This window comes from Peromyscus leucopus, chromosome 19 (assembly GCF_004664715.2).
Source record: "Peromyscus leucopus breed LL Stock chromosome 19, UCI_PerLeu_2.1, whole genome shotgun sequence".
Taxonomy (NCBI): Eukaryota; Metazoa; Chordata; class Mammalia; order Rodentia; family Cricetidae; genus Peromyscus; species Peromyscus leucopus.
Window position 1 is genome coordinate 2,700,513 of NC_051079.1, and position 219,173 is coordinate 2,919,685.

The 219,173-nt window shown below is 45.4% G+C and overlaps 2 protein-coding genes across 4 annotated transcripts; one reads left to right on the forward strand and one right to left on the reverse strand.

The window, feature by feature from the left end:
• Positions 1–31,358: 31,358 nt before the first annotated feature.
• On the reverse strand, positions 31,359–174,773 carry Tmem241 (transmembrane protein 241). Of its 3 annotated transcripts, XM_028876688.2 has the most exons (15): positions 174,606–174,772; positions 172,568–172,614; positions 166,990–167,067; positions 156,919–157,000; positions 145,121–145,198; positions 136,099–136,124; positions 132,250–132,301; positions 129,844–129,892; positions 128,003–128,048; positions 124,780–124,815; positions 119,475–119,509; positions 109,327–109,396; positions 102,565–102,658; positions 52,515–52,579; positions 31,359–32,821 (listed from the first exon to the last, which is right to left on the reverse strand). In XM_028876688.2, the coding sequence occupies exons 1-15, from the start codon at positions 174,675–174,677 to the stop codon at positions 32,761–32,763; spliced, it is 891 nt and encodes a 296-aa protein (XP_028732521.1). In that variant the 5' UTR covers positions 174,678–174,772; the 3' UTR covers positions 31,359–32,760. The 3 variants fall into 3 exon arrangements, with proteins under 3 accessions (XP_028732521.1, XP_037052851.1, XP_028732523.1); XM_028876690.2 differs by lacking the exons at positions 31,359–32,821; positions 52,515–52,579 and adding an exon at positions 102,156–102,417 and having other exon boundaries at positions 174,606–174,773; XM_037196956.1 differs by lacking the exons at positions 156,919–157,000; positions 166,990–167,067; positions 172,568–172,614; positions 174,606–174,772 and adding an exon at positions 136,471–136,613 and having other exon boundaries at positions 145,121–145,199.
• Positions 174,774–183,709: 8,936 nt separating this feature from the next.
• Positions 183,710–209,832, forward strand: Riok3 (RIO kinase 3). The gene is made up of 13 exons (XM_028876687.2): positions 183,710–183,942; positions 190,998–191,113; positions 191,798–191,943; positions 192,036–192,143; positions 192,328–192,437; positions 194,730–194,873; positions 198,208–198,335; positions 203,423–203,620; positions 204,126–204,285; positions 207,323–207,403; positions 207,493–207,582; positions 208,333–208,440; positions 209,527–209,832. Exons 1-13 carry the CDS (start codon positions 183,880–183,882, stop codon positions 209,632–209,634), a joined length of 1,560 nt encoding a protein of 519 aa, XP_028732520.1. The 5' UTR covers positions 183,710–183,879; the 3' UTR covers positions 209,635–209,832.
• Positions 209,833–219,173: the final 9,341 nt, after the last annotated feature.

A 219,173-nucleotide genomic window follows, 5' to 3' on the forward strand; every position in this document is an offset into this window, starting at 1 on the left:
TTCTCTGATCTTTCAGCTTTTACCCTGATATCTGGCTCTGAGTTTTTTATTAAAAGATCATCTAAGAGTCTAACAACAAGTTACAGTTATAATCCTCTCATATCTTAGCTAAGAACATTTCAGACACTAAAGTTCAATTTTTTAGAATAGGACAGCTATTGGAGTAATCTCTGTAACATGACATTTACCTAATGTTCTGGACAGCTCTGCATTTTAACATGTGTCTCTTGTTTGATGTTGTTCTTGCTGGTTGTATTTTTATTTTTGTTTTGGTTATTACCTTTCCCCTCTCCTGGATAATACTTGATAATCATTCATACTGTAGTTTTATAACAGGTTAGAACTTTCTTATTTAGACAAAAGGGGAAGATGTAGTGGATATTCATTCTATGACCCTGAAGAGCAGCCCTAGAGACACAGTAGGTAACTGTTCCACCTGCCAATGACCTTGAAGTACACGCCCCTGGGGCATGGCCTCTTGGCTACCCTTAAGACCTGAGATGCACATATATTCTCTTTTGCTCCTTGTTTGCTGGGACAGTTGGAAGAACATGAGACCGTGCCTCACCTTTTCCATGACTCTGTTCTATCTTGTGGGTTTTCCTTTCTTAATAAATCCCTTTGTCCTTTAAGCAGACTCTGTGGATTTGTTGCCCTAGTGTGGCATGCACACACATGTGTATGGGGTATAGAGGAGCAGCAGAATGTGGAAACTTGGCGATGTCTACAAGTGCCTCATCCTCTCACTACCCTCGTGAACACATACAGGCAGGTTACCTACAGACCCTCAGACTCCTCCAGGGTTTTTCTGGCCCCTAAGGACTGACTGAATTCCAAGTTGTTCAAGACTCACCTACTGAAGCAGTAATTTATAACAAGTTTTGGAAGTCAGGCTGGGCCGGACACTGTTTAAGGTTGCTCAAGAAACATGAGCAGTGACACCTGGGGCTGTTAAGACACACTTGAGGTAGCCACCCACGTTGTCTGATATTTTGATTGTGTTCTGACAAATAAAACTTGGTTGGAATCAGAGGGCAGAGCTAGCTACTAGTTAACCAAAGAGATATGGAGATCTGAATAGAAAGGAAACAGGAAGTGATAAGGAGGGGGCAGACAGAGGATCTTGGCCCTTTCAGACTGAGAAACAGAAAGGGTAGGAAGCAACTGTGGCTACTCATCTGCTTCTCTGATATCTGTCTCCTTGATTTTATTAATAAGATTAATTAGGTTTACACTTCATCTGGCATCCAACCTTTGGGGCCGAATTCATGAAACAGCTGCTTGTCTGTGGCGTTGCGGCCAGCAGCACCCACCATGGCCGCACTCGGGAGCTGTATCTGTTGGAGTCACTGCACCACCGGCTGGCTTTCCCTTTCTTCCCCGAGCCCTCTGAGCAAGTCTGGGGTTTTCCTGGTGCAGCCTTTCTACAGTATTCACCACAAGCCCCAAACTGCACAGGTGCCTGGGTTCTGTAGATGTAACCAACCGTCTTATTAAATAAAAAACACAGAACCAATGTAAAGAAGAAAGCCAAGAGGTCAGAGCTCAGAGCTAAAACCTTACCCTTCCTCCTGCGGTGGTCCTACCTCTTCGAAAGAGACCTACTTCCTGTGTGTTTGTCTTTAGATAGTCTTTCTGTTCTGCCTTCTCATTGGTTGTAAACCCAACCACGTGACTGCCTCGTCACTGCCTGCATGTACAGCCCTCCATGTCTTCTATGGTTGGTATTGAGATTAAAGGCGTTTGTCTCCAATGCTGGCTGTATCCCTGAACACACAGAGATTTACCTAGCTCTTCTACCAAGTGCGGGGATTAAAGGCATGTACCACAAATGCCCTGCGCTGCTATGGCTTGCTATTAGCTCTGACCCCCAAGCAACTTTATTTATTAACATACAAATAAAATCACATTTAAGTACAAATAAAATACCACCATATTTGCCCTTTTCTATTTTAATAAAAAGAAAAAAAGCAAAAGGTTATAACTAACAAAAGAAAAACTATATACAAAAGTACAGTAACTATATACAATATATACAAGTAATAAATACCTAAACAATGTCTAGTCCATTTGTATTTGACAAATTCAGAGAAAATAATTTCATTATCTATTTTATTTTGGTAAGTCCAAAATGTACCTAATTCACTTTCTATCCTAATTAATCTTCAACTATAACTAATTAACCTTCAACTATAACTAACTAATCTTCAACTCCCTCAGAGACCCAAGAAGGAAATAATATTAGCTAACAAAAATAAAAACAGGAAGTGCATGCAAGCAACTTCCAAAAAATTTGTGAGTTGACAGAAACAGCCAGCTGCCTGGACAGTCACCTGAGGTTTCTCTGCAGTGTTGGGGCATCATCTTCAGCTTATAGGCTTAGCATATCTGACATACTTATTTGTGAAGTAGGATATACACAAGGCCAACAGTTCAACCTCACATTGGGTGAGAGCAGTCCATGTACCAGAAACACCTGAATTCCACTAGTCATGATTCAGGATTTTAAATTCTGGAAATTGTTGATGGTTTTTTAATTCACAGTCCATTCTTGGCTGTGTATATATGGCTTCATCTCAGCATCCTGTTCTTCTCCACATCCCTCTATTAAATGCCAGTCTACTATTGAGAGGCGTGAGCTTAGTTACTCTTCAAGAATAACTGTTTCAGCTGCTGTTCCATTGCACATCGGCCCACTGCCTGTTCATCTGCCTTCAAAGAAAAGGGCACTGTACCTTTTCCGAATTGTGAAGGCCACTTCAGGGACGGTGCCATATTGTCCTGGCCTCAGAAGATGCCTTTTGATAAAGCCATAACCACACATGTTTTGGCAACAATCAGTAGTCCTTTGTTTCGTGTCCTGTCTGTCCATTTTGTCCTGTTGATTCGAGGATAATTTGTTGTCCAGTGGCTAACTTTTGCCACAATGAAAGTTAACTTCATATGCTGTTTCTTCAATGCCCATATTTTCTCTGAAGTAGATTGGTACTGCCAGGAGCCAACATGTCTCAAAAAAGAAAAATTTCTAAGTGATTAAAAAATTTTAAATGCCATATTCTGTAGATCTCTGAAGGGTTTGAAAGTGACCTGTCTATCTAAAATATATCTGCTCAATTTTTAAAACATATCTAATATGACTACAAATTCTATTGTAATGTCTAACTACTAACTTTCATTTCTTTATATCCTAATAGTTGGTAATAATAACATTCAAGGATCAGAAAATTGCATTACATTGTTAAATGAATGGTATAAATACAATTAGAAATATACATATAGCATTTTCTAACAATATCAATTTCAAATTTGTATACAATATAAAACAATCCAATCCAATGTAAAGTATTTAAAACTAGTAATTGTCTTTTTCTTTTTTCTTTTCTTTCTTTCTTTTTTTAAACAAGAACCTTAAATCTAATCTCCTTTGCTTAGCCTTTTTCCTAACCCTTGACAACAACTTGTAACCAACTCCCCTAAACAATGAAAATTATCCCAGACCCAAAACCCATTAAAAAGACCAAAAAAACCACCTGCCCCACACCACCTCTTTGGGAATGTGGGTGTCGTATTCTTAAAATTGCTTCCTGCTGGGTATGGGCAAAGTTTTCTTTATCCTGAAAGAAAAATTTTAGGTTAATTGTCAAATTCTAGGAATGGTAACTATATCCTTCATTATTGTCCAGTCTGTGTATAATGCCAAAGTTCAGGGTTTATCTCAAGTCCTTATTCAAGTAGTCTTTGAGACTGGATCATCTCAGTTAGTCATCTCACAATTGCTCTGAGCACTTTGTAGTTCAAAGCTGATCTGTAGATGATGTTTGTCAGCTTAGTGATAATATTATTGTCCACGTGGAATTGTTGTTGTTGTGGGGCCCCATCTTCTTCCTGGAGACTTCAGTTGATGTTAGGCCTGGGCGTGATTTCCTGCAGAAAACTGATAAGAGGCTCGAACACAAAGACATATATGCAGCTAATTGAAGCCTTTTTTCTAGAATTAGTTAGTACTCTATATGACCATTCATATCTTAACAAAGTTTAATATGTATATATATATTAATCTTGTAAATTTTGATATAAAATTTATACTTTAAGAAAAGTTTAAAGAATCAGAATAGAATCAAAGAGTTGAGATTGGTAATAGAATAGTCCCTTAATTAATTTGGCTTTTGTCCTGTCCCATATCAGAAGATGGCTCTTTTATTCTGGCATGATACAGGGAGTTTGCATTTTCCTTTTAACAACATGCTTGAGTTTAAAGAAGGAGAGAGCCATTCCCCAACTCCAAAGTCAGCTTTAAAATTTTAATTGAACTGGGACAATTAGAAGACCAATAGTGTTAAATCTTTAGAGAAAAGCAGAAACAAACATTTAGGAAGACTTATAAAAAATTTTTAGATGATATACCCATACGCCATTTCACTGTTTCCTGGGATAGATGATTTGTCCCTAGTCTTCAGTTGTCTCATTTGTCTTGTGTTTTTCAGATTCCTTAACCTTCATTCTCCTAAAAGACAAAAACAAAAACCTTTCCCCAAGGCTAATTTTGGGGATGCTCCTTTTTGGCAAGTTATTATCTGATTAAATGAAAAAGCATGTATTACTGGTATAAGTTAGTTTAAATTGGATGTTCATGCTAGTTGATGAACTATCACCTCCTCTAATTAAGAGGTCTCTCTTGTTCAAATCGAACCTTTATCAATTTTGATGGTATCCACAGCTTATCTTCTCCTGTAGAAACAAAAGCAAAGCCTTGTCCCCAACGTAACACATACCCTGGTTTCCATTCTGAGGTCAGCACATCCTTAAAGTATATAGGCTGATTTAATTCTGTAGTTTTTTCTATTATCCAATGTCTCTCTGCCGCTGTTGTTCCTTTCTCATTGGCATTAAGAAAATTCAAAGTTAATAGAGCATTATGCAGTCTATTTCTGGGGGTTTTTGTTACCCCTTTGTTTATTTAGCATACCCTTTAGAGTTCTATTTGATCTTTCTATAACTGCTTGATCTGTAGGATTATGTGGTATGCCTGTAATATGCTTTATATTGTAATAAGCAAAGAACTGTTTCATTTTAACAGAGACATATGATGGAGCATTGCCAGTTTTGATTTGTGCAGGTATACCCATGATGGCCAATCATTCTAGCAAATGAATGATTACAGAATCACTTTTTCAGAACTCAAAGCAGTTGCCCAATGAAATCCTGAATAAGTATTGATGGTGAGGTGTACATATTTCAATTTTCCAAATTCTGCAAAGTGAAACACGTCCATCTGCCAGATTTCATTGCTCTGAGTACCCTTTGGGTTACATCCTGCTGGTAATGGCGTTTGATTGTAGAAGGGACAAATAGGACATTTCTTTACTATTTCTTTGGCTTGTTGCCAGGTTATGGAAAAATCCTTTTTTAAACCTTTACTATTGACATGATGTTTTTTTATGAAATTCTGAGGCCTCCAGCACATTTCCTATCAATAATTTATCAATCTCATCATTGCCTTGTGCTAGAGGGCCTGGCAGACCAGTATGGAATCACATGTGAGTTACATATAAAGGATGACTCCTTTTCCTGATTGTATCTTGTAATTGAATAAATAGTGAAGTTAATTCTGAAGCATCAGGGATAAATTCTGCAGTCTCAATATGTAATACCACTCTTTCAGCATACTGAGAGTCAGTTACTATGTTGAGATGTTCTGAAAAATCCATTAATACCAACAGAATAGCATACAATTCTGATTTTTGAACTGAATTATAAGGACTTTGAACCACTTTACTTAAATTTTCTGATTTCTAACCTGCCTTTCCTTGTTTGTTGGCATCTGTATAAAATGTACGAACTCCAGATATGGGTTTTTCCCATACAATTTGAGGCAAGATCCAATCAGCTCTCTTTATAAGATCAATTCTATTGCTTTTGGGATATTTGCTGTTAATTTCTTCCAAAAAAATTACTGCAAGCTCTTTGCCAAGGTTCACTTTCTGTCCATAATTTTTCACTGTCCTCCTTAGTTAAAGGTATGACAATTTCTGCTGGGTCTATTTCTGCTAATTGACGAAGTCTCAATTTTCCTTTCCAAATCAAGTCAGAGATTTTTTTCTACATAAGTTTTTAATTTTTTATTTGGTTTATTTGGTAAAAATATCCATTCCAATATAATATCTTCCCTCTGCATTAATATTCCTGTTGGGGAATGCCTAGAAGGTAAAATAACCAAAATGCAATCCAGCTTTGGATCAATACGATCCATGTGCCCTTCATGTACTTTCTTTTCTACCAAGCCCAATTCTTACTCAGCTTCAGGTGATAATTCTCTTGGACTATTTAAGTCCTTGTCACCTTCTAAGGTTTTGAACAAATTAGTCACTTCATCATTCTTTACCCCAACAATAGTTCGTAGATGAGAAATATCTCCAAATAATCTTTGAAAGTCATTAAGAGTCTGTAGTCTATCTCTCCTAATTGCACCTTTTGGGGTCTAATTTTTTGTAGCTCTATTTTATATCCTAAATAATTAATAGAATCTCCTGTTTGTATCTTTTCAGGAGCAATTTGTAATCCCCAGCAAGGCAAAATTTTCTTTACTTCTTCAAACATTCTTTCTAACTTAGCTGCATCTGAGTCAGCTAGTAAAATATCATCCATATAATGATAAATTATAGATTTAGGAAATTTTTTACATATCACTTCCAATGGCTTTTGTACAAAATATTGGCACAGAGTTGGGCTATTCAACATTCCTTGTGGGAGGACCCTCCACTGAAATCTTTTAACCGGTTGAGAATTATTATAAGTAGGCACTGTAAAAGCAAATCTTTCTTTGTCTTTTTCTTGTAAGGGTATGGAAAAGAAACAGTCTTTTAAATCAATAACTATGAGAGGCCATCCTTTTGGTAACAGAGTAGGCAAAGGAATCCCAGATTGTAGAGAGCCCATTGGCTGAATTACTTTGTTAACTGCTCTAAGGTCTGTTACCATTCTCCATTTACCAGATTTCTTTTTAGTAACAAATACAGGAGAATTCCAAGGGTTGATTGATTCTTCAATATGCTGAACATTTAACTGTTCTTCTACCAGCTCTTCTAAAGCCTGGAGTTTCTCTGTTGTTAAGGGCCATTGCTGAACCCATACAGGCTTGTCTGTTAACCATTTTAAAGGTAGAGCTGTTGGTGTCTTTGGAAGATCATCAGTTGTTGTGCCCTGTTCTTGTATAATATGGATGGCTGGTGACCACTCATTAGAACAATATCTTCTAATATTTCTCTCAGAAACATGTGCTAGTTTATGATTTGTTTCTGAGATTGGGGGGATGTTAATCTGAGTATTCCATTGTTACAACAAGTCTTGACCCCACAGGTTCATAGCTATGTTAGCCACATATGGTTTTAATTTTCCTCTCTGTCCTTCTGGACCTATACATTTCAGCCATCTTACACTCTGTTTCACCTGAGATAATGTCCCAATTCCTAACAGTTGAACGTTTACCTCCTGAAGAGGCCAAGTTAGATGCCAATATTCTGGTGCAATTATGGTAACATCCGCACCTGTGTCTACCAGACCAGACAACAAAACACCATTTATTTTTATCATTAATTTTGGTCTTTGTTCATTAATAGAAGTTTGCCAAAAAAATTTCTTTATGTTTTCTCCTGAATTTTCTATTCTCTCTGTTTCATCATCCTAATAGGCATTTGGTTATTTAATCGCTCTGAGCAGGGGTTTCCTTGACAGCTGCAGGAAAGGTTTGAACTGGATTTGCTATGGGGTCCTGCATGAGGCCTCTCTGGGAGTTCCCGAAGACTGAGGCAAAGGATTACCCTGTCTGTCCCTTGTTGATCTACATTCATTGGCCCAGTGTTTTCCCTTACCACATCTTCTGCATACTCCAGAAGTGAGGGGCATTCTGTTGCCATTGTTCCTTGAAGAAACATTTTTTCTAGGAATGACCTGTCTACAGTCCCTTTTCAAATGTCCTTGCTTTCCACATCTAAAACATCTAACATTCCTCAAACCTTTTGAAATTGCTTCTCCTACCCACATATCATCATGGTCATGAGCCTCAACATTAACCATATCTCTAATCCAATCTTCCAAAGGTGCAGATCTTGCCTTTAATGGCTTGATTATTCTTTTGCATGCTGCATTCGCATTCACAAAGGCCAAAGATTCAATTATTATCTTACTAGCTTCTGAATCTGGGACCATTCTCTTTAATGCTGAAGCCAGTCTTTGTAAAAGATCTGTGAAAGATTCTTTTGGGCCTTGCATAACCTTTGTAAATGACTCAGTTTTTTTTTCCTGGTTCCTCAACTCTGTCCCATGCATTCAAGGCTGCTGTTCGACATAAAATTAGGGTTTGGACAGCATGTAAACATTGTGTTTGTACTGAAGCATATTGGCCTCCAATAAGCTGATCCTGGCAAACTTGTATTCATTTATCCCTCCATTGTTTTTCTGTTTTTAGCCTCATCCTTGAACCAAGTTAACCACTGAAGCCTTTGGCTGGGTTCCAGAACTGCTTGTGCCAGCTCCCGCCAGTCCTGTGGTACAATCCTATTATATGTTGATCAAGAGTTTAACATTTGCTTTACATATGGGGAATGAATGCCATAAGATACTATTGCCTCCTTAAACCTTCGTAAATCCAACATTTCAATTGGAGCCCAAATATTTTGTGTAGTCATTTGATTAGGCAACTGCTGTACGGTTACAGGATAAATTAAGGGTGACTGTGTGAAAATAGGTTTTCTTTCTGTAACCTTATGATCCAACTTGAAACAACTTCACTGTTAATTTCTTCTGTCTGAATTTTTACAGGTTTAATAAGTTTTTCTAAAGCTGTCATTCTGGCACTTAAATTGACTCTCTTTTTAAATAGTAAAATGAGGACAAGCATAGTAATAAACTGCATAATTCAATCAATATTAATCTTCTCATATAGTTGTTCCATTGTCAGGCTGCCTAAAATTTCAAACAAAGCCCAATTTTCTTCCAATGTACACATAAAACCCATTTTTTTAAATGTGGAAATAATTTCTCTTTTAAATAGTTTCCTTTAAAATATCTGATATATTGTGACTTACCAAGTCTGCATAGAACAGTAGAAATCCAAGGGAATTTCAAAAGAGCCACCTAGTGTCCAAGGTGTAAAGAGAGAGAGAGAGAGAGAGAGAGAGAGAGAGAGAGAGAGAGAGAAAACGAGAACGCAAATGCAAACACAAGAAAGCGTAGCCTGCTAAAGCTTAAATCCAGCCACGTGTTCCCTCTTGAGCCGAGTCAAGGCTTGGCTCTGGCTTCCTTAAGCTCTGACCACGTGCGTTGGCTTTACAGGCAGGGGCCCTGTTCTGCAGGTCAGGCTGAGTTGTTTGTAGCACCGGCTTTAAGCAAGTAGCTCACGATTAGTCAGGCCTGAGGCCAAGCAGACCTGGGCCCAGGCTAGGGAGACAACTGCCCTTGCGGGAAAGCGGACATGCGGCCAAGCCAAGCGGTTTTAATGGATTCTTGTCACGTTGGGTGCCAAATGTAGATGTAACCAACCGTCTTATTAAATAAAAAACACAGAACCAATGTAAAGAAGAAAGCCAGGAGGTCAGAGCTCAGAGCTAAAACCTTACCCTTCCTCCTGCGGTGGACCTACCTCTTCGAAAGAGACCTACTTCCTGTGTGTTTGTCTTTATATAGTCTTTCTGTTCTGCCTTCTCATTGATTGTAAACCCAACCACATGACTGCCTTGTCACTGCCTGTAAGTACAGTCCTCCATGTCTTCTATGATATTGAGATTAAAGGCGTGTGTCTCCAATGCTGTCTGTATCCTTGACCACACAGAGATTTACCTAGCTCTTCTACCAAGCGCTGGGATTAAAGGCATGCGCCACACAAACGCCCAGCTCTGCTATGGCTTGCTATTAGCTCTGACCCCCAAGCAACTTTATTTATTAACATACAAATAAAATCACATTTCAGTACAAATAAAATACCACCATAGGGTTCTGAATGCCACAGGTGTTAGCTCCTCACCACTTTACAGCTCCATCTTCTGGCAGCTCTGTGCTCACGTCCTGCTGGTCATAAGTGCTGCTTTCACAGGTTGCCCCATGTCTGCCTTCCAAACAGCAGCTCTTTGGCTCCTTTTCCCAGTGGGTTGTGGGATTTTCATGGACTCCCTCCTCAGGCTGCTGACATGATCAGCAGCAGCTGTCCTCAGCCAGGCTGTGCGCTGCTTGTGTTCTCTACTCAGGCATGCTACACAACAGCAGCTAACCTCACACTTCACCACCAGCAGCAGCAGATTTGGTGAGATAACTGGGAATTCTTAAAGGGGGAAATCGTTAAAAGAGAGAGAGTTTTTTCACACATTAACAAATGGGAAACACTATTACAATGGAGGGGGTCTATTAGGTCTCTGCATGACTACAAAATCAATGGTTTAAAAATGGAACAATTAAATGAGAGGATAATTAACTTAGCTGTAATTTACATAATGTTAATTTTAATCATTATCAATTTGAAAATTCTTGTTTTATCCCTAAAAAACTTGGTTATATGACTGCCAAGATACAGGCCTTAGAATGGGTTATTCCTGATAATATTCAAGCCCTACAACTAGTTACTAAAGAAAAATAATTCAATTTTGACTGATAAGTTACAAGTCTAAGAAAAACTTATTAATATAGATAATAGAGATTTTCAGACACAGACAGAGGAATTTAAAGGAGAACCAACCTCACCATTACATTATAAAGTTAGAGAGGAACAGCCCAAGGTTATCAAACAGCTGACCTTAATTTATCCAGTCACCTTACAGGAACAACTGCCAAATGACAGGTATCCCGAAGGCTGTGTAAGAGCTGACTGAATTCCTGTGGAAATGTTAGATTTGAGGAGATTTTAGGAAGTGATAGTCTCATATGGTGTGCATTCACCTTTTTGTGAAGCAGATGTTAAATTCATGACCAACTAGTAACAGAATTGTCCCACAAAACTAAAGAGACTTGGTTACAGCAGTATCAGAACCTGGTCCTAAGTCACAGTGGAGGACCTGGTGGAAAGATGAGGCTAAGACCATTGAACAACAAAGTAGGGCTAGAGGTACTGAAATCTCCCAAGACCAACTTCTTAGAGAGGGCGATTATGCTGATGTACAAAGACATGATGACCACACCCTGGCTCTATGCCATTCAGCAGCTTTGAATGCAGAAGTCAGAAGGAGAACTGAGTCACTTACTAAAGTTATACAGGGCCCAGAAGAAACCTTCACTGATTTTTTTTAAAGATTGACTTCAGCTGTAAATAGAATATCAAATTCAGAAGCTAGACAAATAATAATTGAATCTTTGGCTTTTGGAAATACTAATTCACAATGCAAAAGGATAATTAGGCCTTTAAAGGCAAGATCCTAATGGATCAGGGATACAGTCAATATTGAATTTCATAATCATGATGATGCTTGGATAGGAGAGGTGATTTCTAGAGGCTTGAAGAAAAATCAAAATGTCAGGTGTTTTAATTATGGCAAACAAGGTCACCTAAAAAAAAGATTGTAGGCAGGGTATTCCCAGAAACATTTTTTTTTCCTAGGAATAATCTAAATAGAAGGCTTCTGCCTTCTGGAGTATGGAGAATGTATGACAAAGGCTGACATTGGACCAATGAATGCAGATCAACAAGGAACAGACAGGGTAACCCTTTGCCATCAGGAAACACTTTGGGGGGTCTCTTGCAGCCCCCCATGCTAATTTTGGTTCAATCATTCCATGTTACCATGGGGGAAACTCTTCCTCAGAGCAATTAAAGGACCTAATGCCTATTGTAAAAAACCATACTGATCTGGATGGTAGAACAGCTTTAGAAGATAAAACAAAAATTTCAGGAGAAACCATAAAGCAAATATTTTGGCAAACTTCTATAAATGACCAAAGACCAAAATTAAAAATATGAATAAATGATATTGTAATTGAGGTTTTGTAGACATAGGGGCAGATATAACAATAATTGCATCAGAATCTTGGCATACAAATTGGTCTCTTCAGGAGGTAAATGTTCAGATTTTAGGGATTGGAACTTCATCTCAGGTAAAACAAAGTACAAGAGGGGTCGAATGTATAGGGCCAGAAGGAAAGAGAGGAAAACTAAAGCTATATGTGGCTAATATAGCAATGAATTCATGGGGATATAATGTGTTATAGTAATGGAATACCCAGATTAACATTCCTCCAATCTAAGAAACAAGCTACAAACTAATGTATGTTTCTGGGAAAATATTTAAAAGTATTATAAAGAACAGTTACTGACCATTCAGGTTGTATAAAAATAGGGCACAACAGCTGCTGCTCTTTCAAAGGTACCAATAGCTGTTCTTTTAAAATGGTTGACTGATAAACCTGCCTGGGTGGAACAATGGCATTTGACATCAGAAAAATTACAGGCCTAAGAACAGCTAGGAAAGAAGCAGATAAATGCTCAATATATTGAAGATAGACTTTATTTTGCTGAAAATTCAGAATGCTGAGTTGGTTCAGTATAAGAAATATTGGCTGTTTTACTACAACCAGCACTATTGGTCCTTGTAATTTTCCTGTATTTGTTATTAAAAAGGAATCTGGAAAATGGAGAATGGTAACAGATCTAAGAGTTTTTAGTAAGGTGATTTAGTCAATGGATTCTTTACAACCTGTAATTCCCCTGACTTCTCTACTACCGAAAGATGGTCTATTATAATTATTGATTTAAAAGACTGTTTCTTCACTATATCTTTATAGGAAAAGGATAAAAATTTGCCTTTACAGTGCTTACTCATAAAAATTCTCAGCCTGTTTCTAGGCATATGCTTATGGAAGTTCCTCAGAGTTCAGAAATGCATTCATCTGAAAAAAAGAAAGATACTTACAAAGGCTTTCAAGAGCAGTGGAAAAACACTAGTAAAATGTTGGCACCACTGGAAAATTCTGTGAGTTAAAAATAAATACAAAACAATCTTACAATGACTCTGTTAGCTCTTCTGGGCATGGTGTACAGACTCTTGTTCAAAATAATCAAGAGAAAAGACAGTATTCCTGAAATCCAAGTACTAGACACAAATGCCACAGAAGAAAAGCCAGTGAGGGATATTAAATTACTAGTACAAATCAAAGTTTTCAGAACTTGCAAGAAAAATCAATAAAGGTCTTTTGATGGTGCTGGTTGTAGTAAAACAGCCAATATTTCTTATACTGAACCAACTCAGTATTCTGAATTTTCAGCAAAATAAATGTCTGCTAAAAGTGACAGTCACTGCTCCATGGAATTGCTAGCAACATGTCTTTCTCTTTGGAAAAACCAACCTCCAAAAACCACCAAAGAAAATGTTCCAAAACCTTTAGAAGAAAAACAGTGTCCTGTATCAAAAACCAGCATAACACCAGTTGGAGTTCAAATCCCATGGATGAAGTTCATGTTAAGACTTTTTGTTCAGGTGTTAGAAATTCTCAGAAAATGACCAGCTCATCACAGACAGTCATGTCTGTTCTCACACCAAGTTATGAGTCTTCATATATAGCTGTTGGAAAAAGAACCGAGCTTCAGATCACTGTGGTGTCACCTTTAATACTTTTGAATATCAATCTCTTATCTGGGAAAGAGTTAGCCCCTGAAGTTTTACCTGAAACTATGTATCCAGTTGTTAAGGAAGGTGGAGTTTGTAGCTTACAAAACAGCAGCCAGGAAACAACAGTATCTGCTGCTTTGCCCTTAGATGTAATGGGAGCAGCAGCCGGTACCACCGTATCAGCTGAGCTTTCCCTGCCTGTGCATAAGGAATTGCAGCACAAACCAACACAGATGATCTAGACATTGTTCATGTAATTAGTGCCTTTATATATTTGTATATACTTATTGTATATACTTTATATATTTGTATATACTTATATCATTTTATCGTGTTAGCTAAAACCTTTGCTTTTTATTTAGACAAAAAGGGGGAAGTATTGTGAGATATTTTGTTTGTGTTCTGATAAATAAAGGTTGCTTGGAGTCAGAAGGTGGAGCTAGCCACTAGTTAACCATAGAGATCTGGAGGTCTGTACAGAGAGGAAACAAGAAGTGATAAGGCAGGTCAGAGAGAGGATCTCGGCCCTTTCAGGCTAAGGAACAGAAGAGACAGGAAGTAACTGTGTCTGCTCCCCTGCTTCTCTGACTTTTCAGGTTTTTACCTTGATATCTGATTCCTGGTTTTTATTGATAAGATTAATTAGATTTACACTTCACATCTGCCTTCCAGGCTTCCCCCATGACTACAGGACAAAGGTGCTTATTAAGAACAAGCCAAGCAAAAAGTCAGAAAAGGATGAAGGGGTTCTGGAAACCTCTCCTGGAGAGGAGAAGAGTTAAGAAGAGGAAGTTGTCTCATCTTACTTGGAGAGTTGATGGTAAGGAAGGATGCCTGCATCCCAAGGCCAGGGTCATGTGATCCAGTTCTTGACATGTAACAAAGGAAACAGGTCGGACATTAGTGAAAGTGCAACTCCAGTGTTCTCAGTGGACTGCTTCTCTGATGTCTGGAAACACTTGGTTAAAAACAAGGAACTGAGAGGACCAAAGAACAGGGGTAGGACCCCATCCGCATGTGGCATCTGGAGTTAACAGATCATAAAGCAGAATAGTTGTTACCTAGAAAGGAGAGGGGGTGGGGGAAGGGAAGTAGTAGTCAGTGTGTGGAGCTTTGCCTGGGATTCTGGAAAGGGACTGTGTTGATGGCTGTGCAATATTATATGTGTGCCAGTGCCACTGCATTGTACTGGATTTTGAATTAAGAATCCAGGGTCAGTGAGATGGTTCAGGGGGTGACACCACCCACTGCCAAACAGATGACATGAGTTCAATCCCAGGAACCCATATGGTGGGAGGAGAGAGAGAACTCCTAATAAGTTGTGCTCTAGCCTCCACATGTGAGCTATGGCATGCACACAGATACTGGCTTGTGCACATGCACATGTGTGCACACACAGTAGATAAATAAATATTGACAACAGTTTCTTAAGGGGATAGAGAAGAGCTTGCTGCTCTTCAAAAGGAACTGACTTCAGATTCCAGCACCCACACTAAGTAGCTCATAATGTTGCCTGTAACTCCAGCTTCAGGGGATCTGATGCCCTCTTCTGGCCTCCATAGGTACCTACACACATCACATACACTTACACAGACAAATACAAATGAACAGAAAAAAGATAATAAAAAGGCTGAGATATCTTATTAGTTGAATGCTTTGCCTAGCATGTACAAGGCTATGAGTTCAATCTCCAGCACTTCAAAACAAATAAAATATAAATGGCCAAGCTGCCAGAGAAGCTGCATGGGACAGCAATAAGTGAAGGACCCTGGGCTCTAGACAACAGAACACCTCAGGCTGGTGTTCCACTGTCCAGGGCTGGGATAATAATGTATTAACTGTTATAATAAAAAGTATTAGCTCTTCGGGCCAACAGTTACAGCTCAGCTTCACGTGTGTTTGCTTAGTGTAACTTGGAATGTAGGACTTAATTGTTGCCCAGTGTGGAATATTCCTTTACACTGTGTGAATATATGTCTCTGTGATTGGTTTAATAAAGAAGTTGACTGGCCAATAGCTGGACAGGATAAGGTTAGGAGGACAGCAAAACAGAGAATGCTGGGAAGAGGAAGGGCAGAGTCTGGAGTCACCAGCAAATGCAGAGAAGCAAGATGGGCATGCCATGCCGATGAAAAGGTATGAATCCATGTGGCAAAGTGTAGATAAGAAGTATGGGTTAATTTAAAATGTAAGAGTTAGCTAGTAACAAGCCTGAGCTATTGACCAAGCATTTGTAATTAATATTAAGTCTCCAGTTGGTTTTGGGAACTGGCAGGTGGGAAACATCTGCCAACAGCCCAACTGGAATAAAGTGATAAGTCAACTCCAGCATTAGCACAGCCTCTCTCACCTCTTGGTTTCCATCTGGTGGCTGAGGGAGTGACACAGACCATTTGCAAATCCACTCCTCTGTCATCTCTTTTCAGGGCTGGGCCACCAAAAACAGAAGCTGGCTAGGTGTGTAGCTTGATGAGAAAGTGTATGCTTAGTGTGTGTGAGGCCCTGGGTTTGACCACCACCCCCAACACTCCACACAGACACACACGCACACATACACAGACAGAGACACAGACACACAGACACACACACACACACACACACACAGGAAACCACACATGTGCACTCTGTACTTAGCTCCAAGTAGAGAAGCTTTGTAACAGTCCTGTTCTAGTGACCTTATCTTTTCTCCTCCCTATGTATTGCCAATCAGAATGCTACAGTTCAAACCACCTAAATCTCAGGTGTTTAAACTAAAAGCCATCTTATTTCCATGAGTCTCTGAGGCAGCTTACCTTGGCCAGGCCCAATCACAGGTCTATCATCTGCTAAGGGCTGGTTGGGCTGGGTTAGCCTTGGCTTGGAGGCTCGTCTGCTCCTCTCCACACAGCCTCTTATCCTCCACCTAATGCAGGCAACAGGTGCCGAGACTTGAGAGACTAAACTCAATGCCTGATGCTAGAGCAGCTGCAGATGAAAGCCAGTGCACGTGGGGCACTTGGGTAGGCATGAAGGTATGCATGCTGAGCTAGCCTGACAGAGTTCTTCCTGAACTGGGTTCAGCATGCTAAGGCCTGATCAAGACAAAGACTCAGAGAAATCTCTCAAAAGCTGGGTCAAAAAGAAAATACAAAGACCGAGTCAACGAGAGCACGTGGAATTATACAAAGCTACTTAGGGTCTAGATTCAAAGTGGGCAGGATTACTTTCATTCCAGTCATTGGCCGGATTAACTGGCAAGGCTAGTACACCCAGAGAGAGAAGAAACAGCTCACCACTTTGCAAAAGCCATGGAAATACCAGGGAAGGATGGGAAACTAGGTCTGCCTTTCCAGGCGACTTCCTTCTCTCTGACCAAGATCCTTGAACAGAATGGAAAACCTCACATTCTCTGTCTCCTGAATCATTTGGCTCCCTGGGCCAAGCATGGAAGACTTCCCTGCATTTGACGGCACAGCCTGGAAGAAGCCATCACTGAGACACAGCAACCTAGAGACATGTGTCCAGTGAGGTTCTCAAGACCCAAAGGATGTTAGGTGGAGCCTCGGAAACTAATACACACATCAGAGTCAAGACTCAGTCTTATGTAAAAGCAGGAGACTGGGAACTTCTTAGAAAGGACAGGGGTAAGACTCTAAAATCCTTTTCCTGAGTGTCTAAAATGCCTTAAGCACCAGATATCATGTTTCATGTGATGAAAACAGCCTTGGCATTATAACCTTCACTTCTATTTTTAAAGAAATTAATACTTAGAGAGCTAAAGACCCTGGAGCTAGCAAATGTAGAAGATCAAAGGTGTTCATGTCAAAATAACTGCGTACCTTCTGAACAAAGATAAAAAGACCCGAGCCTCAGCTTTCCAGAACGTAGAATCCAGGGGAAGAGAACTACAGAAGTCACTTTCTATCCTGTGTGACAACAGAAGGAAGACACTTACCTGTGTCTGTCTTACCCACCTCAGTCCACATCTTCCCACTATAGCCACTGGCTGGACTGCTCGGTGTGGTTCTTAGGTTTGTCACAGAAGCTAGGAATAACAGTGGCTTCAGTGAAGGATGGTTACTTTCTCTCATAGAGAGATTAGGGTTGCTTCCTCTCAAGCAAGAGGACACATGGTCTTCACAGAGAGGCTTGTTCTAGATTCTGTTCCAGGCTCAGCTGGGTCGGGTGCCATGCTACAAGTGAGATCCGAGTTCAGCACTAACAGAGCCTCCCCAGACTTCAGGACCATGAGTTAAAAACCTGGTCCTGAGATGGTGGCACTATCTGCAAAAGAGATGGGGATTCCAGGAGCTGATTGCAGGCAGTGGTTACAGGGTCATGCCTTGCAAGGGCACCTTGTCCCTTGATGCTTTTGACTCTCCGCTTCCTGCCTCTGCCATACATTCCAGCCCCATGATGCTCTGCCTCACCTAAGATCCAGTGCAGTGGATCCAGTGGATCCAGCCAACCAGACCCCAAATCTCTGCAACCATCAGCCAGAACAAATGCTTCCTCTCTCACGCTGTTTTATAGGATATTTTATCACCATGACAAAGAAACTGGCTACCAGGCAGATCCTCTGTCCATTGGGTCTGTTCCTGCCTCCAGGGTGGAGTTTCTAACCTAGCTTTCCCAACAGCTTCCCCAAGGTGGTGGCTGGGGACCTTGAGATCAGCAGCTCTCAAGAAGCCTGCATTTCTGTCTCCTGGATGCCTCCTCTTCTGAGCAATGCCTAAAATGCAAGAACTCGCCTTACTGAAGAAGCTTTGTAAGCAGTCAGTCCACAGATGCAATGTGGAATGACTGAGGTGCATCTTTATTGCAGGATATTTAATCACACTGTGAAACCTGAGACTATGTTAATAAAATCAACCTTGGATCAGGGGGTGGAGCCAGCAACTAGCTGACAGGAATTAACCATAGAGAGTACAAAGGAGCCGGGAAGTCGGATAGAGAGACACACAGGTGGGAGTAGGGAGGGACTTGGAGTTTCACTGTCATTTTTGGTTTGGGAGAGACACTCTCTTGCTGGGTCTCCAGCTAAAAAAGAAAGTCAGCTGGTTGCTTCTCAGCCTCTCTGAGCTAGCAGGTTTTCATTCAACATCGAACTTCCAAGTCTTTATTGGTAAATAGAACTATAGACTTAGTTAAAAATACATCTGGCAGCGGCAGCCAAGCCGTGTCAGTGGACCTGAAATCCCACCAGGCCATGGCCTGAGCAGTGGGTGCTGATTGCAGGGCCACAGGGTCGCAGATGGTCGTTAAAATATCAGCAGATCCAGGCACAACTCCTAAGCCAATGGAAAGCAGCACATCCTCAGGACCCCTAGGTCTGAAGCTAAAAGCTTAAAGTGGTACTACCTGATACTGGTGGCTACATCACCCTGTCCCACTTCACTTCCTGAAGGGGGGGCACATTCATAATCACATGACAACTTAAGGCTGTCATGTTGAACAGGTTTTATCAAAGTTCTGAGAACAACAATTAGAGCCAGCTGGGAAAGAAAATTTGAAACTGACCACCAGGGTCTGGAAGGGTACAGAGCATACACACTTGATGCTGCCTATCTCAAGCTTACCCACCCAGTTCAGGGGCCACCTCAGGTTCAGGGTTGGCCCTCTCCTCCCTCCCTACTCTAGGTAGGGAAAGAAAGTAGAAGTATGATCAAACCAAATTATGAAAAACCCCAGTGTAATGTGTAAAACACTCCCTGGTGATTTTCCAGTCCTCAGAGAGGAGACAGGGAAGAGAGACCAAGAAAGCACGTGTCTGTTTTCTGGGTGCAGTTTAAATACCATGTGGGAGTGGTCTTGAGCATTTCTGGGGGAGGAGCGGCATTTGGCAGGCTGGAGACAGGGCAGTGTTTGGGGGGAGAGAGAGAGATGGAGAGGGAGTTGAGGTAGAGCTTCCACAGAACATTCCAGACTCTTTGGGTATATGGGTGCCAGGGGCTGAGGCGGAGCTTCCCCCAGAACATTCCAGACTCTCTGGGATATTGGTGCCAGTTCAAGTCTGGCTGCTTCCTGTGGGCATGGGGTGATGTAGGGAAGTGGGGAGTCAGGAGTTAGTGGGTTCACACTCAGCAGGAGGTGTGAGTGGAGGAGCACCTGGTTAACTGCCATCCTGGAGACCTCAGGCACCTGTTTCTTGAGAAGCAGAGAAGTCAAATTGCATGTGTCATGAATAGGTGCCCACTTGAGCCTGGAGAGATGGCACTAGCATGGGGGTCCCAGAGCTTGGCAGCCGAGGGGTGGTGAGGACCATGGTGTAGGGTCCTGAGTTCAATGGAGAGCTTGGTGAGCTGTTGTTTGATGAGTCCATTGGCTCTCTCCACTTTTCCTGAGGACTGTGGGAGATAGGGAATGTGGAGCTTCCAGAAAATGTTGAGAACTTCCCACCTGAGCTCCCTGGCCCTGGAAGTGAAGGCTAGCCTGATGTGAAAATACCAGTAAGCCACAGCCATATGGCAACATATAGATTAATAGAAATAGGTCAAGTTATAAGAGCTAGCTAGCAAGAAGCCTGCCATAGGCCATGCAATTAGTAATTAATATAAAGCCTCTGAATGGTTATTTTATAAGCGGCTGTGGGACCTTGGGGCTGGGCAAGACTGGAGAAACCTTCTGGCTACAGTATGGTCTGAGGCATGCCAAATCTAGGGATGATGTGGTCCAGGAGTACTTGGGCCACCACATCTGCTATTTCCCTGGAGGTGGGAAAGGCTTCTATCTACCTGTGATGGTGTCAACCATGTTAGGAGGTAACAGAGTTTTTTATAGGTGGGTGTGTGAGTGAAATCAACTGGCCAATCCTCACCTGATTGGTGTCCTCAAAGCTGGTGCAGAGGCTGATGTATCTGGAGGGACCCCCTGCAGGTTGGCCTTGGCACATGTCTGGCATGAGGAGGAAACCTGTGAAATACGAGCTCGAAGATGCATGGGGTCAAAGAGGGGCTCTGAGAAGTGGAACAAAGCTTTGGGGCCTGTGTGTAAGGTCTGGTGGATGTCTGAAATGATGGGCAGTGCCTGGTCCTGAGGGAGGATGAGGTGGTTGTTTAAGTAGAACCATCCATCCTTTGTCTGCATGGCCCCTTTTTTCAGGAGTTCATCCCTCTCCTATGGTTGATAACAGGGCTGATAGGAGGGTGTCAGAAACAAAATATGTTCTGCTGGTCCAGAGGAGTTGGAGGCCAGGCGGCTACTGAGTCGGCCTTGGCATTGCCTGAGGCCACTGGGTCCTTGGAGGACTGATGTCCCCTGCAGTGAATTATGGCTACTTCTGCAGGGAGCTGGAGGGCCTCCAGATACACCACAGTGGGAGAGCATAGCTATGCCTTAGATGGGGAAACACAGTATCCCAGGCACTGCCTCCAGGACAGAGGCAGGGTGGGACTACAGAGAAGGAGGTCTTCTACGAAGTGGAGGAGTGTGCTAGCACAGAGTCAAAGGCAGAGAGATCCCAAGCCAGGCCTTGGCCAAAGAAATGGGGGCGGTCTCAAAAACCCTGAGGGAGAACAGTCCATGTAAGCTTTCTGGAGGTGTTGGGGTCCTCCCAGGTGAAGGCAGAGAGGAAGTATGAGTCAGGGTGTAGGGGGACAGTGAAGAAGGCATCTTTCAGGTCCAGAACAGTAAAGTGGAAGGATGCTAGACAGGAGGCTGTAGTGGTTGTTAACCACTGGGTGTGTTGGAAGAACTGTCTCATTGATGAGGCGGAGGTCTTGAACTAAATGGTAAACCCTGGAGTGCTTAAAAGCACTCATGGGAAGAATGGGGGCATTGCAGGGTAAGTTGAAAGGTATCAAGAGTCCCTGAGATAAAAGGCCAGTGATAATAGGCTTAAGACCTCAGCAATGGGTTTCAGAAATAGGGAATTGGGGTCTGGAAGGGAAGGAAGAAGGGTCCTTAAGGTGAATTAGAACTGGCTGATGGTGAGTAGCCACCACTGGAGTTGAAGTATCCCACACTTGGGGATCCACTGGATAAGGGAGGGTAGGGACAGTCTGGGGTAGGCTATTAAGGGAAGAGTATGGTGGCCAAGGTGAGGGTGACCCCAAAGTGGTTGAGAATATCATGACCGAGCAGAGGTTCAGGGCAAGCAGGTATGACTAGGAAAGGGTGTGAGAAGAATTGCCCTGCAAGAATTCAAGGAAGTGTCAGAGTCTTAAGTGGGAAGGAAGGGGTCCTGTCTACCCCCATACAGAAATTGGCGAGAGAATTGTAAGACCCGAATGAGATGTCAAAACAGAATACGTAGCTTCCATGTCCAGAAGAAAGTCAATGGACTTACCCATTACCCACAGCATCACCCCAGGCTCAGAGAGGGCAATGGGAATCACCACATCCAGGCCACATCAGTCCTCCACCAGGCTGAGAAGTTCAAAGGCCTGAAGAGTCTCAGTTGCCAGTGTTGGTGAGTCTGGACCTCCACTGCACAGCATAGAGAACGAGCCTGCACAGGGGCATTTCGATTTCCAGTGCCCAGGCTGTCGGCAGACAGAGCGTGGCCTCCTGGGCAGCTAGGAGACAGGACAATAGCATGACCAGTGGCCCTGTTGGCTGCATTTGAAGCATTCTACTGGCAGAGTTGACTTGGGCTGAGCTCTAAGTTGACTTGGAGCCTCACGGTCAATTGCCCTTGTCCCCCTTGTGGGGACCCTGGTGGCCTCAGGGCAGCTGCTAGGGCTTGGGCTTGGAGCGTAGTCTTCTGTTGCAGTCTTGTCTGTTGGAATGACTTGGCTGTCTCTTCTTGGCCATTAAAAACTTTAAAAGTCATTTTCACCAATTCCTGTAAGGGAGTTTGGGGACCCTCCTCAGCCTTTTTAAATTTCTTTCTAATATCTGGCGCTGACTGAGAAATAATATGGGTGTCCAGGACCATGGCTCCTGCTGAGGAGGCTGGGTCAAGGCGAGTATACTGAACCATGGTCTCCTGTAATCAGTTCAGAAAAATGGCCAGGTTTCCATCAGCTGGCTGTGTAACCTCTCGGAGCTTATCAAAATTAACAACTTTGTCTGAGACCATTTCCATATGCTGGAGGAGGCAACAAACCATGAGGTCCCTTCTGTGCTAGACATTCTGACCCAGTTAGTAGTCCCAGTAGGGCTCTGTAGCTGGCACCGCCACCTCACCCACAGGGACAGTATTGTCCACTGGGTGGGTCTGGTCTGCCTAGCTGCTGTCTGAACTTCAGGAGTGAGAGTCGAGGCCTGGATCTCATAGAGGTCACGACAGGTCAGACTGTAGGTCTGGGACAGACAGGCCAAACTCCTTAATATAAACAGAAGGATTAGCAGAGAAGGACCCAACCACTTTTCTCTTTGTGAGAGGCCCTGAAGAGAAAAGAGTGCGTGGACTCAGACAATTACATCAGCTCCCACTACCTCTTGGAAGGGGCAGAAGAGGGCAGGAGTCTGGCGAGACCAGGTATGAGAAGAGACCAGGAGGATTAGGAGGATGTGTCAGGCCAGCGTGTAGAAGGGGACCAGGATACAGGTTTCGGCATTGAGGAATTGGGGGGCAGTAGGGGGAGACAAGGACAGGAAGGTGGGTGAGGAGGAGGAATTAGGTCTTCGACCTTTGTCCTGCAGGGAAGAAGGGGGAGGGGTGGGTAGAGGGAGGAATGTGAGGAAATGTTGGCCACTGAATGGAACATGTGGCCCCGTAGGAGGGGGTGGGTAGAGAGGGTTGAGGGAGTGTGGGGGGGGGGATGTCCCTGGCGGCATGGTCAGAGCAGAATTTTCAGGACCTCGGTTCCCAGATAGGCGGGAATCTGGAGGCACCATGACCCTAACCAACAAGACCAATGCTGTGGACATTGACTGCTGTAGGGAGGGTGGGAACAGAACCCAAAAACTGTGGAGGTAGGGCAGTTCTGTCCATCTATCTCTACAGTGACAAAATGTTTCAAGATCACGGAGGATAGACAATTCCAAGGTTCTCTCTGGAGGTCGCCTTGACTGGGGTTATCAAGAGTGTACTGTGGCCAGGCCTTAGTGCTCAGGGAAATCAGCTGTTCATGACAGATGGTATCAGATAGCCCCAATCTGAATAGATTTTGTAAAAGACACCCCAAAGGCATCTGTGGAACTGGCTTCGAATTGCAGGTGCCCCTTTCACAAGTCTATGCCGGGACCCGGATCCTAGCGCAATGCATCCACTGTGGTAGACTTTCGGTCAAAAAAGGGTGTGTGTGGGATATTACCTTCAACAGAACATCTTCTGAATAAGGGGCCCCATGGAGCAAAGGAGGATCTTCGCTCCAGATTGGGTCAGGTGCTTGTGTGGCCACCTCTTTGGCAGGACACCCCCAAAATTGGAGAAGACCCTGGGCATCTAAGGCAATGACTTGGAAAGGACAACTTACCTGGCCGAAGCCGATCTTAGTCAGGCAGTGAGCAGGTGTGGGGGAGAGGGCTGGTGGGGGAAACTGGAGGGGAAAATCAGCCCCTCGGTGGGACCTCCAGATGAAGAGTTTCTGCACTCAGATATGCCATTCCAAATTAAGAAAAAGCCCCAGTTTAATGGGTAAAATGCTCCCTGGTGATTTTCCAACCCCCAGAGAGGAGAGACGAAAGAGACCAAAAAACCATGTGTCTGTTTTCTGGGGTGCAGTTTAAATACCCTGTGGGTGTAGTCTTGAGCATCTCCGGGGGAGGAGCGGTGTTTGGCGGGCTGGAGACAGGGCAGGGCTTGGGGAGAGAGATTGGGGGGGTTAGGAATTGTATGCAGCGGGACCCCCAGATGCAGCAGCAGGCTGGCAGGGGGGCAATCCATGTGCATGGTGCTGGAGCGGGTGGAGACACACAGCCCAGACGCTGCATCCCCGTGGAAACGGTTTGTTATAACAGAGATGAAGAGAAGATAAAAAAAAGAGGGAAAGAGAGAGAGGGAGTCGAGGGTGCTCACCTCGTGGGAGTGGAGGGAGAGAGAGAGAAAGGGATGGAGTTTTTCCTTCAAAAGAGGCTTCTCTGTCAGGACCCTGGGTGGCTCCAAGGGGCGGGTCCGAATATGAACAGGAGAGAAGTTGAGGGGCAGCTTCCCCCAGGACAGGTGTGACACAGAGGCCCACGTATTTTACAACCCTGCTCAGGAGGAGGCCTCAGCCTGGGCAGAGGAGGGGACAATGTGTGTGGGGGTTCAGGGTAATGTTGTATAATTAGATGAGGACAATGGTTGTAAGGCTCTGTAAATAGACTGAAAACGGAGAACCGTTTTTTTTTTTTTTTTTTAGGCGGGGGTGGGGGGGGTGGGGGGTGGGGTGGCGGGGGGGGGCAGGAAGTAAGTTCAGCCTGTGTCTTCTTGCAGGCTCAGCCTCTCTGAGGAAAAGGAGCATGGGTCTGCTTGGCATCTGCAGCCACACAGATCAACAATCACACAGAAATCCAGCAGAGCTGTGTCAGGGAAGGGATGCTGTCTTAAGGAGAACCCCACGGTACAGAAGAGCCAGCCTCAGTCAGAGCCAGGCTTCGGTGGGAGAGCAGGTTAGCCCTGCTAGAAGAAACGCAACTATGACAAAAAGAAAAACAAACAAACAAACCAAAAACCCTGTAGCAATGTGTGTCTGACACCGAGAGACTGAGGCTCGAAATCCCGCGCGAAGTGAGCAAGCGATGCTCAGACGGAAGCCGGCTGCCAGCTCCCACCTAGAGCCTTTTAATGACGGGTGCCACCACTTAACTTGTGTCCCGCAGATCAGCCAGGTGAATGGTGCCTGGATTATGTCTCTGAAGCCTGGAAGGGCTTTTCTGGCCCTCCCTGAGAGTGTGAAGACAAATGGGCTCAGAGGCCTAGCCTTCCCCAGCCCTTCCCAGAGAGCAGGAAATTAATGACTCAAATGTTCCTTCTGGCTCAGGCAATTGTTCCAATGAGCTCTGCCCACAGCTGCCAAGGACGGGGGAGGGGTGTCCTTCAGGCCTGCCCTGGCCGATGGCGGGGAGCAGGGGAAGAGGTGCGCCAGTCTGGTTTTCCCAGGGCAGTCCAGGCTGGTGAGACTGAAGGAGGGAGAGAGAGCACAGAACCCCAGCTCACCAGAGGTCAGGGATGCCTGACCTCTCTAAAAGTCTCCACAAGGGCTTGGCCCTCCCCCGGTGTGCCCAGTTCAGAGGCCTGCAACCCCCACAGGCTGCTGGGTCAGCAGCTCACTTCCCTGGCTTGTTCAGAACACAGCAGTGCAGGGGCCCAGACATAACCTGGAGCGTGGGAAGTTCCCCAGGCTGCCGGCTTGTGTGTGACTCCGAAATCTCAGCCTAGCAGTAGCTGACCCTGTAGAGGCTTCCTGTCCAGGCTGGGGCATGAAGTCCTGTCAGTGTTAGGAAGAGCAGATACATAACACATGTTACCCTGAAGCCTGACAGACAGACAGACACACACACACACACACACACACACACACACACACACACACACACACACACACGAGTGTCATTTCCCCATCCCTATACTCAGATCACAGCTTCCAGCCCCATTCCCAAGCTCAGCTTTCCAGTGGGGCCTCCTCTCGTGGAGATGACAGAATACCATGGGAAGTAAGAGGTGGAGGCTGTGTGGTCAGGCCCACCTCAGTCCTCACACCTATTCTAGCAAGCCAGCCCTCAGGAACTTCCCTCTTCTGAGTATGTATCCTCCAAAAAATGGGTGTAAGGACCAGTCTCCGTCATCACAGGCCTCCTGGGAAGAGCAGGTGAGATGTGTTTGGGTGAGCAGTGGTGAGGACTGCAGCCTGGGGAAGGACGGGGTCTCTCCTGGTCTGCGTTTCCTCAGACACCTGACCCTGGGACCCACGGGGCTCATTTCCAGTCTGCTCATCTCTCCTCCACTAGAATGAGAACAACCCAAAGGCAAGGTGAAGCCTGAGCCTCCTGCGGCAGCCAAGGGTCTGCTCCTGGTCCGTTCGCCCACTCCTTGTGCTGGGCCAGTGGGGAGGGATAGCAATCCCACCTGGAAGCCTCCGTGTTGGGCCCTGCCCCCCCTTCCTTGGGTAGCTGTTGCCTTGCTTGCTGACCTTGATCAGATGTCCTCCCTATGCTGATTCCCTGCTGGTTTCCTTCCTCTTAAAACAGCTTACTGGTTCCTTGTTTGTGTATCCTGCATTCCGTGTAAACAGCTAGGAAGCAAGAATGTAAAACATCTGTAGTGAACTTCTGCCCTCAGGGTTCTCCCACTGTGCTGTGGGCCTGTATTTAAGGCCTCCTCCCTCCTTCAATAAAAGGCATTCTACTGAGATGAATGACCCGCTCTGTCTTGTCTGTTTTTAACCCTCAGCCCCTCGATCAGACGTGGTAAACGGGTGGTATCGTGGGCGCTACCCCTCCGTGGCCTCGTCCTGCCTCCCAAAGCTGCCATCTTCATAGCCCATGGAGAACCAACAGGGCCTCAGACCATAAACCCCAAGCCTCACTGTGGCTGCTCATTTCGGAAGAGAAAATCCCTCCCTTCCTTCAGAACCTCCCAAGAGCCGTTGTTTCCTTCGGGGTCTTAGCTGCTGCTTCTGAAACTGACCTCTCCACCGCAGCTCAGGCTCAGAAAGTAAACCTGGCGCGTGCTGAGTGGGGAGGGTCCTGTCGGCCATGGCTGCATCCGGGCCTGAAGTGGAGCCTGGGTCTCAGTATCTTGTGAACGAGATGTCTGGACTCAAAGAGGCCTGCCGGACCTGCCCGCAAGGGGTTCCAGGCCAACCCTCAGCAGTCTGTGGGTTCTTCCGAGGTCTGGCCTGGAGGTCACGGGGACAGACGAGCCTCTGTGTACTCAGAGCAGGCTCACCAGCTGGATCTCTTGAGGGAAGCAGAACTTCCTTGCTCCTAAGCAAGGAGCAGCCTATTTATCCCACATCTTCTGGGCAAGCCTGGGGCTCCGCTGTAGTTCATATTTGATTTTTCTCCCTGCTTTCCCTTTTTTCTCTACTTTTCTCTGTCCACTCCCCTGCCCTGCTGCTTCCTCCCCTCCTCTCCTCTCCTTCTCCTTTTCTTTTGTTTTAGATTAGACCTTGCTGTGTTGCCTGGGTGGGACTCAGTCTGTCCTCCTGCAGAGTCTTTAGCATAACTGGGACTATAGACGACCACCACAGTTCTGTTTTCTATTGCTCTATAACAGACTGTCACAAAACTTCATGGCTCAAGACTATTCTACTTCATGGTTTTGTGCTCAAAATTCCCCCAATCACTGCTTGGCTGGGTGATCCTTCTGCCCATGTGGAGTGGCTGGAGACACGTGATGACATTCAGCTGGTCTGTCTGTGGGTTGGTCTGGAGCATGCCAGGCAGATGGTGAGGTAGCTGGTACAGAGGTCTGTTCACTGGCACATAGGTGCTGGTCTCTGCAGTATGGTGGCTCCCATTCTCAGAGACTATTCCAGAAGACCAAGACAGGCACTGTAGTAGGACAGGCCCATAGGGTCAAGGAAATAGGCTCAGACCGGTTGCTAAGGCATGCACATGACATATTTCCTTATGAGCCAACCTGGAGTCTGCCTAAAGGCCTAGCAACAGGCGCTATCAGAGTCCTGATCGTGCTCAGCCAATGAGGGATGACCATGCAATGCCATAAGACTGTGACACAGACTGGGTGCTGGATGAAGGTTATATAAGGCCTCCCCCGTTATTGAATAAAGGAGCCTTCTCACCCCTCCCCCGAGGGAGCCGTTTGGATCCAAACACAAGCAAAGCTGGTTTTGACCTGGCTTTGGAAATCACTTAACGCCACTCCCACCACATCCTATTGGCCATTCCAGAATCAAGAGAAGGAACAGAAATGGCATTGGGCACTGGGTGGGGACATCCTTGGCAATAAGATACAACAGCCTCTCTCCAAGCTGAGCTAAGGGACAGAACCTGAAGCTGGGACACTGAGCAGGCAAAGTCCCTCATACCTGTGTCTGTTTTATCTAGAACAAGAATCAAAGGACCAACAAAAATGTTGCCTCTATAAAACTCAGTTTGCAGACATGGGGCACGTTTCATCTCTTGGTCACCTTGAATTCAGAGCTGTGGTTGGCTGCAGCTCCTGGGGCGACCAGCCCACCCACACTGCCAAAGGCTCTAGTGATCACGCTTGTTGTATTCCACAGGCTGGGAGTCTTATCCACTTGAACCAAAAGGGTGTCCTCTGTTGAGACCGTCTCCCTGGTTCCTACGGCCACTGCTCCCCCCCAACACACGCACCCCCCCCCCACACACACACCCATTTACCATGCTAACCCACGAGACAATGAGCCTGAGAACTCAGCAAGTGGAGGCTGGTTGTTCTGGAGCGACGGTTTAAGATCATCCCCATCACCCTGAAGTACTTCCGGTGGTTCCAGCCCTCTCCAGGGGCAGGGAGCAAAAGCCAATGAAGGTGCTCAGAACTGTAAAGAGGAAGGGATGCAGGCCCGACCTTGCCCAATGGAAGGGAACCTGGCTTTCAGAAAGAGTCCTCAGGACTTGGGGACGTCAGGAATCTACCTCACAGCATTTCATTTCTGCAGCCGACTGCCTCATCCTGACTGTGGGCAACAATATCTCATAGGCTTGGGGCCCAGATAGAAGAGGGAAAGGCTGGCTGGCTCAGGCCTCAGTCTCTCTCTTTCTCCTTGTCCCTCTGGCTGACAGATGGACTGAAGCTGTGAGTTAAGTTGTTTGTCAGCATGCCATGTCAGCAACAAGAAAGCTAACACAGCAGTGGCCGGGAAGTTTCAGAGCTCTTTATCTTCTTGGAAATGCAGAGACTGTCTCCAAAATACCAAAGTCCTGGAGCCTAGAGACTCCATGTACAGCCTGTGGAATAGAAGCGTGATCACTAGAGCCTTTGGAAGTGTGGGTGGGCTGGTCGCGCCAGCAGCTGCAGCCAACCACAGCTCTGAATTCAAGGTGACCAAGAGATAAGACGTGCCCCATGTCTGCAAACTGAGTTTTATAGTGGCAACATTTTAAAAGGTAAAAATAGATTTATACTGAGAGTATGTGTTTCACATTCACTAATTTTATATTATTTGATAATTAATGTATTTTAACATATATTCACTACACAATTTTTTTAGTTGAGTTACCTTTTTCCTGGACACAGGGTCCTACTGTGTATCCCTGGAGCTATGTGGACCAGGTTGGTCTTAAACTCATAGAGATCCACCTGCCTCTGCCTCCCAAATGCTTGGATTAAATGTGTGTACCACCATGCTCAGCCTATTTTACACTTTTATATTAAAAAGACTAAGTCAGTATGTCCCCATACTTAGAGCGAATGTGCATCTGGCCAACAGTGATTGACTCCTTCATTGCTGCATGTGCCCAGCAGGAACAGAACAGCCCGGGCCTAGAAGAGACTGTGGGCTTCACTGGAGTCGGCCAAGAGGTCCCGAAAGGGGTGGGAGGGGCCTGTGCTGGAGCAAGTCATTTGCATCCAGGAGTCTGAGACACGAAGATAGGCTTGACTTCAGGGCCAACCTGGGCTACAATAGGAGACCCTGTTGCAGCAGCAGCAACAACCCTGAGAACTCCCAGGGACACCATCAACCCTTTCGACAGTTCTCCCCTGTTAGGCTGAAACAAGGAAAAACAGAGGCAAATTACCAAGAAAATAAATGGTTTATTTTTCTTTATAGCCAAAGTAGTATAGTTTAATACACAATCACATGGAACCTTGCCTCTCTCAAAAGAACGCATATTCTTTATTTGTGCAATTAAAAAAAAAATCCACCCTGGTTTTGAAATGGAGCTGGAGTCAGGTGTGGTAGTGTGCCCCTTTATTTCCAGCACGACAGAGGCAGAGGCAGGCTAGCTCAAGGTTAGCCTGGCGTACACTCCCAGCAGGACAGCCAGGGCTACTTAACAGACCTCAGAAAACAAACAGAGAGATGGAGCTGCTGAGTACTGAGATCTAAACAGGCATGATGGCAGAAGGGCTGTGCATACCTCGGAGCCCTGGGCCAGAGAGACTCACAGCAGAGACCTAGGGGTGCTGCAGAGGCAGGGGAGCCCCTGCCTCATCCCGGGTCCCCTAAACATCCAGAGCTGAGCATGAGAATGGGGGCATAAAGATGGCAGCTATACCTAAAAGAGCAAAGCCCAGACCACAGATGGAGCTGGGGGACGCAGGTCATGGAGCTGGGGGACACAGGTCATGGAGCTGGGGGACGCAGGTCATGGAGCTGGGGGACACAGGCCATGGAGCTGGGGGACGCAGGTCGGTGTATTGAAGGAGCAACCGCTCCTCTGTCTCACCCTATCATCACAGTATGAAAACACCCAAGAATTAAGAAACCCAGCTAGAGACGGGGCTGGGTTGAGCGCTGTGTGGTTGGAGCTGAGGACTCGCCATCCGCTTAAATGACATTTGGCAGGATAGGCACAGGATGACATTTGGAGGAGGGGTAGCAGTAGAGAATTTTGTGGGAATTAAAAAGAAAAATGCTAAACCCAGGTTCTCTCTACAGGACATTACTACATACTCACTAGTTGCTACACTAGATGAAGAACAAAAGTGGGTTCTAGACCGGGGAGCCACACTCGGCAGGTAAGAGCATCCTCTTGCAGAGGTCCGGAGTCTGTCTCCGGCAAGACTCACCAGCACCCACTCAGGCAGCTCACAACCTCCTCAAACTCCTTCTCCAGGGCATCCAACATTCCCTTCTGGCCTCCTTGGGGCTCCCACTGTGCACATACTTACAAACATACACGTAATTCAAAATAAAAATGTTTTTTAAAAGCAAGTTGCAGGGCTGGAGAGTTGGCTCAGTGGTTAAAGCATTTGTTACTCTTGCAGAGTACAAGACTTCAATTCCCAGCACCCACATGGCAGCTCACAACTGTCTGTAACTCCAGTTTTTGTGGATCCGATGCCCTCTTCTGACCTCCACAGGTACCAGGCATACACATGGTGCACAGTGCATATAAAATAATAGAACAAACAACCTAAAAAATACTCTAAGAAAGTGAATTGCAAACTATATAAGCATTAAGTCTTGGAACATTTTTACCTTAAATGATAAGCAGAGGCCAGAAAAAGACATGAGCTAAAGATCCTCACATTCTTAATACATAAATCTATTCTATTGTTTCATTTTCTTTGTTTTCCAACAAGTCGGAGAAAACATTCAGCCATAATGGAGCTGACTTTATCCTTCCTCGGACTGAGCCTGGGACACGTTCCCAGAGCCCCAAGGGTCCCTAACAATGACTTCAGGGCTGGTGAAGTGACCTCAGTATGACCAAAACCCTGCGGCACTTGCCAGAATCAAGTATTTGTAAAATCAGTGAGAAGAGATATCTACACTGAAACATGACTTCCTTAAGTGACTGTTTGTGTAGTTTCTTCTCTGGTGGTAAGGTGTGGGCTTCGCTCCAATCATTTCATCTGGTGTGAGAGAGAAAACCCGGGTTCAGTGCCTTGAGACCTCGTCTGAGATGTGAAGCCATTCCATGTATTCAAGAATTGCCTGCAGTCTCGGCACTCAGGAGGCAGAGCAGGTGGGGTGTTTAAGACCCACCCAGTACTTAAAAGGCTTCAGGTAACTGGTTAGTCACCAGCTTAACCTAATGGTGGTCAAGGGTCTACAGAATTCAACACATCCTGACAAATTCACAAGAACCAAGAAAAATTTAGAAGCTGGAAATAAATCAACATCAGTCAAAAGGCCTCCACTCAGAACACAGTCTAAAGGTTTTTCCTGGTGTCTCACTTGGTCCAGAACCCCGGCTCAGCCCCCATACCTGCCCTGCCCTACATGGCCCTCAGGAGCATACAAGTCTTGTTTTCTGTGGGTGGTATGGGCTCCAGGTAAACCAGAAAAATCAAAGAACAGAAGAAACTCCAAGATGTAAAGACACAAAACGACATGAGAAAAATGCAACAAGGCTGCATGGGACTGTGACCGCAACTGGTGTCTGGTGGAAGGCGGACTTAGTGCGGGAGGCTACGGTCCGTCCAGATGAGGCAGCCAGCCCGTTAGGATCCTCTGCTTCCTGACTGCAAGACTGGGTGCAGCAGAGTGGAGATGGTCCGGCATGGGCAGATGTGAGATGGACCCTTTCTCTGCAGCGGTGCAGGGGCCCCTGGGGAACCCTCCCCCAAGCAATGAGAAAGCGGGGTGTTTGGATCATCAGCAAACACTGAGTTCAGCTTGGTCTCTCTGCGGTGTGTTCCTTCTCTGTCTCTCAAGAGGGAGGCCAGAGTGCTGTGTTCTGCTCCAGCAGCAAGGTGCGTGTTTGCTTTTCCTGCCCATCTTCATCAGGAACTCCTCCGCTCTGAGAAAACCAGCAGGGCCTCGCCAAGTCCACCAAGCAGGAAGCTGCAAACAGTAGCATATGGTCAGTGTTCCAACTCTGTGGCCTACCAAAGTTGCCTGGCACCCATAAACAGCAAGGAAGAGTGATATACCCACGACCACCAGCCCAGGCAAGCCTGGCTCTGGGTACAGCCCAGAAACCTCGTGCCACTTAAGGGAAAAAGCATCAGCTACAGGGTGCGGGTCAGGGGTCTGGGAGGCCGCCCTGAGGAAGGATGTGTATCCCACGTATCCTGACCAGTCAACACTCTGAAGAAAACCATGAGAGGAGGAAGCAAGGCGGAAGGGCTTCCCGTGATCCCCTGGGTGCTTCTGGCTAAAGGGGCTTGTGGGATATGAAATCATGAAGACACCCACAACCCTACATCAGGGAGGGCGTGGCTTCTGAACTTAGAACAGTTACAGGTGAGCATATAAGTGGGAATCATGAACTTCCCACCAGCGCAGAAAGAGATGAAGCGGGCGATTTGGAAACCGAAACATTTGAGAACTGCAGCCGGGAGAAGAGGGAATATTTAACATGCCTAAAATTCAATACATGCAAAGGTCTCTCCCTCTTCTATTTTAAACTTCTTGGTAGACAGTCTGGTGTCTGCTGCTCTTCTAGGGACAGGGCTGGGCCACTGCCAAAGGATTATGGTAGTGGGTCCCTGTCAGTGAAAGGCTTTTTGGGGGTGCCTGCCAACTTTCAGTTACATTTTCTTTCTTCCCTTCCCCTCTATACACCCAAGACCCCAGCTCTCTTATGCACACATACACTCACCGTGGTGCCTTTCTATTTCTAACGTGTCTGGGGTGCTGAATATATGAAGCGCACACATTCCCTTCACAGTGAAAACCTGTATGGGTCATTCTGACATCTACATACAGGGAATCTGTACCACCTTGCACTTTTAGTACAAGAATGAACTATGGATGAGGATGTACAAGTAATAGACTCAGACTCACACAGACATGAGCTCAGATTTATTTAGCCTTCGCTTCCCGGCCTGGTCCATGGGAGCTGAGCATACCTCACAGTGCGTACAAGGCCTAGAGATAACATCTGAAGCCACCCACCCCCGTGCTTGGCCTACAACGCACCACCAATAATACATGGCTCTTCCCTGGCCTCATGAGCTCCTGAGTGGCAATCCCTGCCTCAGTGACAGTTATACTGGCCGCCCATCTGCTGAAGACATCTAGTGAGGGACGTATCTTGTTGCACAGGTGAGCAGCTATGGCTACATCACTGAACTCAGTCTCTATGGACCTTCTTGGGAGAGACACTGAGTTAGCTCTAAGGACTGACAAGACATGGCACCTTCTCACGTTGCCCCAGAAGTTGTACCTCGCAATGAGTCTGCTCTGCAAGGCAAGAGAAAAAAAAGTCAAGCTACTCCTGTACCACATCAGAGCCGGGAAAATCCCTCTCGCTCTGGGTTAGCTGGCCAAGGAGCCAGGCACAGAGCTATGAGCATGGGGTTGTCTCTCTACGAGGTGAATGGCAGAGATGGAGTAGATGAGGAAGATGTGGGAATATATGTCCCTCTTTCCTGCAGACACCATCATAAATAGTGAGAGAAAGAATCAATTACTTCGATTTAACTCACAGGAGTGTAGCTGGAATCGGTGTCTTAGGAACCATGTACAACTATGAAGACTTTTGCGATCACTGCCATAGGACGGCTTTAGTGATCCCGTCTCGATCCACATGTCAAAAGACCACACCTAGAAATACCTGTGTGTGGAGGTGGGAGCTTGCTTGGCTCTTGTCCGGTTTGGGAGCTGCAGATTCTGTCACCTGTTCTCTGTGGTAAAGAATGAGGGGCGGGAGCCCTTCTTTGCCCCCTGAGCTCTCCTTGGAAGCCGTTTCTTCATCTGAAGTGGTTCTTCTGTTCTTCCCATTCAAGAACACACATGTTACCTCATGTCCCTGGGCAGGCACACAGACACAGCAACCAGAGAGGGAAGCTGCACAGAGCTCTGCTGTGGGACAATTTCATTTTAAACACTTCTCACCAATCCTCCTTAATCACCGGAACAGACCAGGGCAGCGCTGGCCCTCCGCCAGTGTTCTCCCACAGCCGGGGAACAAAGCCCGAGCCTAATAACATCGCATTCATCCCTTTGGCGGAGACTTTATGAAGCGCCCAAGGAGCTTAGTGAATGGTAAAATGAAAACAAACCTTGTTTCATTTACTGTGAAGAGAGCCAAGAGGTGGCCTTTGATGTTGTTTCCTAACCAGCAGGAGCAGCTCACACAGGGTCCCGGAGTCTTAGCAGCATTAGAACTATTTAAGTCAAAGCTTGAGTGAACTGTTTGCAAATCTTGTAATCCCACCGTTCCCGAAATGAACACACTTCACAGGGTGAAGGCATAAACCGCGAGGCTGCAGAGCACACATGGCCAGAAACACCCATTCCAGGGGTCTCTTCCGGAGCGTTATTTCAGAGCCTCTCCAGCCTTTTCCCCTGTGGGGATCAAAGGCCTCGTCTCGCCCTACATCTATTATTGTGGATGCTAATTCCTACTGAACTCAACAGACAGACAATGTATGTTTCCTCGGATGCAGACCCAGCACGCGCGCGCACACACACACACACACACACACACACACACACACAATATATATATAATATATATATATATATATATATCTCCAATGCATGACCAAATTAATTGTTAAATGTGTTCCCCATCCCCCATCTATATTCTGACTACTTGGTTTTTACTCCCTTCTACCCCACTAAAATGTCTCTCCCTAACATCTCATTCTCCTGCAGAATGAAGTTCACAAAAGATAATGGAAATTACTTTATCTTTATTTATTTTTTGACAGCATCTTATGTAGCCCAAACTTAAACTCACTACACAGGCAAGATCATACCACACCCAGTTTAATGTGCTCCTGGGAATGGAACCCAGGGTTTTGCATAAGCTTAGGCAGGCACTCTACCAATTGGACTACATCCCTAGCCCTGAATAATACCGTTTAAAATGAGATGCCAACATTTAATTCAAACAGGGAATTGATATGTTTCATTCACTGTAGTCCTAAAGGGATTTAGAGAATATTAGGACATTTCCCCCGGCTCCTGAATTCATTTTCTGTTCACCAAACTTGAGTAGTCTCCAGGAAGGGGCCCTAAAACCAGAGGGAGAGGATTTCTTGATTCAAAGATAACTGATATTCTTTTTATTTTTCTTTTTAGACAGGGTTTCTCTGTATAGCCCTGGATGTCCTGGAACTCACTCCATAGACCAGGCTGGGCTCAACTCAGAGATCCACCTGCCTCTGCCTCTGGAGTGCTGGGATTAAATTCATGTGCCACCACCTAGCTGAAAATCTTTTTCTTTGCTTTGGGTCTCAATAAGTATCCCGAGCTATTTTCAATTTATAATCTTCCTGCCTCAGCCTCCCAAGTGTTGGGATTTTTGTGCAGAATGTCATAGTCAGCTCTTTACAATCATTTTCTAAAGATCCTTGATGTTCATGAGGTCTGTGCTGGGATAAAGTCAGAGACTGTCATGGCTGGCAGCCTGTGATGGATGGCTGGCAGGCCCAGTGAATGATGGGCAATGGTAAAGATTGTCACGGAATCCTCGGAAGGAAGGAGATGCACTGTGGCCATTTCTCACAGCCTTACACTTGAATCATTCCAATGAGCACTGCACACATCTGGGGGCAGGTGGGAGGGATAAGCCTACACATCTGGCTGTCACACAGAGCCACTTTCAAAGCCACACCCAGGATGCCTGGGCAATGCTGCTAAGACTTGAGCTGATTCAGATCCCTAATCAGGAGATGAGCAAGTTCCTTAGGATCTTGTTGAAAAGTCAGATAAACGTTCTTTCTGTTCATTTGCAGGAACCGTGAGACTGGCAATTCTGTCTGTCTCCAGGGAATGCTGTCCAATGCCTTCAAGACATTTTGCATTACAAATGCAAGATGCTACCAGCATCCAGTGGGGTAGAGATCAGGTTTGCTCCTTGGCATCCAACAAGGCACAGGATGGTACCCCACAACCAAGAATAATTTGGCTCCAAATACCAAGAGTACCAAGAGGAAAAAAATCTATTTTTATTTTTTTACATTTGCATATCTATTTTTTGTATCCGTGAGTATGAGTGCATGCACGCTATGGCACATGTGTGAATGTCAGGGACAATTGGTGGCAGTTGGATCAAGCTCAGACCACTGGGTTTAGAGACAGATATCTTGATCACTAAGCTGTCTTGCCAACCTAGAATCCCTACCTTACATGGCCTAATTTACCAGCTAAGACGCTGTCCTCCCAGGAGAACAGGTAAGCCAGTTCAGGCGTGGCTCTGACCACGCTCCTCAGGGGGCACTTCCCAGGTCACTCCAACAGCTGCTTCCACGTGTGGGCAGAGGCCCAACACAAACTCACAGCAGGCCACCATTTTCAAAGGAGTATGGAAATCTGGATTTGTAGGAGGAAATCACCTAATTTCTAAAGGCTGCTGACTAATTTAAAATTTGAAAATCAATCAAAACATAAGAAACAGTAATAGTACAGGAAAATACAATAGGTCTAAAATATTTTTTAAAAAAATTCCAAGACCTACAACCTCTGCCTTTTGTGATTTCTGATTAGTTTAAATCCCCAGGGGACAAAGACCAGCACTCCCATCTGGAACCTGAGAGCTGGTCTGGCACTTGGCCATGCTTGAACTCATACAGTGTATGGAGCAACCACCTAGGTGAGAGGCAAAAGTTGGAATTACAGCTTGACACAACTCTGGTTGTTCATTTTGTGGCTGGAAAATTCTTTGAGGCTGAAAAACCATCCCTAACTTCAAGAGTTCTAAAAACTAAGGAATTTTCAAAGCCAAGGTTCATTTTGCAATAGACATACATGCCGCTCCCTGATTCGGGTCCAAATGGCCTCTGTTCCCATTTTGTCCAGGGCATAACCTCAGCTCCACAGATGTGAAGCAGTCTGGAGACAGAGTTCCTTCCAGACAACCACTGTGTTACTAGCATTTCCTCACGCCAGAGAGCCGTCTCGCTCTGGTTTCTCTTGCTCAATTCAACACCTGGGCTTCTTTGGTTCATTTTGAAATTCTATACAAAATATGAAGGCATGCATGTAAGAAAGGAACATTCTGTCAGGAATGTAGGCTAGCACCGTGCAGACAGAAAGATAAACATTGAAGCCAGTCTCCCTGTGTCTCCCGCACGGCCTTTAACCTTGCACACTGACCTGTACCTGCTGGCAAGGCTTCGCCTGTGCTCACGTTAGTTCTGGAAGTTTGGGGGCTTTGGACACACCGAGGCCTGGGCTTGAATTCCCATTTGATCTCCTCATGTCTATAAAACCCTGGGGAAATCACTTAATGCCTCAGGGTAGGACACGGAAATTTGGGGCTAGCGAGATGGCTCAGTGAGTAAGCCGGAGGACCTGGGTTCAAGGCCCAGGGCTCACAGTAGAAGGAGAGACCTAACTCCTGAAGTTGTCTCTGACCATCACATAAATGCTGGGACACACACATGGGTGTGGACACACATGCATACAAAACACACCCATCTACATACTACACACACACATGGGTGTGGACACACATACATACAAAACACACCCATCTATACATACTACACACACACATGGGTGTGGACACACATACATACAAAACACACCCATCTACATACTACATGCACACATGGGTGTGGACACACATACATACAAAACACACCTATCTATACATACTACATACACACATGGGTATGGACACATACATACAAAACACACCCATCTATACATACTACACACACACATGGGTGTGGACACACATACATACAAAACACACCCATCTACATACTACACACACACATGGGTGTGGACACACATACATACAAAACACACCCATCTACACACTACATACACACATGGGTGTGGACACACATGCATACAAAACACACCCATCTATACATACTACACACACACTTCCATAGCACACACAAAGGCCTGTCTTCCTCCTTTGACAGGCATGTGTCCCCCACTGTTAGTGCTGTTCTGTTGCAGGACAGAAAGAGCAAGCGTGAGGTCAGCTGTGTGGCCTAGAGCCATTCTCAATCCTGGTATTTCATCATCAGCTCTCTAGTCCTGTCTCCTCGCCCACTGCCTAGGTAAGACCTTCCCAGTAGCATCAGGGCCAGCTCAAGGTCAAGTCAAGGTCAAGCCAGCTGAAGGCTCACTTCTGCGTCTGAGCACGCCCGTCCTCTGTCACTTTAGTCTTCACATCCACAACACATCCAATAACTACCATCCTGTCCATCCCATCAAATACCTTTCTGGCTTTGTCTCCCCTTGAATATTCATTGAGAATTAGATACTAGCTCACGCTTCTTTGATAGCTTCCCATGTGCTGCATACAACACTCAGTAAAACATTTTTTTTTTTTTTTTTGGATAGAGTCTCACTATGTAATTCTGACTGTCCTGGAACTCACTCTGTAGACCAGGCTGGCCTCAAACTCACAGAGACCCGGCCCAGACACAGACAGGATTGACAGATTGAAAGCTCTTTCTCGATGCCTCCCAAGTGCTGGGATTAAAGGTGTGTGCCATCACACCTGACGACACTCAGTAAATATTAATCATAGCTATAGTATTTTAAATCTAACACTCCTTGGGGCAGGACAGAGGGGACGGTAATGGAAGACATCTTGATGGGGGTGCATTTCAGGGTTAGGGAGAAACCTGGTACCAGGGAAACTCCAAGGAACCCACAAGTGTGACCCAGCTAAGACTCCTAACAATAGTGAATAGTGTCTGAACTGGCCATCTCTGTAATCAGATTGGTAACTACCCTAATTGTCATCAGAGAGTCTTCATCCGGTAACTGATGGAAACAGGTGCAGAGATCCACAGTCAACCGCTGGGCTGAGCTCTGGGAGTCCAGTTGAGGAGAGGGAGGAGGGATCATATGAGCAAGGGGGGTCAAGATCATGATGGGGAAGCCAGAGACAGCCGACCTAGACTAGTGGGAGCTCATGGACTCCAGACCGACAGCTGGGGAGCCCTAATGGGACCGACCTAGGCCCTCTGCCTGTGGCTCCTTGCAGTGGGGTCAGGACCTGTCCTTGGCATTTAAACTGGCTTTTGGGAACCCATTTCCCCATGCTGTGTTCCCTCAACCAGCCTTGATGCAGGGGGAGGAGCTTGGTCCTGCCTCAACTTGATATTCCATGATTTGTTGACGCCATGGGAGGCCTGCCCCTTTCTGAATGGAGATGGAGGAGGAGGAGTGGATGGGGTGGGGGGAGGGGAGGTGGGCGGGGCGGGGTGGGAACAAGAAAAGAGGAGGGAGGGGAAACTGCAATCAGGATGTAAAATAAAATAATAAATAAGAAGATGAAATATTAAAAATAATCTAACATTTCCTACAAACTCCAAATGCCTTGGTGGCCTCCGCCCTCAGCCTCCTCTGTGGCTGCTGTGGCACGCTTCCCACACTTCCCTCTTTTAAAATTCCTGCCCCTCCTGGGGACCAAGTGCTTACCCGTTCAGGCCATGGCCACCTCTCCCTTCCCTTCCCTCCTCCTGCCAGCCAGGTCCCACATAGCCAGGGAGCACCTCTGCGGCCAGGCTGGTTCCATTCCCACGCGAGGGAGCGGCTGAGTCTGGCCCCAGTTCCCCTGGCAAGCTTAGCCCCCAGACGGGCGAGAGCCCCCCTCCCGGCTCCCACCCGCGCTCCGGCCTGAGCCCATGGCTTCCAACATCTCACTGTCTCTCTTGGAAGCTGCTCAGAGGCTGCCTGGTTAAAATAGAGGCCAATGCCGCCCCCTCCCCCCACCGCCAGCTCCCCGAGGGTGCAGCTCCCCGAGGGTGCAGCTCCCCGAGGGTGCAGAGGCGGAGAGGGACTCGGAGCCGCAGCTGCCGGCCGTCATCCTTGCCATCTGGAGCTCTCTGCGCCCTGAGCTCAGGCCACTCAACCCCACGTGCCAGCTTCCTGGCTGAGGGAAGGGTGTGGAAGGGCGGGCCAAGCAGGTCACGAAAGCCAAGCCAGGCCCTGAAGCTCCGGGGAGATGCAGGAAGATCTGCAGCTGCCTTGCTGCTGCAGCCTGCAGCTCCTCCACACATGCACACGGGATACTCCGCTTCCACCTGCAGCTGCCACCAGCCAAAGCTTCAGTGGGACCTTCTTTAGTGCTACACCAGCGACACCTGCTGGCTGAAAAGCGCTACTACACCCCCAAAAAAACCATCACAAGGATGGTAATACAAGCAAGCCAGTGTTTCATTTCAGGTAAGAGGACTTGATACTTTTACACCTTGAAACTGACTAACAAATTTTGAGTAACTCTTATAATATGGCCAAAAACTTTACTTCACAAGAATTTAAAAACTTTACCTGTACGACGAATGGCATTTTCCTGGAAATATATGACCTTCCTAAGGCATATCTGGCCTGTACAATTTTGGCATTTACCATAATAATTCACACAGCATTCAAATATTGGTTTAACAATAATAAAAAGATGAATCATTATTGGAACTGACACAGGCTTTAAAAGATAGAAATGAAGGCTTACATAAAAAGATTCTTTCTCTGGAATCTGCTAACCAGGATTTACAAGTACTAATAACGATTTACAAAACAGGCTCCTCAGTTTGGAATCTGCTAACTTATTACAAGAACTTCAGTCCATTAATAATAAATGTATAGCTAGATTTGATTTTATTGATAATAAATATGAATACTTAATGGATAGAACAATAACTCTCCAGAGGGAAGTTGTCACTACTCAGACACTTCATAAGGAAGAAAGATTATCATTAACTGATAAAATAAGGTCTAAGGAATCATGTGTTTCAGAAGAACACAAAAGGTTGCATGATTCCATGAGAAATCTGGAATCCCTTGCAAGAGAGGAGGTTCACTCCCTAGAACAGACCCTAGGTGCTCGTCTGCAAGCCCTAGAAGAAACTCTCAGTAAACATGACAAGGGACCTAATAAGCAGAAGGGTCAGACCATAAAGGTCCTAACATCTCCAGATGGCTCTCAGAGAATGGCCTATCCTGTCATCACCCAGGAGAGGCCACCAGATGATAGACACCCTGAACCATATGTAGAATATATATTACAACAGATTTCAATGAGAGATTTTAAAAAATATAAAGGAAGTGATAGTTACATATGGCATACACTCAATATATGTAAGACAGATGTTAAATTCATGTTATGCCTCTCATAGAATCATTCCAGATGACTGGAATCCATTAATTTCAGCTGTTCTAGAATATAGCCAGCATACAAAAGCTGGTTGAGAGAAAAGGCAAGAAATTTAGAGCAACAAGGTAATTTCAGAGGTTTTGAGATCCACCAAGATCAAATTCTTGGTGAGGGCTGTTTTGCTGATAGGAATGTACAAGGCACTTTATGATAAGCATACAATATCCCTATGCCATATAGCAGCTCTAAATGCTTGGGAGGGGGGGAAATCCCAGAACCAGGAAAATCAACTGAGTTATACACAAAGATATTTAAGGGACCACAAGAACCTTTCACTGATTTTTTACAAAGGCTGACCACAGCTATAATGAAAGCTGTGTCAGATAAAGAATTAAGACAAGTATTAACTGAGTCATTGGCATTTAACAATGCTAATACAGAATGCAAAAGAATATTTACACCATTAGAGGTCAGATCAGTGCCTTTGGAAGAATGGATTCAGTATACTAACAGTGTTGAGTCTCTTAACTATAGTAATGAGGCTTAAATAGAAGAGGCAATTCTCAGAGGTGAAAGAAGGCCCTGGGGTACCAAATGTTTTAAATGTGGTATACACCTGGTCATTTAAGTAAAAACTGTACATAGGGTACTCCTAGAAGTAATACTCCTTCTAGGAATAACCCAAACAGGAGACCCCAAACTTCTGGATTATGTAGAAGACGTGGCAAAGGCCAACATTGGACCAATGAGTGCAGATCAATAATAGATATACAAGGCAACCCTTTACTGGTGGGAAACGCCTCAGGGGGGTTCTTGCATGCCCCCAAATTGAACGTGGTTCAAACATTTCCAGCCACTGTAGAGGAAATTCCTCTCCAGGACAGTTGAATAAACCAATGCCTAATGTAAAGAATGATACTGCACTGGATGATAGAACAGCTCTGATAGAGAATCAAAAATTCCAAGGAACACAATAAAATGAATATTTTGGCAGACTTCCATAAATGAACAAAGATCAACACTTAGAATTCAAATTAATGGCATTGTTCTGGAGGGCCTGGTAGACATAGGTGCGGATGTGAGTATAATTACACCAAAATCATGGCTTCGGAATTGGCCTTGTCAAGAGGTAGATGTCCAATTTCTAGGGATTGGAACCCTATCTCAGATAAAACAGAGTTCAAGATGAGTTGAACGCATAGAGCCAGAAGGACAGTGAGGAAGGCTGAAGCCATATGTAGCAAATGTAGTGGTGAATCTTTGGGGCTGAGATCTGTTACAAGAGTGGAATACCCAGATTAAAATTCCTACACTCTCAGAAAAGGAACACAGACCAATGCATGTTTCTAGGAATAATATCATAACATGCTATAAAAAAGTCACCAACCATTCAGGCTGTTCACAAACAGAGCACAACTGCTGCTGAACTCTCAGAAATACCAACTGCCTTACCTTTAAAATGGCTAACTATCAGACCTGTCTGGGCTAGACATTGGCCTTTGACAAAGAGAAGCTACAAGCTTTAGAACAGCTGGTTCAAGAGCAGTTAAATGCTCAACACATTGAAGAGTCTACCAGCCCTTGAAATTCTCCTGTATTTGTTATTTTAAAGAAAGTCTAGTAATTAGAGAATGCTGACAGATCTGAGAGCTATTAATAAAGGAATTCAGCCAATGGGCTCCCTACAGACTGGGATACCCTTGACCTCTTGGCTACCCAAAGAATGGCCTATAATAGTTATTGACTTAAAAGACTGATTCTTTACCATACCCTTACAAGAAAATGATAGAGAAAAATTTGCCTTCACAGTACCTAATTATAATAATTCCCAGCCAGTCAAGAGATGCGAGTGGAAGGTCCTCCCACAAGGAATGTTAAACAGCCCTACCCTATGCCAATATTTTGTGCAAAAACCACTGGAGATAATTCATGTGAAGGTCCACAATCCATTATTTATCACTATATGGATGATATCTTATTGGCTGATCCAAAATTGGACACATTAGAAAGCATGTTTGAAGAAGTAAAAAAAGTTTTGCCTCACTGAGAACTGCAAATTGCTCCTGAAAAAATACAAAGAAGAGATTCTATTAATTACTTAGCATATAAGATAAGTATTTCCAACTTACTGGGCATCATGGGAATACTCAAAGAAGGACTACAAAATTTGGCTAATACTCTAAAAGTGAACAAAGAATTAAATTGTCCAAGAGAATTATCAGCCAAATGTAGCTGGAGTTTTCTCCAGTTCCACTCGGGCCCACAGCCACTCAGACCCAAATAAACACACAGAGGCTTATGTTAATTAAAACTGTAAGGCCTAATGGCTCAGGCTTCTTGAAGGCTAGATCTTACATCTTAAATTAACCCATTTCTATATAACTTGGAAGAGACAACTAGGAAGCTGTTTTTAGCTCTGTTTTAGAATCTTTTTTTAAAAGCTTTTTAGGTTTTAGGTGGAAACTCTTGCCCCACATTGGGTGCCATATAATGCTCTCCTTTCTGAATAAGTGGAATACAAGGGAAAGTGACTACTGAACTCTACCAAGACAGGGTAAGGTGGTATTTCAGAATTCCTGCTTCTGAAAATGGTCTGTGAGATACTCTAGGCCTGTAGCCAATTTGAATGCACCAACAATGCTGGGAAACATTAGGTGTCCAGGCTGCCAGCTGTCTCTGTCTATTCTTGCAAGACTCCCAAAAGTTGCTTGCATCCTTCTCCCTTTTCTCAGGTATTATATTCCTTCTCAGGTCTTTGATGGGATTGAAGACTTAACAGTTACAATCTTCTATCTTAGGTATAACATATTAAGTATTAGATTCAGTTTCTTCAGTATAGGGCACCTTTTGGAATGATCTCTGTAACATGCCATTTACCTATGTTCCAGACTTCTCTGGATTTTAGTATGTGTTTCTTGTTTAAATTGTTCATGTTGGTTGTAGTTCCATCTTGCTTAGGTCATTATTCCTTATTCCTCCTGGACAATATTTGATAATCATTCCTATTGTATATAGTTTTGTATTAGGTTAGAACTTTCTTATTTAGACAAAAGGGGGAGATGAGTGGGCAGCTGTTCCAGCTTTGACCTGGAAGTACTACCCCTAGTGAGGCTTCTGGTAACTGCCACGCCTATGAGGCAGGGCTGAGACAGGAGCCCTTAAGACCTGAGATCCAGATGTGCCGGCTCTCTTGTTTCCTGGATGCTGGACACTGGAGGTAGACTGAGCAGAGTTCTCCCAAAAACACCACTGGACTGCACTACACCTTTCCTGGTGTAACCTATCACTTTACTTGTAAGTTACCCCACAAAATAAACCTCTCTTTTAACTATGCAGAGTTGCCTTAAAACTTCCACCAATAGCCGAAGCTGAGAAGGAATTGGCTCTAGTAGAAAAAACAATATGAGAAGCACATGTGGTCTGGTCATACTCCCCTCCAGACATTCCCCCACAGGTATTTTGATACAGAGGGAAGATATTATATTGGGATGGATATTTCTACCATGTAAACCAAGTAAGAAGTTAAAGACTTATATAGAAAAGATCTCTGATTTGATTCAAAAAAGAAAATAAAGATTTCACCAGTTGACAGGAATGGACCCAGCAGAAATTGTAGTACTTTTCACTAATGAGGAAATTTCATCACTATGGAAAGATAATGAATACTGGCAGAGAGCCTGCAGTAACTCTTTGGGAGAGATTAACAACCATTATCCCCAAAGCAAGAGAATAGAATTGATGAAGATGATTGAATAGGTCCTTTCTCATGTTGTACAACAAAAGCCAATTTCTGGAGTCCTCACATTCTATACTGATGCAAATAAATCAGGGAAAGCAGACTAAAAATCAGGAGACTTAAGTAAAGTGGTACAAAGTCCATACAGCTCTGTACAAAAAGCAGAACTGGATGCCATTCTTATGGTACTAATGAACTTCATAGAACCCCTCAATATAGTCAGTGACTCTCAATACACAGAGAGTTGTTTTACATATGAAACTGCTGAATTTATTCCTGATAATACAGAATTAACTTCATTATTCATATAATTGCAGGAAATCATCAGAAATAGAACATATATCAAATCCCATATGGGTCTGCCAGGACCTCTCGCACAAGGTAATGATGAGATTGATCAGTTACTAATAGGTAACATGCTAGAGGCCTCAGAATTTTATAAGAAACACTATGTAAATAGCAACAGTTTGAAGAAGGATTTCCCCATCACTTGGCAACAAGTCAAGGATATTGTAAAAGAAAAAAAAATGTCCTACTTGTTCCTTCTATAACCAAACTCCATTACCTTCAGGGAGCAATCCAAAAGGTATACAAAGAAATGAAATTTGGCAGATAGATGTGTTTCATTTCATTTCACAGATTTGGAAGATTAAAGTATGAACACCATATCATTGACATATATTTAGGATTTCAGTGGGCAAACTCCTATGAGTTCTGAAAAGGCTGATTCTGTGATTACATACCTATTAGAAATTATGGCCATCATGGGAATACTTGTACAAATTAAGACAGACAATGCCCCAGCATATGTCTCCAATAAAGTGAGACAGTTTTTTGCTTATTACAATATAAAGCATATTACAGGTATACCACACAATTCTACAGGCCAAGCAGTCATAGAAAGATCCAATAGAACTTTAAAGGATATTCTAAATAAACAGAAAGGGGTAACAATGACTCCCAGGGATAGATTGCATAGTGCTTTATTAATCCTGAATTCTATCAATACTGATGAGAAAGAACAAAAGCTGTGGAGAGACATTGGATGACAGACAAAATTCCTGAGCTAAACCAACTGGTTTATTTCAAAGATGTGTTGACCTTAGAATGGAAACCTGGGTATGTTCTATGTTGGGGAAGGGGTTTTGCTTTTGTTTCCACAGGAGAAGAAAAACTATGGATACCAACAAAATTAATAAAATTTGATTCAAACAGAAGAAATATTGATGAGGAGAAGTAAATGCTCATCCACTGATGTGACATCTCTACAAGTTGTAAGAAAAATTTAACCAACAAGGGTTGGGGGAGGGGTCTTTTTTGTCTATACAGAACAATAGAAATTCCCATCTTCCAGAAATCATAAGGCCTTGGATATCCAGATGTCTACAGCAGAAAGAAAGAACCTATTGGTACCAATCTACACAGGATAATTAATGTCTTGCTACCTAACATCTATATCTCTTTAATTCTAGAAAAGTTGTGGTTCTGATTCAATTATATACCAAGCTGGCTTTGGAGTTGGAATTGGCTCCCTCCTTCTGTAAACCCAAGCATAGTGCTAAAAGAAAAGGTTGAGAGATTCTTCTGTCTCATATCAGAAGAGCCATCTGGTGTGGAACAGAAGAAAACCAATAAAAAGGGACCATTGTCTTCAAGATTCTATTTCTCTCCATGCTTATTTTTCATTTCTTGGAATCCTTTCTTACATGTCATGTCATCTTTAAATCCAAAATTTTCCATTTTGATATTAATAATGTTCACATTTTTCACAGTAAAAAAAAATAAGTCTTTTCCAATAGCAATCTCTGAAGTCTTCAAAGGAAGATAGGGCCCCACAAAAACAACTCTACCCAGTCCAGAATGATGCCATGGTACTCACAAACATTACTCAATGATCAACCTCAGACTGAAAACTCTCCAAGATAATTACATTATAAGATGGTTCATCATACTACATTTCTAGCCAGAATCTCAGACAACATTACCCATTACTCTGAGATTGGCTGCAGAATCTACCATTAGTCCAACTGAGACTTAACTATCTGAGATTTCTTACAGGACCCCACAGAAGTACTCTCACCCCCTGAATAGTACTTTTACAGTACAGTTATCTAAGAAAACGATGCCCTCTTTTCACAAAGGTTTCATGTTTCTGAGGGCTATGGATAATAGGGTTGGGGGTGGAAGAAAACATTGGACTCAGTATTCCCCTTAAGAAAATAAAAGGGAATGGATAGGTACAGGATATTAAGGTAGATTATTGTATATACTAGTAAACTTAGTAAAATATCAGCCTTAGATAAGTTGCACTGTTATGGATTCTTATATATTGATACAAATGTAAACTATTTTTATATTCTTATTCCAGATAATTTGTATATTGATACAAATACAAAACTATATTGTTGTAAGGTACATGTATTTCTACTCTTATTTGAAATATTTTGTATATTGATACAAATGTAAAATTATATTAGTCATACTGTATGTATGTTCTACCTCTGTTTAGGATATTTGGTATATTGACACATATTTAGGATTATTGTCATATTGCATATTGTACTATACATTCCTACCTCTGTTTAAGACATTTTGTGTATTGTCACAATTTTGAGATCATTGTCCTTTTACTGTACATTTGCTTACAGACTGTTTTCCCTGTTTACGTGAAGCCTTAGTCCTTAGGTTATCTAGGTAGATAAGACTTACAGATTTATAGTCACCTATGCCTGTCATCTCTATAGTTATGTTAGTTAGGTTTTTCAGACTTACAGAAACATATGTCAGATGGATAGGTAGTCTTCAAACACTTCACAGACCTAGAGAATATGGCATTTAAATGTTTTGATAACTTGGAATTCTGTTGATGTGAGACATGATTGCTCCTGGCAGCATCAATCTGATCTCGAGAGAATGTTGGACTTCTGAGACATTTCCATTTGGAAGTTTGTTTTCACCTTGGCACAAAATGGCCTACTGGGCCAAAAACTGCCCTTGCCTCAACTGCAGACAGTAAAATGGTCTGACATATACTCTAGGCCTGTAGCCAATTTGAATGCACCAACAATGCTGGGAAACATTAGGTAACTGTCCAGGCTGCCAGCTGTCTCTGTCTATTCTTGCAAGACTCCCAAAAGTTGCTTGCGTCCTTCTCCCTTTTCTCAGGTATTATTATATTCCTTCCCAGGTCTTTGATGGGATTGAAGACTTAACAGTTACAATCTTCTATTTTAGGTATAACATATTAAGTATTAGATTCAGTTTCTTCAGGATAGGGCACCTTTTGGAATGATCTCTGTAACATGCCATTTACCTATGCTCCAGACTTCTCTGGACTTCAGTATTTTAGTATGTGTCTCTTGTTTGATGTTGTTTGTGTTAGGTCATTACCCCTTATTCCTCCTGGACAATATTTGATAATCATTCCTATTATATATAGTTTTGTATTAGGTTAGAACTTTCTTATTTAGACAAAAGGGGGAGATGTAGTGGGTAGCTGTTCCAGCTTTGACTTAGAAGTAGTACCCATAGTGAGGTTTCTGGTAACTACCACGTTTACCTATGACCTGCCTCTGGGGCGGGGCAGAGACAGGAACCCTTAAGACCCAAGATCCGGATGTGCTGGGTCTCTTGGTAACTTGTGATCCTGGATGCTGGATGGCAGACCAAGCAGAGTTCTCCAGAGAACCCCACTGGACTGCACCTCACCTCATAAGTGAACATGCCTCAAAGTTCACAGGTGCTTGCCCAAAGATGTAAGAAAACACCAGGGACCCACGCCTAGGGCCGGGAAGAGATGCTCCTGTCAGTTAGACAGTGGACTTTTGGGAGATTTGTACCATTGAGTTGAATCCAGTAACCAACCCCTTTACTGGCTGTAAGTTAGCCCAAAGTAAACCTCCTTTTAACTATGTGGAGTTGCCTTGATAAATCCCCACAATACCACACTGCCTCACCCAGGAAACACTCTCCACATCACCATGCTCTTTACAGTTGATCTTTGCTATCATTTGAGTAAGTGGCCCATGTATTAAAACATTGTCACCAGTCTGTGGCACTACTTGGAAGGACAAGAACCTTTAAGAAGTGGGGACAATGGGAGGAAATTGGGCTGTTGTAGATGGGGCCCTAGCCCCTTCTCATTCTTCACTTATAAGTTGTGCCATAAAGTAAGCATCTTACTCCATCATATGCTCTCCACCATGATATCTGGCCTCATTCGGGCCCAAAGACAATGGAAATGTCTGAAACTGATCCAAAGCCAACCTTTCTTCCCATAAGTGGACCTTCTCCAGTGCTTGTTACAGTAGTACAAGGCTAGATAACACATCACTATGTGGAAAGAGAGTAAGCCAGGTTCCTGTGTGTCCCTTACAGGCTCTGACCCTGTACACTGACAGTGCCCAAGTCAGTCCTAGGTTATAAGGCTTTAGACACAGGAAAGCCTGGGTTTGAACTCTGGTACAATCTCCCATAGCTCTAAAATCCTGGAGGGGGGGAAATCACTTAAATGCCTTAGAACCTCAGCTTCTTCATTTTTACGGTATCCTTAGCTTGGAGGATTGTGAACGTGAGATGATATTAATGCCAAAATGTCGACATATAGTAGCCTCTCTGTAGATGGTTAGATTTTGTGTGTGTGTGTGTGTGTGTGCACATGCGAGTGCATGTGTGTATATGCATGCCCTTCTGTGCACAGGCATCTAGAGGCCAGAGGACAACCTTGGATAATACTGGGGTAACCTTGGGTAACCACTGCACTGTGCTTTTTAAACTTGGGTTTTAATGATTGAACTCAGGTCCTCTTGAAAGTTATTTATATGCTGAGCCATCTCCCCAGTCCCCTAAATAGTTATTATTAAAAGAAAAGGGGCCAGGTGGTGGCGCACGCCTTTAATCCCAGCACTAGGGAGGCAGAGGCAGGTGGACCTCTGTGAGTTTGAAGGCAGCCTGGGCTACAAAAGGAGTCCCAGGACAGCCTGGGCTACATAGTGAGACCCTGTGTCAAAACAACAAATTGCAAATAAAAAGAAGAGGAGAAGGAAGGTGGAGGAGTGTTTCCTCACTTTTATCTTCTTTCTGCTATTCTCCTCCAGGTAGGAAATGTCGCCTCGAGAGAAGGCAAGGATACGCTATTCTGTGTGCTGAGTGCAAACTGCTCTTTCTTTCGTCTGCCTAGGACGACTTACACAAGGCTTGCCATCGGCAGGGGATGAGCTGAGGCACAGTTCCTGACACATCCCAGGTCTGTGGCGTCATCCACAGGAGTAACCAGGCACCAGTGCTGGCCACACCTACTAGCACTGTGTCCAGAGTCACACAGTAACAACTCAGCAGGTCCACTTCTCACACTAATGCACACAACAAGCAAACCAGCAAAGTGCCCACGACGGACCAGCCATCAGGGTTACTTACGTACCAACAAGAAAAAAACAAACATTTTCCCCCTAGACCCAGGCTGTGCTTGGGTAAAGCTAAGTAATCTCAAGATGATTTAAAATTATACAAGGGATATGAATAGGCTAAATGAAAACACTGTATCATTTATGTGAGAGACACAAACACCTGTGGGTTTGGAAGTTGTACCAGGCTTTTCTTCTTTTGGGTCACCAACCAGCTCCCAAATCATGACACGGAGACTTCTTATTAGTTATGAATGCTTGGCCTAGCTTAGGCTTGTTTCTGTCTAGCTCTTTTAACTTAAATTAACCTGTTTCTCTTTATCTACCTTTTGCCTCGGGGCTTTTTACCATATTTCCTTCTATATATCTTACTTTCACTACTTCTTGTATCTGTCTGTCTGTCTGTTGACTGCCTGGCTGTCCCTGGATATGCCCCCTCTTTATCCTTGTTCTCTTCTCCTCCCTCTGCTTCTCATTCTTCCTTTCTCCTCCTATGTATTCTTTCTGCCTGCCAGCCCCACCCATCTCTCTCCTGCCTGTCGACTGGCCAGTGAGCTTTATATTAGACCAATCAGGTGCCTTAGGCAGACACAGTGAAACAAATGCAACATATCTTTACATAATTAAACACACATTGTTAAACAAATGCATCATAAACAAATGTAATACACCTTTATACAGTTAAAGTAATATTTCTTAGCATCAACAAATATAACACATCTTTACATAGTTAAATATTCCACAACAGGTTTCTGTAAGAATATTGGCTTCTGAGGCAGCCAATCATTCTCTCCCTCGACACCACGGGATCATGGTGGTGACTCTGAGGCAGATGAATGGCTAAAAGGCATTCTGGTGATGTGCTGAACTGAGTATTAGTTAGACATGGAATCTTCAGTTGTTGAAAATGTATCAGGTCATATAATATGTAAGAACATGCTTTGTAAGTGTGCAATATTGTGCATAATACTGTATATCATATGAGTTGTGTGAGGGTGTACTCTTATGAATGTAAATTCACACACTCGTAACAGTTGAAAGATAAAGAATTGGGGCTTGCTTGTTCATACCTGCCACCCCAGCATGTGAGAGACTGAGGCAGGAGGATTAATACAAGTTCAAGGCCAACCTGGGCTACAATGTGAGGTGTAGGTTAGAGGAGAGTGCTTACCTAGCACACAAGGCACTGTGTTTAAGCCCTAGTACTGCAATCAATCAATCAATCAATCAATCAATCAATCATCAACTAAACAAAACAGGGAAGGCTTCACTAATACGGAACTTTTCTTAGGATGGAGACATCTGCCCACCACACATTCCTGCTTCATTTGAGGAGAAATCAATGAATCTGTGTCTTCTCTCCAGAGAACTTACCATCCCACAGCTGCACGGGTCAGGATCACATCAAACAGCACCAGTGACAAGGCAGCTGTGGTCACCTGCAGAAACAGCAAATGCCATCAGACCAGCTTTGAAAGGGCTGCCTCTGACATTAGCCACCCCTGCCCATAGGTCCTCTGCACCTAGCATGGCCTCACCTCTGAGCAGAGAGCATGATGTGGAAATGCTATGTCCTGTAGTCTGTTGGAATCCCCAAAGCAGTATTTAATTTCTGTGCCAAAGTCAGAGAGAGACTGTGTGAAAAGTATTCCCCTGTCTCAATGCACAGCTCCAATCAGCTCCAGTGTCATGGGGATCCCAGACCTGTGCCCAGATCCTCAGGGGAAGCACTTCTCTGTCCACACAGCTTCGTCTCTCTTGCCCCTTCTAATACCCTAGTCTTTCTAGACAGTGACACACATTCTAAGAAGCCAGGTGATTCATGGGGAAGAGAGCAGTTAAATCCGTAATTATCTGAATCACAGGAGCTGAGGTAGAGGGAAGAGGTTAGTCCTATGCCTTTTAGAGCAGGAAATTCCAAAAGACTCAGGAATGACAACCATGCGGTCGGACTCCAGAGTGTCCCCTGAAGAGTTGTCATGAAATGCGTACGGACAACGATCCAGCTCTCTCCACACTTAGAACGTCTGTGTCAAGCCAAGATGGTTCCTGTGTCTAGAATTCTGAATTCTGCGTTCTGCAGGCCAGAGCAGCTTCTTTGGGGAAGGTAACCCTAAGGACCTGCTTTCTGGCTGTGGGGTGCAGGCTGCTCCTGAGGGCCATTCAGGCTGGGAGTGTCAGAAATCCTGGCTACTTGTCCCACCCACCCCCACCCCCATCAAGGGAATGCCCTGAGCTGTCCCAGAGGTCTTTCCAGGCGTCCCGGCCGGGAACACGGCGGCAAGAAGATGGCCAGGAATGGGTTGAATCAGCCCCTCCTCATGCACTGTCTTTCTCTTTTTCCTCTCCCCTCCCCTTCATTTTCTCTCTCTTTCCCTTCCATGTGTGCACATGGACACTCACTGGGCACTCACGTGCTATATACAGCACACATGTGGGGTCAAAGGACAACTTCATGTGTCGACCCTCACCCCATCTTGTTTGAGGCACAAATTCTGTTCCCAATGCATATGCCAGAATAGCCTGCCCCACCAGCTTCCGGGGATTCTCCTCTCTCCTTCCAGCCTGCTCTAAAAGAGCTAGGGTTATATATGCCCTGGTGCCAGATCTGGCTTCCTTTGGGGTCTGGGAATCTGGTCCTGAAGGGAGAATCACTTTTCATTCACCATCTCAGAGATAAGTCTGTTCCTCTAACCCAGAACCTTTAGAAACTAAGATTGGGAATCTTTGTGGTCATCTCTGTCTCCTTTTAAACCTTTTTCTATTTGCCTTACTTTACTGATTTGCAGCAAAACTCTGACTGTACAAAAGACCTCTACATTGTCTGCGGGGACTTGAACGACCAGGCCAGAGGAACAAGGGGAATAACGATGGTGTCCCCTCCTCTTCTTCCTCCTCCTTCCTCTTTGTCTGTGTGAACCGCATCCCGGTGGCTCAGGCTGCCTTTGTTGACCTTCCGCTCCCCCCAGTCCAGCCCTGAGGACTAAGACCACAGGTGTGTGCCACCACCCTCAGGCTCTTTTCAATTTACCATGAGACATGGGTCTTCTCTATGTGTGGTCAAAATGCAAACCTGAGCTGTCCTGCAGGGCAGAAGTCTGACTTCGGAAATGCGCATGCTGCCTGTGCAAACACCTTACTCACCCCCTCATTTTCCCAGAGGACACAGATGGTGGCAAAGGCTAGCCCTAACCGGGAGCGCCTGGGCCTGGAGCTGCTGAAGCAGTGACCTCCGAGGACCCCTGTCCCGTCACGTTTCTGCCTACCACAAGTATTTCATTTGCACTGACCCCCAAATACATTTCATCAAGGTTCTCCCGTTTCTCTGTTTGGAGAAATGTTATTATATAGTGTGTGTTTGCTTTCACACCGTTCCTTTTTATCCTCACTTTTATTGCCATTTTTCCTCTTCATCTGTTTTCATTCCACAATCTTGAACAAAATTAACTATCCTCATAGCCCCTCTTTTCTTCAAAACATTTATTGTTTCCTGGAACCACGCCAACAGGGTCGTATTTCCCGGAACTGACAGGAAGGGAGTTTGCAGTCTGCGGTGGCTATTAGCTAGACTGTCAGCTTGGTGCACTGTGACATGAGGACCAGCTGACATCTTCTTTCTCTCTCTCCACCACTGCCTGCCTGCACCTCATCTGCCTGTCTTCAAAAAAAGTACAGTGTGTGTGTGTGTGTGTGTGTGTGTGTGTGTGTGTGTGTGTGTGAATCACAGTGCACATACATGTAAAGGAGATGGTTCTCTCCTTCCACCATGTGGGTTCTGGGGACTGAACTCAGGTGGGCAGGTGTGGCAACAAGTGGTTCTGTCCTCTGAGCCATCTGGCTGGTCCTCCTTCACGTCTTTCTCAGCTCTCGGAGGCTTCCTTTACCCATCTTCTCCGCCTGTTCTCTGAAGGACTCTTCATGTGACTTAGTCATGACTAAGAAAAGGGAGGCGCCCCTCTTCAGGGAATATCCTCTGCCAGGCCTGTGCCTCTGCACCTCCACACCTCCTGGAGCTGAGCAGGATCCTGCCTGCTGCCAGGAGTCAGGCAGCTGGCCCGACTGTGCCTGTGAACGGTGCCTTTTGCCAAGAAAAACATGGCTTAAAATTTTCAAACCAGTCCTTACTTGAAAATCAGTTTGGTCTAACAGCCATGCTGGTGCCCTCGCCTCTGCTCCTTCCTGGAAATGTTTGTGCAACCTTCCACCCTCCTTCAAGCCACATTCTCAAGCTCCTCCGAAGCTTTCTGTTTTCATAAGCAAGTCCTGCTGATGGCTGTGACACGCGCTGACATGTTATAGATCAGGGGGCTCGTTTCCGTCAAGACTGTGGCAGGGCACGCGCCTGGCGGGGCTGCTGTGCGGCCGAGCAGGCTGCTTTTCCGTCTGTTCCGTAAGAACCATCATGCTTCTGGTTTTCACACTGCCTTTTCCTTCCATCACGGGCCCTCGCGGGGCAGCCTCTCGGTAAGGTGGGTGCTGGCTGCAGCGTGGACGGTTCCCAAAGGCTGACCTCTCCATGTCTGAGGGTCAAATTCATGTCTGCTCAGTGTGATAGGTTTCTATACACAAGGGCCACTCACTCCTAATCCCACCTACGAGGAAGTACAAGCCAGTGGCTGAGTGCTCCAGGCCAGACTATAAAACGGCTCACTGAGCAGAACAAGGACCTCCCTGGCTCACAGGTAGAGGGACTGCGGCTCAGAGATGGTGTGGGACTTGCCCCAGGGACTTGGAGGTTTGTGTCAATGGGAGCAGCCCCAAAGCCCTGTCTCCCAGCTCAACTCTCTCTCATAGCCAGGAACTCCAGAAAGAGTCACACAAGCCACATGTGGCTTTAAGAAGCCACTGGAAGGTTGGGGAGATAGTTAAAGAGATAAAACACTTGCTCACAGAATCCATGTAAAAAGCTGGCATATGGTGGTAGATGGTTGTAAACCCAGTAGTCTTGAGATAGGCAGAGACAAGCAGATCCCTGGAGCTCACAGGCCAGTCTGCCTGGCCTACTTGGTGAGTTCCAGGCCAATAAGAAATTGTATCTCAAACCAGTAGTAGAAAAGGACTTGAGAAATGACACCGAGGTTGTTCTCAGACCTACACACCCATGTACACAAGCATACAACACACGTGAACACCCACATACACATATGTACACACAGAGCCTACACGAAAGCAAATCTCATATTTTCACACATCCATGTTCACAGTGACATCATTCACAACAGACAGAGTTAGGAGTAACCAAAATGCCCACTGAGAGATGCGGGTAAAGACACTAACTCACAATGGAGTATCATTCAGCTTTTAAAGAGAGGAAATTCGGAAGCATATTTCATTGTGGATGCTAGGCCAAGTGAAATCAGATTCCACTTCTGTAAGTTACCTAGTCATAAACTCATGGAGGCAGAAAGGAGAATGGGAGTTGTCATGGCCTGGAGGAGTCCAGAAGGGAGAGTTTGTTCAGTGGGTACAGAATTTCGATTTGGGAAGAAGAGCAATTATTGAGAGAGACAGTAGTGAGGGTACCCAATGGCATAAATCTACTTAATGCTACTGGACTGTCTGTTTATTGTGTTTAAGAATGGTTCCATAGTTGTCCTCTGGCCAGCTGGCCTTGGCCTCTTGACTAGAACCATAACCCAGAGTCCTAGGACTGAACTTCTAGAAGGCACTCCCTCTGAGTTCTAACTATGACCTGCTATTTGGTTGTCAACTTGACTACATCTGAAATTAACTAAAATCCAAAAATGGAGGGTACACCAGTGAGGGATTTTTTGCTTGATTTGAAGTAGGAAGATCCACTTCTAATCCAGATCTTGAGGTAGGAAGATACATGCCCTTTAATTTGGGTCTTGGGGTAGGGGGAGACAAATCTTTGATCTGGGCCACACTTCCTGCTGGAAGCCTGCTTAAGGACATGGAAGAGGGAAGCTTTTGCTCTTTCTCTGCTTCCCCTAACCTTGTTAGCAAGCACACTCCTTCACTGGCATTAGAGCCTACTTCTTCAGGATTCCAGCATCTACTGAAGACAAGCTAAGCAACTTCTGGATTCTTGGACTTGCTGTTCATAGCCAGCCATTGTTGGATTAGCTGGACCACAACCTGTAAGTCGTTCCAATAAACCCCCTTTCTATATATATAGAGAGAGATTCATTCTGTAAGTTCTGTTACTCTAAAGAACCCGACTAATACCCCTGGATTTCTGACCCTGTGTCCCATCTGCCATTTGCATAGATAATGAAACTCTTCTGTCCCCATGGATACCATGCATGGTCCCAACTGGCCACACCTTTGGGCCTGCCTTGCTGGTTGGTGAATCTCCCAAATTTGGCTTTCTCCCCTCTTTTCTTGCCCTGGAGTTTAGGAAAGAAAGCACGGGCCTCATGTTCAGGGACTAGGTAAGTTGCCGCATGTTCCATACGGAACAGCTGGTTGGTCTCCAGCTACACGAAGCAATCCTTTCACCTGAGCAACAGGCAGCTCCTGTGTGCCACGAATTCTACAGTTAGGATTAGAATCGAGCTTCCAAGATTCCTGAGATTCCTGAGCTGAGTGCATCCAGAGGTTAAGGACCCCACTAAAGTAACCTCACTACATGGTCCTCCAACTTTTCAACACCTCCAACCACCTTTCATGCAATAATATTACTCAAGCACCTCCAATAAACTACCTTCTGTCCTCCAAACCGTCAACAAAAGCATCTGCATTCTTTTGAGAGCTCTTGAAGTGGCTAAAGTTGCCCCTTGCAGAAGGCTTCCAGCTACTCTCAAGATCTGCCATTGAGAAGATGTAAGAAATGGTCATTAATAGTAATTGCTGTTCTAGATTTTAAAAAAGCAGTTGTTTTTCCCGAAGAAGAAAGAAGCTTGTCAGCGCACATGTCCCCGGAGCCCTGAGTAACAAGCACCATGCCACAGGCGTAGCAGCAGCAGGACTCAATGCAACAAGAGCGTCAGGCTTTGATCTTCCTGGCTTTGTCAATGGTTTCATAACCTCTGTGTTATTTCAACAAATTTCACTATTTAGAGTGGATCAGGTTTATTTTTCAAACATTCTTTTCAAACCTAGGGCAGGGTGGTGGTGAGGAAGATGAGTGAGGACTTGGCAGACAGTGAGGTACTGGGGGAGAGTTGGAGACTCGGTCTCTGTCTGTTGTCACTTGGGTGCACATGACTCATTTGGTTGTTGTTTTTGAGACACGGTCTCACTATGTAACCCTGGCTGTCCTGGAACTCACTCTGTAGACCAGGCTGGCCTCAAACTCAGAGATCTGCCAGCCTCTGCCTCCGGAGTGCTGGGGTTGGAGGTGTGTGCTAGCACACCCCGTTGTCATGACTCTTAGGCTTCTGCCCCAGGCATCCCTCTCGTGTGGCTACAGTTTCCCCAGACAGTTTTTGAGCATCACATCGCCCTTTCCTCAGCACGCCCTCCCTGCTGGAGCCATTTCAGAGGCCTGCCCAACAATGCCTGCTCACCTCTCAAAAGTCCATCCCTAGAACACCTTTCCTGCTCTTAGCCCCTATGCATACATCAGTTTCTTCTCCAGGTGCCACCACACACGCCAATGGCCTGCTCTCCTAAGCAGTGTGTGTGCTCAGGGGCTAACAGAGGTCTGCATGGGATGGATGCCTCGTGAATTTTGTATTAGGTCAGCAGAGTCTATAAAGTCAGAACACTGATGACTTAAAATCCTTCACAGATGTGGGATAACTGGAACCAAGGGCTTACTAAGATACCCTCTGCCCCTCACTGCTGACTAATTATCTCCACCACTGGGGGTAGGAAGGACTCCACAGAAAGGATTGAGATCACCCTGGGGCAAGTGAAACATGGTAGGAAAGGTTCTAACGGAGTTCTTCAGAAGCAGAGGGACATACAAATGCAGAGCCCTACTGTTGGACTTCATGGGTGGAAATGAGGAGAGAACATACCTTAAAGGAAGGCATGGGAAGTTCTGACAGATGGACAGACAGAACAAGGGGTATCTGTTTCTTCTTCCCATGTGTATGTACATATTCGTGTGAGTGTGCGTGTGCATCCGTGCGTGTGCGTGCGTGTGTGTGTGTGTGTAGGCCAGGGACTGATGTGAATTTTCCTCAACCATTATTTCACCTTACTCTTTAGGGAGGGTCTCTCAGTCAAATGGAGCTCACCAGTGTAGCCAGTATAGTTGCTGGACAGTTTGTTCTGATGCTAGAAATACAGGTGAGCTGCCATGATGACCCAGCATACACAGGGATCCAACTCTCGCCCCCTTGCTGGGTGGCAAGTGCTTAAACCCCCCCCCCAGCCATTTCCCCAGCTAGAAATACAGAACTTGCTCAGGGACAGTATGCACACTCAGAATGGGTGAAGAATGCTGCCTGCAGCTGCTCTACCACACCTCCAGGGACAAGAGTGTCACACAGCAGCTGGCGGAAGAGTCTTCCACCTCTCCGGGTTTACGTCACACAGTCCTGGAGTCTGCACTGCTGACTCTCTCACACAGGGATGCCCCAGGCCTAGCCTTATTTTTAAGTTCAAGTGGAAATATAATATGACATTAGTAACTTGCTGGGCAGTGGTGGTGCACACACCTTTAATCCCAGCACTCAGGAGGTAGAGGCAGGTGGATCTCTGTAAGTTCAAGGCCAGCCTGGTCTACAAAGCAAGTTCCAGGACAGGCAAAGCTACACAGAGAAACCCTGTCTCAAAACAACAACAACAATAATAATAATAACAATAAAATTACAAAAGAACTTAAGAGCAGACTTTTTGCCTCCCTCACCTAAGGAATTCTTCTGTGTTCTCCAGATGGAAGCCATGGCTAAGACTAGGAACTTTATTTGCCATCCTTTAAATATTCAGATAATCCTTACTACTCACCCTGTGATTTATTGCCATGACCAGTATGATTATTAATGAGCAACAACTCTCGCTAACCTCCAGATGTGACTGTTAATAGCACTTGATGTTGCTCATTAAAATATATGGGCTGTTCACTTTTCCAACCTTCTAAGCACAGTGGTATTGAGAACAGAGATGAACAAAGAAAGCCTATGTCCACACTAAGGAAAGACAATTTAACCCTAACAATGCCAACGTGCCTTGGCAGTCCTCAACCTTTGCTATATATGCAGAATCGTATGATAAGTCAAAAAAATAAAAAATGAAACCTTGGTATATATACCCTGTCCTATTCCATTGGAACTTTTGTTGTTGTTTTTGGAGACAGAGTTTCTCCCTATAGCTATGGCTGCCCTGGAACTCACTTTGTAGCCCAGGCTGGCCTCGGACTCACAGAGATCTGCCTGGCTCTGCCTCCTGAGTGCTGGGATTAAAAGCAGGCACCACCACCACCTGGCTTCATCAGAACTTTTTAGGGCACAGGTTTGACATTCTTAAATTCTCCTCATGATTCTTGTAACTAGATAGAGGCAGATCCCTGATTATTGATATGTTACTAATTTAAGTGTTGCTATATTAGTAATTTGAGTGAAAAATACATACAATTGTCAACATCACAGAACCACTTCATAATACAGATGTATAAGCCAGAACTTGGTAAAACAAGACCTCATCAGTACTGTCCCTACCAACACTGTGGACTCATTCGCCACATCCTTTTACATTCTTGCCAGCGATGTATGAGGGTTCCTATTTCTCATCCTCGTTATTATCTGTCTTTTAATCACTGCCACCTAATAGATATGGAGTTGCTGTGGGATGATCTGTATGTCAAATTGCTCTGATTGGTCAATAAATAAAACACTGATTGGCCAGTGGCTAGGCAGGAAGTATAGGTGGGACTAACAGAGAGGAGAAAAGAAAGAACAGGAAGGCAGAGGGAGACACTGCCAGCTGCTGCCATGACAAGCAGCATGTGAATACGCCGGTAAGCACAAACCACATGGCAAGGTATAGATTCATAGAAATGGATTAATTTAAGCTATAAGAACAGTTAGCAAGAAGCCTGCCATGGCCATACAGTTGGTAAGCAATATAAGTCTCTGTGTTTACTTGGTTGGGTCTGAGCGGCTGTGGGACTGGCGGGTGACAGAGATTTGTCCTGACTGTGGACAAGGCAGGAAAACTCTAGCTACATGGAGTATCTTGGGCTGTGTTTTTCTGTTGGTCAGTGATGTTCAGCATTGTCTCCTGGGCTTATGGGCCGTTCATCCATCCTCCTTGGAGACCTGACTATTTAGACTCCTGGCCCATTTTAAAGATTGGAGTTATCTTTCACTATTGAGGCACAGGAGTTGCTTACATAGTGTAGATTTTTACATTTTTAATTGTGTGTATGTGGGGTCAGGGGAGGGGTGCACACATGAGTTTGGAGCTGCAGAGGTCAGAAGAGGACACCAGAGTCTTTGGAGCTGGAGTTGCAGGCAGTTGTGAGCCACCCTACATGGGCAGTGGGAACTGAACTTGGGTCCTCTGTGAAGGCTGTAGGCACTGTTAATTGCCGAGCCAGGTCTTCCGCCTCACTTATTACCATATGTCATCTGATTTGTCTGACAGTGCCTTTTTCAGCTTTAAGTTTTGAATTTTGACAGACCCCACATGAGCTGCTTTTCTTCCTGCTTGTGCTTTTGGTCTCATAGCCACATTTTAAGTAGCAAGGAATTCTAAATCACTGTTTCATCCAACATCTTAATTAACATGATGCACACATACCAAAGGTATCATGTGGTTTCCTTTTTATAAAGCTATTCTCCATATATTCTTTGAATATACAATATGAGCTTTCCAAATTATACACTAAGTCACCTGATATTTAGGCCCAGTAACATATTAGGCAATTAGTCAATATGCTCTATCATATGAATCCTTTTATTACTCAGAAGAAATCTGATTAGGATATCCAATGTACTTGAGAACACGAGAGTCTAGAAAACCTCACAGAGTGTGTCTCCAAATATTCATAGTAATTTTTGGAAAGATTGGTAACCACTTCTTTGAAAAAAGAAACAGAGGGATGGAGCTGGAGAAGACCCACCTTGCCCCTGTACTTTATTGGGCAATGTTACTTCTTTGTCCATTATGGTTATGATTTCCATGAAAATGTCAGCCTTTAGCCTAAGGCTGTTTCTTCAATTTGAAGCAATTCTTTTCTTCTTTCTTCCTTCTTTTTTTTCCCTCCTTTTTGTGGTGTTGGACATTGAAACTGGGCCTTCCCATGCTAGGTCAGTACTCCACTGCTAAGCTACAACACTGCTGGTTCCAGTGTGCAGAGCACCCTGGTCTGTCCCTCTTGTTATCTGGCACACTTACAATTCACCAACACCCCCCTATCTTTGCATGTGAATGCTCTTTGTGAAACAACAGGGCCTCCAGGCAACGTTTTCTACCAGGAAGCATTTCCTCCTGCAGGAACGGGCTCAGGTCCGTCTGGGATGGGGGTATGGATGGACTCAGAGACGGGATGGAGGCATGGATGGACTCAGAGACGGGATGGAGGCATGGATGGACTCACAGACGGGAGGAGGTGGAGGATGAGACGGGATGGAGGCATGGATGGACTCAGAGACGGGATGGAGGCATGGATGGACTCACAGACGGGATGGAGGCATGGATGGACTCAGAGACGGGATGGAGGCATGGATGGACTCACAGACGGATGGAGGCATGATGGACTCAGAGACGGGATGGAGGCATGGATGACTCACAGACGGGATGGAGGCATGGATGGACTCAGAGACGGGATGGAGGCATGGATGGACTCAGAGACGGGATGGAGGCATGGATGGACTCACAGATGGGATGGAGGCATGGATGGACTCAGAGACAGAATGGAGGCATGGATGGCTCAGAGACGGGATGGAGGCATGGATGGACTCACAGATGGGATGGAGGCATGGATGGACTCACAGACAAGATGCAGCGCTACTGAGCTGGTCCCCTCTATTTACCTAATCCCTTGAAGATGGACCTCCAGACTTGGGTTTAGGAGCTGGTGAGTCTCTATCTCCTCATTAATGATGGGTCTGCCTTCTAGAGGTTCTGAACTTGGCTTTTTTAAGTCTCCCATCCCAACCAATCCCACGCCATCCAAACAATGACAACTATCTAAACTCACTGAACGTTCACTGCAGGTACCTTCTTCTAGAAGGATTCTGTCCCACAAGACTGAATTTGCCCTTTGCCCTTTTAGGCTAGGCCGCAGCCTCCATGCTGCCTTAGAACTGAGCAATATCCACAGAAAAACTGGACTTGCCTTTATGGCTCCTCCAGAATCCAACCCTTCAATAAACCCCCTGTCTGTCAAAAGCTCTACTAGTTTCTCCTTCCCTAAGAATGTGTCCTCTTGCTGGGCGGTGGTGGCGCACGCCTTTAATCCCAGCACTCGGGAGGCAGAGGCAGGCGGATCTCTGTGAGTTCAAGGCCAGCCTGGGCTACCAAGTGAGTTCCAGGAAAGGCGCAAAGCTATACAGAGAAACCCTGTCTCGAAAAACCAAAAAAAGAATTATTAAAAAAAAAAAAAAAATGTGTCCTCTTGACCCAAACATCTCTAGCTCACAGCCAGAAACAGCACATATCTTCCTTCCTTGCTGCCCCATCATAGAGATGTGAGTTTGTGCTACTCTGTACCACTAGGGAGGCTCTTCCCTCTCTGGAAATGTATTTCATAAATCCTCATTGCTTTCATAGCTCTCCAACTGCCTTTAAAAATACGGCACATGCAACTTTTTTCTTTCTAGTTGTTTCTGTTGAAATGTTGGCCTGTTACAATATACAAAATTCTAGTCTGAAATGAAAGTATCCCCTTTATTATATACAAAGGAAAACAGGCCCAGTGAGATATGATCTAAAGGCTACTGGCTTTCAACCCAGGCTTGGCCAACCACTGTTACCCTGCAGCCATTGGATGCCATGCTTGTGGGAACTCTTCCAAACATCTTTCTGCTCAAAAACAATCTCACTAACTCATCATCACAGCGTTAATTAACTTTACTTTTTTCTAGTGTTTTCTGTACACAGCCTGGAGCAAAAGAACTCTCTCAAGGGCACAGTCTCTACTTGAGACACATGTGACTGGTGGGGATTGCTATGGAAGTTTGGGGAGGGGCAGCATTAGTTTGTACTTCAGCCTCTGGGGCAAGAGGCTCTTCGGCTCTCACATCTATCCTTTCATTCTGCTCCGAGTTTACTGCAGAGGGAAGAAGGCAGTGTTCCTCCGATTGTGCACTTATGTGCTCATTATACTAGTTAGTGGGATCTGGAGAGTTAAAGGCTGGACGCATGGTCTCTTTCTTCTCTGGAGCCATACAATAAAATCTCTTGACTCTTGGGAATGAGGATGGAAAAGCTGCCTCATCTCCCTCAGGGAACACAGGCCTGGTCTCTCACAGCCAGGCTTGAATGCCTTCTGTTTCAACTCTGGCTTGTTTCCCACCTGCCTACTATTCCTGTACACATCTCCTCCTGGTCTATAACATAAGGAGAGGGTAGAGCACTCAGGTACCAAAACCTTAAACAAGACAATTCTTCCTCCTCCTTCTTTCTCCTTCTTCTCTCCTCTTCATCTTCTTTCCTCCTCCTTTCTTCTTCTCCCCCTCCTCTTTCCCAACCCAGTACTTGGCATCAAATGAAGGGCTCTCTACCACAGAGTTACACCCCAGCCCTAAAACCCTGAACTCTCTACCTAACCACAGCTTCTCTCTTGGACTTGCAATCTTCCTGGGACAGATTACAAAACATGCGTTAGCTTTTCCTTGGGGAGGATTCCAACATTTTCCAAGGCCATATTAATATCATTGTCTACTGAACTGATGCTCCATCAAAGCTTCGGAGTGTTTCCTCCTTCTTCTTGGGTGTTCTGCTTTGGCCCATCCTATGATGAGTCAGAAGCAGGTTGATTGTGTTATTACAGTTTTCTTTACAGAGAAGGGTTATGAATAGACTACATACTGCTTCTTTTCCAGGTTAGTATAGAGCTACTAACCTGGGTCTACTTCATTTGTTAGTTTGTGGTACTGAGGACTGAACCCTGAGCCTTGCGACATCAGGCAAGCGCTCTACTACTACTAAGCTATATCACCATCCAGCCACTCTGACAAATGAAAGGCATCCGACTGTGTAAGACAAAGGCAGAATCTGGAACCACCCTAATCTCCCTTCAAACTGCATTTAGGGCGAGGCTGGTGTGTGCTTAGGCTGATTCTTAGCCTCATACTTTCCAATTTCATGGCTTCAGTTCCTCAGGAAATGGGTCCTCTGACTGTCATTTACTTGCAGAATGATGGATTTCTGCAGTTACTTTTTTAAACCACTGTCCTGTGGATCAAAGGTCCTAGCAGCCAGGGGTACTCTGCTGCTGGAGACGACAGGCCTGTGGCCAAGGTGTCTTTATTTTTTAAGTCGTTTTGATTCAATCAAAGGTAGATCTAAGCTCTGCAGACTGCTTTTAGAAATGAAGTAAATTTACACTCAGAGGAGTCCTAAATAAAAATACACCATGCTTACCCAAGGCCATGACAATCCTAGTTTCATCTGCTTTTGATACAATGACTTCAATTCATATTCCTTCTTATACTTTACCGTAACAGAGGGGAAATAACAGACATGCCAAAAATAGGTGTCAGTACCAGAGACCAGCCCTTCCTTGCAGCATTCAAAAGTAGGAAGTATGGTGTCTGTGTGGTGAAGCCTTTGCTGCTTTTGACCCACCTCCTTCTTTAGCCAGAAATTCCTGAGGAAGCATCGGCTGGGAGAAATGACCCTCTGTCTGACAGCATACAGCACTACATGACCACACAAGAACTCTTAACATGCAAAGCTTCCAACAGGTCTCAGTCACCAGCAGAATTCCACCTGAGGGACTGACAAAGAACTTTTAAACAGATCACCCTGAACCCCTAAGCAATGGACTGAACATCTTATACTAAAGTCCTAGCCTCCAATGATACTTTGGAGGTGGGGCCATCACGCTGGGATTCGTACACTCATAAGAAGAAAGCAGGATGGAGGGCGTAGCTCAGTGGTAGTGTGCACTTAATGTGCATGAGGCCCTAGGTTTGTCCCCAGCACCAACCAAAAATAACAAAATACCCGAGCATGTGTTCCTGCCCTATTCATTCCATCTATGCTGCCCTCTCCCCACTGGCCCATATACACAAAGGGGAAGTCACATGAACATTTAGTATGACAGATGGCCATCTGCAGGTCCCTCCTAGATTCTACCCCACTGATACCTGAATCTTGGACATCCTTGTAGCCAAAATTTTCTCTAGTCCCACCCAGCTCCACAGTCCCACAGTCCAGACAAATCTCTTTCACTGCGGTCCTGCAGCCACTCAGACCCAAGTAAACACACAGAGGCTTATATTATTTACAAACTGTATGGTCTATGGCAGGATTCTTGCTAGCTAGCTCTTATATCTTAAATTAACCCATTTCTATTAATCTATGCATTGCCACGTGGCTTCGTGGCTTACCAGTACTTTCACATCTTGCTTCTCCTGGCCATGGCTCGCAGCTTCTCCCCAGACTCTATCTTTTTCTTTCCTGTCTCTCTCCTTGGATTTCCCACATGCCACTAAGCTGCCTTGCCATAGGCCAAAGTAGCTTATTTATTAACCAATGGGAACAACATATATCCACAGTGTACAGAAATATCTCCCCCAGCACATCCTAGCTTCAAGAATTGACAAAAATAAATTCCTGAGCTAGGAAGATGGGTCAGTCATTGAAGAGTTTGTTTTGAACAAATGAGGACTGGAGTGACCCTCAGAACTCATGTAAGAAGCCACCAGAGTGGGATACTTCTCATCTCAGGGATGGTGAGGCAGAAGGGAGAGGCAGGAAGCCCCTGGCAATGGCTGGCCAGGCCAACAAGAAGCCCTGTCTCAAAGAAAAGCTGAGAGGGACCTGAAGTATGACACTCCAAGTTCTCCTTTGACTTACACTCTTACATGGACACATGTACCTGTACACACATATGCACACGCACCTATACACACATGCACATGCACGTGCACACACACACATGCATGCACGTCCCCCCCCATGCACATACACAGAAAAAAAAACATTTCAGTGTTTGAAGTCATTCAGTCTATGGCATTTTGTTATGATAGACTAAGATACCCTTTTTTTACTCTGCTGAAAAGATTTTTTTAATTTAAGTTTAAAAATAAAGAGGAAATGTTTCAAAGACATCCTTCACTGAACTGCAAGTGGCAACTGTAAAGGGCTTTGAGTTTTTGCAAGGGTGAAGCTCAATTGCTCTTCTGGAGATCATCTTGGTGCCTAGAGAGGCACCGAGAAAGGCCAGGCCCCTCACAGAAGCCCACACTGACTAGTCAACAGTCAGTCGCTGTTGTTTGGACTTCAGTGAGGAAACAGGCTCAGCAAATGCTAAACTACTGGTTGTTAACAGAAATGCCAAGCATGGGGTGGCCCAGCAGCTGCCATCAACACCAAATGAAAACTGAAGGCAGTGGGGGAAGACACAGGCTAGAAAGCCCCTTTCCTAGTAAGGTACCCCAGAGAACCACACCCACTCAGAGGCAGCTGGCCTGTGACTCAGTGTATGCATGTGAATCAGAGGTCAGCATTTGGCATCTACCTTATTTTTGGGGACAATACCTCCCACTGAGCCTGGGCTCCCTGACTGAGGTATCCTCTTGTCCCTGAGGTATCCTCTTGTCCCTGAGGTATCCTCTTGTCCCTGAGGTATCCTCTTGTCTCTGCCTTCTGGACCTTTGGATTGGAGGCACATCACGCCGCCACTGGTTTACCTTACATGGGTTCTGTATAACCGAAACTCAGGTCCTTGCAGCTGCATAGCGAACACTTTACCCTGGAGCCGCCCCACGAGCTTCCAGGGAGAATTGTTTCAGAAGCTTAAAAAGCCAGCTGGATACAGAGGGAAACTAGTCTGTGTAGGGTGTCTCCTATGTGGAAAAACGTCATTACAGACACTCAAGCCCATGCTCTAAAGGCTGAGAGCCTTTAGTATAATATACCCACCAAATTCCATAGTGTAAAAAAGCCTAAAGTAATGGTGCTAGTGAAGAAATATAGTCCCTAGCTCCCTCCCATATGCAAGATACATGGCCTCATGGAAGCTATAAACATTGAACTCTGCACGGTGGCCCTGCCTTGGGTTCTGAGACAAGAAATTGAGCTGCTGACTTGGCCTCCCCCTCCTCTGGGTGCAACCAGAAGCCATAGCAGCATCCTTCTCTTCACAGAAGGATGCCCATCTGTAGCTGTGCATCCAAGAGCTGTCTCTGGACCCTGAACACATGCACGTCCTATGCAGGTGGTTAGCATGCAACTTGGAAATCTCTTGCAGTGCTCCAGAGTAACTCAGTAATTGACCTGTACGTTATGAATGTGCTGGGCTGGGGACAGAGCTCAGTAAGTAAAAGGAGAACTTAAGTCAGATTGTCAGTATCCAGGTTTTTGTTTTGTTTTGGTGGTTGTTGTTGTTGTTGTTGTTGTTGTTGGTGGTGGTGGTGGTGGTGGTGGTGGTGAGGGATCTTACTATGAAGCTCTGGATAGCCTGGAACTTGCTATATAGATCAGGCTGGCCTCAGACTCACAGAAATCTGCCTGTCTCTGTCTCTCAAGTGGCGGAACTAAAGGTGTGTGCCACCTTGACCAGCTGGCACCCAGGTGCTACAGAATATTTGAATAAACTGTATAAAGATGTGTACTGTTTTACCTTGCCTGCCTAAGGCACCTGATTGGCTTAATAAAGAGGTGAATGTCCAATAGCTAGTCATGAGAGGTTAAGCAGGACTTCCAGGCAGAGAGAGAAACTGGGGATGAATCTGAGGCATGCAGCAAACATCAGCGAGACATGAAGGGAGACAGGCATACAGAATGGAGGAGAGGGTAAAAAGCCACATGGCAGAACACAGATTAATAGAAGCAGGTTAATTAAGTTGTAAGAGCTCGTTGGGAACAAGCCTAAGCTAAAGGCCATGTTTCATAATTAATAATAAGTCTTCATGTCATTACTTGGGAGCTGGCTGTCCCCAAAAGAAAGTCCGACAAGAAAGTCCCACTATATCTGGCACCCAATGTAGGGCATGACCAAATGGATGGAGAAGTCACTCCAGCTGGTGCTGCCTCAGCTGCCACCTGGGCTTCTCCGCAAGTACCCACAACAGCCGGCTTCTGCTCAGGGGGCTCCAGAAAGTGAGCACAACAACTTCCCAGAGCTGGGACGGTCAGGGGCAGCTGGGATGGACAGGAGCAGCTGGGAGGGTCAGGAGCAGCTGGGAGGGTCAGGAGCAGCTGGGATGGTCAGGAGCAGCTGGGAGGGTCAGGAGCAGCTGGGAGGGTTAGGAGCAGCTGGGAGGGTCAGGAGCAGCTGGGAGGGTCAGGGGCAGCTGGGACAGTCAGGGGCAGCTAGGATGGTTAGGAGCAGCTGGGAGGGTCAGGAGCAGCTGGGAGGGTCAGGAGTAGCTGGGTGGGTCAGGAGCAGCTGGGACAGTCAGGGGCAGCTGGGACAATCAGGAGCAGCTGGGAGGGTTAGGAGCAGCTGGGATGGTCAGGAGCAGCTGGGACAGTCAGGGGCAGCTGGGATGGTTAGGAGCAGCTGGGAGGGTTAGGAGCAGCTGGGAGGGTTAGGTGCTGCTCCTTCCACTGCCTGTGACCCAAAGGGGCAGAGCCAGCCACCAGTGCCTGTGCTAAACGGAGCCATACCATTTTAGGTTTGTCCTACACAGTTGGAGCAGGCTGCAGACACACAAAAAGTCAGGTCCAGACTGAAAAACCTCTGAACAAGTACAAAGTTTTTAAAATGTACTTCGATGCTCAAGGAAGAAAAGAAAGTGGGTATAGACAGAAAAAATAGTTAAAAAAAATAAAGTCTTAAAAAAAGAGTAAAGTAATATAAAAATAAGCTACATAAGGATGGGAAATACACAGGGCATCTGGATCCTGTATGATGTTTTGTTGACTTTGAATTTTTTGAATGCTGATAAGTAAAGAGCAAATGCTGCTGACATTGGATTGTAGAAAAAAACTGCTAAATTAAATCAGCCTACATATTTTAAGGATGTCTTAACTTTAAAATGAAAGTCAGAAAATGTGTTGCATTGGGGAAGAGGATATGCCTTTGTTTTTACAGGAAATAAAAAGTTATAGATTCCTTCAAAATTAATGAAGATCAGATTTCATCAGGGGAGACCTCTTAAAAATCTTGGCTGCAGAAATCAAGAAAGAACTCAAGAAAAACTATAAGATAAGTGATGTATAAGCTGATACCTCAACATGGGAACAGCTCTGAGTTGGACGAGACATGATAAATCTTGTTAGCTACAGAGTCCTCATATGGCATGGATGGAGATTTCTATTACAGTTTGGTTATACAGTCCAAACGGACATATAAAATTGACAGATGCCTTTCACCTACTCAAACATAGAACAGAGAATCATCTTTAGCTGATTGTACACACTGCACATTCTATACTTGTGTTAATGAAGATATGCATGTTACTTTTAAAAGTTTGTGTGTTTTCAAAACAAAAGAACCAGACACCAATGAAGACAGAACAAGCAGCCCAGGTGACTCAGCCTCTCAGAATGACTTTGTTGCAGTTTCCTCAAAAATCTACATCCAGGACAAGTTCAAAGTGGCTAGCAGAGATGGTCCAGCCTCACAGACTACTCTAGCCAGGACTTCAGCTAAGCCCTGCACGTTCCTATCACACTGAAACTGGACCATTATCTCCATTCTCTCAGGTCCCCCTAAAGATGTTATCACCACCACCCCCAGACAACAGGGAGTAATTTTAAGAATGTGATGCCCACATTCGCAAGAGGTGGGGTGGGTTGTTTTGGGTCATTTGGCGGATTATGGATGTTTACTATCATTTAGGGGGGGTTGGTTACAAGTTGTTACTGATGATGGTCAGGAAAAAAACTAAACAAAGGAATCTCTTTCTGCAAAGAAAATAGGGGGATACTGGAATGATAGGATAAAAGGGTAGAGTATTGAATCTACTTTTAGAGTAAAAGCAACTATTAATCTCAAATATTTTACATTGGTATGGATTTTTGTATATTGATACAAATTTAAGGTTATTTTTGGACTAGACTGTATATATGTTTCTCGTTTAAAGGATTTTTGTGTATTAATACGAATTTACAGATTTTTTGTTTTAACATACTGTATATATGTTTCTACTCTTGTTTAAGTTATTGTACCTAGGCAGCTCATTTTTTAAAATGTAATATAAAGTTCTAGTTCTTGAAAGTTATTATTAGAAACTATTTAGAATAATTAAGAAATATAGGTTAGTAGTTATCTATAACAATTGAACTTGTAGTCATGTTACGTATGTTTTCAAGGTCAAACATACATTTTAGATAGATAGATGATCTTCAAACAATTCAGAAATCTACAGAATATGACATTTAAGATGTTTTAATAACATAAGGTTTTTATTATGAAAGTGAGATAAGTCTGCTCGTGGCAGCACCAATTTACTTTAAAAAAAATGATGATGGGCATCAAATAACCTCCATATGGAGTTTGCTTTCATTGTGACAAAGTTAGCCACTGGGCAAGAAACTGCCCTTACCTCAGCTGCCGACAGTATGCTGTCCAAACTGGACAAGCAGGACACAAAAGAAAGTGACAGTCAATCTTTGCTGAGACAAGGTAGAACAGTCCTTCAAATCCCTGCTTCACAGAAAAGTCTGTCAGATATTCTATGTCTGTAGTCTGAAGACGGATGCCCCAACACTGTAGAGGAAACTTGGGTGACTGCCCAGGCAGGCAGCTGTCTCTGTCATTTCTATAGTTTTAGAAGTTGTTTGTTCTGTGAACAGCACACACATTTACACACATACACAAAGAATGTACTGATCATCTTCTTGTATAGCTAACACCAAAATGCTGGGTGGCCCTGCTGCATTTCAGGTTGTGAAGCATCTTTGTGACACTAAGACTCGGGCCATGGTGATTCCTTAACTGAAGAACTCCCATTCACGGAGTGCTTGTGGCTGCCCTTCAACAGACACAGACTATCCCCCTCCTGCCGGCCTTAGAGGTCACAATCTTTAGCTCAATAGCCACCATGGCTGAGACACTATCTTCTCCCCTGTAATGAGACCCACCTCATCACTTCCCCCACCATCTTTTATAAAGTACAGATTTCTAGCAAGTAATCAGTCTTTCTGGTTCAAAATCCTTGTACCCCAGTTTTACCTCTGTCCAAACAAGGTACTGCCGATGGCCATGTCAGAGGAGCAGCAGACAGCAACTGAAGTTCAAGGTGTCAGCCCACCAGGAGGAAACTCTCTGACGGGCCATCTGATTTAAGCAAGGCCATGGGACTACAGACTCTGGATACCTTTTGCTTCTGCTGTGCCTTTACATGTTTGCTACTGCTGTCTTTCTCTGGTATCTGACATGGTGTGAGTGGATGTGGAGAGACCCTCCCCACTGCCTGTAATGTGTGATGGTAATCTAATTGTACTGAAATGTGATTTTGATTGTATGTTAATAAATAAAGTTGTCCGGGGGTCAGAGATATTAGAGCCATAGCAAGAGTGTGGCGGTGGTGGCACACGCCTTTAATCCCATAGATCTCTGTGTGTTCAGGGATACAGCCAGCATTGGAGACATATACCTTTAAGACCTAGGGGTGTGGTGGTATTGTGTTCCCCAAAATATTGTGTACTCTAATAAATTTATCTGGGGTCAGAGAACAGACAGCCACTAGATACAAAGGCTAGAAAATGGTGGCACTCACACCTTTAATCCTAGCATTCCAGAGATAGAAATCCCTCTGGATCTCTGTGAGTTCAAGGCCACATTGGAAATAGCCAAGCATGGTGACACACGCCTTTAATCCCAGAAAGCCAGCCTTTAATCCCAGGGAGTGGTGGTAGAAAGCAAAAAGATATATAAGGCGTGAGGACCAGAAACTAGAAGCATTTGGCATTTGGCTGGTTAGATTTTGGCTGGTTAAGCATTCAGGCTTTTGAGCAGTAATTCAGCTGAGACCCATCCCGGATGAGGACTCAGAGGCCTCCAGTCTGAGGAGACAAGACCAGCTGAGGATCCGGCGAGGTGAGATAGCTGTGGCTTGTTCTGTCTCTCTGATCTACCAGCATTGACCCCAATAACTGGCCTCGGGTTTGATTTTATTAATAAGAACTTTTAAGATTCCTGCTACATAGGGGGCTGTACATTCAGACAGTGACGAGGCAGTCACGTGTTTGGGTTTACAACCAATGAGAAGGCAGAACAAAATACTATAAATAGACGAACAGACAGGAAATAGGTCTCTTTCGGGAAGCTGGGACACTGCAGGCGGAAGGGTGAGATTTTAGCTCTGAGCTCTGACCTCTCGGCTTTCTCTTTTACATTGTTTCTGTGTTTCTTATTTAATAAGACGGTTGGTTACATCAATATCTGGGCAGTCACGTGTTTGGGTTTACAACCAATGAGAAAGGAACAACAGCTGCAGAGAGACATTGGATAATAGAAAAAACTACAGAATTAAATCAGCCTATATACTTTAAGGATGTGCTGACCTCAGAATGGAAACCAGGGTATGTATTACATTGGGGACGAGGTTTTGCTTTTGTTTCTACAGGAGAAGATAAGCTGTGGGTACCATCAAAATTGATAAAGGTTCGATTTGAACAAGAGAGACCTCTTAATTGAGGAGGTGATAGTTCATCAACCAGCATGAACATCCAATTTAAACTAAATTGTACCAGTAACACATGCCTTTTCATTTAATCAGATAATAACTTGCCAAAAAGGAACATCCCCAAAATTAGTTTTGGGGAAAGGTTTTTGTTTTTGTCTTTTAGGAGAATGAAGGTTAAGGAATTTGAAGAACACTGGACAAATGAGACAACTGAAGAAAAGGGACAAATCATCTATCCCAAGAAACAGAGTGAAACGGTGTATGGGTATATATTATCTAAAAAATTTTATGTCTTCCTAAGTGTTTGTTTCTGCTTTTCTCTAAAGATTTAACACTATTGGTCTTCTAATAGTCCCAGTTCAATTAAAATTTAAAGCTGACTTTGGAGTTGGAGAATGGCTCTCTCCTTCTTTAAACTCAAGCATGCTGTTAAAAGGAAAATGCAAACTCCCTGTATCATGCCAGAATAAAAGTGCCATCTTCTGCTATGGTACAGGACAAAGGCAAAATTAATTAAGGGACTATTCTATTACTAATCTCAACTCTTTTGATTCTATTCTGATTCTTTAAACTTTTCTTAAAGTATAAATTTTATATCAAAATTTACAAGATTAATATATATATATATATACATTTTAAACTTTGTTAAGATATAAATGGTCATATAGAGTACTAACTAATTCTAGAAAAAAGGCTAGCTGCATATATATGTTTTTGTGTTCGAGTCTCTTATCAGTTTTCTGCAGGAAATCACGGCCAGGCCTAATATCAACTGAAGTCTCCAGAAAGAAGATGGGGCCCCAAAACAACAACAATTCCACGTGGACAATAATAATATCATTAAGCTGACAAACATCATCCACAGATCAGCTTTGAACTACAAGGTGCTCAGAGCAACTTTGAGATGACTAGCTGAGATGATCCAGTCTCAAAGACTACTTGAATAAGGACTTGAGATAAACCCTGAACTTTGGCATTATACACAGACTGGATAATGAAGGATATAGTTACCTCTCCTAGAATTTGACAATTAACCTAAAATTTTTCTTTCAGGATAAAGAAAACTTCGCCCATACCCAGCAGGAAGCAATTTTAAGACTACGACGCCCACATTCCCAAAGAGGTGGTGTGGGGCGGGTGGTTTTTTGGTCTTTTTAATGGGTTTTGGGTCTGGGATAATTTTCAGTATTTAGGGAGGTTGGTTACAAGTTATTGTCAAGGGTTAAGAAAAAGGCTAAGCAAAGGAGATTAGATTTAAGGTTCTTGTTTAAAAAAAATAAGAAAGAAGGAAAGAAAGAAAGAAAGAAAGAAAGAAAGAAAGAAAGAAAGAAAGAAAGAAAGAAAAGAAAAAGACAATTACTAATACTTTACATTGAATTGAATTGTTTTATATTGTATACAAATTTGAAACTGATATTGTTAGAAAATGCTATATGTATATTTCTAATTGTATTTATACCATTCATTTAACAATGTAATACAAATTTCTGATCCTTGAATGTTATTATTACCAACTACTAGGATATAAAGAAATGAAAGTTAGTAGTTAGACATTACAATAGAACTTGTAGTCATATTAGATATGTTTTAAAAATTGAGCAGAGATGTTTTAGACAGGTCATCTTCAAACCCTTCAGAGATCTACAGAATATGGCATTTAAAATGTTTTAATAACTTAGAAAATTTTTCTTTTTTGAGACATGTCAGCTCCTGGCAGTACCAATCTACTTCAGAGAAAATATGGGCATTGAAGAAACTGTATATGGAGTCAACTTTCATTGCGGCAAAAGTTAGCCACTGGACAACAAAGTATCCTCGAATCAACAGGACAAAATGGACAGACAGGACACGAAACAAGGGACTACTGATTCTTGCCAAAACAAGTGTGGTTATGGCTTTATCAAAAGGCATCTTCTGAGGCCAGGACAATATGGCCCCATCCCTGAAGTGGCCTTCGCATCCGGAAAAGGTACGGTGCCCTTTTCTTCGAAGGCAGCTTAACAGGCAGAGGGCCGATGGATTCTGTTGTACAATGGAACAGCAGCTGAAAGCTCATGCCTCTCAAAAGTAGACTGGCATTTAATAGAGGGATGTGGAGAAGAAGGGGATGCTGAGATGAAGCCATATATACACAGCCAAGAAGAATGGACAGCTGAATTTAAAAACTGTCAACAATTTCCAGAATTTAAAATCCTGAATCATGACAGGACACTAGTGGAATTCAGGTGTTTCTGGTACGTGGACTGCTCTCACCCAATGTGAGGTTGAACTGTTGACCTTGTGTATATCCTACATCACAAATGAATCTGTCAGATACACTAAGCCTATAGGCTGAAGATGATGCCCCAACACTGCGGAGAAACCTCAGGTGACTGCCCAGGCAGCTGGCTGTTTCTGTCAACTCACAAATTTTTTGGAAGTTGCTTGCATGCACTTCCTGTTTTTATTTTTGTTAGCTAATATTATTCCCTTCTTGGGTCTCTGAGGGAGTTGAAGATTAGTTAGTTATGGTTGAAGATTAGTTAGTTATAGTTGAAAATTAATTAGGATAGAAAGTACATTAGATACATCTTGGAATTACCAAAATAGGATAGATAATGGAATTATTTTCTCTGATTTGTCAAATACCTGTTTAGGTATTTATTACTTGTATATATTGTATATAGTTATTGTACTTTTGTATATAGTTTTTCTTTTGTTAGTTATAACCTTTTGCTTTTTTTCTTTTTATTAAAATAGAAAAGGGGAAATGTGGTGGTAATCTAATTGTACTGAAATGTGATTTTGATTGTATGTTAATAAATAAGTTGTCCGGGGGTCAGAGCTATTAGAGCCATAGCAAGAGTGTGGCGGTGGTGGCACACACCTTTAATCCCATAGATCTCTGTGTGTTCAGGGATATAGCCAGCATTGGAGACATATGCCTTTAAGACCTAGGGGGCTGTACATTCAGACAGTGACGAGGCAGTCACGTGTTTGGGTTTACAACCAATGAGAAGGCAGAACAAAATACTATAAATAGACGAACAGACAGGAAATAGGTCTCTTTCGGGAAGCTGGGACACCGCAGGCGGAAGGGTGAGATTTTAGCTCTGAGCTCTGACCTCTCGGCTTTCTCTTTTACATTGTTTCTGTGTTTCTTATTTAATAAGACGGTTGGTTACATCAATAGTAATGTAGTGTGTTTATCTCATGAAAACATCCTGATCTACTGGCCATTTTTATCTGTGGATTGTCAAGAAGATGATTCCTCCCCAAGCTGTACTGTCTAGCTGATATAATAATGTTAGCATATATAGAGTTTTGATGAATAAAAATGAATACAAAGAAATGCTACACAGTCGGGGCCTATGAGTTCCCCCTAAGGAGCTACTTTAGATCACAGTTCAAGTTAATGAGCTAGGTTGACTCAAATTCCTTTAATCTTAATGCTAAGAAATGCAGTCACAGGTTTCAGTGTGCACTATTAGCTAAAACAAAGCTTCAAAGTAACTTTAGATTAGACCACATGCCTTTCTAAAGTTCACAGGATACACAGCTGAGTTGTTTGATTCATTAAACTAGAGTCCTAAATACAAAACACCCCAATTACTGCTAGCTGATGGATGATTAATTCCTTGTACCCATTGCTGACCTAAGTTTGCTGATATGGGTATATACCCTGAAGATTCGAAGCTCAGCTGTGAATGTTTCTTATGTAGATAAATATTGGGTCCTGGTATTGCACAAATAACAGGGAAGTAGGACACCAAAGTCTGGAAATAGAAGCAACTTTTATTCATATACACCATAGAAAAGAAGGAAATTCTGACTAGTCAGGACTACAGAGAATAATCTGACTCTGTAGACCAAAAAAGGGGAGCTGCAGGTTTGTTTTTGTGGTCAGGGGTCACACACAGGGCAGAAAGTACATTTTGAGATTTAAATCCTCATGGCACCACAGTATCTTGAGAGTGCTGACTGGGGCTGATGCTAAAAGATTTACAGTATATCAGGAATGTTGACTTCAGCCTGAATTAGAAGATTTATGACATTCCAGGAATCTCTGTGTCTCGAGACTTGGCACTCTCTGAACACCTCTAGGATCTGAAGAGAACCCAGAATTTACAACTCCTGATTACAGGGTGTTTGTTCAAAATGTTTACATAGTCATGAGTTAGTCTGAATTGCCTTTCCCCTGCCTGGGAGAATGCAGGGCAAAATGTCATAGTGGCCAATAAACTCAAAAGTATAGGTTATAAATAAACGATTTTCACATTTTCTTGGGCTCTTCAGCAGTTTAGGTTTGTGATTCCTTTAAAATTCCTTATAAGATTACCTCTCAAGATAGATAATAAAGTAATTGATTTTTTTCTTTGCAGCCTGTCAACAAAAGGGTTGGTTGAGAAAATGTGCTCTTTGCTTGCTCATGGCCTATTATTCTGTGACAAGCTATTTAGACATGTTGCATGTGAGTTGGATGACTGTTTTTAATCATGTTAGGAAGATTAAAAAAACATATTTTTACCTATAATCATTCACTTGAGAAATGGAATGTAACCCTTTTGTGACTCCTGCATTGCCTGGAAGATTTTGTTAGGGATGTAAGTGGGTGGAGAGAGAACAAAGGAGAATAAAGAAGGGCACCATCCAGAGTGTGTGCCTTTTTCCTACCCCTCATACAGAAATGTTCTAGCTGCACCGACACTGTGGATTCCCTGGGAGCCCTGTGCTGCCTGGAGGCTGGCCCCCCAGTGTCAACGAGTGTCCTGCCACGAGGTTTTGAAAGCATAGTCCAAGACAGCTGGTAAGCGCTCACTGCTGGCCAGAGGCTTCCAAATAAAACAGGTTATGGCCATTGCCCTTAGTTGCCCCCAGAATTAAATGGTAAGACTACAGTTTGATTTCAGGACAGAGAGAAATCAAATGAACTGGCATTGAAAGTTTCCTTCCTGCTGACTAGCTTTCATTGCTGGAAGGTACTGTGGAGGCCATCAGGGAAGAAAAACCACCAAGAGTATTACTCAGCAGTGAAGCCTGTATGCTACAATATCCTGCCAGACAAGGTATGCCTAATAGTGGGATAGTGGCATGAAGTTATGGGTTACCAACTGCTTTTGTATTGAATTTGAGGCCTGTTACAAAGAAAGAAATTCAAGTTTCACACTGTAAATCTGGTCCAGAGCTCACAAGGTCCCAAGCCCTAGGGAGGAAGCTACTACAGTTGTTTAGCTAAACCACGCTGTCAAACTTCCTTCTAAATATTTATGACTCTGCCCATAGGCTGGCAATGCCTTCAGCCTCGGCCAGAGAAGCTTCTCTTGGCAATGATCGGGAGTTAATGCAGAGATTCATAGTCAAAGTGCTGAGAACTGAGTGTCTCTGGAGCACTCAGCCCTAAGCGGGACATCTGTATCAACTCCCCACGTGTAAGGCTCAGGGAACTGCATGGAAGAGGGGCAGGAAGATTCTGAGAGCTACTGGATGGGAGCAGCCCTGAGAGATGCTGTCCCTGGGCAGTGATACCCAGGCACTCACTGCAGCTGTGGTTTACCTCCCCAAGATCAAGTCAACAAGGCAGCCCGCATCCCCACAGACAGCAGGACTGAACTCAGCAGGGAATTAGCTAAACAAAACCGGAGACATGAAGGGGGGGGAGGGAGGCAGGCGGCCAGCTGGGGGCAGCAGGAGGCATTATTACATCTATGGAATTGTCAAAGAATTAAAAAACATTTAAAAAGATATTCTTTGAAAAATAAAACAGCTAACAGAGCTGGCGAGATAGCTCAGAGGTTAAAAGCACTGGCTGCTAGTCAGGAGGCAGAGGCAGGAGGATCTCTGTGAGTTGGAAGCCAGCCTGGTCTACAGAGTGAGTTCCAGGACAGTCAGAGCTACACAGGGAAACCCTGTGTCAGGAAGGGGGAAAAAGCTAACTGTGGGACAGCTTGCCATGCAGACAGGGAAGGTTTGAGAGAGGTCTCAGGTTATCAAGTCAGATTCTTTCCTCCTGCTCCTCTACCGAGGGGTCTACCCAGTGCCAGGCATTGTGCCAAATTACCCAGAGACACTGGGAAGCCTGGTATACTGGATCACTAGTCACAGGCCACCACTTGCCTAGTCAGGCCTCTGATAAGCAAAGAACCCCTTGGGTTGGGTGAGTGTACAGGCCAGCCTTTCCCATCTCAGGCCAGCCACTGAATGCTGTGAACAAGTCATTTACTAATCTGGGCTTCCATTTCTTCAACCACCCTAAGACAGCAGGGAAAGTCCCCAAAGTGTCCCATAAAAACCAGCAGGTAGATGTGGGTAGAACACAGCAGCAGAATGTGTGCCTGGCATGCATTTGATTCCAAACACACAAACATGTGGCAGACAATAATCTCACTTTCGTAAAAACTGACAAAAGAAAGCTCAGTGTCTGGCACACTCTGTAATTCCAGCTTTCAGAAAGCTAAGACAGGAGGATCATAAGTCTGAGGCCAGTTTGGGCCACACAGAAAGACCCTGTATCTAAAAAACAAAAACAAAACAAAAACTGAAGAAATGGGGCTGGAGACATGAGCATGCCCTTGCAGAGGACCTGAGTTCAATTCCTGGCATCCATTCCACACTGAGTAGCTTAAAGCTAGCTGTGGCTCTAGCTGCAGAGATCTGCTGCCTCTGGTCCATGCAGGACTGAACTCACAGGCACACACCCACATACAGACCCACACTGAGAAACAGAACTAAAAACAATAAATTAAACCCGTTGTGGAGGCACACACCTTTAATCTCCGCACTCAGGTGGAAGAGGCAGGTGGATCTCTGTAGTCTGGTCTGCAGAGTGAGTTCCAGACAGCCAAGGCTACATAGTGAAACCCTATCTCAAAACAAACAAACAAACAAACAAACAAACAAACAAACCAATAAAATAAGCCATTTAAAAAAAACAGACAGGAAAGACAGAAATAGTAGTCAGGCAGATGGTAGATCGGTAGATGGATAGGTCAACAGATGTTCTCCAAAATGTCTACTGTGGTGGAATCAGCAAGCTTTTTCTTCTTTTCCTCTGCTCTCTAAATTTCTCATTAGTCTTTAGGGACTGCCCTTTTTAAAACTGTGTATTTGCTTTGGTTTTGGTCTAGTTTTTGTTTAATTTTTGTTTAGTTTCTGTTTAATTTTTATTTTATGTATGGGGGTTTCAGTTGCACGCCTGTCTGTGCACCACATTTGTGCCTGGTGTTAGGTCCCCTCAAGAGGCCAGAAGATGCCATGGATCCCCTGGAGCTGGAGCTACAGATGTTTGTGAGCCACCACGTGGGTGCTGGGAGTCGAACCCAGCTCCCCTGGAAGAGAAGCCAGTGCTTACTGCTCTGGTTCCTTGTTTGTTTTTGTACATATCCAGGACAGGCCTAGAACTCACCACAGAACACATTCTGAGAATGGTCTTGAACTCTTGACCCTCCTTGTCTCCACCATCCAAGTGCTGGGATTACCATGTCCTGCCATCTTGTTCCACTCAAGTTCTCCCTTTTAATACAGGGAGTAACTCATTTCTAAAGCTTTTTTCCACACGTCATGGTTCAAAATTAAGTCTTAAGAAAGGAGTTATCTGTTTCAGTACTGGTTAGTGCACCCTACAGCATATCATATGACTGGGAAACTCTAAGCAATCTGCTCTCCCACGCTTAGCTCCTACCAGGGCCGCCGACAGAACACTGAGTGAAGGGTGGCTGGGTCCCTGTGCTGCCTGGGCTATAGGTTGTGCTCCTGGCTCCCGGGGCAGGGTGCTTCTTCCCACCAGTCTCCACCAGCTCTTGATTTCCTGGGGCACTTTCTACATCCTATAATTATCTACGAGAAAATTTCAACCATCAAGTGCAGGCGTCCATGAAAGGTCTACCAGACCATGCATGACATCCAGGCTCCTCTCTCAAATATCACTGACAATTCACACAACAGAGCAGAACCCACACTGAGTACTTCAAGGAGGGCCACAGGATTTAAGTCTGGGAGCTGGCTTCAAGTCTGAGCTCCTTCATTCAAATTTATACAAATTATGTGACATCTTTTCACCCCTATCCCCAAAAGGAGGTACAAGGTTGGAGCCACACAACTATAACTAAAATCAAGTAAGAAATGTGTGTCAAAGCGTCCGTCGCATTGCCTGGCCAAAAGTGAGCACAGAGAGTGGGAACTGTGACTGCCTCTTGTCCCTTCGTCTTGTATTCCACAGGTGTGAGGTGGGCCTGAGGTAAAGTCTGGTTTGGGCTTAGGTACTGGTCTAGGTATTTCTATCTACGGAGCTAAAAAAGCCTTTATGTTTTACCCACAGGCCAAGGCAGAAGGGCCTGGAATTTCTGTTTGTTAGGGACCACAAGAAAGGTGCCATCATACTTCACACAGCAGAGCAAAGCCAGAGAGCAAACCTCCCCGGCCCTTCTCTACAACAGGGATCAACAACTTGAAGAACGTATCCAAACTGCAGAGCAGAAGTTGATTTTTTTCAGGCCTGCCTCCGTTGGTCATACCCCATAACCTCAGGGAGTCTGTCCCCCTTCCCATTCTCTCTTACAAAAGCTGGCAGGCCACCTCTCCTGGACATCACTGCCCACGACACACAATGATGTGTGCTGACAGCCTGGCAAGCTGGGACCAGGAGAGCTGTCAACTTGAAAAGCTTGCTATCAAAAGGGCCCAATCCTAACTCCAAAGCAAAGGGAGCCTGACAGGCAGGAGAAAAGCGCTCCAACAACACAGCAAGCCTGAGGCCACCCCCTGGGAGGCGCCCAGCCCAGCCCTAACAGGTGCACCCAGTGAGGGGCACAGCTCTGGAACAGGATGTTTGTTTTTGTAACCACTCAGCCTGAGAGAATGGCAGGCATGCTGTTTTCTTTAACCAGCCTCAGCCCCTGACAGAAGAGAGCACCTGACCTCCCAGCACAGCCCCTGTGGAGCTGAGCCCAACAAACAACACACACTTCTGCCATGCCACGGGATTCAGAGCTCACATCTCCACCCTGGACCTGAGCTATTATTCGGTAGAAACATCCTCCAGTCATGGCATTCCGGAGACATGGTGGCTAGTAGCCGGACTATAAAGTTCTAGCCAGAGCAATAAGACAACAACAAAAGGAGATCAAAGGGATACAAATTGGCAAGGAAGAAGTCAAACTTTCACTATCTGCAGATGATATGATAGTATACATAAGTGACCCCAAAAACTCTACCAGGGAACTCCTACAGCTAATAAACTCCTTCAGTAAAGTGGCAGGATACAAGATCAACTCAAAAAAAATCAGTAGTCCTCCTATACACAAATGATAAAAGGGCTGAGAAAGAAGTCAGAGAAACATCACCCTTTACAATAGCCACAAATAATATAAAATACCTTGGGATAACACTAACTAAACAAGTGAAGGACCTTTTTGATAAGAACTTTAAATCTCTAAAGAAAGAAATTGAAGAAGATATCAGAAAATGGAAGGATCTCCCATGCTCATGGATAGGTAGGATTAACATAGTAAAAATGGCAATCTTACCAAAAGCAATCTACAGATTCAGTGCAATCCCCATCAAAATCCCAACACAATTCTTCACAGACTTGGAAAGAAAAATACTCAACTTTTGTTTTTCATATGGAAAAACAAAAGACCCAGGATAGCTAAAAGAATCCTATACGATAAAGCAACCTTTGGAGGTATCACCATCCCTGACTTCAAACTCTACTATAGAGCTATAGTAATAAAAACAGCTTGGTACTGGTATAAAAACTGATATATGGACCAATGGAATCGAATTGAAGACCCTGACAGTAATCCATGCACATATGAACACCTGGTTTTTGACAAAGGAGCCAAAACTATACAATGGAAAAAAAGAAAGTATCTTCAACAAATGGTGCTGGCATAACTGGATGTCAATATGTAAAAGATTACAAATAGATCCATATCTGTCACCATGCACAAAACTCAAGTCCAAGTGGATCAAAGACCTGAACATAAATCCAGTTACACTAAACTTAATAGAAAGGAAAGTAGGAAGCACTCTTGAAAGCATTGGCACCGGAGACTATTTCCTAACTATAACACCAACAGCACAGACCCTGAGCATAACAGTTAATAAATGGGACCTCTCGAAATTGAGAAGTTTTTGCAGGGCAAAAGACACAGTCAATAAGACAAAAAGACAGCCAACAGAATGGGAAAAGATCTTCACCAACCCCACATCTGACAGAGGATTGATCTCCACAGTATAGAAAGAACTCAAGAAACTAGACATCAAAATACTGAACAGTCCAATTAAAAAATGGACTAAAGAGCTAAACAGAGAATTCACAAAACAAGAATCACAAATGGCTGAAAGACATTTAAAGAAATGATCAACATCCTTAATCATCATAGAAATGCAAATCAAAACGACTCTGAGATACCACCTTACACCTGTCAGAATGGCTACAATCAAAAACACCAATGACAGTCAATGTTGGAGAGGATGTGGAGCAAAGGGAACACTCTTCCACTGTTGATGGGAATGTAAACTTGTACAACCACTGTGGAAATCAGTATGGCAGTTTCTCAGAAAATTAGGAATCGAACTACCTCAAGACCCAGCCATCCCACTCTTGGGCATATACCCAAGGAATGCTGATTCATACCATAAAGATACATGCTCAGCTATGTTCATAGCAGCACTGTTTGTAATAGCCAGAACTGGAAACAACCTAGATGCCCATCAATGGAAGAATGGATGAAAAAAAAATGTGGTACATATATACAATGGAGTACTACTCAGTAGAGAAAAACAATGAAAGCATCAAATTTGCAGGCAAATGGATGGAACTAGAAAAAATCATCCTGAGTGAGGTAACCCAAACCCAGAAAGACAGTCATGGTATGTACTCACTCATAAGCGGATTCTAGATATAAAATAAAGAACAATCAGACTACAAACCACAGAACCATGGAGGCTATATATATAGCATGGAGATCCCTAGAATGATTGTGGCTTATAATAAATTTCGGTTTTACTCAATTACTGAGTAAGCCTCAATGAAACATCTCACTATTAAGATAAGAATACATACTCTATCAAGATGATAATAGAAAAATAAATTAATTAAACAATAAAAAATAAATAAAAATAGAAAAATTTGAAATATTAAACAAACATTTTACTAAAGTTAAAAAAAAGGGAGAACTAGGGACTCATCATTCCTCTCCACATTCTATTCTTTCCCTTGTTTTATATATTTAAAAAAATTTTTTTTTGTTTTGTTTTGTTTTATTTTTCGAGACAGGGTTTCTCTGCGTAGCTTTGCGCCTTTCCTGGAGCTCACTTGGTAGCCCAGGCTGGCCTCGAACTCACAGAGATCCGCCTGGCTCTGCCTCCCGAGTGCTGGGATTAAAGGCATGCGCCACCACCGCCCGGCCTAAAAATTTTTTTTATCGGTGGATTCTGCTGGAGTTTATCGGTGGATTCTGCTGGAGGATCCGATGCAGATAAGCACTGGAGGGCTCCTGTTGCAAATCACCCTCTGGAGCGATGGAAGGATCTTTCTACTAGCATGTGGAGGAGACCCGATCTAGTGTTGGGGTAGCCCCAGAGTTTGGTTTGTCTTTCCTCAGGACAATGAGGTTCCTCTTTGGATTCCCAAGCACTGAATGCGCCCTGCAGCTGCTGCTGAAGCCCAACATGACAGAGACCTAATGGGTCATCATGAAAAAAATCTACCCTTCTGATGCCAATGGAGATTGAGAGCCCAATATGGCCAGCTTGGGCAAGCATTAATGTAAGCCTAGGAACTGTAGCCATGAGATTGGATTCTCCAGAAGAGCTGCCAGCCAAAGTCATGCTGGGATCAAGAAAAAGGGGCCTTGGTGGTTCGTGTTCCTGGAGTTGTATCCATGCCAGTGGATGTCCACACAATCCAGAAGAGAATTTGACATTGTTGCTGCTGCTGTTGCTATTATAACAATGGTGCACACTGCTGCTACTGTTTCTGGATTACCATTTCATAATTGCTTACTACAGCTAGCACAGTGGAGACCCTGGCAACAAAAGTAGCTACCACAGTTAGTTAATCTTCCATTCTATTGGGCATGATAAATTTAATTCAGTAGTTATATACATCTCAGTTGGCTTTGAAAATTACAAATTTATAAACTCAAGTTCCAGTTGCTTTTGGGATACTATCTTACAAGGACTCCAACGTACAGTATGGCTCGATAAGGAAGGGAATGGCTCAGTTGCCTTTAGCCTACTGGCTATGGGTGAGATAGGACCTCTGTTGGTCTTTTCTGTGTCAAACACACAGATTGCAAGCCCAGTGCCACTTTGAGATCTTTGGCAGCAATAACCATGCAGCTCACACACTATTGAGCCAGTATGATAATGAGTATTCAGAGACGGGTAATGTCTGGGGGGCACTCACCAACCTAAGACAGAGCACCTGTGTGGCCTGGGCAGGCATCTCCATGACGGGTAAGGTGACCTGCTGACGTCCCACGCAACCCAAGTCAGAAGCTCATTTTTTAATAAAAGGGGGACCTGCAGGGCCCTGGCCCCCGTTTTGGGTAACTGTTGCCTTGCTTGTGGACCTTGACCTTGATATCCTCCCAATGCTAATTCCCTGCCAGGTTCCACCCTCCTGAATGCTTAAGGGAAGTTCCTTGTCTGTGTATCCTGAATAATGGGCATTAACAGCTTAGATGCAAGACTGTAAAACATCAGTATCGAACTTCTGCCCTCTGGGGTCCTCCCATTGTGCTATAAGCCTGTATTTAAGACCTCCTACCCCCTTCAAGAAATGACACTCGACATTTAAAATTAAATATATATATAATTGAATGAATACTGCTAATGTAATCTATGAATACCACAAATGTGATTAATATCATGAGTGTAATTTAAAAAAAGAAGGAAAGAAAGAAAGAAAGAAAGAAAGAAAGAAAGAAAGAAAATATTTTCAAGCCAGGCGGTGGTGTCGCATGCCTTTAATCCCAGCACTCAGGAGGCAGAACCAGGTGGAGCTCTGTGAGTTCGAGGCCAGCCTGGGCTACAGAGCGAGTTCCAGGACAGGCTCCAAAGCTACACAGAGAAACCCTGTCTCAAAAATCTATAAATAAATAAATAAATAAATAAATAAATAAATAAATAAATAAATAAAAATATTTTCCCAACAGCCTCTTTGACACGTAAGGAACTGATGGTGAGGCTCCCTGTTAATGGGCAAGTTCGTGCCGCTCAGTGTCCTCTGGCTGTGCAGCCACCACCTCTCAGCCCATGGCCTGGACTTTCTGAGGAGCGTGACAGCTGGGTCACAATGGAAACGCTGTGGGGATCAGTGTCCCCACGTCCTACCCGGCATGATAGTCTTTACCACTGCGGCCACCTCTCTGGTCTCCATCCCCGTCCTCAGGCAGCAAGAAGAGAGCGACACAGGCCTGGCTTGACACTGGAAAGCTCGAAGCCTATCCCAGCGACACACTTCCTTCAGCAGGGCCGCTCCTCCTAACCCTGTCCAGCAGCACCAGCCCCTAAGGACGAAGCGTTCGAATGCATGAGCCTACGGGGGCCGTTCCGATTCACGCCACACAGCCTGCCTCAACAAAACAAACAAAACACTTCACAAAGTGGAAGGGGGACTGGAACCAGTGGCAAGTTGTCTGCTGGGAGAAGAGTCACTAGCTGGACCCCTCAAGTGGGGGTAAGGGCAAGAGAACACACATGACCACAACCAGGTTCATGGAGGCCTCAAGAAGGATGGCATACCAGGGCAGGGACACCCTCGTAGAGGAAGCACCTGCTGCTCTACCACTCAGGACGGGCTGGGCACCACAGGGATCCAAGATGAGGCTCTTTCACTTCTGTCTGTGGGCAAGCTCCTCTTCTGCCCTCCAGAGTGCACTGGCTTTCTCAGAAGAACAAACCAGAGAGAGGCAACACAGGACTCCTGTGAGAGAGGACACCAAAACGTCTTCTCTCAAATGCCGGCATTTCAAAGGGGCAGAGAGTGGAGGACTCAAAAGGGCACAGCCAAATGGCAGCAAAGGCTTGGCAATCTGCAAGTGCAAAGCAGATATGGACGCAGTAAGGTTCTGAGGAGAGCAGGCCAGCGGGGTGTCTCAGTGGATAAAGATGCTCGCCAACCAGAGGACCCGGGTTCCATCCCTGGGACCAACACGGGGAAAGGAGAGAACTGACTCCTGCGGGCTGTCCCTTCACCTTCACAAGAGAGCGGTGACGCGTACCTACACACACACACACACACACACACACACACACACACACGCACGCACGCACGCACGCACACACGCACGCGCACACACAAATAGAGTATAAAAGACTCCACATTTATAAAAAATATCGAAAGACTTTTGAGGGGGGGAACAAGGCCTGGTACGAGAGCCCCCTTCAAAGATGACAAACCCTCCCGCTTGGGGCTAAGAGAGGAACACAGTTAAGAACAGATGAGTGAGTCTCTGAGATGAAAGACTCCAAGTGCTAAGGAATAAACCTAACACAGAGTGGAAAAATGTCCCATAATTTTGCTCCTTTTCAGAGGGAGGGGAGGAAACGGTAAAGGACTGGCTTAGGCAATGGCTCCTGACCCCATTTTCACCAGAGCGCTTCAGGAATGCTTAATCAGCTTATTCTACACTCTTCTCTGGAGACTTGTTTATTTGGTACCCTTTGAGGATTAATCACACACACACACACACACACACACACACACACACACACACACACACACACCTGCCATGGAAAGTTTTGCTAATGTATCAAAATAAGAGAGCACTTTAATTATTTTAAGTTATCTAGGATATGAGGCACACCCAGGAAAACCTCACAGTCAGGACATTTACAGATTTAAGTGTCTCCCTTGGTAAATAAGAAGCAAATTCCTTCAGAGCAAAAGTTGTGAAACCCAGAATTGCCATCATAGTTTTGCAACGCAGAACGCTGTGATGATGGATAGCACTGAAAATAGCCTGGGGAAGGGGTGGGAAGCAGGAAAGACAAACAGCCACCTTCCCCAGAGCACCAAACACCCATGAACATCATCCACTTGAGCGGATTAATTTGACAATAGGAAACAGAATCTGGTTATTTTTTCTCGAATTCAGAACAGTCTTTCCTACCAGGGATCCTCTTGGAAAATCTTGTTCATAAACCAACGGTTCCTAGGTAACCGGCCTCTTGTTGAGTGTTTCCATGCGCCTCACTACTGAGCATTCCTCCCAAACATGCCGCTCCACGTCCCTGTCACCTCACTGGTGATGTCATGGAAAGGCATCGACACGCTGTTATTATTGCCGTGCTAGAGACTGTAAAGGAAATTATGGTGCTGCCTCTAGGTTTAAATTTTCCATGAAAAATTGTTCTCATTGCCACAGAGGCTTAGCCAGTGAACAAGAAAAATGATTTAATTAAGAGACAGCCATAATTAGATTTTTTTTCAGTTCACCCTTTCAACATAAAAGTTACACTACGCAGAGTTCCATTTTATTTCATGACTTATTTGCATCAGACCATTCCCGAACACACAAAGACGCTGAGTAAAAACCAAAGGAAAAGAAAGGAATATTCGAGGGAGAACCTCCATAGTCAAATAGGCTTTGAAATGTGGTGTGAGGGAAAGATGAGGAGCCTGAAGAAGCTGAGAAATGAAGAAGAGCCACAAACACATGGGCGCAGGGAGAAGACACCTCACTGGGATGACAGCTGAGGAAGGAAAGAACTAGCCTGGCCCCTGACAGACAACAGACAACATGTGAGGATAACAACAACAAACGTAACAGTGGTAACACACAGTGAGAGGAAGAGAACACTCCTGCTCTGCTGTCTGTCCTTGCGTGCACACACAAGTCAAAAACCAAACCTAAGACCTCTGATTCGGAACCTGAAGACATGGTCACTGGTCATTTCCTTGGACATTCCAGGTAATAGCTAAGGCTGAGCCTTGGGATCTTCTTATACATACCTCAAGATACTGGGTAGAAACTCAAAAACTAGGAGCTGAGGAGACAGCTCGTGGGTAAAGGACCCGCTGTGTGTGAGGACCTGAGTTCAGATCCCCAGCACTCACGTAAAAGCTGCCTGCAGCAGGCCACGCCTATAACCCCGGTACGTATGTGTGTAGATGCTGGGAACTGCCAGCCGGCAGCTGGTCCAAAGGGTGAGCCCTGGGTTCACTGAGAGACCCGATCTCAAGAGAACTAGAGAGGGCATCCACCATCAACTCTGGCCTCCCTACTCACACACAGGCAGGCACACACCCACACACACCCATGTGCACATATAAATAAATACAGGAAATTAATAAAAAGTCCATATTGCTCAGATGTCAGAAAGTTTGCATGATTCCCCTATTAAAACAACTCAGTCTCTTGGGTGTGGTGTATGTGTGTGTGTGTGTGTGTGTGTGTGTGTGTGTGTACATATGTACAGTTATCCCGTGTGTGTATGTGTATGGGGTTTAGAGGTCAGGGTTGGGTGTCTTGCCTCAAGCTTTTTTCTTTTTTAGTTTGGAGGCTATAGAGATAGATCAGCAGTTGAGAACACTTGTTCTTGCATAAGACCCAGATGACGGCTCACAACCATCTGTAAGTCCAGTTCCAAGGGATCCTCCTCTGGCCTCTACAAATACCAGGCACACACTCATACACATAAAGAAAATAACTCTTTAAAAACTTAATTTTATCTAGTCCACTGACACAGTGAAGACTCCTTCTTAGGTCAAAGAGAAAGCAGCTGGGCTGTGGCCTTCACACACAGCCTGAGACAGGAAGTCAGAGCTCAGAAAGCTTCCTGTGCATCAGGATAAATCAGCCAGTTTGCCAGCAGCATTTGACCACCTCTTAATAGAAAGCCCTACACGGGAAACACAGACCGGGGTGGCAGTCACGTTGTTATGGAGACAGCTCTGAAGGCTCCCAGGCGATGCCAGTGTATAATTAAGGCTAGTGAGAGATCAGAGCAGCCAGCTGGGTGGTCTCCATGGAAACCAGCAAACATACATTGTCACATGCACAGTGACTGTTTGGGATCAATGACTCTTTATATAGGTCTAAGACACTGTGAATGGCCCATCAATGGCTTCTGTTGTTGGGCGATCTCAGTTTAGGCTGTGAGAAGCCTTGTTCTTGTGGATGCTGCTGCATTCAGAGCAGCAGTATATAGCGGACAGTAAGTCCACACCACGAACCAGTGAACACAATGGTAAACTCAGCCAGGAAACCACTGGTCAGCTTCCTGAAAGGACTGAGTGAGAGTCTGACAGCGCCAGGGCCCTGCCCTGGGCTGGCTCCCACCAGTACAGATGTCAGGCAGTGTTTAATGCCCTTGATAAGGCAGAGATAATATTGAGCTTATTTACAGAAAAGGAAACCAATTCACACATCTAAAGTGGAAGACCTGAGACTAGGTGAAAATTATCTTTAGGTCTCTATTGTCCTACACGATGCTGCTTGCAAAGCACACCCCAGCTATTTCCACACACAAGTTCATTTACTCTGCTCTGAACCAGCACGAACTCATATTCTAGTACCCTCCAGTTTTACAGTATTTCCTCCATATGAACAGCATCCTATCCCAAGAGCAATGTGAGGGAACCGCCTTCTAGAGTGAATTCTGAGTTAAGAACAAAAATTCCAATAAACCACCTGTAACACCGACACCAAGATCTTCCCCAAGAGAAGATGATACCTAGTGACAGGACAGAAGAAAGTCCCACTGTGGTGTGACATATTCCAATAAGCTCTTATAAACCTGGCAAATGTTTTATTGAGTAGACATAATTATCAACACAGTCCCTAGCAGTTCACTGTAGAGGGCTACATCAGATGTAAAGGCCATCAGCAAGTCGGGCATGAATATCAGACCGCCACTGCAGTCCTGACAGCTCTGAGATGTCATTAGACGCCTTCCAGCAGAGCAGAGAACAGAGGGTTCCAGGGCCACACTGCCTTAGGCTCCTGTGTTTACGGTGGCACTGTGTTGGGAGGTAGAGCATCAATACAGGAAGTTGGCTACACTGCAGGCCTTGAGGTTTAGAGCCTAGCCCCACTTCCTCTCCAGGAACTACTTCCTGTTCATGGAGAAATGAGACTCCCTTTAGTAGTATCAGCCTACTGCATACTCCTGCCACCATGGAGCCACTTGCTACCATGTCTTCCCCATCTCGATGGCCTGTCTGTGTCCTCCCAAACAGCAAGCCAAAATAAGCCCTTCCTGCCTTACCATGGGGGTCTGATCACAGCAATGAGAAAAGTAACTAATGTAGGTATCTTGTCCATCATGGGGCTGCTATGACGAACTGGGTAGCTTTAGACAACATAACTGTGCTTCTTACTCTTCCACGTGCTGGGAAGTGCAGATCAACATGCTGGTGGGTTCAGTGTCTCGGAAGAACTGCTTTCTCTGACACAGCATCCTCCTTCTGTGTTCTCACAGTGGATGGGGCAGGCAGCTCCATAGAACCTTTTATTTTGAGACAGAATCTCACTCTGTAGCCCTGGATGGCCTGGAACTGGTCACATAGACCAGGCTGGTCTCAAACTCAGAGATCCGCTGCCTCTGTCTCCTGGGTGCATGGATTAAGGTTGTGAGCCACCATGACTGATGGGAGCTGGGCCACTGATGTCACTCATAAGGACTCTGCCTTCATAATCTTATCATGTGCCCAAAGCCGCACCTGTGACCATCACCTCAGAGATTAGGATTTCAAACTATAAATTTTAGGGGGGCACACACATTTCATATCATAGAAGAGAAGTTCAGTGAACAGTGGCCAGAGTCAAACACTGAGCAGCCCCCCCCAAGCCCCATTCCTTCCCCACACATCTCATGATGGAGACTAAAGCCCTGCCTGCCTCCTTCCATCCAGCACGATCTCTGCCTTTCTAGGACAGCCCCGACCCCAAGTCCCTCCACAAACACTGACCCCAGTCCTTTCCACGCCCCTCGGTCTCTGGCTTTCATTGTTCTCTCACTCAGGTCCCTTTTCTACATCTCATGAGGTCTGGCTACTACCCCCTTGACCACAGCACACAGCCTTCTTCTTCAGTATGTTTGTGACCCCTCTTCATTCCTGAGTCTGCCCTTCACTGCCCCCTCAAAGGCTGCCAATGTCCTTGCGCTGATTCTTCTCAACCTGCTCTGAGCGGCACTTCTTATGGCCCTTCATGGCTCTCCTTCCGTCCCTTCTCTGTCACTTCTCTGTCCTGCTCATCATGGCCCCTAGACTTGAATGTCTCCCAAGTGTTTGCCCGTGTTCTTCCATTCCTCTGTCTTTCCTCTCCCAGTGAGCTCTGCCATCCCTTCACTTTGTGATGCCTGATCTAAGCTCTCACCCACGTCTCCAGGTTTCCACCAGCTCCATTTAGATGTTTGGTTGCCACACATCTGTCTAGAATGCATTTCACCAGCTTTACTCCCTACATCTGTCACGCCGTAAGTAAGAGTCCCATGTCTCTGGTTACAAACCCCTGGGGACAGCCAGGCGGTGGTGGCACACGCCTTTAATCCCAGCACTTGGGAGACAGAGGCAGGCGGATCTCTGAGTTCGAGGCCACCCTGGTCTACAAAGTGAGTTCCAGGACAGCCAGGACTGTTACACAGAGAAACCCTGTTTTGAAAAACAAAAAACAAAAAAACAAAACAAAACAAAACAAAAAAACCCAACAACCTTCAGGACAGTCATGCTCTTCCGCGTCCATCATTGTTGGTTTATGACTCTCATCACCCACCCCTCAGCTGTTCTAACATGGTATAGTCCTTATTTTGTCATGTCCCATAGGAATCATATAATAAATGATTAAAATTTATTTTCCTTCCAATTTTCAGGCACATCTGACTTTCGTCTTATTTAATTCCTGCCACTGAAGTTCTGATTTACCTCCTGCCTGAATGCGTGAGGGCCAGTTCTATCTACGTAAGTTGTTTCCACATTACCATGCCCAAGCATTATTTACCATCCACCAGCTCGCCCAGAGGTCCACAGTGGATTCTTTTTACTTTCATCTGGCTTTTTGATTAATTTCCCTATGTATCCACTGGCTCTTCCTTTAGTCAAACTCATAGTTCCCTGCATGCCTGTAACACGAATCTTAAAAGGTCTTATTAATAAAAAAAAAAAAACAACCCAGAGCCAAATATTGGGGTGAAAGCAGAGAGATCAGAGTAATAGAACAAGCCACAATCAACCTCACTTTACCAACTCTTCAGCCTCCAGAGAGAGCTACTTCCTGTATACCCATGCCTATATGCCTTTCTGTCCCTGCCCTCTTACTTCCTCTCTCCACACAGCTACATCAGAAAAGACTTCCTGTCTGTCTGTACAGACTTCCAGACCTCTATGGTTAACTAATGCTGGGATTAAATGCGTGTGCCACCATGCTTGGCTCTGTTCCCAGTGTGGCCTTGAACTCACAGAGATCCGGATAAGTCTCTGCCTCCCAAATGCTAGGATTAAAGGCGTGTGCTACCATTGCCTGACTTCTATGTTTAATACAGTGGCTGGCTTTTTCCTGTGATCGCCAGATCAGCTTTATTGGGGTGCACAAATAAAATATCACATTTCCCCTTTTTTGTCTAAAATAAAAAAATTATAACTAATATAAGAAAAATTATATACAGTAAGTACAATAACTATATATAATATACACAGGCAATAAATATATCAACAATGTCTAGTCCATTTGCATTTGACAAATTCAGAGGAAATATTCCATTACCTATCCTATTTTGGTGAGTCCAAAATGTATCTAATTCATTTTCTATCCTAACTTGCACTAAATTTTGCCAAAACAAGGAGAGATGGTCCTTCAGGTTCCCGCTTCACAGAGGAGGCTGTCAGACATTCTGCAGGACACAGGGAGAAGCAACTGAGAAACTCTAGACCTATAGGCTGAAGATGGATGCCCCAATATTACAGAGGAATTTTGGGTGACTGTCCAGGCAGCCAGCTGTCTCTGTCATTCTAGATTTTTGGAAGTTGCTTACAATGCTCTTCCTGTTTACTTAGGTAATGTTATATCCTTCTGGGGTCTTTGATGTAGTTGAAGACTAGATAGTTATAATTTTCCTTGGTTATGATAAAAGATAAATTAGATATGAAACTTTAGACTCACAAATATAGGATAGATGATAAAATATTTTCTTTAATTTTGCCAAATATAGACTAGATATTGTAACTATAATTCTTGTTTGATAACTGTTTGTTATATATAATTTTACTATATCAAAGCTAAAACCTTCCTTTTTGATTGGATAAAAAGGGGAAGTGCTGGGGGATGTCTTTCTGTACGCTGTGAATATGTGTTGTTCCCACTGGTTAACAAATAAGCTGCTTTGGCCTATAGCAAGACGCTTAGAGACAGATGGGAAATCCAAGGAGAGAGACAGGAAAGAGAAAAGCAGATTCTGGAGAGATGCCAGCCTGCTACCCAAGGAGCAACATGCCAGCAGACCATTAAGACACAGAACATGTGACAAAACATAGGTTAATAGAAATGGGTTAATTCAAGATATAAGAGCTAGCCCGCAAGAGGCCTGCCATAGACCACACAATTTACAAATAATATTAAGCCTCTGAGTGATTATTTTACAAGTGGCTGTGGGACTGCGGGGCCGGGCAGGACTGAGAAACTTCCAGCTACACAAGCTCCTCCTGCCTTGTTGCTCCTGCTGCTCATTCTGGAAGGTTCCTGCCCCTTTCTTCAATCTCACCAGGCAACCACAACAGTGTCAGCCACTCCTTTACTCCCCAGGTTGGTATCATCGCCCAGCTCACCCTTATGTATTCTGGGTTACAACAGGCCTTAGACAGGCCTCGAGCACAGCTAATGCAGTTCTCCTTTCTTGTGTCCATCAATCTCCAAAGATTTCCCTAAAGAAATGTCGAGTAATGGTAGAATCATGTACAAAAGGGGGTCCACTGAAAGAAAAGCCATATGCCTTCATAGATCTCCCTGATATATATATATGTGTGTGTGTGTGTGTGTGTGTGTGTGTGTGTGTGTGTGTGTGCCATGGTGCAACGTGGAGGCCAGAGGACAACTTAGGGGAGTTGATTCTTTCCTTCCACCATGTGGGTCTCTGGATGGATTGAGATCATCAGGATTAATGGCAGTGCCATTACCCATGGAATATTTCACTGGCCTTCTGGTTTTTTTTTTTTTTTTTTTTTTTTGTTGTTGTTGTTGTTTTTGGTGGAGTTACATTTCATATATGCAGGGCTCAGACTCTGTATTAGTCAGGGTTCTCTAAGGAACAGAAATGGTACAATGAACTAATATTTATCTATATATCAGTAAGGGATTTACTAGACTGGTTTACAGCACATGGTCTGAGTAGTCCAGCCATGGCTGTTTCCTGACAGAAAGGCCAAGAATCCAGTAGTTGTTCAGTCCACAATCAGATGCCTCACCAGTCCTGGTCAGCCGCTGGAATTCTGGTGAGATCCCAGAGAGCTGTCAGTTTTCAGTCCGTGTTGGAATCCCAAAGAATTAGGTTCTAACACCAGTGAAGGAAATGTGCCGGGAGTTGTAAACTTGCCGGTGAGAGCAAGCAGACATTAAAATTAAACCTTCCTCCTTCCACGGCCTTTTATGTGGGCTGCCACCGCCGCATGGCCTATGAATCCGCTGGCCTCAAATGGTCCTGACTCAGGGTGGGGATCCTGCCTCAAGTGATCCAGTTTGTGCCCAGCTGCCTTGGTTTTGCCAGTTCCCTGCGTAGCTCTCATGTGTTCCTCCCCAGAGCTGTGGGATGCCCATCAGCACCCAGGAGGGGCATGGCTGCAATGCTGTGACCTCGGTGGGTAGGTCAGCAATCCTGTCAGATTCAAGATGTACTGCCGGGTGATGATGGCGCATGCCTTCAATCCCAGCACTCAGGAGACAGGCAGACCTCTGTGAGTTCAAGGCCAGCCTGGTCTACAGGGCCAGCTCCAAGACAGTCAGGGCTACTGAGAGACCCTGTCTTGAAAAACAACAACGACGATGAATGAGTTTAGGTCAATGGCAAGTTCTTGCCTTGCATGTGTAAGACTCTGGGATCAATCCCTAGAAGTAACAAAACAAAAACAAGCCAAAGAAACACAAAAAAACTTAAACTGAATCAGAAGATCTATCAGAAAAAGTATTTCCCAAGGGCCACTGAAAGGACAGACTTGGTTTTATGCCCTGCAGCGGTCTTCAGGACAAGGACGCTGGTGACCGAGGTACTGGCTTCTGAGGGGCCCAGTGTTATAAGACCTGCTCTGAAAGGGCGGTGAGCGCTGCCACCACTGTCTGGGGACACCCACCTTTCCTGGCCTGTTGTCACTCAGCTCACTCCGACCTCAGCTGCTTCTCTCCACCGACTGAGAACTCAGGCAGTTTGAAATGAAAAGCATGAGATAAGGCATGGCCTAATCCGGGAAGAATTCTCACACAGGTCTGCTGGAAAAGCCCACTAAGAGTGAGGACTCAGGCTGTACCCTCCTTACACACCCACACGTCACTAAGAGTGAGGACTCAGGCTGTACCCTCCTTACACACCCACACGTCACTAAGAGTAAGGACTCAGGCTGTACCCCCTTACACACCCACATGTCACTAAGAGTGAGGACTCAGGCTGTGCCTCCTTACACACCCACACGTCACTAAGAGTAAGGACTCAGGCTGTGCCCTCCTTACACACCCACACGTCACTAAGAGTGGGGACTCAGGCTGTGCCCTCCTTACACACCCACATGTCACTGAGAGTGAGGACTCAGGCTGTACCTCCTTACACACCCACACGTCACTAAGAGTGGGGACTCAGGCTGTGCCCTCCTTACACACCCACACGTCACTAAGAGTGGGGACTCAGGCTGTGCCCTCCTTACACACCCACACGTCACTGTTGTCCTCTTGAGTCCACTCACTTTTTCTGAGTTAAATCCTTTGTACTGGCCGGGCAGTGGTGGGCGCATGCCTTTAATCCCAGCATTTGGGAGGCAGAGCCAGGCAGATCTCTGTGAGTTCAAGGCCAGCCTGGACTATAGAGCAAGTTCCAGGAAAGGCGCAAAGCTACACAGAGAAACCCTGTCTCGGAAAACAAAAACAAAAACAACAACAACAACAAAAAAAAATCCCTTGTACTCCCAGTGAGAAGAGAGCTCAGGAAGTTGCCCATGCATTAGATTTCACATGCTCACATTTACCAAAAGAAGAGGCTCCTCCAAAGGTTGCTAATCACTATAATACCTTCTGGCTCTTAAAGTAGTTCTCAGATTCCAAGAGAGAAAAATGATAACCATGATGGAAACATAACTGAATCCAGGTATGGTGGCAATACCATTAATCCTAACCCTCAAGAGCAGAGGCAGGCTGGTCTGTGAGTCTGAGGGCAGCCTGCTTACACAGTGAGTTTCAGGCCAGTTAGGGATGCACAGTGAGACCCCATCCAAAAAAAAAAAAAAAAAAAAGCAAGCAGAGAACATGCAAATGATAGCTGATGTGACAACCCCTTAGACAATGGCTAAGAAAGAATACTTTTGGAGCCAGGAACAAAACATCTCAGCCTTTGAATGAACTCCCTGCCTGGGTCTACAAGTTTTTTGAGAAATGCAAAATCTTCTCTAGCACCACAGGGCGATCCTCCTGAGTCATTTTCTGGAAACACTGTACTTGGGCTGTCATGACGACATCACCAGGCAATGCTGTGTCACCAAGTACAGCTGTGGCACCTTACAAAAGCAGTGCGTTTGGCTATGTAGCTGGTCCAGGGCAGCTAAGAACCACTTGGCCGCTGAGAACCACAGAGCTCATCGGTGATAGAAAAGATGTGTATGTGTGTGTGGGGGGTGTGTTATCAGATGTACTGAAGGTGGGGGGAGAGAGAAAGAGATTATCTGATGTACTGAAGCTGCACAAAACCTTAATGATTCATCTAAATCTAATCCTCCACACATAAGGATTAGCACTAAACCACAAGAGCCAATTTAAACCTGCCCCCTCCCCTAGAATTGAGGAAAATGTTATAAAGTAAAAGTTTTGGAGAAAAAAAAAAGGAGACTCCCAGTGACCAGTGGTCAGACAGACAGACCATACACAGACAAACGCCATCAAACTGTGAAGGACGGAATGCGTGCCGTGTTTTGACCACACACAGAATGCACGCTATGTTTTACAGCCCTTAGGGCCATCGAAATTAAAGGCATATTTTTTGTTTTGGTTTGGTTTTTTGGTTTTTCAAGACAGGGTTTCTCTGTGTAGTTTTGGTGCCTTTCCTGGAACTTGCTCTGTAGACCAGGCTGGCCTCGAACTCACAGAGATCCGCCTGGCTCTGCTTCCTGAGTGCTGGGATTAAAAAGGCATGCTCCACCACTGCCTGGCCAAGGCTTGATTTTTTTTTTTTAATGTGATGGTTTTTAAAGTTTTTTAAAGATTTATTTTTTGTGCATTAGTGCTTTGCCTGTATGTACGTCTGTGTGAAGGTTTCAGATTCCTTAGAACTGGAGTTACAGACAGTTGTGAGCTGTCATGTGGGCGCTGGGAATTGAACTCAGGTCCTTTGGAAGGGCAGCCAGTGCTCTTAACCGCTGAGTCATCCAGCGGTTGGCTGGCTCCAGCCCCAGTGAGGTAATTTTTAATAAACAAATTTAGAAATTTACTAATTTTATGTGATTATGGAACCATCACTACAATCTAGCTCATTTCTATCCCACAAAACCACAACTTCTTTAAACCTACATCCAATACATTTCTACTCCATGAAAAACCATCAACATACATTCTGTCTGGATAAATTTACCTTTTCTGGACACCTCACACAAATGGAATAACTTATGTGACTAGGCGTTTCCACTTAGCAGAATGCTTCTAAGAGTTATCTGTATTATAACATATATTACTAGCTCGTTTCTTGTTATGGTTCAATAGTATTCTACCACATACATATGATACCTTGTTTATCCATCCACTAAGAAACCTACATCTCCATTATTTACATATTTTGGCTTTATTATTAATGCTGCTATACACACCCACGTACGGGGTTTTGGTGGGTGTGTGTTTTCATTCCTCTTGAGCGTTTCTTGGGCGCAGAGGTGCAGTCTAAATGTCAGTTTGCCTTTTAGGAAGCATTGACTGTCTTTCAAAGAGCCCGCATAAATGTCTAGCAGCAGCTCATGAGGATTCTGGCCCTGCCTTGCCCTCAAACTCAGCCCACTTGTATCCTTGATCCAAGGTGTCTCTCTTCTGGGCACTATGTAGTTGGGTCTTGCCTTTTAAAAGCACAATCTGAAAACCTATGTCTTTTGAATGGAGTAATTTTTAAAGATTCATTTATTTTTATTATGTGTTTGAGTCTTTTGCCTACAAGTATGTATAAGCACCACATTCACTCCTGGTGCCCACAAAGGCCAGAAGAGGGCGTCGGATCCCCTGGAACTGCACTTACAGACAGTTGTGAGCCACCACGAGAATGCCGGGAATCAAACTTGGGTCCTTGAAAGAGCGGCCAGTGCTCCCAAGCTCTGAGCCATCTCTCAGCCCTTTTAAAGGAATACTGAGTTTATTCACATTTAATGTCATTATTGGTATTACCACTAGCAACACATCGCTCAGTCTTTATTTGCTTGGAAATGTCTTTATTTCTGTCATATTTGATGGGCAGTTTTGCTATATATTAAGTCCCTGGTTGCATATGTCCGTTAGCATGTTGAATGTAGCCTCCTCTTGCTGTGTCTGGCCTCCAGATTTTTGTTTTAAGGCTCGTTTGCTATTTTTCATCAATTGCATTAATTTCCTCCATGTGTGCTGAATCCTTTTTTCTTGGTGCTTTAATATTTTCTCTTTGCCTTTTAACAGTTTGATAATAATTTGTTTAGGTAACATTCTGGTTTTTTGTTTGTTTTTAGGGCTTACTGATTTTAATGTCTTTCATAAAGTCTGGGAGTTTCATCCATTATTTATTCAAATATTTTCCTATCCCTGGCTCTTCCTCCTCGAAGACTGCTTTTATATATGTGTTGATATATATGTCTCACAGCTCTCTGGAGTGCTGTTTACATTTTTCAGTTATTTTTCTGTTTGAATTAAATGATGCCTTCTTCTCTCTTTTTCTGCCATCTAAAGTCTGTTGAGTCCCTCTAGAGAAATCTCATTTCAGCTGTATTTTCCATCAGGACTTGCCATTTGGTTATCTGCTAATTCTCTTTGGCTGACATTCTGGATTCTGGAGCCTTTCCTCTGCTCTTTACATAGCGGCAGTTCCATCCCTGAGTGTCCTAAGGAGCTGCTTTGCCATGTTCTGGGCTAACTCCTACATCTGAAGCAGATACCAGAGCCAGCTCCCACTGGCTTTTCTTTCCCTCCACACAGGCCACAGTTTGCTTCTCTAAGTGTCTGGGATTTTTGATTGAGTGCTGTGCTTTTTAGATAACGTGTGGTGGCAGTTCTGGGTTCTGACTTCTCCACGTGTCTCAGTACTGCAGCTGTTTGCTTTGATTGTTCAGTGGTCTCTCTAGCCCACGTGTGAACTCTGTGTCCCATAAACAGACAGCGCTGATGTCTTTACTAATATTTGTCCTTATTCTTCACGCACATGAAACTGGTGTCCTGGGAAGGACCAGTCAGAGGTGGTTGTTCAAATACCAGGAGCCAGAAAATCTGGTTTGCCTCTGCTTTTAGGTGTCTGGAAAGGACATCTGAACCTCAGGCAGTTCTCACATCTGCTTGGGTTGTACTTTCCTCTGGCTCTTTTGTGTGTTTGAGTTTGCTCCACCTCTTGTGTTCCCAGACACAGAAGGCATTCAATGTGAGCTACATGGAGGGCTCCAGAGCTCATGATGCTCTTACCTCCAAAAGTACTTAGGTCAGCAGCAAGACCACCGTCCACAGCTCACTCCAGTGAGGTCTGTAAACTCACCACGGTGGAACTACCGGCTTCTCCTGTTCACTTCTGACCGAAATGGCCGCTTGAATGAACAATGCCCCAAACAGAGGGAGCGACTTCTAGAGGCAGCAAAGCTAATTTTCACAGCTCCTCACAGCCTGCCTGGCTTCACCATCACACTGACAGAGCTGAAGGAGGGAAGGGACAGCGCCAGCTAGGAACACTGAACTCACTCTGTTCCTACCGTGAATAAACACTTCTGCTTTCTTGTGTGCTTTCAGTCAATTTTTGGAGCATGAAAATGGAGACTCTGAACAATGTTTCCCCAGCTTTCTGCTGGTTTTGGAGATGTCAGCTTCCTCACTCTCTCATGCTGAAGATCTCAGCCAGGCTCCACATTCTACTAAGAACAGTTCTGGTAAAGGTAGACCACGTGTGGGGGTGACATCACCACTGTGTGACCTCATTTTCGGAGAAAACAAAGCAACTGAAAACCATACATAGCTTAAGACAGAAGCTACGATAACGTAACGTCATTAGACGGGATCCCGCTCCTCAGAAGCAGCTCCTAAGCCCCTGTACCTTCAGACAGGAGGGGAAGGAAGGCCCAGAAGAGAGTGCTTCAAAGCATGTCTGTTACCATGGTACTTCACTGTTGCCTTTCGGCTCCGAGCTTTCACAGCCTACCCGCCTCTCTCTATTGCGTCAGTCAGCCCTGGTCACTCCGATACACAAAAGCTGTTCTTGTAACAACCCTTGTCCCACAGGCTCACGGAGTCTGTCCGCCTGGCCATTTGTCAGCTTTCCTCTGTCGCCTTTTAGGGTGCGATGATGTCGTGCTGATAAATTAGGTGAAAGGTCTCAAAATTATCACCAGGCACAGGGCATTAAAAATGGTTTCCTAAAGGTCCCTCTTTACATAGCCCATGCTGCCAAGGCTTGTCACCCGGCTTCTGAGGTAGACTTTCCCGGCCCCTCTCTCTTACCTTAGCAAAGAAAATCCAGGCTGCACACTGCCCTGGGGCCAGAATGCTTCTCAGCTTTACTGTGCTGAGCATGAGAAAGAATCCTAAAACTCCGCTGAAAGGAGAAAACACCCTTGGGTTAGTGAGGCTGCCTTCCTTCCCTACAGCTCCAACCCCTCCTCCTCCTCCTCCTCCTCCTCCTCCTCCTCCTCCTCCTCCACCCCTGAGCCAGGCTCACAGTCACATGCTGGCCTGGAGTTCCCCACTTCCCGCCCCTTCCTCCCAAGCGGCTGAGATAACAGGTACGCGCCATCACTACACTCAGTTTATCAGTCGATGTCGAATTTCTAAGCATCACACAACCTCGATCATATTTGTGTTTTCTAGTTCCCCTGGATAAAAACAACAGTTAAGAAACCTGAGCCTCCACTAATAGAGATAAGAGTATTTCACTGGCAGTGAGAGAGCTTGGAAACCTGGCTAAGTCACGACAGAAAAACATGTAAGTGGGCATTGTTATGTCTTCAATAGCAAGTATTGCTCCAAAAGCTCAGGCACTGAGACTCTGTCACAGATGTAAGTAATATTGGGGAGGGGCTTTGGCTGCATCATGAGGTCTCTGATTTTGGATTAGTCCATTTATGGACTCATCATCTGAAGGCATTATTGAGAGATAATGGACCCATCAGGAGGTGGGACCTGGTTAGGAGAAATTCGTCCCTGGCGGCACACTTCCTAGCTCACTAGGACATTAAACCAGGTTACACTTGGAACAATTTAAACACAGACAGGAGACTGCCAGTCTGGCCAGTTGGGCAGGTGGGCCATTCACACTGCAAAGAGGGCCAGAGGTTTAAGCACACCAGTTGTGGGTTTTTCTGAGTGGTTGTTCCCTGGTGTCATCTCGTCCACCTGAACTCTGCTTCCCCTGACTAGGGCAGGATGTAACGGAAGTTGTAATCCTTCATGACCCCGCAAGCTGCCTGTGGGAGGCATAATGGCTGGTCTGTCCTGGTGAACAAACATTTCATCCTAGCATGGTAAACTCTGCCTACCTCTAACAGACCTGGGGAGCTAATACTTATCTTCGGGGTGTTTCGGGGCAGCACTCCCTTAGCTAAATTCTACATTGTGTGGTTTAATGTCTCCTAAGCAAATCCATTAGAAAATCTTCTACTGCCAGTTCTATGACTGAGTTTCTCCTACATCACCATCACAGTATCAGTCTCTCTCAGGCCTAATGTGAGGGAACCAGACAACCTTGAGTAGATGCCTGAGCCAGGAGTGGAAAAAGATACTTTGATATTTAAATTGTTTCTCTTTGACACCTGTCACAGCAACAAAAATCTAAAGTAATCATCAATGAGTCGGAGCGGGATGTTCTAGGGTGCATGTCTCTGAGGGAAGGGGTACCCAGGAAGGCAGCCAGTGCTCTGAGTTAACTCTCTTTTTTTAATATTTCAAATTTTTTCTTTTATTTTCATTTTTAAAAATTAATTAATTAATTTTTCTATTATCAGCTTCATAGAGTATGTATTTCTTATCTTAATAGTGAGATGTTTCATTGAGGTTTGCTCAGTAATTGAGTAAAACCGAAATTTATTATAAGCCACAGTCGTCCTAGGGACCTCCATGCTATATATATAGCCTCCATGGTTCTGTGGTTTGTAGTCTGATTGTTCTTTATTTTATATCTAGAATCCACTTATGAGTGAGTACATACCATGACTGTTTTTCTGGGTTTGGGTTACCTCACTCGGATGATTTTTTTTTTTTGTTCCATCCATTTGCCTGCAAATTTCATGCTTTTATTGTTTTTCTCTACTGAGTAGTACTCCATTGTGTATATGTACATTTTTTTCATCCATTCTTCAGTTGACAGGCATCTAGGTTGTTTCCAGTTCTGGCTATTACAAACAGTGCTGCTATGAACATAGCTGAACATGTATCTTTATGGTATAAATCAGCATTCCTTGGGTATATGCCCAAGAGTGGGATGGCTGGGTCTTGAGGTAGTTCGATTCCTAATTTTCTGAGAAACTGCCATACTGATTTCCACAGTGGTTGTACAAGTTTACATTTCCACCAACAGTGGAGGAGTGTTCCCTTTGCTCCACATCCTCTCCAACATTGACTGTCATTGGTGTTTTGGATCGTAGCCATTCTGACAGGTGTAAGGTGGTATCTCAGAGTCGTTTTGATTTGCATTTCTCTGATGATTAAGGATGTTGAACATTTCTTTAAATGTCTTTCAGCCATTTGTGATTCTTGTTTTGTGAATTCTCTGTTTAGCTCTTTAGCCCATTTTTTAATTGGACTGTTTAGTATTTTGATGTCTAGTTTCTTGAGTTCTTTCTATACTGTGGAGATCAATCCTCTGTCAGATGTGGGGTTGGTGAAGATCTTTTCCCAATCTTTTGGCTGTCTTTTTGTCTTATTGACTGTGTCTTTTGCCCTGCAAAAGCTTCTCAATTTCGAGAGGTCCCATTTATTAATTGTTGTGCTCAGGGTCTGTGCTGTTGGTGTTTTATTTAGGAAATGGTCTCCGGTGCCAATGCGTTCAAGAGTGCTTCCTACTTTCTTTTCTATTAAGTTTAGTGTAACTGGATTTATGTTCAGGTCTTTGATCCACTTGGACTTGAGTTTTGTGCATGGTGACAGATATGGATCTATTTGTAATCTTTTACATATTGACATCCAATTATGCCAGCACCATTTGTTGAAGATACTTTCTTTGTTCCATTGTATAGTTTTGGCTCCTTTGTCAAAAACCAGGTGTTCATATGTGCATGGATTAATGTCAGGGTCTTCAATTCGATTCCATTGGTCCGTATGTCGGTTTTTATACCAGTACCAAGCTGTTTTTATTACTATAGCTCTATAGTAGAGTTTGAGGTCAGAGATGGTGATGCCTCCAAGGGTTGCTTTATCATATAGGATTCTTTTAGCTATCTGGTCTTTTTTTTTCCATATGAAAAACAAAAGTTGAGTATTTTTTTTCCAAGTCTGTGAAGAATTGTTTGTTTTTTTTTTTTTTTTTTTTTTTTTGGTTTTTCGAGGCAGGGTTTTCTGTGTAGCTTTGCGCTTTCCTGGAACTCACTTGTAGACCAGGCTGTCTCGAATCACAGAGATCGCTGCTTGCTCCGAGTGCTGGATTAAGCGTGCGCCACACGCCCGGTTGTGTTGGGATTTTGATGGGGACTGCATTGAATCTGTAGATTGCTTTTGGTAAGATTGCCATTTTTACTATGTTAATCCTACCTATCCATGAGCATGGGAGATCCTTCCATTTTCTGATATCTTCTTCAATTTCTTTCTTTAGAGATTTAAAGTTCTTATCAAAAAGGTCCTTCACTTGTTTAGTTAGTGTTATCCCAAGGTATTTTATATTATTTGTGGCTATTGTATTGTAAAGGGTGATGTTTCTCTGACTTCTTTCTCAGCCCTCTTATCATTTGTGTATAGGAGGGCTACTGATTTTTTTGAGTTGATCTTGTATCCTGCCACTTTACTGAAGGAGTTTATCAGCTGTAGGACTTCCCTGGTAGAGTTCTTGGGGTCACTTATGTATACTATCATATCATCTGCAAATAGTGAAAGTTTGACTTCTTCTTTTCCAATTTGTATCACTTTGATCTCCTTTTGTTGTCTTATTGCTCTGGCTAGAACTTCTAGTACTATATTGAATAAATATGGGGAGAGTGGACAGCCTTGTCTTGTTCCTGAATTTAGTGGTATCGCTTTGAGTTTCTCTCCATTTAATTTGATGTTTGCTGTTGGCTTGCTGTAAATTGCCTTTATTATGTTTAGGAATGTTCCTTGTATTCCTGATCTTTCTAAGACCTTTATCATGAAGGGGTGTTGGATTTTGTCAAAGGCTTTTTCAGCATCTAATGAGATGATCATGTGGTTTTTTTCTTTCAGTTTGTTTATATGGTGTATTACATTGACTACCTGCCTCTGCGGGCCACCGCCACCACCGCCACTGTGCCTGTCTACCTCTCAAGTTAACTCTTGGTAGCTTCCACCACAGCAGCCAAGACCAGCATCACAGGTGTGTCCAATCTCACAAACCTCCTTGTATCCTTGGGTTTTGCCTTCCTCTCCACCTCCAGCCAAAGGGCATGAGCATAGCCTGCTCCCTCAGCACAGACTTGACTAGGACGAACCAGTCTCTGCTATTCAGAGAAACGTCCAACGCTTCCCTTGCACTGCCTGGCTTGTTTGTAAATCATTTCTATCCTGTGGCTACCTTATCTCTAGCCTCCTTTCAGCTCTTCTACCCTTGATAGAGGAATATCCCTCTAAAAAACAGAGGGAGAATCTCTGAAATGAAGGATCCCAGGAGAAAGAGATCTGTTTCAGGGGTCTCTGGGTCATGGCTACTTCCTTCCCCTCAGTAATCCATGATCCCCCTCTGAGCTTTTCCAAGACCTCCTGAAGGTACACTCCTAATCTGAAAAATGGCCATGGAGGAACCATTGAAATGATGTGGAGAAATTGTACATATTTTTAAAATGTCAGCATTGCAATGAAGTCAGGGGGTAAAATGATACAGAGAGTTAAAGACAATTCAAGCAAAGATCGACAGCTCTTAAAAGCCTGATCTAACATGTTGAGTTGGGAGAAAGCTGTCCATTATATAGGGCCAGAAACAGCCAGAGTTGTGTCTCCGCAGAGCCAAAACCAGTGAGCTGTGAGCACGCTGTTCTCTTGGAAATAATCAAACTAGTGTTGACCACACCCCAGAGCCTGCTCACCCACTCTACCAAACCATCATACTCAAAGGACACCAGTTCCAGATGCCTGGGCAGCAAGCGTTACATCGTGAAAGCTCTGCTCAGGGCAAGTGAACAGGCTAGTCAAGCTGAGGAGAGCTTCGGGGAGCTGACAGGAGCATCGGGGGTACTTCCCTGAAGCTTTTCTGAGGGGAATAAAACCATTCTGAGATTCAAATTGCTTCAATAACCCCAAGGAACATGACCTACTCACTTCAGAAGCAGTACTTAGCTACACCTCAACTTAAAAATTTTCTATTTGTTTTATTAATTTTATGTGTGTGTGTGTGTTTTGCCTCCTTGTATGTATTTGCTTCTTGGGACTCGAGTTACAGATGGTTGTGAGCTGCCATGTGGGCACTGGGAATTCAACCCTGGTCTTCTGCAACAAATGCTCTTAATCGCTGAGCCAACTCTCCAGTCCCTACATCTCAACTTTTCACCTGTCTGCAAAGATCGCTCCATGGGTACCATTTTCTGTGTGGGAATGGATGATCTGGCTTTTATTCATGGTCTAGAGTTTTGGTTTTGTTTGTTTTTTCTTGACTAATGACAACAGCACTCACAGAGAATTTACTATGCATAGGCACTGTTCAAAGTACACTCCTGGATTAATTAGTATAAAAGCCTATAAGACAAATAGAATCATTATCCCTATAGTCAAGACAAATTAAAAATCCTGCTTAATATTCCTTGGCAGAACCAGGATTCAACATCAACAGTTTTGAGATTTTTCTTACAGTTCACCTGAGCAGTTATTACTAATGGCTCCCATTTCCTGGGCCAGGTATGATGCTTAGGAACTTACACGTACTTTAGCCGCTGTTGCTGTTTTACGTTCCAGATGGAAAAGCAGAAACTTGGGAGGACAGGATAATCGGCCCGGAGGCTACACAACCAGAACCACCAACCCCGGGGCTGGCTAGGTCTCCTCTTCTCTGCCAACCCCGGGGCTGGCTAGGTCTCCTCTTCTCTGCCAACCCCGGGGCTGGCTAGGTCTCCTCTCTCCACCAACCCCGGGGCTGGCTAGGTCTCCTCTCTCCACCAACCCCGGGGCTGGCTAGGTCTCCTCTCTCCACCAACCCCGGGGCTGGCTAGGTCTCCTCTCTCCACCAACCCCGGGGCTGGTTAGGTCTCCTCTCTCCACCACCCCCGGGGCTGGCTAGGTCTCCTCTCTCCGCCAACCCCGGGGCTGGCTAGGTCTCCTCTCTCCGCCAACCCCGGGGCTGGCTAGGTGTCCTCTCTCCACCACCCCCGGGGCTGGCTAGGTCTCCTCTCTCCACCAACCCCGGGCTGGCTAGGTCTCCTCTCTCCGCCAACCCCGGGGCTGGCTAGGTCTCCTCTCTCCGCCAACCCCGGGGCTGGCTAGGTCTCCTCTCTCCGCCAACCCCGGGGCTGGCTAGGTGTCCTCAGCTTGAGACAGTCACCCTAGCCTTTCCACCTCTCACCACTCAAGACTGTGTCAGAAACGGCGGGGCAGGATGGCAAGGAAGCTCCGTGGATCAGGGTGGACTTGCCTGACTGGTCTCATCCCCGAGTCCTTCCCAAGGTCAGATACTATTGGCCACCTTGGTGTCTAGACATCTACTGGTTGCCAATTTCTACCCTGTACTTCTGAATCTTGGATTCCACGGAGGGTTTTGGTGGGCTGCCTTCGGCAGCAAGAGAGAAGCCAAGATCAAAATGGAGAGGACACAAAGATCCCTTGAACTGAATGGATTTCATTAGTTTTATACACTGAAGTCCCGTGTGGTGGTTGGGTCCCGGCTGAGGCACTGCACCAGGCCAAGGTCCGCTGGATTCAGGTTGGCACTGAGCACATGTGAGTAGTCAGGAATGACCCGCTGGAGACAGAAAGCTGCGTCCCAGACTGCCCCCGCCGCCCCCACCCCCCACCCCCCGCCTTGCCTCTGCAGCTCCCTTGGTTCCCCGTAACTACGGTGGGCTGCATAGAGATGAAGATCAGCTAATGGCACAGAAAACACAGGACGTGACGCAGGCTTACCTGGCGCAGCAGCTGCCGTGGAATCTGTAGAAATACAGGAATGGAAAGTCCAGGGCACTGAAGAGGTCACCTAAGGAGTACAGCAACGTGATGTGATGGTCCACACAGCTCCCTCACCTCCCCCCAGCTACTTTAGGAAACGTAAGACACAGTCTCCTGCACAATGCATTCAGCTCTCCAATTCTCAGGTCCCTAAGAATCTCTAGCCTCCCACTGAAAATAAAGTAACGACGGTGACCATTTAGCGAGAGCACGCTCTGTGCAAACCCTGTGTGAAATATGGTGACTTTATCTCTTGCTCTTGTAACGACCTTGAGAGGTTCTGTTACCCCACTGCAAGTGAAGCTCAGAGAAGGGACATGTCTAAAACTGTGCAACTGTGGAACTGTGGAGCCAGAACACGCAGGCAGGTCAGGCCAGGCCTTAGATCTTCCCTTCAGCAGCAGCATCCCACACAAGGGAGAGGACAAGAGGAAAGTCTTTTTAAAGATTCTTTTCTTCTTTTTTTGGCTTTATGTTAAAAAAAGATCATGAAGGCATTCCCCTGACATCTTTCTTCATGTTAGTGTTTAATTACTGCACACACAGCACAAGCCCAGAGCGGCTTTGCACACTCACTTTAGTCTAAGGCCCAAAGGGAACATTTATTTCTTGTGAAGTAAGTTCATTCTTTGAGCTCCACTTTTAGTACAAGAGGAAATAATCACACATATTGGCTGCGTCTCCCTGGAATTTGAACTTGGTCACAAACAAGAAGTCAGGAGATTAAAAAAGCAGAAAGCCTTCCAAAAATGTCTCGAGAAGAGGAATTAAGCATTTCCACAGTGGACAGCTTAATCCTTCCAAATCTGGTGTGTCTGACACTGCAGGAGCCTGGCTCTCCGGTGGCCTGGGCTCTGGTCTAAGTCTGTTCTGGACAGCCTGGGGACTGGGCTGACAGTCCAGTGTTCCCTGCTGAAGAGCTCTGTGGGGAGCTGGGAGTACTTCCTTCCTCCATCACTTACACCGATGAGTCAAGTGTTTCACAGGCAGCTCAGGGGTAGTGTTGCCTAGCACACTCAGGATCTGGGTTCCATCAGCAGGAACATGCACAAACATGCATGCATGCATGCACAAACACATTTCTGAACAAGATTCAGTGAGCTGCTACACTTCTGGGAAGCCCCCTAAGTGATTTCAAATGATTCAGTTAAAAGTTCCAAATTCTGTATCTCTGACAGTTTGGATGTTTTAAAGTTGAGATCAACCTCCACTTATGCCCATGTGTGTCTAAGAAAAGAGTTTCAAGGTTTGTTTTCGTGCAGCCCATCTAAGGTGACGCGTTCTTGGTTTGGGTCACTGTTGCACGGAACCTCTCTACCTTCCAGGTGGAACCCATGTTAGTGACGGCTCAGCCCTCCAGCTGCTGCATCTGAGATCCTGCTACTGCCCCCCCCAAGAATAAAGTAACAACGGTGACCAGTTAGCGAGGGCACGCTTTGTGCAAAGGCCTGTGTGAACTGTGGTGACTTTATCTCTTGCTCTGAGAGGTTCTGTTACCCACTCCAAGTGGAGCTCAGAGAAGAGCCGAGGCTACAACTGTGGAACTGTGGAACTGTGGGGCCAGAACACGCAGGCAGGCCAGGCCAGGCCTCAGATCTTCCCTTCAGCAGCAGCAGCCCACACAAGGGAGAGGACAAGAGGAAAAGACCCTGCCTCTATCCACCCCTTTCAGAACTTGAGTGAGGTTCTTTTTTGCAGAGAACTGACAACCAAGATACCCTGGGACTGTGGACTGCAGAGCGGCCGAAGCCCCTGCTCAGGCATGCGGATGGGACATGGTGGAGAATTTGCTCTGTCTCTTCTGCAGCTGCTGCCTCCTGGCCTTTGCCGATCTCCCAGGTGAGAAGAGCTGCAGTGCAGCCAGGGAAGAACGAGGAATGGCGGAGAGGGACCAGTTAAATCCAGGGCCCTGAGACCCCTCTGGATGCGCCTCCTCTTGACATCCCATCTTTCATCATAAATGTTCCAGCGGGGTAAGTCAGTGAGAGTACAGGTGATATTTACAGTCTAGCCCCGGCTCTGGAGGGAGTCTACATAACACCAGGGCGGTCAGGGCAGATGAGGGGGGTAACAGGAGGAACGGTCAGGGCAGATGAGGGGGTAACAAGAGGACGGTCAGGGGAGGTAACAGGGGGGCGGTCAGGGCAGATGAGGGGGGTAACAAGAGGACAGTCAGGGCAGATGAGGGGGGAGAATGAAGAACAAATCTGTCCTAAGAACCTGCCAGCTAGATGACAATCACTGCCCAGACGACAAGCACCAGTCCGGTAAGGAGGGAGAAAAGCAACCATAGGATAAACGACCAGCCTGCCTCCATCCTGTTTCCACCCCGGCTCCTGCCTGCACACCTACCTCATCTGCACAGCACCTAGACCGTCAGATCCTGTGAGCAGGGCCTCCATCTCACACACCCTGCCGCCTCTCTAAGTCAGCCTCACAGTGACACCTTAGCAAGCGCTACTGCAAGACGGGGTGCTTCTTGGTAGGCCAGGAATGTTCTAGACTGGACTATGTGACCCTCGATTTCCAGCTGACTCTAATGCTCCCCTGTTGGTTTCCTCACAAGCTTTTTCATTTTTTTTTTTTATACAACGTATTCTGATCGTGGATTTCCCTCCCTCATCTCCCAGATCCTCCCAGATCATCTAACTCCACTTCTCTCTCTGTCTAGAAAACAAACAGGCAAATTAAATAAACAAACAAGCAAATAGAACTAAAAAAAAAAAAGACAAAGAAAAAGCACAGGCAACACACACACACACACACAGAGAGAGAGAGAGAGAGAGAGAGAGAGAGAGAGAGAGAGAGAAAGAGAGAGTTAGTTAGTTCCAGGACAATTAGGACTATGCAGATGGCCTCAAACTCATGAGACCCATCTGCCTCTACCTCCCTAGCTCTGATCAATGGCGGCGGCGGCGGCGGCGGCGGCGGCAAAACTGGCAGAAGGGAGTTTTAAACAGAGGAAGCCTGTCTGCCGTGACCGCACAGGTCAGCGACAGTACTGTAAACTCCGCATGAGGCTGCGAGTGTAGCCCACTCCTCCCCCAGGAGTGCTCAGTCCAGCAGCCTGAGAGTGTGAGAGGCACTGGGGGCTAACGATCAGCAGGTAAGCACCTGCTCTCCGGGGACTCCCAGCACTCACATCACTCGGCTCACCACCGCTGTATCTGGATCAGGGGCTCTAATGCCCTCTTGTGGCCTCAGTAGGTATGTGCAACCATGTGGTGCAGCACACTCATAAACTCAGGCACATACACATAAAATAATAATAATTTTTAAAAAATGTAAAAGACAAGTGAAGATGCTCACAAAACAGCACTCTGTGCTACTCTGTGCTGAGTTACAGGGCACAGGCATCTAAAAAGTGGCTGGGGACTGACTCATGCTGACGGCAGCCGCATGAGGCTTCCGCAGTCAAGTGGGAGTATCCCGCACGGCTAAGGTCCAGTTGGCATTCTGCTGAACAGAGGACATGAACCCCGCTTCTCTGAAGGTTACAGAGCACAAAACTGCAACAGTGACGTAGCAAGCCTCATGACCCTTAACATTAGGTGAAGCATGAGGCAAACTTCCTCTCTCCCCATCTCAGCCCTGGAACTGGCAGGGAACGGGTGGGGGTCACCTCTAAGGAGTGGCTAGTGCTGCTGCTTTATCTCAACAATGGCATCCATGAGCCAAGGGCATCGGTGGCTCATTCCTGACATCTCCCTGCTCTTCTGGTTGCTTTAAGCCCACAGAAGATGACTCCATCAGAATACAAAGTGCAAACTTTCAGACATGGGAAGAATTTCTCTACTCCTGGTCAAAAGGCTGAAAGAAAAAGGAGGGGGGGGTCTTCCCAATTATGGTTCTAAGATGCTTGAACCCTGTCAGTAACTTGTGAGGTTAAAGGCTAGAAGAACAGGTTGGCTCCATCTCCCCAGCCTCAGAAGAAACTTAGGTCATCTTCAAACCCTTCAGAGATCTACAGAATGTGGCATTTAAAATGTTTTAATAACTTAGAATTTTTTCCCTTTTTTTATGATTATGAGACATATCGGCTTCTGGCAGCACCAATCTACTTCAGAGAAGATATGGGCATTAAAGAAAATGCATATGGAGTTAACTTTCATTGTGGCAAAAGTTAGCCACTGGACAACGAAGTGTCCTGGCATTGACTGCTAACAGTATGCTGTCCAAAATGGACAGACAGGACACGAAACAAAGAACTACCAATCCTTGCCAAGACACGTGTGGTTGTGGCTTTAGCAACAGGCATCCTCTGAGGCCAGGACAATATGGCACCATCGCTGAAGTGGCTTTGCAATCCAGAAAAGGTACAGAGCCCCTTTCTTCAAAGGCAGCTGAAAAGGCAGTGGACCGATGGCTTCTGGTGTGCAGTGGAACAGTAGCTGAAACAGTTATTCTTTTTTTTAATTTTTTAATCTATTTTTTAAATTACACTCATGATATTCATTACTTACACTCATGATATTAATAACATTCGTGGTATTCATAGATTACATTAGCAGTATTCATTCAATTATATATATATATATATTTTAAATGTAGGGGGTAGGAGGTCTTAAATATAGGCTTACAGCACAATGGGAGGACCCCAGAGGGCAGAAGTTCGCTACTGATGCTTTACAATCTTCCATCTAAGCTGTTAACACCCATTATTCAGGATACACAGACAAGGAACTTCCCTTAAGCATTCAGGAGGGTGGAACCTGGCAGGGAATTAGCATTGGGAGGATATCAAGGTCAAGGTCCACAAGCAAGGCAACAGTTACCCAAAATGGGGGCCAGGGCCCTGCAGGTCCCCCTTTTATTAAAGAATGAGCTTCTGATTTGGGTTGCGTGGGACGTCAGCAGGTCACCTTACCCGTCATGGAGATGCCTGTCCAGGCCACACAGGTGCTCTGTCTTAGGTTGGTGAGTGCCCCCAGACATTACCCGTCTCTGAATACTCATTATCATACCGGCTCAATCGTGTGTGAGCTGCATGGTTATTGCTGCCAAAGATCTCAAAGTGGCACTGGGCTTGCAATCTGTGTGTTCGATACAGAAAAGACCAACAGAGGTCCTATCTCACCCATAGCCAGTAGGCTAAAGGCAACTGAGCCATTCCCTTCCTTATCGAGCCATAGTATACGTTGGAGTCCTTGTAAGATGGTATCCCAAAAGCAACTGGAACTTGAGTTTATAAATTTATAATTGAAACAAGTTATTCTTGAAAGAGTAACTAGGCTGGCAGAGTCTAACCTCTCAATGGTAGACTGGCATTTAATAAAAGAGATGGAGCCATCCACAAACTGAGAAGAATGGGATGCAGGGAAGAACGGGATGCTGAGATGAAGCCACCCACAAGCCAAGAAGATAGGCAGCCAAATTCCAAAAAAACACTAGCAATTTCCAGAATTTAAAATCCTGAATCATGACAGGACACTGGTAGAATTCAGGTTTATCTGGTACACGGACTACTCTCACCGAATATGAGGTCGAACTGTAGGCCTGTGTACATCCTACTTCACAAATGAGTCTGTCAGATGCACTAAGCCTATAGGCTAAAAATGATGCTCCAATGTTGAGGAGAAACCTCAGGTGACTGTCCAGGCATCTGGCTGTTTCTGTCAACTCATATTTTTTTGGAAGTTGTTTGTTTGCACTTCCTGTTTTATTAGGTATTATTATTTCCTTCTTGGGTCTCTGAGGGAGTTGAAGATTAGATAGTTGTAGTTACAGTTTTCCTTGTTAAGAAATTTCAGAAAAGAAACTCACTGAGGAGGTATAAAATATAAATGTTTGAAAGACATCATAGGATAGTTTTCTGTTGGTAATATAAGTTAGGATAGAAAGTGAATTAGTTACATTTTGGACTCACCAAAATAGAATAGATAATGGAATATTTTCTCTGAATTTGTCAAATGCAAATGGACTAGACATTGTTGATGTATTTATTGCCTAGATATATTGTACATAGTTATTGTACTTACTGTATATAGTTTTTCTTATATTAGTTTTAACTTTTTTATTCTTTTTTATTTTTATTAGACAAAAAAGGGGAAATGTGGTGATATTTTATTTGTATATTAATAAATAATGTTTGCCTGGAGATCAGAGGTCATAGCCAGCCATAACAGAAAAGTCAGGCAGTGGTAGCACACTCCCTTAATCCAATTACATGTTAGGCAGGGTCTCTGTGTTCAAGGACACACTAGAGAACAGCCAAACGTGGTAACACATGCCTTTAATCCCAGTGCCAACCATAGAGACCTGGAGATCTGTACAGACGGGCAGTGACAAGGAAGTGAGGTAGCTGGGCTAAGAGCCAACAAGAGGGCAGACAGGAAGTAGCTCTCTTAGGAAGCTACAACAGTGTGGTGAATTAAAGCTAGCTGGTGTCTCTCACTATTTCCCTGATTTCTAAGGCTTTCACCCCTATATTTGGCTCTGTGTTTCTTATTTAAAAGACAGTTTAGAAATTCATCTACAGACACCTTTATATTACTCAATATACAAGGAAGGCAGTATGGTTTACCATGTCCCTGCTCAAGAACTAGATCGTGAACTTACTTCTAGCACACAGTGAAGGATCCAGCGTCTTCAGAAATGCTGAAACACTTACTTATCACCCCGCACCTACTTTTGTCAGGGGTTCTGCAGGGTCTGACTATGATGCTCAGACATCCAGACTTTGGAAATTTGGGGTCTTTCAATTCCTAGAGAGCCTCAGCTGTTAGAGCAAGGGAGGTTAAGGCCATCCTTGACATAAGAGGCCAATCATCAGCTCTGCAAAAATCCTTCTCATGAACTAAATTTCCTACACCCAGCCTCTTCCATGACTACTTTGGTTAATGTGAAGTCACAGATGGACTCATATGACAGGCTTACAGGTGTCACACATGTCTCTACAATGCCAAGATTCTATTCTGGACCAAGCCTCATCACCATGCAATGGTTTAAAGTCTGAAGAGCCAGCAGGAAGAGAGTAGCAGGGGCGGGGTGGTGGTTCTCTCTCTCTCTCTCTCTCTCTCTCTCTCTCTCTCTCTCTCTCGTTCTAGGGATTGAACCTCAAAGCTCACACATGCTAAGCAAGTGTCTACACTTCCAAGCTCCCAAAAGCATAATCTGAAGGATAATTACTTCTTTTTCAGTGTGACCACACTCCAAATCAGTTCTCAAATTAGAGTTTTCTTTTTTGCCTCTGACACACTTTCTGATTGAGATATAATTCATATCATAAATTCATCCTTTGAAAACGTACACTTTCTGGGTTTCAGCATAGCCACAGCTGTGTACTCAACACTACTATCTAATAATAGAGTATCTGCAGAGCCTGAAAAGAGAAACTGATGCTCATTTAAGACAATTCTTCTGTGCAAGCCATTCTATACTCTCAGGCTGCTGACCCAGACAGCAGCTATCCCTCCAAGGTATTTTTGTATTGACCTGAAAACTAGGCGGTAGCTCAGGGTAAAAGGTTGGATCGGTGGCCAGAACAGATAAACTATCACCAGCATCCACTTTTGAGAGCTGGAGGGGAAAACACCAGAACAAAAGCAGCTGCAGGAGGCAAGTCCCGGTGTCCTAGAAATGCATTCACTTCCATGAGGAGCCCCAGGAAAGCAGAAATGAAAAAGGACTGGACCACGAGGTCAGGTGCCCTCAACTCCAGGCTCCCGCTCCTGCACACCTGCTCAGCCTCATCTTGCTCACGGCAAGATGCTTACTTCTGGCTTACTTCTCTGAGCTTCAGCTCTCCCACGTGAAAAATTTGGTAGCACCTGGGATTACTGTTAAAATGCCTTCCAGCTCTGATGGTGGTGTGACATATTTAAAAGCAAATCTCTTAGCTGAAGGACAAACAGGTCTTGATGGATTGGAAACACCACACACACAGAGAGAGAGAGAGAGAGAGAGAGAGAGAGAGAGAGAGAGAGAGTCAAATCCACTGAGACTAATTCAGGAAGTAAATAAATGGGGAGGCCAAGGGAACCCACAAGTAGAACTTTCCATTTAAGGGCAAGAGGCGCCTTAAACACCTGTAAGGCCCAAAGCATGAAGAGGTGTGGTGGGAAGACAGACGACAAGCAAGACAGACAAACAGGAAGCGTTTAGTGCTGACAGTCGTGTAGTGTGCCTTCAATACGTGGCAATGGTGAGGACATTCAGCCATGTCCTAGGTGGTGTTACCATTGCTGATAAAACACCACGACCCAAAGCAAGTCCTCTGCAAAACTCACGCTCAAGTCTAATCGACCTTGTGAAGTGAAAGGAAGATTTAAAAAGAAAAACAAAAGAGGTGATGAGAAGTGGGGTCTTTGAGAGATGAATTAGGATTAAATGAGGTAAAAGGCCACCACCCACCCACAATTTAGTTAGTTGTTTATATGTGTATTTGTTTCCTTCCTTCCTTTTTAAAAGTTTTTTCAAGACAGGGTTCCTCTATGTAGCCCAGGCTGGCCTTGAACTCACAAAGATCCGCCTGCCTCTGCCGAGTGCTGAGATTCAAAATGTGTGCCACCACCGCCTGGCTGAAATGCAGATATTCTGAAGTGACATGATTTTAACATGATTTCTTATCGTACATGGGTGTGGAGACTTAGTGAACCTCTTCACTTGTTCCTCTTCCCAATACGGTTATACCCATTAAACCCTTTCTCGGCTTTTCACTGTGCTCATCATCTTCTTGAGTAGTTGACTGGGGGCTGAGCCTAGCCTGTTGGGTTGCTAGGGCCCAGGATCTGACCCTGGAAACCCTAATAATCTAACAAGAAAGCCTTACCGGAAGTAGCCTGTGAACCTGGACCAGAACTCGGAACCAAAATAAGGCTCTTGTTCAAAGATAATTTACCCAGGCTAGCAACAGAAAACGGACTAATGTACTTCAAAAACCTTTCAAAGTGAAAAAATAAATAAACTGCATGATAGAACAGAGCATTTAGGGGAATTCCTAAATCTGAAAAACCACCTCAGAGTAACCAAGGCAACAGCAAAGTAAAACTAACTGGAAAACCAACTCTTTATCCAGCATTAAAAAGATTGGGCAGCAACTATGATACGAAATGATGTTAAAATGATGCTGGGGAGCCAGCAGGATGGACTCTACAGATGCACTTGCAGCCAAGTCTGATTATCTGAGTTTGATCCTCAGAACCTACTTACTGAGAACCAACTGCTGCTGAACATGTTCCATGACTTCCACACGCATATTAAAAATGCATGCATGCACGCACACACACACACACACACACACACACACACGCACACGCACACGCGCACACGCACACACACACAAACACACAATAAAAAAAACGATATTAACCAGAAATAGAATGAACGTGAGCTGTTTCACCAAATATCTACAATCAGCACAGAAGAGCAGCTCTGGAGAGCCAGGGAAGTGATCTTAGAAGAGAGAGGAACAAGTGACAGATGAGCCTGTGCCCATGATCTCTCTCTCTCCCTCCATCCCTCTTACACACACACACACACACACACACACACACACACACACACACACACACAAATATTATGTCAAATAGACCGAACTAGAGATCACCATATCAAACAAAACCAGACAGACTCAGAACGATAAATCCCAGGTTTTTCCTCATATGCAGACTCTAGGCTTCATCTGTATAACCTCACACACGGCATGAAACCGTGAAGGGGCAGACTACTGGGAAGAAGACGGAGGAAGAGGCAGAGGGAGGCCATGGGGCAGTAGCAGGGTGAGGTCATGAGTGAAGGACAGTGACGTGTGACTGAAATGTCATAAGAGAGCCTATTATTTTGTAGGCTAATTAAAAATTTCAAAGTTCAAAATATTACAAGGTAATTTTTAAAAATTGGGATAAGAATAAATTCGTGGGCAATAAATCCACAATGGAGTATTTTTCCTCTTCCTGTTTTGCCGTGCTGGGAATGACCCAGTGCCCTGTACGTGCTAGGGAAGTGTTCTACCCCTGAGCAACAGTCTGCTCCCACCAACTGGGAAAGGGCAGCTTCAAATCTACGGCCCATTCCATCCTCATATTCTGTTACACAACATCTTCAGAGATATGACCGGGCTCAGAGTCCTGAGTGAACAGGGATTGAGTGAACACCGGGGCCCTTACCTGTGGGATGAGACGCAAATACCAGGAGTGCCACGCTGGAAAACAAAACAAAACAAAACAACATGAAGTGCAGCGAAGCAGCAAGGAAACCTTCTCCAGCACACCCACACACCCAAAGCTGCATTAAAAACCCATTCCCATCCCATTTTACCAGTTATATAGCCTGAGAGAAAACTGTCTACACTGGACTTTCTGCTTAAACCCAGATCCCATGAGAATGAAAACCTCTCAGAAGGGCTTATGCCTTGGCAAGAGGGCCATGCTTAGGACAAAAAGGGTTTCATGTCCCTCCTTCGTCTATTACTTTCCTTGGCCCTGGTGGGCCCTGTTATAGTGTTCATTCAACGTACAATGGTTATTTGAAAGCTAGACAAAGCAAGTTCCAAATTACAAGTAGGTTGCAATCTAAAAGCTAGCTGTTGAGTGTGAGCTGAGGATATTTTTGTCATAAGATGGCTGTGTAGCTAAGCACTGGGCCGAACTCTGGGAGTCCAGTTGAGGAGAGGGAGGAGGTATTGGACGAGCAAGTAGGGAGGCAGGTTTCAAGATCATGATGGGGAACCCACAGAGACAGCTGACCTGAGCTAGTGGGAGCTCATGGACTCTGGACCGACAGCTGGGGAGCCTGCATGGGACCGACCTAGGCCCTGTGCATGTGGGTGACAGTTGTGTAGCTTGGTCTGTTTGTGGGACTCTGAGCAGTGGAATCAGGACCTGTCCCTGGCACTTAAGCTGGCTTTTGGGAACCTATTTCCCATGCTAGAATGCCTTGCCCAGCCTTGATGCAAGGGGAGGAGCTTAGTCCTGCCTCAATTTGATGTGCCATGCTTTGTTGACGCCCATGGGAGGCCTGCCCCTTTCTGAACAAGAGATGGAAGAGGAGGAGTGGATGAAATGGGAGAGGGGGGTAAGATGGGAAGTAGGGGGAGGGAACGAGAAGAAAGGAGGGAGGGGAAACTGTGGTTGGCATGCAAATAAATGAAAAAAATTAATAAAAAAATGATGAGCTGTATAAAAAGCAGTTAAATTTTCAACTGATTCACAAATCTACTTATCTGCCCACTGCATAGCCGAAAACTACCTAAGCTGATGCTGGATAGAGAGCGAGTGTTGAGGGGTGCAGAGGAGGGTGTCTGTAATGCGGGCCATACTCAGTCTTGGCACTGCATCCTTTCTCTGGAAGTCTCTCCATCTCTGTGTACTCCCGCTGTTCCTGAGCCCAACTGCACAGGGCCGAATCCCACCTTCTGCTGCTGCACTTAGCAAAACTCCAAGTCATCTAGGCAACTGATCTGGTTACAGTGTAGGAATAAAAGTTGCCGTCTAAGCTGGGCGGTGGTGCACCCCTTTAATTCCAGGGCTTCAAGGGCAGAGGTAAGCGGGTCTCTGTGAGTTCAAGGCCAGCCTGGTCTACAGAGTGAGTTCCAGGACAGCCAGAACTGTTACACAGAGAAACCCTGTCTCAAAAAACCAACAACAAAACAAAACTTACTGTCTAAGAGCTGGGTTTACATGTACAGAAAGGCCTGCTCAGGTCTACACCCAGCCTGTATCACAGAACAGCCCAGCATGCTGGCTTATATCAACATCTCCAAGGACAGCATCTGGGCACTTCTGACTTTCCAGACTCTTCCTCTAAAACACAGAGTCAAGCTGAACCCAGGGCTTCATGATGCTAGCCCAGCACCCTGCTGATGAGCAGCATTTTAAGCCCTATCTTGTGCTTTTGGTTTTTTTTAATGGGATGTTCTTAGAACAGCAGAGGTAGGAGGAGAAAAGGCTTATAAGAAAGTGGAAGGGATCAAGCCCTGGGTCCCATTATTCAAAAACCTATAGATTGATAATACAGAATTTATATGTGGACACACACACACACACACACACACACACACACACACACACACACATACACGGCACTCGGTAAATTTCATCAAGGAGGAGATTGTAAAGGTCTGCTCTTCACTGGGTATTACATAGAGCATAATTTGTATATTAGCACATTTTTCTCTTTAGTCTTTGTGATTTCTAATCTTAGAACTCTAAGGGGTTTCAAGTCATATTTTTCTTCAGACATATTCTCACCACAAATACATTTAGAGAGGTGATTGAGTCCATTAGGACCCATACTGAGCATCAACTGTATGCCAGACTGCTTGTGATCCCAAGATGAGTAAAATATGGTTCTGGTCCCCCAGGAGGGCACAAGTAGGGGGTAAGGCTGGGTTTGTGAAATTGCAAATAGGGATTAGAGAGTCAACTCTGGTTTTTTTTTAACCTAATAAGGTAATCCTGGTAGTATTTAAGGTACCATGGCAGGTCCTAGGAGATACTTTGGGATGGAAAAGGGGTCCCATTATCCTGCCATGGAGCAATAACTCCTGAAATTATAATCAAGTGTGTGTGTGTGTGTGTGTGTGTGTGTGTGTGTGTGTGTTACTGCAGATTGAACCTAGTGCCTCACACATACGTGGTAAGTACTCTACTGCTGAGCTGTAACTTAATCCCTATTTTTACTGTTGATTTTTAGAGATAAGGTCTCACTAAATTGCCCAGGCTACCCCTGAACTCACTTTGTAGCCCAGGACAGACTTTGAACTTGGGATTACCCTGTGTCGGTCTCCTCAGTAGCTGACCATGAGCCTGAGCCATTGTGGGCCTGGCCAGGAACTGTTCTAGTATTAGAATGAACAGTAAACGGGACAGAAAGCATCTCAGTGCTCATAGTAATGTCCCAGGAATATCTAGGGGACAGTGATCTCGAAACAGTGGCCTGCATGCTTTCTGTCTCACTGAGCCACACCCCAGGGGAGACCTGTCCTTTTCCCATTGACAGACTTGTGCATAATCTCACCTGGAGAACAAAGAAGTAGAGAATGTGTTAGCAACATCATAATGATAAATGTTATTATATACACTGTGGGGACTCGAGATCAGAAAGAATTTGCAATACAAGGATCTTTCATCTATTACCTAAATTCTCCAAAATGCGGGTAGAAGGCACATCTGTCCTTAGAAGTTTCAGTTATTTTTCAGCCCTCTAGTCAACCTTTCCCTCTACTGTGGCCGTATTCATCTATCTGAAATGCAAAAATGGGTTGCTCTCTTCTTATTCCTACACTGCACTTTCTCAGGGGAAGAGCCACGTTTTATTTACCTCTGGGTCTCATGCACAGCATAAGGCACACAGCAGATGCTCAAACTGGGTCCTGATGCAGGTGCTACCTCTGGGTGTGTTGGGAGTGGGAGAGCAAAGATGTGTGTCGGGAGCAAATGAACTCTCAGTGAAGGGAGAATATCTGCCAAAGACCGAGAACCTTCCACCTAACCCATCTCCCAAATACTGAGAGACCAAAACAAATCTCTACCCTGGCGGGCAGTGCTCCAAGCTGGCCTAGACAGGGACAAACCATAGACTCAGCAGAGTGTGCATTTCTGGACGCTGATTTCCCAGCATCAAGCAGTAGTGACCAGAAGTCATGAAAAAAGGCTCTCAACAGGCAGTGGTGGCCCATGCCTTTTATCCCATTTGTAATAGATCTGGTGCCCTCTTCTAGCCTGCAGGGATGCATGCAGGAAGAACACTGTATACATAATAAATAAATAAATAAATAAATAAATAAATAAATAAATAAATAAATCTTTAACAAAAATCTGAGCAGAGTTGGGGAATTACTGAAGTGTGCCACAGCCACAGCCAGGAAGTCCTTAGTACCAGGGTCATAGGGAGTAAATGTCCCCACACCCGATGGAGGGCAAAGGACAGAGTAAGGAGCTGAGGACCACAGAGGCTCATTTCCCACGTTGCTATATCTTCTGTGCAGAGCTACTTACTGTGACCCCACACCTGAGAAATACTTTTCTTTTCAGTGCTAGGAATTAAACCCAAAGCCTAGTGCATGCTGGGTATTTTACCATTGAACTCTAGCCCTGAGGAACATTTTGAAATACCAAGAACCACTGGCAGTTTTTTTGGAAAAGTATCTTATGACTGGGGCTTTTTTTTTTTTTTTTTTGGCTGAGTGTAAAGGTAGCAAACCGTCTGCTTGGAGTGAATTTTACATTCCATACAGGGCTGGAGAGCTGGCTCAGTGGTTAGTGTGTGCTGCTCTTGTACAAGACCCGAGTTCAATTCCTAGCACCCACATCTGGAGGCTCACAAACATCTGTAACTCTAACTCGAGAAGATCGTGCGTCCTCCTCTGGCCTCTGCTAGTACGTGTTCTCATACAAACACATACAACCTAGTTAAAAATCAAAATGCTAACGGGTGTCTCAATAACTCTGGGCTGAGTACAGCAGGGTCTCTCTCTGAAACGAAGCTGTGGGGATGTTCGTCTTCAGTAACTCCGTCAGAAGTCGGCACCAAGTGCTCAGGTACGGCCAACCCGGTCCTCTCACCGCAAGTCTGCACGCGAGGCACACTCAGATCCTCAGCGGCAAGTCTCACCTTCTCAGGCAAGTCTCTGCATCGGATCGCCTAAGGCGTTAAAGCCTAAGAACCATCCTGAGAGACAGCAGGTGACCCATCCCCTGCTGGCTGGGGTGAGGGTACACAGGAGTCCACATTCCACACAGCAGGGTGACCCATCCCCTGCTGGCTGGGGTGAGGGCACACAGGAGTCCATATGCCTTACTTAAAAGGTTACAGGTTAAGCTTCAGACCTGACTAACCACCTTAACAAATACACCATGAAAACAGCCTAAAGTCTAGATCAAAATTTAGAATCCTGAGAGTATTGGAAGCCCCACATCAGAGGGATCTGGCATCTAGCTCTCTGCTCTGTACCCTGGTCTCTCTCTCTCTGTCTCTCTCTCTGTCTCTCTGTCTGTCTCTCTGTCTGTCTCTCTGTCTGTCTCTCTGTCTGTCTCTCTGTCTGTCTGTCTCTCTCTCTCTCTCTCTCTCTCTGTGTGTGTGTGTGTGTGTGTGTGTGTGTGTGTGTGTGTGTGTGTTAAAAAGACAGGAGCCAAGACAGGAGCCGATCTCAGGACCACTTGTATAAGGGACGTACAAGTCTAGAAGCTTGTACAGGTTGTACAGGATGCAGTCTAGAAGCAAAGGTGTGGGTACCCAGAAGGAAGGGTGGGACCCTCTGGAGCTCAAGGCCAGAGAGGCTCCTCTTGTCTGGGCTAAGGACAGGTCAACCATGTGGATTCTTCAGAGTGTGATCCACTCACAAAGTTTAAACTTGCTTTCCTAGCAGGCCAACTTGTTTCAAATTCTCTAATCAAAATATCATTAGAAAATTAAAAACTCATCTCTAAGTAAGATACACAGTATTCTTGAAAAATGTAAATTCTGTCTTACCTGAATATATAGTTTAAATACTGCTGGTCAATGTCACTGAGAAATTAGAAAGAGAAAAAGGTAAGATTCATAAAACAATGGGAAGAATTTTTAAATCTATAAATGGTCATTATACTCTATTAATAAATTCTACCCCCAAGTTACTGATTTCATAAATTATCAAAGGAGAAGGAGCACTTCATATTCGAGATCAATTCTTGTCATTTGACCTGAAATAACTTCTTAAATTTCACACAACTCATTGAACATGGAGAGCTGGTGCCTACGTGGAGACCTCACCTCGTGTTCTAGTCTCTTTGGTGCAAGAAGGGACTCGCCAAACTATGGAGACAGAAATATGGATACCAACCCAGCCACAAAACTTTGGGCCTACATCTGTCCTGCCTTTAAAATATGCTAGAGCAATCAATGGTGGCACAGAGCTTGTGGGAACAGCCAACCAATGTCGGGTTTGACTTAAGGTCCACTCCACAAAAGGGAACCAAACCCAACACTGCTGGGGTAACCAAGAACCAGAGACTAGACAGTCCAAGGTAAACAAATACCTAGGGTAAAACCAAACACTACTGGTCAATAGGTAGGTAGGAAGGAAGGAAGGAAGGAAGGAAGGAAGGAAGGAGGAAAGAAGGAAAGAAAGAAAGAAAGAAAGAAAGAGAAAGAAAGAAAGAAAGAAAGAAAGAAAGAAAGAAAGAAAGAAAGAAAGAAAGAAAGAAAGAAAGAGAGAAAGAAAGAAAACTGATTCCTGGTGATACTCTGCTATACTCATGAATCGATGCCTTGTCCAGTCATCATTAGAGAGGCTTCCTCCAGCAGCAGATGGGGACAGATACACAGACCCACAGCCAGACATTATGCAGAAAGTGTCTAAATTAGAGGTCTCCATCAAATCCCTCCCCTCAGAGTTCAGGAATTCCATGGAAGAGGCGGCAGAAATACTGTAAGAGCCGGAAGCGATGAAGGAAACCAGGAGAACAAGGCCCTCTTAATCAACTAACAAGGTGCACATGAGCTCACAGAGACTGAGGCAGCAAGCACAGGGCCCACACGGGTCTGCAGCAGGTCCTCTGAGTACATATTATAGCTATTAGCTTGGTATTTTCATGAGACTTCTGACTGTGAGATCAAATAGGTCTTTGATTCTGACTCTTGTGCCTGCTTTTGGGACTTTTTCCCTCCTGTTGGGTTGCTGTTTTGATATGAAAGTTTTACTAATTTTATTAATTTATTGTATTTTATTAATTATATTTTATTTTGTCATGTTTGCTTGTTATCTCTTAGAAGCCTGTTCTTTTCTAATGAGAGAGAGAAAAGGAGTGGATCCAGAGGGGAAGAGTGGAGAAACTATAACCAGGATATAATATATGAGAAAAGAATCTCATACAATCTTTCAATGAAAGAAAAAAAGAAGGGAGGGAGGGAGGGAAAGAGGAGGGAGGAAGGAAGGAAGGAAGGGAAGGAAGGAAGAGAGAGGAAGGAAGGAAGGAAGGAAGGAAGGAAGGAAGGAAGGAAGGAAGGAAGAAAATTAGATTACTGACATGATAAAACCGAAAAACAAACAAACAAACCCACAGACAAAACACCCAACTCATTTCAGAATCAAACAAAAAAAAATATCCTTATTTCAAGTTAGCTATCCAAGTAAGTAAAGAAGAAAGCAGCCCCCTCAAACTAGACGTCAGGTCAAAATGGCGGAGCCCACCGCAGCAGCGGACACGCAGGTGACGGTCAAAGAGGCAGGAAATGCGGGTGGCCCCCCCCTTCTGAACAGTGGCCAGTTAGTGCTAACACACATCTCACCGGGCCAGCAGTTAGCGCTAACACACACCTCGCCGGGCCAGCAGTTAGCGCTAACACACACCTCACCGGGCCAGCGGTTAGCGCTAACACACACCTCACCTGCTCACCGGGCCAGCGGTTAGCGCTAACACACACCTCACCGGGCCAGCGGTTAGCGCTAACACACACCTCACCGGGCCAGCGGTTAGTGCTAACACACACCTCACCGGGCCAGCGGTTAGCGCTAACACACACCTCACCGGGCCAGCGGTTAGTGCTAACACACACCTCACCGGGCCAGCGGCTTCCCACCTACGCGTTGGCTACTTTCAAAGGACTGTCAGCTATCAGCTCTACTGACTGTCTTGTTCCACGGGATGCACTGGCTTCCAGGGCTGGCATCCTCAGCAGACACAAATCCTGGGCCAGTGAGGCGGCTCAGCTGGTATTGCTATTCTGAGGCCCTCAGTTTGCTCTCTAGGAACTGACTCCCCAAAGCTGTCTTCTCACCTACATACAAACCACGGCATGAGCACGCTTCACATATGCATACCATACACACAATAAGGTTTCTCTTTTAAATCAAGAATATGCAAATCAAAATTCAGCTAAAACCTTCTATCTCGGTGTATGCTCCAACTCCACGTGGTACACACTTAAACTGTAAGGACCATGTGCTATTCATCCCACCTCAAGTTTAAGTGGGCATCGTGCACTCTGATGTGGCTTTGTTCTTTTCTGAGACATGGTTTCTCTCTGGAGCCTAGTCCAGCCTTGAGCTCTAGATCCTCCTGCCAAAGAGGAATCCACAGGTATTCACAACCACACCTGGCTCTGCTGGCTTCTGGGTGCAAAAATACTTCATTTAAAGAAGAAAAGGCAATCCAAGAAGTACAAGTCACGGGGACAAGGCCTTGTCTTGGGAGTCATCCCCTCTGGGCCTCCAGACATGCCCACACCCGCAGGCCAGCTGGTCGGTCTCAAGCCCCAGCTCAGTGGAGACAAGAATTCTTTCCTTTCCTTTTTTCTTTAATTTTAATTTTTTTTAATTTTACATTCACCAAGGCTGTTTCATTGGCTACCTATAACAAAGACTGGGAACTGGGGAGACTTCCAGATATAAACGGAGTCAAATTTTAGGGCCGGTGAAAACAAGAACGCAGAAGTTGCCCTTCTGAGCCAGATGCAGTCAAGTACACCCTGAACAACTAGAAGTATGGGCATTTCATTAAATTTTCACCCAAATGGCCCTGCCTGAAGGGGGAGCTGCCTCGCCTCTGCACACATGGCTAAAGGTAGTTGACAAGAGGTAAGTGGCCCAATTAGCAACAAGAGGGATGGCTTTGGGCCATCTGCCCTCCTAGCTGCAATGGCTTACAGGGAAGACTGCATCACACGCAGGTCTCATCTCTTTAGCCAGCCAGCTCCCCAATCGTTAAGAGCTTACCTTAACACGCTGGGCTTCTGGGATTTCCGAAGTATTTTGTAAGCCCCTAGATATGAAAGGACACGAGTCATTGGCACTTTCTGTTTAAAGAGCTGCCTACACTTTCAGAAAAGCAGAAAAATCCACAGGGAAAAGGCAGCTGGGCCCCAGACCCTGAAAGAGTGCTGGCCCCTTTATCCCTATTTTGTTAATCCAAAGATGAGGAGAAAGACCACTGACCCAAAGCATCATGGCCAAATTAATTAAAGCGGGCTGCCTCCCCCTCAGGAGGGGTTTGAGAGGTCAGTACTGGACATGAGGAAGACAAGTTTTTATAGCTCAGTGGTAGGAAGTTTCTAAATGGGGGATTTGGTGGGCAAAGTAGGCGGGGTTACAGGAGCAGAACATGAGAACAACAAGTTAGTCATAACACCTTCTGAGACAAGGACATAGTGCATGGGTGGTCATAACCACAGGTCGTCATAACAACCCTTTTGAAACAAAGGTAGGGTTGCAAGATGGTTAACTTTTTGAAACAAAGACATAGTTGCCATTCCTGGAACAGGCAGTAGAGAACCTGTTGTAGTTAAGGTCACAAGTGGTGCTTGAGAAACAGGTTTGATCATAAACAGGAATGAGCCTAGTTGTCTTTACTAGAAGATGCTTTTAAGCCTTTGATGGAGGCAGGTTGGTTCTTCAGTTTCACAGGGAAAGGCCCGGAAGGGGCGCTGGCCTTCTCCCTGTCTCACACCACTGACAGGAGGGAGCGAACGGGGACTTCGGCCTGCAAATCCCGAGATAACATCAGGCACTTCAGTCACTGGCAGGAAGCACTTGGCCACGAGTGACCAGATGGTACTGTTAACAGCACAGTTTCATTTCCTTCCCATGATGCATGTGGAGAAGGGAAACCCTGAGGTTTCTGATTGCAACAAAGTCAAATAAGAAATACTGAACTCGCTGGGCGGTGGTGGTGCACGCCTTTAATCCCAGCACTCGGGAGGCAGAGCCAGGCGGATCTCTGTGAGTTCGAGGCCAGCCTGGACTACCAAGTGAGTTCCAGGAAAGGCACAAAGCTACACAGAGAAACCCTGTCTCGAAAAACCAAAAAAAAAAGAAAAAAGAAATACTGAACTCAGGATCTGAAGTAAAATCAGATTGTTTTTTAATTTCACGCTTTGGTTTTTTTGTTTGCTACTGGAAGAATTTTAGACATGACATTCTGAATGTCTCTCAGGAAGCCTCTATGTCCAGAAATGAGCTCCAGGTGGACTATACAGAAGGATTAACAATGGTTTGGATAAAGCAGGCATTCTTCCTAACCTTGTGAACAGGTTTTCCATCCCCAAAAGGAACCTTTCCTTAACTCGGCATCGTCTGCCCGAGCCAGCACTTTCTTTCCGCTACGCTCTACCTCCCGGTGTCTCTGCTGTTCTCTCCTGCTCTCCCGAGTCTCTAGCCTGGCCATGTCCAGCCTGCTTTCCTTTCTCGCTGCTCTGGGCTCTCCCAGATGCCTCTGGATATTGTCTCTTCCTTGCCCATAATGAAAAGCTTGCCCCTACGGAGTCATTTCTTTACGGAGCCCCTCGAATACATGGAGTCCACATTCTTATGGAAGAGCAACTAACATTACAAGCAAAACCCAAACCAAGGAGAGTTTGGGCACAAAGAAGAAATTATGTTGAAAATGGAAATATCTGAGGAAAAGTCCAAAGTAGAAAAAAAAAACTGGAAAATGTCCATTTAAACTTGAACCTTAATATCTTAATTTCCCTATTGCGTAGAGTCACTAAAAAATGGCTGCAGAGTGAGAGCTTTAGAACAGTCCTCGATTATTTAAGGAAAACACTTTCAGAACTTACCTACACAAAATAAGTGAATTACAGCCCAAAAATAGCCATCTGGATCAAACTGTAACACAGAATTAAAAAAGAAAGGAAAAGCTAAATTACAGACAAACAGAAATTTGTACAGCAATCAGAAACCCATTGAACACACGAGCCAAAGGCTCCAGAGAAGCTCTTCAGGGCCTAGAATCAGTTCATTTCCCCAGACATCTTCCTGGGTTCTCCAGTGTGCCCTCTGCCCTCCCCAATGTGTTCAACTATAAACTCATGACATCCAAACACCTGTATGATTGCTGTGGTAAGGAATGGGATTTCTCTCTAGGTGGAAACATGCCATTGTCTCCTCCCTTAAGAGATAATCTTGTCGGGTGGGTCCAAGACCTGGCAGGGAACTATCCACAGAAATGCAGGATCACTCCAGGAAAGCTGGCTCGCCTTAAAACACACTAAAGAGACAAATGGAATAAGTCTCCTTTTAATGAGATACTGACTTTACTTCCCAGAATTCTCACTCCCAGCACAGTCCCTACTGTAGTAATGGGGTTCAGCTGTGTCCACCTTTCTAACTCAGAAAGATGTTGTGGTGGTTTGAATGTAATTGGCCCCCATAAGCTCACAGAGAGTGGCACTATTAGGAGGTGTGGCCTTGTTGGAGTAGGTGTGGCCTTGGAGGAGGTGTGCCACTATGGGAGCGGTCTTTGAGTTCTCCTATGCTCAAGCTACTCCCAATGTCAGAGACCATTCCTGTCACCTGTAAAATGTCTACCTACGCTCCGCCATGTCCCACCATAATGGACTGACCTCTGAACTGTAAGCGAGCCACCCTAATTAATGTTTTTCTTTTTAGAGTTGCTGTGGTCTTGGTGTCTCTTCACAGCAATAGAAACCCTAAGTAAGACAGATGCAAATTTTTTTCTTTTTCTATCTTTCTTCCAGATGTTGGCCAGAACTTATACATGCTTTTTCTGACACTTTGGTTTTCTAATTCTTTCTTTAACGGACTGCTCCTCCTCAACCATGGTGGCTGCCTGCCACCCTGTGGCTGACCTCCACACCAGCCAGCTTAACTTAAATAAAAGGCATGGCTCCCTGCCCCTCTTCAATCCAGTATTCTCTCCAGCTGCTGAGATTTATAGCTTAACTCTAATAAAGTTGCCCTCCAGTTTCTGTTTGAGTTCATTCCTAATGTTTTTTATTAATAAGGCTAAGAACCCCAAAGGGAAACCCTGATTCCCCGAGTACCATCTGGTGACCATGAAGGGACTCCCCGAAACTCAGCGACCAGACAAGCACATCTTCAGTCACATTGACAGATTCCCAACCTGGAGAACAAGGACATCCTGCATCTTCCCAAGCCTGAATGCTTCCCCTTCAGCTCGGCCAAGGAGACCCCGTCCTCCCATGTATTTACTAATTTCCTTTGGCAACAGAACCCAGGGCATCATTCCACATGGTCGGCAAGCAGTCTCACTGCCCCACCTCACCGACTCCTTTTTTCCTCTTTACTGTTAGTCTCTACAGGACTTACCATCATCAAACACACTCGTTCCTTATTCTCCGCTTCTCTCCCTCTCTGCATGAGGCAGGGATCAGAACAGACTAGACACACTACAGGTCTGACGTGATGGTAAATCCCAGAATAGCCACACCTCACCCCGAGTCGCCCTGCCTTCTCTCCTGTTACTCCCCTCATTCTTCTGTAGTTAAGCATGGTCAGGAGAGGCCTGCTCCCGCATCACAAAGCTCTGGATAAAATTCTAAAACACACACTTACGAGCTGATTTGGACCACACTAACTCTTTGATCATAAATAGGGCCCCTCAGCTCTTAGGTGCTTCCCAGCCTCAATGTCTCCCTGGCAGGTCCCTGGCTCCCCATGTTATAATGATCTGTTGCCTTGGCCTGTTCCCTCTCCTTTGCTCTAAATGGCCTCCAATTTCTGCTGGAACAGACTAGTGTTTGTATTCCTGAATCCCAGCTCAGTGCCTGACACTTGGTAGAGTCTTGAGAATGCCAGGGGAGAAAGAAGAAGGGTAAGAAAGACAAAACTAGCAACGAGATGATTACTAGGGCTGAAAGGGGCCCCTCAGTGCCTCAGAAGATAAACAGCCTGGGCACAGGATGCCAGTGGAACCCACCCTGCAGAAGAAGAAGTCTTAAAAAGGACGAGAAGAAAAATCAACTTTGATTGAGCACCCAAGGCTGGGGTGACCGAGGTGTGGGATCACAGGTTCCTGAGGCAGGTCAGACTGCACACCTCCAGGAGCCACTGTCTAAGCCTGGAGAAATGACAGGCTGGGCCACGAGGTAGCCAGCCTCATCGCTTTTGAGCAACGTGGTTCTAAAGGAAAGGCACAGAAACACCGCACATCAACGTGAGCTGCGAGAGTCTTGACCGTACCGTGAGTTCGCTGGACTTACCTGCGCGTCCTGGAAGGGAAGGCACCCTGCAGCAGCCACGAGGAAGAGGAAACTGTGGACAGGCAGACAGAACAGGCAACTTCAGCTTTCAACACCAAAGCACATCTCAGAGAGGAGGTCAGGGGAGGGTAGAAACGCGCCGCCCACTGGAACTTACAAGTGGCCAAGCGACTCTAAAGCACCAGGCTGCCCTGACCATCATCTCACAGCATGAGCTCACTGACAGCCAGGCAGTTCCTTCTCAGTAGCTCAGCTAGCCTGTTCCTGAAGCCCAGAACGCAGAGCACCTGAAAACCAGGGTTGGCTCACTCCAAAAATCTTCCTGCTCACCATCAACCCCCAGATGGGAAAGAGGCAAACTGGGAGATCAGACCACAACGATGCCAACGACTAAATGAACGCAGCACAGAAAGAACATGGGGTTGTCCACCGCCACTTTGTCTAAGATCTCAGTATCTCTAATGACAGGGCACAGCTGTCACGTGCTTCTTGATAAGATGCCCTCAGGACACAGCATCGAGTCTGTGGTACCTCTCTGTCTTAGGTGCTTTGAACTGAGTCATGAGGAAATAATATAATAAACCCAAACTCAGTCCACAAACAACAGGCTAGGACCTTCACAAACGTGGAGACCCAAAGGCCTTGTCACCAAGCCTGATGACCTGAGTTTAATTCCTGGTCCACACATGTGGAAGGAGAGAACTCACCCCAGTAAGTTGTCCTTTGACCTCCACTTATCACACATGCACAACACACACACACACACACACACACACACCACACACCACCCACAATAAGTAGCTGTAGTTTTAAAAACGTTTAATGGGAAGGCAAATTAAAAAAAAAAATAAAAAAAAATAAAAAAAAAGCAAAGAGAAAGGCTGAAGAACTGACCAAGATTAATGACTATGCAAGACACACGCCTTCCTGGAGGATGTCTTTCTGTACACTGAATATATGCTGTTCCCATTGGTTAATAAATAAGCCGCTTTAGCCTATGGCAAGGCAGCTTAGAGGCAGGCGGGAAATCCGAGGAGAGAGACAGGAAGGAGAAAGACGGAGTCTGGGGAGATGCCCACACTGCCAGGAGAGAGATGGCAGCCTGCTGCCCAAGGAACAACATGCCAGCAGACCTGTAAGCCACGGAAGACATGGCAAAACATAGATTAATAGAAATGGGTTAATTTAAGATATAAGAGCTATCCAGCAAGAGGCCATACAGTTTGTAAATAACATTAAGCCTCTGAGTGATTATTTTATAAGCGGCTGTGGGATTGTGGGCTGGGTGGGACCAGAGAAAACTTCCAGCTACATACCACGTTGAGTTATACCAGCCCTGGTTTTACTATTTATCATAAGAGAGGATCTCACAACCTTGCCAAGCTGACTTTGAACTTGCAATTCTCGTGCCTCAGCCTTCTGAGAAGCTGGCATTACGGGGTTTTCTGTGCCACCATACCTGGCTTTCAGGAGATTTTTACATATGGCATTATAAGGCATCCTATGCCAATATGCTATTATGTATGGAATTCTATATTCTATATATATAGATCACATGCATACAGACATGTCCAAACACACACACACACCATGTAATATACAACACCCAGAGAGTCACAGCCTCAGTACACTGGAAACAGTGATGCTGTAACATGTGGCTGTGGACTGACTGTACCCAGACTTGCTGCTAGGGCCTAGGCAGGAGGCGTGAGCACCCCCATGGCCAGGCCCTCCCTTTGGGAAGGTCAGAACACAGGCCAGCCTGTGCCCAGAAACCTCTGCACTCAGTCCACCCTCCTCTGACAGCCATGATGACTTTATTGTGTCCTAGAGGACAATGAAGGCAGAGAGGGATGAGCAGGGGTCACTGTGAGGAGCTTCCTGGGCCGCACAGGCTGGTTTTAGTGAGGAGGAGATTATGGATGGGCTCAGGGGCTCCCTCGAGTGGAAGGCCAGCTAGAATTTACGATGCCTCCCCACACAGGGTGAGACTGGACTGGCTGCCACAGCACGTGCCCTCGAGCCACACTGACTACATGGGGTAGCCACTAACAGAGCACTAAGCTTTTCACAGCAGCTGACCTTTTAAAGAGGAGGGTGGGGCTAAGGCTTTGTTTACATCTTTTTCTTTCAAGTTGCAACCTGTACTAAAGGCCAAAGAAGATGAGGGATTGGATGGGATGAAAGCCCAGAAATACATCACAACACCTAGCCCGCTTTATCAAAGCAGCTCCATTGGTGTCCTGCCTTCAGCAGGGGGCTTCTTAGTCACTGCTGAGGGAGGGGCCAGCCCAGCAGCTGAACACTGTTACAAGGACATGGAGGTCCAGGGACCTGGGACATACTCTGCTGAGGACACTGAGGCATGGCATTTTTAAACCTGTCTATGATCACAGCCCAGACCACAATTCAGACCCTGGGATGCACTTTTATTATTATGGAAAGTCACAGAGATCCGGTGTGCTGGCTAGTTTAAGTCAGCTTACACAAGCTAGAGTCATCTGAAAGGAGGGAACCTCAGTTGAGAGAATGCCTCCATGAGATCCAGTAACAGCTCTGGCTGTCCTGGAACTCACTTTGTAGATCCATCTGCCTCTGCCTCCTCAGTGCTGGAATTAAGGCATTTGGTAAGGCATTTTCTCAATTAGTGATCAATGGGGGAGGGCCCAGCCCACTGTGGGTGGTGCCATCCCTGGGCTGGTGGTCCTGGATTCTGTAAGAAAGCAGGCTGAGCAAGCCATGAGGAGCAAGCCAGTAAGCAGCTCCCCTCCATGGCCTCTGCATCAGCTCCTGCCTCCTGGTCCCTGCCCTGCTTGAGTTCCTGTCCTGACTTCCTTTGATGATGAACTGTGATGTGGAAGAGTGAGCTGAAGAAACATTTCCTTCCCAAGTTACTTTGGCCATGGTGTTTTCATACAGCAATAGAAACCCTAACTTAGACACCCAATGATGCAAATATTAGTTTATGTGTGCGCACACACAGATTCATGGGGGAGGAGGTGCACATGGGGGAGGAGGTGCACATGCATGTTCTGGCTAGTGTTCATGCCTCAGGAATGATCACTTTGTTGGCTTTTTTAATTTATTTTATTCATATGAGTGCTTTGCCTGCACGTATGTTTATGCAATAGATGCATGCCTGGTGCCTGAGGAAGTGGTGAGCCTCTATGTACGTGCTGGGAATTGAACCCAGGTCCTTCACAAGTGCTAACAAGTGCTCTTAACCACTGAGACAACTCTCAAGCTCAGATCCACTTCATTTTGTGAAACAGGGTCTCAAAACCATGTCTTCTCCATTGTATCACACCTGGAATTGCAAGTATCTGCCCTCCCCGCTAACTGGGCTTTTCCAGTGGGAGCTGGGGATTGAACAAGGGCATCATGCTTGTGTGCTAAGCACTATTAACTGAGCCATCCCACCACCACCCCTGTTTTGTTTTGTTTTTTAGATTTTAAGTTGTTTCCACATTTTTCATTTGGTCCTCCATCACTACTACTGCACAGTTAGTGAGGTTTTGTGGACTCAGTGTAGAAATAGAATATGGGTTGTTTCTTCCCCTCAGAAGAAAATATTGCACCCCGTTAATCCCAGCACTCAGGAGGCAGAGGCTGGCAGATCTCTCAGTTCGAGGCCAGCCTGGTCTACAGAGTGAGTTCTAGGACAGCCAGGGCTACACAAGAAACCCTGTCTCCAAACAAGAAAATATTGCAAAAAGAGAATAATTTTAAAAATAGGAAACAAAGCACAAATATACGACCATTCATAATAAATTCCTCCTTCAACAGTTTACCAGCTAAGTTAAACTCAGGTCAAATCGTACATCCTCGGGGTATTTTCTTTTAACTTACCTACAGATCTTTGTGGGCGATGTTTTCTGTATGAAAGTGAAAAGACATAATTAATTAGTCTTTCAAAACTCTTTAATTCCCTTGAAAAAACACTGAGATTAAAAAGCAAATAAATTATTAAGTCAATTTTTTAGGGAGTTTAAGAGCTCACTGCCAGAGGCTGGAGAGATGGTTCAGCAGTTAAGAGCTCTGGCTGCTCTCCCAAAGGTCCTGAGTGCAATTCCCAGCACCCACATGGTGGCTTATAACCACCTATAACTGTAGTCCCATGGCATCCGATGCCCTTTAATGGGGGACGTGCATGCAGACAAAACTCCCACGTGCATGAAATACATAAACAAATCAACCTTTTTCCGTTTACAGAGGGCTCACCGCCATATTGGTCCTGCCGCCTCCTGCCGCTTGGACCAAAGAATGACCTGGGCCGCGACATTTGCTTATGGACAAGATGGTGTCGGTGCCAATTTTCAAATCTTACACACCCATCCAAGGACACAGAGAGAAGTCAATGTGATCTACAAGGGAAAGGAAACTAACCTCTAGTTCAACTTCTAGCCTCTATGTATGTACTCATTTATTTACTGATTTTTAAAAAATACTTATTTACTATTTAAGTGTCTGTGTGTCTGTGTGACTTTACATGCACCATATACATGCAGATGCCCACAAAAGCCAGAAGAGGGCATCAGATCTCCTAGAACTGGAGCTGCAAGGTGAGACACTCAGTGTGGGTGCTGGGAACCGAACCCAGGTCCTCTGCAAAGGTAACAGGTGATCTAAACCTCTAAGCCATATCTCCAGTCCCTTATTTAATGATTGTGGGGAGGGGATTGGTCTTGCTGTTTCCCAGACTGTACTTGAACTCCTAAACTCAAGTGATCCTCCTGCCTCAGTCTCTTGTGTAGCTGTAACTACAGGCATGCATCATTGTACATAGCTACACCTGTGTCTCTCTAAGTACCCCTTTCATTCATCCAGCTCTGACTCTTAGCAATGTTATTCATGTTCTGGTCTATAAAAGGTAAACAGAAGACGGGCAGTGGTGGAGCATGCCTTTAATCCCAGCACTCGGGAGGCAGAGCCAGGCGGATCTCTGAGTTTGAGGCCAGCCTGGGCTACAGAGCGAGATATAGATTTATCTATAGATAGATAGATAGATAGATAGATAGATAGATAGATAGATAGATAGGTATAGAGAGGACAGGCACCAAAACTACACAGAGAAATCCTGTCTCAAAAAAAAGTAAACAGAAATGGGGACAAGGAGCATTTTATCTCACCCTCAGAGCGAGGAAAAAATAGCCGATTGGGAGAATATAATCTGGCATTTAAAATGCCTTGAAATAAAGAACTAACCTGGCCTCTTCTCTTAGTCTCTTTAGTCAGATCAAGTAAATTAACCCTTGGCACAGAAGAATGAAGTTTCACAAGAGTCACACAGATTTTTCTGTCTGATGGTGAAATGCCCAGGAAGAATGATAGCTTAATTCTGGATACTTCAGGATCATTCTACTATCTGGGGCAAACTTCAGTTGTTCACCCCATTCAGATAGTGTGTTGCTGAGAAGTACAGGGCTGAAGCCAGGCACAGTGACACACACCCATCATCCCAGCCCTCCAGAGCCCAAGGCAGGAGAATAATGAGTCCAAGGCCAATGTTGGCTACAGAGTAAGTTCCAAGCTAGCCAGTTCCAGGACAGTGTGAGAGCCTGTCTCAGAGAGAGAGAGAGAGAGAGAGAGAGAGAGAGAGAGAGAGAGAGAGAGAGAGAGAGAGAGAGAGAACAAAAGGAACATGTGGTCTGCTCTCCAGGATACCTTAAGTTTTCACGTGTTGAAAAATAATCAAGTTTTTGTTCTTTTAATAAGCAGCTTCTATCGAGTCCAGCCAGAGCTGTCTCTTTGGGATCTTCTGAACATGGGAAACAAGGCACATTGGCTGTGCTGCCCCCTAGTGGGCAGAGTGCCTGTGCTCCTAAGACCTGCATCCTCGCCCGTTACTGTAAAATGTGCTGTCTTTCAAGCTGTGTTAGAAGCTCAATATAGTGGACCCCTCACAAGTGTGGCTAAAGCAAGCACAAGGGCAGAGCTTGCGGGCCCGGCTCCCTTCGCTATGAATAACATGTCTACCCAGCAACCGCTGCAGGGCCCACGGCACAGAACAGTGCAGCTACCCAGTCCCTAAGAGTTCAGCCTCTCAGGGCAGTCCTTCTTAATTCAATTTTTTTTTTTTTCATTTTTTCTATTCTGGGTTTTGTTTTGTTTGGCACAGAGTCTCATGCACCCCAGGCTGGCCTTGAACTCACTCACCTTCCAGTGCTGGCCTTCAGGAGTGCACCACCACACACGGGTATTTTATTTTCATGAGACATACGCTGTATCTCAGGCTGGTCTTGAACTCACTCACCTTCCAGTGCTGGCCTTCAGGAGTGCACCACCACACACCGGTATTTTATATTCATGAGACATACGCTGTATCTCAGGCTGGTCTGGAACTCACTCACCTTCCAGTGCTGGCCTTCAGGAGTGCACCACCACACACGGGTATTTTATTTTCATGAGACATACGCTGTATCTCAGGCTGGCCTGGAACTCACTATGTAGCTCAAGCTGGTCTTGAACTCAAAATAATTCCCCTGCCTCAGCCTCCTTAGAACTTGGATTACAGGTATAAGCTACCATGTCCAGATCTTTCTAAAATTTCAAACCCTTTCAGACGGACTAAAGAAGCTGAGAGACAGAGTGAGGACACGATAAAAGCTCCTTACACAGCTCCGTTCCCCAGGGCTCTAGGACAACCAGGGCCTTACTGTGTGGCATTCTCATTTTGGACTTTGCTCCAGAAATAAGCCCTCCCAATAATATCTCAGGGTCTGGGGTTGCAAAAAGCAACCCCCAGAAGTCGTATTTCTGGCTGAGTGTGGCACAGGCCTGTAATCCCGGCCCTTGACTGACACAGGAGGCCTGCAAGGTCAAGGCCAGGCAGGACTCCACAGTGAGAGAGAAAGACTCACATGACAATTACAGTAAGGGCTAAAATCGCTCTGGATGAGCTGATTTCCTGCAAACACTGCTCAGTGTGTGCTGGGCTTTACCTGCATTGTCTGGTGTAACTATGGGTCACCAGCTAAGACATGAAGGAAATCAGGGAAGAGGTTGTCCAAGGTCTTGAGGGTTTGGACTCAGCATTCTGGTTCCACACCTGACCATTTAGTGCCACAGCCTGCCTGCCAGTCCTTCAGTGACCTTAAGCCACCTGAAGTGTCCTTTCTTCTCTTGTTCAATAGAAACCCCACCCATCCCATGTAGCTCAACTCCAACCTAGCCCTGGAGAGGCCTCCCTGTGGTCACTGGTCCCCACACCCAGCTGCAGCCCACATATGATCCTATGGGCACCACAGACCACATATTAACGTCAGCTCTTCCCTACTCAGCTGCGAGCTCCACAAGGGTCATGAGCGCCCTTTCCCGGCCTCAGCGTAGGCCTGGCAGACTGTCCGCTATTCAGGAAAAACCACACACACTGAAACAAACCGACAGTGGCAGCATTCTAACACATACCGGCCGTGAGGCTAATCCCACAAGCCACCGTTACCTTAGAGTCAGACTCTGCGTGGATGCGGGGAGGGCAGCAGAGAGAACATATGGAACTCACTGTGGGTGGTGCAATGTGAACTGCGGCCTCTACATCAAGTTAACTCTCAAAATCGGAGTCAATTTTACTCTCTATAATTTATAAATTTATACATAATGGTGATTTTGTATTGCTATACATAAAATTGACACATAATAGTAAAGTTTATATATAATGGTAAAGCCAAGTCTCGTAACTTTTAACACTTATTTATTGTGTATACAGTGTTCTGTCTGCCAGAAGAGGGCACCAGACCTCATTACAGATGGTTGTGAGCCACCATGTGGTTGCTGGGAACTGAACTCAGGACCTCTGGAAGAGCAGCCAGCAGCCAGTTCTCTTAACCTCTGAGCCATCTCTCCAGCTTTTGACATTTATTATTAGTCGTGGAGGTGGGGTGCGCATCAGCAGTCAGTTCTCTTCTCCACCACGTGGGTTCCAGGAATCAAACCGGGTTGTACAGCTTGGAGGCAAGTCCCTTACCCAGTGAGCCTTACTCACTGGCCCTCGCTGTGACATCTGAGCGTGTGTGAGGGAGGGAACAACTGTGTTCCTCATGAAAATATACACCCCCCAGGTTCTCAGCTGTAGGTCTGAGATGTGAGTTATATTAAGAACATATCCCACATCAAGGAGGTGGAATTTCAGGTTCCAGGCTAGCCTGGGCTACAGAGTGAGACCTTGTCTCAAGAGTACCAGATGTGCTGGTACAGACCTGGAGTCCCTGAACTGTGGAAACAGAAGCACAAGGCTCAAGAGTACAAGGCCTCATGCTCAGGAGGCAGAGGCAGGAATATCTCTGTGGTCCAAGGCCAGCATTGGTCTACAGAGTGAGTTCCAGACTAGCCAGGGATACAAAGTGAGGCCCTGATTAAAAAAAAAAACAACAAAAATGAACAAACAGAAACCTAGACATCTTCATCTCAGAAAAGATTTTAATGACAAGCTGCTAGAAAAACCACCTACATGTGAGCAAACAGACTGGCCACACACTTCATCCAACACGAACAGCAGCAGCAGAAGGGTGCCTGAGACTTGATCAATGAAAAGACCATTGTGTCAGTACGTCTATAGACGTGCAAAGAAAATGTCTGTAAAAATACAGGTTTTCTGGAGTTTTTTCCTTTGCATTTTTCTAAAGCTACTTATATATCATATTACATTCACTATGGAGAGAGGTTGTTTTGGATTTTATTGAGACAGGGTCTCACATATCCCTATATAGCCAAGTATGACCTTGAACTTCTGATCCACCTGACAACTGCGAGGATTATAGGCTCATGCGACCACACCCAGGGCTTCACACGAGCTCGGTAAGGACACCGCCAGCTGAACTATGTCCCCTGACAAAGGTGTTCTTGAATGACTAAATTCTCACCCCCTCGCTTGCTTCCCAATTTACTCCGACAAGAACTGAGGTTAGCTAGGTATAGTCGCACACACCTAAGGTCGTCCTCAGTTATTCAGTGAGTTAAGGTTTGAAGTAGCCTGGGCTACATGATACCCCATCTCAAGGGGAAAGAAAGAAATGAGCTGTTGACTTGTGTGACTAATGAAATGGAGTTGAAGACTAAACATTTCGTGTTCACTAGTTACCGTCACTAACCCTTCCAGCCAGAAGTCTGGTCCTAATTTGCAAGTAAAGAAGCGTCTCCTGGTGGACAGAAAACTCCAGGTTACTCTCTCACCTGACTTGATTCTGACCCCTGACCAACTAGGAGGCAGAACTGTGAGAGTGCTAGTCTTCATTTCTAAACTCACGGCTAAAAGTGTGGGTGGTGTGAATCAGCCCCTCCTAAATCTGAGCAGCTGAACTTGAATCTCAGAGGAGAAAGTGACTAACCAGAAGCCCTGGGGCTTGTTCCTGGGGTTACAAAGATGTTCATCACGCGGCTCTGCTCTAGGGGAAGGAGAGTCAAAGGAAGCCAGCTAGGGATACAGAGAAAATAATGTCCTGTCACCAAACATGAGAGAGAGAGAGAGAGAGAGAGAGGAGGAGGGAGGAGAGGGAGGGAGGAGGAGGGAGGGAGAGGGAGAGGGAGAGGAGAGGGAGAGAGAGAGAGAGAGAGAGAGAGAGAGAGAGAGAGAGAGAGAGATTGGTAATTCCATTTTATAATTCTATAATTCTAGCACTCCAGAGGCTGAGGCAGGAGTATTTGCAGCCAGCCTGTGGAACATGGTGAAACCCTGTCTCAGCAACAACAAAAGGTCCATATAAAGTTTCACCTTATTCTACGCATTCAAAGAAAGTCACACCAAAGTCCATCCGATTATAAGAGCCTCTAATTCTAGGTGTGAGAATGGGGTGCTGGGGGGAGAGGGAGTGTGAGAACTGAGGCGATATGGAAATCACACGGTGATGTCAGAGAGGTATCCCCCTCTGAGCCCAAGGAGAAAAGCTGAAAATGAGAAGAGGCGGTCACCCCTCTTCTACTCTGGGACAGCCTCAGAAAAACCAACGCAGGCCCTGCCTGGCTGTCCTGGGAACCTGCACATTGAGTTCCCACTCACTAGTCCTCAGCCAGCTACATGGGACAGAGCCAAGGACCTATGAGTGGCCACAGCAGGGGGTGAGAGGGGACAGGATGTGGGTGGAAGAAGACGGGGTCCCGAGGTTTGGACTCAGATGGTGATTCCCCAGTGAGAGTCAGGTCTGGGCAAACAGATGATGGCTCTGTACTTCCGATGCTTTGGGGCCACCCAGAGGCTCTGAGCCCAAGGAGAGAGCAGGGCTGGAGTAGACAGAAGGTGAAGGGGGCAGAGGTGTGGGCATAAGGACAAACGATCCTGAGACACTGCCCTGGCAAACCATGCAAAAGCAGATAAGGATAAAGAGGCCAGGTTGTGAGCGGAAAGCCTGAGACTCAAAAAAGAACGGGGGGGGGGGGGGGGGGTCATCAAGGCCAAGGGGTCAAGAGAGTCCAGAAAAGCAAACAGGTTGACAAATAGCACACGGGACCAATGAAGAGTCAACTGGCCAGTGGCCTCCAACCTCAGGACTCCAGCCAGAGCAATGTCTGGGTAGGGTGAAGCAGGAACAGCAGAAAAGTGAGGGGACAAGAAATCCTGGAAAACGCTGGGTCTCGCTGTCACTAAGGCCCGTGGCCAGGAAGAGATGGGTAGGAAGGGCAGAGCTGGAGTGGGACAAAGGAGCTTGTCAAGCTTCTTGCTTGGGTTAGTGTATGATGTCACTTCTAGGGCCGGGTTAATGTACGCCGGTCTGCCTGGGCTGACCCCACCTCGTGGATATGAGACTCGAGCGCTTCATGAATAAGTACTAAGTGTGTTCACAGGTGGGGAACAAGCTGGTAAAGTGAAGAGGTTGGTGACATTATGCAGAGCAGGGGGGTGACTGGGAGACTGGGTGTGGCATGGACACCTCTCTCTCTCAAGCACGTGTCTCAAGTAGCCAGGTAGCTTCTCTGCAGTTCAGAAGTTTAAAATGTGATAGGAAACCAAATGAACAGATGTCAGAAGAAAAGAAACTCCCGAAAGAGGGACCAGATTAAAGTCACCACTGTCGCTATAAATAATCACAGGGTACCCACTATGCACTGCCAAGGGAAGGAAGCATTTAACCCTTCCATGTGTCCTCCCTATGATCCACTGAGTGTCACTGGTGTCGCCCCTTCACAGACAGAAGCCCCAAAGTGAAGGACCTATTTCAGGGGTTCCTGTTAGAGCAGGCAAAACACTGGGGAGCTGAGAGGAAGCTTAAAACTTTCAAATTTAACATTTCAGCAAGCAATCTCCAACTGCCATTGTTTAGTTATAAAATGAAGCAGGAGGCAGGCAAGACGGCTCAGCAGCTAAAGGCACTTACCATGCAGGTCTGACAAGCCGGGTTCAATCCCCAGGACCAACAGAAATGTGGAAGGACAGGACCAAGTCTACAAGGCTGTCCTCTGATCTTCAAGTGTGCGGATCCCCCACCCCCACACACACACACCAGAAAAGATTGAGGGGTTGTAGCTCAGTGGTAGCATGCTTGGACAGCGTGCTTGGATAGCATGCATGAAGCCCTGGGTTCAGACCCCAGTACCACAAACATGGGATACAGTGGAACACATGTATAACCCTTAGCTACATAGCAAGTTACAGGCTAGCCTGAGGTACATGAGTCTCACAGGAAGGGCATCTTGGGTCCTCAGCTGACCACGGAGCCGAAGTGTAAAGTGATTACAAATACCCTTAGCTGTATCTCCATGACCCAAAGCTAACGAAGCCAAACTCACAGCGACAAACAGTTAGCCATCTCCTAGCTCAAATACCTGTCCTGAGTTTGGGGCTGCAGGGGCAATCTTCAGACTGCATAGTAAAACCAACAGGAATGGACTTGATTGGCCTGAGGAGGTAAACTGGGATTTCTGCGGGCTCACTCACGTCATGGGGCAGAATGGAACTCCCACTCCCTCGCCAGGAAAAGCCTCAGTGGGCAAAGGCTCAGCGGGACCGCTCCTCGTCCTTCTCCCCGGTCCTCCCACACTGCCTCTCTTGTAGCTTCCCTAACGTCTCTCTTCATCACCGCTTGCTTCCTCTGGTCCTTGAGTCTCTGTCTGGGACAGATACTCCAAAAAGGCAGCCCTGCCTGTAGCCCCACTCATTCAAAGACTCGGGGGTTTTCTAGTTCTTTAGTAACAGTGTCAGATAGGTTAGGACTGGAAGGAAAAGCCAGTCTCCCCGAGTGGGCAAAGGGCCAGCACCCTGTATGAACTCAGTTGTGAGCTTTCTTGTGCTGTTGAGACTAGCCACACGTGGGAATGCCTTCCCACAGCAAACTCCTCTTCGTTTCCTGAGGGTCTGGTTCCTTTCTGGCCTGGAGTACAGGTGCGTTTCCCATCATCAAGCAAGCTGGGTCCCCTGAATCAGTGACCACTGCCTGGCAGTCTTGACTGGAACTAGTGGAACATTTGGGCCACGTGCTGGCTGGTTTTATGTCAACTTAACCCAAGCTAGTCATCTAAAAGAAGGGAACCTCAATTGAGAAAAAGCCTCCACAAGATCGGGATGCAGGAAAGCCTATAGGCATTTTCTTAATTAGTGATTGATGTGGGAGGGCCCAGCCCACTGTGGGTGGAGCCATCCCTGGGCTGGCGGTCCTGGGTTCTATTAGAAAGCAGGCTGAGTAAGTCTGGGAGGGAAGCCAGTGAGCAGCTGAGCAGCACCCTCCATGGCCTCTGCATCAGCTCCTGCCTCCAGTTCCTGCCCTCACTACTGCTGAGATGAACTGCTAACTGGAGTGTGAATGAAACAAGTCCTTTCCTCCTCAGGGGCTTTTGCTCTTTCTTCACAGCAATAGTAACCCCATCTAGGACAGGCCACTGAGTGAAGAGCAGGCCTCTGACATTTCAAGTAAGGGCTGGGAAGCTAGCAATTCTCTTGATCATTTACCTCTTTCCAGACACACTTCTGGTACCCGCAGACGAGAACTTCAGCTACATTATGCAAAATGAAAAACACAGGAACAGCCTGAAAGCAAACAGAGAAACAAGCATGAGAATACACTCTCCCATCTTTCAGCTACTTGACTTTTGGGAACATGAAGCATTCCGTCTCTCCAGCAAAGACTCTTCTAGACCAGCACTTTGCTTACTTATTCTCTCTGAGTACTTTCTCCACAAGCACGTCTGTGTGCCACGTGCATGAAATGCCAATGGAGGCCCCGAGAAGGCATCAGACTCAAACTGAAGGTACAGATGCTGGAAGCCACTATGTGGGTGCTCAGAACTGAACGTGGGTCCTCTGCAGGAGCGGCAGGCGCTCTTAACATTTGAGTTGTCTCTAGCCTGTTGCTGGAGAGCTTCTCTCCAGGTTCCCCAAGCCCCGCAGTCCCACAATCCACGTATAAAATAATCACTCAGACACTTATAATACTTATAAACTGTATGGCCGTGGCAGGCTTCTTGCTAACTGTTCTTATATTTTAAATTAACCCATTTCTATAAATCTACACCTTGCCACGTGGCTGGTGGCTTACCGTTGTCTTCACATGCTGCTTGTCCTGGTGGTGGCTGCAGTGTCTCTCCTTCTTCTTCCTGTTTCCCCAATTCTCCTCTCTCCTTATCCCGCCTATACTTCCTGCCTGGTCACTGGCCATCAGTGTTTTACTTATATAGAGTGATATCCACAGCACTAGCCCTTCAAGTATTAGTTTTGGTGGGGTGTATGTCAAGGTTCCTCTCCTACAGGTTCTCCACCCACAGTCGTAAGCACCTCCTGTGCATGCTGCACCGTACCAGGTGCAGGGCACAACCCCCACCAGCATGGCAGACACACTGTAGAGAGCGAGCCTGTCCCCAGCACGCAGGAGGTCAGGTGGGGTATGCTGCAAGACGCAGCTAGCCCAGCATGGGAAGAGTGGGCCTACATGGTGGAGACAAAGTCTGAGAGTTGAATGCTTAAAAATTAAAATACAGAGGAAGTGGGCAGCTTTATCGTGTGACAGGGTGAGCAGGAGGGATCGAGCTAAGAAATTTTAAATGGTCTTTTTGACTAGTTGACAAAAAAAGAAGCAGACAATGGCTGCTGGATTCTTGACTATGAATCCAGAGATGAGATTAGATTTGGGGTTGAGAATTTAGAACTTTAGAGCTGAACTAAGGACATGGAATAGGCTTAATTCTCTGGTTACAAACTGTGGGCAGTTGTCTCCGTCTCCCTTGGCCTGACTGAGCAGCAGCTGGAAAAGGACCCGTCTGGAGACATAAGGCTGATCCAGGCACACAAATAACAGCTCAGAAGCACGTGGATAATGTCACATGATTGGCCACGGCTTTTTTGTCTTGGAGGCAGGGTCTTGCTATAGTCCAGGCTGGCCTTGAACTCTACGTCATCTTCTCAGCACGCACTCCAGCACCCAGTGAGCTCACACCCAGCAGCTGTTTACTGTGTACTGTTTCTTACAGCTCTTCGGAAGTCTGTGAGCAGAGGGGCCGTAGCTACGATTCTCAGCTACGGCAAAGACACTGGGACATCTGGGCACTGCTCCGGAATGACATTTAAACCACAACAGGTGCCCCGTGAGCCTGCAGCTGTCCAAGTCCAGCAGGACCGGTCTGAACCAAATCCTGGCAGCTAGCTAGAGGTACGGCTTATCCTTGTGCTTAGGAAGCTAAGGCAAGAGGATCAACTGCTAGTTCAAGGCCAGCCTGGGTGACAGAGCGAGTCCCAGGCAAGCCTGGGCTACAGAGTGAGATGCTGTGAAAAACGCAAAGCAAATCCTGGCAGCGTCAAACTGCTGAGCTCTGAAATGGGTGGACTCTCACAAAGCTATGCGGTTCGGAAGGGGTATCGCTGATCTGTCTTAAATTTAAATCTAAGTTTCTCAAGTCGTTTTTCCTACTGAAAAGCTAACAAAACTAGAGACAGCTAGCCTACAGCTCACCAGTTAGCCTATGTCCCCTGGATAGAGATCTACCAAACGCAGTATTAAGACGTCCTGTTGCTTTGCTGATCCTTCCCTGGCCTCTACCTGCAAAAGTCTCACTCTGCACTATGCTCCACTGGCTCAGGAGGCTCACGGGTGACTGGTGCTGGGGACACCTGTGCATTCATTATTTCCTCCACTGCTGTGACCAAACGCTTGACAAAAAGGAACCTGAGGGTTGATCCTGGCTCACAGTGTGAGGGGAGCCCGCCCATCATGACTGATTGACAGGAACTTAGAGAGCAAGGGTTGATCCTGGCTCACAGTGTGAGGGGAGCCCGCCCATCACGACTGACTGACAGGAACTTAGAGAGCAAGGGTTGATTCTGGTTCACAGTGTGAGGGGAGCCCGCCCATCATGACTGACTGACAGGAACCTGAGAGAGCAAGGGTTGATTCTGGCTCACAGTGTGAGGGGAGCCCGCCCATCATGACTGATTGACAGGAAGGAAGGTGTGTAGCACCATCACCATGATGCAGCTGGCCACACTGCCTCCACAGTCTGTCTTAGTGACTGTTCTATTACCACGATAAGACACCATGACCACACAACTTACAATTAAAAGGGCTTGCTTACTGCTGCTTGTTTCTGCTCTTTTGGGAGGTCAGCCACCCAGCTCACAGTAACACAGCTTCACAGAGTTAAACAAATGCAACATAAACAAAAGTAACACACCTTAAAATACTCTAATACAGTCTACATTTTCAGAAGGTTGGAGTCATGACGATCATGGCAGGGAACATGGCAGCAGGCAGGCAGGCGTGGAGGTGAAGCAGCAGCCGAAAGCTCACATTTTGAGGCAACAACCGTGAGGCAGAGAGAGCTACGTAGGAATGACATTGGGCTTCTGAAACCCTACAGCCACCCACTCCAGTGACACACCTCCTCCAACAAGGCCACACCTCCTAGTCCTTCCCAAACACTTCCACCAACTGGGGCCTAATCATTCAACCATACGAGACTATTGGGGCCATTCTCATTCAGACCAACACAGTCGAGAAAGACCCACCCCAGTGACCCACTTCCTTTAGCAAAGATCCACTTCCTAAAGGTTCTACAGCCTTCAAATACAGTGGCACCAGCTAGGGACCAAAAGTGTTTAGACACATGAGTCTATAGGGGACATTCCACGTCCAAACCAAAACACTGCCCCTTATCACCCTGATAGATTTAAATTCAGCAGGACCTACTTGGGTTAAATTAGAAAAAAAAAATATGATATATGGTAACAGTGATAATAGTAGGTAGAATACACTGTTTACTACACACCAGACAACCACTGCTACATATTTAAGCTTCATAAGGATTCCGTGAGATAGATACTATTAACACCCCCATTATACAGATGAGAAAACTGAAGAATAGATTGTTTCTGTTTTTTAACCTGTATCTTAATCACTTGAAACCACTTCTTCTGAGTTATCACTTAATTGCCAAGGCTTGAACCAAAGGCGTACACAGTGAGCAAGGACCCGCTGCTGAGCCACACCCAGCTGAGACCACTCACAGATGCTCATTCTAGACGATTGTTTCACCCTACAGAGGACTGAAAGAGTTTACCTTACATCCTTATGACTCTGGGGATGATCTCAACAACACAAGTTCCTATCATCAGCCACCATAACGCCCAACTCATGATTCTGGAAACAAATCTGCCAAATGTAATTGATCACAATGTACCGCAGGCCACTTCATTTAATTACATGGGTGTACAATCCACAACTAAGTGTTTAATACTTCACCCACATGCAAAAGAAATTCTTTGATAGGAAGATAAGTTGTTAACTATGAACTTAGAAATTTGTCATTATTCCCATGCTTCCTAGAATACAATTTTGAAGTCTTAGAAAAATTTCCCACAGAAAACCCTGGTCTGCCCCCAGGAATGGCCTTTGGTCAATCTACAGAGGTATGGCTGCCCCTCAGTCAAGCTTCTGATGACTGATGGATGACCCTGGCTAGCTTCTTTTTTTATTAGTATGATTACATTTTAGTTATTTCTGTGCATGTAGGACGTGGGTGAGTGTGGACACATGGTATGCATGTAGAGATCAAAGGACAGCCTGTAGGAGTCCATTCTCTCTTTCCACCAGGTGGATCCCAGGGATTGAACTCAGGTCTTCAGGCTTACCAGCAGGAACATTCACCTGCTGAGTTATCTCACTGGCTCCCTGACTTGGCCTCTTAATTTCTGTAAAAGAATGCAGTCCTGTTCCTTCTCTTTAGATGATTTTTTAAATATACAGATGTCCTTAATGTATTATGCAAATAACTGCACTCAGGCAGGTCCCCTCTACAGAAAGTAACCCGGAGATACTCATTTTTGAAGACTGCATTTTACACTCTAGCCCAGGTAGCTCATAATTCACTATGTATTCCAGAATGGCTTTAAATTCTTGGCAATCCTCCTGCCTCAGCCTCCTGAATGTTAGAATTACAGGTATGAGTCACTACAGCTGGCAATTTTTAGGTTTTTTTTTTTCATGGACCACCACACTGTTTTCCACAGCAGCCATACTATTTCCAGTTTCTGACAGTATTGCCCGAGCATCCAGATTTCACCATGTCCTTACCAGCACTTGTGACTGATAAGTCATTCTGTGGGAATGAAGTCGTGTCGCCAGTAGTTAATATTTGCATTTTTTTTTTTTTTTTTTTTTACAAATTATACTTAACATTTGTGGACGTTTTCCCTGCATATGTATCTCTGGACAAGTGCATGCCTGGTGCCTGTGGCATGCTCAGCTACACATGGCACCTCTCTGCACAAAACTTGGGGACCATCGCTGAAGAAGGAGCCAGAGGCCAGTGAAGACTAGATCGAAAGAGTCTCTGGACACGACAGGACTATTGCACTTACGAACCCGCAGCAGCTGTGCCTGATGCCTAAGATGAGCCAGTGAACATCCCAGCCTGGAGGCGGAAGTGACCCACCCGTACGAGGAGCTACTGACAGCAGGTGGCCTCTAGCAGGCTACGGGACCTGAGGGGCTGACGCAACCTCACGAGCACCCGTCAGTACCTGGGCAGCACAAATTAAACTTGGCAGGTGTTTTTTAATTTCACATGTATGAATGTTTTGCCTACATGTATGTCTCTATACCATGTTTGTATAGTGACGGAGGAGGTCAGAAGAGGCATCAGATCCCCAGGAACTGGAGTTATAGAGAGCTGTGAACCACCATGTGGGTGCTGGAAATCAAACCTATGTCCTCTGGAAGAGCAGCCAGTACGCTTAACAACTGAGCTATCATGCCAGCCCCTTGGTGAGTTTTTTTTTTTTTTTTAATAAAGTTAAATTTAAAAAGACATGGAGCTGGAGGGGGTTGGGAGTTTGGTTCTAGAAGGAGTTGGAGGAGTGGAGTAATTATGATCAAAATACCTTGCATACATTTATGAAAATCTTAAGGATTTAATAAAAATACTGTATTTTTTTTTAAAAGAAGAACTGGGTATATAGCTTAGTGGGGGACTCTTTGCTTAGCCCTGTGCAAAGCCCTGGGTTCAATCATCAGCACCACAGAAGGAAGAAGGGCCGGAAAGAGGAAGTGACGAAGGGAGAGACATGAGTGTAGGCAGATGTTTCTCTCCTGCCTGCCTGTCCCCAAATACCCAGCAGCTGCTGCCCAAATAACTGACTCGGAGGCTTAATATTACTTATAAATGCTCAGCTGGTAGCTCAGGCTTATTACTGACTAGCTCTTACATTTAAATTAACCCACAATTCTTATCTATGCTTAGCCACGTGGCTTGGTACCTTTTCTCAGTGCGGCTTTCTCATCTTGCTTCCTCTGCAATCTGGCTGGCGACTCCTGACTCCGCCCTCCTTCTTCCCAGCATTCTCAGTTTGGCTTTCCCGCCTAACTTCCTGCCCAGCTACTGGCCAATCAGTGTTTTATTAAACCAACTATGTGACAAATCTTTACAGTGTACAAGAGGATTTTATTGCACAGCACACGAAGGCCGCCTCCACTGGGCAGTTCCAGGAAACATGCTAGGACCGTCTCCACTCTACATGAACATTGACACTCTTTACCTTTGTGGATCCAAACTCCTTTACGTGGAGACAAGGAAAAGGGGGACCATGAATTCCTTTCTGCTCAGTTAAGTAGCTTGCTCACTATGGGTTTAATTATCCATGTTTTTCTTCAGAAGTATCTCCATCTCATGCCCACCTATGACATCCTGAGTAACTACTATGCTTACGGAAGCCAGAAACCTTGACAGACAGATTAGAAGGACCAAGTTCAAAGGTCTGGGTAAAAAACAAAAACCAACCCAAGGTCGGGTGTGACACATGCCTGTACTTGCAGCAGGTGAAAGGTAGAGACAGTCAAACTTCCACTACACAGTGGAGTCCCATGCCAGCCCGGGCTGCATGACACTTCACCATAGCCACCTCGTCAGCAAAAAAGAAAACAGAAGGAAAGAGGGAAAGAAGGAAGGGAGGGAGGGAGGGAGAGAGGGAGGGGGGGGAGGGAGGGAGGGAGGGAGGAGGGAGGGAGGGGGAGGGAGGGAAAGGGGAAGAAAAGAGAGATAGAAACGAATCCAGTCCTGTTAAGGTACCTCATCTGCATTTGTATCTCTCCGGCTGCTCACCCTGGCCTTACTTACTCAGGAGAACACGCATCTTGCTCTAATTAGGCAGCAGCCAACACCAGTCCACTATTTCCACGGGAATCTACACATCTGTCCTAATCCCTCGGCTCTCAGGCTTTGAGGCAATTCTGTCTTGCGGAGACTTCTGGCCAGGAATTACAATGGAATTGACAACTGACCATCAGAGCTGCGCTGTCCAGAGACTGCTGTTCGGGACATGAGAGCCGCCATCTCTGTGACCTCATCCACTGCAGGAAGGCCGACAGGCAGGCCTCACCACGTGCGGAAAGGAGAGGGTGTAACATGAGCCCATACGCCATCAAGACTGGCAACAGAAGCGCCAGACACAACTTCACAATGCACACTCACAGCAGCCGGTCCTCTGGGAAATGGCTCTCTTGGCCACGCCCCTTTGATTTCCTCAAGGTCAGAAACCACGCCTTCTGTGTCATTAAGAACAGTCTCAAACACCTCCTTGCCGAATACTCCTCCTAGGGTTGGGATGTAGCTTGGTTGGCAGGCTGCTTGCCCAGCACTTACACTAGACTGCGAGTCCATGCTCTGCTTCCCCAAGACCCGCTGTGAACCAAAAGTCAACTCAGCCTCACAGTGTACTTAGGGCTGAAAGAGCATGAGGCCCTGTATCAACCCCAGAACAGCAGAAGCCAGGCATGCTGGTCCATCTCTGTCATCCCAGCACTCAGGAGGGGGTGGCAGGAGAATCAGAAGTTCAAGGTCATCCTCAGCTACACAGTTTGAGGAAAGCCTGCGGCAGATGAAATCATGTCTCAAAAAAAAAAAAAACAAAAAACAAACAAACAAACAAAAAAACAAATTAATAGTGGCAACAAAAATCTTTAGAGCACTCTCTTCTCTTCTAACCTCTACATCAGTCAGCTGTAAGTGGGATGTGGGAAAACCCACAAGGAACTCCCCACAGGGCCCAGCAAAGCTTGCTCAGCTCCCAAGTGCTGTACATCAGACAGCGTCAAGGCTTCCTCAGATCAGGGAGGCCTTTCTGAAGCACAGCTACTCAGAAGAGTTTCATGTAATAATACACCCACGAATTTTCACTGCACTCACCCCAATTCCTCCTGGATTCCTCAGCTGACAGCCTGGCACCAGGGCAGTGAGGACTGTCTCCCACCCAACACAAACCAGCTGAGTGCCTGGCACTCATCACCCTGGGGACGTCTAAGCAGCAATGCAAAACAAAGAACTGAGAAGATGCGGGGTTGAATCTGTCACTAAAAACAGTGACCAGAGGCTCCTACTCACTGTCCTCCGCTGCATGGGTGCATGGGGGTAGGGTGCTTTTTCTAACAGATCTGGATGGAGCAGCTTATCTTTGCCTGCTAGACAAGGCTATGCTCCAGGTCAGTCTACTCCACTCACAGGCTCAGGAACGCACATGAAAATGGAAGGCAACTGGTTAAACTAGAATGTAAATCAACTTCTCCAAAAAAGTTTTGTTGTGAACCACAAGACAGCACAAGTGAACAGTGTACTTAGGGCTGAAACTGATGTAAATCCGTAGCCAAAGAGCAAGTTCAAAGACAGGCTTGCCTAGAGATAAATCATCCTTCTGCAGCATCGTTCAGGGTGCAGGACTCCCTGACTGCGGAGAACAGACTGAATGGACACTTATGGTGCATTTTGTGAGGGATTCTAGCCACCTGGTATTTGAGACCCTTGCAAAGGTGCCTGAACCTGAGAACAGCCACGGCCTCTTCTCAATCTGGCCACCGAGGAGAGTCGGTGCTCCCGGCTTCCCCAGGGGCAGTGGGTGGCGGCCAAGGTGAGATCCATGGCAGGCTGGGAAACGTGGCCTCACCCTCCCGGCTAGTCTGTGGAACAGCAAGGGACCCAAGGATCCAGTCTAAGTGGAGCCTGGGGCTCAGGTAAGAGCTGTTAGGAAGACAGTCTCCTCATGACCCGTGAGGAGGGGACACTGAGGTCAGTGACACCAGGGGAAGGGGGTGACATTGGAACAGATTCCCTGTAGAAGTGAGAGACAGAGACAAAGTGGATTTTCTGGGTATGTCACGGCAGTCCCTCTGGACCTAGCCAGGCCCGAAGTGGGTCTCTGTCCTATAACTTTCTCACATGAATTCCTCACTGCTTCGACTAGAGTGAGCTTCCTAAGAAAGTTAAAAGGTTCTCAGCGGCCAGGCTCATGGCACACACTTATAATCCCCTCCACTGCTCAGCTGACTAAGGACAACGGACTGTAAGTTAAAGCCAGAACAGGCTACATAGGAAGACAGTCTTTAAAAAAAGAAAAAGTCCAGGCTGGAGAGATGGCTCAGCAGTTAAGAGAACTGGTTCTTCCAGAGGACCCGGATTCAGTTCCCAGCACCCACATGGCAGCTCACAACTGCCTGTAACTCCAGTTCCAGGGGATCTGACACCCTCAAGCAGATACACATTCAGGTAAAACACCAATGCACATTAAAAAAGATAAATCATTTAAAAATTTTTAAAAAGAAGTTCATATGCATTAGTTCTTAAAGAGACAAATCTGAAAAAGACAGAATATGACAAGTCAGAAGAGCTGCCACTTTGTGGGACTAGAGGCAGGACTCTACACCTACGTCTCTCCCTCCGTCAGGTCCTGGCATTTGCCCCATCCCTCACTTGTCCAGTGATTGTGACTCACATAACGATACAAAGGAGGCTGGAGAGATGGCCCAGCGGATAAAGTGCTCAGTGCACATGTCTGAGTACTTGAGTTCAGATTTCCAGAAGCTACGAAAAGCCAGGTGTGAAGGTGCACATCTGAACCTAAAAGCCAGGTGTGAAGGTGCACATCTGTAACCTAAAAGCCAGGTGTGAAGGTGCACATCTGTAACCCAGTGCTAGAGGGGGTGGAGATAGGCAGATCCCATATCTCACTACCCAGCTAGTGTAGCTGAAACTGTGAGATACTTTGTCTCAAATGTAGTATGTGTGTGTGTGTGTGTGTGTGTGTGTGTGTGTGTGTGTGTGTGTGTAGTGAAGTATGATAGAAGATTCTCATTGTTGACCTCTAAAATCCACATATGCATACACAGGTGGGCACACCTACACACATATATGCACAAACACAAAATAAATAATAAAGGATACAAAGAAAATTGCTCTGAAACCTATGAAAAATCACTGAACAAAAAAAGCATTATTATCATAAGCCTAATACCTGACTTATTCAACCTTTAAACTTCTGGCACCCGTAAATATCCTGAACTTGGAGGAAAAGTTAAAGCTAATGGAAGCAGAAAGAAGAGGTAGAGAGAGTGGCCAGTGCCTGACGACTCCGAGGGGGGCACCAGGGTGCACTGAGTCAGCTCCTAGCCCACACCAAAGACCCCACCCTTCTGAACATGCCATCCCATCTCCTCAACTGTATAAATCATGAAACAAAAGTGATGATGTAATTTCCAAATTACTTTCTCAACTGCTATTTTATAATCCTGAAGTTGCCCTAACAATATTGTTACCTAGCTAGACAGACTTTGTTTGTTTTTACATCTGAGGTCACAAGAACAAACATAACGCCGGGCGGCAGTGGCACATCCCTTTAATCCCAGCACTCAGGAGGCAGAGCCAGGCGGATCTCTGTGAGTTCAAGGCCAGCCTTATCTACAGAGCGAGGTCCAGGACAGGCACCAAAGCTACACAGAGAAACCCTGTCTCAAAAAACCAAGGAAAAAAAAAAACATAACAGCAAACATTGTAAAAAGATTGAATTATTTTGCAAATTCTGCATTTTTCCAAAAGGCAGAACACAGGACATTTTCTGATAAATAAAAACAGAAGTCAGGATAAGGTAAAAAAAGGCATTAATACCATCTTGATTATTAGTCCATGTAGTTTTAATGGATTCTCTTTTGATAGCAAAATAACTACAGCTCGGAGTTCTGAATAATGCATTTGGAAGCATCTTTGTTCTTCAGAAACCACACCTTAAGGAGCTCAGTCCTGGAGGTGGAGGGGTGAAGGTCGGGAAGACAGAATGGACACCTCATTTTCCTAGTACCCCAGTACCTGTCCACTCGGGGCCACACTTGTGTTCACAGCTGCACCGAGCATCCCTGGACCACTTCACCGAGTGCTGTCGGACTTTCTCTGATCACCAGGTCCCAAATAATGACACAGAGACTTCTTATTAATTATGAAAGCTGGGCCTAGCTTAGGCTTGTTCCCAACTCTCTCTTAAAGCTTAAATTAGCCTGTTTATATTAGGTTCTGCCACGTGGCTCGTTACCTCTCCTCCATACTGTGTGTCCCACTTCCTCTGTGTCTGGCTGGTGAATCCCACCTCTCTTCTTCCTAGAGTTCCTTTCTCTGCCCGGAAGTCCCACCTATCCTTTCCTGCCTAGCTATTGGTCGTTCAGCTCTTTATTAAACCAATCAGAAGATGCCTTGGAGGAGCCACATCTTCACAGTGCAGAAAAAGATTATCCTATAACATAACAACCCAGTTCCAGCTCCTCGGAAACAGGTAAAGGTTTAGCCCGGACTCTTGCTTCCAAGGATAACTGTATCAGGCAGAGTGCAGAGGCTAGCCTCCATGCTGAAACTGCTCAAGTGAGGCCTAACTGTGGCAGACTTCACAATTGTTGTTCTCTCTTGCCCACCTCCACCTTGTGAGACAAGCTGACCCTGCCATATTTTCCAGTTATCTTCAATTCAACAAAAGCAGAAAAGGTGCTTCATGTTACCTCAGGCCCCGGACTTCTCTGTCATGGTTTGGAACCAAGTGTCCCCTCAGAAGGGCTCACATACTGCAGGCTCACATACTTGGTCCCCAGCTAGTGGTACTGATGTGGGAAAGTCTGGAGCTTTAGGCAGCAAGACCTCCAGTAGGTTACTGGGGGCAGGCCTTTGAAAGTTACTCCTGGCCCTCCGTCTTCTACCTCCTTACTACAGACCCAACCCCTAAGAAGCAAGGACTCAGTCTAGGACCCTCTGAAACAATGAGCCAAATATATTTCCATAAGTTGTTCCCTTGGTATCCTGAGCACAGCCACAGGAAGCCAAGACCTCTGTTCTCTGATCTAGTTTTACCTTCAAGCTGATGTCTGCCCCCAACGGATGCCAGATGCAACAAATTAAAACACAAAGGCAACGAGGAAAGAGGGGTTGTGTGTCCCCCCCACACACACACATTCTAATACTTACCAATCTGGACAAAGCTCTGGACCCTGCGTAGATTATACCCACGAACAGCACTGAAGCAGGAAGCCATGCCAAAACATTAGATCTGAAAAGACAGGGAGACATTATAATGTTTTTGCTACTTCATGTTTGAAGAGACCTAGCTGGGAGGACTGACCCCTCAGAGGCACCGTCTCCTCCCAAGGCTGTCTAAATGTCCTGGGGTACCTGACAAGTGAGATGTGCTCCTTACTCACTGGGGGAGCAACACAGGCAGATGAAGTCATCTCATACATGGCTCTGCCATGTGACATCTACTTGGCGTTCAGGAACACCCCCAAAACTGAACGTGGACAGGCCTTGCTGCAGACTCAGAGACAGGACACAGCTGATTTTCTTCAATGGTGGTAATTTTCAAGTATAAATTTTTTTAAAGACGGTTTACCTAAGATGTTTCAAACAGCTCCATGGAATCACAACTTTGAACCAAAAAAAAAAAAAAAAAAAAAAAAAAAAAAACTAGAAAAAAAAAGGGTTTTTAAATACTAAACCTTGGGACTTCAATAGGGTGGTCATATTCTGGCTTCTTCAAACATTAACCTGGATTTCTGAGTGCCCTAAGGGCTTTGAAGGGCACACTTCTGTGGCTCAGGTGGACCATACTAGGATCTGATTTTTCTTTAGAGTCTAGAATCTTGTTCTCCTCAAAAATAAATAAGGCAGGAGTGGTGTTACACACCTTTAATGCCAACACTTGGGAGGCAGAGGACCTTTGTGAGTTTGATGCTACCCTGGTGTACACAATGAGTCCCAGGATAGCCAGGGCTACATAGTGAGGTCCTATCTCAAAACACAAACACACATAAGCAAACACACAAGAGAGAAGAACTGGACACACTCCGTATCACGGAGGCTTCCTCTCACTGGAGTTAGAAGAGACGCCTCTCTACCGCTCGGGGTCCCCAGAGTCAGTCTCACAATGACGAAAAGCAGACGAGACCACCTGAGCAGTGGACAACATCATCACCCAAAGCACCAGCAACCACCACTGCGTCTGCAAACTCACAAGCGGTCTCCCTTTACTGTCCAGGACAGGCAGTCAATCCAGGATCAGACCTAGCGTACCAATGTCCCAGGCTCCAGGAAGGCCTCCGAGTCTTCCTGACTACATCAATTACTTCAGCAAATGCCGACAGCAACTTGTAAAGCTCAAGGACTCACTGTGAACAGCGGCCTCACAGTTCAATCAGGCACTGTTAAATGTTTTCCATGCTACTTTTTTTTAAACATATAGACTTTGTATGTCTGCATATTGTGTGTGCAGTGCCCACGGGCCCGAAGAGGGCATCAGATCTTCCAACACTGAAGTTACAGACAGGTGTGAGCTGACATGTGGGTGCTGGGAATCTAATCAGGTCTGGACCAGCAGCAGGTGTGCCTAGCCACTGAGCCATCTTTCCAGTCCCATGCTACTTTTTTTTTTTAATCCACACAACAGGGGTTAGGTTAGGCTGTTAGCAAGTTATATGATATGCAAACAAGGGGTCTGTGTAAGATCCCCAGGACCCATGTAAAATCTGGGTGTGGTAGGAGCAACAGGAGGACCTTTAGAGCCTGACAGTCAGCCTGGCTGAACCCGAGGCCTCCACGTTCTCAAAAAGTGAAAGGTAGACAGTGAAGAAGGGACTATTGTCAACCTCTGGGCCTGTGTACGCATGTGCACACAAATATACACACGTGTACACACAAATAAAAAAATCCACACAACAATCTTATGATGAAAATATCTGACCTAACAATGGTTAAGATTGTCAACCAAACACTTTTCAATTTTATGACAGAGGAAAGCATTCCCATAGTCCATTCTGTTCAGGACTTTCAATATAGTACCCGATCAATTACATGGCATATCCATAAGGAAGTTCTCCCCTCTCACAGATACTGAAAGGTGTAGGAAGTACAGCTTAGACTAAGCATTGGCTAAACCAAGATTGTCAATCACACAGATCTGTTTTCTTCAATGGAAGGAAATGAATGATGCCTAGTCACCCGGAATGTCAGACTGAAAAGTGGTCAATCAACCTGGTGATGTTTTTACTATTCTCTGAGCCGGCCTCCCTGAATCCCCCAATATCCTGAATGTTGTTTAGGCCTAATCTGAGCTTAATCTCTCAGTGAATAGAACACATCCCTGTGAAAGAGGCCCCATGTCCTCTGCATCCTCCACCAAATGAGTCCATCCTTTTACTTACCACAGATCCTTCTCTAGGCCTTAGACCTGAGCTCTGTTTATCGGCAAATAGAATCCATTCTTATTATAAAGGCCACAGGTCACAGTTCTACCATGTTTCAATGTGTAAGGAAAATAGACCACAGGGTCAGTCTCTGGAGTAAATTGGTTGTTTTACTCTTTTGCTCTTTAGCTCTTTTGGGGGCCCTGCCACCCAGCTCCCAAATAAATACACACGGAGGCTTATTCTTTCTTATAAATGCCCGGCCTTAGCTTGGCTTGTTTCTAGTCAGCTTTTCTTAAATTATCCCATCTACCTTTTGCCTCTTCTGGGCTTTTACCTTTCTCTATTTCTGTATTTCTTTCCTTACTTCTTACTCCATGTCTGGCTGTGTGGCTGAGTGGCTGCCTCCTTTTCTCGCTCCTTGATCCCCTCTTCTTCTCTTTTTCTCTTTCTATTTATTCTCTCTTCCTGCCAATTCCACCTCCTTTCTCCTGCCTTGCTATTGACTGTTCAGCTCTTTATTAGACCATCAGGTGTTTTAGACAGGCACAGTATCACAGCTTCACAGAGTTAAACAAATGCAACATAAAAGAATGCAACACGTCTTTGCATCATTAACAAATGTTCCCCAGCATAAACAAATGTAACACATCTTAAAATAATATTCTACAACACTGGAGGTCTCGACCCAGGACCAGCAAAGATGGCACTGTCAGCTGGGCAGTGATGGCGCACACCTTTAATCCCAGTACTTGGGAGGCAGAAGCAGGTGGATCTCTGTGAGTTTGGGGCCAGCCTGGTCTACAGAGCGAGTTCCAGGACAGCCAGGGCTACACAGAGAAACCCTGTCTTGAACCCCCCCCCCCCAAAAAAAATGGTACTATCCTGAGTTTTCATTCTTATCTCTTCCTGGTTCACTTTCCTGCCAGTGGCAATACCTGCAAGAGCTCCCAACAGGAAGGCATCCCACTGGGACACTGCAGACAGGCTTCCACACCCAGGAAGTGAGTTGACGTCACAGAGCACTGATGTTATGATACTGACACCATGCACCCTGTTCCACCCTCTTCTCTGCCTCCAGCCTGGGACCCAGACAGCCTGGCTACTGACTCTTGCTATCAACTTCCCTTCATCCTCTAAGGTCTAAGAGGCTCCTTCCTCTGGCATTTTTGTTCTGCTTCTCCTCCTCCTCTCCTTTTCTCCTCTTCCTCCCCTCATCTTCTTCCATCTGTCAGTGGTGCTGGGGCCTGAACTCTCCGCAGAGCCCCTCTGTCTGTCTGTTCTTGGTGTTAATAATAACCTGAGTCCCAGTAATCTGTCTCAGTGTCTTGGATTTCAATAATATCCAACATGGAAGATGGGCTCTGTACTAGATGATTTTCTAAGTGCTTTGGGCATTTAGAATAGGCTAGACCAACCTCCAATGTTCTCAAGGTTTAGTTTATATATATGAAATGCTTTGTTTGCTTTTGTTTTTGTTTTAGACAGGGTCTCATGTAGCCCAGGCTGGCCTTGAACTTACTATTTAGTCAAGACTGGCTTTGAATTCCTGATCCTTCTACATCCACCTCTCAAACATTGAGGTTTCAGGCATTCACCACCATGCTTTGTTTGCATTTTCTCCTTACAAAGCAATATAGAAACAGGCATGTCCTTGAGACAACAGAGCCTTTCTTGGAGAGCTAGGGCTCTGGAAACCTAGTGCCCACTGTGGTGGCTTGAATTAAGATTGGTCTTCAAAGCCTCAGATATGTGAATGCTTATTTGAAAGGAGGTGTGGCTTTGTTGGGGTAGGTGTGGCTTTATTGGAAGAAGTGTGTCACTGGGGACAAGTTTTGAGGTTTCAAAAGCCCATGCCAGGTCCGGTATCTCTCTCTTCCTGCTACTTGTGGATCTGGATGTAGAACTCTTGGCTACCTCTCCAGCACGCCATCATGCTTCCTGCCATGATGATAATGGACTAAACCTCTGAACCTGTAAGCCAGCCCCAATTAAATGCTTTCTTTTATAAAAGTTGCTGTGGGGCCTGGAGAGATGGCTCAGAGGTTAAGAGCACTGGTTGCTCTTCCAGAGGTCCCGAGTTCAATTCCCAGCACCCACATGGTGGCTCACAACCATCTGTAATGAGATCTTGTGCCCTCTTCTGGTGTGCAGACATAATGCAGGCAAAATACTGTATACATAATAAATAAATAAATGTAAAGAAAAAAAAAGAGTTGCTGTGGTCATGGTGTCTCTTCAAAGCAACAGAACATTGACTAAGATAGACACATTGCTTTCTGGTTCTTGTCTCTAAAATTCAAAGAATAAAAGGAGGCCAGAGAGTTGAGAATGAATTTCAGCTCCCAGCACCCAGATCAGGTAGTTAACTGCCTGTAACTCCAGCTCCAAAGGTTCCCACTCACTCATCTGGCCTCCAAGTACCTGCACACATGTAACATACACACACACACACACACACACACACACACACACACACATACATGTAAGTAAAAATTAAAATAAAAAATAGTGAAATTCATGAACCACAAAAGGATCATTTAGAGAGAAATTTATTATAGATTCATGGGTAGGAGCCTAAGGAGTTGAAAGAGAAGAAGGAGGAGGAGGAGGAGGAGGAGGAGGAGGAGGAGGAGGAGGAGGAAGAGAGTGCATCCATATAACAGGCGGGTCCCAGAAACAGGACTGCTTGCAGCTGCTAGTTTGGGAGGCTTTTAAAAGGACTTACTGCAGAAACAAGAGTGGACATGGGACGAAGGTGAGCTGTTAGTCCAGGTGGCCCAGCCAGGTGGGTACCCAGGAGCCTCCTATCACTTTCAGTCACACGATCATTAAGACTTCTACTCAGATGGGCTTATTTAGGAGTATGCTGGCTAATTTTATGTCAACTTGACACAGGCTAGAGTCATCTGAGAGGAGGGAACCCCAATTGAGAAAATGTCTCCATAAAATCCAGCTGTAGGTGAGCCTGAAGGGCATTTTCTCAATTAGTGATTGATGGGACAGGCCCAGCCCACTGTAGGTGGTCCTGGGTTCTGTAAGAAAGCAGGCTGAGCAAACCATGATGAGCAAGCCAGTAAGCAGCACCCCTCCATGGCCTCTGTATCAGCTCCTGCCTCCAGGATCCTGCCCTGTGTGAATTCCTGTCCTGACTTCTTTCAGTGATGGACCATGGTGTGGAAATGTAAGCCAAATAAACCTTTTCCTCCCCAGCTTGTTTTTGGTCCTGGTGTTTCATCGAAGCAATAGTAACCCTAACTAAGACCAGGAGATAACAGAGAAACAGGAACCAGAGCCCTCTTCGGATGTTCTCAGAACGCTGCCCCGGTTCCTGTCTCCTGTTCTCATCAAAAGTTGTCCATTCACACAGACGCACAGTGACCTCTGGTCACGTTCCTACTGAACAGCTGGTAAATAACAAGGCAAGAACCTAAGTCAAGCCTACCCAGCCTAAGCTTTCAATCACGCCTTTGCACTGTGCTCGCACACCCACTGTGCTCTAATGGGAGACAGGGCCATAGATAGGTACGCTGCGGTAAAAAACAGGAACCTATTCTCCATGATCACAGCCCTGCCTGCAACAAGAGATGTCCACACCCCCAACAGAAAGGTGAACAGAGAGAAGAGCATGCCACCCCCACCCTCACGGGCCCAGAGACACTGTAGATGGTGGCGGTCGCCTAGGAAAGGGCTTCCCAGTTCTGACTTGTCACGGACCCACAGCAGGCCATGCGCCAGGTCCCGGACTTCAGCCGCAGCAGAGCGCTGATGAGAAGGCGGCCAGTGCTCAAGTCATGCAAGCAGCTGGCTTGGCTGCAGCAGCCCGGGCTCTGGAATGCAGGGTCAGTAAAGTCCCAGACCTCTGCACTTGAGTCCCTCTTAAAATAAACAAAGGAAACTCCTGCTGAGTTACAGACTCCAAGAAATGAGAATGTCTGCACTGCTCACTGTGGACGTGAGGAAAAGAAAGCAACCCTCGGGAACGTCCATGTGCCAATCCCTACTCTGACATAACTTCAGCCGGATACAGAAGACACTCCTGGGAAATGTGGCAGGGAGGCTGAGTGAGCATTTTGCTCCAAACATCTGGGCCAGGACCCAGGCACAGGACATCGAAGCTTCTACTGACCTGCCATCTCACTTGGGGTTAACAGGAAAGAGCAAAGTGTGCTCATGAGAGAGAGGTTGCCCCCAGCCAAAGGGGGTGCAGGCATTTTCCTTAGGACTTCAGACACCTTCAGAGGTTGTAGGTGGCCTGGCAGGGAGGAAGACATTCCAAAAACACACCCGTGTCCCTCACTCTAGCTGTCAGACTGTTCAAACAACAGACTCCTCCAGGAAACTGGAATTACCCAGAAGTCTCAAGCTGGAAAAACAGAATGCCTAAGCCAGTCAGAGAAGAAACCTTCCTACCAGGAAGAGATGTACAACCTGCCGGATGACCTACAGAAGACAGCCAAAGGTCAATGGGGGGCAGAGCCACAAACTGCTGGAACTGCTTTGGCAAACATAACTCTGGCCCTTAAACTGTAACCACACTTCAGGACCCTGGAGAAAGTCGTGGGGGTGGTGGGACATCAATGGATCTCTTTGTCTCTCCTCCCAAGTATGATCAAGGTGAGTGCATCTTCTTTTTCTACTTTTCACTACTAACTTAGCTATTTTAATTGGTTTATTGAGGGCAGATGCTGAACATGGCTGATTGGAGCACGGGCTGTAACCCTAGATCGGTAACAGTCGGCTGTGGGGATTCCCGGCCACTGGGAGCAGGGAGAGACTGCCATCCTCCACCGCATTCTAAGAAACACACCTATTGTTGGTAAACCGAGAACCACCCACATTCCAGAACCAGATGCTCCCCCAGATGGCCTTCAGCCACTCAGCGCCAGAAGCCGTCATCACCAGGCACCGCATGTGACACATGTCCACTGTGACCCCGAGTCTGGTACCCTTCATAATGCCTGCACCTTCACTTTCACAAAAGCTTGCTCTTCCTCTTCCATCCTCTCTCAGGTGGCCTTTCACACTCCCCCTTTCCCTCCCCCTCCCTCAATAAATCTCTTTTATGAGTCTATTGTGTGGTGTGATCTTTGTGGCATTCTTTGACCCTCCAATCACCCAGGATGCAGAGGCAGCGGATCTCTGTGAGTTCAAGGCCAGCCTGTTCTACACAGCAAGTTCCAGGCCAGCCAGGGCTGCACAGTGAGACTCTATCTCAAAAAACAGAAAATAAAAGAAAAACACTGCAATTACAATCCAGGACATGCCCAAAAGGGGTTGGACCTGGGAGGTGTCCTTCCGGGTCCAACTGTCACATATATTAACATTTTGATAATAGTGGGACCCTGTTGTACACACTGTCTCAGAATCTGCTTAATTTCACAATTTCCCATGGCAAAAAGCCACACCCCATTTACTGATAATTGAATTAATGACTGACCATTGACTTGCATTAATAATAACTGAACAATACCAATGGGCAGTGGTGGCACGTGCATTTAATCCCAGCACTGGAGAGGCAGAGGCAGGAGGATCTCTGTGAGTTTGAGGCCAGCCTGGTCTACAGAGGGCCTATGGTTGGATATTTAAGTCAATCTTGCCTTTTTTACTATCCCAATGCTGTACGAGTATTCTTGAATATATTATTTTCTCACATGTGTGATTTTTTTTTTCATAATATTCAGGATAAATTCCCAGAACGCAGCCTTGAAGTTTAACTGGTTACGAAGCCACGTTGTAGAGGGGCTACACTGACCAGGCTACTTTAAAGGCCTAACACTGAGTCTAAGAGCCAAGGCTTGAACGTCAGGAATTGAGGAGGCATCTGTCCCACATTTAATTCATCATCTGGTGGCTGTGGCCTCTTACGTGGGTTAATTCTTTCATTACCTTATTCACCCACAAAGGAAACAAAACAGAATTAAAGTCTGTGGTGGTCCTGGCAGGGTCTCAGGTCCCTTCAGCATTGGGGCTCTGGGAACTGCTGAACCAGTGAGTATGTCCATGTGCAGGTCTGCATGCATATGCATGTGTGTGCATGAGGGAAGGGGGCAGCTCCTGGCTGGAGGGGCTGCACGTGATACCACATTGAAGGGTCTCTTGCCTAGGGGTCTGGTTTGAAAACTGTGCTGATCTGCCACGCCCCTTAACTGACTGAGAAGCCCAGATACTGCATCTCATGTGAATCCTGGGTCTGTTTTCCATTTGCATGCCACCCGGCCACACTAAGCACTGTGTGAAGTTAAGGAAAGTCTGTTGGCATACATCATAGAACTGTTGTCATCGAGATGAAGCCTAATTAAATCAGATCACTTGTTTTCAAACAGAGCCTGCCTTACTGAGAGAATATCTGCTCCCTGCAGACACTCTGCAGCATTTGTTACGGGTGCCAGCGGCTCAAGTGGAACTCTCCCAAATCCTGTATTCTGCTGACATCTAGTGGACCTAGAAATAGCTTCCAAACATGAAAATAAGAGAACAAGGTTCACAGGCTGACCTCTGGCATTGCCCGAAACAGGGACAGCCTACCACTGTAAAGTCAACACTTGTTTTACAAGCAAAAGAACCTCAGCACATTTTTCCTATTTTGTGTGTGTATATGTGTGTACATGTTTGTGTGTGCACACATGTGTGCGTGTGCATGTGGAGGCCAGAGGCCAACCTCAGATGTCTTCCTCGGGTGTCTGTACTTTCTTTTCTATTTATTTTTTTGTTTGTTTGTTTATTCATTCATTCATTCATTCATTTATTCATTCATTCATTTATTCATTTATTTATTTTTAAGGCAGGGTCTTTCACTAAAGCTGGATGTCACTGATTCTGCTAGGCTGGCTCTGTCTCTACCACCCCCGACCCTGCCAGTGTTGGGGTTACAGACAAGCACTTCATTATTTTTTAGTCCACTACTTAAGGCAAAAGTAAGATTTAAAAAGCCACTCTTCGGGCTGGAGAGATGGCTCACTGTTTAAGGGCACTGGCTGCTCTTCCAAAGGTCCTGAGTTCAATTCCCAGCAACCATTTGGTGGCTCACAGCCATCTATAGTGAGATCTGGCACCCTCTTCTGGCCAGCAGGCATACATGCAGGCAGAACACTGTATACATAATAAATAAATAATTTTTTTTTAAAAAAAGCCACTCTTCTATATTAGATCAGCGTCTTATGCACACCATGAACTGTGACATAACAGAGTCAGGAATAATTAATGAAAAGAAGAGGCCATGAATTTGAAAGAGAGCAAGGAGAGGTGTATGGGAGGGTTTGGAGGGAGGAAAGGGAAGGGGGAAATGATGTAATTAAATTATAATCTCAGAAAATTAAAGAAGTAATTTTTAAATAAAAAAAACTGAAAAGACCATGAATTGTCTTCCATGCACTCTCTCTGCTTCCTGCTCACTTTTCCTCTGCCCTGTGCAGCCACCACGGACCCTAAGCTTCTGGAACTGTGAACCCCAAATAAGCCCCTTCCTTCTGTAGGCTGCTTTGACCCTGGTGCCTTATCATAGCGACAGAAAAGTCACTAATACACTGGCCCTAGTCTTAACTATTCTGTAAGTAGAAAATAATTTAATAAAAACTCCCAAAAATATTTAGAGTTGCTCCAGTACGTTCTCTGCAGTGATCCTTAGACCTAAGGTAAAGGTAAATTAAAATGGTATTGTAACTGTGTGTCTCTAATAATTTAATATCATATTAGCAACAATATTCAAGATGTATCTTATTATAAAATCACTGAGTCTCAAGGTTGGAAGAGAACTAAAAGACCAAACAACTCAGGCCCATATTCAAGTTCGCTGGTGCGGTATAACCATGTTTAAAGCGCGCGTGTACATCATGAGTCAGTTACAGGGAGGTGGTTATACCTCAAGCTGCTGTTGATCTCCACCCAGCCCAGTTTCCAGGACACGTGAAGCAGAAGTCCACCGAGGAGTGTCTGCCACCTGGAAAGATGAATGTCCGGATGAGTTACTCGAGGCCCACAGGGTCCAACTCAGCCAGCCAGGACATCTCCACCCTTCTGCACCTCTCTTCTCCATTTCCCCAGCCATCCTCTCATTCCTCAGACATTTTCCCATCTCTGTTCCTTCGAATCCAGCTCTCAGTGAGTGCTGGCACTCTTGCACACCTCTAGACATTTCCTGAACCTCACTCATAGCCATCAAGATGGATGACTTCCAGACCCCCGTTCTCATCTGGATACTTCTACCCTGAAATTCCATAGCCTCACAAGTATGTCACATACAAAATGCTATCTTAGACATGCCCCAACCCTGGGCATCTTCCTCCGGCCTTTAGTCAGCCAGATGTCACTCAACCCTTGACCTAGCACTTCCTCAGACTTCGCTTCCCTAGTCTACTTGGCAAAATCCTATGACTGTATTTATCTTAACCATGAGAAAGGGCTCTGTGGTTAAGAGTATTCCCTTCTCTCCTGAGGAAGAGAGGACTCTGTGGTTAAGAGTATTCCCTTCTCTCCTGAGGAAGAGAGGACTCTGTGGTTAAGAGTATTCCCTTCTCTCCTGAGTGCCCACGTTCAGATCCCAGCACCAATGTTAGTGGCTCAGACCTGGCTGTAACTCCAGTTTCAGGAGACCCAATGGCCTCCTCAGTCACCACACACCCATGGCACACACACTTATAAAAATAAGTCTTTAAATAAAAAGGGAGGGGGGTTGTGAGTTCAAAGGCATCTCCTGGAGATGATAGAGAGGTGATAATTCCAAATATGCTCTTTAGTGATGTTTCTTATCCTTATACTGGGGCTCCAGGTAATATTCAACTTCGAGAGCTACCACAAGTGCAGCAAATCCCCACTGATCCCTTTAAATAATGCACCCACAAAGGAGCTACTGCTGCCGAAGCCACCCGTGTATCTGGAAGATTCGCAGTGGGCCCATGGCTCCCTCTGCCCTCACGCAGCTAACCTCTTCCTGACAGTTTCTAATGTTGTCCCTGCTATTTTCCACTGTCTGAATCTGGACGTCCTAATTCATCATGATCACAGCCATGTCACATCCAGGTCCAGGGTCACATGTGACAGTAATCTGACCTCCAGGACACTCTCAGTGTTTAGTCACCTTTATTATATATATATTAGAGATGACTCATTCATACACTTTAAGAACCTATTTTTAGTCACAAATGACATGAGACACCTCACCTCAGGAACGACTGTAACATACTTACCTGTTGTGATACTATACTGAGAACCCCTGGTCTCCAGGACAGTCTCTTATGTGTTACTCAAAGCCTTCTTGACTTGGGTCATCCCTCCCCAGGACAAACTCTCTCTCCATGACTTGGAGATTCTCAAGGCATACAGCCTGAAGCCTCAAAATATGCCAGGTCATTTCCTACTTCTTGGAATTGTGGGTACTGCCCCATTACTCATGATATCCCTCCTTTTCCTCATGCATCAGGAGACAGCTGGTCAGTAGTAAGAATTATTGTTTTACTGCCCAGCCAAGAACAGAACAGCTAGTTCATGCCATGAATCAGACTGATCTAGAGCAGAGGTCTGAACCTGGTCAATTTCCCACACCACACCCCCAGACATGTAGTACTGCTTGGAGACCTCTTTCTTTCTTTCTTTTTTTTCTTTCTTTCTTTCTTTCTTTCTTTCTTTCTTTCTTCTCTTCTCTTCTCTCTCTCTTCTTCTCTCTTCTCTTCTCTTTCCTTCCTTCCTTCCTTCCTTCCTTCCTTCCTTCTTTCTTTCTTCCTTTCTCTCTCTCTTTCTTCCTTCCTTTCTTTCTCTCTTTTTTGTTTTTTTGTTTTTGGGTTTTTTTTGGTTTTGTTTCTTTTTGTTTTGTTTTGTTTTTCAAGACAGAGTTTTTCTGTGTAGCCCTGGTTATGCTGGAACTCACTCTGTAGATCAGGTTGGCCTCAAACTCACAGAGATCCACCTGCCTCTGCCTCCTGAGTGCTGTGATTAAAGGCATGCACCACTAACTCCCAGCCTATATTTACATGTGTTTATATTTAATATGTTTTTATTTTATATGTCTGTGCATCATGTCTGAAGTGTCTGTGGAGATAAGGCATAGGTGTAGAATCCTCTGGAACTAGAGTTATAGACAGTTATAAACTACCATGTGGGTGCCAGGAACTGAACCTTGGTCTTTCGTAAGAGCAGTGAGTGCAGCCGGGCAGTGGTGGCGCACGCCTTTAATCCCAGCACTTGGGAGGCAGAGGCAGGTGGATCCCTGAGTTCAAAGCCAGGCTGATCTATAGAGTGAGTTCCAGGACAGCCTGGGTCACACAGAGAAACCCTAAAAACAACAATAACAACAACCAAACAAACAAAAACCGCGGTGAGATGGCTCAGCAGGTAAAGGGACTTGCCACCAAATCTGAGGACCTGAGTTCGGTTCCCAGGCCCCACATGGTAAGAGAGAACCAAACCCTGGAAGTCGTCCTCTGACCTCTACCCATTAACTGTGGCACATGTACACACAAAAATAAATAGGTAAATAAACAAATACAAATAAATGTAAAATTAAAGAAAAGAGCAGCGACTACCCTTAACCACAGAGCCTTTTCTCCATCCCCCAAGCATACTTTTAAAAAAGAAGCATGAGGGATATAGTCTATGCATATTTAAATGGCATAATGCTTAAAAAAATTCAACCCTAGCTCTTTTCCCTAAAAAAATTAACAAAAGCATACCCAAAGAGACCATAGAAAACTAACTATACATTGTTTTGAGGATCCCAAGGCAAAAGGAAGAATTAACAATAAATGGGCATATCAAAAGCTGTTTACTGAGGGAGGGGCAGCTTTCTCAGTGACTATGCTTAAGCAAACTGACGATGGTTAGGAGCTTTATCAAACATATATGGGTAGCTAGCTACATGATATCTTCATGGAGTAAAATAGTCATAAATGGAAATGCAAAATGGAAGTGATCACAACAGAAAGAACATGTTTATCCAGAAAGAAAAAGCATTTAAGTAATAAAATAATTGTAAATAAATTAAAAGGTTAAAAAACAAATTGCAATTTTTTTCCCAATGAACATGATGGTCAAGAGGTAGTACCCTTTTATTTTTTTCTTTTCTTTTCTTTTCTTTTCTTTTCTTTTCTTTGTGTGTGTGTGTGTGTGTGTGTGTGTGTGTGTGTACACGAAAGTGACCAGAGGAGGGCATCAGATTCCCTGGATTTGAAATTACAAAAAGTCTCAGGCTGCCTGATATGGATGCTGGGAGCTGAGTTCTGGTCCTTGCAAGCACTCCTGACACTCAGGCAGCTTCTCCAGCCCTAGTGATTATACCATTAAAATGTAAAAATGTACTAAAATGTACTAAATGGTACCGGTGGTTCAGGCCTGAGATCCTGGCTACTGGGAAAGTTGAGGTAAGAAGATCACAAGTTCAAAGCTTGCCTGAGCTACAGAGTGAATTTAAAGCCAGCCTGAGTAACTTAGAAAAGCTTTGTCTTAAAAAAGAAATGTTAATGGCTATTGATATAGCTGAGCAGTAGAGAGCATCTCCAGCAGGTGTGGATCCTAGGTCCAATCCCCTATGCCAAAAACAAAATGCACCAAACTAATTAAAAATGCTACAACCTCAGTGAAAATAAGTGGGTAAAAGACACAAATAGAAAATTCAAAATAGTAAGCACAAGGAAATTATCTGACTATATATCATTATTTGCTCATGAAATTTGGAGAAAAGAAAAATAAGAGACATAGTTTGGATATGGTATTTACAGAAACTTCCATATGCATGCAGGGTTAAAAGGTAAACTGGGGCTGGAGAGATGGCTCAGTGGTTAGGAGCACTGATTATTTTCCTGGGGTTCAGTTCCCAGAACCCACATGGCAGCTCACTCTATAACTCTAGCTCCAGGAGATCCGATGCCCTCCTCTGAACTCTGGGGGCAACAAGTACGTATTATACATACATACATACAGGCAAAACATTCATACACATAAAACAAAACAAATCTTCAAAGAAAAAGGAATTGGTAAAATATTTTTTAAAAATGATTTATTGCCAGGCATGGTGGCCCATGCCTTTAATCCCAGCACTTGAGAGGCAGTGGCAGGCCGGCAAACTCTGTGAGTTCGAGGCTAACGTGGTCTACATAGTGAATTCCAGAACAGCCAGCCAGAACTAGGTAGAGAGACCCTGTCTCAAAAAAAAAATTAAATGAGAGAGAGAGAGAGAGAGAGAGAGAGAGAGAGAGAGAGAGCGCCAAAGAAGTTCTTTTACCTAATTTCTCAAGTGGGAGTATCCAAGAAGTCATTCCAAGTTTGACAGGTTCAAACACAAAACTGTCTGAAGCTTTTATGCTTCCTAAGTGGGACATGATTCAGTGCCTACTGAAGTGAAAAATTCAACAGATCCACTGTACCTGGCGTAGATCCTAGAGTAATGGCACCAAGGCTTTGAAGCAACTTTTTGTCAAGTCAGTGATTGCTATCTGAGTTGCTCTTTTGAAGGATTCACAGAGCCTTTGCATGGCTTAGTCTCCAGACAGACCCAGCAAACCAGGAAGCTCCCATGTGGCTGAGAACTGCTTAGGTAATGGGTCCTTCAAACACCTCTAGATACGTTTTGGTATCTTTTGTATAACAATAAAGAGACCTTTGCAAAGCCATGAGGCAGTCATTCCTTCAGAGGCTCATTCTGCTGCTGTTGCTAAGCCATTGAACATGCCAGATTGACTCTGTCTTGGACTAACCAGAGTAACATAGAACACCAACAGCAGACTAACAAAATGGATGAACTATAGTGTCTCTAGCTGATGATGAACCTATGTGTCCAGTTGGAGCCTCCAGCTTACCCCTGTAAAGTCAGGAAAGCCTCTGCCCCGCCCCCACTCTCCAAACCCCGCCTGCTCAGAGTTCCACATCTGCACCAGCCGCCCAAACCCTAGCCTAAGCTCTCAGCTTCTGAGGATACTCGGGCACAAACCCAGGTGTGGCGAAAACGTCATCACCCCTCGCCTACAATCTATAAAACTTTCCTGCTCTGGCCTGGGTGCACAACTTCTCCGGCCTTGTTCTCTGAGGCCGGTGAGCCTGCCCTGAAGTTTATACCTGCTGTTAGACTTCTTTAATTTGGCTTGATCGAGCTGGGGTTGGGGGTAGAAAACCTATTACTATGTAGTTCCTAAAAGTGTTTCAAAGAACATTATAAGACATTGTTTGAAATTTCCTACCAATGTGTATGAAGGTAGTTAAAGATCTTTGCCCTGGGAGCTAGAGAGATGGCTCAGTGGTTAAGAGTACATGCTGCTCTTGCAGAGGACTGGAATTCAATTCCCAGCATCCATGTCAGATGGCTTACAACTACCTGTAACTCCACGCCCTCTTCTGGCCTTCATGGGCACTTCATTCATGTGGCATATACAACACACACACACACACACACACACACACACACACACACACACAGATTTTAAAAAACAAAATCTGGGGGAAAAAACGATACTCACCCTTGGAATAACGTAGGGTAGGTAAATTTCAGGACAGACAGGACATACTGAAAAACAAGTACCAGGTTAATGGACATTTTGATGACAGCGAATTGACAGAGCATATAATAATATGACTATTGAAGAAATCTGAGTGTGTCACATAAAGGCATTCATCCCCCCAAGTCATGAATGGGCAAAAGAATGGCCTTCCAAGTTATATTGAGGAGAACAGCTGGGGTAAATGTATAGTTTTGTTTTGTTATTGTTTGCTTGTTTGTTCTTGAAACCTTAGCTATGATACCAGTATTTACTCAATGTATCGTGTGCTTAGCTTTGGTCCACAAACTGAGGGAGATCGAAGATATTGAAGCTCAGGCATGGGGGTGGGCAGTGGCTGAGCATGTGGGGATGGGGGTGTGGTCAGTGGCTAGCATATGTCTAACATATGTGAAGCCCTGGTTTCCATTTGTATTAGTACCACAAAATAAAGCAAATTGCTGAAGCTTTCACCTCACTTTTATTAAAGAGGCAGAGGCAGGCAGATCTCAGAGTTTGTGGCCAGCCTAGTCTACATAGTGAGTTCCAGGACAGCCAGGGATACACAGAGAAACTTTGTCTCAAAAAAAAAAAAAAGAAAGAAAGAAAGAAAGAAAGAAAGAAAGAAAGAAAGAAAGAAAGAAAGAAAGAAAAGAAAAGAAAGAAATCTATCGGCTGGTAAATGGCTCAGAGGTTAAGAGTGCTTACAGATCTTGAAAAAACCCCAGTTAGATTCCCAGCATCCACATGGGTTGGCTCACAACCACCTTTAACTCCCTCTCTAGGAGTCCCAGTGCCTCCTCAGGCACCTGTACTCACATGCACATACCCACACACAGACACACGCATACATGTAATTAAAAATAAAATAAATATTTTTAAAAAGAAATCTATGACAAATTGAATGTTAGCTCTAAAAATGTCTCTGAGCTAAGTGTAGTGTGGCTTGACTATAATCCCAGCACTCAGGAGGCAGAAGGAAGAGGCGGAGCCAGCCCTGATTACACACACGGCAAGGCCCTGTGGGGGCTGGTGAGATACCTAAGGACCAGAGTTCAATCTGAACCGACTCCTGCAAGAAGTCCTCTGACCTCCACACGTGCCCCATGGTAGGTACACCCTCACACGTACACACACGAAATAAATAAATAAAGGCTGGAGAGATGGCTCAGCAGTTAGGAACACTGGCTGCTCTTCCAGAGGATCTGAGCACACGATGGCTCACAACCCTCTGTGACTCCAGTTCCAGAAATCTAATGCAGTCTGGGCTCTGCAGGCACGCAACACATACTGCGCAGATAAACACGCAGGCAAAACAACCATATGCATAAAAATAAAAATAAAAAAAATCTTTAAAAAAATAATTAATAATAGCCGGGCGTGGTGGCCACACCTACAAATCCCACAGAACTTGGGAGGCAGAGGCAGGAGGATCCACTGAACTCAAGGCAACTTCCCACTCCTCTCAAATAGGAGTTTCTGCCTCTCAAGATTTTTAAACCCTTGGATATAGCGGAAAAACATGAAATGGAATAAAGACTAAACGAGTCAATCAGTGGGGTAAGGGCTGATAAAGTCATCTTTTCCACCGCGTATGGTACTTTGGGTCCTGGGGCAGAATGGGTCTGATCCCTTCAACGCTTCCTTCCCTGAGGGAAGAGGGGCCACTGCTTTCTGTTTGTTTGCGTATATGTGTATTTATTTACTTGGGCCAGGGTTTCAGATATCCCACGCTGGCCTCAAACTGGCGGGGTAGCTGAGGATGACTTTGAAGCCCGCATCCTCCTGCCTCCACCTTCCAAGAACTGAGTGTCGGTGAGTCCCGGGATGCAGCCCGAGGCTTTGTGCACGCAGGGCCACATCCTCCTCTTGAAGGTGGTCCTCCGAGTCCGGGAAGTTCCGGGGAGTGGACTCGGAGTCGGTTTCCTCGCGGTCCCCATGCGGACCAGCCAGCCCGGGGCAGCTCCGGTGACGTGTACCGCACGGCTCGCAGCCCACGCGCAGTCGCCCGCACGCTCACCTTGTTCGTGAGGTGAGAAGCCAGGTAGCAGGTGCAAAAGGTGAGGCCGAGCAGGGAGCGCCTCCCGATCATCTGGCGGCTCGCTCGGCTCCCCGGAGAGGCGGCGGCCCCCGCCGGAGCCCACCCGGCCGCCTCCGCCTCCGCCGGCCGGCCACGGAGCTCCGCTCCGCCAATCAGCGAGCCGCTCCTTAAAGGGGGCCCGCCTCCTTAAAGGGGCCGCTCCTGCTGCGGAGCCTCGGCTGCGCTGCGGCCCGGAGTCCCGGGGTGGCTGGACCCGGGTCCTCTCTGGCTGACGGTGGTAGAAAACGATGGAAGAGAAAGTAAGCAGGTTACAGAAGACGTCACAACATTCCTTTATGGCTTTTATGGTTTGAAAAAAAAAAAATAGCCATAACCATTACTGAATGACTGGATGAAAATGCTCAAGGCTTTAGCGAATTTTTCCTATTTTCTACGTCGCTTCCGTTTAACTTTGGCAAAAACAAATAAATTAGCCACAATAGAAGTTAATCTTAAAAGGGCTAGAGAGATGGTTCAGTGGTTAAGAGTGCATAGTGCTCTTGCAGAGGATTGGATGGAGTTCCATACCCAGCATCCACCTCTGGGAACCCCAGCTCCAGAGGGCTCCCCTCTGCACTCTCTGGGCACCAGCACTCAACGCGTGCACAAGAACAAAAGTGCATTCTGAAGTACGATATGCACATAATCAAAAATAAAATAAATCGCCGGGCAGTGGGGGCGCACGCCTTTAATCCCAGCACTCGGGAGGCAGAGGCAGGTGGATCTCTGTGAGTTCGAGGCCAGTGCGAGCTCCAGGACAGACACCAAAGCTAGACAGAGAAACCTTGTCTCGAAAAACCAAAAATAACATAAAATAAATAAACCTAAAAAATATTTTTAAAGCGAGGCTGAAGGGACTAGAATGACTATGATTGTAAGAAAAGGCATCCCATTGTGCTGAAATGTCTATAAAAGCAATTTATCTGTACATCGTGCCAGAGGCCTGTAATCTCAGCAGTGGGATAAGGACAAAGGCGTTTGGAAGTAAATTCAAAGTTCACCTGGGCTGCTAAGGGGTTCCAAGGCCAATCTGAGCTATGTGAGGCTTTGGGCAGCAGACAGGAAGGGAGATTATCTTTTCCAAAGTAAAATTTTAAACATAGCCTGGGTTGCCTAGACAGGAAGTTAACCCAGGTGCCCGCAAACAGTCGGAAATGAACAAAGAACACGTTAGTGATTTGCATGGGTAACAAAAGGGGCAGGTGGCGCTCGCCTTTAATCCCAGCATTCGGGAAGCAGAGGCAGGCGGATCTCTGTGAGTTCAGGGCCAGCCTGGTCTACAAAGCGAGTTCCAGGAAAGGCACAAAGCTACACAGAGAAACCCTGTCTCAAAAAAACAAAAAAAGGGGGGGGGGCAGGTGGGCAGGAGAGAAGGTTCAGCAGGAAAGGGTGCCTGCTGCCGAGACTGACTACTTGAATTCCAGAAAAAAATAAGAAGAAAAAAAAGAAAGGGGATGGAAGTGTGAGGGGGACATTGCAGGTGTCCGGGAGGAGTGGAAGGATGTAATTAAAACACACTGCAGACATAGGAAATGTTCAAAGAATAAATAAGAAGTCTTTCAGATTTTGTTGCTATTGTATTAGGTTAGTGTTGTCAACTTGACATAATCGAGCATCGAGCGTCGCTTGCGGGATGGGTGGATGAACGGGAGGGAGGGGGGAGCCCTGACTGTGTGAGTGGAGACAGCGGGCTGAGGAGGGAGGAGTGTCCACTCACTGTCCTCCCTCACATGACAGCTGCTTCACTGTCCTGTGGCCTGACTCCACGCCCTCCATCCCAGTCATTTGTTTGATTGTACTGCCTAACCTTATCCTGCCTTGCCATAGGCCAGAACAGCTTTATTATCAACCAGTGAGAGAAGTACATATTCACAGCATACAGAAGGATCATCCCACAGCAATCCCTTTAGTAACAGCACTTGGGAAGGCAGAGGCAAGCAAATATCTAAGTTCAAGGCCAACCTGTTTTACAGAGTGAGTTCCAGGACAGCCAAGGCAACACAGAGAAACCCTGTCTTAAAAAACCAAACCAAAAAAGAAGACTGTGTCTTAGTTCAGGTTTCTATTGCTGTGGAGAGACATCATGACCACAGCAACTCTTATAAAGAAAACATTTCATTTGGGTGGCTTGCTTACAGTTTCAGAGGTTCTGTCCATTATCATTATGGTGGGGAGCATGTCAGCAGGCAGGCAGACATGGTGCTGGAGTAGTAGCTGAGAGTCCTACATCTTGCAGGCAACAAGAAGTCACTGAGTGGTATCCTGAACATAGGAAATATCAAAGCCCGCCCCCACAGTGACACACTTCCTGTAACAAGGCCACACCCACTCCAACAAAGCCATATCTCCTAATAGTGCCACTCCCTGAGATTTGGGGGGCCAATTACATTCAAAGTACCACAGCTGAGAATGGAAGTTGGTAATAGCCTTGTAACCTCTGCATTATGTGTGGCCAGGCTACACCTGGCTCCCCACAGACTTTTACAAACAGGACCAAGGGCAGTTAATAGTCTAGTGACCTTTACGCTATCTGTATGATGGAGACTACACCAGATCCTCCCCCAGGCTCTCAAGACGACACACATAGTCTATATATAGAGGCCATCTTTACAGAAGAGGTGACATGAACTTTGAAACGAGTTTCAGTGTAATTGTGCCTTAAGATTTATTGTTCAGACAGGATTGTGTTACACCTGGAAACTTTATTCTAAATTGTACTGTACTTCAATATGCCTAAAACAAACTGTCCAATGTAAGACTCTACACGTTTGAACCAGCACCAGCTACTGAGTCAAGCTGAACTGGATTTTCTTCTGGCTTTACATGGATCATTACTCTGCCAGCCCTGGGATTTGTGGAGATCCACGGTTCATACAACTGAAAAATCCACTAGCTCTGGAAGGAAAAAGGAAAGGAAGAAAGGAAGGAAGGGAGGAAGGAAAGAAGGGAGGTAAAAGGAAAGCCTGGAATCAGCCAGGCTTCGAGTACAGTCTGATCCAGAGATTCAACAACGATGCCACTGGAGACTAGGTGATCACAGACTCATGCTTCATGAAAATACTTTGGTGTCGAGATAATCTTTTTGTACACTCTGTGAATATGTCTCCCTGTCTTTCCTCACCTGCCTAAGACACCTGATTGGTTTAATAAAGAGCTGAACGGCCGAGAGCTAGGCAGAGGAGGTTAGGCAGGACTTACCAGGAGAGATAGGAACTCTGGGAAAGAATCTGAGGCTCCAGAGATTTGCCAGGCAGACTCGAAGTAGGATGCATGGTACTGAGGAGAGGAGTCACGTGGCAAAACGTAACTTAATATAAATAGGTCAATTTAAGTTTGAAGAGTTAGTTGGGAACAAGCCTAAGCTAAGGCCCAGCTTTCATAATTAATAAGAAGTCTCCATGTGGTTACTGGGAGCTGGCAGACCAGAGAAAGGCCTGCTACTCTTCAGATCTGGCCTTGTACCCCACTAACAGCGACTGTCCTCCACTCCTACAGGCTTACTAGTGCAGATGATCAATAAACTCCACAGTAACCAGCCATGTTAGTGAGCTTCTCCACCTGTCACAAATGTCCGGGGGAAGCAACTTCAGAAAGATTGAATTGGGCTCAGGCCTTCCCGGCTGGGAGTGTGGGACAGCAGAGCAGGTCTGGGAGCAGAGGGGAAGCTGTGCCCATGCCCGGGAGTCTCCCTCCCGCATCCATCCTTTCCAGCCCCAGGCCTGGGAGGAACTCTATCTGCTCTCGCCTCCTCTTAACTGATCTTCTCTAGAATCACCTCACAGAATACCCAGGGGTGTGCTTTGCTCATCGAGTTGACAGGCAGCGTTAATCATCACACTGGCCAGCAAAGGTGGCTCAGCAGATCATGTTAAAGGCTTTTGTTTCATAAACCTAACAACATGAGTTCAATCCCTGAAACCTGTGTAAAGATGGAAGGAGAGAACCAATTCCTACAAGTGTGACCTAGGATATGTGCACGCGCGCGCGCACACACACACACACACACACACACACACACACACAAAGAATTAATGACATGTAATCCTTAAGCAAAATTGATTGTTAAAGTATATTACCTAAGCAAAGTTTACACGTATCATCTCTGTAGTTAAATAAACAAACATAAAATTATTTCTTTCTGAAAGTTATTGTAAGAAATATATTTCAAAGCTGAATAATCCTTGCAAAGATAATTTTTGTCTAATAGAACTTGCTTGAAGTTAATCATTGGCATGTATTAAAGTTTCTCTTTCCTGGGATCAATCCTTCAGTAAGTGAAGAGATTCAATTGATCTCTCTTTAATTCCTAGTTATTTAGCCTGTTTTCTTTTTCTTTTCTTTTCTTTTTTTTAAGATTTATTTATTTATTATGTATAGTGTTCTATCTGCAGGCCAGAAGGGGGCATCAGATCTCATTACAGATGGCTGTGAGCCACCATGTGGATGCTGGGAATTGAACTCAGGATCTCAGGAAGAGCAGCCAGTGCTCTTAACCTCTGAGCCACTTCTCCAGCCCTAGCCTGTTTTCTTTTACAGAATTTCCTTAACAAGTCGAAACCACTGGAATAAAGAACCATACAAATCAAAGTCGGCACAAGTGGCAAATGTACCCACAGGTCTTCCTGGGGCTGCTGGCCTTTCCAAAGCTCTGTCATTCGGCTCCACAAGTCAAACAAGGTAAGACTAAAGGAAAGTCAAGTCTGCTGCTGTGGCATTCAAACAAGAAGTTGATATGTGTGAGGTCGACCTTTTGCACACATGGAAAATTAACTCCTTCCTTGGAACTTTGAGACTAAAATGGGCATTAGTAATTTATTTCTGATTAATGTATTGGTAATGACAAGACATTTTATTAAGTGGTAAAACAGGAGGTGTTTTGATAAAACAGTGCATCATAAAATTTCTACCCTGAAATATTTTTAAATTAGATTTATTTATTTGGGGTGTGTGTATGTGTGTGCATGTGTGTGTGTACGTGTGTGTATGTGTGTGTGTGCATGTGTGTGTGTGCATGTGTGTGTATGTGTGTGTGTGTGTGTGTACATGTGTGCGCACACCCTGTGCGTATGTGTAAGGGTGCACGTGTGGACAGAGGACAGTTGGTGACGCTGTTCTCTCCACTGACCTGGTGGATCCCAGGAATGAACTCGGTCATTAAGCTTGGCAGCAAGCTCTTTAACCCAGCTCATCAGTCCTCTTTAATGAACAGTTAGTATCCATCTGCCTTCTGAATACAGATGGAAAATCCATAACTAAATACAGCAAAAGAGACAAGAACATGACTCCCTAGCATATATGAAGGCCAGAATTCAATCTCCACTGTTGAATACAAAAACTGGAAGTGGTAAAACTAACCTGTGATCCCAGAACTCAGAAGGTAGGGGCAGGAAGATCAGAGGTTACAGGTCCTCAACAAGTTCATGTCTGAGACCTGTTTCACTTAGTGGCGCGTGCATACACACACACACACACACACACACACACACACACACACACACACACACACGGGGTGGGGGAGGGGGAGAGACAGAGACAGAGTGAGAGAGACAGAGACAGAGAGGCCTTCTTTTCTCCACTTTTAGCATTGTTTGCATTTTTAAACGGTGGCGTGTAATTTTGAGTCTAGGTGGGAGGAGTTGAAGCTGCATCCTGCTGGCCTACTGTCCTTTTTAATAAGATACAACAGGTCCAAGACCACCCTCCCTCACTCACCTTGTTCCCTGGGTGCTGCAGTGCTGGACAGTGGTGCCCAGCTGAAGGCATGAGGGTAAAGGATGTACCCCACCGGGACAGACACGGCAGACGGTTATTAAAGAAAACGCTGCAGGCCTGGAGTAGGGTCCGGCAGCCCTTGTAAGGGCTGTGCCTGTGTGAGGGCTGGAGTTCAGATTGCCATAGCCCATGTGGATGCCAAGTGGGCATGGTGGCCCGCCTGCAATTCCAGCAGTAGAAGGCAAGAGACAGAGGCTCCCCTACTGACTGAAGGGAAAAGTCAACACAACTGACCGGCCACAAAAGCCCCCTCACCCCTGAACAGGGCACCTCACAAAACCACCTTATAGCTTCATTTGCAAAAGGAAACTCTGTGTGTGTGTGTGTGTGTGTGTGTGTGTGTATGTGTGTGTGTGTGTGTGTGTGTGTGTGTGTGTGGTTTTTCAAAACAGGGTTTCTCTGTATCACAGCTTTGGCTGTCCTGGAACTTGCTTTGTAGACCTGGCTGGCCTTGAACTCACAGAGATCCACCTGCCTCTGCCTCTGCCTCCTCAGTGCTGGGCTTAAAGGTGTGCACCACCACACCCAGCAGGAAACTTTTTAAGATGAGAGAACTAAGTAAACCAGCTCATATGTTTATTACTTAATTTTTAAATGCTACTTAAAAATTTAAACTTTTCCTAATCTTTAAACCTTGTGGTAGATTACAAGCTTTGAGCAATATAACTTAAGAAGCCACAGGATCATTCACTAATTCATTTATTCATATTTACATACTTATACATCTATTGTAAAGGCACCTAACAGCAACTGTCTTTCAGAGAGCTATCTGCAAAACAGATTTCAATTCATATCAGCACTAAAAACTAAGGAGCCTTATTTATGTTTTCTCTGGAGAACGAAGAATGTGCTGAACCAAAGTTTTGACCCTGGATATTTGTCAACAGTTTTGTTTCAGTTGAGCACTGCTGAGTTAATCCTGTAACCTGCATGCTTTCTTCCCTCTATAGCAAAGTGGGTACCACCCCATTCAAAGGCTCAGTGTTAAATCGTGTAGGTCTAAATGCTGTCATTGGTACACCAGACCTGTGGGGAGCCGAGGAAACCTTGACTGAATGTGTAAAAATGAAGTCCTGAGTGAATGTGTATTGTTGACATGGGCCCAGTTAAGTCAAGGACTGAATGCCTCAGACCCATAGGAACGGTAATGCCTTCCCTGTATGGGCGAGGCTTGGAATTGCTAAATGGTAAAGCCTTCCTCTGGTCCAAGTTAGAGTGTTTACAAACAATTGAGGAGTATGTGCAATGAAGGGCAATTGAAGCTTCCTGCTCCTCATGGCTGCAACTACTCCAGTACAAAGAGCTCCTACCTAGACTACACTGTATGCAATAAATGTGCTGAGGTTTTGAGCCATTGCATAGTAGATGAACTCCATCAGAGCTAGCACAGCCTACTTGATCCCAGCTTTTCTGGACATTGTGTTTGTCTGTCTATCTTCCCTTTATTCCCTGGTCACCCCAGTCAGGTTTCCAAGCCCAACTCATTCTATTCAAATTTATAAATGTGTATTTTTATTTATTTAAGACAGGGTCTCACTATGTAGCCTTTGCTGGCCTGAAGCTTGATATGTAGACCAGGCTGGCCTCCAACTCATCTGCCTCTGGAGTACTGGGACTAAAGGCATGTGCCAGCTCATCTGGCCAAAATTTGTATGTATTTTAAGTGTCTGCCCGACTTTTAGGAGTATGTAGTTGGCAACATCAGGCAAACACTTTAACTATTAACATACAGGCATAAAGTTAGTTAGCCCACAAACCTGTATTAAACAGGAATTCCATCTATAATGAATCAAATCTTCCTGTCCCTACTGCTTAACTTGGCTATTTCCGTGCCTCAAGTAATTCTGAACGTCCTCTAAGGTTCAGTTCTCGCTACTATCCGGGGCAGAGAAAGTGACGTTCTTCACTCTGAGCATAGCTCTCAAGCCATCCTTACTAACAGTCCTTGGCCATCTAGTCACTGAGGTCTCTAAGGTCCCTGATCACACCACCTACTAGCCTCCACAATACAACCTGGTTGTTTTCTGAAGACTGTGGCAATCGCACATTCTTCCACCAGTACTCCAAGTACTGTCATCTTGCTGAGTGATTTCAAGATCCATCTGGATCCCTCATTCAATACCCAGACACTTTATCCTGGTAAGTAAACATCCCAGACTCAATCTTACTTCCACTTTCCTGTGTTTTCCTTTTACTTGAGAATATACCACATTTGCTTATCTCTAAAAGTCTTAAGCAGCACACTCCCAACATCTGGACCCATCCCAAAACCAACGTCTTGGAAATAAGAGAAAGATCTGGGTTGAAATATGCAAAGTCACCTGAAAGAAATGCGTGAACACTCCTGAGACTTGAAACAAGACAGATGACTTAACACATTTAAAAGACATGTCAAGGCAAGTCTAGGCTAACCCAGCTTCAGGCTAGCCTCGCCCACTGCAATCTGCCCATCACACAGCTGTCAGAAATACCCTCCTGGTAAGCAAACGTCAAGCATTACACTCAGCTTTAAATGGCGTTTTACCTCTTACTATTTCTTTTTGTTTTAACAACTAGCTTTGAGCTCTATTTTAGCTTAGCTCTTGTGATTTGAATCTGAACAACACCCCAAAGCCCATGAGTTCAAAGGCTAGGTGGCCAGCAAAAGGAGCCATGTCATCTCCAAACGGAGTTACTTTATTTCTATGTGCCTGTTTCATTTTCAGTAAAATTGAGGTAAGTCTAGAATCTTCTCCTCAAGATCATTTTGGGATTAAAACATTGCCTAGTGCTTGGACATAGTGCCATATAATGCTTATCCAGCCACTTTATGAATTAATGGACAAAATTGAGAATCACAAATTTTATCGTACCGCCTTGCTTTTTGCTCAGTGTTATGCCACATATTTGGTAGTTTTTCTCATTCCACAGCTGCCCCTAAATGACAACCGCAACCCGTAAGAATTCCTTTTCCCTCTTTAAACCTGCCGGTTCCGGCCCCGAATCCGTTCCCGTTTCGAATTATCCCGGGAAATTAAGCCTGGGCAGAGCCAGCCTGGGCTGAGCGTTTGGAGGCCACGCTGTCTGGGTTCACCAGGCTCGGCGACCGGGGAGGCGGTGCCCGCACTGGGAGAACCGGCTCGGACGAAGCCACACCCGCCCCGCCGACCGCGATCGGGTCAACACCAACCCTTGCCAGCCGACCTTTGAACCCCCGCGGCCCACGGGGCAGAGGCCGGAAGTACGGCCTCCCGGGGACGCGCGGCCAATAAGAAGCGAGAGCCTCGATGTAGAGGGCGGAAGAGAAGCGGTGCAGTTCCGGAGGCGGCCGCGGCCGCCGCCATCTGTCACCTCGTCTCCGGCACCGGCAGCGGCTTGCCAGTGCCCTGGCCGTTCGTTTCCTCGGCGGAGCCCGCTCCTCGTCCTGCCATCTCTCCGTCCTCGCGCCCGCCTCCTTCGCCGGATGGATCTGGTCGGAGTGTCTTCACCTGAGCCGGGGCCCGCAGCAGCCTGGGGAGCCAGTAAGGTGAGCGGTGGTCGCGGCTGGCACTCCTGCCGCGCTCACGCGGGGTGCTGGTCTCGGAAGGCGGCGGAGGCGGCTCGGCAGGCCTGGGCCGGGACCCCGAGGGCCTCGCGCAGGCCGCCCGGGGGGCCGGGGGGTGACTGGGTCTGAGCCCTCTCCGTTCGTCGCCTGGACCGGAGCGGAACGCCCCGCACCGGCTCGTGCTCCCCAGCCTGCGCCAGCCCACCCCGAGAAGGCTTAGACAGAAAACTGCGTTAGGAAGGTGTTGCCTTCAGACGACTGCGGTTATCCCAGTGCGGTAACTTCTTGTTTTTAAAATGGTAAAGATAAAAGTTTAGGCGCGCCTGCCCGTTCCAGCGAATATTACTGAAGTAAGACTGTAAGATGGTTATGGATTTCCATGATCTGCCATAGGCGTGGCTTCCCCGTACCGCTCGGATGGCAAACTAAGATTCTTTTCTGTTCACGTCTGACTTTGAGCCTGCTCTTCTTCGTATTACATCGGTTAGGATGAAAAGATCCTGAGTATTCCATTGCCTAGGATGAAGAGACCGCAGACACTTGCTTCGTTTGGGGTTTGTGTTCCTCAACTGTAAGGTCCTGAAGGGGCTCCAGCCCTGTAAACCTCATAATAGTTATTAATTCACGTATTAGTCTTACTGGAGCCGCCTGAGTGCTGGCATTAAAGGCATGTGTCACCATCACCCGGCTCAACTGTTAAGTTTTTAAAAAGTTGATTTTATAAGTTTATAAACCTGTAGGAAGAGTCAAATATCTATTGGTAAATGTGGTTACATCTTCATATCATTTTACCCACTTGTGAGATGCTGATCTTGTCAACAAGGTCAAGACTAACAGACAGAAAAGGACAAAATTAGACAGAGACCATAAAAATACAAGCCAGATTCTTTCAATTTCCCCAGTTAAACACTCCCAGAGCTTGTAGGGAAAGTTCAATGGACACATTGAAATGTTTCACTTCCTAAATAAATAATAGTGGATAAATGATGCCCATCACCTTCTCATCTAAGTGTATATCATCGGAACTATGAAATCCCATTTTCATCATTTAGCAAAAAATATGTTCCTGGAGTATGTTGGTGGTTTGTTGGATAGACAGACTACCAAAAAACCAGGCCTGTGCCATCACTTAACCATTTCCTTTTCTAACCATGGAAAACCAAGTGAGTGAGTGCCTAAGGAGGAAGAGACTTGAGAATAGTATTGTTTTACTTTTTTGTTTATTTGTTTGTTTTTGTTTTTTCAAGACAGGGTTTCTCTGTGTAGCCTTGGCTGCCCTGGAACTTGCTCTGTAGACCAGGTTGGCCTCAAACTCCTACCTCTGTCTCCCAAGTTCTGGAATTAAAGGCATGGGCCACTGCCACCTGGCTTTGTTTTACATTTTAAAAAATCACTAATGTTTAGTTTAATAGAGGGTAGTTTGTTCTTATATTTATTTGTTGTGTGTTTTTGGATTGAATTATATGGGGAAAATCCATCCCACAGATACACAGCTATAGCAAATATAATTGGAGATGGACAGTGGGACACAGTACAGAGGAATAAAATGGAGTTAGCCTCTAACTCTAATAAAGTTGCACATTTATAGCCTACATTTGCTACCGTAGAAAATTTTGAAAAGCATGGATGTGCAAGCATACATTCAGTCAGCCAGTGGAATGATGGTGTCATCAGTTCTGATGTAGACCCTGGAGGACTATTGTGGTTAAGAGAATGAGAATTAGAAAGACAAAGCACATCTTAGTAGTGTTGAGAAAGTCTTGACCTCACAGTTCTTCTGGTAGGGCCTCAGTGACCGCTCTCCCAGGTACCAGTGACAGAACACCACACTGCTTCACAGCCCAAGAAGCAGGGGAGAGGCGCTGTCCAATGAGAGGCAGAAGTGAGGAAGTGTCCAGCTTTGAGAGGGGGTTGTAGAAATGAGTCCATGAGACTTCCATGGCAGCCACCAAGAGTCTGAGAAACATAAAACCAAGAGGAGCCTAAGGAGACCTGACAAGCCTAATGTGGTATCCTGGACGTCTGCTGTCATCCAGGGAAAAGCCCTGGGGGAACTAAGGAAGTGCCAGGTATTGTAGTGTGTGCCTGTAGTCCCAAGGCTAAGTGCAAGAAAATCAGGAGTTCAAAGCCAGCCTGGGCTGTCTCGTGAGATCCTGTCTCACAAAGTAAAAAGTCAACATTGGTTCACAGCTGTACCTGATGGTGCACACCTGTAATCCCAGCACTCTGGAAGCTGAGGCAGAAGGACCGAGGGGTGGGGTTCAGGACAGCCATATGTACTATATACTCTGTCTTCCAAAAAGTTCTGTTGTGACAAATGCGACCCACAGGGAGAACCCAGATCACTTTTCCCAGACACTTGACTCAAACGTGTGTCCTGGATTGTGTGGTTAGAAAGGGGTCCTCCTGTGGCTTGTGATTTTCTTGAATTCTATAAAATGGGCTGAGCAGCTAGGGAGAGTCGCATCATTAGCTGAAAGGAAAGGCTGAGTCCCTTCAGTCTGCAGCTGGCCAGAGACTAGTGAATGTGCCATGGTCAAGAACCTCGAAGAGCAGACTTCAAGGGTGGATCTTGACCAGATTAGAGGATGGAAAAGTCTCAGCGGGAAGGATTTAGGAAGCTGGCTATGGGGCTATCAGATGCATTGTTTGCTAGGTTTATGGAGCTGGAACCAACACACTGGTGAGAACAGTTTAAAAGGGGAGAGATTTCAGCTCATGGTTTCAGAGGATGCAGACCATGGCTGCCACGTTTCTGGGCCATAGCATGTCATGGAAGTCAGGGCTGTTGTTCTTGTGGTGGCCAGGTGACCAGGAAGGAGAGCAGAAAGAACCCTTATGGTCTAATTGTCTCTGGAAGGATTCTCACAGACACACTCAGAGGCGAGATTTGAATCTAGGCGTTTCTTAATCTGATTATATTGACAGTCACAACTGAGCACTCAGAAATGATTGTGTGCTGTTTCTCAGATGAGCTGTTGGCCAGATGTACTGTAATGTACTGTAGATGTCCTGATGATCAGAACTGTGAGAATGACTGATGAGGCAGGAGCCTGAGAGTTGCTGTTGCTTTAGGTTTATTGCTACTTTAAAATGTAAAACTTGTATTACTGTTGTGTGTATATGATGTGTGTGTTTGGAGCGGTGCACATGTGCCGTGATGTGCATGCGGTGTCAGAAGACAACTTTGTGGAGCTGATTCTGGGGACTGAACAACATAGGTTGTCTGGCAGTGCATAAGAGAAGCCTCCAGTACAGTTTCCAAGCCCCTTTCAGCAGGATAAGCCATTTGTAGAGCGTTCCCTTCCCCAAAGCTGGCCCTCACAGAGCCCAGGAGAATTTTGTGAAAGACTTTTACTAGCTACTTTTAAATATTTCAGTTTGATTTCAGACTGGGAATCTGACATTGTGACTTACCTAGCTAACCTGAGCAAATTGCCTCAGTGTGAGGTGGCCCAGTGTGAATGGTTGGCAGAGAGGGGAAGTGCAGAGTGAGGTTCCCAAGGACAAGGTCATTGTGAGTGGGCAGTTCCTGTGTGCTGTCTGGTACATCTGTGGTCTGTGTTTGGGGGAATAGAGAAATTGCCACTTAAGGTAACAAAATTACTGTCTGCCATCATTGCCTCTTCTGAGAAGTTTGTCAGCTAATAGTTTATATTAAATGTCTTTTAGACCCTGGTGGCAGGTGACAGTAGACCATGAACCTCAAAAATAGGCACACAAGGTGGAGGCAGGGACTCAAGATCAGTTTGAGATGCTGAAAGGCACAAGACCCTGCCACTTTGGACCACATTTGGTCATCTTTTCATTGTTTCCTGTGGCGTGTATCATTCAGTAAGTACTTGAACGTTTCTGTGTCTGAAGCTCTGTGCTGGGTCCTAAGGGTGAGAGTGCTCCACCCCTCAAGGGTCTCTCACTCTGTCCTGGCTGCTGATAAACTCTAGTGATGATTCTGCAACAAGGGAGCCTTCCTTTGTTTCCCTTTCTGAGCCTTTAAAATGTCGATGCTATCTCGGGTACTCTACCTACGCCTCAGGCCTTTAATCCCGGCACTTGAGAGCAGAGGCTGGTCTACATAGAGAGGTTCAGGATAGCCAGAGTTACAAAACAGAGACCTGAAGGGAAATGAGGGAATGATGCTCCCAGGCACTGTGGAGGAGAAGGGTTTACTGTAGATCTGAGGGAGAGAACAGGCAGAGGCATCCGGAAGGGTCCAGACTAAACCAGGCGTGAGAGGAGGTGGTGGGAGGGGAAGAGGAAGGGGCAGGAGAATGGAGAGGGCAGGCAGACCAAGAGACCAAGAGCACATGGCCCAGTGGCTGGGCTCCAGAGGACTCAGAAGCTGGGGAAGGAAAGCCCAGCTCCTGGGCTAAGAGGTTTAGGGGAGGGGCGGGTGAGAAGTGCTGGGAGGAGTCTGGTACCGAGTGGGACTTGCCAGGGAGACATGACTTCAGTAATCTTGATGTGTTTTATATTCCTAGTTAGCTAAGTGAGTTAGAATAGGGAATATTGAAATCTTATCTGTTGGCTGTGAACGTAGCAACTGCTAGAGTAATTGCCTGGAATGGTGAGATCTTGGATTCAGTCTCCCCCACTTGAAAAGAAAAGGGGCAGGAGGTGGCTCTACTACTTCCTGTTAGTCATTGTCTAGTTGTGGTGAGAGTCATGACTGGGACAACACAGTCATCTGCTTTTGGAGCCTGGACTTTGAAATGAGCAGACTAAGAATTTCTTTATTTTTATTTCACATGCATTGGTGTTTCGCCTGCATGTGTGTCTATATGAAGGTGTTGAATCCCCTGGGACTAGAGTTACAGACAGTTGTGAATTGGCATGTGGGTGCTCGGAGTTGAACCTGGGTCCTCTGGAACAGTAGTCAATGATCCTAACCCCTGAGCCATCTTTCCTGCCCCAGACCAAGCATTTCTAGATTAAGGAGCAGGAGGCCAGTGGAAGCCATGTTCTGCACATTACAGAGCACTCCGGTCAACCTTCAGGGAGTCTCTGTTCTCTCTTGGTGGGCCTTCCATGAGGATGGACCAGCTCCACAATGGCTGGTGTCAGTGTGTGCAAGGGGCCATGTGCATCCCTCTGTCTCAGGCTGAGTCCAGACAGAACTTGCTCTGGTTCCTTTGGGCATGAAATAGTTGTCATTGTTGCCCACCCCCAGGCTCCACCCGGGCAGCCTACCCAAGTCAGTCAGTTCTGACCCTCTCCCTAAACGTGGGTGTTCTTGCTCAGTTGTCTCAGAGATGACGTGTACTTTCGCCGCCTCCCCTTGGGTTGATAGTTTTGTGGCTGACAGAGATATCACTGTTAATTAATTCTGAGGTAGACATTCATTGAGGAATGAGTTCAGACTTCATGCTAAGGCAGTAAGAGCAACAAAAAGTTTAATTAAGGGAATATAACTAGTAAAATCTATAATTTGGTAAAACCACTGTATTTTGGAAAGTGGAATCAAGACAAGGAGTAGATGATGAGTTAGATGTCTTAGGAAAATATGAAATCAATCTAGAATCTGTGTTTCAAGAAAGCTGAGACAGTGGCGCCATTGAGAGAGGCCAGTGCTGAAGAAGAATCTCAAGGAATAATATTCTTTTGTGATCACACTTTGTCATTCCTGAGTCTCAGATCCTGAGGGTTAGAAATACATTTTTCTGTGGCTTGTTCTTGGTTTGTTTTGGCATACACGCAGGCATCTTAAGGAGGATTGACACTTTATAATGAGCCATGTCCTTATGTTTTGATTGGAATTAGGCATAACTTCTGAGTGGGATTTGAATTGTTGGTAAAAGTAATTTATTTTTCCTTTCTGAGATAGCCTTGCTTTGTAACTCAAGCTGGCTTCAGCCCCATAGCAGCCCTCTTCCTTCAGCCTCCTGGCACTAAAATTACAGGAGTGGACCATTATGGCTGATGATAGAGTCTGTCCCATAGGAACATCTACTAGGGAAGCCAAATCATAAGCAGAAAGGTGTCTGATGAGAAGAACTGCCTGCCTAAGCTGAGAACTCCTTGCCTGGTGCGCGGTGCTGTGTAATATAATTAACATATAATATAATGTAATATAATATAATATAATGTAATATAGCCTAGTACTTTTTCAACCTTGAGATCATGCCTGCCAAAAAGGTGGGTGTGTCTGCTTAAGTTTATGGGTGTCCTCAGTAGAATTTGAGTTGGGGACTGGCCGTATGGCTCAGTGGGTAAAGGCACCTGCCACCACCCTGACAATCCAATTTCAATCCAGTCCCTGGGACTCACACGGTAGGAGAGAATCTACTCCCACAAGTTGTCCTTTGACCTCACTTCATTGTGGTGCTTGGAACACAAGAGTAAATAAGTGAAGATGTAATTAAAAAAAAAAAAGATTTGTGCTGAGAGATGCTTCATTTTAAGATGATGTAGATGTAACCAACCGTCTTATTAAATAAGAAACACAGAACCAATGTAAAAGAGAAAGCCAAGAGGTCAGAGCTCAGAGCTAAAACCTTATCCTTCCTCCTACGGTGGTCCTACCTCTCCGAAAGAGAGCTGCTTCCTGTGTGTCTGTCTTTAGATAGTCTTTCTGTTCTGCCTCCTCATTGGTTGTAAACCCAAACACGTGACTGCCTCGTCACTGCCTGTAAGTACAGCCCACCAGGTCTTAAAGGCATATGTCTCCAATGCTGGCTGTATCCCTGAACACACAGAGACTTAACTAGCTCTGTCTACCAAGTGCTGGGATTAAAGGCATGTGCCGCTGCTGGCCGCCGCCGCGCCACCACCACCACCACCACCACCACCACCACCACCACCACCACCACCGCCACGCTCTTGCTATGGCTCTAATAGCTCTGACCCCCGGCAGCTTTATTTATTAACATACAATTAAAATCACATTTCAGTACAAATAAAATACCACCATAAGATGGATTTTGTAAATAGCTAATTACTCGTTTTGGTCATATTAACTAGTTTAATTCTCAAAAGATAACCTTGTTTTCAAGTTTGAATATCCTTATCATCAAGTTTCTTCTCTTTCGTTTAAATAGTGCCCATGGGCTACCCCTCCAAACACAGTGTCCTGCTCACTGACCGAGGTGATGAGTGAAGAGTTGGCCAAAGAGCTGCAGCTGGAAGAAGAGGCGGCCGCTTTCCCTGAAGTCGTGTAGGTGACCCTCGGCGTTTGTTTTACCCAAAGCTTTAAAGTCTGCCTGGGCACGGGCATTACAGATGAGTGAGAATGCATGCCGAGGGCAGTGCAGAAGGAATTTAACTCCTGAGCCTCGCTCGGCACAGGTGGAATAGCCCTACAACTCTGGACACTCAAAAAGTACTCAGACAATTTCAGGTTTTAGAGTGTTTCAGATTAGAATTTTCCAGATCAGCAATACTTAGCTGAGTCTATGTAAATCATTCCAAAATCTGAAAACTTCAAAATCATAAGTACTTTTGGTCCCAAGAAATTCAGGTAAAGAGGTTCTGAGTTTGTCTTGTCTTAGACAAAGCACTGATTCTATGGGTTTTGTTCCTGTTGTTGCAACAGTTGAACTACTGAGGTTTAGTTTTCTCTCTGCTATGGTTAGACCACAGATGAAAAGCCTTCTGGGTCTCAGTATGGATTTTCCATAGCCCTTAGGGGCTGGCTCTCCCATCTCTCTCACCTAGCTGGGGCTCTCGGAGAGTTGCCGTGGGTCTGAGGCCGGCTGAGTGACCAGGAGACGGTCAGTGGTTTGGTACAGTCTCACCCTTCCTCAGTGTGAGTTAGCAGTGCAAAGACACTTTCTACTCTTGTGATCAGTAGCTGTTTGCACAGCACATCGGTCAGCCTGTATCACCTTATTTTGAATAGTGTTGCTGAAGGACCATTCATTTCTGGAGAGAATGTGGACACTTCCAGTGACCTAATGCTGGCTCAGATGCTACAGATGGAATTTGACAGAGAATATGATGCACAGCTTCGGCGTGAAGAAAAGAAGTTCAATGGTGATAGCAAAGGTACGGTGACCTTATTGTGACCTTTCCATTGGATGGTAGGAAATGCCTGTACACACGACCAAATAAACAGTCAACTATTTTTACCTTTTAAGTTTCCATTTCATTTGAAAACTATCGAAAAGTACATCCTTTTGAAGACAGTGACAGCTCTGAAGATGAGGTTGACTGGCAGGACACTCGTGATGACCCCTACAGACCAGGTGCTATTTGTTTCTGGGGTATAATTGGGAAGGGTAGAGGAAGGTAATTGTGCCATTGAACTTGTTTAGATTTGAATCTCATTTGATAATTCACCCTGTTAGATTCAAGTGTTTCTCCAGTGCTGAATGCAAGACTTTACTCTTTGCTGTTTTTATATTCTTGGCTTTTCTTGATTGCCTTTAGCAAAGCCAATTCCTACTCCAAAAAAGGGCTTTATTGGAAAAGGAAAAGACATCACCACTAAGCATGATGAAGTGGTATGTGGGAGAAAGAACACAGCAAGAATGGAAAATGTAAGTTACAGAAAGAGTTCTTTCCCAACCAAGAGTTTAAATATATTTTAAAAACAGCATTCTAGTTCAGGTATGGTGGAGCACGCCTTTAACTCAGCACTTAGGAAGCAGAGATGTGTGGTCTACACAGTGACCCAGGGATACTTTCTTAAAACACAAAAGCAACCAAATTAACAGCCTTCTGGATAGAGTACAGTAAACATCTAAAAGTTTATTTTATCTGTTTTATATGGGTCTCACTCCATAGTTCGGGCTGGCCTCAGACTCTTGTTCCCCTGCACCTCTGTGCTGGTGTTCACCTCATCAGGCTGCAGAGATTCTCTAGAGAACGGCTTAACTCTGAAAAACTCCACCACTGAAATGATGGGGAGTACCTTAAGTGCAACCCTAGAGGACGCTTCAGACTTACTTGATTTACAAGATTCTGAGGTTTGGAAGGGAAGCTGAGCATATGCCTGTAATCTAGCACTTGGAAGAAAGAGGCAGAAGGATAAGGGATTAAAGGGTACCCTTGGCTACATAGTGATTTCAAGGCTAGCCATGGTTACATTAGACCTTGTCTTTAAAAAAGAAGGATAAACGAATTCTTAGTCCTTAGTACATTATTTTTTACAAAATAGCATTTCTGCAGACCGCAGCAATGGAGATGGGACAAGAACTAGAAGGAAGAAATGCGTATACTTTTTAGACGTCCTGCCTTTGTGGTACTGGTGCGCAGCTGCAGTGTCTTGTGCATGCTGAGCAAGCCACAGAGCTCCACTCCCAACCTGCACCATGCTTTTGGAACTACCTCTAAAATTAAAAATAAAATGCCATTTAAAAAATGATTTCTCAGGGGCTGGAGAGATGGCTCAGTGGTTAAGAGCACTTGTTCTTCCAGAGGTCCTGAGTTTGATTCCTGTACCCACATCAGGTGGCTCACAACTGCCTGTGAACTCCAGCTCCAGGAGCTCTGATGCCTCCAGCCTCTATGGGCATTCACATGTGTGTGTGCATGCCTACCCACACACAGTTAAGAATACACCTTAAAATGAAACTAAATGTCTTGGGAGTTGGAGACATAGCTCAGCAGCTAAGAGTACTCCTGCAGAAGACTGGGTTTGTTTCCCAGCATCCACATGGTAGCTCACAACCATCCTCAACTCTAGTTCTGGAGGATCTGATGTTCTTTTTGGCTTCCGTGGACTTGAGATGTGTGTGTAGTGCACATACATACATGCAGGCAAAACAAGCAAGCACATACAATTTTTTAAGTTGTTTTTAGCTTTTTATGTGTGTGTGTATGTGTAAGGGGAGGGGAGGGAGAGGGAGGAGAGAGAGAGAGAGAGAGAGAGAGAGAGAGAGAGAGAGAGAGAGAAGATAGATAGAGAGATTTAGGTACCTGTGGAGGCCAGCAGAGGGTGCCTGTTGACATGAGTGCTGGGAACTGACTCGGGTCCTCTGGAAGAACAGCAAAGTGTTCTTAACTGGGGAGCCGTTTTTTTTTCTGTCTCAAATAAATCTTTTTTTTTTTTTTAATTTAGAATTTTTATTTCTTTCCTTTTACATACCAACCCCTGTTCCACTTTCCTCCCCTTCTCCCGCTCCCCTAAATAAGTCTTTTTAAAAAGTATTCTCTTTCATAAATACTGTGGTCAGTAAGAAACGTGCAGACCTTAGTGCACAAATGTGTTTTCAGTAAATATCTTATTCAGTATGGTTGTGATGTGTCTTGTCTGGAAATGTCTGTGGCTCTGGAAGAGTGCTGTTGTGCAGAACTTTGGTGACAGCAGAGTGCCTATCTCTGTCTTCTGACATGGTGGCTGTATTTGCTGTTGAGTACTTGGTGCAACTAAGGAACTGAATTTTAATTAACTCAAATTTAAATATCCACATGGTAGCCACCTAAGTGGACTCCATAATTGTCATGGAGATGATTGGTATGGTCTGCTTTAGCAACTTAGTCTTTAGAAATAATTATGAAGTTATAGTTCTTTGGTAAGGCTCCATGGAGGCTTTATAATATAACATTGTTCTTTGGCGTCAGAACAAGGTACAAAGCAAATGCCGGGTCATTCACTTTGGATGCGGTAAGGGGTGTTTCTCTGTGTAGCGTATGCCTTCCTTTGGGCTGCAGTTTCTTTGGGGTGCTCCTCTGTGTCAGGGAGCCGTGTCCCTCCCTTGCGGTGCCTGTGGCTGCTGTGTGTGCAGGAGGTCGTCTGTTGAGTAGGAACTCTCAAGACTGACTTCCCACTGTGGTTCCCACACCATTCCCTAGGAAAACGTTAACTGCTGGCTTTTCTTCTTTGTCAGTTTGCACCCGGCTTTCAGGTAGGAGATGGAATTGGAATGGATTTAAAGCTGTCCAACCACGTTTTCAATGCTTTAAAACAACATGCCTACTCAGAAGAGCGCCGAAGTGCCCGGCTCCATGAGAAGAAGGAGCATTCTACCGCGGTAAGCATTCTGCACCTCCCTCGCTTTGGTGGAAGAATTCATGTTAGAAACTAATGTTTGAGGGGAAAAGAACAAAACAGAACTTCATGATTTAATTCCCCCCGCCTCTGAAATTAGCTTTTCAAGTCAGTGCTACTCAAGTGACTTTGTTTTTTGGCATTTTCTTACTGTAATAGGTAATGGGTCATTTACAGCCCGCGGTATGGAGTTTTCCGTCTCTAGCAGCGGCGCTGCCGGGGACTTGGCGCACAGGGTGAAACCGCTCTTCGTGTATGACCCTCACCTGAACGCAGTGCCCACCCAGAACAGCCACAGCTCAGGCTCCCGTAGTGACGGCATCCGTAGTTGGCTCACCTTCTGTTGCACCCCAGAAGTCAGATGTGATGGCCCAGGTGGTGTGGCTTCGGGCTTGCCTGTTAGGCACACACTGGCCATCTGTCACCAGAGGCTTCAGTGGAGGCAGTAATGTTGAGCCTTCAAGCCTGACATCACTTACCAGGACCCGTAAGGAACCTAAGTAGCTCAGCAGAAACAGTTGGTGGCCCTTGGCTTCACGTGCTTCAACAAGTTTTAGAGTGTGCCCAGAACCTGTATGAGGTTAACCCTGCTAGTGTTTTAGTAAAGTTGGCAAACAGTTCAGACCTGCCAGGGACTAGTCTGGTCAAGGAGTTCAAATTGAACTGAGGTGGCTCATGCCTATAATCCCAGAACTTTGGAGTATGGATTGCCATGAGTTTGAGGCTATCCTGGGCTTCACAGTGATTTCCTGGCTAGACTAGGCTAGTGAGACCTTGTGTTTAGAAAAAAGAAAAAAGCACATTTATATTGTTCTCTGGGCTAATGCAGTTGAAGAAATGTTTGAAAATTGGTAATGAAAGTATAATGTGTAAGCTGAGTGAAACTTTATTAAAAAATTTTAGTAATACTCCCCTACTCCCTCCCCTTGAACTCAGAGATCTGCCTGCTTCTGCCTCCCAAGTGCTGAGACTAAAGGTGTGTGCTGCTAAGCTCTGCTATTTTTTAGTAATAACCTTACTGCTTCAGAATGCCATGTCTATATAGAAGTTCACCGAGATGGTAGGGAATTTGTGGTTGAGCAAATGGTTTTTCCCTAAAAGGTTATGTTTAGTGATAGTAATTTAGAGTATACACTTTATATTTAGTTGAATGTTTCAGATATTTAAAGATCTATTTTATTTTATGTGTGTGGGTGTTTTGTCTGCATGTGGTTGTTTGTGGGTGCCTGGTACCCTTGGATCCCCTGGGACTGGAGTTACAGACAGTTGTGAATTGACATGTGGGTGCTGGGAGTTTGACTCAGGTTCTCTAGAAGAGCAGCCAGTACTCTTAACTCCTGAGGCATCTCTTCAGCTCAAATGTTGCACATTGTTTAAAAAAGCTTTTGCCTGTTACACTGACATTTGCAACTACTTGGACTTAATAAAATCTCTAATGTTTTCCATCAATGAAGACTATATCTATTTTGGAAATAGCAAAATTACTAGACTCTTTAAAACCCTAACCTTTATATTAATGAAGAAATGTGTACTATTTTAATAAGTGAATTTACTAAACCCTTAAAAAAGCTCTAAGAGGGCTGGAGATGGCTCAGTGTAATGAAAGAACATACATTGTTCTTGCAGAGGCTTGGAGTTCAATTCCCAGCACCCACATTAGGCAGCTTCACAACTGCTTATACCTCCAGCTCCAGGGGATGCCTCAGGCAATGCACATATACACATAAATTAATAATAGTTATATATTATAGTTATTATAATAGTTTCGAGAGAGCTGTTTAAACTTAGTTGGTAAAAGAAGATTTTGATTAAACCTGTGTTTGGGTTTTGATGTGTTTTAACTACCAGTTTGTTTTTTAAGGACAGAATGTGGAAGTTATAGTCAAAGAGCCCCCCTTCAAGGCTCAGGAGGTAGGGAACCACATAGGCTACACAGGCAGGGTGTCACAAGTTTGATACTGGATTAGGACTGGAAGGGAGAAGTTGTCTCATAGCCTCAAAATACTCTGGAGGTGTTATATGAGTTCTACCTTCATAAAAGATAGAAAAGGGACTTGGGTCCTCAGTAGATGGTACCCAGCTAGATAGAGAAGATACTGCAGGGGAACCAAGGAAGGTCAAGGGTTAGGGAAGGGGAGGGACTTTGTGTATGTATTAAATCTAGAGGCCTACCAACTGTACACACTGCCTGGCATCCCAGTTGTACCACATAGCCCCTGTGTTCACTGCCCTGATCCATGCTTGCTCTAATCTTGGCTTATGTCTAAACCGCAATCCTGGCAGTAGTGTGGGGCTGGGGAGGAGCACATTGATGCTCTAGAAGGAGAGGCAGATACTGTGACCTCTGCACTCCTCTACTCCCTTCTCATGGTCTGTCTCTGGAGGGGAGCTGCGATGATGCCTCCCATTCAGTTTTCTCCTCTGGGGCTAATTGTTTGTCTGAGATAAAATTAGGGGTTACCAGAGGTCAGGGGGATCGTTCCAATGGGCAGGAGTGTGTCTTGTGGCCTCCGAATTTGATATAAAACATTACTGGAGCCATGGTGCCACCCAGAACCCATCACTGTCTCTGTACCTTGTCTACTTTAGTGTCCTACCTGGGAGGAGGGAGAAGAGTGGATGGGGATAAATGGATGGTGCAGGACTCGAGGTTTGGTTTTCCTTGAAGAGACTCCTATCCAGACCCATGTCATCGTCCACAAAGTGGAGAGACAGAGCTAGGAAGCCAGGAGTTTTGTGAGAAGGAAGGTGAAGCCCTTGCTCAGAACAGATGTCCTTTGGGGAAACTAGTTCTCCTGATGCATCAGAACCTCCTGCTCTGCATATTGAGGCTTATGGTGAACTGGAGGAGAAGGGGCTGATTTTCCTGGAGATCAGTGTGGAGGCACAACAGAGGAGCGTTCATCTCCAAATACTTCCAGAGCAGTACGGGTGGGCCTGGCCAGGGAATGGACGGGCCTGAGTCATTTACACACAGTCTCTGCCTTGTGCCCTCTGAAAAACTCCAGGCTCTACCGTCTTGGGCTTTGTCCTTCATTGGCTCCGAACCTTTGAAAATGGGTCACCGTGGTGCTGCTGTCAGCACTTAGCATCCCTTGGCCATTCCTCAAGAAGCTCTGACCCCTGAGGTTGTCTGCCACAGAAACCGTGACTCTGTGGTCCAGACTTGCAGCCTCATGACACTGGAGCTGACATCCAGGGCCCTGAGGAAAGAACTGTATTGTGATCAGGCTCTTCTAAGAGCCCGATTTCCTGTACCCTTTGAAAAGAGAATCTTATGATGATCATTTTCACTTACAGTACTTTATCTCTTACAGGAAAAAGCAGTTGATCCTAAGACACGCTTACTTATGTATAAAATGGTCAACTCTGGAATGCTGGAGACAGTCACTGGCTGTATTAGTACAGGAAAAGAATCTGTTGTCTTTCATGCCTATGGAGGGAGGTAAATGAACAAACACCTTTCTCCTCAGGACTGATGGGTTATATATAATCAGACTTAAGCTGCATAGCAAATGGAGTCATTATTGTAGAAGTGTAGACATTATTTTTATTTATTTGTTTTGTACTTAAAAGAATTCACATGCCTGTTGGTCAAGTCTTTGCCTTTAGTTTTCTTAACTATCTACCTTTTCACACACACCCTTAACACACAGACATCATAGTGAATCGGATTGTTAAGTTCTAAAAATGAAGAGAGTAGAAAGCAGGGTTGGGTCTGGGGATGTAGCTCAGTGTTAGAGCTCATGCTTAGCAGATGCAAGGCCCTGGATTCAATCCCCAGCACCAAAAAGGAAGGAGGTATGGGAAGGGGTTTGCAGTTTTAACCTCTGATCTGGAACAAGTTAGATGAAAACCTCACTTGGAAACTGCTCCTCACTTCATGGGATTTTTGTGTGGCTCAATGAGACCTTATTTCATAATTCCTGATATTAATCTTAGCAAACATTTATTTCTTCCTTTCCAACTTTGAGTTCAAACTTTCAGAGTTTTGTATGCATTTGTTTACTTAGCTTATGCAGTGATCTTTTCCCAGTTAACATACCTTTGACTTTTAGGTATTAGTAGACAGTCTATATTTCTAGACCGCACTGTACCTTTTAAAGTCTTATTTTTATTGATGTGTAATAGACCAGGAGGCGTTGGCTTCCCTGGAGCTGGAGTTAAAGGTGGTTGTGAGCTGTCTGACAGGAGAGCTAGGAACCAAATCCCAGTCCTCTGAACGGGGAGCACAGCCAGTGCCCTTGGCCTCAGAGCTGCCTCCCCATCCCCAGACCATGCTGCTGTAAATGACATTATGGGGCTGTATAGAGAGATCCTTGAACTTAGGTGTGTCTTACAGCTATACCCTCCAGCTAAATTCCTAATGAAATTGATGTGGAAACACTGTATGCCTTGTTTTTCCTTTTTGTTAAACAGTTAGTGGAAGGCTTCACTGAATGGAGAGCTGGGTTTGCTCCCTTGGAAATCCTGAGCCGGCTGGTGTATCAAGCAGTGTTTGTTGGGATTTCATGGTTTTTTCTTTCTTTTTTTTTTTTAGTATATGAAAATTTTAATCAAAAGTTAAACAGTGTATTTTCTTGGGGATGGAGAGTCGGCTGGGAGGGTGAAGTGGTTTCTGTGCAAATATGAGGACTGGGGTTCCCTGTGCTCCTGGGTGGGGGGGGGGGGGAGACGGGAGACTCCCTGGGAGCCTGGCTTACACAGAGGCAGCGAGACCACCCCAAGGCACAAGACAAGGCCCAACATCCAGGGTTGTCTGCTGACCCTCACTCACATCAACATGCACATAAAAGAGAAAGTACAGACTTTCTTGTTTGTCACCACAGCAGTCAGATCCTCCGTGACAGGAGGAGGTCGCTGCAGCAAGAACAGTTACAACCAGTAAAAGATAATTGTATGACAAAGCATGCAGCTGTGTAAGACCACTGTAGGGTAGGAAGAGACAGAGGGCAAGATCATTGCCAGACACATGCAGGGAAGGCATCATGATGAGGTTAGCTTTCAGCCCGCATTTTAAAAGTAAGCAAAAAACCCAGTGTTGACAGCCAAAAGATGGTTGAAAGGTACATAGCACGTCATTACAGCTGCTTGTCTGTGTAGATGTTTCTGCATGTGTATTAGTCAGGCTCTTTAAAGGAACAGAAATGATAGAATTATACACATGTGGATATATTTTAAAGGGAGATGACTAGAGAGGCTCACAAGCTGTGGTCTGTTAGTCCAACTATGGCTGTTCCCTGATGGAAAGGCAAAGGACCTGGTAGTTGTTCAATACAGGAGACTGGATATCTCAGCTGTCCCAGTCTGCCTCTGGAATCCCTGGGAGTTCCTAGAGAGCAGCTGGTCTTCAGTCTGCCTTGGATTCCTGAGAAACTAGGCTGTAACACAGTGAAGGGATTCCTCCCCAGCAGGGTGCATGAACTTGCCAGGGAGAGTGAGGGCAAGAAGGCCTTCCTTGTTCTTACGAGGGCTGCCACCAGGAGGTGTGATTCAGATTCGGGGTGGATCTTTCCACCTGAAATGATCTGATCAAGAAAATCCCTCATAGCATGCCAACTGCTTGGGGTTCAGTTGGTTATAAATATAGTGAAGTTGACAACCAAGACTAGTCATCACTGTGTGTCTTCAGCTCCAGAAATACAGCACTGTGACAGTACTGCCCCAGGAAAGGTGGGGAGGGGAAGGGAGTCTGCCTCAGGCTTGTAGTAGAGGCTTCAGCTCTGTCTCTAATCTCATTACATAATTTCAATGTTGTACTAATCAACAAATGTATACTTTTACCTGACAGTAAACGTTAGAGATACAGGGAATAGCGTGGTATAAACACAGTAGATGTGGTTAAGAAAGACCTTAAGCTGGGCAAAGGAAGCCAGACAGAATACACATAGGTAGTCCCAGCTTCTTAGGAGTTTAGAATCCACTTGAGCAACAGCAAGACCCTATTCTAGAGAGAGAAGGAGCTGGGCATATTGGTTCATACCATAATGTCAGATAGGATATCAAGCTCATCCTTAGCTACACAGTAAGTGTGGGGCAAGCCTGGGCTATTTATCTGAGTCCCTGTCTCAGAAAATAAAGACGAGAAAATTAGCAGGTACATGGAGTGTTTTCCAGGAGAATGATGAGATGAATTGTTTAAATTGAACTCCTTGTATGTCTGTGATTTTATTTTATAGGGTTCTGTTTACTATGGGTAAACAGTCCAGTGACAGGAAGCTCATCTCGAGTTCAGCCTGTTGTGTCTAATAACTTATTCAGGGTATTGGGGACATTTCTGTGTACAGCCTCTATTCTCTTCCTGAGAACTGCCTCATCCACTTGCCAATACTTGAGCAGCTTCCATGGGCTGGATCCTAGGTTCTAGGTCCTGAAGTCCCTGCTCTAACAACCTGCATTCAAGGTTAGCATACGTAGACACATCAGACGTGCTGTACAGAGTTTAAATGGCATCGTCATGGTTTTGATGAGTAGAACAGGGGGGTCTGATGAAATGACTTGAAGAACATATCCAGTAGAAGTGGCAGATGAGGTTGAACTGTGTTGCAGACTAGAGAGAGGAGGCCAGGAAGCAGCGGGAGCTGGGACAGGAAGGACTGAACCTGGAAGGAAGAGGTCTGCACAGTGGGACTCAAAGACGATGTGGGCTATAGGAGAATGAATGACAGTTGAAAAAGTCTGAACTGTGGATATAGTTCAGTACTTATAGCATGGCGAGTTCTAGGTTCAATACCTACCTAGTACCAGGGAAAAGTCTGTATAGCAGCTTAAATAAACCACTGTGTTGATTTAGTCTCAGTGGTAGTGAAGTAAAGAATAGGAATCTAGGCAGGCAGTGGTGGTACACACTTGTAGTTCCAGTACTCAGAGGCAGGTGGATCTCTGAGTTCGAGGTCAGCCTGGTCTACAGAGTAATTTCCAGGACAGCCAGGGCTACACAGAGAGGCCCTGTCAAACAACAACAACAACAACAAAGACTAGGAGTCTGTGTTTGGAAAGTACAATCACAGTCTCCTGTTGGAGAGGATGTGGGGTGCTCTTAGCCAGCATAGCACACATTGATACAATTTCCTGAGGTGAGACCCTAGGGGAAAGTAGATGTGGGAAGCTGCCATCAAGTTTTGTTCTGGGGACAGTAGGAGAGAAGGAACAGGAGGAAAGGAGGGAGGGGAAACTGGTTGGAGTGTAAAATAAATGAAAAATACGTTAATTAAATAAAATAAAGTTTTGTTCTGGGCATGGAAAGTTGAAGACACCTGCTAGACATCAAAGCAAGTGTGGGTTGAATAAAGGGGCCTGACGTTCCTGAGAGAGAGTGCTCTCCATAGAGGACATGGCACAGGAAGAGAAGGCGCCATCGAGCTTGCTAAAGGACTCTGACCTCTTGAGGCTGAGTGGAGAAGTAGGCATTAGAGTGTACCACAGAAAGAGGTTGCTGGTTTAATTCTGATTCTGTCCCTGGAAGCAGCTCAGCGTGCCTGCAGGATTTAGAAGTAAATACTGCTCCAGTTTCATCCACCGCCTTCCTTCCCAGTTATCACTGGAGTCAGCTCCTGAGTCAGCCCCAGCCTCTGCCTCCCTCTGCCTCCCTCTGCCTCCTGCACTCTGGTGTCACTTGAGGAAGTGTGTCATTGCCATGCTCACAGGCCTTCATGATTCCTGCTGGCTTTGGAGAAATGTCCAAGCTCTGCAGTCTGCCTCTCGTGTCCTGTCATCTCCACCTTTATGTCCTCTCTCTAGCCAAGGTTGAAGTGCACTGTTTCAGGTTCCTCAGACGGCTCCTGGGTCTTCTGTCAGTACTGCTCAAATCTGCTGCTTTCCAGGGCCGCTTACCTCACACAGCCTCGGTTGCTCTCCTAGGGCCACTCAGATGCTGCTCCTCTACTCGCCCACCCCTCTTCGCATACTCACAGGGCAGGCCCCTCTTACCCACCCTTACACATCTGCCAAGAAAGAAGGAATTTTTTTTTTTTTTATTTATATCGAGACAGGGTTCCTCTGTGTAGCTTTGCACCTTTCCTGGAACTCACTTTGGAGACCAGGCTGGGAATTATTATTTTTTTTTACAAGGCTACTCTGTTGATTTTGTTGAGTTTTGCCCCCAAATCCAAGGTCATAGTAGTTTAAGAAGTATGTTTTCCCATTATTTGTCAAGCTTGGTTCTATAGTGATGAAATATGCAGAACATTATACTGTAGATTGATGAAAGGTATCTGACAGTTCATTTGGAAGTATGTTTTATTAAAAAGAAACAAACCCAGCTAGGAGCAACAGTGTCTATCTGTAGTTCCAGATCCTGGACAAGCTGAGACAGGAGGATCACTTGGGTCTAGGAAATTGAGGCAATTCCAGGAAACATAGCAGGATCCCCTAAAACCTAATGTTTTATTAAGATATAAAACTTGAAGGTTTAAAAACAACAACAAAATCGGATGACCCTTTGAAACAGAGTCGGTCTACTTGAGTGGAATGGAGCCTGAGACGGTCTTCCTGTGAGCTGGTGACTTACTGACTTTGTTCTTCTCCCTTCAGCCTGGAGGAGGACAAGGAAGATGGTAGAGCTGTACCAACCGAATGTGCCATCAAGGTATTTAAAACAACCCTGAATGAGTTTAAGAACCGTGACAAATACATTAAAGATGATTTCAGGTTTAAGGACCGCTTCAGTAAACTAAATCCACGTAAGATCATCCGCATGTGGGCAGAGAAAGAAATGCACAATCTTACAAGGTAAAGAAACAGTGTGCTGCAGGTGACCTTGGGAATTGCCCTTTGTACCAGGACTGCTAGCCAGGCCAAGGCCCATGCTGTCTTCTAGCTGGTTTATAGAAGTAACAGAAGACGTTGACTTTCTAGTGCTTCCAAGGCTTTTTGTCACAAAACATGTCCCTGCTTTGAACCTGAAGTCATCCTTTGTGAATGAAAAGCCATTTCCTTCTTCGTTAACACTCAAGGGAAATAAGGCATCGTTTGCCCAGACATCCTGTCATATATAGGACAGCTCTCTGTTGAACAGTCTTTCTGAAGAATCACAGAGCGTGCAGGGCGCCGGCCACACCTGTGCCAACCTTAACTCGGTGCCAAGTTCCCTCCCAGCGGGGCTGTGTCTTCCTGGTTTTGTATTCCCACATCTCCCGTGTAGAGCATAGTACCAGCTCAACACAGGCGTTTGTGGAATTAATGGCATGTTTTCTCCTTCTGACCTTTATATTCCTAATCATGTCTTTCTATACAGAATGCAGAAGGCTGGAATTCCTTGTCCAACAGTTGTACTGCTTAAGAAGCACATTTTAGTAATGTCTTTCATTGGCCATGATCAAGTTCCAGCCCCTAAATTGAAAGAAGTAAAGCTTAGTAGTGAAGAGATGAAGGACGCCTACCATCAGACTCTGCATGTAAGTTGTGCCGTATGGTTCCTGTGCACTGACTCGTCTGTACGTTTCTTCTCCCCGGGTTCGAGGGTACCTGTAGTGCCGCTGCTTGGGAGGCCCAGGCACTTGAGCCAGCTCTTCAGGTCAACCTGGGAACATAGCACAAGAGCCTAGCTTAGGAATGATGGCAAGTTTTCAAAAATCATGGGCCTGGAGAGATGGCTGCTCTTCCAGGGGTCCTGAGTTCAGTTCCCAGCAACCACATGGTGGCTCACAACCATCTGTAATGAGATCTGGTGCCCCCTTCTGGCCCGCAGGCATACATGCAGGCGGAACACTGTACACATAATAAATAAATCTTTTTTTGTTTTTTTGAGATAGGGTTTCTCTGTGTAACTTTAACTTTGGAGCCTGTTCTGGAACTCACTCTGTAGCCCAGGCTGGCCTCGAACTCACAGAAATTCTCCTGCCTCTGCCTCCTGAGTGCTGGGATTAAAGGTGTGCGCACCACCACCTGGCGAAATAAATAAATGTTTTAAAAAATCATGGAATCATACATTTTGAAGGTAGCATAAGAAGGATAAACAGAATCTTGTGAAGGATTGTTGACATTGAAGTTGTCTTTTAGACAGGCATGTTGGTGCACACCTGTGTACTTGAGAAGGCAGAGGAGGATAGCTACAAGTTCGAGGCGGCCAGCTTGTCTACATAATAAGTTTCAGTCAAGTAGCCTATCTGTTAGGACGCTGTCTGCAGGGGGAGGCACTAGAGAGATGGTCAGTGACGAAGAGCACTTGCTGCTCTTGCAGTGAACAAGGGTCGGCCCCCTGCTCCCCTGTTAGCTGATCCACAACCCCTGTGGCTCTACTCTCGAGGGTCTGATGCAGGTACAATGTAAGCGGGAACTCACACACACACACCGTGAACGTAGATAGTCTTTAAAATTAACCTGCCTGTGATCCTACAGCGTGGGCAGCTAAGGCTAAAGGACTGCAAGTCGGAGGCCAGCTTGAATTCCTTAGTGAGACCCTATCTCAACACAGTTGTTTTCATGTCCATTTGTGTGCTGAATCGTTTGAGAAAACTTTAAGATATTCATGGAGCAAGAGCAAACTTCATTCTCGGTATGAAACAGTTTTTCACAGAACTTCTTCAGTCAAGTTCAGCAGATGGAATCCCTCTGTCTGACTCCTTAAAAATTAGGGTTCTTTAGCAGTATGGAAAGGGTCGGGCATACCTTTAATCCCAGTACTTACTTAGGAGGTAGAGGCAGGCGAATCTGAATTCAAGGACAGCCTGGGCTATGCAGAGAAACCTTGTCTTGAAAAACCAAAAAAAAAGAAAAAGAAAGGAAGGGCCTAGAGCCACTGTTGGGAAGTCCGAGGGAAGCCGATTGGCATCACTGCAGCAAAGTGACGGGGAAGCTGAAGATGGTGGGCGGCAGTGGCAGGTCCGGGTGCTGAGTTGGAGAGCCCGTGTCGGGAATCTTGACAGTGACGTGTGTTTGCAGACAACGACTGAATTAACGCTGAAGCCTCCCGTTTAAGAAAATGTCCCCAGTGCCGTCGTGATTTCTTCTGCAGTGTCTTCAGTGAACACTGGGGAAACGTAGGTGTGTGTCACACACTGTCTACATGGAGCCTTTGTGTCATACAGCAGCTGATGTCAATATAAAAATACTACCCAACAGTTTGTTAGGGTATGATCAGAGGGGCCTGAGCTTAAGTGGTGCACGTATCCTCAGCCTTGGTTCCCTCACAGTGCTGGTCGCCGATGCAAATGGAACTTGGGGCAGGAAGTAGACTCGGAGCCAGATTACTTCTGTGCAAGCCCAAGACTGAGTTTGCACCTCCAGTATCCCCGTAAAAAGCCCAGTATTATGGTGCGTGCCTTAATCCCAGCCCTGAGGAGAAAACGGGATTCCAGGGCCTTGCTGGCCAGCTGGTCCAGCTACATCCACGAGCTCCAGGTTTATAGTGAGAGACTTTGTCTCAGGAACTAGGGTGGAGCCACAGGGGAAGACACCTGACTTGGACCTCTGGCTTCCACATGCATGCACATGTACACCCCACATGCACACATTCATGAATACAAGATGCAATTTCAGAGGTTAAACACCTTCCACTGCCAAGAGAAGAACAGGAAGAAAGGAAACCGTGTTCAGAATGCTTTGAGGAAGAGATGAAGTGATGGACTTTGGTTATACAGTTCTGTTAGGGACAGCAAACACACATTTCAAGGGTGAAGTTAGGGTTATCATTGATGATGATATGACGCTGCTTAGTTTAAAAGGCTGGAGACCACGCATCCTACACACTAGGAATCCCAGCACTTGGGAATCTAAGGAAGTTCATGAGTTCAGGGCCATCCCAGGCTGCATACCAAGGCACCGGCTCACAAACAAGAACACCTCTTCTACCATCACAGGCAGGAAATACTGTTCCCCTGGAACTGTGTCTGCTCCATGGAGGTCTTAGTGGGACACTGTCCTTTGACAGAGGAAGTGGTTAGACAACAGGTGCCATCGGAGTCTGAGCCTGGGCCTGACTGCGGTCACAGCAAGGAAGCAGAATGGCGCACACGAACTCTCCCTCATTCTCCTAAACTCCGCTGACACAACAGCAGAGGTGCCGCAGTCTTAGATCGTGTAGGAGGGGAGGAGGGTGGGCTCATCTGTGGAGTGTGTGCGCGTCTTAGATCCTGTAGGAGGGGAGGAGGGCGGGCTCATCTGTGGAGTGTGTGCGCGTCTGGGCTCAGTCATCGGTGCGACCAAAACAAGAGACAAATAAGGAAGGAAGGAAGGTGGTGGTGTTTTGTTTTCTGAGACAGGGTTTCTCTGTGTAGCTCTGGCTCTCCTGGAACTGTAGCCCGGCTGGCCTTGAACTCACAGAGATCCACTGCCTATGCCTCCTGAGTGCTGGGTTTAAAGACATCACTACTGCCCATGAAATAGGTTTTCAACTTGTTTTTTGGGAAGTACTTGTTGACACATTCATCTTCATTAGTCATTTAATTCATTGAATAAGGTCTATTAGAATTATGCTTTCATTTCTCTTCTCAGTTGATGCAGCAATTATATAATGAGTGTAACCTTGTGCATGCTGATCTCAGCGAGTATAACATGTTGTGGCATGCTGGAAAGGTAAGAGGCACACTCCAGTTAATGTTCAGATCACATTTCCTGGTGTAGATTACTGAGTGTTACATCAGTCTGTGCTTTATGTTAACTAGGTCTGGTTGATTGACGTCAGTCAGTCTGTAGAACCAACCCATCCTCACGGCCTGGAGTTCTTATTCCGTGACTGTAGGAATGTTTCACAGGTAAGTGTGCCAAGCAATGCCTTTTAAAGGATGTCACAGGTTCAAATATTTTTTCTCACTCCTAAGAGATCATATTTGCAGAAATTGAAGGAAAAGATACCGGCTGCCTTTAGTAGAAGGAGATAAAGGAGGGTCTTTCAGAATTCACTTATTCATGGACTCTGGAGTCCATGACTCATGTGGCCTCCATTTCTAAGAGATTAAGTTTTTGGTTTGGCTCCTGCTGTTTAAGGAGTGAGTGGACTTAATGTATGCCTAATGCATAAACCAAAGCTGAAGGTGGTTAAGCCTGCATGCTTCCTCCCAGTACTGCTAGAAGGATGGCCTCCTCGCTGCTCACTGGGACAGTGTCTGCCCACTGCCACTGTCACTCCAAGGGAGAGTGAACTCACTCCTGGAGCACAGAGAAAGGACTTGCTAGCAACAGATCCAAGTGATAAATAACTTTGTACTGTGGGTAATGTGTAGGCCTGCTTAAAAATAGTAATTCATGGGATTTAGTGACTGCATTGCATCTGTCCACACAAAGCAGTGCCAAAGCCACTGTATACAGGGCACCACGTTTATACTGAAGAAGAGGTAGCAGGCCGTGGAAGTTACTGAAAACAGACAATGTCGTGTAGACCTGGGCCAGTTAACCTTGAGAGGGAAACCTCAGTGGCTGCAGAATCTGAAGGAGTGGAGTGCAGCTTGTGCGTGCGGGCGGGGTGTGAGAGCCTGGCTGATGTCTGACTGTGTGTGTCGCTGCAGTTTTTCCAGAAAGGAGGAGTAAAGGAAGCCCTTAATGAGCGGGAACTCTTCAATGCTGTTTCTGGCTTGAACATCTCAGCAGACAACGAAGCTGATTTCTTAGCTGAGGTGAGTGCCTGGCGCACAGCTTTGCTGCTGCTAGAGAGCTGCCCAGAGGAGCTCAGGGCCTGCCTGACGCTCCTCCAGTCCACGGGCCTTCCTTCTCTCTACATGGTTCTTTTCAGGCGTGAAACTGAACACGCACACACCCCCCAAACACATCTTCACAGAGTTCATCACAGTTTGGCTAAAGTGGGTAACAGCAGGCGGGGTGTGGCACACGTCTTTAATCCCAACACTCAGGAGGCAGAGGCAGAAAGATCTCTATGAGTTCCAGGGCAGCATGGAGTACTCAGTGTGTTCCATGCCAGGGGTCTAAAAAGAAAAGATGGGCAACAGCACATTCCTACTTACTCTTATTCTCCTATTTGAAGAATGAGGAAGGTGACTGGGGAATAATACCCTGCGTGATATAAAAAGAGTAATTTATTGACTGCCTTCCCTTAGCAGAACATAGAAAGCTAGAAGTGGCCACATGCAGACAATGCCTTCCTTGTAGTGCCAGAGCCACAGGAACGGAGGCAGAAAGCCTGGTCTATGTAGAGAGCTCCAGGCCAGCCAGTTAGGGATCCATAGCAAGATGATGGCTTTAAAAATTTACATATATAACGTGTGTGTGTGTGTGTTGTGTGTGTGTGTGTGTGTGTGTGTGTGTGTGTGTGTGTTAAACAGTAGCTCATTATTCCCAGCATTTTCACCACAAAGCAGAGAGTGGTTAGAGTCTGTTCTGGAATTCCTCTGTGTGACTTGAGTTTGGCCACGCTCTGGGGGAACCTAAGGCCAGAAAGGAAGAGGCAGAAAGCTGGTAGTTCAGTCAGCTGGTGTTGAAGCTTTATAGAGCGCATGGCAAAACCCATCAGAGTTTACTTCCTGGCTTCATAAGTGTACTCAGTACTAACCCTGGTAATATAATCCAGGGAAAAGCAAACGGGTATATTTGCACACGTATCACACACATGCACAGGGGTGGAGAGAAGAAGGAGGGTAGAGAGAGGTTCTAATTCTAACCAGCATCATTAGAGGTGGCCGAGAGGCAGATAGGTACATACTCAGAGTCCAGACTGGACAGGTGGGTTCAATGTATCGGTTCTGCAGATAGAAGCTTTGGAGAAAATGAATGAAGATCACGTTCAGAAGAACGGGAGGAAAGCAGCCTCGTTTCTGAAAGATGATGGAGGTCCGCCTGTGCTGTCTGCAGAATAGCGCCAGTACCACTGCCCTCTGCCAACAGCAGCGATCGCCAGCTGCCGACAGCCAGCGAGTGTGGCTGACTTACACACCAAAGCAGGAGTGGACAGTGCTGCTCCTGTGCGTCCCACTTGTTACCCACGTGCCAGACGTGTGGAATTTTTAACTCGGCATTGAAAGAATAAAATGTCACTACCTCTCATCTCACGAAAATGATAAGATAATTCTTTAACAGGTATAGATGCCATGATATGAAATATCTTGATGAGGATTTTTAAACATAGGTAGTGGTTCCGAATGTGGGGGCTGTGAGGCGTTTACAGGGGAGGTGTGCTGGCTGCACTGCGCTTCTCACCTCCCTGCTTTCTGTTGCATCTTTCTGCAAATGTGACTTTAGCCTGTCTCAACTGGTCTTCCGGCTGTGACTATGATTGTAAAGACCCTAGTGGTGTTAGAAATGGGGATTTGGCTTCAGAGTGGATGGTGGAAATAGACATAAGCAATGTACCATTTATTGGTCTATCATGAAAATGTATGGAATTCACATTTCCATCTCAAAATCTAGGAAATGGCAGGTTTCTGAAAGATAAGTACAGAAAGATTTCTTAACTAAATTTTAACTTTAACTTTCGGGTTTTCTCCATTTAGGTTAAGTGGTTGGGATGTGACTCATCTACGTTTATAATGAAAATACAAAATATCTGGAAGGACAGAATATAAGAATCGTAATTGATGTATTTTAAGAAGGCAGTGAAACACATCTCAGTTTAGTTTCCTGAAATTGTTCACATATTGATTGCTAGTTGTTTGCAGAGAACTAGAGCAGAGTAATTGGAGCTGTGAAATAAATAGAAGACAAGCCTGTGTGCAGAACAACTCAAGGAGCGAATTGACCAGCTCAGCCATTCGGCCTCTGTTTACCAGTCTCTACGCTGGCTGGACTCTGCTTTGAAAAAGCGAGCAGTGTCTAGAAGCTGTTGATTGCTTGCTCTCGCTTCCTTAGCCTCTTTCTTACCCCAGTGCCAGGAGTCAGTCAGATCAGATCCACTAAACAGCCTAACCCTGTCTGGTTATAAAGAGAAAAAATATAATGTAATTTATGTTTGAGAGATGTTAACATTATTTTAAAATGCCAAATATGTTCTTTCTAGGACTATTTATTTTTGTTTCTGTTATACTGCTTTTAATTGCATTTCAGAGGAGTGTGACTTTAGGTGACTAAGCCCACTCTGAGATGTTTGCTACTCTGCAACAAAGATTTAAATGATGATTAATTATTGGCTGTACAGAAATTCCAGAGAACTCACTTGAAACAATCATTTAAAACTTTTTCTTTTTTGACATACTCATTTTCAAACCATTGCTTGGAGTGTGCTGTGAATTTGCCTTTCAAGAAATTAAAAATGAAGAGATCATTTTAGAATTGGCTTATTGTGTGGTTTATTCCTATTCCTCATTTTAATGTCCTGGCACCAAGACAGCCTTTCAGTAGCAAAGTAAGCAGTGCTATTTTAAGCGTGCGTGCGTGCACACAAACATACACACACATACACACACACACACACACTTGACTTTTGTTTGATTTTTACTCACAAAATATAGAAAATTTTGTTTCCCTCTTTGGGGTCAGGACATTTTTCACATAGCAGGAAAATGATGTAGAAAATACTGGTTTGATAAGTAATCTAGTAGAGTGTGTATATATAAGTAAATAGGATTATTTTGCCTCACTTTATTGACATTGGATATAAATAACTATAAAAATACATTTCCAATGTAAGGATGATTGGAGAGAATTTCTATTACAATAAGATAATTCATTACTATATAAAGAATTAGACCCCAGCACTTGGAAGGTAGAGGCAGACAGATCTGATAGTTTGAGGCCAGCCTAGTCAATATAATGAGTTCCAGGCCAGCTTAGGGTACACAGTTAGACAGTTATAAACAAAAACAAACTAAAATTTCAGCACTGTGGATATGAGGCAGGAGGATTGCTACAAGTTTGAGGGCATCCCTAGATTCTGCCTAAGAAAACAAAATAAAATGATGGACAGACAGAATGAAGTCAAGCAGTTGATGGGGAGATGTTTCATGAGGCTGACTCCCATGGGAAGATGGGAGCTTGGTGGTTTGAGTGGGAATGCCCCCATTCTTACACATGTGAACACTTGGTCCCTACTTGGTGGTGCTGTTTGGGAAGGATTAGGAGAAGGTGTGTCACTGGAGGTGGGCTTGGAGGTTTCAAAAGCCCACACAAGGTTACAGGTGTGTCTGCTGCCCTTGAATCAGGATGTAAAGCTCTGGCTACTGCTCCTGTTGTAAAAAGGGTGAGAAGAGAGGTGTTGGCAAGTTGGAGCTGAGGAGCCCCACAGCGGGTGAGAAAGAGGCATGCTGTGCAGACTTGGCAGGCAGTGGGAAAGACTATCATGCAGGTGACACTCATGTGAAAAGTTTTATTAAAGGAGGGAGGGAGAGAACAGAGGTGCTCATTTCGTGGGAATAGACTGGGAGGAGGAGTTTTCTCTTGAAGGGGACTTTATGTAGGATGACATCGTCAGGACACTGGGCAGGCCAGGGGCAGGTCTGAATTCTAACAATTCCTCCCTTTTTGATTATTATAAAAAGGTGAGTTATGGGGAGCAAGTGGGGAGAATGAGGCTGCTGAATTCTTGAGACTGCTTCCTGCTGATTCAGGAAGAAGTAAAGAGGGGGAGTTGGGAGTCAGGGCCATGCACAGCAGGAGGTGTGAGTGAAGAAGCATTCAGTTAGCTGTCATTGTGGAGACCTCAGGCATCTGTTCCCTGAGGGAGCTGAGAAGGCAGGTTGCTAGGAGGAAAAAAATAGATTGTTAACACTGGCCTTATGAACGGGGCTAGCCATGGGAAGAGTGATGTGGCTGCCAGAGAGATTGGAATGGAGAAGTGCCCTGGTTGCAACAGAAGAGGCAAGGGTGGGTGAGCCAGACAAAAGAGCAGATATGCCCTTGAGACTGGAGTGGTGGTACCAGCACTGATGGGTGATGTGTTCTTCAGAAATACCTGAGCCATTACATCTGCTGTTTCTCTGGAGATGGGAAATGCCTCTATCTATCCTGTAAGAGTGTCAACAAGTTAGGGGTTAACGGAGTTTTTATGAGTGGACATGTGGGTGAAGTTAACCTGCTAGTGTTAGCCCGGTTGGTATCCTTGGTTTCATTTTGCAGAATCTGGAAAATTAAAATATGTACACCACAGCATTTATACCTATTCAGGGTTTCAATGGGCAACTGTTTTGAGTTCTGAAAAGGCTGATTCTGTAATTACACACCTATTTATAAGTCATAGCCATAATGGCTATCCCTGTACAAATTAAGACTGACAATGCTCCAGCATATGTCCTCAGTAAAATAAAACAGCTTTTGCATATTATAAAGCACATTACAGGTATGCCACACGATCCTACAGGACAAGCAGTTGTAGAAAGATCTAATCACACTTTAAGAAATGCTTTATAAACAGAAAGGGAGAACAAAAACCCCCAAAGATAGATTGCATGATACCTTATTAACCTTGAATTTTCATAGTGCTGATGAGAAAGGAACAACAGCTGCAGAGAGACACTGAATAATAGACAAAACTGCTGAACTAAATCACACTGTGTACTTCAAAGGTGTGTTGACCTCAGAATGGAAACCAGGATATGTGCTACATTGGGGAAGGGTTTTGCTTTTGTTTCCACAGCAGAAGGAAAGCTATGGATACCATCAAAATTAATAAAGACTCGATTTGAACAGGAGAAACCTCTTGATTAGAGAAATGATGGCTCATCCATCCACCAATGTGACAATTCTACAAGTTGTAAGGAAAACTCACCAAACAACGTGGAGCAGGGTTCTGTTTCTGTATCTACAGGAAAACAGAAATACCCATCTTCAAGAAGTTAAAAAGACCTTGGACACCTGTTTCTCTCCATGCTTATTCTTGATTTTTTAGAACCTTCCTTTATATGTCATGCCATCTTAAAATTTAAATTTTCATTTTTATATTAATGTTCAAGTTTTCCACAGTGAAAAAAAATAAATCTTCCCAATAATAGTCTCTGAAGTCTCCAGAAGGAAGATGGGACCCCACAACAATGATTCTACCTGATTCACAATGATGCCATTGAGCAGATAAACACCACTCAGTGTTGTTTGGACTCAACCAACCAACACTCAGTTTGGACTGCAAACTGTTCAGGACGGTTCCAAGATGGCTAGCTGAGATGGTCCATCATATTACACTTCTAGTCAGAACTTCGGGTAAGCTTTACCCATAACTGAGACTGACTATAAATATTACAGTCAGTTCCTATGAGACCTAACTGTTTTAGTTTTTCACAGGATCCCACAGAGAGACCATTGCCCCCAAGACAGCAGGAAGCAATTCTAAGAAAATGATCCCCCTCCCCCCAAAAGGTTTTGTTTTCTCAGGATTATGGATAATTGTCATCTGTTTGGGGTTGGTTTTAAGTTGTAATAAGGTTGGGGGTGGAACAAAGTTTAGACTCAGGATTCTCTTTTGGAAAAGAAAAAAGGGGAATAGATAGGATAGAATAACAAGGTAGATTATTGTATCTACTTGTAAACTAAATCAGTAACTATTGGCTTTAGATAATTTGCATTGGTATGGATTCTTGTATGTTGATACAAATGTAAAATTATTTTTCTATTCCTGTTTAAGACAGTTTGTATATTGATACAAATATAAAACTATACTGGCCATGTTGTACACGTGCTCCTACTGGTGTTTGAAATAGTTTGTATATTGATACAAATGTAAAATCATATCTGTCATACTGTGTGTATGTTCTACCTCTGTTTATGACATTTTGTATGTTGATACAGATTAATGATATCGTTGTCATATTGCACTATACATTTCTACCTCTGGTTAAAATAAAAATAAAAAGAGTCCATTACTGATACATTGAACTGGACAAAGAATAGTAGTGAGTCATGAAGAAGCAACTGAATTATGTGAAAAGACTTAAAATATGAGGGTTTTTTTTTTTTTTGCAGGGGAAGGGTGGTTTTAAGTGGCTGAAGGGACTGAGGAGACAGCTCAGTGGTTAAGAGAGTTTTCCTGCTCTTCAGGTGACCCAAGTTTAGTTCCCAGCACCCACATTTGGCCGCTCACATGTGCCTGTAACTCTGGCTGCAGGGAGATCTAGTACCCTCTTCTGGCCTCTGAAGGTATCTGTACTCATGTGCACATACCCCCACACAGGCACAAGCATATACATAATTAAAAATGATAAAATTATTTAGATAGGGTCTCACCATATAGCTCTGGCTGGCCTCAAATATAACAATAAGTAAGATAAAGTGTGGATGAATTCTTTCCAAAGTTCTATTCTGAACTCTTGTGGACAAATTTCTCATCGTTGAGGATAGAGGTGTTGTTTTAATTCTAACATAGACAGGACACTTTCTGAACTGAATTTCATCTCTTGGTTTAAGAACTAACACTAGGGGTTGCAGGTGAGACAAGAAGCAGAGCACCAGAGCCTAGCCTGTGCAAGGTCTGTGATTTGATAACCAGCCATAGAGATAAAAAGACCAGAAATAAAAGCAGAAAATCCCACCTTAACAGCTAGCACTTAACTACCCATAACTTGACGTCTTGGGAGGTCTGATCCAAATATTTGAGCCTAACCCCTAATGACTTGTGCTTTACCCTAAATGCCCCCTCTCACAAGGACAAGTGGTGCTGTAAAACCCACACTATTTAACAGAACAGTGAGACACCCTCTTGTCTAGCCAGATGCAGACTCCACACAAACGGCACACAAGGCCAAGGGATTACCTCAGCTGTCTAAGGAACCACTGCCTGGTGTCTTCCTGCTGCTGTGATAAAATAACCTAGCGGAAGCAGCTGAGGGAGGGGGGTTCATTCCAGCTCAGTAGTTCCTGGTCTGGTTCCATCACAGCGGGACAAAAGCCAAGCAGAGCTTGAAGCAGCTGGTCATGTTACTGCTACAGAAAAGAGCAAAGAATGTAGGCCAGTGCTCAGCGGGGTGCGTGCGTGCGTGCGTGCGTGCGTGCGTGCGTGCGTGCGTGTTTACACATGCATGTGGAGGCCTGAGGTTGATGTTGCAAATGATCTTCAGTCACTCCACCTTATTTATTGAATAAATCAAATCAAGAGCTCACAGATGTGGCTAGTCTTGCTAGCCAATGTGCTCTGGGGATCCTGTCTCTTGCCCTCTGTCTTAATTTGCATTTCTGTTGCTGTGATAAAACACCATGGCCCAAGTGTTTATTTCACTGAGGGAGGTCAGGGCAGGAACTCAAGGCAGGAAGTAGGAGGCAGGGTCTGAAGCAAAGGCCATGGAGGAGTGCTGCCTACTGGCCTGCCCCTAATGGTTTACACAGCCTGCTTTTAATACTTAGGACCACTGGTCCCGGAATGGCACTGCCCACAGCGGGCTGAGCACTCCCACATCAATCATCAATCAAGAGAGTACACCCCAGACGTGTCCTCCGGACAGTCTTGTGGGGGCATTTTCTTAATTGAGGTTCCCTCTTCCCAAACGACTCACTTGTGTCAAATTGACATAAACTATCCAGCACATCTTCCTGGAATTGCAGGCGGGCCACCATGCCCACTTGGCATCCACATGGGCTCTGGCGATCTGAACTCCAGCCCTCACACACACGCACAGACAGCAAGGGCTGCCGGACCCTTCTCCAGCCCTGCAGCGTTTTCTTTAATAACCGCCTGCCGTGTCTGCCCCGGTGGGGTACATCCTTTACCCTCATGCCTTCAGCTGGGCACCACTGTCCAGCACTGCAGCACCCAGGGGACACGGTGAGTGAGGGAGGGTGGTCTTGGACCTGTTGTATCTTATTAAAAAGGACAGTAGGCCAGCAGGATGCAGCTTAAACTCCTCCCACCTAGACTCAAAATCACACGCCACCGTTTAAAAATGCGAACAATGCTAAAAGTGGAGAAAAAACCCAAATTCCCCCAAAAGTCCACGACAACAAACATCCTTATTCATTCCTCATTACACTTATTATATATGCATACAAATATGCAAAGAAATTTGCATTGCCACCCAGAACATTTAAATATAGCCGGTCAGTGAAGAACCCAGGAATATGAAAATTGTATGCTATAGCCTATATGCATATTCTAGGGGTGCTGGGGCTGATAGCTGCTTTAAATAAGCTACCTGACCTTGGCCTACATTCTCCCCAGATATGGAAAAGGCAGTTAAAACAGACCCATTTCTAGGTACACATCTTGACCTAACACCCTGTAATCAGAGGCTGTAAATCCTGACCCCCGCCAATGGTTCTGCTTCTTTTGAACCTTTTTACAGAGGTAGCCTAGGACTACCTGCATGTCAGATGTTTGCACTGAGATTCACAATAATGACAAAACTGCAGTTATGAAATAACAACAAGCCTCAAATATTTTGGATTGGTATGGACTTTGTGTATGATGTTGGAAAAGTAAAGCTATATTTGACTCAATTCTGGTTTACAATATACAAATGTCCTTGGCTAAGGGAAGAGGCTGAGTCTCCCTGCAGCTGGAAAGGCTAGAAACATCCTAAGGGTGTGCTGTGTCTTCTTTCCACAGACCCATGTCAACCCACACCAGTTCACCAACACTCTCCCTATCCTTGATAAACTCAGTGACTTCTTCACTCTGGCCCAGCCTGAAAAGATTTTCTGCTGCACGGTCAGGATCCACCAGCTGCTCCTGACTCAAGTTCTCTCCCTGGGAAGGAACTCCTCCAGAGTGCTGGGCTGTGCCTCCCTCCCATACATACTTCTAAAACGAGCTCCTCTTACGTTATGCATGCTCACTTTCTAACCAAAAGGAATTTAGAAAGTTCACAGAGGAAACCAGAAGTCGTCCAAATGGTGGCTGAGCAGTGAGGAACACTGTCTTTCACAAGGTCTGACCAACAACAGGCAACAAAACCAAAAACAGGAAAACAGCAACAGGAAATTGGGTGTGCTCTGAGGTTCTAGAAGGCATCGGGAGCGCCCTCTAGGATCCTCTGACAAGCACAGGCACCCTGCCTATCTCACAGGCCAGAGCATACAATGAAGAGGAAGTAAACACCCTGCCGGGGCTTTCAGGGCAGCAGTGACACTAATCCTTGATTGAGCACACTTAATCTGTCTGCCTACTGATCTGAGCTCACCCATTCCCAGGTCAGACTCTCCCCCAGAGTCCCGTAGACAGTCTGGTGCCTGCCAGCTCAGTGGCTTCCAACCTTGCTTTTCTTGTTTTTGGTTTTTTTCTATTTCAGCCCTGTGTGTTTGGTCAGCCCTTCAACTTCTTATCTTTTCCATTCTGCACAGCACCTTGCTTATCACTTTCAAAGCAGCTCACTCATGGTAGAGCATGGTGGCAGCTAGTGTCCAGCCCTCACCCAGGATTTCAGCCTCTGGGGTTCTAGCCACCTTGGGAGCACTCCAGGGCCTTCATGAGCGGTAAAGGGCTCCACAGTGAATGCAAGCTAAGATCTTAGTTTGCTCAGTCTTGTTCCAGGTCCCAATAGTTTAGTTTTCAGATGCAGCAAAAGTTGTTAAGCAGTCTTGTAGTCCCGGCTCTCGGGAGGGGAGTGGCAGGTAGAGTGGCTGCCTAGCATGCATGCCCTCTGCTGGCCTCTATGGTCACCTGCACTCGTGAGGATATACCCACCAACACACACACTTAAAACAAATCTTAAAAAAGGAGGAAGAGGAGGAGGAGGAGGGGGAGGAGCAGGAGGAGCAGGAGGAGAAAGTGAAATGGGAGAAGAAGGTATCCACTTAAGTAGCAAAGGAAATCCAGACAAAAATTCAGAATACAGCCGGGTGGCGGCGGTGGCGGCAGCGGCGGTGGTGGCACTTGACTTTAATCCCAGAACTCAGGAGGCAGAGCCACGCGGATCTTTGTGAGTTCGAGGCCAGCCTGGTTTACAGAGCGAGCTCCAGGAAAGGCGCAAAGCTACACAGAGAAACCCTGTCTCGAAAAACCAAAAAAAAAAAAAAATAAATAAATAAAAAATAAAAAATAAAAAAATAAAAAAAAAAATCGGAATACATGTCAGGCCAGAAGGGGGCGCCACAACAAAGGCAAGGCTCCTCAACTCTATTGAGGCTGGTCATTTTTTGTGAACTACACTTCAAAAGCTGAGTCCCTGGAACCTGGAAACACCAGGATCTCAAAATGCCTGTTTGTTCATTTTTGCATAATTTTTTGCATAAACCATGCGTGGTTCATTTTTCTTTTTCTTTCTTTCTTTTTCTTTTTCTTTTTTTTTTTTTTTTTTTTTTTTTGGTTTTTCGAGACAGGGTTTCTCTGTGTAACAGCTCTGGCTGTCCTGAAACTCACTCTGTAGACCAGGCTGTCCTCGAACTCACAGAGATCCGCCTGGCTCTGCCTCCCGAGTGCTGGGATTAAAGGCGTGCGCCACCACCGCCCAGCCAGGTTCATTTTTCTTAACAATTTTTAATTTTTTTTTTTAAATCTAGGAAGAATAAGTGCTCCTATTTGATCACAGGGAACAATCAAGTGGTCTTT

Coding starts and splice junctions, on each gene's coding strand:
- Tmem241 (XM_028876688.2), bottom strand. CDS start 174,677: ATGATCGGGAGGCGCTCCCTGCTCGGCCTCACCTTTTGCACCTGCTAC. Junction 128,049..129,843: donor AATTCACTTATTTTGTGTAG/GTAAGTTCTGAA, acceptor TTTCATATCTAG/GGGCTTACAAAATACTTCGG. Junction 102,659..109,326: donor CACGGCAGCTGCTGCGCCAG/GTAAGCCTGCGT, acceptor TTCTCCTTTCAG/CGGAGTTTTAGGATTCTTTC.
- Riok3 (XM_028876687.2), top strand. CDS start 183,880: ATGGATCTGGTCGGAGTGTCTTCACCTGAGCCGGGGCCCGCAGCAGCC. Junction 192,438..194,729: donor ACACAGCAAGAATGGAAAAT/GTAAGTTACAGA, acceptor CTTCTTTGTCAG/TTTGCACCCGGCTTTCAGGT. Junction 207,404..207,492: donor TGTTGTGGCATGCTGGAAAG/GTAAGAGGCACA, acceptor TATGTTAACTAG/GTCTGGTTGATTGACGTCAG.